We start from the raw sequence: 205,949 nt of genomic DNA, 5'->3' as shown, positions 1-205,949 counted from the left end.
TGTTCAAAGATGGTCGCTCACAGTGGACATAGATGGCCTCTTTCACTCCTCTTTCAAACCATTTGTCCTCTCTGTCCAATATGTGAACATTGGCATCCTCGAAAGAGTGACCTTTATCCTTAAGATGCAGGTGGACTGCTGAGTCTTGTCCTGTGGAGGTGGCTCTTCTATGTTGTGCCATGCGCTTGTGAAGTGGCTGTTTGGTCTCTCCAATGTAGAGGTCCGGGCATTCCTCACTGCACTGTACAGCATACACCACGTTGTTCCGTCTGTGTTTTGGAGTTTTGTCTTTCGGGTGAACCAGTTTGTGTCTGAGTGAAACGTCTTCAAGCAACTCAAAGAAGTCCAGACGCTTTTCTTTGCAAACTCCTTTGACTACGATGACCTGGATGACTGAGAACCTTCACAGACAGACCTAACTGTATGTTTGGACTGTGAGAGGAAGCCAGAGAGCCTGGAAACCCACTAAGTCACAGGAACAGGAACAGAAACTTAACGAAGGCTAGAAACGTCTTATTGAGAAACAACAGTACTAACCACTATGCTACCAGAATAACCAGAATTTCATCAAAATGGCAGAGAACAAGTCTACAAAGGCCTGTTTCATTAAATGATAATGCAGAACAACTTGAAATCTCATTACTAAAATCCTATGAATCTCATAATAACTGTACATAACTCTAATACCATATGGGACACTGTATTGTAAGCATCTTTAAATTTATGTTTTTAAAAAGAAAATCACATAACATATAATAAAATATAACCTTTATTTAACAACCCTACAGGCATTGCATCTCTCAGGATTTACTGTTTTATTGAGCAGTACATATATGTTTCTTATATATACTTACTATAACAAACAGCAAATGGACGCCGGCAGAAAAAAACATGGTAAATATAGCTTTACATACATGTCACCAACTGAAATAACATACAACATTTGGCAAACGGGGATGGGCTGGATCTTCCATGCATGCTGGAAGGACTGGGAGAGTCAGGATGTGATTTGAAATAGATATGGAGATGTTGGTATGCTGTTCTGCCCATTTCTTCATTATGTACACACTGCCGCACAGCCAACTTGCACCTTCTCAAACACTCTGGAAGAAATAAGAGAGGGATTTATTACAGTTGCACACATGCAGTCAAATTTCCATCACCACAGAGGATATAAAATTGACATATTGTGCATTAATGAATTATTTTAACTGAATGATGGACATATACACACACAAACTCTTACCTTAAAACATAAGACCTGGACTTCTGCTGGTCCTCTAAAGCCAAAGAAAGGTGGAAAGATAATTAAAGTAAGAAGACATTAAATGGAATCATGAGATATTGGTGATCACTTTAATCAGGAATATTCTGATAGAAAGTGTGATGGTTCGTTTAAGGTCTTGATCTCTTGTAGGTCTGGGTGTGTACTTATATGTGAGATTGCTTAACTGCGTATTTTCCATCAGGGATTATCTGCCTCAGTTTCTGCTCTCTTAGCCCATTCTCCCCTCTTCTCACAGCACTCCACTCGGCCTGTTGACTCATGGTAATGTGAAGAGTTTGGCTGTGTGTCAGATCATCTGGAGTCATTTATAGAAGCTGTCGAGTGCTGCACTGACATCACCCCTATCTCTCGCCCAATGGCGAATCCTGCCTAATCCTTCTTTCTCCCCATGCGGGGCCATCCCATGTATGGCTGAGCCTGTATGGGATCACATACTGACACCTTGTAGAGACTTATAAGTAGGATCACGTCATTTATAGGGCACAATTTACACTTGGCCTGAAAACGCTTTTTCGGTAATCTGATTACAAGAGGACAACTGTACATAAATACAGGTGTGAACCCATCCGAACACACTGAAGTTGCATTCGGAGTAGAAAGATATGTGACCTCATTTACATAACAGCATGATGTGAAGACACTTGTGTCCCTGACCACACTCAAGGTCAAGTTTGGAGTGTGTATGTATCATGGCAACTACATCCAGTTTATTCCCTCAAGTCAAACAACTAAGGAGGACACTGAAAAATGACACTGCAACTTTACTCCTCCTCTAACTGTTCAAAGCGCAAAAATAATGCACAATGTTTTTTCTCCTATATTGCATATTACAAAATTTAATTGGAGCTGAACAACAACATTCGATCACAAGTGGTTATTTTTAATTAAAATCAATTAGAATTTAGTCAGGATCCCTACACTCTGAGAAGATTTTGTTTGCTGTGACTGTGTTCTGGAACCTCTCCATGGAAAGCGCATAGCAGAAAGAGCAGCAGGTATCAAGAGATTTGACACTGATTAAGTCAGATACAGCATAAAAAGAATGTAAAGTGGGTTGCAAAGCGGCTTGCAGGTGAGCATGAAACTTTAAGCAGGCTAAAGCAACATAAATAGAGCATTCTGTTTGAAATTTAACAACAGGCTGTGTACAAAAACAGCTGAGTGAACCATCAACTGATGTGAATCTGCTGATGTGTCAGATCTTAATAGTTAAAATGACATTTTGAGCACTCCCTGTGAAATTCTACACCACTGGAGTAATTAAAACACCAATACCAAAACACAAATGTGGCAGTCTAAGAGTGAGGATATAAATAGCATAATAAAAGCAGTGAAAACATCAGATTTGGTATTTCTATTTAGCCAACATTAATCCTTGCCACATTACCACATCTAAAAGCAGGGCTTGCAATGTACAAAATGCACAGAGGATAAAGGCTGAGAGGAGAGATGAGATGAGGAGGGAAGAGGAGAGCAAGAGCGGTATTGCTTTTAAACTGATGAGTTTGTCACTTCAGCTCATGGCTGGTCAGTGGCTCTGCGGGTATTATCAGTCTGTCCCATTTCATCTCGAATGACAACTGTGCCAGTAACTCAGAAACTGGGTTTGCCGGTGAAAGCTTTAATAACAAATGCTTTGTCATAGTGATGTTGCATGCCATACAGGGAGAGGCCACTGCCTCAAAAGATTTGGGTGTTTAGGTGATCATCATCATCATCATCATCGTTTATTTATATAGCACTTTAAAAACACACCTGGTAGACCAAAAGTGCTATACAATACAAATATAAATATAGGAATAAAATAGCAAAAACCAGACATAGCAATAAAATTAATAAAAATGTCAGTTACCCACAGAGTTAAAAGCCAGTGAATAAAAATAGGTTTTTAATCTGGACTTAAAAACTGGCACTGATGTAGCTTGTCTAATATGGAGAGGAAGGCTATTCCCAAGCATTGGAGCCGCAACAGAGAACGCTCGGTCTCCTCTAAGCTTCAGCCGTGACTTAGGGACAGAAAGCAACAGTTGCTCAGCTGACCGAAGCGCAGGAATGGGGACATGTGGCTTCAACAAATCAGACAAATAAACAGGTGCCAGACCATTTAGAGATTTAAAAACCAATAAAAGAACTTTAAAACGGATCCTAAATTCAATTGGAAGCCAGTGTAGAGAGGCCAAGACCAGAGTGATGTGGTCGAATTTCCTTCTGCCGGTTAAAAATCGTGCCGCGGCATTTTGCACTAGTTCCAAGCGTGAGTGGGATGTGACTAAGTAGTATGACTGCCAGGAACCGAGTTTTCGCAGCAGAATATTGAATTGGAACATGATGAGCTAAAATGATGACATATATCAAAAATTATCCATTTTATCTGTCAGTGGTTTTATTTTTATGGCCAAGTGGTGTACCATAAGAATGCAGGAATTTACAGTACAGGCCACCTATGGAGAAACAGGGAGACTCACCTCGAAGAGTAAACAAAGCAATAACTACAAACTGAAACAAAACAGCACAGGTAGATGCAAAGCACGGTGGAAAGCTGTCTGCTTGTTTACAGATGAGCGTCCTACGTTACTAAGGTATTTATAGTTAGGGTTTAGGCAAAGCCTATTTTGATCTCTTGAGAATCTATGGTCAGAAAGAAAGAAAGTCTATCCCGTGGGAAATTTTGATCTCTTGAGAATCTTTGGTCAGAAAGACAAGACTTGTTGGAAAATTGTAATTATTTAATAAATATGTTGGGGGATGATATAGCTGGTGAATTGTGTTTAGCTGGATAATAAATATATATATATATATTTGCTCAATTGCTATGTGTTATGTGTATATTTACTGGAATATATTACTGTCTGACAGCCTAGTCCCTTAATACATTGCTTAACTTGCTAATTAACTTACCTCTGGAAGTTTAGATAATAGTTTATTTCCCCTTCTCAGCATCTGGTAGAATGACCTCTGTTTAGGAAACAAAAATGTAGCTGTGGTTAAAAAAAACTTCTGCTTTTCAAATTGATGTAAATATATTTTTATATAGTTACAGTAGATCAACAGTAGATACATACGTTTGACCTCGAGCTTGCAGGACACGGTGGCCTCTCCCTGGGCGTTTTTAGCTCTGCAGGTGTACACGCCACCATCAAAGCTGCAGGGCTTTCGGATCTCGAGGGAGCAAATGCCCTGGTTGGAGATCTGACGATACTTGGGATCGTCACCAATGACCATTTGATTCTTCAACCACTCGATCTTAGGCTGAGATGAGAGAAAAATTAACAAAATAAATTAACTTTACTACAAAATTACAAAGACTGACGTTAATGAAAATCAACATTTTGCATGTATTATCATGATAACAGTCGCTGGGATCTGCAAGGTTTATCTCTTTTGCAACATGAGAATATTCATCGGACACATGGAATCAGGAACCAACCTGTAAAGACACGATGACTAATAGAAACACATGAAAAAGAATGTGACAGTTTTGGCCATGAAGCATGGTTAAGGTAGTCAGTTGGTCTACCACTTCCAAACTGAATACTCAACAACTATTTGAAAGATTGCCACGAAATATCAAGATCAGTTTATGTTTGTAAGTTAATTAAAGACAACCAGGTTGTGTGCACCTTTTTTTAATTTCAGATTTCCCCAAGACTAAACTAACCTCCCAAACATACACATTGGTCACATTGTCATTGTCTATATTTGAACATGCTGATTTCGATGTTAGCTCTTTGACCTATGTAAAGCCTTAGAGAACTGTTGGCGTGGCAACAGACTTGGTCACCAGAGAAATGGTTAAATGGCGAAATAGGGAAAATGCAAAGAAATCCATTAATTTCTACAGGCTAAAGGTTGATTTTCAGACCAATTCTGTTTTGACTGAATGTGTCCTGTGTGATAAAACACAACTGACTTCTCAGTAAAGCCTAACAACCTCAAAACCCTCGCCAATATTCAGTGAATGTTTCCCTACCGTTTCAAACTGGTCTTTAAATTTCCCCCATCTCAACCCTGGCAAAACTGACACTTGTGGTCCGCCTCTGTAGCTTCACTGATGTGTTTTTTCCACTTCAGTTTTACATTTCTTACTTTAAACTGTCATGGTTTTTCTTTCCTGTCTGCTTGGTACAGAGTGAGCTATTTAAACTTGTTCTAAAGCTGTGGTCTGTTTGGGTGGCAAAAATAGTGCTTTCTGTGTTACAAACACATCTTCAATCACCCATGAAAGGAGAACAATCTATACTTCTTATCACTGTCTCTTTTTCTGTCCGCCCTTCTTATCACGCATCTCTCACCCCCTTAATATAGTCCCCTACTCTATGTGACAGCTCTTTATCAGAGACACCAGGACAACCTATCACACTACTGAGCATGCCTTTGTACTGGACCTCTCAACACTGAACTCCATGCCAGGGAAGAGGAGGTGGCTCGATAAACACATGCTATAAAACAATTCAAGCCCACTTACAGGAGTATGAGAGATTTCAATTTACAGCGATTATGTAAAGACATGAAGTTAAAGTATCGGTCATACACCGGTTAATTAGATGACCAGGGTGTACCCTGCCCCCGCCCTATGCCCAGTGGGATAGGCTTCCCCTGGATAAGCAGAGGACGACAGATTGCTGGACGCATGGTTAAGCAGACATACAGATGATACAACTACTTGGAGAAATCTTTTTACACCACAGGGAAAGGCAAGAAAGACTTATTTGGCAAGGACAGCTCTCAGTCTATAGATACTAACATGAAGGAAAATTCAATTGCTTTCTCATTATTCTCAGCTACAGACTTTGTCTTAGATGCCTGTGATAAGTTTCACTGTCCCAAACCGTGTCATACTGTCATAAAATAACTAATAAATACTAAACGCTGCAAAAAAGAACAAACATCAAGCTACAAACAAATTACCCATCAATCCCTGTTTTCTTCATTGTCTGTTAGCTTTTGTGCTGTGCTGTACCAAATTTGTTAGCTCTGTCTCATCTACACCGGCACACACAGGGCGACTAACTGCTGCTGTCCTGGGTGAAAAGCCAAGGACAGCTAGGACGAATAATCAACTGCATTTCCATTCTGAACTGCTACTTAATCTGCCTGCATCTGTCAGACAACTGTAAAGATAAGTTTAACCCAAGCAGTTGCTGCCAAACAGTGAGAGAGATTCTGAAACTCCACATAAACATACCAGTGGAAGCCCTCCCTGAACTCCTGAGTGCATCCTTTTTTAACTGTGGCATTTATATCTTATTTAAAGTGGATTTGTGAGGGTTCCTGGTGAGAATAAGACTGTTTCAGTTCAAAAAGGAACATTAGCTATGTGTGTGTAATCTGGAAAGTCCCCCAAATCTCAATAGGCCAGTTTTATTTATAATCAGCAGATGCTTTCCTGTGTCGTCTTGGGTTTGTACTTTTAGTGTGAGCATGAGCTCTAAATATCCAGTCAACTATTAGGATACCACCATGATACCAACGGATAAGATCTAGTATCAATAACTTGTTGTATAGACACTGCTGTTTATATAAGAAATAAATGAGAGTATTGATGTACATCTAACCTTAGGACTTCCACGAACAGAACACAGCAGCTTGGTGGTGTATCCCACGGTGGCGGCTCGGTCATTGAGGGGCGTGGTGAACTTTGGAGCCTCATTGAAGTCATGCTCCTGGTACTCAAGAGGTTTGTAGACAATACCTGTAAAGGAAGCAGCGTTAAGGTTTTATGAGCCAGATATAGTGCAGATCCTTTTTGTTTTTTTACTGTTTATTATTGAGGTCAGATTAGGCAGTGGTGTACTGAACTGCATTATGTTTAAAAGTGGAACTACTACACACATTTGCTTAAAGAATAAAACACACTGTAACACAACTATGGTAATCATCTTAATGATTTCGCAGCCTATTTAAATTTATTTCAGTAATAGCAGAGCACTTGCCAAGAGAGCTATCCACTTATGTTTAAAGCAGTGCCAAGGCCATTGCCACTCCTCGAGTCTCCACTTCAGATTCTTGCAACTAACCACAGCTCATTAAAATCTAAGTATCCATTCGTATTGCAGCCGTGCCACTAAAACTTTATGCAACAGAAACAAACCGATGTGAGACAAATTAAAGTACTTTGTGCATTCAAGGGGTCACCTGTCTTCTGGATGGTGGCCACTTCCTTTGTGACAGCGCTCTTCTCGCTCATGCCCACTTGGTTTTCAGAAAACACTCTAAAGGAATACGAGTTGCCCATGACAAGGTCTGAGATGGTGGCACTTAACCTGTGATAGTGCTCCAGCACAGTGAACCATTCCTGCATGAGACAGCAGACACAACAGTCGGATCAGACATGTGAAATGATAGCGTGTCCTTACTGGACTGAATTCATCTCTATTCAGTTAGTGTACATTATTTCAATTTTCTTCTCTTTTTTAAAAAGTTCAAGTATACTGAGTATACTTACACATGTAATATGTGAAGTCCCTTCAAGGCCCTGCCTACCCTCACACAATTTAAATATTTATTTAATCATACCTGGTCACAGTGTTCTTTGGCTGCTTTGTTCTGTAAGATCTAATGCTGCTCATTGTAAAGCGAATACAACTCCAGCTGAAAAATGTCTTTCTTTCACTAACGCACTTCAAAAAAAGACCATTTTCACTAAAAAACATTCTGGTTAGTGCATTTCTGAAAATAGAACATTTATGCTGCGTTCCAGCTACCTCAGAAGTTGGATGTCAGAACTTGTTGCAGAAATTGAAAAAACATTTTGGTTTTAGCAAGGTTGAGTCTTTCACGCATCACTAGCAACATAATACCTGTGTTTTTGCTCTTAAAAGCACCGCTGCAGCACATTCCCGAATAGTGGCTGCTCTGCATATGTCTTATTAGCAAATCACAGATACACAACAGTGACTGTACAAATTAAAAGATTTAGATATCTACTACTGGTTACATTCACTGCCGCCATCTTTGATTGTTAACTGCTGCTCCGAATTTCCAAGTTGGAAATCCTAGTTGAGGAGACAATCCAGATGAAAATTGATATTGGGAACTTGTTAATTCCGACTTCCAAATTAATCTGAAATTCACCAATAATACAGAACCTTTATAAAACAGACCAATATGTTGTAGTAAGGCTTCACTCTGACTGCATCATATTGAATGAAACACTGAAAACAGAGTTAAATGCACATAAATGTACATCTTTCTGTGTCGTGTTAAAGATGTCAACACCTGTGGGGCAAATCTGACCTCAAACTATGAATAAAAAAATGATGCTCTGGATTTCTGAGATTCATGTCAACATTACTGATCTGGTGTAACATATGGGTTTTGTGCAATTCGAGTAAATATCTACTATACCTCAGTCTTCTTGTCCGCTTTCTGGACAGTGTATCCAGTGATGTCTGTGTTGCCATTATCCTTGGGTGGAGTCCACTCCAGAGCAGCATTGAAGCCCCAGGCATCCACCAGCTTTATACTAGCAGGAGGACCAGGGCGCTCTGATGAGACACATTACTGTAAGTATTATGGCATTACAATCATAATGAGCCCGCTTCTTTAAGAATTTCAAGTGTTTACTCCAATTCATGAAAGGTCAAAAAGAAAACCATCTATTTAAACTGTAATGTATTTTAAGCTCAGACCAGATATTGATCAACAGTAGCTTGCACAAGGCTCAAACACTCTGGCGTCTTTGTTAGAGATGTCATTTATGTTGGCTAATACCCAGAGAAAGTCACAAGTCTAGAAACAAGGAAGTCAACACGTCAGCTGCACAGCCAGGAAGGCCGCAAGTGAATCAACAGTTTGACACGTTCACATATTCCTTTGTGTAAATGAGATTCTTTTATGTCTCATGTGTCACTCACCCACAATCTGAAGGGTTATTGCAGCTTTATCTTCAAAGCTATCCACTTTTAGGGTCATCTCATAAACACCAGAGTCCTCCCTCTGAGCGCTGCGGATGAACAGGATGCTGTCCTTGTCACTGTTCCTGATATTGACCTTCTTGGTATCCACAGGCTGACCATCTTTAAGCCAGGACACTGCAGGTTTAGGCTTTCCCTAAGGAGTTGGAAACAAGAACGGTTAAATGCAAGTGTTCAAAAATGTATCTGTCAGCCTTTTATGTTTCCTCACTGACTAATACAGCGAATGTGCACACAAGCCAGCTTACAAGAAAAGGGATGACGAGGTTGATCTGCTCTCCGACTTTCTTGACATAGCGGGACCTGAGAGCCCGAGGCAAGCGGATCTTGGGACGGTCTGCAAAGTCAAATCAAGCATGTTTATTTTTCACCTCATCCGTCTTCTACAGTCTGACTGAGCTGATTTGCTGCTGATTTACTGCTTCACTTTGTTAACAGTTAACATTACATGCTAACAGCATAAAGCATGGTGTACACACATCCTGTCAGACTCTTTAAAGTGTGGTCACACATGCATAGAATGGCAGGTCAACAAGACCTAAATAGAGCAGCTACTGCTGCTGCAAAGTCTACAAGAACATGATTGAACAGGCTAAAATTACCCGACAGCAGTTTTGACTATGCAAATTCAGGACAGAAAAAATAATCCTAACAGCCGAGAAGCTGACAGTCTGAATATGTATTTAACTTTAGAAAGAGTACTGATTATAAAGTATCTGGAAAATGCACTGTTAGCAGGACAAAACAAACAAATATGAAACAGCGATGTGTGCGAAACACATACAATTAAAAACTAACTTGATAATCAAAGATTTTTTAAAAAGTCAGCGTCAGCTCATCACACTTTCACTTCAGTTTTTCAACGTAAAACATTTCCTTAAAAACATAAAAAACAAGCTAAAATAAAATCTTAAACTATGTTTCCATACTGATGCAAGTACACCTGATACATCATCACACTCAAGCCACCATTTAAGTGCTGCCAGTTTTTGCAGGAGCAAAATAAACAAAACAAAACAAAAAATGAAGAAGTGAAATCCAAACAAAGGTTCTGTGTGCTTAAAGAAAAGTGCAGTATCTAGGCAGGGGGAGCCGAACAAGTAAGAACCTCAAACCAGCAGCTCCTAAAATAGCTTTAGTGACAAGAAAGACTGAACTCTGAGAGCACAGCCCTCATGTCATGCCCAAAGAAACCACAAATACATGTCAAACCTTTCAGCTGAGCAGTGGTTGCAATATCACATCTACAGACGACTGCAGCAACTCCTGATGTGAATTAAAATCAAACAGGTGAACTTGCATCGCAGACATCTAGCTGGGCTCTCTGTTGGATGGTTTCCTTCATGCCAAGTGCTAAGTATCAGGAACAGCATCTCTCACATGTTTCTGCATAAGCAGCAAATGTCTGAAAAGCTCTCTGGGCTTAGAGGATAAATAAAACCACCAGGCTCCTGCCCTCCCTCACCTCATTCACCCCCATACAGCCTGCTTCTCCTAATCCACTCAAACTACCCTCCCAATGGGCACCACATCCACCTCCATCTTCTTCTAGCTATAAGAGTGTTTACATCTTCTCCTTCTGATGCACTAAATCTAACCTGACATCTTGCCTTCCTGTTCTTACATTTGTCACTGTATCATTGCTTCAAATGTATCACTGCTACTCAGGATGGGATGTTGCTTCTGGAACAACCATTTCCCAAGTAGATCAGGGCTGTCTCTAGATTTGGCTCAAACACTAATCCTTGCTAATCAGCACACTTCCCAGCAATGCCCAGAAGTGTTGCAGGCATTGTGGCATCCAGCAGCCTGTAAGTCCCCCCTGCAAGGAATCTATAATCTGCCATTGTCTCTGGATAAAATGTCTTTGTAGGGGGCTTTCAGCATATGTAGGACAGCATGTCTTCCTCTAAAGCTTAAACGTGTGGATGGGTGTCTGGTCCGGACAGCTTGTGACTGACACACAGCTTAATTTAACCTCAACAAGCCATACAGAATCCAACAATTAGGCTCATGTTTCACCAACCAGGAAATACGCCTAGAGACAGTAAGCTGTGGGTAACTGGGGCATGTCAACTCAGGTCGGCACTACGTCAGTGTGTGGGTTCAGAATCAGAACTACGGAAAATAAACCAACGGTGGTTTAAACCACAGAAAAAGTACTGCAAGCGAAGTGTGGTGAAAAGAGACTGTGTATTCTGGAGCTGTACTTCTTAATACACACAGCACACCACAATAGTGAAGCAACAGTTAAAGTAGGGAATTTTAAAACGGTCATAATAACCATCAGCCAGAACATCCACATTTTTGCATTTTTAACAAGAATGCATTGGTCAAAGGGGAAAGAATAGTCGTTGATGCAATCGTAAGCAAAAACGCTGCATCCATTATTAGTTATATTGTACTAGTCAGTCTCTTTTTGTGGCTGTACTTGAGCACAGTAGTGCTTGGAGTCAAATGCTTTAACATGTTTCCCATGGTGGTCATGCTAATATGCTGATATTTAGCAGATATAACAAACCCAATCTTAGGACAAGCATGTTAATATTTGCTAGTGAGTACTAATAACAGCCTATTTGGGCCTGGTGCATACACTTACGTACTTCTAGCTATAACCGTGTCATGCATTTTTTTGAGTAAACTGTGACCCAGTGATAAGTAAATTAATTACTGTTTCACAGACACAGTTCATGAATGAATGTACTCAACTGCAATGGCAATACGATACTGTGCAAAAATCTTGAGTCAGCCTTCATTTTGCTTCCAAGGAGCCAGACTTTTTTGAGCAATAATTATCCAGGCTTTCAAAGTTTTTGAAAGACACAAAAAGTAACACAAAAAGGTCAAAGATAATGATAGACATAAAATAGTATTTTTGCACCAACAAGGGGATTCTAGAGAGCAACTTCTCAAACACTTCACATACCTCAGTAAGATTTTGATCTACCACACATTACTATCTGTAAAACATCTCACTGGCAGCACTGCCAGTAATGTAAAAGCATACCTGGATAGAAAAACAGCTAATGGAACCCTTTCAGTCATAGACTGGTCCTCCCAGAGCCTGGACCTCAACATGACTGAAGCAGTGTGAGATCCACTTGACTGAGAGCAGAACAAAAGGCAGCCAACATCCAAAGAACAGCTGGATGTCCTTCAAGAAGCCTGGAGTACGATTCCTGAATAGTACTCAAAGAAATTACAAGAAAGTTCGCCTAACAGAGTTTAGGCTGCGTTGAAGAATAAAGGTGCTCATAGCAAATACTGACTTTTAGCCTTCTTAGAATTGTCCAAACTCTGGTTTTGCTTTATATACAGTATTTGCATGTATGTGTGGACATTTCAATAAAATGCTGCAGCTATTTCCCATTTTCCTAGCAAATTACAAAAAAACAAGGGGCGCCTTTGTTCATTACTGTATATTAAGTGATATTATAGTCTGAACCAAAGCTGCAAACTGACCCAAAGTGATATAGTGCAATTTAGTTTTATATTTATTTAGCTATATTTAGTTTAGTTATATATTTTCACGTATGTATACAATTACAGGAACATTCTGTAAATTGAAAGTGTACCAACCAGCAGTCTTGAATGAAGATGTGCGTACATGCAAATGAAAGCATGACTTACAGCTAATGAAAGCTCTTGTCAGCACCTTTGCGATTTATGTGCTTGCATCTGTGCAATCCATCTGAGGCACCGGCAGTTAATACCACCTCTACCTCACTGGTTGTAACATGAGTATTTTAAGGATAGGTCATAAGTTACAACTATGTTAGAACTCCTGATAAAGAGTTGGAGACAGCCATTTTACCAGGTGGCTTCACAGTGATGGAAAGCTTCGTTGTGAGGTTTTGGTACGGGACGTCTTGTGCAGAGTTGCACAGTATGTTCTCTGTGGAAATTCTCACTATGAAATAGAAATTCTCATTGTACTGAGCAAACTAGCGTTTGCGTGGTTCCTTCTCCAAACAGAATAATGTCATGGGAACTTAGCAACAAAAGTTTGAAGAAACCTTTTAGGAATTATGAGACCATCACGTTTTTAGAGTTGGTTTGAAGTGTTGTGTATTTTGTGATGTTTCGACTGCTTATTTTGGCTTTTAAAAAAAAGCTGTCTATAAAAGACAACTTTACTGGAAGCTGTCTGATAGTGAGGTGCAATAATGACTCACCGACAACCTCGCGGATTGGCACAGGGTCAGCGACTGTTCCAGGTTCGCTGCGGCCACCGGGGTTTACAGCCACCACGCGCACACGCAGAAAATCACCTGCTTTCAGATTTTTGATGCAGTATCGGTTAGCTGCAGTCAGCTCCTCGTTAGCTACAACCCAGTCTGTCGCTGTTGGGAAACCAAGGATCTGTGTTAGTGAGCGGCTTTTAGGGTCATTATTCCATATTGTGAAAAGAACACAAACGATCCGCTTTTTCTCCTGATGGTTTTTATTTATTGTAATTTTCCTGAATGTTAAAAACCCCTCAATTAAACTTAAGTGGTTTATCACCTGTCGACACCAGTTTACAAACAACCTGCCCATAAGAAGTATACTTTGGCTACCATGATGAAATCTCAGAAGGCATGCTGTCATCTGAGCAAATGAGCGCTTCTAAAAGTGGTGTTGGGAGATACAGCGACAGCCGGTAAACTGAAGCCTGCCGTATACGGCCCGGACCCAGCAATGAGTATATTTGCCCTCTGACACGCTGGGGACAGGTGCAAGCAAACACTCTCACATACATGCGACACACATATGCAGACTTACTTCCATCCTTGCAGTACTCGATGGCGTATCCATCCAGGCCAGAGTCTCCGATGGTCTCTGGTGTCCTCCACTTAATGGTGAGACTGGAGTCATTAACATCATCCACAGACACGTCCAAAGGAGCACTGGTGGGGACTGTGAGAGGTTTAGTGCAGTGAAGATTGATAAAGCTTTCTTAATATAGACAACAGAAAGTGGGGCTTTAAAAACAGTTAAAAATACACACATAATGGGATAATCAGCAACATGCATTACATTCTACTGCATAAATGTGTGGATCTGCAGCTCAGTTTTTTTCATTGATAATTATTATGGAAGACTTTTCTCATTTTCACAATGAATCATTAGAAAAACAGTGAAACAATATGTTTGTACAAGATCTGATTTAAAGCTAAATTCATTCATCATTTCCAGCTTTTCAAATAAGAATTTCTTTACATACAAGATAAAAGAAGAGAATATAACTGTTTTTGGAGATTAATGCTCAATTTGACAATTAATCTCTCACTGGGTGTACAAAGCAGGATCAGATGTTAGTGTTACCTGCAGGAGGTGGTGGTGTGGGGGCCTTAGGTGGCTCCTCAACTACAGCAGGTTCTACTGGAGCAGCTATCATTAAAAAAGGAGATTAGATTTACATTTTTATAAACAAATACAAAAAACCCCAAAACTGATCCACAGTATTTTTTCTATACAGCGGCATTCAACGATGTAAATGTCCAAACCTTTAAACAAAAACTAACCATTTTACTGCAGAGAAAAAGGCATCAGGAAGTTACCTTCTCACAGATTGGGAAAATCATGATGGGAAGTACTTACTTCTAAGAAAAATACTATTTGCAGTATTTTGTACCTGAGAATGAATGTTGGTGTATGCAGTGGTTCATGTTTACCGTCTGCCGGAGCATCTGCAGCAGCACCATCTTCAGCGGCAGGAGCAGTAGCTAGCATTAAAATGCCGTTAGGGAAGCCAGTTAGATATGTACAATTTGATATGTATATATGTATAATATGTACAATTATTAATGCAGGTAATCAAATGTTTTTTAGGCATTTTGATAAACTTACAGTGATGTGAAAAAGAAAGTTTTCACAGAACCTTTTGTGAAACCTAAATATATGTCATGTTCCGTAGCTTACAGGACCTCTTTTAGCAGTGACAACTTGAAGTAATCCTTTTCTGTATGACTATCAATCTCTTGTGGAGGAATTTTTGCCCACTCTTCTTTACACTGCTTCAGTTCATTGAGATTTGCATGGTTTCGTTTATGCACCGCTCTCTTAAGCTCCTTTCACAGCATTTCATTCGTGCCGAGGTCAGGACTTTAAGAGTAGACCATTGCAACATCTTGATTTGTCATAACGCACAGCACCACATTCGGGAAAAGCCAAAGCATCTCTACTCTGGAACAAATACATTGTTCCAGAAGTCTTGTGTTTTGTTTTTTTTAGATGCTGCTTAGCAAACCTAAGCTTTCTCTTGGCAACCCTTCCAAACAAGCCTAATTGTACTGTCATGAACTTTAACATTTAATATGTTAATGTGTTGTTTGGAATTTATCTAAGTATTGCACAGTCTGACCTTGGGGTGAATTTGGCATCCACTCGTGAGACGATTCTCGCGTTGTGTTAACACACGCATCTGAATGCTCCATACCAGTCAGCTGCCAAAACTTCTGCTTTTATAGAGGTACTCAGACTTGCGAATGATCAGTTAACCAGCATTTGATTACCAGCAACTGGCTGCTCTTTACCCTCTTAATTCCTTTGGAAACTGTTCTTTCCAAAGGAATGCATAGAGTCCCACAAAAGCTTTTTTCACATCACTGTATACTCCATTGAGCAAGCAGCAGGAAAGAGCAGTGTGAGGTACAGCTTTCTGAACTCAAAGGTTTGTGTGTTAGAACAAACAGGTGACCAAATGTCCACAAACAGAAACCTCATCAGTTAAGAAAGTCGAAAGATGAACGCACAAACACATTTACAGACAGAAACACAAGAAGTGCACAGGGGAACACAAACACATGTTGCATATCAGCTTGCATATGTGTGCGGACAGCCTGTGGTGTAAGTTTACTCTTAGTAGCTGTTGAATCTCCTCTGTCTTCTGTCATATTGCCATCAGTTAAGGTTAAGGGTTATGTGTCGAGGTTTAAAGCCAAAAAACACACTCATAAAATGAAGAAGTGGTTCAGAGTATTGATACAAGAGGGTAACTTGTGATCCATTAGCTTTCGTTTCAGTCTGCAAAACAGGCTAACAAGGGTAACAACAAAAATGTCACCATGCCAACAAATTCAAGTTGCATGCAAAACAAAATGCAAGATCTAAAAATTCAGTCACGTTTTCTTAGCTCAGACACATTTAGCTCCCTTATCTGTGACCTGACAAACTTAGATTAGAGGAGTTTTTTTTGGAAATTATGAGTATTTTTAAAATGTACACAGATTTGGAGCAACAATTCGTTGCCATTCAGATTACATCATTTTCAGGGAAAGCCTTGCTTATGTCAGCAACAGTCCCTAAACACATTCTCCACATATTACAGCAGCATAGCTCTGTATTAAAGGGTCCCAAATGGCCATGCCAGCAGTCCACACCTGTCACCTACTTAAAACATATGAAAGAAAAAAATATGACAAAGGAATCCTAAACAGAGGAACAGCTGAAATCCTACAGCAAGTAAGAATGGAAACCATATGGCTTTTACTTCGGGGGAGAGCTGCTTAAAAGGGATGGTTTTTGCTTTAAATTGGTAAACTTGTTCTTGTTCATTTTTGTGTTTATTTTTTTAAGTTTTCCTGGAATTCACATCCCAACTTTGCGGAAAGGTGAGAATGGCGGGGGGTGCACTTTACTCTTTGCATGTGTATTCTGACCCACTGCTAGTACAGGCTGTAAGTTATGTAGCTATACAAAAAAATAAAATAACAGCAATTGCACTGTTACGAGTCACTTAATACAATTAGGGAGCACTTTGTAGTACTGTTGCATTGCATTGACTTTAGTTTTAATCACTGAGTTTAGGATGCTTGAAAGCTGTTTGATGCAAAACAAAAAAAAGCGTATAACTTTGGAGAAAATGTCTGCATATATTCTTGATTAAATCAAACACTGTTAAACACGAGAGCTACCCACGCAGTGTCACGGTTAGTAATGTTAGCTTGCAACTCCATTCCGTTCCCAAGAGTCTATCGAGATACCGGGAGCGCTTCCTTCAGCAGCGGGGGTGTCTTCTGCTGGGGGGGCGGCAGCTGCTTCTGCCTCGGCTGCGGGAGCTGCCTCGGCTGGAGGAGCTTCAACAGGTGCGGCCTCAGCAGGTGGAGCCTCCACGGGTGGAACGGGCTCAGGTGCCTTCGCCACAGCCTTCTTGACTGGTGACTTCTTGATAGGTGCAGGTTTGGCCGGCATCTTGCTGGCAGACGTCAAGTCCTCGGGATGAGGCGGTGGAAGAGGCTTAGGTAACATATATACTGAGGGCTGGTGGGCTGCTCCACCCATTCCCATGACTTCTACACCCGCCTACCCACTTAAGCCACATCTTCTTCTATGGGAAGAGTGAAGGTAAAGAAATATAAGGAGAAAAAAAAGTTGCGTACCTTTAACTCAGGTAGCACACCTGTCGATAATTAAACTGATAATTAAGAAATCATCAAATACATCAGAGAGTGGTCGTTCAACTTAATTGAGTAGTGGCCCATTAGCACCCCCTAGTGGATTATAAAGAAACAACAGGTAGAAAACAGGTAGTGATGTGATGAATGGCATGACTTTATTGTAACAACTGCTCAATGTTAGACATATGGGATTTAATGTGGTTATAGAGACATGCCATACAACCTTTACCGAGCCCACTTTTAAGCCAAGTGCTCCTTCCTGCTGGAGGAAGACAATACAACCACAGAGGACGCTCATTTTCTGCATACGCGGGCCCAACTTTCTCTTAGATCTCTCTTTAAGTGATTGTTGTCGCAGACGCAGTGACTATTTACAGTGTTTTACAATAGTGATGTAATGTACAAAAGAGGAAAAACAAAACATCTTTACAAATATTTGCATAAGAAAAAACACAAAAAACCCCACATGTCTGCTCTTAAAAACAATGTGAAAAAGAGGAAGATATCCAGTTATTTAAAAATCCCTCCCGTGATAAGGTTTAAGTGCGGTAGGTCCAATGAAAGGAAACTTTGGAAACACACCAGGGATACATGCATCAACATTACATCTCTAGGCTTGCATCTGTTCTCACGCAGCTTCCCACTTCTCAGGCAACTCCCTAACGACGACAAGACCTTCAAGCTTAAGTTGAAGATGGTGTCAAATCGTGCAAAGCAGCCTAGTCATGATACACATTCATATTCACTGCAGTTTACTGACACACACATCATCTTAACTTACAGTTTATCACATTGACTGCCAGTCAAAGGCTCCAAATATATCAATAACCCACTCGAAACCCAAATCTGGGCATTAAAGTGATGACATGGAAGTGACATCAGAGTAGGTCAGCGGAACTAGTTATGTTCCCTCTAGATTGAGGCCTCTGTGTGGTAGATCAAAGCAGCTTTTTAGGCCAAATTGTGTTTCAGGCACAGATAGACTTAGGCATCGTGCCTCTACTTTACAGCAGTAGAGGAACATCTGGGCAGAGTATGGCAGTCTGAGGTACTTCAGGGTCAAGCTAAGGGTTTTAAGAGTATCCCAACAACCTACAGTTTCCTCCTCTTATACCGCTCTTTATACTTTCTCACTTTATCTCAGTTAACAGTCAAGATGTGAGCAATAAATACTGTCATCTACTACCTCTAGCATATTTCATGTGCAAACCAATGAAGAAACAAAACGGGAGGAAGTCACATTAAAATATTAACATTAATCAGTATTTCCTGACGGTAACTCAAACCATGTGAGAAAAGAAAACTGACAATTAACAGAAAGTCACGTTTTAATCAAAAAATGGAAGTAAAGGAAAGAGGAAGGAAAATGTTACGGCTATTTTTTGCTAACGTTTTCTGCTTCTGCTTCAGGGATGATGACACAGGTGATAAATGTCGGCATACAGGCGATCACTGAAGATGACTCGGTACAAAAAATCCTACAAAATCAAGACTTTGAGAGCTGTGTCGTCAGCTATTACAAGAGAAGTCTGTGTTTTAAAACTGATATCTAAATACAGAGTATACGCAAGCATAGCCAGAAACGGTGCTCAATAAACAAGCAGGTTGTGGGTGTTTTTTTTCTTCGATTTTTTTCTCTGTCTGTGTTTATAATTCAGTACATTGACTTCCTGTGGTTATAATATCAGCATAACACTGGTTACTGAGTCCACGTATGATGACATTCTCTTTACAGAGTCAACCCAAAATTAAATCATCATTCATTTCAGTTTTCACCCCATGCACGTTGCTCTTTACAGCTTCGCAGTTCTGTTTATTCGATAAATGACAAAATGGCAGAACTGAAAAGAAGAAAACATTCAAGGCCTTTTTCATAGTTGTGTTTTTGAGTGTGCGTTATATTCTACCAAGCACCTTTAGTGAGACTGAAAGCGCACCATGAAGAGAAGAGGCAGGCATCAATAGATGCTGCCATCTGGAGGATTTACTAATGAACTGCATGATTTGGCCAAGCTGATCCCCCCATTTGATACACAGTCACTGACACGGCCTCCTAAAATCCAATTATTACAAGTAAAAAAATAAAGTGCATTTTGGCTGTAGTCAAGTGCTGTTCCTACTTTTTGGGGAGTGATCGGACTCTGTTTTTCTGTAGTTTGCTTTCCTGAAATGACGCATGTGCCTCCAAAATAAACCTATAAGCACCAATAGTTGTTGTGAGGGTTGCGGCAGTAAAAAACAAAAAAACAAAAGAAAATAAAGGGAACAAATATTCAACGGGGTTATAGGTCATAATTTGTTTTATACTATTTTGGTCACCATGCACTTGCAGATTCAACAACAGCCCATCTGATACCAGCTGAGAGCAGAAGGGAGAAAAGACACCATCATTCCCCGTCGTGATCATCGCAGCTTCCTATCAAAGCGGTTTCATCGTCTTTCCAATGTTCAGATATCCGGGAGGAGCAAACCCGTTGTCCACTGTCCATAATCCTCCTACTCCCTCTCCCTCTCTCTGTAGATTCTTTACATTTAGCTTTGTAATTGCTCACTGAGCACACATTAAAGTTCATTTTGGAGTCTTTAAATTCTCATTTGAACTGCATTTGTGAGAGCCGTACTGTAGAGTCAACAGTTCCTTAGCTTTATTGACAGTCTACTCAGAGTGTAGCCTGCAGAGTGGGATCAAGACTGCCTTCCCTCTCTGGAGACTCTATGCAGTTGGCCGACTCCTGGAGTTTCAGCAGCATGGCCATCTGTGGAGCAGGAGGAGACACAGAAGAAGAGTTAGCCACAGAGAAGATTGCTAGACATGTGTTCTCCCCCTGTGGTTAGATTTGGCTTTGCATATATGAAATATGGCTTGAAAAAGAGATTAAGTTATTGAACTTTTAATCCAATAACTGCTCTGCCAGCGTTGTGCACGGTGGCTTTTTGACTGTCTAAAAAGAACTGAATGTTTGTAATCAGGCTCTCTTTTCTTATGTGTTTTCTAATGCTAAAGACATATTTTCTGTGTCAGAATAAAAGGACTCAGTTGAGGAAACAATCGCAGGACATTCAGTACATTTATTGAGAATTTAGTACTGATAGACAGTTTTAAACGTTTCTGTGAGTATTGGAGCATGATGGCGCGGTTACAGTGAGCTGCTAGATGAGGTGTTGCAGGCTCTACACTCTCCACACCTTTCGCAACAGAAACTTTTTTTGCACCATGGTCAATTAATGATTCACAGCCTTATTGAAACAATGTCAATTTGTTTGTATTCCCTCCGGTATTCTCCACTCTCAGCAAATCAAAATTGACTAAAGCACATTTTTCATCTAGGCACAAAAGAAATCACTCACCAATGGGTCTGACTCCAGTGTGCTGGGTGGAGGTGTGTCTTTAGGAGGCTTATTCTCCTCATTGAGTGGACCTATGCTAGGAGGAGGTAGGTGAAAGAGCCTGGACTGATCCTGCTGTGCGTTTGGCCAAGGGAGGGTGCCTCTCACCCACTCCACCGGATCCTCCCATACTGATTTATGCCCATGGACCTGACAGGAAAAGACAAGTCCATAGCAAAAACAGTATTGTTATAGAGGGGTTATTGTTTGTGCCACTAGTGTTACATTTTGGAAATGCGTGCATATTCACCTTAATGCCATCTTTGGCTCCTTCCTGCAAGTACGGTATGATTGAGTGGTTCCACAAGTCAATGAACCACTGCCTGAACTCTGCCACTGACACTGGGCATGACAGGAAAAAGCAGGGACCTGGAGGAGGCAGTGTTTTTTGTTAGCAAGTCTTTATCCTAATAACTTTATCATGACAACTCTCTCCCAAGTACCCAAGTCAGACTTTGCTGACTCTGTCTGCTAATATCTCACCTATGAGGAAGTCTGAAGTACTGTGTTTCTCCAGGAAGGCGTGCAGATGGTACCAGAGCTGAGGGATCCAGTCGAGAACATGGAGGAGCTCCTGGTGGCGTGCCAAGTCCTGCTCCTCGTTCTGGTAAGCCTCTACAGCTTTACGGTGCAAGTACCTCAGCAGAAACCCATTTGCTGGTTCTACGTTGTTGGAGAACATCACCATCCTGTGGCAATATGCAAGAATTACTTATTTTCTGCGTAAGAGTTAAACAGGGTAACGGGGTATACTTTATCCAGTCCTCTGCCTACCTGAAGCTAAGGTGCAGCCCGTGGTTAGATGTCATTTTCACAGGTTGATTGGTCGTTCCAATTATGTACGGACTGAAACACCAACAGAGAAAATCTCGTTACTCTTTGATTAAACAAATCGTATTTGAATTCTTTGGTGAAATACAGTAATTCTCAAAGTCCCTTACCATTTGTGATACTTGCAGGTGAGCGCTCCATTAACAAGCTCAGTGATGGCCGCTGAATCGCTAATATCATCGATGATAACAACCAGGGGAAGTTCCCCTCCACACTCTCTGTCAATCTGATTTGCTAGATTTGACAGATACAACTGCAGCTCCTGTTAAAAGGTGAACACATATTTTCATACTTGCCTGTGAAAGAAAAAGAAACAAAAAAACCCACCAAAACTCCTTAATCAGATTTTACCTTCTGTGATTGACGGTGCATGTTGAATGTGATAGCAGGGCTGCGACCCAGGAGACCTGGCTCGTGGCCGGCTTCAGTCGAGTCAGTCCGGCTGCGCTGCAGGAGGTAGTGGGCCAGACGCTGAGCTAGGTAAGTCTTTCCTGTCCCGCTAGGCCCAGACAGAACAAGGCGCCTGTGCTTCATCAGCAGGCTGATATAGTGCAGCATCATGGGCTTAGGAATCAGAGTCTCAAACACCAGTGAGTCAACACATTTTTCCCGGAGACCTGAAGAGTTTCAGACACAGGGGGAGGATGAGCAGGAGGATGTATGTAGCATTTACTACACAATAACACTACACACAAAACTGCATCTATTAAAAAAAAATAAACAAATAAATAACTAAACTGTCTAATTTTATACTAGATCCAGTACTTAAAAAAATTACATCAGTTGGTCTGGGTCTCCGTGGGCTTAACCTTCAACATGAAAATCGTAATTTTAGCCCCTCCGACCAAACAATAGAAAAGGAGCTTTTTTTTTTTCCTGTCAAAGCTTGCAGGAACCACAGCGAAGGTCACGGGTTGCCAAACCCTGGTCTAGATAAACCATCACATGCTTTCATTATACTGCCAAAGTCCTACTTTTGTCTTGTGGCTATTTAATAGCACTCTGGCATCTAAGACCCTCAAGCCAACCATTTTACATTTACAAAATAGGCCTCAGATTACATTAAAAATATGTGTAAGATTGCTAGAGACTAGCAGCATGTAAAAGGTAATAAGCCACATGTGATTAATTTAAGAAAATAGACGTCAATAAGAGTTTTGAATACAATGTTTCAAAGCAAAACAAACTGTTTTCAGCTCAATTTTTATTCATATAGTGCAAATATTGCAACAACTTTTACCTCGAGCTGCTTTGTATTCAAAGGTAAAGACCCTATAACAATACAAAGAAACCCAAACAATCAAAAAACTCCATATGAAGCAAGCACTTGGCAATAGTGAGAAGGAAAAACTCTCCACCACTCTGACCACTCCACTCCAACCAACTCTGGGAGGGGCAGCCATCCGATGCAACCGGTTGGAGGGGAGGGGAGGGAGACAGGACATGGAAAAAAAGCAATAGCATTGAATGCACTTATATCTGCTAACCTTTCAAGGTGACAAAAATACGAGCAGGACCATTGCCAAGACATCGATAAGGTGAGCCTTGGGGTTTGTCCCCTCCAATCACCCTCAGTTTGCCCTGGGTAAACTGGTACATTTGCAGGGAGTCACTGGTCAGACCCAAGCTGGCTGTCGGGTCCACTTGATTTAAATAATCCTAAACAAAGAATAAATATATCGCAGTTAAAATTTTACGGTTGAGCAAACAAATCACAGCCAGGCTACTGAACCACAAATGTCCACTCAATAAAAAAGGAGACCAGATTTACAAGACAAGACTTACTTTGAAGGTCTTGGCTATGAGGGAGTCGAGACAAGGCCAGTCAGTCCTCGCATTAATCAGTACTGAGCCAAGGTAGTACTCCTGCTGCTGTTTACCATCCTACAGATAGAGAAGAAACAGATGCTTAATTTCCAGATTGTCCAGTTAAAGCTTGACATTATCGGACATTGTGAGTAATAAAAGTGTTCCACGTCTACCTCTGTTTGGTCTCCAATACGGACCAGCAGACGTGCACACACTTCTTCACGCTGAGAAGACACACCAAGCGTGTCACCTTGAGACACTTCTGCAAGAGAGGAGGAAATGAGGAGTAGATGCACGCTGCACTCCTTTATGAGTTAAACATTGTTTTAAGGCTTTGTTAGTCCCTGACCTGGATCTTTACAATCATTCAGACTAAGGCTGAAGGATTTGGTGAGGGACATGCTCATTGGCTGCCTCAGAGAGGGCCCCAGGAGGGACGCCAGGCCTGAAGGTTGGGATGTGGAGGAGGTGGGGCCAGAGCCAGGGAGGTGATGCTGGGTTCCTGTTTTTAAATTGACATTTTCTGCCTTCAGGTTCTCCACCGTCGACTGAAACATGAGCAGAATAAAGCTTTAAATTGTAATAACAGCTTTGCAGACAGGTAACTGAACAAAGACACATGCAGTAGGCCAAACAAACCTGCATGTTTTTCATGGCTTCTCGGAGCTGCTCCAGCTGATGTGCAGAGTCTAAGGCTTCAAGTCGAATATCCGTCAGTTCCCTCTCTTTCACCCAGAGCTCTGAGCGCAACTCTGATACTGCGCTTTCCTCGGCGTCTCCCTCTTCTGTACTTTCCATGATCCTGGAAAAAGCCGAGGAGCTCTTATAAGAAATTTTCATAGTCGAAAACTGCCATCTCACTGCTGAGCTATGCGGTGGAGTAGGTGTTTGTGTACTCACACAGAGGAGGTGGCTGAAGCTGAGGTTTTGAGGGAAGGCAGCATGCCGTCTCCTCCTTCTCCCCCTTCTCCCCCTTCATGAGGCATCTTGGGAGAGTTGGGAGCTGAGGAGTCGGGGGTTGCAATTTCCTCAATGTCAGAGTATGTTTTGGAGCCTTTCTTAATGCTGAATGCTTTGTTGAAGGAGCTCCTCAGCTATATAGAAACAGAAGAGATAAACTGATATAAAACAGTCAAACAATGACTTCACATTACTGCATTCATAACTGGAAAGAAAAAAAAGAGGGAATAGTTAGAACTGTTAATGTGACACATGCTAAGTATAAAGAGAGTATAAAAAAATAAAGAAATAGTTTGTCATTTTTCACTGCAAATAAAAGCCAAAAAAAAACCCCAATCTGTCATGTATAGAGTTTCGTTTTTATATAAAATGCATAAACAAGATATCATCATGTGCATTTGTAAATCTCACAGAGCAGAATATTTGTACCTTTGGCCAGGCCAGCCTTTGTTTTAAACTAAGCAGCTGGTGTTAATCAAAAAACAAAAAAAGAGCCTTTCCCAAAATGACAAACTACCGCTTTGAACTTTCAGTCATTTTCTGCAACTGAGTCCAAGTTACAATCCGTTTTCTGCACTTAGATTTAGCAGCTGGTTTAGTAAGGGTTACATGGTGAAATAAAAAGTCATGTATTCTTACACAGGGATAAAATACAGGATAAAGTATGATGTAACAGGGGAGAAACGTAATTGAAAGATGCGTTAAATAAACTCGATGATTAAGCCTGAGTGCTTCGCTTCTTACGGAACATCATTTCTGCTGCTAGCCGCTCTAACCGAATTACGGCCATCTATTCAAATGAAATGGTCACATAAGAGGCAGCCAATCAGCAGTGTGGGAGGCCAGTCAGCAGAGATGGAGGGTACTCGAGGACTGTGTTGCACTTTTAGATGGTCCATCATGCTGTATGACAGGAAATTAATAGAGGTTTTATAGAAACGCAATGACTGAACTCACCTCGAAGACCTAAAAGAGCAGAATAACACAACACAAAGGAGGGAAAGACTGGTCATACTTCATCCACGCTGCTTTGTCATTTTCATTAAGGAGAACAAACACAGACACAGACCATGCAGCGAGAATAATATAAAGTCTCGCAAACAGCTCTTACCCAGCTTTTTTTCTTCTTCTTCTTAGCATCTTGGTCCTTCAAGCTGCCCACGCTGGACATGCTGGTCAAACTGTTCAGACTGGAGATGCTCTCACATGAATTCTGACGTCTGATACACAGATCTGGAAAAAAGATAAAGAGAGAAAAAAATTATTTTTTTTTAAACTGAGTGCTGTGGAGTGAGAGAGAGATAAAAAGATAACCTGAATAGTTTACAGACCTTTGCTGTTATCTGGGTTGTTTAAGGCTCCTTGTATGACAGCCTGGGCTTCGTCATTCCTGGCCTTCAGAGCATCAATGGTCTCCCGGAGCTCCGACAGCTCAGAGTCCTGCACAAACATGAAATAAATGTCGCAGAATTGGTTTGAGGAAGACTTGCTTGTATCTGCTTTGAAAATTGAGCCGAGTGATAGCTTGTACTTGTCTAGTTATCAAGTTATCATCCAAAAAATACTCTATTTTCATTTTACTGTTTTTTTATAACTGGGGATTTTGTACTGTAATAAATGAAAAATAAGGTTTGAATTTAAAAATCATGAATACTTTCATTAAATAACTTGAATATGTTATGTTATGTAGTGAGAGTGAGCTTTTAGTAATGCACTTCAACTCAAACCAATGCAATGTGAAAAGTTCAAAAGGACAAGAACAACAGTGCCGCTTATTGTCTGCTAAAGTCGATGCCACTCCACTCTAAATAGAGCCGCCCGGCCCATCTCCTCAAGGTTAAAGAATCTGTGCTTTGGGCTGAACTGCACAGGTCAGTGCACTGGCACAAACAACAAAGACCTTTTCTGGAGTGGTCTAGACAGGGCTTTCAGAGGGAGCAGCAAGGCATGAAGCACTGAGAAAGACTCTTCACATATACACGCATGCTCACACTAAACACCTCAGGCACTGATCGATTCTTTTACACCAAAACACACAAAGGCAGAAGAATGCAGGAATGTGATGTTTACTTTAGGTGCACATGCAAACTGTTCGAGTCTCGCTTATCATTCAGCCTTTAGAGATTTTTAACACACTGATCCCTCCTCCTCTCACACCGAGTCTCCCTGCAGGACTGCAGCCAAGGGCCTCTAACCTAGATTCAGCTCCCACTGCAGGATTTGATCAAAGTCACCTCCGTGTTAGCTCTTAGCCGAGTGCTCATGAGAAATTTGTGGTGGTGGAACGCAGCTGGAGCTCAGGTTTTTGTTTGTTTGTGCTTGAAAGCGGGGCTGGGATGTTACCTTCTGTTCGTGGCTTAGCGACAGGCTCTGCAGCCGCGCTGTCATCAGTGCCAAACTTTGCTCAAAGGCGGCCACCAGGTTTGCCTGTTTAGAAAAGACGAGAGACAAAAACAACAATTTATATTAAACTCAATTTTTCATTTAAATTTGTCTATATCAGGATATCAACAACATGTAGATGAACTGGGATTTATTTATATGACCGATTCGACAGAGCATCGTTTAAAGCAGACATTACGCATAGAGGGACAGATTGAATGGATTTTGTCTGACCCGTTATCCCTGCATAAGAAGTGCTAAAAAGCTGAATGAGGCACAAAGGCTGAACAGGATGTCGTCTGTGCAAAATTCCCCTCCTCCCTAATCTTCTTCTCACACACACCCAATTTAGCCCAGAGGAGAAAGAGAAAATTACTTTCTATTCTCCTTTACAGAATGTATTAACACAGTAAAATAATGGATTCAGCCCAGTCATTAATCCAGCACATAATCATGCTGTGTTTCGTGCATCTGTTCTGCACATTCACTGCCCTCACATAAGAAGGTCAAACAATGTGAAAAAATGGTGGGGTGCACACGCACTGAGTGATTGATGTCTCCCGCATGAAGCGGTGCATAATTCCTGCATTTTATTGCCGCAATCAGACGCATTGAAAATGCTGACTGGATAGTTATATTGAAACAAGAGAGGAGGAAGGAGCGAGGCACATGTGAACGTGTGTGTAGTGAAGCTAAGTGGCTTTTTAGAGGGGAAGATTAGCATTACTTAGACTCAGCAAAGATAAGAAACATTCTGAAAGTGCAGAGAGATGATCTATGACCGACATGACACAGGTTCTCTCTCTGTTCGCTTTTCTATAAAGGGTAAATTACTTGAATAGTGTGATATGCAACTGTGTCACCAAAAAGGAAGTCTCACAATAAAAAAAGAAAGGCTTAATATGCTTTATGCAAAAGAGCATAGACAAAAAGTACATACGTTTGTCGTGAGCTGTGTCGTTAAGTTAGAAACCTTCTCCTGCGATGACTCCAGCTCTCTTCTCAGCTTGCGGATTTGCTGTGAATAAAAGCAGGAATGTTCCAATTATAAGACAGCCGAGGTCACTAAACTTGACATTACGCAAGTGAGTGGATGGTGCAGATGACATGACTGACAGGCTTGTTCTCCGACAGACAACAAGGATGAGAGTGGATGGGAAAGGGGAAAAAAAACAGCTGAGTAGAAAGAGCTGGACAGAAAACACTTACCTCTCCCTGAATCCTTTCCTCAGCCTTGGACAGCATAGGGGATAAAAGTAAAGATGTTAGGAAAGACACAGAGACGAGAGGAGTGGGGCCTAATAAGGTACAGGGTACAGTTTCAAGTGTTTAAAGAGTGAAATAAGAGGAAAGCGTCATTGCACCAACATACATCCACACATACAGCATACGCTGAGCTGTAGCTACCTGAGTCTGCATGCTGCCCAAACTCACCGAAGAGTAGCTTGATGAGTTGGATGCCAGGGAGAGTACAGAGCCATGAACTGGAGCATAAATAAGAGTAACACACACAAAGAAAAACAAATCCATTAGAACTGAGATGAAGTCAAACAGATCCTACTTATCAGATGACAAAAACATTCAGAAAAATCACCATCTTCATTTGACTCCCTGTCCCTGAAGGATCCGGAGCGAACCATTCCCATGCTGCGGGGACGTTCAGCCAGTGACACCGTGCTGCCCAGAGGTGATGCCCCGTACAGCTCCATAGAGGCATCATGTGTCGGGATGCTGTTGGATCGAGTCATCCTCGGTGGGCCGCCGACCGGGCTTGGCACTGTTATAAGAAATAGAGTTACCAATGCTCTGCAATACACATCAAACAAACGTATGCATGTCAGTATTTATCATTTGCCGTTATAGTGTGTGTGCTTGTGTATCTACGCACCCATGCTGGTCTTTGAGGTGCGGGGCAGGGAGGTGGGTGACGACAGCAGTGGAAGAGTGAGCGAGTCGGTCATACTAAGAATAGTATGAGAGTGCCTCCTCTCTCCTTTCTCCTTCCCATCCTCCTCAATCTGGGAGGCACTGCTGAAACTACAGAGTTAATGGACCAAGTCAGCGCTGGCGATGGGAAAAGTCAGCTGAATATCTCGACTACCAAAACACACAATATGCTACTAGCAGGGCTCATTGAGAGGGAAATGAGCAGCAGGAATTATGTTTTACAGTGCTGTGGGCAAGATTCACATAATCTGCCACACAAAGAGCATCTTATCAATCACATCTCTGTGTTTGTGCGTGCAATTTGAACAAAAAACACACATTTAAAGTTTGTGTGTGGAGCTACTTACCTTAAACCTTTCTTTGGCAGCGTGTTTCTGTCTCTCTGAGAGCTGTGGAGATTAAACAGTGTCATTAGTTAATCACTAGTGCAGGGAGTTATTAGACTCTCAAGTACAGACAGCAGGCACAAAGAAACGCAGTAAGACTGGAAGATAGGCAGTGTCAGCTAGTAATTATGACTTCAGTCAGTAGGCCTGGTACAACACTGATAACAGCCCTGCAGTAATAACAGCCCAGCAATCCCCAGCATATCTCTCTCTCTGCTTTAGTGTGTGTGTGCACTGTTTACTTTATTTGTTGGCTGAGTTTAAGAAAAATATATTTTTATTCTTCTCATTAAAAAAGGGGACAAATTATCACGCAGACTTTAGGGCTCTAAATTTGTCATATTCAACATCGCATTCAGAATGATTTGTTTTAGAGTTAAATCACCAACTTTGTTTTGATAAGATATGTTATTATCATATCCAGACAGGGCTAGTGTAGAGAGGGTTAGTTTAAAACTCATCATCACCATCAGCACTCATCATCCAGGATGATTAAGCATGCATTGTTAAATATTTTCAATATTTTTAAGGATCTCCTCGTCATGTTGTTCTTGGTTTTTATAAATGCCCTTTGTCTGTATGACAACTACAAGCCACCTGGTTGCTCAATTCTGGGGGGGAAGCTGCAGTGCAAAACAAACAGATTATTAAAGCTCTTCCACATCCCTTCTGCTTTCCTGAGCAGTGAATAAAGTTGGTGTACTTCTTCAACTGACCAAAAGGTGGAGCTACTCGGTTGCCCTCTAAACCCTGGGATAGACTTGGCTGAATATGCAGTGTGTGCAGCATTATGGATCCTGTTTGAGTAGAATTGAACTGACCTGTCTGTGAGAGTCAGTGAGACTTTACTTCCGGATGTCCAGCTAGAGGGCTGGCCGCTGTCATCGTGTCTATCTTTGACTCGGGACTCTAAAGTGGTGTAGCCTCTCGACAAATTCTCCCCCCCTTTATACTCCTCGCTCTCCTGGGGCTCTGGGGCCAGGCTCATCTGAAGCGGCAGAGACTCTAGGCTACGATGCAGCCCAGACATCCGAGGGTAGAGCAGGGGAGAGGTTCTCCCTTCATTGCTTTCTACCCCGAGGGAAGTGACCTGCCTGGGACCCAAACCTATGCCAGAACTGGAAAAGCAGGCTGAAGAGTTCACATTTAGTACAGGGGCAGGGCTGGGGGTCAGGCAAGAACTAGTGGAGTTGCCTGCTGAACCAGAGAGGTCTTGAAGCTTAGAGTAAGGAGGAATCTTAGGAGGCAAAGTGTCCTGAACCTCAGTGTCCAGGCTGTTTGAGTTCAGCTTGTCAAGCTGAGCCATCGATGGAGGTTTTGCCAGGCTACGCACTCCAGACAACCTAAAGACAGAGAAAGACAATGTTGAAGCACATGTGTATTTTATATGTGATAGTCTGTTTATGTGGAAATGGTAGGTAATGAATTTTGATACCCGTGTGTGCTGGGAGATGGGAGATCCATGCCCTTGCCGCTGCTGGGGGGCCTCAGCCCTTGTACTTTCCCTCCGTTCTCCGATGGGGTCTGAGCAGGACTTCCCTTCATAGACCCTCCCCCACACTCAGAATCAGAAACTACAGCTTTAGCTTTGGCTCTCTCCTTCTCCTTCTCTCTGTCTGTTTGATTGACGGGACTGGGACTGGGGATCCCACGACCTCCTGATTTACTCAACCCTGTTCCAGAACTGTGTCCAGAGCCAGGCTCTTTGAGCCTTGAGCCCTGGGATGCTGTGACGGAGGGTTTGATGAGTCCAGAGCCAGTGTCCATGGTGGTGCTCACTGGGCGAGCTGAGCTTGGCCGTGTTAAAGTCAGGGTGCTCGTTTTTGCGGGGCGGGGCAGAGAGCGGTACTGGAGAGACGTTCTGGCAGTTGGAGACAGAAAACCACTCTGATCACTGCTCGAAACATCGAGACTCGTTTTTCGGCCTCCACCACCAGCACCTGGCTTCACAGGAATACCTGACGTTTTGGGAATTTTCCCCACAGTTGCAGAACCACTGGGTATGCCACTGCTAACTGTACTTGTTACACTGGGCGGACTTGAATTGTTTGTGCTATTACTGGTAGCTGCTGTTGGTTTCTTGAAGCCAAAGTTTCCACCAGTGGAGGGCCTGACCAGGCCGGATGGAGGTTTACGCTGCTCACCAGCTCCAGTGCCATTTCGATGGTCTTTACCAGCATCAGAGGAGGAGCGCTGAAGACTTGAAGTCTTCACTGCTAAACGGGACTTATCCATGGGCTTCCCATCAGACCTCACTGTACCTAAAGCAGAAAAGAAAAAACTTGATGAGTAGCTTGAACAGAGTAAAGTAGTGTGAAATGATGACTGAAACTAAGCAAGCCATATTAGGAGACAATATCTTATCTACACACCTACAATGTCTGACTGTCAGCTGATAAAAATAAATCCCTGTCTGAGCAAGGAGACAGTTTGTAGACCAGACTCACAGCCAGCTTAACCCTCACACATGCTGTTATCAGGCAGTTACTCCTCTTTTCCATCCTGATGAACTGAAAAAGTTTCCTTCTTCCAGCAAGTTTTTTCAGTGAAGTCACAGCTGTAGAGTGGTGAAATTAACATGTGCAGCATGGTTGTTGGAAAGTGGTGTTCATGTTCATGAAGCATGACTCTAGGCACTAAACTGCATCAAACTCCCAACGTGACTGAATTTCTCCCATCTTGGAGGCTCACTGGGGAAAGGTGAGGCAACTTAGTGAAACAGGGTCCCCCCATTTGAACATGTCCCAGTTGGCAAATTAAATGGACTTGTTTGGAAGTTATTAAGAGAATAAAAGTCTATTACACATGTGCACTGCATGCACCACCCACACAAGTCCACACTACCAACACTCTCTTAATGTGCATCTGATGGGAGTAGTTATGTGAGGTTTATATACAAGGCATTAACAGAGTCAAAGAACCGCTGTTGAATGAGACCTACCGGCATGCTGCCTGGGGACATCTGGAGACACTTAAGAGTATTTATAAACCCGCAAAAGACAGACACATAGGATCAGACACATATACCACACACACACACACACACACACACACACACACACACACATGTAGTTCTTAGTGATTGGATCACACACACACACAGGGAACACTGACACACACTGGGTTATTTCATATGGAAGTACAGAAAATTGGAACACTGACACATGTTATTTCATATAAGTGAAAATTGGGTTTACATGTCAAATCAAAAGCTCAATCCTTTGTGTAACCGCAACGTAGCCTGTTCCATGAACACTGGGCTAAAGAAAGACACACTGCTGGCATTGAGACACACTGACAAAACTTGGGCAATTGTATTAATTTTGACACAAATGAAGCCTGATTTACTGACACGGGCTTGTAGAGACAGTGAAGCTCACAGCTTCACACGGTAACACGCGTAGGAGAGGTGATGAATCACTATGTTTCTCAGGACAAGAGGCCAACATGTCTGAAGATATGGAGATGTGAGCACAACGGTCAAATTCAGAGAGACCTTTTTCAATAAAACGTCAAAAACCTGGCTTCTCTGGCTCTTAAAGGAAAGTGGCTCACATGTAAATGCTCCTTTTCTTCTTCTGCTGAATGCCACTTTGGTAAAGAGGAAAGAAGTGGAAAGATTGTATCTATGCTGTGCTCGTTACATATGGAAACCCACCCTAATACTCTTATCCGTCAATAATACCAGTCTCCCGGGACTGACCACTTTTTTTTGCAAGACTCGAAAAATCTGCGGAAATCATCTCTCATCAATCATAACACCGAGACCATGTGTGACCATGTATATGTTGTTGTTAAGATACAGTATCAGTAGTTATTTGTGTGTACGTAAGAGGCTGGCGAATGTTAGCTGTAGTTTGTCTCCTGTGACAGAGGAAAAAAGACATACGACCTGTCCACAGCTCAGCGATAACATAATGATGAACACTTGAAAATATGCAGTGTGCTCAGACTTTAAAAAAAAAAAAAGCTGACAAAAAACAGTTCACAAAATCATCATGCTTACTATGAGATCCTAGTATACCACACCATAACTCACAAGGATAACAGAGAAGATGCCCTTTGTGAGCGAATTGAGGCTCCACTAATATGAGCACACCAAATAAAGTCTTCATTTTTATATCAGTCATGTGGAGACAATTCACAAATTTATCTGTGAGCGCTTCACAGTTTTAACACACACCATTTTATTTTTAGAGATGACACAGTAAAGGAGATGCTTACTTTCTGAGAAGTAGCTACTGCAAAAGCGCAATATGAAAGAACGGGAGCAAACGGAGCACATAGCATGTGATATTACGTCAGTTTTATGGATAACACGGTTAGGTCACTGACAAAATTTAACAGTAGTCCTGTGAGGGCAAAACAATATCATCGGTCCTCAAATTGTAAATTAAACCTTCTCTGAACTATTTGCTCACAACTGCCTCATAAAATTCTGGGTAAAATAATCAGCAGCTAAAATGACAATTAAAATTATCATTAGCTGCTGTCTTATCTTCTACACTTACTCAAAGTATGGTCTGTGCTGTACACAGAACACATGGAATAGATAGAGATAGAATGGAAGTGTATCACACTGCTCATCCCAACATGCTGTCACTTCTTCAGAGTCGCACACTCTGCGTCTCCTACAATTCCACAAAAATGCAGACGCATAACAAACGGGGCACACACACCGTGACGCACAGCACCCTGCCTAACCTCAGCGATAGACTGCGTTCTGTGAAACTCTGTCTAAGAATGATTGCTCCTCATGTGACTAAACCCTTGAGCTTCTCCGCACACCGATAAGCAACAATAAACTTTTTTTCAAATCTGTTTTTGTTCGACTTCACCGCCCGATTTATTACAGCCTCAAACTCGGTGGCGCATCGAGCAACCACGATAGGAGATTCATACTGCTGACATCAATAACAATAACAGCCTGGCACAAAGATCACAGGCGAGTTCAACACACTTGTTTGGCATATCTGTCATTTCAACAGCTGGCAATGCAAACACAGCACCGTTCCACAGAAACAGGACTGTTTACACAGACCCCTGGCTATCTGGGCTGGCACATAACACTGCAACTAATATCCTGTTGTTTCGGTTGTCTATATGTGTGCAAGTCTGTGTGTGTGTCTGTGTGTGTGCGTGTGCATACATAAACAACACACAGATGGTGTGCCCAAAAGGCAGCTGCACAATCCCCACCATTGTGCTCTTTCTGTGTGTCAGCGAGTGTGTGTTAAGTGTGATGGGTGACACTCTTTAAGGCTGGCACAATCTCAGTCATGGCTGCACTCACAGCACACATTATTAGAAGCACACACGCTCTTATAAAGGCCCTTATTTTAGTACTATAAATTCTCTCTGTTCAACACAAAAATAAAGCTTGGCTAGGAGAAGGCTATAGGAAGAAAAAACACTGTTGGTCAGTGTGTGGTGTGTGTGTTAGTCACTGGCTGGCAGGCAGTAAGGGTGTGGGTGGTGATGGGTGTTTGATACATGGCACCACTTTCTAAAGGCCCAGAGGGTGGGCTGCAGCTGTGGATGAAAGTGTGTGACAGAGACAGAGAGTGTGTCTGTGACTGTGTGAGTGAGAGACTGCCAGAAAGAAAGGAATATTAAAAGACAGCCTGAGAAATGTGTCAGGTTAAGAAACCATTTCAAGTAAAACTATATATTCTATATACACTTTTCACACATCACAGTATTTGTGTTTTGCCACTCACCTGCCACTTTTAGCCCAGTTTGAGAGGTGTGCGTGATTGGGGAAGTGACTCCCACAGGTGGGTTTCTTCCTTTCTTCAACACATTTCCTTGACCCAGGGTTTGAGGTTTTCTCAGCTCACCCTTCCCACCTTCCGACCCCTCCCCTTGGGGCCGGGTTTTTTTCCATTTATTAGCGGATTCGGACTTGAGGCTTCCTGTATCGTAGATGCTGCTGCCCTGGCTCTTGCGGCTGGGTTTGTTATCATCGGAGTCCCAAGACAGACCGCTCTCCACTAGAGATCTCTTCTCTGCATCTGTACGCATCTAGAGTAGAGAAGAGACAGACACATGCTTTGAGACACTGCGTCAAAAAAAGTCTGGATAGCCAGCACGTGCAGTCTGACCAACAGAACACGTACACAGCAATTACTTTCCCTATCTAGCAGGTTTGAGTCATTTGCGCTGCCAATTTTACGCTTCTGAGGCTCATCTTTGAGTGTTTTGATCGTCTGAAAGCTGGTTTGGAGAAGAAATACAAAAAAAAAAAACACACATGCATCATGCCACGCTTTTAAATATGAAAAAAATAACAGACTTTTTCTTCCAGTGAGACAACAACATGGTTTTAAATGTAAAGACAGTAAAATGAAAAAATAGATCCCACAAAATAGAGTAAAGAGTGCCTCACAAGCTAAATCTAATCAGAAAACTGCACATGCATAATTGGCATCAATGCATGGCCTGTCTTGCTTTTTTACATGTATGTACATGTAACTAACTAACTGTCATGTTTTTAGTTTTCAGATATGTACCGCAGCCCTGCAGCTTTCTAGCAGTCAGACTGGATATTAAACTCACCCAGTTCTCTACCCTAAAGCCTGTGTAGTGTTCATTTGAGCCTATGTGAGAACAGCACAGGTAAAGAACTGATGATAGAAAAATCTGCTGTGTTGGAATCATATCAAGCTACAGTTTCACATTTAACTATTACATGCATTTTGGCAGTTTTTACATGTTTTTAGGTAGTTTGGTGGTGGACAGTGTAACACATACAACACACGCCTGGAGGCGACTGCTGTTATGATTTGGCGCTATACAATAAATATGAATAGAACTGAAGAGTAAGTTAAACATTAAACTCAAGTTGACACCAGTTTTAAAGAACCTTACTCCTTTAACCTAGTATACTCCTATACTTCCTCTTGCAACTACTGTGAAAAATAGGCTTGGTGCACTGGGGTGAATGACCTCTTAAAAGGTGCATTACTGGTTGCAAAAAGGAGAAATGTGACGTTCAGACAGATCCACACACACTGCCTCATCTTAAAGCCCTTTGAGCAGACAGTGCACAACTCCGTCAACCCAACGACATACGGATGTCTCGTCTCCTCAGTCTAAATCCTATTGTATGCTCTGTTTAAAAACTTCAAAAGGAGAAGTGAACTGAGACGGCTGGAAGAGAAACTGCTAAAAAAAAAAAACAAACCCAAAACATATCTACACAAAGAAAGTAGAAAACACTTCCTAACTATAAACCAATAAGGAAGAATGTCAAATGTCAAACTAAAGGACATGTGGAAATCAGGTCATTGTAAAACCAAGGTCTATTGTGTGTGAAGGTTTATGAGTTTACACAAAGACAACAGCACTTTTTACAGATTATTCTCCCACTGCAGGAGGTCGCCAGGTTGCACAACGGATTAGAAAGTGTGCTTGTGTGAGAGAGAGTGTGTTTGGGACATTGCACCTGATTCTCATGAGGACTCTCATGCTGAATTCCATTTTTTATTAAAACCAATAGACCCCATGGGCAGGTTTGCATGACACGAGGAGGAGCTCGGCCTGACTGTGTATTGTATATATACGTGTGTATCCTGTTTGAAAAGACCTCGCTGATAAAACACTGTCATTTCCTCACACACATTCCTTGATTATTGAAAGATGGGATGGTGGGGGTGAGATACACATCTGGCCAGATAGCTGCGACCAAATGATTAACAGAAAAACAGGCAGACAGTGAGGCAGACAGGTGCATGCACAAATACACAAGGGCATGAGGAAAAACTGTATTAACTTGAGGTCTTGTTCCACCTCAACCTCCAAGTCCAGGTTTTTCTACTACCTACATATAATACAGCCTAACTCTGCACAGTCCTCTCATGAACACGTCTCTCTTTGTGCCCCCTTTCTTAGATTATCTTTCTCTACCGCCCCCATGCCTCTGCTCAGGATGTTATACAATATGTAGGAGGGAGATGAGGGATGGATTTGCCTTTGCCTTTAAGGAAATGAAAAACAACAGCAACAAACAAGGACAGGATGCAGTAATGCAGAGGAGACATGGAGACAGAGAAATGGGACACAAAGACAAAGAGAAACGCATCAGCTGAGAATGCAGAGAAGGCACGGAGCATGTGCATTATACAATGTGGGGTGCATGATGATGGGTGATGGCTGGTTGCCATGGTAATGATGCCATGGGGTGTAATGGTTGCTATGACTCTTGCAATTAGGCGTGGAGGGAGGCGCCCCGGTTCTTCCGCCTCGCTGGCCCGGATGCAGGACTGCAGATGGCCCTGTGTGTATGTGTGTGTGTGCAGATGGCTTCGCTTTAGACCTGTCCTACAGTATATGGGTAAAGACAAAGCCTCTGCTCTCAGCATCCCTGCACTTTGGTTGCTATGGTTACACTGATTCCCTCTGTCTCACTCGCTGTCTCGCTCCCTCTAAAAACCCACCACTTCAGTCACATAAACCACACTGCGGAGGTGTGACCTAAATCAGACAGTCGGGGAACACACACACACACACACACACACACACACACACACACACACACACACACACACACACACACGAGCACGAGCACGAGCACGCACACACACACACACACACACAGAGTTGGAACCCATATAGCTACAGATGGATCTTGACGAACTCAGCCAGGCTGTAAACAGGATTTTAAGCAGAGGTCATTGGTCCCAAATGCTTCCATCACCGCAATAAATTCTAAGGATTGCAGCATACATACAGCATATAAATGCATAGCGAGAACAACCATGATCATTCAGAATAGTTACTTCTAGCTCTAAGCTGTGAAGCTAAATATACCACTGAACTAAGCCACAACTACAGAATCGGCTCAATCCAGTGGATTTAAAATCCTAGCTAGCAATGAGTATCTTACTATTTTAGGTCATAATTTGAGTACAATACTTAAAAGATTTTCAAAACACCTAAAATTATTACGGATTAGTCCACTAGCTAGTCTTTGGTTAGACTAAAAGAAAGGAAACATTTAATAGGTGTTCCTCTTTTTCCAGCCAAACTGAATTTGACACTCCTCCACTAGTTGAACATGTTCCTAATGTATCTGAAAAATTCAGCTTTTAACAAGTGAGTACTTCTTAAGCTCAAACATTTCTGAAAATATATACATCTTAATATACATATATACATATATATATATAAAATGAAAAGAGAGAGACGCCATGGAGCAGTGCAGTGTGTTTGCGGCAAACTTTGATTGCTGCAGATGTGACAGATATTATGGGTGTGTGCAGAATAACTAATGAGGCTTTGTCTGTGATGCCAGGGTCCTGCTGCCTGCTCTGTGTGTGTGTGTGTGTGTGTGTGTGTGTGTGTGTGTGTGTGTGTGTGTGTGTGTGTGTGTGTGTGTCCTCTGTACACTGACAAAGTGTGCGCATTCAATACCTTTGTGGTTTAACAGCTTAATCAATACTACTGTAGTCAGTGCACGCACTTCTTATCCGTCTGTGTCAAACAGTTGCGCGTCTCTATTTTGTGTGCTGTGTTTGTGTGTCACTTACCACAATGCTTGAGTTTCTGCGGGAGCCAATGGGAGTGGTAGGAAGGGAGTTGAGAGTGGGACTCGTGTTGAACTCTTCAGAGCTCAGGTTGTCTGAACCGTCGCTCAGTCCACTGCTGATGGAACTGCTCTCATCCCAACTAAAAGAGATCATGACAAGGAAAATATGTCAGCTAACATTAATTTGTAAAGTAATTCCCTTCTTAAATGCTTAAAATCAAAAGGGAAAAGGATCTGGATTTCCTAGCGTACAGCAATAATAAACATAAAAGTAATATAAAAACTATTTTAAAGACAATATTTACAGACACTTTGAAAATAGCTCAAGTGAAGGATTCAATAGTTTTTACATGAAATAACCTTATGAAACCATATGTAATAAGAGAGAAAAATGAACTGTGTATGTTCTAAATATATATATGAAACATCAATTTTGTAATGTTAAAACAGACGGAGTTTATTACTCCTGTCTTGCACTTTTAAATATGCATCACTTTTCTTTTTTACCACTAGTTGTCCTGACATTCTGAGGCGACTTCCATTCTAAATGAGCACAGCTGCACGCTGTGTCAGTGAAGAAGTGCTTGGCTGGCAAACAGTCTGATAAAGGAGCACATCATTTAAAAACACCATCATCTATGATCAAAGGTGTGATAATTTCATCATTGTTACAAAAGCTTTTCTTTATTAAGTGCAAGTCTGTGACTGTGCTACAATAACTAGGTTAAACCCTGATGGATTACAGAGCTGCGCTCCTATTTTTGGTTCACAAATGTGGGCTGGTCTCCTTCACCTGGTCAGCCAGAGTTTAAGTCCCCGTGGCATCAAACCTCCACTTTTATCAAAGTGCCCTTGATCAAGATAGCAAACCATTCCAAGTCTATGTGGTGGTTTACTCTCTGCCCCTGGAGGGGCCAATCATGTATCATACATTCAACAGAAAGAAAGCAATCTGTGTCATTTCACTGGATATCGCCTTGAATCCATTTATCGCATCAACTACCAAAGCTCCATCAGCTTGGTTACCACCTGAGGTTGGGCTCATTCAGCTCCGTGTCTCATAGTTTGTCTTTTGATTAAATATTCAGAGCGACAGAAACCTTATTTAGAGCACTGTCTGCTCTAAATACCCAACTTTTGCACTGCATGCACTGAAACACTTGGCAAACTGAAATCTGGAGCACTCTCGTCATCACATCATCTCAACCCACACACACAAAAATAGTACTGAAGAACATGCATGCACCCACAAGTGCATACAGGACTGCATCAGAAATATGAAGTCCCCTGTCAGAAATTTACTTAACTGTCTCTTTTTCCCCAGGTGAAAAACCTTCCTGTGTGACAGAGAGGTTGTGGGTGGTTCTTGCTTTATTTAGGTCTAATAATAATGCAATCCAAAAATATCCAACTTTAAAGTTATTTCAACTTCAGATAATGCTGACACTATGAGTTTCACATATGTGAGATGCATTTGAATAGGCAGCTTATAAATTCATGTGCTCGTATACATTAGGTAGGCCATGTTTAGGATGTATATGGGTTGGATTTTTCCTCTTATTAAGGTCAATAAGTAAGACTGATGTCATGCGATAATGTAAAACAAGTTAAGAGGGCATTGATCAGCTAGTGAGGACAGATATAATGGGGTACAGAGGGTGGTGTAGGCAAAGGAAGCTGTATGATCCTTCCACTTGGGTGCCTGTATGGGTCACACTGTATCCTCGGGGAGATGGTGGTGGGGGTGAGAGGGAGTGGGGCAAAATGGAAAGCCCTCCCCGTCTGGCCTGTGGATATCTTGGATACAAAGAAAAGCAGATCAGATTTTCCAATGAGAGTGGCTGTCATGCTGCTCTGTCTATATGCCACTGTAAGATTAAGGGCAAATTTAAGATTGGGTCAGACACATCCAGAGATCTGACCTACACTTTGTGGACTTACTGGGAAACACAGCAAAACCAAAGTAAATTTTAGTGTTAAAAAAACAGAAAGAAAGAAAAACTAACAATGTACTCTGATGGATTTTGGTGCATTTTCACATTTAAAAGTATTTTATGGCACTTATATGGTGTATTTCTAATTTTAGTGACAACTCAAAGTATTCCACTTCACCTGTTCACACATATTCAAACAGCACTTCATTCTATGCACTTAAGTGCTTTATCTATATTGCATCCACCCCCACGGCCAACTGAGAATCACCAAATAATCTAACAACTCGGAACGTGGGAGGAGGCCGGAGGAAATCCATGCAGGCAGAAAACCAGCCTGAGAATCTTCTTGCTGTGAGGCGACTCAGGCAACCCTGTGCCACCCAGGACGTCTAATTTTGATTCAGATGTTATTTGAGATGAATTTGTACAGAGATTGTATATATTCTTCCTTTTTTTTAATAAAAAAAAGAAAACTCATTGGACTATCAAACTGCCAATTTTTTGCACAAAAATTTACGTTTCCTTTGGACAAGACGACATAAAAAAATTGGAATGGTCTTCCAGATGTTAGCCACAGACCTTTGCGCTCTCCTCGTCTTTTCCCTTTGTAACAAATATAAAAAAATAAAAAATAAAAAAAAAAAGTTCTGGACTGCACACAGGCCAAGCCACGCTGTTGTACAAATTTCGACTCATCTGACAACAGAACAGTTTTCCACTTAGCCTCAGTTCATTTTGAAACAGCTTTGGTGCTTGTGGATTTGGCATTTGTGGATTGCACGGCAGACTGTATTCACAGTGATGTCTGGAAGTGCTCCTGAGGCCATACAGTGATTTCTCTGACAGAATCATGCCCGTTTTTAATGCAGTGCAGCCTGAGGTCCCAAAGATTACTGATTTTCAGCCCTGTCCCTTGCCTGCAGAGATTTCTCCAGATTCTCTGATTCTTTAATGATATTATGTACTGTAGATGAGATATTCAGTCTTCTGTAACTGTTCCAGAACACATAGTTTATGGTAGACCCTTGGCCCATCTTTGCTTCAGAGGAACTCTGCCTCTCTAAGATGGTCTTTTTATACCCAGTCATGTTACTGACTTGTTGCCAATTAACCCAATTAACTGCAAAATGTTCCTCCAGAAAATCAAGGTATTAAAAAAAGCTCACTGCTGAAACGCAAACATTTTTAGAGAGACAGCTGTGGTTAACCATCTGTAGCTCTCGGGAAACGCTAGGCTGTCCTTCATATCCTGTTATTCACTTCTGAGCCATCTGCTTCTCCACCAGCACTTCACTGAAAGATAACACACCTCGATGGTGAATAATTCAGACGTGCCAGAAAACAGAACAAACACAGCCAGTGCTGGGTTTGGTGTCACTCAGCTGACAGATATGGAAATACAAACCCACAGAAAAGCGAGGCAAGGTCAGAGGTCGAACACTACCAAAAGCATCCATTAAATGCACTATATGCAGTGTAGAAGTAAATCAAATTTGAAGCTGAAGATTTAATTTACAAAAAAGAAGAAGTTTTATCTTGATTGTGGAAAGTTACCAGCTGTGCATTGCAAAGGTTGACTTCTGAAAAATGAAACTTTCAACTCTATAATGGGTATTAATAGAGAGTCTCTACTGAAAGCTTCTCTTTAAGACGCTAAAAATAAAAGACACACACACACACACATATATATACATATACATACATACCTACCTCTATCTATCTATCTATAGTTATAGATATGACACATTTTTTTCTTTCCAAGTCAAAACTTCTAAGTAGCTACACCTCTATCTCTTTTTAAAAGTTCAATGTAATAAAACCTGAACTTGAAAAGAGTGCTATGAAATACAAAGACACTCCAAGAGAAGTGGGTAAAGTGGCGTGTGCAGAGAGAAGAAAGAACTGAAAGGACACGTATAAAAAGACAGGGCCTTTAGTGGAAAGAGAAGAGCTGTTAATGGGAATGCTTAAAACTTCCTCAGCTTCTCAGGACATGATGCACTCACTGAAGAGGATCATCTCACACTCATAATCTTTCCACCCTCCGCCTTATCTTTTTACATTCACCATCAGCAGCTGCAGAGACTGAGGGATAATATTAGCACCCCCTTCATTTACATCAACACTTTTACAGATTAGTGCCTAGCAGGAAGCGCCGCTTTAGTCATGCCGCTTGCCTGTAACAGCTCTTTTTATTTTAATTATCTGTTAACTACAGTTAACTATGTTCCTCTCGCAAGCAAGGTAACACTAGAAATGTTAAAATTTCCACCAATATGTAACGAATGATAACTCTTAGTATGCTTATATAAAACCGAATGAATGCACAGTGTCATAAAATGCAGAAATGTCCTGCCTGTTACGCTTCCAAACTGATCCCAGGCTTCAAGAACACAGCTGGTGGGAAGCACAGTGGTCGAGATATTGAAAAATGGTATCCTATGACAGTAACACTGTGAGCAAAATGAATATCAATGCTGATTCAATTTAGGCTGCAATAAATGTCTATTAAGTTGAGATGTGCTTGATTAAGCTCATTCTTCACCTCCACCTGACAATTTGTGTCATGTGCAAGCCAAAGCGACAGGCAGAGTAAAGAATACATCACATGGACACGCTGTGCACCGTCCTCTCGAGCCAGCTGTGGTTTCCTGCTGTACTGCACCCTGACAGGAGAAGCCACAGTGAGGCACTCTGCAGCCTGTGGTCTGTCCAGAGAAATTTTATCATCTTCTGTAAAGCAAGAACTTTTCAAGCATTTACAGTCATTTAAATGGTTTGGATATTTCTCTGTCATGTACTGCATAAATAAAAGTCATGGTGGTCACTATAAACAACATCCTCCTTTCACAGAAACATGATTTCTTTGTTCCTCATATTCTGCATAGATGACCGGCACACCCACACAAACACTAAGCCTCACAAGCTATCAAGAGAATAGCTGAATAGCTGCTGCTGAGTTAAATAGCCAGCTTTTATTAAGAGGCTTCTGCATTCCCCCCCCTCCCACACACACATACCCCGCTGAACGCCTCTATTCAGACTATGGAGCTAATTGCTCTCATCTCTATGTGAATGGTCTTTTTTGCTGCTCATTATAAGAGCTTTGCACTCTCTTCCCCTTGTCTCATCTCCTGTCCCACTGACTTGTCCTCTTTCTTGAGTGAGAGGAGGAGGAAAAAAAGTCAGTGAGACAAATGCAGTAGGTCCACAATAAGAAAAATACCCTGTAGAGACAAAGCAGCTTCGGCTGTTTTTAAGAGCAGTGCTTGTTGGGAGTTGAAGTCCCGACAGACCCAGACAGAAATGGTATGATGTTAAGGTTTTCATCTCAATAAATATTTGCTGATCCTGTGTTGGAAGCAGCTAAACTTGAAAACAAACAGGTAATTTTTGACTTTGCTGCTTTGTCTGCAGATAAGTAGTTCAGCTACACTAAGCACAAAGGCAAACAGCAGGTCGATAACAAAATGCCATTATCGTTCTTGTTATCTAATTACACTGCAACAAAAGCAGACATTACACTGAAGAAGCAACATGAAATTATTATGAATGCTTAGTACTGTCAATGTAGCCGATAAACAATAAAAAAGCAGCGAGTCCTCTCGGGAGCTGGAGGGAAGTGCATAACAAACCAGCCAGACCACATTTTAGCAGATAAGATAAGGAGACAGGAATCAGTTGGAAGGTGTCAGCTTGGGAAAAGAACACAAAAATGACTCGAGGTCTTATGACTAATATAACACAGATGCAGTTTGAATATAATGGTTCAACTTTTTGTTCCCTCATGGGGTTAAACACGTCTTATCCAGGGTGATATTTGCACACTGTCTCCACCGCTTGTGTAAATGCATGGAAAATGTTTCTGCAGTCCTACGGTGGACAGGAACTTTCCATTCCTATTAAAAAGGAACACAGTCACATGTCAGAACCCAAAATGGCTAAATCAGACCTGTTCTTGGTCAAAGTGATGCATTTTCAGACAAATGGAAAGTGGGGCACTGCCAGACTGGCACTGGGCAGTCAGCTAAGAAACCAGAGGGGGCAAGCATGAAAGGGCTGTTGAAGGCATTAAATTCTCTAAAGTTTAAATATGTGAGGCTATGACCGATGAGCGACGACAATTGGGTGTGATGCTTTGCCCGTGTGTCTCTCTCTGTGCAGCTAAGAGTTGGAAGATACACGTCAGATCAGCCTGAAGAGCAGGAGCAGCAGGTGTAGGTTCAGAAAGTTAGACAGACAAAAGCTGATGAGAAAAAGAAAAGGATTAACCCAAAAGGTCAACCTTAAAAAAGAGAACAAGCTATTCATCATCAGCAGCTCACCGTCTGCTGTGACATCCGGTACAGGTTTTTGTCTGTACAAGTTAAACAGGACATGTTAAACCCAACTGACTGTTTTCGCACAAATACCCACAATCAAACTAGTATAAACACATACCCACACACATTGCCGCAAAACACAATGACTCACTTCCAGAAAAACCAGCATGACTGGCCCCACCCAGTGTCAGTGTATCAGCGTTTCATATCTCGAGCGTAGCTACGGGGACTCTGACCGTGTGGGAAAAAACCTTAAATGATGGATCGAAGATTCAAGTGTGAGAAATTTTGCAATAAAAATCAGGCTGACTGCATGCATGACCTGTCATCAAAGATATGACGCTGGGAATCTACCTGATAAGAGAAAAAGAAAGGAAGACTGTGGTTGCTGTGCACAGATGGCCTACAATATGTGTCCCTGGACCACTTCAGCAGCTTATCACCAGGAAACAAGCACATGCACACACACACGCACTCTTTCACACAGATCTGTGAAGTACCTTGTTGGAGCAAAGCATATCATAGCCCTGCACTACAATAATAATTTTCCAACTAAAAGAGCTTTAAACAGGACAGATTGAGAGCACAGAAGAATATTCATCTTGGCTGGCTTAACCTTTAAAACACTCTACGGACTACAAAGGTTCTTAAGATGCTGCGTTTGCCATCGGATAATCCATCACTGCAGCACCATATAGGGCCATAAAAGAATTCGCTCTGCAGGCAAGGCTCTTACTATAGCTTGACAGCTTCAAGATCCTCTGACACATAAAGCCATACAGATTTAGCATGCCGTGAATATCCACTCATTACAGACGTACTGTAGCTTCGGAGCACATTACCAATAATTCTACTTAAGATGCAGTCTTATTGATTATTGCACTAGTTACCTTTATTAATTATAAGCCATCTGCTGCATTCTGAAGTCATGCTATATTCTTATAAAAGAAGCCCTACTATATTATATACTATAAATACTATAAATTAATACATTTCTGCCACTTTTTAACGATGTCATGTTGTTGTCTGGGAGTTGAAGCACTTGTAAAGTAATTAACAATAAATCTGTCATTAAAAGTGGCTTTTAATTAGCTGCTGAGTACAGGTTCTCTGTTGTGTTGTATTGTTAAACACTCACAGTAAATCACTGACAAGACCCAATTAAAAACTTGATTGCGCAAGCAGCCCGTCTTTGGCTAAATACTGAATAGAGAAATTAAGTCTTCAGCATTATTTATTATTTCCTCTTTGTCCTGTTTTCATGATGTGGAGTGGCATACTGTGTGTGTGATAGCTGCTTGGACACACGCATCCACATAGACAAAGAAACTGCAGAATCTGGGCATTAAAGGGGATTACAGAACAGGCTGGAGTTAATGAGCTCATAATTACTGCTAATTCCATGCACCACCAGGATCAGAGCAAGCCAGAGGTCTCAGCTAAAGGTACTATATAAATATATATATATGTGTGTGTGTGTGTGTGTGTGTGTGTGTAGTGGTATGTGAGAGACCATGGAAAGAAATAGGAGGTCACATCCCTAAATGGCCAATGCAGAAGAGAAATCCTTTTATGCCTTTGACAGGCATAAAGCTGACAGCAATGGCCAAAGGGGTTAGGACACACACACACACACACACACACACACAGAGAGACACACACCCACACACACCAGATGCATTAAACTGGCACTACTGCCTGACTGGAGCTTGAATTAGCTGTCAGATGTGTGTGGTGGTAGCCAGTAAAGTCCCTGATCTACTGAGGGTTGAACAAAGCCAGCCTGGGTGTGTGTTACTGTCTCAAGGTGTGTCTGTGTATAAAAGATTATTGAGATACATCAATAGTTTACAGTCAGAAAGGATTTTATTAGGATTTATTCAGTTTGTTTCTGTGTCATTTGGATTAGAAAGTCATTAACATAGAAAGTTATAGGGTGTGACTCAACTTAGAAATAACCCTTGGACTTGATCCAGATCTGAATCTGAATCTTGATGTGTGTATTTTTGGAAGGATTCTTTAACATTTTAACATAAAGCAAACTGATCCAGATCCAGATCTCCTTCTGGAGCCAGAGATTCAATACATGGATGGTTTGGAGAGATTTTTCAGCCTTGGCAAGGGTAGGGACTCTCAGACTGCTATTGTTTTTCCTTTCAAAAATGAGGGACACATTCTACAAATGCTTGGACGTTCTGGATGGAAAAGGCTCGGAAAAGGCGATTGGAAGCATCAGAAATCCTGGCCCATGAATTTTTCTTTTCTTTTTTTTCCTGAGTGTAGGGAGGTGGAGATGGATGGACAGAAACAGTTTTAAAAAAAGGGGGAATTGCTTCAGCAAAATTCTCCTCAGACAGCAAATTTATCTCTGTATCTCTTCTCTCCTTATGACCTCCCCAGAATGGATAAAGTTTGCTCAGAGTTCAACACACTGCATTTGAGAGTTGAGCTGGCTCTGCAGTTTTTCAGTCCTCGTGAAATAAAACAGGACATTTGAAACAGTGGAAGGCTTCAAACTTCATATAAGGCTAAGGCTAAGAAGAATTTGCGTGACAATAAAAAAAAAATAAAAAAAATAAAATTGTGTGACTGCTCATCATGTTGAAACCGACAGGGTCATCTTGAGCTTCTCGTGCTATCAGCCCCAAAAAGGAAAAGAGTAGAAGCTAGGGGAAGTGTGAAGATGATTCCTTGAAAGGCAAGAATCAACTATTGTCTGTCATCTCCTTAGTCGTCCTACACAGGGTTAAAAAAGTAACGTTACTGGACCTGCGTCTGAAAAAAGTGGCTTTAGGGATTTGAATGCAGTCAAGATAAAAACAGTGCACTGACTAATTGAAACATATTTCATATAACTGCTCAGCAAGAATGGGGGGAAGTTTAAACAACCTCTCCCCAAAGTGTTCTTATGTTCCTCGTGTAGAGAGCAGAACAAAATGGGTCAGAGAGTGTTTAGTAAAAGAATATTGAACGTGAGCTTTATTTTGACCAAATAACCTCTGACCGCCAAAGTCCTTCTCTTCTTCACAAGACAACAGGAAGCAAAAGAGGGACAGCACTCCTGGGATAAGGTGGAATGGCCTTTTAAATCACCTTCATAAGTAGTTCAGTCTGGGGTGCAGTGTGGAGCACTTCCCAGCCCCAACTGAATGTCTGAGAACCGGGGAGGAGCTCATAAGGGGAACCCCAGCACGCAGAGGCCCAGGACAGGGGTTGGATCCTGGGGTAGAATTACCTCTGGCCTCCCTCCAGACATGTCAGCTGACTTAACGGCTGTGTGAAATAACGGCGCACGGGGATGTTTTGGTTTGAAATAGGGGGACTAGTGAGAGAGCAGAAGGGAAGGCAACGGAGGAAGAGAAAGAGAGGGTGGTACTACTTTTGAATGAAGCACGCTTCCTACAGATTGCTCTTAACTTGAAGCAGCTGTGCAAAAGATGGTGCCATAGACATGAGCAGAAAGCACAAACACATACACATACAAAAGCATTTCCACTGGCAACTGCCCTCTGATCACGGAATATAGTCAAGTAACACAGCATGGAGGAACTTAAACCAGGCAACAGACAAGAAGAAGGGCTAAAACACACAGTCAATTCAAACCTGCCAAAAGCAAAAGCAAGATAGCACTGACAACAAACACTGAAATATGATACCGTTAACTGCTAACGGTTGGTCCTGGGAAGGGACAACACTGCACAAACAAACAGTGATAGCAATTGAGAAACCGCATAGTGAAAGTTTGGTATTCATTTACAGAAAGGTTGATAAGATCAAATGTCTGCAGCGCTACCTAATGTGTTAAAACTATCCTGCTACAATGTCACATACAGTACTGAGGAAAAGTCTTGAGCCACCCCTCATTTCTTTACATTGTGCTAGAAAAATGGAAGAAGGCTGTAGTGACTTACTGAAATGTGTAAACTTGCATAGAGAAACAGGATATAAGGCAAAGACCGAGTTTGTACATTTCTAACAAACTTTAAAGCCAGTATTTATTCTTCAACACAGTATGAAATCTCTTAGGCAAGCTTTCTTGTCCCTTCTTGTCAGTTCTCCAGGCTTCTTGAAGAACATTCAAAGCTCCTCTTTGGACATTGGCCGCCTTTTGTTTTATTCTCTGTCAAGATGCTCCCACACTGCTTCAACAGCGCTGAGCTCTGGGAAGTTCAATCCATGACTGATGGTGTTCCTCTTTCCAGATGGTGTTGTTGGTGGATCAAAATCTGATCTACGTTTCTATCAATTTTTCAAGATCTCCACTGGGTTTTATAGATAGCTACAGACACTCACTGTTGTACCTCTCTCCTGACCTCCTCTGTGCATACCGATGTGGATATGAACTAAAACGATCAAATTTGGTTTCATCACTTTATAAGTCCTTTTGCCTCTGATTTTCAGTCCAGTTTTTATGTACTTTGGCACACCTCAGCCTTTTCTCCCAGTTTACCTTCTTGATGAATGGGTTTTTGACAGCCACACTTCCACTGAGATCATTTCTGATGAGGCTTTGACGATCAACTGAATGTTTAGATGCATTAATCAGGTACTGTGACAGGTCCTTGCTGGATTTTTTCCTGTTTTTAGAAGACACGACTTTGCAATACTGTTCTTCTACTGTAGATATTGTTGAGCCTGCCACTTCTTCTTTTGTCCTCCACTTGTCCAGAGTCCTCAGAGGTTTTATGCACACACTACACACCATGCCAAGATATGCCAAGTTTTTGGCATTTTCTGTTAACTTAAGTAAAGAAATGTGAATAAATAATGTTTTTGTAACATGCTACAAGTAACAAAGTGCCTAAAGATACAGTTTGAAACTGGTTCTTTGCTGAGCTGTCTGTGACAAAACTGGTTCATCCCTTCGGTTACGAGCATCATTTATGCTTGATCAATTCATAGGCCAGTCTTAACTTGCTTATCAAATAAAGCAACATCCCTCTGAAAATGTCTGGTATAAGGACTGGACTGAAAATGAGTGACAAAGCAGCTAATGTCCAAATAAAAATAAATAAATAAAAAAGCATGAAGAATTATTTCTCAAGACCACTTAAAAAAATCTAAAAGCAATGAGACTGGGTTCAAGATGTTTGAAAAGTCACACATATACAGCAGATGTAGGAACTACGATGTCAGCGTGATATGAGTCTGTGTTCAAGTGAAAAAGGGTTGTGGCTCAACAGGGTTACCCAATGCCTCAGCCACAACAACTGGTACAGATTTCCAAGTAAATTTTCAGAGGGCCTCTACACAAGAAGCTATCCTATTTAAAATATATTCTTCCTCCTCTGCCTACATTGTAATGATCAGTTCTGTGTCGTCAGATAAAGGATGAAGCTCTCTTCAAGCTTTTCAGTTAATTCGATAATTGAAATATGAACCGAAAATGGACAGAGAGAAAGAAAGAGAGCAAAAAGTGAATCAAATGTGGTTCATAACTTCTGTTCACATTGAGCTACACAAAGAAACTACATAACCAACAGAACACCACATAGCACCTGCTAGAGGTTGTGCAAACACCACCTGAACAAAAAAAAGAGAAAAGAATGAAAGGTCCATTGACTCTAGGAGAGATGCTTTTTCACTTCTGCTGCCTGATATAAAACAGACACCTATTAAAACACACACACACTGTTAAGGGAACAGACCTGTCATTGTAAAACCTACGTCTGAAAAAAGTTGGGACGTTGTGTGAAAAGTCAATAAAACAAAACTTTATGATCAACAGATTATTTAACCCTGTCTTTAATGAAAATAAGACCAATTTAACAAGTCTAGCACTGAAACCTTATTTTGAACTTGATGCCAGCTTAAAAAGGGTGATGTTTACCAATGTGCTGAACTATTTCTTCTTCAGTAACAATTGTGGTCATTTCAGTAACAAAATACTTCCTCATTGTTGCTTGACACATGATTTCAGATTTTGACTTGTTAGGGGGAGCATGGAGGTGTGGTGGTTAGCACTGAGGTGTCACTGGAAAAAGGTCAGGGGTTTTTAATGTTTTCTGGATAGATTTGTTAGGCAACAGGTCTATATTACACTTGGATACAGTGCAGCTTCAACCGATATGGTCTTTCTACAAACTTGCAGCATCCTGCTGTATTTAAATTTTAGACTGTCACAACATCTTTAAGAATTAGCTTGTGTGTGCATTTCTAGTGTTCTTGTTTGTGCACTTGCATGTGTGAACACATGTGGTAGTGACCAGCGAGCCTAAGGGCGCACCCTGCAGGAGCCCACGCCTATCACCTGCTGTCAACTTATAGCACACACACTCCGGTCATGCCACTTAAAGTTGTTACAGTGAATTTGGGAGGCATTCCTTGCCCCGCGGGCCACTCTAAACACACACTTCACATTCCAACGAGTGTATTCTGGGGTCCCACTCCCTAATCCTCCAACATATGCAGACGCACATATGCATACCACAGCACGAGTGTGCAGACATACACAGGCATAAAATGACAGTTCCAGAGGTTTCATTAAAACTTTAATTTGCAGCCTCAAGTTCCAGTGCAAGCCAGAGGAACCACCTAACTTTCCACTGAACTCAGAAAAACCCCTGGAAGTTTTAAAATAAGACACTGTGGTTTTTACTCTTCATTATCAGGGAGAAGCGGCATCTTAAAGTTCACGCTCTCCATGTTAGTTATATAGCTCCCCTCTAAGGTGCACATGTTGTCTGGCTATAGGTTCTTCTTTGGCTTTGAAGTAACAGAGGAACTCACTAAACCACAGGAGGGACCACCTCGAGAAAATACAAGGTCTGGTCGTGAACACTGGCTCCTGTGTGTATAATAAAAAAAAAGCGTATGTGGATGTCTTACAAGCGCAGGTTACAAGCATCTGTTGTTTCGCTCACAGATCTTTCTAATGACCTGGTAGGCAGGGAAAGTAAACCAATTTGCACATCACGAGTCAGTGGTTGCACGAAAAGACTCAGGTCATGTGTTTTTCTTCTCCTTCATCCGTGCTCCAGGATTTGAAACCACTGCAAATTAGGCCAGTGACTCCGTGAACGGTGAAGAAACTACAGTTTCTTGATGTTTAAAGTGCCACTGGTTTGTCTGGTTGAATAAGAAGGCCTATATGTGCCCAGAAGGAGAGATTTAAATATTTTGACGAACTCTGGAAATGGAGACACCCTAAAAAAACAATAAGTTTGACATGGATGGACCTGTTTGTGTATTTAACAGTATTAAGTTCTGTTCATACACTATGATTCACGAGGGTGTAAGGCAGTTGTTGCATCTCAGTCATCTAGTTTTGAGTCAGCAAAGCGTGTTTCCAAAACAACTTAATCCACCTTGCGTAATAGAGTCCCTAAATCCAGCACAATCACAAAGAAATTGTTTGTGTGGAATGAAAACGCGGCTGTTTGAAAGCAAAAGTCGCAAACTTCCTATAGTATGTGTCATATAGCATAAATGCTCTTGATAGGAACATAAATGAAAAATATTCTTAAATAAGAGCCTGAGCGATTTATCAGCGTCCCAATATTATTGTCCGGCATTAGCTAGTTACAGACCTATCAGTATCGGCTTTTATACCAGCAGATGAATGAAAACTGAAAAAGTAAAGAAGAAAGAAAAAACACCTTTCGACGATGTCACGAGTGCTGACATTGCATACTCTGTCCATCACAAGGCTCTCAGCAACTTTCCTGTTGACAGCATGTGTTTAGAACACCACATACACAACAACAGCTCATCCAAGTAGGTCAGGCAGAACGTAAATGAGTAAATAAATAGCTCAACATAGCAAATTTTAGATTAACTTATTTATGCTTTGTATGCTTGAAAAAAAAAAAAGATGTCGTCCAATATATGGGACTTTTTAAACTCACCAAATATTACTTTTAGACTTAAAAATCCTGTATCCGTTGGGCTCTTCTATATAAATTTGAAAATAAAAAAGATGATTTTGCAGTTCTCTTCCTGCCTGTGGTTGTAAATGAAATCTTTACAGATATCATTTTTAATTACTACATCGTACCTCTAAGGTGTGGATCATACTTGGTTTCAGAAATAGACAGAGACAGAAGCAGACGTCAGGGACATGAGGTTGTTCTTAGTACACTACTTTTTAGTGTACTTTGACTGCAGAGTGAGGAAGCAAACATAAATCAGTTCCCCTTAATGTGGTTGCTGTCCATACAAGTCTACACGTTTACTGCATAGAGCCCAGCATAGCACCTCTGATGATGGTATTTATGTCAGTCAGATCCCAACGCACTGACAGATGTGGAAAGTGTACCACTGAGTCAATGAAGCAGTTGGGACTCTTAACTCTTAAAGCTCTTGACCAGTTATATGTGTTGCTTTGCCAGTGACTGGACTACCCTCCTACAGCTAACTGACATCAGCTATGGCAAGAGCCTGATCTGCATCACAGTGACATATGTTCCATTTTTATTTGATTATAAGAATCTGGGAGGATTTCAGAGTGATGCGCACTAAAGAGTGAAATCACTAGTATGGAAATGAGTTATTTGGCTGAGTTTGAGAACCAGTGGGTGAGACATGCTGAGAAGGCTATTTGTATAGTTTTCAGATGACACCACACTCAAAAACACACAAAGTGACACTAAGTTGATGTTGGATTGACTTCAATATGACTAACAGAGTTGAGCAAATCTTTGTGTTGGCCAGAAGTGGTCAGCTAATGGTGCATGTTTAATGTTTGTCCACACACACACACACACACACACACACACACACACACACACACTCACACACTCACACACTCACACACTCACACACTGACGCCCACACCCTGGCATATACTTGGACTCACACTCTCACTAACACCGTCTCTGGCATCAATCATACAGTTTGGTGATTGCCTGAAAGCTTTAAGTGGGTTCCTGTCAGTTTCTATGCATTTGTAGGTTTATCATTCTTTTGACAGCCAGTCTGTTTAAGCATGCGTGTCCAAGTCAAACACACAGACAAAACCCACTAGATGGTCCAGTGGGACAGTGTGTCTGTGTGTCTGAATGATGAAAGCATTTGTGTCTGTTATGTGCGCAACTAAAGTCACTCTAATGCTCTAATGGGTTTGCATAAAGGTTCAATAGAAGCTCTGGGGGTCAACTGACCAAAAAGAGCAAAGTCGACCTCCATTACCCCCCCACCATCACTCACAGCCACACAAATAGAATCAATACCATCAGAGCATCTTGGCTAATGTGTCTGTGATTTAAGTCAACTTCAGAGTTGTTGTTGTTATTATTACAAATATGTAGCATTTTCAATAAGAGCATCTCTCTCCACATTTCTTTATTCACCATTAACAGCCTGCAGCTATCAAGTGGCCTATATTAGCCCACACATTCAGACATAGTCTAAGCGAATTCTCACATGGCGTGGGCATAAAGATGATATGGAGGAGGCTTGTTGATTTTCACCCAATCACAGAAGATACACCGAGAAAGCTTCGGCTGAGAATGTAGGTCAGCTGTTCTGTAGAATGCGGTCCAGTCCCGCAGCGGATCAATACGAACACACCCACTCACATACACTCACAGGCTACCTGCCACTGCTGAGTGACTGAGCCACAGAACACCATCAAGCAACTGTCATCGCATCCACAATGAAACAACAGACCGCAAAATACAGACACTTAAGGCTAACACGCACTTCACGCGCGTGCACAGTTATGCTGCATTCACATCCACTCTTAAGCACTCTAATTAGCTGATTTGCAGCAGGTTTTCCTCAGATATGGATTCCATTCAGGCTGCAGAGTCTGCTTCTTGTAATCAGTTGGTCTACGAGCAGCAACAATAAAAGACAGTGCTGATTCAACATATGGCTTTGCGCATTGAGCTCTGCCTATAAACGGCATGGTAAAGAGGCAGCTCCATCTATACGGGGATCAAAGCCCTTTCTTTACTAGGTGTCTAGACTGATACATACCATCCCACAACAGCCCCGGCACACGCTATTCACCACACTGAAACGTGCCACCATGCAGCTGTTGGACTTTTATCAATGAGACATGCTGCCGATTTTTACGCACAGGCTCTGCCGGAGCCTCTGCAGCACATTTGCGACGACCGAGCACCGCCAGTTTGTGTCATTAACGAACAAACACAACCGCACATGTGTGTGTCAATTAGCTTCTCATCCGGCATCCCCACTAGTCACATGCAGGTTCTATTCTCATTTATTACCTTGACAGAAAGTGCATTGTCCTCCCTGCGCGCTGCGGAGCCGGGAGCTGCAGCATTTTCCCGTGTAGCAAGCGTCCGCTCATTCTACAACGGTCCAGCTTTCAAGCCGCTTTGTTCCCGTTAAACATATCCCGCTGCCAGAGCTCTGAGGCCAAAGAGAAAGAGAATCCACCCGGTGCTTTCCGCAGCTCTGATAACCAGGGAACCGCCTGTAAGAGTCAGCAGCGTTGACTGACTGACCCACTCCCGCAGTGCTTCCACTCACAGACACACACACACACACACTCCCCCTCATGGAGGGAGGGAGGCACGGAAGGCAGGCAACACACCCAATTCCTCCTCCTCCGGCCCGTTTCACTGATCGCGACCAGCTGCACGTTTTCCAAAAAGCGCAGAGGTTTAAACACGCACTGAGCCATGGGACAACCACGGAGCCATCAAATTCTCCGAAGCCACACGAAAAAGACGTTTTCACACTCTTCAAAACTCTAATCAGCGCACAATACACAAACCCTTGACTCCGGTCTAACAGCAAGTCTCTGCTCCACTGAACACTGAATTTATTTTCGTCTTCTAACAGCAAATGTCAGTGGAAAAAGTCTTTACCTTCAGTACCAGTAACACAAAATAAAAATTTCCACTACACTGCACTGAGCCGCTGGACTCTATAACACGTATTTACCAGATTTCTTCACAGCTGAAAGCACATGGTCTTATCCTTTGGGATATGATTTTGTAGGCTACTTCCAATGAAAACCCCAGAACTGTATTCTAAATCCTGACGCACTAATGTAGGATTGACTTAGTACCTCTTGGCACCCCACTTGGCTGTAACACAAATATTTTATAGATGCGTTATAGAACATCAATTGCCTGGGGTATGTATGTCTTCTACAGCAGAATTTGGTTTGACAGCTCTTTGGCTTTCTTTTTTTTTCTTCTTTTTTTTCCTTTTAGCTCTTTACATGATCAAAAAGACACTTGTTTGCACAAAGTGCATAACTGAATGAGCTCTGAGGCCAAAGAGTCTATGTTTCTATTGTAGCACAGTGTGTTTTTGCTATTGGAGACTTTCGGAGCAATAGACTTGTATCGTGTATCCACTCCCCTGGAGCCTTGCCCCCCTCACAACATCCAGTGGTGTTTAAACACTTTAAATACTGAGTGGACCCCAGTGAATAGATCTGTCTGTCTGCTGTTCAATAAGTGAAAGAAGGGCAAACAGGAGAGAGACAGTCAGAGGAGGGTGAAATGAAGACAATTAACAGCATAATTTCAGTAAAATCAGGAGACTGAAAATGTGTGAGAGGCAAAGAAAGAAAGACGAGAGTTAGAAATAAAGAGGAAAATCACAACACAGGGATAAAGAGAGAGAGGGAGAAAGCAAGAGATCATTAACACCCTGTTTTTAAGTGCAGCAGGAACAACGACAGGATTCTTCAGGGTTCTGCTCGCCCGTACCATGCAGGGCCAGGTGGGCACACAGCGTTTGTGTGTGTTGCAGAATGTGACTGGCACATTGGCATGCTGGACTGCAGGTGTGTGAAGCCGCTGCCATCGTCGTTGCCTAGCGTTACTAATATAGAGAAAGGAAAACAGTTGCTATGTGCGCACACACACATGCACACAAAAGCACAACACTACTCCCACATTCAGCATTTGCTTTTATTTATGTCAGCTCTCATCCGAGTTTCTGGAAGGGTTACTTGGACAGCTCTCAGTGTCCGTCTGGCCAGCTTTTACTTCAACCACTGACTCATGTCCAGACATGCCCTCCGTCTCCCCCTGTGTTTATTTGCCTTTACTCATCAAAGACAGTCTCTCTCTCTCTCTCTCTCTCTCTTTTCCTTTTTTTCTTACTGCTACCCCCCTTTCACCCACCATCTAAGAGCGCAGTGCTTGTTTTCAAGTTTTCAAGACCCTGTGTGTCTGTGTTGGTGCAGTAGGCCTGTATAATTAGGTAGTGATGCAACTATGTAATGACAGTGTACAGACAGGGTCATCCATACGACCCTGGGAACTGGTCACTCCCCTCCTGATGAAAGAGACAACAGACCTGGGAAAACTCATCCCCCTTATCAGTGCAGGAACACACACGGACACTGTGTATATCCATGTGCTGGGCTGTTGTATGTTTCCATGTGAAAACAGACAACTCTTGCTAAGCAATGTAATGAATATAAACAAACATTTTTTAAAATCCCTCACACACTTTGATCATACTGAAAAACTCATTTTTCTTACATTATACAGAGATTTCTCTATTACCTTATTTCAGTTTTAGTTGTCTGCTTTCTCACTCCTACCTGGCTTTATATTTCTCTGTCTGCACTCAAAAACACATCTATATGTAATTATTGCCTTGCCAGCTTTCTTTTAAATGTTGAGTGTCATTTTAAATGTCTCTAGCATGCGTTTAAGGAATTTAAAAGCACTGAGTCGTTCTCAATGAGCTTCATACAATGAACTAAGAGGCCTAAAGCCCCTTTCAAGTATGACACACAGTAGATAACATAACTGGCTCCATCATCCTTTAAAAGTGACTTCCTACTCTTATTTAGACACGGGACACATTTACACCTACGGTGATGGAGAGGTCCATGATTTTTGGCATATGCACAAAACACTGGTCGTATTTGTGGCATCGTTGCCTCCACTTATGATTAACCGTGCATTTGAATGTTTAGTTCTCTCCTCCCATTTTTACTAAGAGTGGTGATTTTTTTTGTGATATTTTGTGTGTTTATGCTGCATGGCGTATAACGTTAAGTAGAGCTGCCTGTCACCACACCTTGCAAGTAAGCTTACATGCTCAAAATGCACCGTACAGCAAATTGGCAAAAGATTTGGTGAGGTTAAAGAAAGATGGAAGAGAGACAGAGTGCAACTGTAAGCCTGTGCATGCCTAGCTGCTAAGGTAATGCATGCAGTACAGACTGGTACCGCGATGAAAGTGATGTAAAAAAGTTTCGAGATCTGACCTAGCAAGACTGTTGTAGCAACTCTTCCTGGAAAGTAACCTGGGACCTGACATGAGACAAGCTCAGATAGCGTTAGATGTGAAGTGGGTAACCTTCAGTTTGAAATACAATCTCACCACAAGGTCCATGGGCAGCGGTTTAGGAGCTTTTGATTTTAAACTCTTTTATAAACAATACAACAATATACGAAGTTTGTTGACTGTGAGATATGTAAAAATGACTCTGAAATCTGAAATGTGATATTTGAACTGTTCTCTGAAACATTTAGTAGCACGCAATCTCAGTACAAACTTTGTGTGGATGTAGCTTAAGAGTGGTGCAGTATTCCTGCAGTCTGCAGTGTTTTCCTGGTCATAGACTAAGTCCTATATACTGTTCATATTTAGACATATTAGACAAATTAATAACCAATACCTTTTATACCAACCTGCAAAAAGTCTGTACACTGGTTAGAACTCTATTAACTCACAGTTAACCAACAGAGTGCATTTCCCAGGCTGAAAAGGCACTCTTGTGCTTAACTGTTGGACCTTCCATGTCAAGGCCACCAAAAGAACCTTATTAGGCACCTGCTTGGAGAGGATGCTATTCCTGACTTCAAAGATGCTTTCCCTCTTAAGAGACAAAAAAAGAAAAAAAGGAAACGAGGTGGGGAAGAAAAAAAAAAGTCCTAAAGAATTCAAACGCAGCTCGAGACATTTGTGCAGCCAGTTTAGCCCGAGTCTGCTAATGAGGGTATGTTCAGTACCAGGAGAAGTGGTGCGTGCTTGAAAAGAGATTAAGATATGGTGTAATGAAGTGAACAGGAAGGGAAAATGATGGCAGGAGGGCAAAAAGAAAAGTGTGTGACTAACGTCGAAACAGCCCCAGAGAATAACACGGTAGGAGTCAATGGGAGGGAAGCAAGGCTAATTCTTATGCGCATTACCAACCCCCGTCACACCCTGCTGTTACACTTCCAAGACTTGGCTTTACTGCATATATCGCAGGTATGCATGTGAGAGTGAGACTGCACTTGTAGCGTAGGTCTGAGACCGAAAAGCTCTCAATAAGCTTAACCGTGCATTTTCATTTACCCCCAATAGATGAACCCAGCGTGATCTTTACAGGCTCTGTGGATGTAAAGGGAGGACATGAATGAGTTAGATAAAGGTTAGCAAGAGGGTGTGCGCTCATGAGTGTGTGTGTGTGTGTGTGTGTGTGTGTGGATGGAGGGGAGATGGAGGAGGGGACTGGGGGGTTACTGTGGGAACCAATCTTCTCAGGAATGAACCTGACAATTTCCTCAAACATTTTTTATTTTAAATAACAGAAACCACTCATTTGGAAGTTATGAAAGGGGAACAACATTTCGCAACAAACTGTTTAAAGTTTCCGATGTCTCATGTTTAATACTGTCATTCCAAATGTAATGAAAGTGAATGGATTTTTTTCCATATGCTGCTTACAGCATTAAAAAAACCTACAAGTTTTAAGCAAAAACAAAATTCTACTGTTATTTCTGTTTCCATAAACAGTATCCTTGTTACTTCCTTCTTACTGTGATGTTCCACAGAATATACCACCAACAGCTGAGGGCAAAATGGAAACAGCGGCAGGAAAAAATAGAAAGTCTACAGGACCAGCTATACTAACTATAAGCTTAACTGGCAAGATTTTGTATAGCAGACAAAAGTGGCAGACCACCTGGGATTCCTACTTTCATGCTGTTGATCCTAAAAATCAGTTTACATGTTCCTGTTGAACTCATCACTAGACTTCAGAAAAGAAATTTTAAAAAAACACAAGAAAAGTCTTCCCATTAACATCTGCTAGTTATTATTGTGATAATACAAGGAAAAAATGATTCTGAATAATTACTGCTGGTCATTTAACACAATATTTCAATGCAGTGACCACCATAGTCTCCAATGCGTTGGAGTTGAGCAATAGGTTTTCTATTAAAAATGTTGCCAAAAAGTCAGAAAAGCAATGATATATTGCCGGGTTAAGTGGTTAAAAGTCGGCTGCTGTTGTTTTAGTATCATGTTCACTGCTTTCAGGTCACTTGCCTCTTTTCATCTCTTCTGTAGGCCGGGTGTGACTATGTCGTAAGAAAAAAAAGGAAAAGTGAATTTAAAACACCTCCAGGAAGAGTGGGATTCATCTCTTTCCTTAAAGGAAATGGAGTGGAATTGGTCAATGGGTGAAGCCGTGACACTTTGACCTCTGTAAGTTAAGCCGAACGACTCACGCACAAACTCTGTTCTCGTCATTTGCTTATACTGTTGTCATGGTAACGCATCCCTCTGAACTATGTGGGGGTCCTACACACTCACACATACACACCCACACAGGCCATCATAACCCCCTTATCCACACCCCCTTGTCCTTGCAGACTGCTGACCAAGTCCTTCACTTCTCTTTTGCTTTTCCGAACCCTGCCATAAGAGGAAGCCAAGGATTAGGAGGGATTTTGCCATCGCATCTCCATAGGGGTTTACCAAGCCTCAGAATGGGGGGGGTGGTCCAGGCAACAGTAGCTCTGACAGTGGTTTTTGGAGTTTGCTTGGGTCGAGGGTTGAAAAAGGGAATTTGCACAGCATGGCTGAAACGTATCTAGATGCACCTTGTTTTTTTCTTCGAGTCACTGACTTTCCCAAAGTTTTTTGTTTTGTTTTTTTCTCTCAGGGAGAATGTGAGAATAATCTGTCTGGGCGATGTAAGAGTAGTTCCCAGGATCCAATCCAGAACATGTGTTTGTTGCTCAACAGTATGTTTCACAATAATGAAATGGCAAGTAGTCAAACTAAACATATCCACAGAGACCAGCAGGAGTACAAGTCCAGCATTCGTGCAACAACTGACAGCAGCCTAGCTGAACATTAATACCAGCATATGTGTGTAATTGTACATGGATATGAGTAAATGTGCGAGAACAGAAAAGGTGAAAGTGGTGGGAAAAAAAAAGAAAAAAAAAAAGGTCAAAGCAAATACTTTGAGCACCGGTTAAACTCAGGGCAGATGAACTGACAGCTATGAGAAATGCTCATTCATTCAGTTTGTGCTTTGTTTGTTTAGTCTTAAAGGAAACAATGTCGCATAATGTAGAGCAATAAAAAGGTTAATGATAAAACCGTGAGGCTCAAACAGCCTCAGCAAACACACAAGAGTACAAAAAAAGTTAAGGGCATTGTTTGCATCGAAATAGGAGGTGTCGGGGGGGTTCTAGGCCTGCAAATCCCTCATGAAGCTCCATATGTTACTCTCTGCTAATTCTTTTAATGTGTTTGCGGGTTGGTGTGTGTCTGTCTCTTTCTATGTGTGCATATGATTAGATGTGTGGGTGGATGCTTATTTGTCCCATATTAACAGACAAACAGATTAATGTCATTATTGTTTGTCAGCAATCTCCTGCTGTTACAGCTGGAGGTGGTTACATCACCCCTTAGAAAAATAGTCCGGCAGATGCACAATGCAGCTAAATGCAAATTCAGCTAGATGTGAGTTAAATATGATTATCCTGTACAGTAAAGTGTGGCTTTTGTGGTTAGAAATCTCCATACGACTCTGTTTATGTATCCTCAAGCGATAATGGCAAAATGGCTGCGATTAATTAATAAATGGTGTTTTTGCCCGTCTCTGTGTGTGTTCTCCGTGGGAGTTCTCGCTAGTGTTTTGGCCGCACGTGCTGGAACAAAAGAAAGTCCCCTCCGTAATGACAGAAAAAGTAATTGATTACACGCCACGCTGAGCAAACAGAGCCAAAGGAGCATGGCACAGAGGCAGAGAGGCCAAGAGAGAAGTAGGTAGTGTAAGACAGAGCGCACGCCCCGTCAACCTCCTCAGCCACACCTCAATCTGCCTCTCATCAACTTTTCATGTGAATCTGCCTCTGACACACAACACCATACCCACTACTGATGTATAAGTGCACAAACACGCATCTGTACCCTGTAACGTTCTCATACTGGGGATCACTATCCAATTCAGGAGACACCGATATAATGGTTAAATATTGGTGTTATGGACAGATATTGGCAAATAGGGGACAGCATTTACCGAGATCTGCAGGCGATATTTGTCAATTCTGTGATGAGTAAATGTTCATAAAATATGCAAACAGGCTTAGATTTCTTTGTTTCTCTGAAAAAAACAGTCTGTTTTTTTCTTTTACAAAACAGACTGAAATATTTACTGTTGGCATCAGCTATTGGTCAAAATGTCCATCAGCATCAGCCTAAATATGTTCGATCCACAGTTCCTAATTCCTTAGTCAATAATTCATTCATTTATGTAAACTATGAAAAGCAAACAGGCAGGAAAAATTGTGGGATACACTTCCAACATTTCCAACAAGTATCAAGTCGACATTCATAATTTCTTGACACTTTTACTATCGACTCATGGCTGTTCAGCTTAAAATCCTTCAGTCTTAAGTTTAAACACATACTTCAGTACAATTAACAGAATATCAACAAGTAATTATAATATTATATTTATGCAAATGTGACTTAACTTCACTGTGATAAATACTATAACTTTGAGGCATCATCTTTAAAACTCCAGAGAAGGCCTCAAAACTTGCCTTAAAAGCCACTCAAGTCTCTTTTCTTTAAATTCTTCTGACCATACATGTATCTCACCTTTAACATCTTCACACAGGAGAGATGTGAACACAACTTTGCTCACGCCCAGAGGGAAAAAAAACCCTTAAAAAACCATTTAATTGAATGTGTTTTCTCCACGTTTCTCCCGCTATATTTCATTTTAATCACACTTGAAGTTATAACAACATTTAGAGTGGGGCAGAGTGCTGTGCTGATTTTGGGAGGGGTCTGTAATTGGACCTCAGTGTGAGTCACAGCGTAAGAGTTCTGGGTCTCAGCAATAGGGAAGACCTACATGGCTGAGAGTGAATTAGTAACCTGTGACCCAGGTCAAAACCAGATGCAAGAAAAAGAATTCATGAATCAAAAGGTTCAGGATGTGTCTGTGTATATCTTCATGCAAATACATGTATAGGTGACACGTACTTGTTTTGGCCAGTAGATGGAGTTGGTGACCAACTAAATTAAGCTTGACCTAGTGAAAAAAACCAAAACCAAGAAAAAACACTGCAATAACATTCACACCCACACAAAGTACACATGTATAGGAGTTTGGAGTACACCCGAGTAACATAGGAGATAAGGATTAGAGGCAATGATAAGGTCTATTGAATTACACTAAAAACGCTTTAGAGCTAGATTTAACTTTACCTCTAAAGCGTCTGTGAGGCCAAACATTTAGTCGCAGTCACAAGGCTAAAGTAACCAGTGATGATATCAAAGCCTATTCCAGGCCTCGTTGGTTTTCAAAACACATTACTTCTCTATTAAAACATTCCTGTTTGTGTTTCACTTCTCTGTACTGTGCTGAAGTGACAGTAAGAGAAACCAGCTCACTGCTGTTGCTTTAGAACGCACGTGGCACTAAATCAAAGCACTTATAGCAGCACGCTCAGACAGAAACGCTTCAGGGAGCTTAGAGTGTGTGTTTGCGTCTGTCCTGCTCCACGATACATGTTTTCATAATTCAGACATTTAGTGCAGTGAGCCAGCCTGTCTCGCGGCGTAACCATGGAGACTATGCGTTTACTAATGGGAGGTCGCTTCCACCCAGAAGCTAAAGTGTCTGCACCCAGCAGGGTGGAAAACAGCACACACTCAACCAGTTGTTAACACGTGAATTTGCGCATGTAGAGCCAATTATCACCACAATTAATGCTGTCCATCACAACAATGTGATGCTCAGACACAGGCGCGCATAGATGCTTTTCATTACAATCACACTGGTCATGTACATATAATCACATGCACACGCAAAGAGCAAGTACTAGTTTCTGAGCACAATATCTTAGCTCCAGCTCAAATATTTTCAAATAATTAGCACAGAATTTACCCCATTGCTCTTTGTGGTGTTGGTGCTTCTCTACCCACTGGACTGTTTGCACTTTGATGAATATGTAATGATATTTTTTATGCCTTTAAATGGCAACTTACCTTTGAATATCAAATCTATGAGAGAAGAAAACAAAAAGCTGTTTCTCTTTCATTTAAAAACGACACAAACTCTCAAGCTTGTGTTATTGCCCAATTGTATTTTTTACTTAAATGAATTAAGTAAAAATCAAATAATGAATGCTTCCCATGGCTGTATATATGCAAACATGCTATTGATCTGCATTATTTGTACAAGCATTTTCGTTTATATTTGTACAGGGAAATTGTACAGGTTACACAAAGTAAATCACTGCAACAATTAAACAAATCTGAATGACGCCTACATGAGTGGGAGTCCAGGGGAAATACGGGGAGGGGGACTTGGCTCCAGATGTAAGTAGAGGCCCAGGCTTGAAAAGTACAGGAAACAGATAACTGAGTGAAGGGATCATGACTCAGCCTGTGTGTGTGAGTACATGGGGTCTGTGCTCAGCCAGGTCCACGTATAGTCACGGTAAACTCAGTATGTGAATGTGACTCATGCCTGTGACTAAAGTGAGCCATAATGAGTCCAGCAGTGAGTCACATGGTTATCTGTACATGTTTATGGCCAAAAATGAGAATTTTGTGACAGAATTTTGTTTCCTTCTGTTTCACTTTCATTTTAAAAAACAAAGAGATGAGAAATACAAAATCCAAACAATGCATAATGTGTTTGTAATACATAATGCATAAGTGGAAATCCTGTGTATTATATATGCCAGGAGGAGATATGTAGTGGGACCTCTGTATGACAGGGGTAGCGTCTGCATGTATAATGGATAAGTAAGTGTAATAACTTTTGGGCTAAGAGGGAGAAATGGAGCACTGGGGCACTCAAAGCTCAAAGGGTGGATGGACCAGCACAGAACAAGACAATTCTGCCCTCTAGTGGTAATATATACATATATATATTAGGTGTGTATTTTAAAACTGCAGCAAGCAAACACCTGTGTATTATACAGGTTACCATATAACGGAGCATTAGACACGACCAGATTGTTGAGTTAACAAGACTTTATAATTTAATTAATTAAATTATATGGGAAAGAAATTATAATTTAATTAATTTATCACAAAAAACAGAAGTGACAACAATTCTGGTAATCATCCTTCAAAATGTACTTTAATTAATTAAATTATGTTAAAGTTATTTGAAAAAAAGAAGATAAAGATGAACAATTATAATTTAATTAATTTTAGTTATTTGATGGTAACATTTGTTGCTGAAAAGTTCTGATAACTTTTGTTTTAAGAAGCTTTTTTCCCCACTTGAAGTTTTACTCTCACCAACATCCAAAGGATTCCAATTCAGGACTATACAAATTAACCAATTATTTAAAAAAAATAATAAAGATTAGTTAATCTCCAGAACCAAAATCTCACTAAACAAATCTTAATCTACATTTGGACAAGAAGTTAGAGTCTATGTGTCAGCACTACCTTTACCCCCTTCCTAGAAACCCAGTGTTTAGTCCAGCTTTAGAGTTTAGAGGACATCTGATACAACCCTGAATCATTACTATTGTATTTCAGTCTTTCACAGTTCTATGTTAAACAGAAGGCACAAACAAAAAGGCTGTTTTTCCCTTTATGTTTGCCTTAGTATGAGTTTGTGAGCCTACTCTGCCACCACTGTCACCTCGGTTTCTCAATCTTTTTTCCTTTGGTCTGCCAACTATTGTTGCTTCTCTTTTAGCCTCCTAACACAAAACATAACATAAACCTGTACAACCACTAATCAGCCATGACCAGATCCACAGTAACGCAATAAAGGGATGTGAACTGTGTCGCAACTGATTTCCTGGTGACTGGGGGTGCATTTTTGCAGTTACTATGGAGATGTCAAATTGTGGCCAGGACAAGCTCCTTTTTAAAAAAAAGTTTAGTTGGACAAGCTCTGCAGGTTACACCCACACTGCCAGAATCACAGTTTATAAGATAATGTGTTTTTGTTCACGGTGCTTAGAGCTGGCCAGTGAAATGCGACGCTGTGTCTACAGCTGAGTTAAAACTGTTGTGTCATATCTCCTCATAGTGGGGCAAGAGCTGCAAGTTATCCAAAACTAACCAAGAAAGTCCAGAGAACACAACTTAGGTCATTCTTTAGCAAATCCTCTAAACTTAATTTCTTCTGTTGGTGAATTGTTGGGCGTCTTGTAATTCTGCACAACTGGTAATGGCGTCACCAGGTAACGATCGATAAAAATTTGAGCATAAACAGCAGCTGCCTGGATGGTCACTCCTATGGCCCGTCCATCTAATTCGCATGTCAGAGAAGAAGTACTCGAGTTCATGGAGGAACAACACACAATCTTGTCAGTAATTATATCAGTGCAAAAATCCGAAAGCACTCTCATTAACCTCGATTTGACTGGGATTATTTCACTCTAGTCTAATTGTTTGGCAGATAACAAACGAACATAGCGACCCTCCTCTTATAAACTGCTCAGTATTTGCTGCCACAGAAACATGGGGAACAGCCAGCTGTGGCCTCTAAGGGATTTTTTCTCACATCATAAATACTCTTTTTTTTTGTCCAGCTCAATTAGAAAAGAGAAACAAAGTTTCAAATGCATGGACCTCCCTGGGTTAAAGCTGCTACACGACACAACAAACATGCTGATGAACAGTTCTGAAGCTGATGTTTTGTTCTATGATGTGACCTCACCACAAAATTAAATCATTTGTTCCAAGAAATCCATGGCTACTTCAAAACAAAAACTATTCTGACCATGACAAGCTCTGGCTGCGCTCTCATTGGCTAGGCAGGTTTAGTGACCAGTTTTCCAAAGACATTTGCATTCTTGCTTTGCCAGCAGGTTATGGTGAGCCAGCGTCGTTAAGGGTCCTCCACATGGAAACCTGCTGGTGAAGCCAGTGGGCTTACAGCTGAATGACAGGATGATCTCTGTGAGGGGGCTCCATAATGCTGACATCATTTTCGGACTTTGCCTTAGGGCTGCTTTCTGACTATAGCAGAGCCAACTGCACGAGGGGGGCTACAGCTGACAATGTCATGGCAGACACTATGAAAGAGGGCTTGTGATTCATTACAGATGGGCTCATCAAGACTTTGTTGTCCTGACTGTCTGTGGCTCTAGGATTGTAACAACTGGCAGGTGGCAGGATTCACCTCGCAAAAAATGCTAAGACCATTAATGTGTCCTGTTTTCTTATTTCGTTTACCAAAAGGTCTCAGGGGTGAGACCTTTTGGTACTTATATAGCTTTCCATGTGCTTTCCAGAAAAAGAAAAAATAACTCACCCATTGCCCAGATCATCAATATCATCATCTTCTTCATCATCTTCGTTTGGGCTCTTCCCGCCGAGGTCGCTGTCGCTGAGGTAATCTCCCTTCAGGAGGGTCGGGTCGGAGTCGTCCAGTGATTCGATAAGTTGGATACGAGATGTGTGGCTGATCCTGAGGGGCACTTCTGAGTGGGCGTTACCCGTGGACGGAGCATCACCAGCTTGGAGACGGGGGCTAGCTTGACCCTGACGCCATGACAGCGGAGAGGAACGATTTGACAGACTGGAAACTGAGAAGGCAGCGGCTTCATCGCTGTCGTAGCACATAGTCCCCTCTGCACAGCTGTGGAAAGACAGAAAAAACTGTTTTTAGGTGATGAAAACAATTATTCACAGGTAAATTTTTAACAGACAGGAAATGAATATCTGTATTTCATTTCCTCTTCGATTTCAATCAATCTCTCCCCACCCTGTATCCTCCTCTCTCAGTGGAACATCACGATTTAAAAAGCATGCACGAGCTGAGATGTGTATGTTTGCATATATGCATACATGCAAGCTATATGTGACTTGCATGTGTTTTCACATTCCTTTGTGTTGCTCTATGCTCCACATACATATGTGCCTACTTTATGCTGGCATATATTTGTATAAATGTGTATAAAGTGCATAAATGTCAACAGAACTAAAATCACAACTGCATGCATTTCCTGTTCCAAGCCAGTGCAGCACATCGACGCTTAGCGTCTGCACTGACAGTGATGAGAATTAGCATATTAAAAGTTGCTAGCTCTCAAACTGTGTGACAGCACATGCATTTGCTTGCTACATTAAAATTAATCCTCTCTGCATGATACAGAACAAAGCAGAACCAGCCAATAATAAAGACAGTATTAAAACTGTTAATGTTAAACAGGCAGAAAGGAAGTGGAGCAGTGCCCATACAGATTTTCACAGGCTTTTTATTTGTTATGTTTATTCAGTATATCAAGTAAAATATGTGTAAAGAAAACAATTTGCTTGCTCACTAATCCGCTTGTTTTATTCATACAAATGTTCCCTCCTAACTACCCTTTATTCACCGGATATGTGACATCACGCTCACGCGTGAATCTTCCATTTTTGGGATAACAGGGAGTGATTCAAGGTTATTACAGTGAAATAAAAATATGAATGGCAAAGGAAATGTATTCCAGCAGGGAACCATCTGCTGATTTACTCTTCATGAAGGGAGACTCCCACTGAGGGACAGATATAGGACACATAGCAGGAGACTCATGGACAGGCGGACGGAAGGGAAGCTCTCAAGGACAAAGTGTGGGGATATGGCGAACTCAACTAGAACCCAGCCCAGGAAACAGAGGAAGCACCCGTGCAATTAATCAGAGCATCATTGCTTGTCTTCTTGTGTGTATAAATGTGAGTCGTGAGTGTGCATTGGAAGGGTTTGCTTTGAAGCCAGCTTTGAGCTAATCCTGCTTCTCTCCCATATCAACCAACTCAAAGAGAGCAAAGAGGAGGTGGAAAATTACACACTAACTTACTCACAATACCGATCTTGATCTTAGAGCCTTCATGCAACCAGCACACCCCAAAACACAGCCGACAAAGTCACTAATAAGCCGCCCATCCTAACTGTTACTATTTTTTACTCTGACCTGCTTTTTTTCTTTTCCTTTGTTTTGGGTTTTGGAAACTGGTTTGTCTGCATGCAGTTTGTTCCAAAGTAATACTTTTCTGCAATGCAGTACCAACCAACACATTACTTTATTAAATATGGCAATCAGATCACAGACACTAATCAAAAATGATGTTGTTACTTGCATTAATGAGTTCTTCACCTGCACAATGAGCCTTTTTCCGGCATCTGTGCTACTATCAGTTATTTTCAGTTCATGTGAAGAGAGGAGAAACAACCCTAACACTGCTGACCTGTGGCTGAGCTGCACCCCTCTCAGGCTGGTCATGGTTTCCTCCAGGTTCTGTCGAAGGTCCAGAACATTCTGCACCGTCCTTTTCCTCTGGGACTCTGGGTCTGCAGGGGGTACACACATGAGTGATATTAACCAAAAAAAATTGTCATGCTGGAAGCTTAAAAATGTCCTGTGCCTTGGAACAGGGGCTCAACAAATACAGATGCACAATAAAATATTACTTGAAACCCAATCAGTGAAGTTTTTCTATATTAGAAATGCTTGCGGTTGACCATATAGGTTAATAATCATTCAATGTTCAATTCATCCACCCTGTGGCCAATATCTAGGATTGTATGTAATAATGAAAACAAAGCCAGAAAAAAATCTACAACCATGGACTTAAATGGTGAAACTAGAAGGACTCCCAGATAAGAGAATGCAGTGGTAATCAAGGCAGTGTAAGCAGGTTTATTTTTTTCCCCAGATGGTAGAGGAGCAAAATAAATTAAATATGATGCAGACAGACGAAACAACAGGAGGAGGTCTTTAAACCCACACAGATCTAACACAATGCCCTGGTGTTTGCTTATTTCATAGTGCCTCCTTGCCCTCTACTTGTTCACTGCCAGAATAAATCAAAAGCCTTTTACACTTCAACCTATCAAGGGACATACTGACATTTGTCTCACCCCTTCCTAATATGCTATAATCTACTCAGATTAGGCCACGTGGCTTCATGCTGAGTGGTGTAGCCACACTGCTGTTTTATACGTGTGTATGTGCTGTATGTGTTTATGTGTGTGTGTGAGATTGCAAATAAAACTGGCTGAAAATTCTTAATATATCAATGCAGATATCCAGTATTTATGCTTAGGAATTTACTACTTATAAATTGAACCTAATTTTACTCAAAATGTGTCAAACTGCTTCCACTTTTACTCCATCTCATGTAGACAGAAACAAAGACGCCTCACTGGCTTTGACCCCTGCTCCCTCCAACTCCCTGACATGTTTTTGTGTCCGATGAGGAGATGGTAATAAAAGTGTTATGGCGGCAAGATATGGGGCACTCAGTTCACCCCCGAGGTTCAGTTCAATAGACCATTAGATCTGACCAGCTGGCTCCTAAACACGCACAGCAAATGAGGGATAACATCAGATCAGTACATCCATGACTGTCACAGTTGTTCTGGCCAACCAAATGTGTGATATCTACGCTTCACATGTTCATGTTTATATATGCAGTATATATACATTTTGTTGCAATATATTTAAAGCTGCTTATATTACTGTAGTAGTAGCTTCTTTTCCAGCTGGACTGTTGCATGAAAATTTACAGCAAACGGGGCCTAGCTGTTGAAAATAGCCATACATGTATACACAGACAGACAGCAGGCACTCCTAGGAATCAGTCCAGCTGGTTAGTGAGGAGGTGACGGGGTGGAGAGGTCATGCTAATGAGTGAGGGGGGCTAATTATTAACTGCCACTCTCAACAACAGCTGCAGAATGAACACATGCATTTGTACATTGCGTCTTGTCACGTGCAAACACACTGAGACACAGTGAGAAAAACTTAAAAGTCAGAGCAGATTTATGAAGCTGGATTGATTTTTCTTTTTCCTATAAAGGATGGTCGCATAGACAATTGATTGGAAGGGCCCTGGGGACAGGCAGCTCAATGTGGAGTTGATGAAGTCATTGAGATGCAAACCTTTGCAGCTCACATTCATATACACACACCGACACACTGAGAATGTTTAATCACAAAAAGAATAATCACAAAAATAGAAGGGCTTTGTTATGTGGGAGGCACTCGTGTGAAAGGTGTGAGGAAATCCGAGCCGTAAGAAGATACTTTTCATCCTTTAAAATTTTTGTTTTAGGTAATTCGGTCAGACAAAAGGTTTAGCAGGAACAAAGAACCCTTAATACATGCAAACAAAAAAGTCTGAAAGGCTCACGTGTGCGCGCACACACACAGACACAGACACACAACTGCAGGCTTTAATTGGGCAATTTTAATTACCCTAAACGTGAGCTTTGTTTAACATTGGCGTCAAATTGATTGGATACGGTCTGTGTTATCGTGTGTATGCGTGAGTGTGTGTGCGTGACTTCCTGTCCTGCCTCTGCCCTGGCCTCGGTGGTCCCAGCTGGCATGTGGGGGGAAGTAGAGGCAGTAGCGTTGAGGGAATTAGGGATGCAAATATCCCTGTCAGGGCTGGCTGCTCCCCAGGGGTGCAGATGAGTTACACTGATTTGGTTTAAACTGAGTGTGTGCGGATCCACCTGCCTCTTCTCGACACACTCGTGAACACGCTCCTGCTCTGAAGAGCCAGCCGAGGCACCTTTCATAATGGCCCACTCAGACGCTTGAAATGAGAGTCAGCAAGTTTGAGCGAGACTGTTATTGTAAGTGCACACACAGGGCAATATCTCCATCTTAATGTGACTCTGCTTTCAGTCAGAGCTCACAAAACAAACTGACAGAAAGACAGACTTCAAAGCAGCTTTCGTATGAAGGAGGAAAGTGAGCAGGCGTTTTATTTTTGGAAGCCATACTCTGCCTACTGCACCACAACAAGAGGACAGATGGTAAGGCAACACAAACGTACAACGATACGCAAAAAACCCCCACTACCCCCCCTTTTTTTTTGTTTTTTTTGTCCCGTTGAGTGTGGTCAGGTCACAAGCTTGTTAAAATTAATTTCTGCCCTTTGATTTGTCAGATTTGTTCAGGAGCCACGTTCCTGACCCTTAAAAGCAGCAAAGCCAGATGTTTACACAGTCCTCAGGGCTTCAAGTGGTTTGGATGGAGACTGCTTTCAGCTGCACACAAATATTCAGTGGGTCTGTAGAGCAGTGTACGTAGGACTGACTCAAAATGAATCGCAGTGCCTGTCTTTAGTTCTAATGATAGAGACTGACATTCAGCGCAACAGTGACTCATTTATGGGTTTTCTTTAATAGATTTATAACCGCAGTGGAGGATGAGGAATGAGCTGGTGGGTGAATCCATCTCAACTTTTTGTCTTTTTGATTATATTTTATGAAAATCACAAAGATGAAAAAAAAATGTTGCGAGCTTGAAAAGAAGAGCAGGAGGTAGGAGCGCCGCAGGATGTGATCATGTGATGTGTAGCAGATGCAGTGAGTGAGAAAAGTGAGAAAAAAAACTGCTGTCCACTTGGTTTTCTCTCTTGAGTGACTTGACTCCCCTCTCCATTAGAAACAAACAAACTCCCCAAAGATACACTAATGGCTCAGTCCTTGCAGGAGTGCTCTGCTATTTTCTGTGTATGCACACGTGTATGTGTGTGAGTATGTTTGTGTGGCAACATCCCATCCTTCTTTGAAAGTGTGCTTCTGTATAGTGGCTGTAAAATGAGGGTTCATGTATCTGCAGGCACAAGAGTGTGAGGGTGAGTGTGTCTTCACCAGTGAAGGGATTCACTTTTGTGGAATATGAATGAAGGTTTGAGTAATGACTACCATTTCTATTCTTTCCTCCTTCCCTCCAGAGTTCATCTGTCTCTGTCCTGTGCACATGTGTGCACATATGTTATAGCCACTATAACCTTCCTCAGGCCACATAACGCTTGTCCCGTGATATATTGGTCCGGTTGAGCGTCACTGGTTTTACACTATAAAATATCTGTACTTACAGGGATGTGTGTACTTCCAGTGGTGGCTTTATGTCTATTTGTGTGCTGCAAAGACAATCATTATAGCATTCCTGACAAGTGACATGCAGAAATCCGACAAACAGGATGCAAATAAAACCTGTGAAGTTTTTTTTTCTCTCTCTTTTTTTTTAGATTTAGGCCATGCTTGCAAAACATGTGAAACAGGTGTGTAAGAGCTTTTCAATCTAATGAGACGGTCATTTATTTTGTATTTTGTTTCCCCTTCTGTTTATTTTTTTGTGAGCTCCGACTCCATTCAGCCTAACGTTACAGCCCTCGGCTGACCCTAGACGGTTTGCAAAACAGGAAGCATTACAACATTCAGCCATTCCTGCACATCTGGACAGGACGGACAAACACATGCTAAATCACCCAAATGTGCTTTCATGCATTCACACACACACACACACACACACACACACACACACACACACACACACACACACACACACACACACACACACACACACACACACACACACACACAACACAGGCATTTATCTGCTTCACCGGGATGTTGCAACAGGATATTAGAGTCTTTGAAGATCAAGTCTGATATGTGACATGAATGGTTAATGAGCTTGTCAAATCTCAATGTGGTATCTGTGCGCACAAAATTTGAGCAGCTTTCTGACTCAAATGTTGTAACTGATGCACCACAGTAGAACAAGTGTGTCAGTACACATTTGTGTAAGGAACGGAGAAAATCCTGAGAGTCAGTCAGCAGTAGTTCAATAAGCTGACTGAGAAATCCACTTAAAAAAAGTCAGAAATCCATAAGCAGGTGAAGCTTCCATAAGAAGGGCGGAGAGGATGATTAAAACACACGCCTGCAACGGCAGAAAAGTTTGGACATGATGGCTGAAAATCCACGGATTCTATGTTAAACCCTCCAAACTTCTGTCTTCTATCCTGTCCACCAAAACCTGGCTCTCTTAATGTTGAGCCAAACACACAAACACACTTGGCATATTTTCTTAACCACTGCACTATCTGCTTAAAAAGTCACCACCCTATCCGCTTAGAGAGGAAGATGAGGAAGCTCTAAGCAACTTCAGAGAAGTTTTCAATCTCAGAAAAGAAGGCCGAGACCTTGCCAAGGTGGCACAGAGAGAACATCTCACCTCTGATTAAAGTTTAAAACACAAAGAGCGAGGGACAGCGTGTGTATTCCTCTGTGCTGAGCTGCACTGGATGGGAGTAAACATGTCTGACTTGCTCTGAGTGTGTGAGGTGCTTTAAAAGTGAAGTAGAAACACACACCTCACATATAAACACACACAGTATTCAGATGAGGCTAAAAAACAATTAGCACCTGGAGAAGTACAATCATCTAGGTCGATGCGTGCATTTGTGTGTGAAGCATAAAAGAAGCCAAATCTAGAACTTATCTTAGCAGGATCTCTTGAGCTTTTGCTTTTATGTCGCACACATTCAAGCAAGCACCCAACAACATATTTATGCACATGCTAAATAATCTAGGCAGTGTGCCAGGGCGGGCTATAATGCATGGCAGTGTTTGGGTGGATTTCTGTTTGACAGAGTTGTTTCCTGTTAAACTTTATTTTTACAGTGTGCTTAAAGCCAGCTGCAGCACATGTGACACAGACACAGACTGTGTGCAGTCCCCCGCACAGTTAATGAGGCGATTGCTGAAACAGTAGAACAGATGACATGTAAGTATCTCCAATAAAATGTTCCAAAAAGCAACACATGAAGTGCACACATGCACACAAATCAAATGATGTCTTGAAGCAAACGAAAGCCAAATGAACCCCAGAGATGGAGGACGGCGACCTCAGTTTGTATAACACTGCAAAATATCCAACAACTGACAAACTTTGTATTCCTCAGCTCTAACTGCATGTATTTACAGGACATTTGGGGTTTCAAGCTTTTTTCCTTCGCTCTCCCACCCAGTTTTTCTTTTGTATTCCCAGCTCTGTTTGTGCCGAGACCGTACAAAATTCAATTTCCAGTTCAAGCCTGTTAATGTCCAAGCTCCCAGAGGAATCAGAGATCTATACATCTAGACTAGATTTTTTAAATTTTACCATAGCTAGGTGATAGAAGTGCTAAAGTGTTTAAAAAGTAACCAACTAATGATTTATGGTTAGTTTGACATGAACTTTGACATATTCAGTTAAACAAATATAGTGGAGGTGTTGTCCTTGTTAGTTTTGCTTTAACCTAGATTACTCACTGGTGCAAGCTAAATGCAATACTGTCGCAACACTCTGCGTGTCTGCGTGTGTGTGTGTGTGTGTGCAACTGACACTACTTCCTTAAAGCAGCTAGAACATGCCAGGAGCTGTGACAGGAACAATGGGCACTTTTATCTGAGACTTTTCACAGGAGGAAAACATAAACAGAATAAAAATAGATGAGTACTAAGTATTCCTCATCACAAGGCAAACTGCATTAACTCTTCCTCTGTCTTTATCTTCTGCTCTCTGTCTTTCCCTCACACACAAACACAAATGAAAGAATTCAATATTTTATAACACCTTATAAGATCACTTAAAAAACTAAGACATTTAGATGTTTTTGCCAGTGTTCGGACAGAAACTCATATTAGGTAAATTAAGGGTTAGCATGAGTGCTCCGATTTGATCAATAAGCACTTAAATCTTTAAAACACCAATACAAATCAAACAAACTACAACCCTGCCACTGTCAGCATGGTATATTACAAATGATATAATGGCATCACTACAATAACTTACTTGTTTTTAAGTGATAGGCAGTGTGTCTGTGTGTTGTTGTGCAACAGCAAATGAGACAAAAACAAAGTGAGTACTAATATGATTTAGAGGAGGATGGCAGGAAGCAGACAGCACTAATGCAATGGCTCCTGCATTAAGTCTTTAGACACTGACCACAGAGCACTGTAAACACACGCACACACCAAATGAGAATAAATGCATAATCATATAAGAACCTATATGCAGAAACATCCCTTTCCTCTGTGAATACTCCCTGTCACATTAAAAAGATGTCCTCTGTCCTCCTGCTGAAGCACTGGTACCAGAAATATCCTCTCTGCTGTCTGACTTGTGACAGAACACTGCTGCCCGTCAACTCGCATCAGAGTTGAAAAAGAGGAGGAGAAAGCGAGAGATTTGGAGAGATGCTTTATTCCTCACTTTCCTTGGGCATTTGTGTTTGTTTGGCTCGCTGCCACCTCCTCAATGGAGGACTACTGCCCTAAATCCTTCAGTCAGCAAAGCCCGGGGTGTAACCAGCCGATCCGACCGCACCCGCATGACATTAAAGACTCAGCATTGCCATCACAATGGAGGAACTGATTATGAAAAATACCCTGCGGACGCCAAACGGATGAATATGGCAGAGTATAGACAGGAGAGCGTATCAGAGAATATGCATGTGTGAGCATGTGTGAGCTTTGCTCTGACATTTTTTCCTGCAGCGCTTTTAAGTTCTCTTGAAGGCTTGTGTGCTTGTTTGTGTTTGTGTGTCTTCCATTTCAGGCTTTGTCGACTTCTCTGTAGGGTTTATTGTTCCTCAGACAGCTGATGAGCACACAAAGAGGAACCATCAACCACACAAACTTGCCCACACACACATACACAAGAGAATGCCAAACTAAAATTACAATCGCACTAGTAGTTAAGGCCGCATTAATGAGCATCCATGTGTCACCGAGTCACGTTAAGTTCCCTTCTGCTGAGTCTTCGTGCTCGGCCAAAATCAAGACCACACAGCATCTTCAATCTTCTAACCTACATTTATATTCCCTATCCGATCTGAAAAGTAAAACTCCCCCAAATGCCCAAATCTCTAACCAAACAGATGCCCTGAGGGCTTTAATCTTTAATTCATTTTAGTCTTTATAGCTGGTCTTTTCTAGGGTGATAGATCTGCGATTAGTGGAACGGGGTTGAATCTTCTCATTATCTTTATGCGAGGTTTAATCCGGATGCTTGGTTCTTGTCTTAGGCTGGATTCTCTGTGGCTGTGCCTACCCCATGCTGGGAAAGGCCACTGCTTTAGGGGGCTTACCCTCTCACACACACCTCATTATGGGTACTGGATGGGACCGGGAGGTGTCATTAGTGGCAGACATCTGAGGTTCAGTGCGTTGGATTACTCTAGCGACCTATGCTGCTTAGTGCCGCTCAGATCGATATATTTCACTGGCAAAATTTTGAAAGTAATGTTTATAATTCTCAACTTGCATGTCAAACTTTTAATGCTATTAACAAGATATCATATAATACAAGCTGCATTTGGGGGGAATTAACTCTACAAGTCCAGAGCTGCTGTCCGTGGACACGCAAGTCAAGTAATTCTCTAAATCCAATTAGTGTAAAGCTCTTCATCACTCAGTGGTTAAACATGTATGTCCGATTACAGAAAAACAGATAATGCAAACAGTAATCCTAAATCACCTCACAAGATAAACAGAAAAGCCAAACCTTGAAATATCCGGGATTGTTTTTTTCCTCTTTCTTTTGGTGTGTGGGAGGGGGTTCATCCCTTTCAAGCACACAGCTGATGGTCTTGGGTTACACATCCTCATTATAGTTCAATGGCATTCTTCATTATCTTTGTCCATTACTGTAGGCTAATCTCAAAAGGACAGTGTCTCAGTGCATGTGGCTTGATGTCATGTAAAATGACATGCACAAGACACAAGCACATATTTTACTCCCAGTAGCTCAAAGCTAGCACATAGCTTCCATAACGACTAGGCCTTGACCAAATTAAGGTTCATTTATCAATTCGTAATATAGTACACTACAGGGATCCATCAGGCTCGTGTCTTCAGGAAGTAGAAAAGCAGAAGGTGAGACTGTATATAGGAAGAAGAGTGGATATCTGGGAATGATCCATTGAACATCCATAATCTATCTTCCTATGACAGAGCACACGGAGCAGAAACCAATTAGCCAAGCGTCCCATCGGAAATGGAGAAGTAGATACGATAAAGGATGAGCCCACAGCTGCAAGCTACAGGGCAAGTTACAATTAACCTCTCCCTAACACACATACAAACACAACACACACACACACACACAAAGACATTTCCATGAGCATGCACACACAGCTACCCTACATACTTGCCCATTTCAGTGATAAACCTCTGGCAGGTAAGAAGAGACTGTAATGACCCAAAGCTACACTGCATTCAGTCATTTAAATCTCAGATAGAAATATAGGTCATCGCCTATTACTATTATTTTTCTTCAGGGTGTCTCTTTCTTTCATTTGTCTCACTCCATGAATCAAATTATACCCTTTCCATTTTTTTGTCCCTAATCTCTATCATTACCAGGTTTTCCTGTCATCTTCCTTTTCTCTTTTTATCTCCCTCCGACCTACCTGGCTGCCTCAGTGTAGGTGTGGCCAGCAACATCACAACAAGGAACAAGGTCACACACAGATGATACAAACAACACACACACACACACCATGTACAGTACATACACACACAGGGCTGCTGGGGCAAGGTCATCCATGCTGCGATTTGGGGCCATGCTGCAGGATGCAGGCTTGTGTAGAGTAAAAGAGAGTGGAGCAAAGATAAAGGTTTGATGATGAGCAGAAAATGACTTCCTTGCATCGAGAGAGATATTACGACCTACTGCACTCCTCTTTTCTCATCTCGCTTGTTCTCTGATGCTATCTGGTACTCCTAGAGGGATGGAAAGAGAATGAGCAATAGAGAAATACTCTCGTGTTTGTGTGTGTGTGTGTGTGTGTGTGTGTGTGTGTGTGTGTGTATGAATGAATAATGGATGATAGGTGCAGATTCAAACTCTGTTTTGACCTATTAATCACAAACTCAGTCATCATTGTCACGGCACACCCACAGCAGCAAAAACTTGGAATATACAATGTGTCCCAGCGCAACTGCTCCCGACGGGCAATCCAAGCACACGTGTGACCGTGCGGATGCTTGAACGCTACCTGCCCATGCTGCCACCCACTCACTTTCCCCTCTCTCCTCATGCACGTTGCCCCCGGTAACAGGGGGATGGGGTGGGGGTGGATAGTGACCATCTGTCAGTGGCCCGGAGATCAATGAAACTAGAGGGGGTGAGGGGGTTGAGGGAGCGAAGGAGTGGTGCGAGGCTAAATAGGTGGCCCACTGTGACCGGAGCCTGGCTCAATATGCGGCCGTTTTATTTACAGACTGAAAAACAACACTCCCCACCAGTCCCACTCACACGGCCTTTATTAACGACTGACCGATTTTGGCAGGCCGGCAGAAAGATGCAGTTTACATACAGCGATGCAGTAGGCGATACATACGCTTGCTGGTGTTAAAATGTGCTGCTAATTTTAGAACAAGTTCCCATGCTAACAAGGTTGTTGCAAAAGAGATGTAAACACACAGAGATCATGGTATAATGATACATTAATGTAAATCTAGCACACTGTGGCAGTGGGTCAAATGAGAGGAGGAGGAAACACTGCAGCGTATGTTGACTAATGAATCAAAAACACAACAATGTCAGCCCTATGGAAATGCTTACTTCAGCTTATTTGTAGGAGCACACACTGCTTGTACACGCACACACACACACACACACACACACACACACACACACATACAGACACAAATGCATACGACAGAAATTGATTTGGCACATTCGAACCAAGCATGTGTAACTGTTTACAGTATTGTCAACAGGGGGAAATTCACCACCTTCAGACCAAGAGCTGTCACTATTATATAGTGAAAAGCACTAAAATAAAACACCACACACACACACACACACACACACACACACACACACACACACACATATATACACATACACAGTATAGTGTGCTGCAATAGAGACTGAACTCATTTAAAATTCACTGTTGATGCTGGTGCTAGAGCCAGAGCTGGAGGAAAAGGTTTGGGTGTGGAAAGGAGAGAAGAGCAGAGATATTTAGTGTGTAGAGTCACAATGCTTGACTGTTTGTTTCTGTATTTCAGTTTCCACTAAAACAGTAATTAACCTCACATCTTTGCAGCCAATTGTAAGTGAGGACAAATAACCGAAAGCAACCGAAAAACTGGGATAGAAATCACAGACTCACCCAGCATTTGGCTGAAAAGCAGTTGTTCCAGGTCTCCCAAGACTGTAACCACTAACTCTGGATCCACCTTTAGAAAGCTCTTATCGTCCTCACCCTCTATCCCCTTCCTCTCTTTCTTTTCCTCCGCTGACAGAGCTGCAGGTTTTGATTTCTCCCCTAGTTTCTTGCCATTAGTCCCAGCTCCATTGGAGTTTGCTTTGGTTGGGTGATCAGCTGGGTCTGTATCTGCATTCTGGACTGTCTCAGAGGCCTTGCTAATTGGCTTGACCTCCGCATAAGGTCCCCGTGGTTTGCCAGGTGCAGGGATTCGACTTGGCTTGCCTATATTAGAAGTCACAGAAGGGGAGCAGAAAGACTTTGGCTTCCCCTGAAAGAGAGACTGTTCTGACTTTGAAAGTGTCCGGGACAGTGGCGGTCTCCCACCACCAGCTTGACCTGCCTTACTCTGCCCCGCTTTGTTGGTCCCAGTGCCAGGACGGCTTGTGTCATCATTCCACCTGGTAGACTGGTACAGGTGCAGCTTCTTCTCAGCATCGGTGAGCACAGACAAGTTGCTGAGTGAACGCTGTTTGCGAAGCCCGGATTGACTAGGGATTGGAATGGGGATAGATCCGGAGGTGGGCCGGTAGACCTTGAGCTCTGACCCAGAGGGACGCGGAGGCCCCTGGGGCAGAGCAGAGGGCTTGGCGGGTGGTTTCCTTGATGCCATGGCCTGGGATGAAGTATCCTGGCAGGGGACAGCAGCAGACCTGAGGTCCAGCTCTCTGGGCTTAGCCGTCATGCTAATGTTAGCCACATTAGCCTCCAGCATCCCTCCTGCAGAGACCCAAGCAACAGCATCAATGATACACTCTGACACAGACACAAGCGAAAAACACTGAAAGACATGGAGGAAGAAAGGGGAAGCCAAAAAAAAAAGAAAAGACAAAGACTGTCTGGTCTGCACTCAGTCTTCACTCCAGGGTCAAGACAGCCAGACTCCCCGTAGTGAGAGACTGTGGCTTCACCCCTCTATTGCAAATGATGAGTGGGTTAGTAGAGTGACAGCCTTACTCACTGCTGGTAATCCATGGATCTGCAGATCTGCGTCCAGCGCCTAAATCCACTCCCTCACAGCATGTCTGCAGCTCCCGGAGCCGCACAAATGACAATAGTGCTGCCAGAATAAAGCACAGCACTGACCAGTGTCTCTCTCCGTGTCCCCCTCTGCTTCTCTCTCCCTTGCTCTGCGCTCCCTCCTGTTCGCCAGGCACGCAGCAGCCGACTGACAAGAGAAACGGTCACAGCAGCAGCAGCGACGTCCCCCCACCTCCTTTTTTCTCTCCTCCCTCTAACTCGCCTTCACTCTCTGCCTTGCTCACTCTACCCCGCTGCCTCATTCACCCTCCCTCTCCTTCTTCCTCCCCTTTCCATCCTTCTTTCCTTCTTGTTGTCTCTCTCTCTCTCCTCCCACTCGCTGATTCACTGCCTCTCTCTCTCTCAAGCACACGCCGCATACGCTGTGTTATGCTGCACACCAGTGAGTGCAAACATAAGGGCTTGACAACAAATTACCAGCATTTCCCATAAACTCAGCTTTTTGCTGTTCCTGTTGTGCAATAAAAGATTTCTTTTCATGAGGGAGGGATCCCCCAGAAATGAACGCTTACTTTTACTGTCCCCATCCATTTATATTAAGGCCCAGGTATATTTGACTCAATGTTTTTGAGGTTATTAAATAATTTTGAATCAAAATATGCCCCACCACCCCATAGACACACATAGATACACACACACACAGACACACACACACACAGACACACACACACACACACACACACAGTTCCAACCCCTCAGCAATTATTCATAATCACATTAACTGCTCTATTCATCCATTCATATTTAGATTTCCTTACGTGCCCTGATCACCAGAGGCCCACCCATGATTAAGCTGATTTAAATTATCTGGGAAAAAAAAGCCATGACTGCAGGATCAGCCAAGGAGAAGAGGATATGCATTTGTCAGTGCTTAATACACAACAACACAGGCCACTAAACACGCTTCAATTAGTAGCTAAAAGACCCCAAATGGTCATCATATAGTTAAACGCCCCCTCCCCACCTGCCACATATTACCACACCACTCCATCGCTCTTTCCTCATTTCCCTTTATTCCTTTCCTTCTTTCCAGCATCACCCCCTCCCTGCCTTCTAGTTAAATCAGATGCACACGCAATTAAGTTTTCAGGGTACAGATTCATCACATTCTAAATCCATCCGACGATACCTCGGTGGTTTAAAGCGAGCGCACATGGGCCTGCGTGGCTAAAGTGAATGGATGTTGACGTCTTTGTTTTTGTCCGTCTTCCCGTGCGTGTGTATGAGTGTGTGCGTGGGCTTTTCTCTACGAGCGTGTCACATTGATGAGACAGGCCCAGAGAAGCCGAAGCTCCGGTCCTGGGCCTTGGGTTGCTCTTGCACGTTTAGCTATGTCACTTGATCGCGGTAGACATGGCATTTCAATCAAAGAAGGAAGGAGAAGAGCTTCTTCTTCCTCATCCACCTTATCATTTTATTGTTTAGCAGTCATCATCGCCATGCCTGTCACTGTTCACTTCAAACACCTGCAGAATCTATTCTCGTGATTTCTCGTAACACACAGGACTTGCTGGAGAGCTGATAATACAGGAACATGAACGGAGCCTGAGAAAAAGCACGGTGATGTAATTTGTTTTAATTCCCCATTACAGGTAATAATGACAGCAGGTTATAAAATGAACTTCAAGTCCATCATAACCCATTAACAATCAATATAGCTGTTTGCGCCATCATTTATTTTTGCGTTGTAATGCATCCTGTCTGAAAACTGGTTTTCAGAGTGGAGTGTTTAGGGTCCGGGCGTATTACCATTACTGTATGTCGATTTTCTGTAATATGCAGGCAGCAGTGCCTGCAGCTATGACGTTATCAGGCCTCAAACTGTTGGGAGCAGTATTCAAACAAGCAGGCCGTTTTCTGTTACATTTGCATAAATCAGTTGACACTAAACCCGAATGGAAACAAGCAACGTCCTGTTTGCACACTTTCCAAACTCAGTATTAGAGAGGTGCTTTAAATAACGGCTCGTTTTTCATCAGCAACCAAACTGGCGCCAGCCGAACCTAAAAGTGACGATGACAGGCTCTTAGTGTGCGTGCTCGCCCTTAGCCTAAAAACTATTTGGCCTCGAATGTGTGTGTGTGTGTGTGTAATACAGTAGCTGAGTACATACAAAAACACAGACACTCTATGGATGTTTTATTGTGAAAAAGCTATAGCCATCAATTAGAGGCAGCAAACTTTAATAAAGGGCCAATGTTGAGGTGGTTATGCCACACTGAAGCCAGAGGTACCTGGAGACAGTTATGGGGGCTCTGGGGGCAGGTAGCAGGCCAGCAGTGCGAATGAGGAATGTAATTTAAGGCTAATAGGTGCTGTACGTCAGCTCTTATACCTCCCTGATGAGGGATTAAGGTTAGTGAGTGACCACATACAAGGCAGGTCTGTGGTGTACAGATGCGTGTGGTGCAGAGATACGCGTCATTGCTCTTGAAAGCATATATATGCACAGGTAAAGTGTTGGCAGCACACAGCCACTTGTTTGTTCCAGAGCTGGTCTCTCTGGCTCCACAGTCTAATCACCTTAATATATGGCTGATGTAAACATGCTGTATATTCTCTCCCTCTATATCTACATAGCCTCTCTCTATCGTTACACACACACACACACACACGCAGACACACACACACACACACACACACACAGAGCACGCTGTCTGTGCACCCTGACTAACTGACCTGAGCAATCTGGCCTGACATCAGAGACACTGGCAGTTTCAGAGTGTGATGAGTGCCAGTGTTCAGCAGTAGGCTACACATTCAGCACGGAGCAGACTCGTAGTATGATACATAAGTGTGTGTGTGTGTGTGTGTGTGTGTGTGTGTGTGTGTGTGTGTGTGTGTGTGTGTGTGTGTGTGTGGACGCAGGCAGACGGGGGCTGACCACAGTGTCTGAACCCTTGGGAAACTTCTTATGACAACAGGCAAACAGTTTAATTCCAATATAAAGAGACTTTTAAGCAAAGTTAAGTAAAGGCAAGATAGAGAGGTACGAATAACGTGTGAAGAGTGAAAGGATGGTTTGAAAGCAGGGTGAAACAGAAGCAGAGAGAGAGGCAGATAGACGCACAGACAGAAGGAAACTGGCTCAGTGCTTTGCATGAATGTATTTGCCCTAGCATCTCTAAACAGTTTGGAAACAGATCCGCCACTATACTCTGATGGAGGAGTCATGTGAAGCAGCCAGTAGGACACGCTTACTCAGAGACACTGTGTACCACATTATATTCATGTTTACAAACTTGCACAAAAATTCCACCTTTAAAGGAAAAATACTGCGAGCAAAGAGGAAAGATCTGCAGATCTGGGTGCAACTGCATGTAACACGGGCCCCTAAACTTTTAGAGGAACAGTTCCCATTCAGGCTAAGCAGATGGCATGTGTTCTCACTTCTCACCCACTCCCTGTTGTCACGCACTCCCTCTTGGTTCCTCTTGTTTTGAGTTTGTTTTCAAGAGTAAAAATAAAAGTTGCTATGAAGATGAGGCATGCGACAACGGAGTGGGGAAGCGAGAAGAAAATGACGAATGAGTGTGATTGAGAATAGAAGATGCAGAAAAACGGAGCAAGTCAAAACAAGGGGAGGCCCGATAGCATCAAAGAAGCCTAGTAGATGATATTAGTGGGGGAAAAGTAAAAAAAGAATGTCAAGTTATAGCCCAGAAAGCAAGTCAATGAAGAAAGTGAGAAGAGGAGGAGGAGGACGGGTGAGGAAGGATCTCTGTGTGTTTGCCAGAGAAGCAAAGGAAGTCTGTAAGACAGAGAGGGGATATCCTGCTTCGCTGCCTCGCCACTCCTGCTACATTTGCTTATGTCCGCTAACACACCAACGCGTGGGGTCCACAGGACACAAAGAAGAATACCAGACCATGACACACTTCTCCACAAGGGACAGCTCATACTCACACACATGCTGGTACAGCGCAAACACAATGACATGGCTATTAATGTCCTGTTTATACACAAAACACTGAAACGGCAATCTGACTGATACATACAGTGTGTGGCTTCCTAGCGGAATTGTGTGAATGAGGGAGCGAGTTTTTCACAATGACACCTCTTTAGTGGTCTTATCGAGCGCTGATGATGCACAGCATGAGTCACTGGCCTGAGCATTTGGGAAATTCAGCTATCAGTGACAATAATGTGAGTGCATCAGTCAGCTAATCCAGCAAAAACACCATTCTCTCCCAGAGTGAATGCCAGATGTTGGTCATATCTCCCACTAAACCAACTACAAATGGAGGGAATATTTGCAGAGTGTGAAAAGGGAGAATTTGTGTGTTTTAAAAGGTATAACTCTTTGTAGACGCTCCCTCATAGATGCCCCAATGTTGACATTATCAGCACATTTCCCAGGAGTATCCCATAATGCTCTGCTCCTGAGTGTGGTTGCCTAGCTACAGCGTGGTGTGCAATACAGCAATAGTGGATCATCATGTGTATGAATGCAGTTGAAGGAAGACGAACAGTAGTATCTGCCAAAAATAAATAAATAACATTAATTTGAAACATCCTAAAGCCACAGTATGTGTTTTTATGCTGGTATGTATGTGTCTTCTTCATTCCCCATGGGTTATTAATTAGATGTACTTGTACTTGTGACTTCATTCCTGTGTCCGTGGGCGTGTGCTCCAACATAGAGAGGTTACACGCATGAATGACTTAACTTGACTCCCTGGGCTACGAGTCACCCCACAGGTCAAGAAGCATCTTGTGTATGCACTCATTCACCCGTTCCTCAATTCACTCTTCTCCCTCCATTCTCTCCTCCTTCATCTCCTGCTCTGTAATGCAGCTGTGCATTATTGTGTTCCCTCTTCATTGTGAGGAAATGACCCTGGGAGGAGAGAAATGGAGCAAAAACGGGAGAAGACAACAGGAGGTGGCTATTCTGACATAAACTGAAAACTGGGTTGTTTTTCTGGATTTTAAAAATATTGGAAATATTACTTGACTGAATGCGACCAGTTATTTTGTTGCTATTGGCAACGATAACTCAAAACACATGCCTTTGACCTGCAGTGGCCCTCAGGGATCAGCCCGTGGCTTCTTATCTGCTGACCTCAACATGCTTCCACTTGGCCATATCTTATAAAAACCCTAACTCCATATAACCTGTTGCCACTGATTCTCAGTCAAGCTCTTGGGCACATTTCATTGAGACCATTTCTGATGAGGTTTTAGTAAACAGTAGACGGGTCTATTGAAGGTCCTATGCCAGGTCTTTGCTCGATTCCTATTTTTAAAGGAAATGATTTTCATATCCTGTTCATCTAGGACAGATGATGTTCATTTTGATTTTTTTGAAGATGTAGCATTGCATCATTTATTAACTGACTATTACAAGTTTTACCAGTCATGTAATAGCAAGAAAAAAACAAAAATGTTTTATTATTTTATCATCTTAAAATCACAAGCAGACTTAAGTCCTCTTTGACAAAATGGTTTATCTCTGGTAAAACTGAATATTGTAATAGATGGCTTCCTTAAAAGACAGTTCACACTTCTCCTTAAAAAGCGTGAGCTCAAAAACCAAAAGGACAAGCCATATTACTGCAGTTCTTATGTCTCTACATTGGTTGCCCTAAGCCACTACATTCATTTTAAGATTTTTATTACTTACTTACAAAACCATACATGGAGCTTTCCCTAATTATATTAATGCTATGCTAAAGCAATTTAACACTTCAAGACCTCTTAGATCAATGGGAAGTGGATGGTAGTGGCGCTTAGTGCGAAATCAAAACAAGGAGAAGTGGCATTTAATCTTCAGCACAGCGTCTTATACCAACTGCCTTTTGGTCAAAAAATGTTGCACAACAACACTCCGAACTATTCCAAGAGATAATTTAAAACTGAAGGCTTTTATCAACAATGAACAACAGACATCTAAAAAGTTCAAGGTTTGGGTCAAATATAAAGTAAGGCATGACATTAAACCATAAATAGTGATTGCTGCCTCACTCCAGGCGAGGAGCACGGAGATAATCTAGTCCATTCTTATGTCTGATCATCTTCCTAAAGCTACTAAACCACTCATCACTATCCAACGCCAACTCGGCATATGTCTCCCCGATTAGATTGGCCAAAGAGGATTACGCACTGTCTAGTAGATGCAGTCAGGTTTACCAAAATGCTATTCGCTTGACTGTCCAGGGGCATTAAAGGCATGGCAAGCATGACATCTATAAACAGTAAGTTGATTTCAAACCTTCATTACTAAAGATTTCCCTGAATGTTTCTAGCTTAAAATGAAAGGCGCTGAGGGGTTTTTAAAATCTACTTTGCTAAATGAGATAATCCCAAATTGAGGTAAAAAAGCAAAACGCTAACCTGCAGGAGGGTAAATAAAGATATACCATATTTGTTTATGCAAGTTCATATGTTGATAATTCTTAAATTATAGGCATATATTTTAAAATTAGCCAGTCATACCTAGATTTCTACATGTACAGGTGTCTGTGTGGGATGATGTGTGATGTTTCATATCCTTCATTATCTGAATGATAATGTAATGTTTGTAGGTGTCTGTACAGTATGTGTAAGTGTGTGTGTGTGTGTGTGTGTGTGTGTGTGTGTGTGTGTGTGTGTGTGTGTGTGTGTGTGTGTGTGTGCACTTGAGACTGTGACATTTTGTCCATTGGGAATTTTGGGACAAAATATTGCTGGGATGAAAAATGATACACAACCCACATCACATTTATCTTTCAAAAGCCATCTGTGCACTGTCACTTGTGCATACATCAGCACACGTACACACACAGTCTCAGATAAAAACCCATTCTCAGATACACCTCTCTAGAGAGTAATAGGGTCAGGAGTTCTGGGGTCGAATTGAAAGAGCACATGGTCCTACAATCACATTAAACGTTCAGATCTTCATTAGGGTCTGGGATAAAAGATGTAAGAGCGGATCGCGTTACCCTGATTCAATCTAACGCATATAGAGAATATTACATTTAAGGAGATCGACTCTAGCCACTAAGAGCAACCAGCACTACATCAAATAACTGGGCTTTATCGTGTTTGCTCACCACCAGGAGATTGTAAAAATTTAACCAACATTTAATAATCTGTCTTTTCATCTCAGTGCACACACTTATTGTTTATTCTCTGTCATCATTACACAAAATTAAATTCCTCAACCCACTGACCTCATTGGTCTTCTCCTTTCATCTCTCACTCCTCTCCCTCCTTCTCTCTTCCTTCCCTACAAACTTTGCTTTCCACCCCGTTTCCCTCCCTTCCTCCACTTGCTAAATTACAGTTATTACAGTGCCAGCCCACCATCCATGTAAATGCAGCTTCAGAGGAGTCAAAGATGCTTTGGTTCTGTTTCTAACGCCTGCTAGGCACCAATTAAAAGGCCAAAACTAGCCCCAAGACAGCCAGAGGCCTTTAAAGACTAGGGCTGGTCCACCACCAGTTCCCATCCCCCTTTTCCACAACCAGATGGTTAAAGGTTTTATAAAGGTTTCATTTGCAAATAACTCTATTCTTGTGACACAATGTATGTTCAAACTCAAACTACTGCCTTGAGCTTGTAGTTCTCTGCCAAGCAGCCAAGTTGTACTTTACAGCCATCTGTAGAGATGCATACGCTGCAAGAAATGAAGGCATTCAGCAAAAGATCACCAAGTCAGTATCTAACAAGATGTGAAATACGACCATAGTCTTCCCTGAGTTATAAAGCGCTGTGTTGGATTATGATTCAGTAATAGTTTTATCCTTGAGTGAAATTTTAAAGCAAATGTTTGCTTTATAATTATCTTAAGGGATTCAAGAGATAAAACATTCAAAGAATGGGAAAGCGATACCTTTGGACAGACAATGCGCAGCTGTTGCCAGAAAGAGCTGTGAACATTAAATATGATAACAGATGATTGATTGTGCCATGTTTTCTATGTGCAGGGATTTTAGTTAGACTTATAAAGAAGGACAATGGCAGTTTTAATCTTTTCTGTCTTCATCTCCTCCTATTTCTACCAAGTCATTGGTCTGAAAGCAAAGATTCTTCCTTTGCAGAACTTTTTATGACGCTTTAATAAAGCAAATAATAAAACTGAGCTAAATTGAATTGCAATAAAGTTTAGCATTTAAGAAAATCATCTTAAAATGCAATCTGTGAACCTTGTTTAACACAATTATTTCATAAAGAAGACAGAAACAGGAGCTTTATTTTTTAAGTCTGACTGCAAAGCCCTTTAAAACTAAGGTATCTGTGATCTAACAGAGCATAAAAGTATAAAAAAGGCAAAATAGTTTTTCAGTGTTTTCTATTTTTTTTTAGCTCGATTTGCACAAATAATATGAAACTTAGAACCATCAGTGTTGATTGTTTTAAGTGCGTGACTGGCCAGCGGCGGCCTTCCAAAAATCAATCAGTTCAATCTAGAACGAGGAACCACCAACAGGTTTTGGTCAACAGTGAATTACAATAGTCTAATTGTGAGAAAAAAAAGGAATTAATAATCATTCCTAAGTAAATATGGTATTTACTGTACAAACAAATTTTTAAGGAACTTACTTTAACATACTTCAATAGGTATTAACCTCTTGTGCTAACATGCTAATGTTAAGCACTTAAAATGTTTAACGTATTTACCATTTTAGTTGAGTGTGCCTACTAGACTTGTAGTCAAGACTGCCTAAACCAAGACCAAGACAATACCAAGACCAAGACAGACCGGGTCAAGACCAAGAGTCGAAACGAGACCAAGACCAAGACCGAGACAAAAAAGTCTCTAAACTGCAGCCAGATGCTGCTTCGTTTACGAGTGTCAGGCATATTTATGTGTTTTTGCGATGCACTCGCACAGCCCTCCTCACTGCTGTCTACTATCTCACTCACTTACTGAGAGGACAGACGCACGCTCCACTTGACTGTTGCGTCTCTCACCCTCTCTGTTTTTCACATAACGATATTATCCTATATCCTCGCATGTGATTGGCCACAATATGGAGGGATTGGAGCATAGCTGAGCCACTGTGTGAGAGCTGGGCAGCGAAAGGAAATTAAGTGAGGAGCCGGCTCTCGCTCAATGGGAGTCGACTCTTCTGATTCACTACAAAGCACTATCTAAGCACGGCTCTTAGAGCTGATGCTTTTGCGCATGACACATTATCGAGCGTTACGTTGTGTGTCATGGATACTGTTGACTCCAACGACTATGTCGATCTGAGACAGCGAGACCAAGACAAGACCGAGACCAAAGTCCGTCAAGACCAAGACCACGTAAAAGTAAGACCGGTCTCGAGACATCCAACTCTAGTGCCTACACATATTTAGCTCTACACATAATGCGCAGGTGAGCCTGATAGAAAAGCTATTAGGTTTTCACGTCACAGAACAGAATTTATTTCTCAGCTATGCACTGTCTTTTCTGGGACCACTGAGCTAGCATTGCTGTGACACTGATGAAAGCTGCGTTACCTTAAAGTTTCAATGTCACCCATAGATGTCAGTGGATTGCAGTCGGCCAAATTGTTTTTCTTACCCCTCCCAATTCACATGCGTAACTCTAGGCTGCTGTAGGACAAACAACTCATCTTTAGTGAGTGTAGGCTGTCTGTCTATTGCTTGCCTCAGCTGTCAATATGCCAGGTATCCGTGTGTATTTACTCTGGGTGAGTCTAGAGGACGCCGTAAATATTTGTGAAAGGACTCCAATCCAAGTTGATGAGTCAGTGAAGCTCGCTTCTGTTCGATGGCAGCAATACTGAGGTGAGTTGTTGACTTTTCTGTTGGTAAGTGTTGCTATTAGCCTCTGATAGCCACTGTTAGACTCTGTTAGCTGCTGTTAGCCACTCTTAGTGAAATATTCTTGGTGGATCACTGTGACACTTAGTAAATAGACTCTCATAAGATGTTAGAATGTAATCAAACTGTGTTCACAGGGAAAGTGTGATTTTTAGGACACTTAAGGCTAAGACTAATTGACATAACGTTAGCTTATAACCAGCTGTTATTGTTGTTTAGCCAATATTTAGTCAGCTGTCCAGACAAGGCAAAAATATTGGGAATAAATAAGCATGTTTGTGCACTTTTTGTGCATTAGAGCTCTAACTTCAGTTTAGTTAATGAGGCTTGGGGTAAGGAGGAAGAGGTTGAGAGATACTAGTCGCATCTTTGCTTTGCATTTTCATTTCCTTCATATCTTGAGCCTGAAGGTGTAGACACTGATTAAATTTTGCCTCCATGGCATGCGAACGCCTACAAGTTATCTTCTCCTCTGCCTTTGCTGTACTATCTATGTGGCCAGTCTCAAGCTGCATAAATAAAACATTATTAGGGAGAAAAGCAATCTCCATCTCAGCCACTGTATTCAAGATGGCGGGTCAGCAGGGCGGTTTGCACAAACAAGTACCCACTCCTGTCCATTTTTTTTATGGATTAATTCTAAGTTTATAAGAATGGATCAGTTTGTTGGAAGGCATAGATTTATGAATTCAATATTCTTTTTTCTACTAATTAACCTCAAAAAATGACTGACTGTACCTTTAAAGGTTTAAGTTATTAATTAAATGACATTGTGCTATATTGTCCCTAAACTTAGACATTACATATAGAAACGGCTGTGATTCACCTAATATATGGCACAGTGTCATGTATATGTAAACCCAGTATGAATGTTTCATAACTTAAAGTTATTTCGGACTACACTGTGCATATTGTAACATACATATAATAACTAAAAAGCAGTCGATCTTCTTTCTGTTTAACTGACACCACATCAAAAAAAAGAATGATTCACTAAGCCACTGAAAAAGTCATTTCTCAGAAGCACGTTCACATTCTTGGACTCAGACTGACCACTACAATGCGTAACTATAGCCGTGAGTACAGAGCAAACCATTACTCAAAAGCCACAGGATCAGGACAGGGATGGGGTCATGCTGGGACTGTGGCTTTTTAGGTCAATGAAATCTGAAAAGAGGAACTGTGAGAGGGAAGAATGGGTTCTAACTCTACAACAGCTCTTGGATGAATATGAAATCAACATGCATATAATGGTGCCTGGCAGCAAGTTAAGAAGTGCCCCATTTCATCCCATTACTGACCCACATCACCAGTGTCAACATCCTTCATCCTAACATCCTGAGCACATCTCTCTTTTCCATCTCATCATCCAGGAACTACGGTACTCAGCAGAACCCCAGGCTGAGACACACAGAAAATTACACCACCTAACTTCAGACATGGCTCCTGACGACTGATGAATTGCAGCGTGACAGACATACATTTGGACAAAGACTGGTTGTCCCTTAGTATTCACTGAGTCTATTCAGGTTCTACAATGAGACCCAAAGGTCAGCCACTGGCTTGTTGTGTCTGACGCCACTTATGACTCTGTTGCAGTAAACGTCTGGCTGCCAGAAAGTACACATCATTTGTACCTGCCAGAAGTGCTCTTGGCATCTTGGTGCCCTAATATTAACTGGGCAGACAAAACTGGACCAAGCTAAGGAAAGGGAGAAAGGAGAGATGTGTTACTCCTGTGTGAGTGAGTCTAACCTGGTGTCAGGTCATCACAGCAGACTTCTATGGATCCAGATGAGCAGTCACTCAGTTCATCAACAGAAAATTCACTCACTTGTGCCTGCAGCCTGTCAACACGTCAGAAACACAGCCATCACACATCTGTTACTGAACATGCAAGTCATGCCCATATCCTTTACAATCAAATGCATAACCTGTTGTGTATGACAGTAGAAGAAAAGAGGCGATGACTATCATCTCAATTATTTCCATAAAAGCAAATCGTATAAACAGTAAAATGCTGAAACAGTAATGTGCAAAGAACTGTGTATAATCCTATCATTAATAAAGAAAAAAGAAGCTTACATTTTTTTATTAAATGTAGATATTGTACAGTGTGCTTTTAGTAACATAAAAAACTGTGTGTGCATGGGGGAGAAGAGCAGTATACGGTGTCAGCCCAGCGGCTACGAGAAGACACTTTAACAATCAGCTCTGCTCCAGAAAATCTCCAAGTGTGTGTGTGTGTGTGTGTTGCAGAAAAAGATACTGAGGCCTCTGTGGCAGGTCTTAAGTGTCCTGAGGATGACTTCTATGTGTAAAGAAAATTATCACATGATAATGAAAAGGGGGGTCAGTGATAAAGGACTCATAATGGAAGGCCTTATAACTCTTGCTTCAGTTGTGCTTGTGTGATGAAAGACCCCTTACCTATGACTGAATGGAGCCACAGCAGCCATGTTGACTCTGGGTATGTGTGTCTCTTCAGATGTTGCCTCCTGATCCTGTGTATCAACAACCTCCTTGGATGTTACTGGCATGGTAAATGTGATAGCTGGCAACGGTAAGGGAAGAGGAGAGGAAGCTGGACTGCTATCCTCAGGAGTTCCCATTTCCTCATCTGATTGGCTGCCAGAGTCGCTGTGATCTCTGATGGTGTGATGGTTTGAGTAAAGAAGAGTGGGCCGAATGTTACAGTTGCTGAGTATGACGGACTTGGGTGGATGGTTTTTTGGAGGCTCTTCCTTCCTTCCCGATATCGCATCAGTCATTGCTTGGGTTACAATGTTTGAGTTGTCTCCTCTGCTAAAACTGAGCGGTGGGCGCAGGTTGCTGGCTCCATACGCTTGATTCTTATTTGCAAAGGTGCTTCTGTTGCGATTGCCATCCTGGGGTAATTGTGAGGGGATTTGCGCAGCGGTATATTTTCCCAGGTCTAGCGTGTCTTTTGAGTGTGGCGGATGTACTCGTCGATGGGTCAGTGGGCTGCTGTAGGCAGATCGTGACACCTGGGGAATAGGAAGAGCTCCGGTTCGCTGGAAGAGCTGACTTTTAAGGCAGGCATCTCTCAGGGTATCTGTTGAGGAAGGCCCAGGGATACTGGAGTTTCGTGGACAAAGTGACGGGGAGTGTGCAGGTGTGTGTGCAGGTGTGTTCGCAGGCGTGTGCTTAGGGGTCTGTTTTGAGGGCCTGGGCAGGTCACTCGCCCGGCGGCGTGGTTCTGTTTTAGGAGAGGAGGGCAGAAGACTGCGGGGGAGGGGTATTCCTGATGAGGGAGGCCCACGGGGAACTGACTTCACGTTGACCCCCCCACTCATGGTGACCTAAATCAAAAGACATAAAGAGGGGAAGACAACAAAAAGTTAAAAAGTTAGGTGACTGCATGTCCACAATAGCATGAGATCATTAACCATAAAACCTTCCCAAAGGGTTTGGTTATACATTAAGAGTCAATGTTAAAGTTCTACTAATCTAATCAGGCTGAGAATTTGCTTTTCCTTTCACAGAGCTATGCAATGTGAGCCAAGTACATATGACAAAATGAGTCATGGTAAACCACGAGGTGAACTTATTTTCAGCGGAGCATGGAGTTTCTAAGAAATCAGATTTGCCTGCTAGGAGTTAAAAACACAAAACCAGCTTTTCTCACACACACACACACACACACACACACACACACACACACACACACACACACACACACACACACACACACACACACACACACACACACACACACACACACACACACACACACACACACACACACACACACACACACACACACACACACACACACACACACACGCCAGGTTTTATACGCTTATAGATCATTATGTTCTTGAAAAACAAATACTGAAAATGAACTCCAATACAAGATCACACTTACCCCCAGCACAATGCATACATACAGTTTCAGAGGAGGTACAGAATATTCCTCACCTTATTTGCAGATAGTCCTAGGTTTTGTTACCCTCTTCTGTGTCAGAATGACAGAAACCCTCCAAGAACTACAAAAGCCTGCCTGAGCTTCTGTGAGCCCGCCTATGCTAATTCTGATCAAGTGAAACGTTTCATATAATTTTACTGCTTCGTGCTGCTCTGCTGGGAGGGGAAAGGGAGGCAGTGAGTTTGGGAGAAAGGCAGGGAGGGAGGGCAAAAAAGGAGGAAAAAACGTCAAGTGCACGTACAGCTGCTTTTTAACGTAAGTGTCGGCCAATAACATGGCAGCAGCTCAGTTCCTCTAAGCATGTAGACATTCTCAAGACGACCTGCTGAAGTTAGATAGGTGATTTAAGTGGCTGTAAGTGAATGTGGCATGACTCTTGGTGCCAGCCGGGCTGGTCTGAGCATTTCAAAACTGCTGATCAACTAGGATTTTCCCACACAATCATCTCTAGGGTTTACAAGAGAATTGTCCAAAAAAAAGAAAAATATACAGTGAGCAGCAGTGTTTTTGGAAAAAATGCTTTGTTGATAGCAGAGGTCAGAGTGCTTTGAGTTGGTAGGAAGGCAACAGTAGCTGAAATAACTACTCATTACAACTAAGGTAAGCAGAAGAGCATCTCTGAATATGAGATGCTAGTGAAACCTTGAAGCAGATGGGCTACCATAGCAGAAGACCAAACTGGTGGCCACTCCCATCAGCTAAATACAGGAAACTAAGGCAACAATTTTCACATACATTCCAAGATTGGAGTATAAAGATTAAATATATGATGCCTAGTCTGATAAGTCTCTATTTTTGCTGCAACATTCAGATGGTAGAGCCCGAATTTGGCATACACAACATGAGAGCATGAATCCTTCTGCCTAGTATGAACTGTTCAGGCTGCTGGTGGTGTAATGGTGTGGGGGATATTTTCTTGGTATACTTTGAGCCTCTTAATACTAATTAAGTGTCTTTTAAACACCACGGCCTACTTGAGTATTGTTACTGACCATGCCAGTTCCTTTAGGACCACAGTGTAGCCACTTTCTGATGCTATCATGTCAACAAGGACCAAAATATCTGATGAATGTTTCCAGCACATTGTTGAATCTATAAGAGGAAGACTGAAGATTGTTCTTAAGGCCAAAGGGAGTGCATCTCAATACTAGCACGGTTTACATAATAAAATGTCCAGTGAGTGCATATATTGAAATGTTCATACATGTACAAATTCACTCTAGATTCTCTTCCTAGTTGCACTTAAATAAATGGTGTGTGCGTGTGTATTATAATTACACACACACACACACACACACACACACACACACACACACACACACACACACACACACACACACACACGAACGCAGACATACTTAGATATATACTAGAGATTTAATGCTTAACCCTACTTGCCCCGTCTTAAACAGCAAAACTTTTGCTGCCAGAAGACTTTGTGGGAAGCTGTCTTTAGTGAAACATTGATGTATCAAATTAATCCGTCACAAGGATAAAGTGCTGGATTATTTGACAGTGCATCTAATCACAGCATTGCACACAGTGTCATGTGGATCACTCAGACACACATTTCCAGCAGTCTGAGAAAAGCAGGAGAAAGAGTGACTGCTTCAGCTTAAAAAAAACCTATGAAGAAAAAGGACTGATTCTCTGCAGGAGGCCTTCCTTCCACCTACTTATAGAATCAGACATACTAAGACAAGCAACTGAGAGCTGTGCGGTATTTTGATTGATGCTAATGTAGGCCTGCACAGCAGCGTACAGCTGCAGTGATGCAGCAGTAGGTAAACAGAGACAGATGTGATCATCCATCCTCCTTTTCCCCTATTACTCCCTAAAAATTCCTCCCCCTCCTCATTGTCTGTTTCTGTATGTGTCTTCCTCACACACTCCATCTCTTGGGAGGTCCAGACAGAAAATGAGCATCAGAATTTCTTTCTGTCTGCTATAGGTCCTGCTAGGATTTCCAGGAGCACAGGTGTGGGCTGACTCTATGTCTATCTGTATGAAAATTTGATTTTCCCTTGGGGATATGCCGGGGTCACACCAACACGTCTGCAGGCTGTATAAGAACATACAGGGGCTCAGCTGCTGATGGTGATGTGAGCGTGTGTGTGTGTGTTTGTATTCATATCTTTGTGGGGACTAAAAAGGGGAAGTTTACTATACTTGTGGGGACCAACCACCCTTATGGGGACCAAAATCCTGGTCCCTACAAGTTTGAAGGCATTTTTCCACACTCAAAATGTGGTTTTAGTGTCAGGGTTACAATAAAGTTTTGGTTAGGTGTAGAGTAAGGGTTAGGATTAGGCATTCATTTTTCAGGGTTAGGTTTATGGTAAGGGGCTAGGGAAAGCATTATGTCAATTAGATGTCACCACAAGATATGAATACCTGAAGTGTGTGTTTACGTGTGTGTGTGTGTGTGTGTGTGTGTAAAAGAAGGAAATACAAAAAAGGTGACTGAAACCAACAGCTGTAAGTTAGGGGGAAAAATAATCTAGTGTAGTTTGATTTCTTTCAGTTATGTTATTATAGGATATTTTGCAGCACAAACGTCGTACATGTGTTGGGTACATTGTCTTTGTCATGTGTTCAGATTTACAGGCTTCAAAGATTGCTCTGTATCATCCTGTTACATAAACAACTTTACAATACACCGTCTGTTGGTTCCTTTCACTGTATGTCTAACTGCATGTGACGTCTGTGTCTAAAAGAATTAGTTTGGAGTTTGTTTTTTATTTTTACTGTTTGAGGCACGTGCTAATGCAAAAACATGAGGCCAGCTTTTAAGGATGTTTATATTGCTGCTGATTAGTTTGACAGTTTCATTAGCATCAATCAGAATCATTCAGCTTCATTGTACATATTTGTAAAGCCTCACCTTAGTTTTATATTTTTCCAGATTCACAGCAGTGGGAAACAGCACTTTAATAGCTAAAAACAATAATTACATATCTTATTGTGTGACAAAATAGTTGAACAATCAATCACTTTTGTTTTGAATTTAAATCATAAATCAATTTGCCATCACTATCAGTCACTATCAGTCACCATACTACCTCAGGGCTGACATCATGATTTAGCTTTCATAATTAAACCAGCTGAAATAAATAAAACCCTTTTCCCTGAGGTTTTGAAGGACATCATCATGTTTGTACACTGACGCAAACACAGTACAGAAGCCTACAGAGAAATTGGGGGGTTTTTTGCTACAGATCAGTGTAGTTATTGTGTGGGTTACTGCACGGACCGACTACGGTCTCTCCTTCACTCTGCTAGGGTGGTGCTGACATCTACTGGGTACTGTCTGCAACTGCAGGAACACAGCTTCTCATTCATTACAGTCCTGTATTATAATTAATTATAGCTGCGAGGTGAATTATGCAAGCTTATTAATAGCATCTTTTACACCTATCAGAAACATCATCCATATCAGGTTTGTACTCTCCTGAAGGACAGAAGAACAAGGATAGCATTGCAGCCACCATTATGCTACATGTTAACAGTGTAATTTAATAACATTACACTGATTTAGCTCAGCTTTCCCATGGCGGCCTGTGGCTGACCTGAGTTACTCTATATCTTATGAGAAAAACATGTATACCCTCTCTCACAGACATGCACACTCACCCTTGTGATGAACACCCTCTGACTCATCACAAAATCAATACATGAGTTGGTAACACAGGCCTCTCTGTCTGTGAAGGGCATCAGCAGTGCCTGTGTGTCACACAGGCTGGAAACTATAGTACATTGAATTAATCACCTCCACTATGACAGCAGCCAGAACAACAGCAATAAAGTACTGCCGTGGATCAGAGTAAGCTAGTGACACCCAGTGGTACAATAAATTCCTGGGAAGGCAGTTTTCTTAGAAGAAAGTCATCATAAGATAAACATAGCAATATTTTTAGCTCAAAAAGAACATATGATTAAATTTCAAGGCTCTGCTGTGTCACACGAAAGTCTTACCTGTCAGTGAGTTTCCCAGTTCTTCAGTGTGCCGTTGGGCTAAGCAGACGGAGCTGGCCAGAAGCAGGTCACACTTCTCTGACGTCCCAGGAACAATGGGCTGTTTTTTCCTGGATCACAGTTGCATCCTCACCACTGCTCTCCCATTGGTTCGCAGCTCCTCACCATTCACCAAGACAGGAAGCTTGAACAAACAGGAATGACACATTCAGCCAATCAGGGACCTCTCTTTCGAGGTGACTCATTTTCAAAGTGACTTTCTTTGATGGAATCAGTATTCTAACCTTTCGCCAAAAGAAAAAAATGACATTTGTCACATAGATTCAAAGACCACAGTCATGTATCTATGACCTCAGAGGGCATTACACTAACCTAGATTCATTTTCTGGAGGCTTACTCTAAACATTAACTTACCCTGTCCTTAAAGCATGCTCTCGTCGTAAAATATCATGTTTTACACTCTGGGGAACAGCTTTCGTCTCCATTATAAAACAAAAGAAACACATGATCATTATGTGACGGTGTAAACAGAGTTAAGCTCACACACTGTAAGTACTACCTGGACCACACGCACATACACACAAGAGCTGAAGAGTGTTTGTGTTATCATGACTCATTTGACCAAAATGGAAATGTATTTGGCATGAAGTTACCCAAAATGACACATAATGTGTCACCATCAGAAATCCCGCAACACAGCACATAAGTCATCTCCGAACCTTGAGTCTCCAAATTGCACTGGGACATAGTAAAGTAAATGAGCCTTGCTGGGAACTGGTGTGATAAAATGGGTTCTGTAAGTATTTAATGTACTGAGGATAGCTGCTGTACTCCTTCAAATAAAAAAAGATCTTTGTCTAACACACGTCCTCTGCACATGCTCTTATTATAGAAGCCAGGGTACAAACACATGCACCCACAAAGTAAACAGAAGAAAATATAACCCGACTACTGACAATATAAATATCACCATGGGAGAAGCAGCCTCCATTCTTCTCAACATCAACCAACATGACATCTTTTTCAAATGTACCACACGCTACAATATGTATACTACACATGCTTTACTGAGTCATACAGCCAAACTGCTGACTCAGGTCAACTGCCAATCATTTCATCCTTTAGATAATCCTGCTCCCGTTCTTTTCGTTTATTGTAATCCTCTTCACTGGCCCATCTTTTCTCTCTTATTTTTCTAACTGTCGCACAACCATGAACATAGTCCATGTATTAGACAGTTTAGTAACTCTGTGCTTTTAGAATCAACAGGAAATATATTCAACAAGACAAAAATATACTTTAGAATTAGAGAAGGATCTGAAATATTAACTAGCTAAAGTAAACACAAGCCTTCACTCACCTGCTTCAGTCTCCAGTTGGAGTCCAATCTGTATGCTGCTGAGCGTGGCTGGCTCAATCCCTGCCTTAGCTTCTTTCTACTTTTTGGCTGGCCTCTGAGCTGCAAGTGTGTGTGTGTGTGTGTGTGTGTGTGTGTGTGTCCCCGTCATTCTACTCCCCTATCACGTCATGCCGCTCTGCTGCTGCCGCAGTACGCCTGCAGCCGTATCCCCACCTCCTTCTTTTTTCCTCCCCTCATCCCAATCTCTCTCTCTCCCTGTCTGTCTATGATGCTCTCTCTCAATAATGGACCTGTTGGCTTCATTCCCTCCCTCCCTCTCCCTGGGTGAAATATAAGCCCAGCTAGCAAAGACCCGGCTGGTCCATTAGCTGGATGAGTGCGGTTTGTGTGTCTGTGCGAGCGCAATCACGGCTGCCTCTATAGTGTGAGTAATACATGGTAATTAAGCAGATGTAGCCACAAATGTGAGAAGCCTAAACCCATCATCTGGCTTTCTAGACCTAATTGGTGGTCATGGAAATCAGGATGACAGAAAAAAAAAAGTGCCACCTTAATGATAGATTTTCTGACGACAAATGAGAATGTGCACGTCACTAGCATAAACACACATAATCACACAAACGGGCACACACATAGACACACATCTGCCCTCTATATCTCTTTATATATCAGTGTGCATGCCTGAATGAACCGGCATCATGAAGGAGGGCAGCTCATCCATCACTCCTCTAATTTGTCCCACACTTCTAATGAAAAGAGGGGAGGCGAGACAGAATGAGAAATAAGTGATGCAAACGAAGGAGAGGAAAGAAGAGAAGGAGGAGGAGGTGTGATGGAGAAAGAAGCATGTGCAGAGTAAACCTTTTCCTGACATCTTTTCCCAGCTGACAAACTGGGAGTAACATTACAAAAACATCCCAGACCTTAAGCTTGTCTTCCAAACTCTTTTTTCAATACTCATAAACTATGAGCACTATAAAAATCTCATCAGACAGTAGGAGGTCTGCTTGAATTAAACAATCACATCAACAGAGAGACAAATGCGGTTAAATCACTGCTGGTTTATGTCATTTTACTGCTGGGCAACATCTCCCTGGTCATCTTTACAATTTATTCACAAACTCTTATGAATTTATCAAAAAGGGCCCTTCTTATTTTGATAATTCTACGTTTGTTACCTTTTGTAATCATCGGTCCACCCGGCCACATTTGTGCCTTTCTCTGCATCTCTGCTCATATTTCTGCTGTGCTGGCCAAGAGTTCGACCCACTATTATAAGAGCCAGTGCTGCATATTTAATGAAGTCTGTGACACACAACAAAATCAGAATCCCATCCTTCCCTTTTATAATGTAGATTATAGATCAGCTTCAGCTATTGGTTACTTTTTAAGAGTTTCTAACTATGGGTGAGACTTTAGGGTCTGTTAGGTGGTTTATAGTCTTGTTTTGGCAGGAAAATACAACCTGAGCCTTTTCTGGCTGATCACATATTGATCAAGAATTGGCTCTGTATGCTAGAGAGATGCATAAATAATGAAAACCAAGCACAATAACCGGATGTATGCTATTAGAACACAGCATGTTGCCAAGAACACATGTATACTGCACACATCCCCCCTCCCTCTTTTCCCATACTACAGGCACATACTACAGCATTCCCTTCATGCTTTAGACCACAAACACCACAATCACTTTACTGCTCACCTCCAAATACTCACTTTAATGCCACAATTGCTCCTTTGCTTTCCAGCTACAGAGAGAAAAGATTAAAGCGTGCGAAAATTCTCCAACAAAGTCAGTCACAAGCAGAAAAAAACAAACACATGATCTGTTGCTTTGTCTCATCATGAAACGGGAAGTGACTTGTGACTGAGGATTATGGGTAGGAGTGTGCAGCCATCTGCATTGATGCATGTGTGCGTGCATGTGTGTGTGTGTGTGATGGGTGTTTGGGTGGGGGTTAATGTCACGGCTAATCTTCTGACGTTCCCCAAGGCGTGTATTCCCCCCCTGAGAGACAGACCCTGACAGACGCTGTTATGACAATGGGACACTTGTGTCACTGTCACCCTGAGGGGCATATGGTGGGGTGGAAGGGGGGCCCCGCTCTAACATGTTGACCCCGTGCTGTCTGGAACACGGAGCCTCAGATGGGCAGCTTGACCGAGACAAATGAAATTAAGATAAACAAAAGAAGGAAGGAAGCGCAAACAGAAGCAAACAGAAAAACAGAGCTATTGCAGCTGAGGGGAAGTTCATAGTTCTCTGTGAAAGTGTACACAGCATCTAATTAGAACAGTGTTTCAGCATCTGTGCTTGTTCCTACTGTATTTATGACTCTGCTTTGTGTGAATGCATGATTGCCACTAGATGGTGGCAGAGTATCATCTTCATATTACAGTATGCTAGTTTGAGACCAGCAAGTTCAAGCAAAGTCTAACCAGTGGGAAAGCTGTAAATCACAACGCCAGAAGGTTTAGTAAAGGTACTGAATCAAAGCAGACCTGCTAATATTATGTCCTGATATTTAAACTATGTGTACACACAGTATGTTTCATTGTTAAATATGGTAATAAATATGACATGCATGACCTATATTTTATTATTATTTATTTAATGTCTCAAGAAAAAATAAGAAGCTCTGAAATACTTAAAGGGGTGCTGTAAAAACGAAAGCCAAATCATTACATAAGCTTTGAGGATCACTGCAGTTACACAGTCTGCATATAAAAACTGGGCATTCCCTCTGGGTCTACAAAATGAAACCATGAATGAAGTGCCTAAAACTTTTATCCTACCACTTTTTTGGTTGTACAGAAAATCTGTACGAGAAAGTTTCTACTGATCACTTGATCTCTGATCTCACTAAACAAATTTGGTAAGTTATAGGTTTTGTCTCTATGTTATTGTAGTCTTCCCCTTACAATATAAGGAAACTTGAAGTGACTGCTGTTGTGATTTGTTGTTGTGACATAAACCTGTCACCTGATCATGACTTTTCTCCAGATCTTGCATGTTCCTCACTGCTCGTTTAATGTGTCAGGTGAAATTTATAACAGGATGTTATGATCAGGTTGGTACATAGAAGAGGAATTAGAAGAAAGTAACACAGGTAGTGTGCATGTTACATGAAAATCTTTTCTCTATATTCTTTTTACAGTGTGTCAACAACGTGCTGTTGTATTCTTGGTGAAATTAAAACTTTTAAAATACTAGAAACGAGAAGTCAAAAAGTCTAAGAGTGGAGGCTGGACAAAACAAAAAACAAGAAGGCCGTTCTTTCACTACATGACAGACAACGATCAGTGGATGTTGCAACTTTACTGCAACCTTCAAAGTCTTAGGTTAGATACAACAACATCATGTGCACACTTATGATTGATTAAAGCCATTTCCAGAAGTCATAGCTCTGCAGATCACTGAATACTGTTGGGTCCATCTTGAGGGCATTAGCTGTTTATCAATTACTTGTGTCAGGGTAAACTTAGCATAAGGGAGAATACAGACAGCAGTTGTCATTATTTGTATTATATGTTAATGACCAAATGATGAAGCAAATAATAAATAACATATAGAAAACTGCCGAATGCTACTCATGTGGTGATGCGAGGCTGCCGTGAAGTCAGTGCCACTATGAAAACATGAGCACTGACTGAGGTCGGCACACAACAAGATAATAATGAATCTGTCACTTGATGTCCCGAACTGCAATCAGTCTAATTTATTCTATGCATGCTGCATGAGCTAATTCCATTTCATGTCAGCTTGATGGAAAAGGGGAACTGAAAGAATCTGACTCCATTCATTAACTCTGCCTGTCATGGAATCTGCCAGCGCCAAATGCCACCAACAGAAAATGGCTCATTAAAGGGCTCCTCTTACACGCTTTAATGTCAAGTGGCTTCCACTTGAGCTTTGCTTCTTTCTGCAAATTAGCACACTCTCGCTTTAGGCCATAATTTCAGCACATAATTAAGAGGGAATGCCCACATTATTATTATCATTATTAATCTGCTCAGGTGAAAGCTGAGGAAGAGGTAATGTGATTGGAGCAGTTTGTTTGTCTCTCTGTGAACAACGGGCAAAAAAAGAAGCCATAAAATTTGCATGCAGGTCTAAATCAATTACTTCTAAATTTCAAGCTATGCTGTGACTGTTGAGTTTATGTAAAATTACATAGTTATTAAAAAAGAAGGTCATTTAATTATTCAAATATTTTGGCTCAACTAAAAACTAATTTAAAATGTGTCATAAAGGCAACAAACAGCCAGTTCAAAAGCTAGTTTTACTTGTCAATACAGGCAAAATCTGAGAAAGTCTATCGTGTGTCAAGTTTAGTTTGTCCTGAAAAGGTCTTAAAAGGCAGCTTTTCACACCCACAGCCATCAGAAATCCCTCTACGCATATGAATAACAAAAAATAATATGATGTTTGTCAGCTGTGGTGCTCTAAAACACTTGGTTGTGCTACTTAACTTTCATTAAATTAACTCAAACACTTTATTGCAACAATGACAACATCACAGGCACCATGCCACCCTGGGCATTGAAGGGTATCATATAAACAAGTCCATTGTTTATATGATCTGATGAAGCCTTGAAAAGGCAAAACTTTCTTCTTTTCTTCTTATTCCCAGAAAATGACAGCACAAGTTACCCAGTAAATTTCCAAAAAGCATCCAACATTAAAATCAGGAATGCATCCTACTGATATTACCCATCTCAACCACATGGTGGCAGTAGCGTTAAGTCATGTTAAAGCTGGATGCATCATATACACATTTTCACAAGTTGCCCATCTGTTTCTGTTGTTTCTCATCCATTAAGCATATCAGGGTGACCTTTTGCTGCTCGTGCCTAAAGGTCATTAAATGCTTCGGTAATAAAACAGAATCACTGAAATTGCATCACGCTGAGAGCTGATTCAAAACTGATTAGCTATTAAAGGTTAACCTGTGAGTAGTTAGTAAAACAGAGTAAGAAATCTACTGATTGTTAAGATGAGATGTCATAAAAACAAGAAGACACAAATATTTTAGAAATCTGTCAAAAACGTGATCAAAGCTAAAACGTACATTGTTATTTATGAGGCAAATGACAAAACGAATTCATAATTTATGCCCAAATTTGAGCCAGCTCTCTGGATTTCTCTGAAATTTGTCAAGCATGACATTCAACCACTAAAACTAAACCTTTTCTGTTCAGAAATGCAAGTAAATAACTTTAACTTAACATCTTAATCAAAAAATAATATTGGTAATTTAGGGCAGCTGTGGCGTAAACCTTACATTGGGTGCTGGTCTAATAAAAATGCTAAGCACCGTATTAAAACATTAACAATAATCTGGCACAGTTGCTTAAGCGAATTCTCTGTGCATTTATTTCGAAGGTCACTTTTACACATTCTTATTACAACTTAAAGAAATCTAGTAAAAGAGCTGTGTTCTGTCTGTGCATTTCAAGAAAAAATATCACAGTTTGGAACACAGAATGCCACTAATGTTTATACATGATAAAAGTGTTTCAGCAATGTGAAGTTCACATAGTTTAGTATCACGGTTCAGTGTTTGTTGGCGGCTGTCTGACAAATTGAAGGTCAGCCCTTGTGCAAGAGAGTTGCAAAACACGGAGTGCAATCAACAAGAAAATCTCTCGGCTGTGCGAGCCAGTACACACTTTTTGAATCCCGGCTACTCCCCGTTCAACCCCACCTCTCGCTCTCACTGTGTCTGCCTCTCACTTGGAGAGTAAGCTCCCCTGATCCTCCACACGGTCTAAGTTTGCAGACTGGAGCAGCAACAACAGAAGCTCCTCCCTTTCAACACATCTGGAATAGTGTTACAGCGGATAAGGAGAGTGTTGGTACGCTCCTAAGGATAGCAACACAATAAAAGTTATTCAAATCAGGTTTTAAAGAGGAGTGACTTTTTATTTTTCTTGCATACTTAAAGTTAACTGTGGACAGCTGGTTTCCTGAACATACCACACCGCTCCATTTACGCTACTCTGACCTGTGAAAGATCTTCCTCCCCATCATCCCTGACCGACAGCCCCTACTCGCTGCAAGTAAGTAATGATTTTTTATTTTGAATTCTTATGGATTCTGTTTGCTTCTGTCTAATTTCTTATTTAGCTGATGCATGATGGGAAAGACACTTGCAACACTTATACCACAGGGTGCCTTCGTGTTTCCGTTAGAGAAAAGTGTTAGAGAATAGGTTTCAGAGTGAGTGAGCAGCTAAACATTAACGCAAGAGAGAAACAGTAATGCATAATAAAGAAAATACAGCACAGCAACTTCCTACTAAACTTTCACCAACATTCAGCTCTGCCTGAATCACACAGATATCACATGCTGTCACATTAAATTTGTTAGTGGACTTCCTGATTTGTTTGAGTTTCCACTCCTTACTGCTCCTTCTCTAAAGCACTCTCATACAGATCTACGTGTCCTTGCAGGTCTAAACATGCAAAGCCACCACAATTAGCATGAACTGGAATTCATCCTGATGGAAATAATTTAGCAGATACACAGAATATTTATGTAATATAAATGTAAGGAAAACTAATGTCTCCAGTAACCTTTTCATCCATCAAGTGAGAATTCTCCCACTTCTCTATGAATTTCCCTCCTGTGGTCAAACTAACTGTCAAATCAGTCCTACCCATTCTATCAGTGAACAAGCACCAACAACAGCACCACACAAAGTTAAACAATTACTGATAGCCTTGATAACAGTATTCACAAGCATTTTCCTCACCTTCTCATCTACATACTTGGTCCTGAAGCTGGGAGCCGGGATCATTTCTAACAACAAAAGCTTTTAACCACTGATGCTGCTGCTGCTTGTTCCCCTTCCAAAATGACATGGAAGAGTTAGACATTTATTTGAGATTTCAAGTCATAGTTTCCAAAATCGACTGCTGGAAAACTCTAAAATGTTTCCATCACTGCTTGGTCCAAAACATTCCCTGCATTTCTACTTTAAGTGGAAATGAGGAATGTCCCAGGACTGTAAAACTACGCAAACTGCCGTCCTTTATGAGAGGATACTGAAAATGCCAGCTAGTCTCCATCTTCCTCATATAAACATTTATGATGTAGACCTTTCACTTTCTTCTGAGCTATGCATCCAATACTCTCATTCACCACTGCTTCCCTAAACTTTACACAGTTTAGACTTCCGTGGCTGTGCCAGTGGTCTCTTTGTGAGTTGTGGCTGTAACTGTTTCAATTTCAATACAAGACAATATGACTGACCTTCAACTTAAAGCTGCAAAGCCAAATATGTCCACGATATGTATAAATAACTCATATAATTTATAAACTGGAATAAGAGTCTTCTAAAGTCTCAGCTACATCCAAGAAAACTGCATTAGTTCTTCACACTCATTCAGTCCCTTAACTGAAACTGTGTTTACAATGACAAAAAAGGCACTGTGCACCAGCAGCCTGACACGCCTGTATGATTCTGTATCATAGTGAAATGAGCTCATATTCACAGTAAGTATAAGTACTAAGTTATTTTTAACTGGGGGTTTGAAAATGTTTAAATAGAGTCAGAGGCTTTGTGGTACCGCCTGTTATTTCTGAGTGAGTCATACTGTATATGGTGCCCAGAAGTCTTAGGTAATCTAAGTTAGAAAAAGCAAGCTAACCTTGATGTAGTTGTCGATTTTTTTGACATATTTTGTGCCGTATAAAACACAACTGCAGGTATGAGGTACTTTCTGGTGACGGGCTGAAGAGAAAGACAGGGAGGAGTAGATGATAAATGTGAGACATGACCATGAAGGAGGAGGGTTTACACGGTCAGGAATGTGGGAATGTGGAAGTAGATATGCAAGAATGGACAGGGAGGGTTGTGCTAGAAGCACATTGGATAGAAACAGACTGGATGCCAGGGTTTTTCACATGCCATCGACTTTAAGATTCCTCAGAAAGTCATGCTTACGCGTAACTTCCACACTCACTTCTATTTTTTTAAGAAAGAGACCTTTCGTTTTTTGGCCCTTTTACAGAAAACTCTTCTAGAATTTTCCAGTGCAGTCCTGGCTTGATTGTCCATTACAGAAACCACAGAGAACTGGCAGGAATAAAATTACAGTCTTTGGGCCTAGCCTTACAAAGCCAGATTTACAGGCAACCAAATATGGCTGTTTAAATGGGTTTCCTAAAACAAAAGCTATTTGCGTTTCCATGATGGTTCTGTTAAGGAATTTAACAGTCCACTGATTCATCTGTTTTTCAATTTAGGGCCCTTTCCACTCATTAATTAAAGGCCTTTAAAGCAGTTCAGTAAAATATCATTTGAATTTTATCTCTATGTATGAACACCTTTAAGGTCCTTCTAGTGTCTTTCCAGCCGTTTCTACCGTCTGATTTACCAAAGCTTCATTTCATAACAAAATAACCAGTGTGTGTGGTTTTTTTCTCTGTGTAACATGGATTACTAAAGGATGCCTTTGGGAGGAGGAAACAAGTGTGGCCGCTGTTCAAAGACTGTTTACTTTGCAGAAGAGGTTCTCTGTGATGGGCGGAGCTTCCATAGATCCTGCTTCCTGTGCAGTGAGTTAACCGATAACTGTTTCCTGTGATTGTGGAGCCCAGTCAACTTTTGACACGTATTACAGGCACATGTAATATTAACCTAATGTTGACTATGTGTCGTCTGTATGTGCAGACAAAGAGAAAATGCTGTATAAGGGTGGCTAAGCTATATTTGAACTACATCTTGGTATAATAATTTTTTTTTTTTTTTTTGTCTCCTAGAAACTGAGCCTTAAACTGATCAGTTCCCCTTTCGCTCTAACTTCCTGTCAGAGTCTATTCAGATGAGCTGCAGAGAGAAAATAGATCAACACATTTCAGGATTAGCCAGTTTAATATAAAAGTCTTCTATATTAATAAAATCCAGTTATTTACATTGATGACTAAGTGTTAGCACTACAAAAACTTTTCAACTTCCAAGGAGTCGCACTAGCAAAAAGTCTACTAACCTAGAAGAGTCGTGTGTCTTTATAACATGTGATTAAAACAGTCTGCAACTAGGCCGATGAAAAAAAACAAAAGGTGTATTTTTGGCCTCTATCGACTTCTAGATTGGTTTCCTGCTTTTTGTAAACCTCTGGGACCATTCCTGTTATCGCTGCGTCACTCCCTGGAAGTCCACTGCAAAAACTAGGAAGAAATAGCAGCACATTCCAGGTTGTTTATGCTGAATGTTCTCCTTAATATGCAGGATGGTAGAACTACCAGCGATGAATTTAAGGTGGAGAACCCAGTAAACCTCGGGCGCCATCTTGGTTACATTTCAGGTTGCGCTCCTAGTGGTGCTCCTGTTTTTGGCTTTTTCTGGCTTGGACACTGATGGCTCTCACACTGAAGACCACTGTTTTGTCTTTATTTGAGCTTTCTTTGTTAGTTGTTCTTCTTCTTTTGGCTTTTCCCTTTAGGTGTTGCCATACCCAATCATCTGCCTCCACCCCTTGCTAACCCTATCCTAGCCAAAAGTACTATAGTTACTGACCCTGCTAGTCAACAGAACCGATAGCGGTTCTTAACCCAGAAAATGTCATTCTTGATGATCTGCATATTTCATCTGCCAACGATTTTATACCAAATACCCGTCCTGATGCAAGCCTCCCCATCCGTCCGGGCTTGGGACCAGAACTAAGAGTACACTGACGTGTGGTCCCTTTCGGCTGGGTTTTTCTTCACCAGTTATGATCCCCAACATGTAGTTTAGGTCAGCTTGGGTCAGCAAGTTGATGTTTGTTTAGCTGTATGGTGAAACTGCAAATATGCATGTGTGAGTAATGGAAACAGGATTTCCTGGAAGTGATATAATCTAGCAGGATTGCTAAAATGCTCACAGCAAATCAGAAAGGAGACATCAGACAAAACATTTTGACCACTCCACATACAAGTATTCATCTCTTGTGAACTGTAAATCCTTCATAATGATAAATTAGATATCTTGAAGTTTGAAAGAAATGTGGGTTCATGGGGTTTGTGTTCTTGCATCGTAATCAAACATTCCTGTGATGGAATTTAGATGAGAACATGTTCCTTCAAACAAAATGTTCCTTATAAGGCAAACAGTTGGGAGCCTATATAAACACATGAACATACTCAACGAAAAGTACAAAGATATGCAAAACAATAATAATGTGTCTCTTTGTACAGTGGTGTGTGGGAAGAATTTAGACAGCACAACTGTTGCTGTGCATATGGATGAAGTCTACTGCAAGGCATGCTATGGTAAGAAATATGGGCCAAAAGGCTATGGTTACGGCCAAGGAGCAGGAACCCTCAGCATGGACAAAGGAGAGTCCCTGGGAATTAAACCTGAAGAGTGAGTAACACACAGGCAAGCATACTTTTTAATGCTTTTTAAGGCTCCTTATCCACATTTTTTGCCTTCTTTACCCATCAGACCCGCTCCCCATCGTCCTACCACCAACCCAAACCCCTCCAAGCTAGCTCAGAAGTTTGGAGGTTCAGACAAATGCCCTCGCTGTGGCAAGTCCGTCTACGCTGCTGAGAAAGTGATGGGAGCTGGGAGTGTAAGCAAAACACAAGCATATATGAGTGCATGCAAGAAAAAACACAACTACTTTAAAATGAGGCTTGCATATATTTACAGGCATGGCATAAGACTGGATGTTTTACATGCGCCACTTGTGGGAAGAGCCTTGAATCAACCACACTAGCTGATAAGGATGGGGAAATCTACTGCAAAGGTAAAACGCTCTCTTCTATAGAGCCAGACCACAGCACTTACTGCCCTCTGCTGGCCTTTAAAAAGAATGCAGGTATAACATACCTCCACAATGGCTCCAAACTTCAAACATTTCCCATGGGTCAGTGACTTACAGTCACAATTAAGATGTGTTTCCATGGGCGCAAAGCTAGGAAAGCTAACCCATTCAGGCCCAGGAAGGATCTGAAAGACATATAATATAGGTGATAGGAACACTAAATATATATAACTTGGGTTGAAAGAAAAAAAAAAAAGTCTTTATAAATGAGGCTTGTGGTTAAAAATGAACTCCTTTTTTTTTGTAAGAATGGCCAAATGAGTTGTAATAAACCCTAGAATACAACAGAGGGTGCAGTTACCCAGAAAAATGGAAGTTTTACAATTTCAGCTGAACTCTAAACCTGGGAGTCAAAGTTCATGCCTGCAACAAGTTAAACAATGACTCAGAAAGGCTCTCTTGATCAAAATCTGTACTCCTATTATAAATTAAATACACAAACTATGCACTGTATATCTATTGAGTTATGTGCTAAATGAAAAAAAATAACTATTACTCTTGGAGTCATTTCAATAAATACTAGCAAACACTTACCAGCCACTTTATTGGGTACACGTTGCTAGTAATGGCTTAAACCGATTATGCCTTGAAAACTGCCTGAATTCTTCACATCACAGATTAGACGAGGTGCTGGAAAGAGATTTTGGTCCACGATGACATGACAGCATCACGCAGTCGCTGCAGATTTGTCCACTGCGCATCCATGACACAGATCTCCTGTTTTACCACATCCCAAAAGTTATTTATTTTATTTTATTTTTTACAGATGGGACAGACATGACTGGGGAAGGGAAAGAAAGAGAAGGAGGAAAAGAAAAACAGAAGGGAAAAGGGACAGTGAGAAAGGGCATTTACTAAGACAGAAAAGAAAAAAAAAAATCTCCTGGCCTGTTGAGGTAACTAGCAACATACTAAACAAGTGCTCTATTTTTGTAGGGTCTTTAACTTACAGTAAGAATGGCCTTGAGGTAACTATTTTTGTGATAAAGTGCTACATAAACAAAACTGAAAAGAACTTAATTATTAGATTGGGATGTGGTGAATGTAAAGACCATTTGAGTACAGTGAATTCACTGTCATGTCCAGGAAACCACTTTGAGATGATCTGGTGCATTACTCTGCTGAAAGAAGCCATCTGAAGACAGGTAAACTAAAGGGATGAACTGGACTGGCTGTTTGTGTTTAAACAGTGCTCAAGCTGTACTAATGGGCCCAAAGTGTTTCAAGAAACTACCTCTTACACCATTACACCATCAGCAGTCTAAACTGTTGATAAAAGGCAGGATGTACACCAAATTCTAACCCTGCCATCCAAACGTTTTAGCAGAAATTGAGAGCAGACAAAAATTTTTCAATTTTCTATCATCCAATTTTGAACGTTTGCACATAGTAGCTTCAGTGTCACATTCTGGCTGAGGCAGACTGTATGTGTTGTGAAGAGTGGACCCAAAATGCAGACACGAACGAACTTGGAACAAAACTTGAATATTAACAAAAGGCGAGCCGTTTAATAAGGCTGATAAAAAGACACAACAATGGGCAAAGGCAAACTAATGCAAAACTAAACATTAACCCAAACTGGGTGAACTAAAATACAACATAAAGAACCCTGATAGTAACAGACCTGGACATGACTACAAGAGACCTGGAAACATGGTGAAACAACAGACGACCTGATAAAGAGTGAGTGAGAAAACACAGACTAAATACACACAGGAGGCTAATGAGGGAAGTGGAAACACATGGGGAAACAGCTGACACACATGAACATAACGACATCACAGGGAAAACGTAAAGCTAAATACACTGAACACGGGAACACGGGACCTCTTCAAAATAAAACAGGAAACATAATGAAACGCAGACATGACAACATGAACTTGACAACAAAAGACATGCAGACATGAAACACATAAAAGACAAGGGAGACTTAACACAGGGTTTGAAAACACAAGGGGAAACTAATAAACAAATGAACTTAGAAAACCCAATGAACTTAAACATAAACCATAAACATCAAAATAAACTAAATCTCAAAACGCTGGGTCAAAAGACCCAGGATCGTGACACTCAGTGTCCTGTTATTAGCTGACAGGAATGAGACAGAGGTCAGTCAGAGATAGATGTCCTTGGTTGTAACGAGTAATTATTTGAGTTATTATTGCCTTCCTATCCACTTGAAACAGTCTAGCCATTCTCCTCTGACGTCTGGCATCAAGAAGGCAATTTCTTCCAGATAAATGCCACTCACTAGATATTTTCTCTTTTTCAGAGCATCCAGTTAAACAAGTGTACCTAATAAAGTGGCCAGCAAGTGTATAATTCAATAAAAGGCAGCAAACTAGTTAACACAATATCACAGGCTCATATTCATTTTTATTATTTTGTCATAATACCTTGTAGGTGTGTATACTGTAAATTCAACCCACTGGTAACTAATACTGGAGCTTATCTATGCTCCCAGGGTCCAACACCGTTCAGTTCAATATTCTATTTTATGGGCACATTAACCCTTCTATTTTGTCTGGGTCAACCCAACCCCATGTACAGAGCAGAAAAACACGTTTTTCAGGTACTCAATATGGGCTATGTAGCTGAGGAATATGAGACCCAGCAAACAAAGTTCAGAATTAAACTGCTGAATTAAAGTGTTTACTCCTTCCTGCCATCTAACAGCCGCAAAGGTGTAAATCTAACACTGATATCATGTTTCAGGGCCGAAATATGCCACAGAATCTGCACTTGAGCAGTACACAAGCGTAACACTGGGCATTTAGAGGGTGCAAAAATGAAATAGTCTGTATCTGGAAGAACCAGCATGGGAGCTGTGGTGCAATATATTTTTCAGTTCGCTCATATGTAAAATTAATTTGTTAAGACCATTGCTAAGTAGTGCACACCAACTTAGGCTAATGCTAACTCAATCTGTGATTGAGTCTGTAAATCCAGAAGTCAGCATGGCCTAAAAAACACATTTGAGGGGGAAGTCAAAAACCCTTCTACCAACAATCCTGAAGAAACTGTGGTCACTGTGAGACATTCAGTCGAGGAATATCATGTTTGCCAGATGGAAATCAAACACTCAAATCAAAGCGGAGAGCCAAGCAGGCCACAGTGAGCTTTGTCTAATATATATGGGAGGATGGCAAAGCGTGGAGTCTTATGGCATTACCTTTGTTCTCAACAGCTTGTTACGGCAAAAACTTCGGACCCAAAGGATTTGGCTATGGACTGGGAGCCGGGGCGCTGGCGCACACTCAGTAGGAACCACGTATCTTCAGCAGAGCTCCAGATTACTGCACTGCCTGGCTCTTCCTGCAGGGGGCAGACGACCTATATCCACAGACGCGCTTGATAGAAAGCTGCTTTTATAAACTGTACAGTCGAAAAGATGACACCTTCATAATCTCATAGACACAGGTGAATACTATTGCTCTTACAGTCAGTGTTGCCACATATGCACATTTAATGCACATGAATATCTATGTAAAACTGCATGGGTGATTTGCACTCAAAATAACCTCTCATTAAGAATTAATTTTTCTCTCAACACTTGCAACCCCGGGTGTTGTGATAAAAAATGATCGCCTGCCAGAAACGATTTCCGGTATTTGCCCCAAAATTATTGTTCGTACTTAAATGACAGTAAATGACTTGTTGGTCTGTGAAACATGTGTCAAACATATCTCTCTTGATTGATATCGAGCCACTTGAAGTCAGAAAATATATTTATGTCATGAGGTAGAAGCTGCAATCAGTTTTTGTCAAAGAGACTTTTATACATCCTTTAATTACGAATGTAAAACTCTCACTGCAACAGAGATTGCACCAAATACACAACAGTTAAACAAAGATGCTTTGGATTGATTATATTGTAGAATATAGAGTGTGTACAATAATGTCAAAAAGATACCTGCTAAACAGATGACCTTTCTATTTTATATATAACAACTTCGTAAATGGTGTTGACTGCAGACTATTTTTCAATATAAACAGAGATACTACCAAAAAAACAACACACACACATACATAAAAAACACATACAATCAACGGAAATCACTTTTTGTCAGACGATCACCTTTTAACACGACACGTGTGCATCACAAGATAACCTATACAACCATCTATGTAAAGTTTCGACAATTACCGTATGCTTTCTGAAAGCATGATGATAAATAAACTACAGAGAGAATGTATTTGGTGTCATTGTTTTTATTGGCACAAAGTGAAGTGAAACTGCCTCCTCGGCCTCCGTGTCTCGGTTTGCGTCTAAGGCGAGTATCATAGGTGGTGGTTTCTGTTTTGTTTTTAAGAAATGACACGTGCAGGTTACATTTCTCTCACAATACGCGACACACTGGGACCAGGTAAGTCCAGTATCTTGTAAAATTGGGGGAATCACAGATACACTCCACCCACAAAGCTTATCAATCACGTAAGAATGTCAGAAAGAATTTACCAACAAATTCCATCACTGATGTTTCCCACAGAAGTTTGACAGAGAAGTGAAAGCTCGGAGGAATAAGCGGAGCTCTAAAGTTATGAAAACATAATCTGTTAATCAAATGAAATATACTTGTCATTTTTATTTCACTACTTGTAAATACTTTATTTTTAATGTGAAATCTGTAGATGAGGCAAATTGGACATCTTGCGTGTAGCCCTACCTTCTAACGACATTGTTTCCAGAAAGTGATGATCACTAACTGACTGATTAGTCATACAACAGTTTGAACTCTTTATCCAACTTTATCCGCCATGCCACCCACTCACATTCCAGCTCTCAGAGAGGCGAGATTACATAGTTTCTAATAAGGAGTTTAAAGGCTTATAAATGGGAGCTTATTGCACTTTAAGCGTATTAGAATTTTAGTTTACTCATTTATACAGAAAGGTGTGTTAGCAGGTTTTTCTACAGGTGCACTGCGACCTCAAAGGGAGATAGTAAGGCCTGCACCCATCTACTCTGTATTTTTGTTTACCTTGTTGTGGAAATCAGTTTTTAAAAAATGTTTCACGTTCAGCTTTCACGTTGATAATTACGTGACGAGTTACTTTGAAGATGAATCGAATTAACAGAGGAAAAAAATGGTAACCAATGATCAAGTTAGGCCCATAATTACCACTGGCAGCATTAAACATGAACATGAACACACTGGTGGACTCGTAATTATAATCCTTTATTCTGATATTGGCCATTCTGCACTACTTTTGTTTCTTTAATACTTCTGTCTTTTTACTTGAGTGAGCTAAGTCGTAAAGATTAAGTATATTTACCCTGGTGTTGCTATGTTAAAGATCTGAGCACTCTCTCCGCCACTGCATCACATAAAAAGGCTGCTATGCAGAGTGCTGTAAAACACAACTGTCAGCGTGCACTAACTGACTCTCTGTGCCTGTCTTTCTTTCGCGCGCACTGTACGCTGACGCACACACTCAAGCTGGGAATTTCATAAACAGCCCGGATCTTCTCCTGCCGTCACTGAGAAGGAGGCGGGGTGCTAGTTGAAAGGGGGAGAAGGTCCAGACAGGAGCCGGGCATGTTCAAACATATCCAAGCAGAGCAGCCTACCAACCCGCACGGTGTCCTGTCATTGCGCACAGACTGAACTTATTCCCAAACTGTGTGGCATAGACAAATGTGTTTAACATCATCTTTACTGTAGCTGATCTGTTTCCCCGAGGGACGTTGATACGGCAAGACACGGGATGCGTATTTATTAAATTCATCTTGAAACACGTCGCTGCTGAGGATTAAGTTGCCTAGAGTCTCGTACTGAAGACGTTCCTTCAGCGTGGAAATGTCGTTCGCGGCCAAGGCGATGAGAGACGGACTGCTGGAGAAGCGCAGCAGTGGGCTTCTCCAGCTGTGGAAGAAGAAGCGCTGCGTCCTCACTGAGGACGGGCTGCGCTTGCACAACTGCAAAGGAGGCGGCGGTGATGCTCCGGGTTTGGCGTCGAGCTCCAAAGTCAAGGAGCTTCGCTTTGAGCGCATGGTCACGGTGGACTGCGTGGAGTATAAACGTGGGCTGGTGTACTTCACTGTGGTCATGGTTACGGGCAAGGAAATTGACTTTCGGTGTCCGCAGGACGGCACAGCGTGGAACGCAGAGATTGCTCTGGCTTTGGTGCACTATAAGAACCTACAGGCCGTGCAGACCGGGAGGAACCGGCACCTGTCTACGGGACACCTGGGCAGCACTGGGGAGGACGAGGAGCTCTGATTTTCGAAGGTATCCTAAGTTGTCGTCTGGTTGGACTGAAATAGCTAGAAGTCAAATTGTGACTTATTGGCGTGGGAAAGCTTTTATTTAATTTATGTATAAATCATTTTATCTGGGTTTTGGAGAGAGTGGCACCACACCCTCTCATTGCTCAAATATCCTCAAGTTCACTCCCAGTAGCTGAGACTGGCAGTGAATCCCAAACAAATGCCTCAGCTAAACAAACATAATTTTTATTATTATTATTATTGTTGGTTTTTCAAGCATTTGGCAATTTAAGGCACAGATGTGTGCGAGTAGTAACACACCTGACTTAACATGTCATTTCCTTTCTGTGCTAATCACCAAACGAGTTGTTGCAATAGTTGGATGAAAAGGAATGAAAACGTCCAGACTCTTGGGAATGAGGTGACACAGAGCTGAGAAGCACTCACGTTAAGCTCGTGCTGAAGGTTATTTACAAGTACCACTTCAGTGTTTAGATGTTCCACCGAGTTAGAGTCCTCTCCGAGTTTTTCCTTACTATGGTCATCTGCCTGTACTACACCTCAGTAGACACAAACCAGCTTCACTTGAGGACATAATTAAGATGCAACGTGAGCCTTCAAAATAACATCTGCCTGCCCCTCCCTCACCAAGCAGTCGAGTATTTTTAAACACATGCACAAACACACACACACTGACTTTCCTTATGAGTTTAGTTGACATGAAGCAGTGGGACATTAAGGGTGTTAAGAGCTATCTGTCGTTGTGACTTTTGAGATCAAGGGTGCAGTCATCACCCTGTAATGGAAACAGAGTTATTTAATGAAACCGGTCATCTCAAATGAACTCGTGACCCAAATGTGTGAGTCTGAACTATGAGCTCACAGTTTAGGAATCTGCAGCGATGGTTCTTTAAGAGAGCTCCTCTAGTCAAGTGCCTAAATTAACTTAGGAGCCGTGGTAACAGTGCAATTTAACTCATTACAAATGCACTTTTCAGCGACCCTGCTGCTGAACATAGACATTAACAACCATGTGTGTGTGTGTATTTTTTTAAAATCTTTTTTTTTTTTTTTTTTTTTATCATAAAAAACATAAAATAAATCTTTTTTTCTTTCTTCAGCCTTCCTGCTTCCTTGGAGGGAACCAATAAGAAGGGGAAAAGGGGTACAACTAACCAGATCCAGAGGATGCACAGAAAGGTCATCAGTGAATATGGAACAAACGACTGAGAACAAGTGTCACAGAAACTCAACTTGTCTTCCCTCATTCACTTGCAGTCATTCAAAGTATAGGAATCTGATAAACTGTGGATAAAGACTTTGTTTCTGTCCTGATCTCATTGCTTAAGGACAATTTGGAGACTCCTGCATAAAAAAAGCTGTTTTCTGGGAACAGTTTACCCTTTGTGCCTTGATGTTTCAGTAGCATCTTCATTTTTCAACATCATTTTGTGACAGTTTTTGACGCTGCTGAAACAGGAGTCAGTTTGTTCTGCAGGCTTGTTTTTGAAGGACTGGTATGACTTACTTTGAAAACTTTAACTTGCAGAATGAGCAGATCTTTGATGTTTTCTAAAGATGGAAATGAAGTATTTTGTTTCTGACATGTTGCACTCTGTATACTACATATTTGCTTAAACCATGTACAGTATTAGAACTGTAAAATAATAATAATAATAATAATAAATTTTTGTAATCAGATTCATCTGACATATTTTAATTGGTCTTCTATTTTTAAATGGTGTTTCACTTCATTTCACTCTTCACTAGGAAGTCTAAAGTCTTTTAGCACTTAACTGTCAGCTGCAGTTTATTTTAGATTCAAAACATTAATTGCTAAGCTCATCTGTTTCCAGTTGTGTGTTAACCTTGCTGTTATAGCCTCTGGAAAAAACACACACCCGACACACATAGACACACATAGACACACACACACAGTGGCATGGTTTTCCTGCTATTGCGTGTGTGCTGAAGTCAGGGCACCTTTTGTTCTGAGAGGTTTGGAGGACTAATGAGAAGCACAGTGAGCCTGAGGCATGTGCACACAAACATCCACCCACACAGATTCACCTACAGGAACGTATGTGCACACCCAGCATGAAGTTCATCCAGGCCTAAGCATCAGCAGAGTCTTGTCAAGGAGACATAGAATTTATTGTTCATTTAATCATTTTGTGCGTGTTTTTGTGTGTATATCAAGAATATAGCAGTCTGTGTGTGATATGTTTAGCTGTGTGGCTCGGTGCACTTTTAGAATAAAGGGCTAGTTGTATAGCAACTTCTCGTGTTCCTGTGGAAAACCCCCATTGCCACACCGCATGAGTCAGCAAAGGACAAGGAGTGCTGCAAGAAGCAGAGATGGATCATTGTATTAAGCAGTATGTTTGCGTGTGTGGATTTGTGTGGAGAGCAGGTTTTACACAGAATATATGTGAAGTAGAGCCGTGGAGAGGTTACATCTTTAAAGGTACAGTGTGTAAAATCTCACCACTAGAGGTCAGCAGATTGCAGTCCACAGAATTGTGTTTTCTATAGTGGCTGTTCATCTGTAGTGAGTGTAATCCAGGGGTGTCAAACAATGAGGTCCGGGGGCCAGAATCGGCCCAGCAAGAACTCTAATCTGGTTTACTGGATGGCTTTGTAAAATGTAAAGGAAGACTTAAATTGTGGAGTGTATTTTCTGCATTTTTATTAGTTTTACAGCATTTACTGCTGAAAAAGACCTCCCCACAGTCATTAATACTACACCAAAGTAACTAGGTGTGTGTGTCTCCTGATGTAAAATGAGTTTGATAGCCCTGGTGTAGGCTTTCAGTCCGCTGTTTACCTCAGCTGTCAATATACCTGTGTCCACCTCTGTTTACTCTGGAGGAGGCTGTAAAACTTAAAGTGTAAAGTTGATGAGTCCGTGAAACTCACTTCTGTCTGATGAAGGCACTGAGGTGAGTTCTGAAGGATATCCTGAACTTTTTTGTCAGTAAGCACTGCTGCATTGCAGGTGTTAGCTGCTTGTAGCTGGTGTTTGTGAAACTTTCTCTGAAGTGAATCTAACATGGTTGGACTCGGACACTTAACAAATAGACTCTAATATGATGTGAGAATGTAACTAAACTGCTTATCAGAGGGAAACTTTATTTTTTAGGAAACTTGAGACTAACATTAGCTTGCATAAAGTTAGCTTTTAACCAGCTGTTATTGTTTTTTTTTAGCTAGCTAGTCAGCTGCCTGGTGATGGTAGGATTACATTTATAACCCTCTGACAATAAGTAATTGGGTCACTATCTAGAATAAATACAAATAAATCAATTAAAAAAAACAAAGTGAGACTAGAATGTGATGGAACAGTTATGAAAGTGACAGGATAACAGCTAATAGCAAACATGTATTCAGTATTATATGAAAACACACATTAACTTGCATCTTTTTCTCCTTCACGACACCAAAGTATTATCCACTTCTTTCAAGCGTGTCTCCGTGCAATCGTTCACATATTTTTGGTTTCTGTCACTTCCACAGCTCTTCCATCAACTTAATGTCTCCCCAAAAACACTTCGATTGTGTCTTTTAAAATTTTGTTTTATTCAACGTTCTGCGTGCTTTAAATTTCCATTGTGTTTTTTGTGCTATTGCACCATTTTTCCCTTTTCTGGTGTTTTCTTAAGTTGCAGTGTGTTTGTTGTCTCGGGGCCACTATAATCAATCGTGTTTATGCACGTTTTTGTGTGGTTGAGCACTGACTTCAGTTTAGGAGATAAGGCTCAAGGTAGGGAGGAGAAGATGAGGTGGAAATGAGAGGAGAGGGAAATGAAGAGGAGAAAGATGTACTGAGAAAGAGATGATGAAAATATACATATAAAAATGTTAAATAGTCTTATATAGTTTGAAAGAGTTTTTCAGAATACATCAGTTTTTAGAAAATTTAAGAACACACTGATCAGTTTATAGATATATATGAGTACAACATTCTTTTCTTCTATTAAATAACCTAAAAAAATACTTAGTGTATCATTAAATCCGATGTCTGTTTAATCACAGTTTTTAGTGGAATTCTCTGTCTAAACTTCATAACTTCTTTCCAGGGAATCTGACAAACACGCAAATTGAGCTACAATTAATTAAGAACTAGAGTGGTATCAGATGTGGACTCATAATGTTTTCCTGATGTTGACTCTAATGCGCCACCAATGGGACAGCCTGTTGATTAATCTATGTTGGAGTGCGTTCTTCACTGACCAGAGCTCACTTCAAAAATCGTTGGCAAGCCTCCAGCTTCTCAGCTTCTAAGAGATGGAGCTGCTGTGTAAATATTACACCACTAGAGGTCTGTCTCGCAACTTTTAAGTGAGGAAAACGTCTGTGTGTACACACAACTGTGTGTGTGCATGAATCTGATTCAGGCTTATCTAAGTTCTCAGATAATCTGTGTATTTAAAACGTTTTGTGTTTTTTCCCCTCTACCATTGGTTTACATTCTCCATTATCTGTTGTCTCATACTGTGCAAGACTGCAAACAGAATGCCTCTGTGTATTTGTGCATGTGTGCGTGTGTGTGTGGCATTTGATAGTTCAACAAGTTATCATTCAAAATATGGACATAGTCATGTATAGAACATGGTTTAAACTTTATTAAAGTAATAGTTTTCTGGTTGACTTTGTCAGTTTCTGGATATTGTTGTTGAAAGGTTTTGGCCCTCTCTTCCTTGCAATGTTGTTTCAGTTTATTTCAGTTCAGTTTCCAGGCATTTGTTTGTACACAGCACTCTTAAGGTCCTTGTTAAAGAATCGTGGATCAATGTAGTTGTCATTGTGCAAGCTGATTAGATCTTTAGCAAGAATGCTCACCTCTGTTTTCACACATACACACATATCACATGATCACACGTCGCAGACACACACGTCACATGTTCACATGTGAGTGTTTTATCTGTCACATGATTAATGAGATGTTTGTGTAAATACTGATGTTAATAAAAGGACTGTGAGAGGGGGCCGGAGTTTGGAGTTGGCTGAGATCAGCGCTGTGGATGAAGAGTCTTCTCAGCGGGTTTAAGTGTTAGACCCCTTGCAGCATTTTTAATCAAACTTAAGTAGAGTTTAAAGACATTCCCTTTTTGTTTTCAACCATTCTTCTGTAGAAAGCGCAGTTTGTGGTCTTGCTCACATTTGACACACAAGTGACTGGTCTCTGAGTCTACTGGGGTTTAAGCCCAAAGATCCCAACATTCCTTCCTCAGAGGCATTTGTGTTTTTAATCCCTAAAAACCTTCAACATCTCTCACTGAGGCTTGTAGAAGTCTGATTTGTTCAGATGAGTCACAGCTGTGGTTAGGAGCCATATTTTTGCAATTTCACTGAGCATTGCTCGTTCTGACTCTTGAGTTAAGGTTTATTTATCTCTCAGTTTACACATTTTACGCATAAAATCATCTCATCAGACAGCACCGTACATTATTAGACAATATGAATATCTTTGTACATATCTGTAGGAAACTTAGGCAACCTATTTACAAGTAATAGCAGACATGTGTTTAGAATTTCAGTGGTGTGACTGTGTGGGTGCAGCCACCCTTTTGTCTTCATTTGGATTACAGACGGTGTGGCGAGGTTTCACTTTGTCCGTCAAGAAGATTTGTCTGAAAGGCGTCCTCACATGCATGTCTGGCATTTTAATCTCTCCTTCGAGGTTTAGGTGTTAGTAAACAAAGCCATGCTCCTGGTTCATGTAGCTGTACTCAATATGGCAATATCATGAGTTAAATATTTTAAGCATGCCGTGAGCGTGCTAAGATGTTAATATGAGAATGTTAACATAATGTTTATCATTGCTGCCTGAGCTCTATTATTATCACCAGAATGATTGCATAGAGAAGTCTGGGACTAATCCCTCCTCAACATGCATGCCTTGATCCAGAAGGAACAGTACAGACTGCATCCTTTATTAAATCTTCATTTAATATGCATTGTGAGAATTCATTTTAGGCATATTTGATGGATTAATTAGCTAATAGCATGGTCTACAGTTTTGCAGGTATCCAGTTATAGATTATCCTGGAAATCAGATAAATAGAGCCAATATTTAGTTTGCCTTGGAAGAATATCTGTTCACCCCTGCCCTGTTCAGATTACCCCCGGCCTTGTCCATGCTGGGACACTCAGAACCGCTTATCTGATATGGGGTAGATTTGATATGATGACAGACGTCTTAGCACACTAATGCCTGTTTATATTTTTCCATTTGTCAGTGTGACATCATGCATTTTATTGCACTGATTGCTTGCAGGGTCGTCTGCAGTATGCACTATACAGCTACCTGCAGTCTGTTAATAATGCATCTTTGACACTCCTAAGAGGTGATTGACCAATTTGCATTTGTGCATTTGTCTGCTAGTGCCATATTAGTGTCATAATTACAAAAACAAGTGGACTTTATAGCAAGACCCAAGAGACCAATGGAAGTTTAACTCTTTATTTTCATAAGCAGGGAATAAAGTGCAACATTAAGATGCAAGGAAGTATTTAGTAATGGAGGGCAGCACAGGGACTAAGCAGCGGAGCACCAGAAGACTGCAGGAGAAGATAAAACAGATTCGTGGCATTTTTAGATGAGTCTTGAGAGTAAATTTTTTTATCGAGGATTGACTGGAGTTGAGGGGAAGCATGCAGTGGTTTTAGAGGACAGGCAGGCACATGAGGTTTCCAGGTGAACAGGGAAACAGTGAGCAATTTCTTCAGGTTGTAGGTAACATAAATCCAGCTGAGAGAGAAAGGTCAGATAACCAGAAAGCACACATAAAATGAGTCATGATTTGAGAGTCTTATTATCACCACAAGGGCAACAACAACCAGCTAAAGAGCGGGAACGTACACTGGCCTTTTATCCCTGAGAGGTGATCAGTAAATGGAAAGCAGGCGTGCAGGCAGCATTCAGGAGCCGAGGTAGACCCACCCACGGACAGAACAGCAAACCAGAGCACGGCCCAAACTCCACCTTAGATCAAGAGACTAACTAGTCATGAATAAAAGCATTAAACTGGTTTAAATTTTGACCCAATCATGGTGCAAGAGGAAAAGTTCAAATTCCTCCAAAGGGAACTTAAATATCTGCCCCAAAGTTTGTACCACACCTGTTAAGTTGACTCAAACACAGAAGACACAAAGTCATCATGGATCAAAGAAAAGGCACGGGATCAATAAAATCATAAGGATTAATTCCCTGTTGACCATAAATCTCCTCATAAAATATTATGACATTTCACCCAATATCAGCTGAGGCGATTCTCTGTGGATTAAAGTGCTGGAATGACAAACCATAGCTGCCCTTTATACAGCTGCCACTGGCATGGCTTAAAAAGTCACGAAGCCTTCAGCGTAACCACATAAAGGACCCCTGTCATTATACTGCACAGCTATCATCACCACTTCTACTTAGTGTACTTACAAGTGTTTTTTTTTCCTTGATTTTTTTTACAGAATTTCCTTTTCCAAGCAGTCTCTGGCCAGCTTATAGCTGATATACATGTTTACCTACAATTCATCATTTGAGTTACTCTCATCATCATGTGGGATCCAAAACCAAAGCCTTCAGGCTCCAACTATATTGCCATTGTTTACATGAACATGTGAGAGGAAAAATGAGCAGAGCAAGATTATGTACCAAGAAGGACGTGGCTGACTAATAATAGCGTCCACACACAAAAGAAAGCGAGATCTAGACAATGGGCGGTGCAGTTAAATAGAGGGCTCATCTCTGATCTGTCCATCGAGCTCCATCCGTGGTCACATCTCTCCTGCCTCTGACACTGGTAAGTTCCCTTGATAAAACGGTCTCTCTGTAGCATTAGGCATAAGTTTTCTATCTGTGGATTCTTAGTAAAGGAATACCTCATGCCTGAGTCCAGCCATGCATTTGTCGAAAATGTGTCATGCAGATTTCAAATTGAGACATCTCTGTACAGTGAGAATACAGATTGATCTTGTAGTATTAGTTTATTCAGTATGTCAACCTGGTGAACAATGGGGACATAGCATAGCAGAGAGATAGACAATAATAAGTGTTTCAATGCTATTTTGTTAGCAGCCCAGTTTCATCTTTGGGCACAGACTGTATGTACACTATAAAGCTGTACTATCATAAAGTAGTGATCAGTGATGATCAGTTGAAATAATACAAACTGGGGAGTTTAAATCTGCAGCCAAAGCAACTATGTTCAAATCCGAGGTTGACGTAAGCTTTCCAAAGCACCTTGGGTGGGTTTTTTTTTTCATTGCCAAGTTGGCCGCACCACAGAGGGTCATAAGCATCCATGAGTTACTAGCAATAAATCCCTGATCCAGGCTGGGCACCCCACAGCACAGTCACCCACCACAGCTGTCTATCAGTTGTTCCCTGGTCTATTTGGGGAGACAGGCCACTCTAAATTCCTCTTGGCAAGATAATCCTGAGGAGAAAGACAGGGATAAGGGACAGAAGAGATGGATGAGGGACGGCTATCTGTCTGGAATTTTCCTAATCCGCTGGAGCAGATTGTAACCCCATCGTGCTAGGTGGTCTTATGTGGTGCCATTCTCAAATGGAACCAAATAGTGAAATGAGAGGGGAGGTATGAGGAGAAAGGCTGGCCTAAATTGAAAGAGTGAAAGGGTGAGTGCTGCAAATCACTTGCAGATCTGATAAAGGACAAAGGGCAAGATACTGAGGGGGAGGAAAGGTAAGACCAGGTAATAACAAAAGTGAAAACAACACTAAAACATTGAGATGTCAAGACAAATTAAGCATCTTACTGGCGTTAATGTGTCACTGTTTTTTATGGAATGTTTATATGGTAGAAAAGGTTCCTTAGGCAAAACTGCACTCTGTAAGTTCTGTGAAAAACTAGGACACTGATTCCCCAAACATTTTGTGCCTGTATGATATTTTCATGCACAGCAAACACATTTTCTTAAACATGCATTAAAAAAACAATAAAGCTTCAGCAACCTCAGACTTAAAAATGGATTTAAGGTTGCCTAGACCAGCAATTTCCAAATTCCTTTTGTCCAAACAGGTGAAGACTGCTTAACACCTCTTATCCTCTGCCAATTCATTATTAAAATGTTCCCCCACCTATTGCTTGGCTCCATTTCTATATCGTTCGGTTTTAGACTATTTTAGACCGTTTTAACTTATATGCGTAAATGCTAACTTTTATAATCCATCAGCACGTGGATTTGTATATTTTGATGTCACAGGATATATTTAGATTAATTTAGATTGTTACGTTTATTTTTAGTGAAGCTGCACCAACCTGCCAATGCAACAAACTTCCAAGGATGTTGTCAGTTTTGCAGTGCTAACACAGAACAAAGAGGGATTTCTCCAGTGTGCCATCAAAAGCGGACACACTTAAATAAAGTATGATACTGTACAATTGGCCTGCTGACAGTTTACAAGCGCTGAAACCGACTCAACGTTCTTATAGAACTGCAGAAAGGTGATCCAGCCCAAACAAATGATATGTATCTGATCCGCTGACCAAACAAATACTGCCAACGGTTCAGGGTGTGTTTCTGTGTGAGCGTGTGTTTCTAATCTCTCCCGTCTCTTTTCCAGTGAGATCTCAACAGCAGGATGCCTGAACATGTGTGAGTGATCAGGTTTTGCATTCTTATTATAGATACACAGACATAAAAAAAAAACAAACAAGTATGTCTTTAAGCATTTTAAATTATGTCTTTTTCTCTTCTTTTACAGCCAAGAGGTAAGACCATCTGACCGCTAACTTGTTGATACAATATTCAACTATTTTTATAACTAAGTTAACCTAGTAAACTACATATACTTCATATTTATTGATAATCTTGTGACTCATCTTAACCATACAGCGGAAACCCAAGATCTCAGCCTCAAGGAAGCTGATGCTCAAGGTAAGAGAAATCATGGGCAGACTTATTTGATTTATTAGTGTAATACAGGTGTTCAGCCCACAGGAGGGCAGCAGATATAGACAACTGAGAGAAAGCCAGCATCTGAATTTTTCATCTGTCATGTGAAAAAAATTATGTGATTTGTGTTTTGAAAGAATCCGAACGCATATGTAATACATTATTTTATGTCGATTTGGCAGAGTCTGATGGTGGCAAAGGCCAAGGAGGAATTGGAGCAGGAGATTTTAGTCAAAGAGGAGGAGAAACATAGGTACCTGGCTGAGAGGGCTCCTCCTTTAAATATGAGTGGCCTGAGCCTTGGCCAGCTTCAGGTATGTTCCCTACAGATTCCCTAAAATCTCCCATTTTTCTTTCCATCCTTTGCAGCGACAACTTAGATCATTCCCAAATTATGTCAATACAGCATTGTATTCTAAAAAGTAAATCAGGACAAGAAATCAAGTAAAGAAAAGACTGCACATGATCCCTTTCATACTAAGTTTTCCTTTGTCCATGTGTAGGATCTCTGCAGAGAGCTCCATGCTAAGATAGATGTAGTTGATGAGGAGCGATATGACATTGAAGCTAAAGTCATGCTCAACACACGCGAGGTTGGTACGCTTTATTATCCCAGCGCATTTCCTGATTCAATAAGTAGAATTTGAAATGTTTCATATCAGTTATACTTTACGTATATTATGCAACACTATGATCACCATGAGAAACTGCTACATCCTGCTCCCTCCATTCTGTGTCACTCAACCAGATTAAAGACCTGAATATCAAGGTACTGGACCTCAGGGGGAAATTCAAGAGGCCTAATCTTCGACGTGTCCGTGTGTCAGCTGATGCCATCCTTCGCTCGCTGCTGGGCTCCAAGCACAAAGTCTCCATGGACCTGCGAGCCAATCTCAAGTCTGTCAAGAAAGAGGACACTGAAAAGGTGCATGCAAATGGGAAAAGAGAAGATGCAATCATGCATGTGCACACAGAATACAATGAAACCAGCCCGAGCAATGTCTGTGCCATCCTTAGAGCACAAATATGCATTCAGCTACTGTAAGGTTTCAGATACAGACATGATGTCAGCGCTTGAGATGTCATGGAACACCTGAAAACGCTGTTTTCAGTGTGTGTGAAAGGTGTGTTTAAGACACCGAGTAGGAAGCCACAGCAGGGCGGGGACGGTGTATTTGTGAGAGAAGGCACAGAACACAAGACAATGATCCCATTGTACACAGAATATTAGCCTTTGTGACCACTTCTCCCAACTCCTGAGCGCATGCACATGTGCAGATTAGCTTGTTCCGGTGTGTGTATACTTGTGAATGAATGTGTGTCTCTCCAAGTCTGAGGTAAACCAGTTATACTAGTATGGTAATAAACAATTCGCCAAAGGGTTTCCTATTGAAATGAGCAGGTCTCAAAGGCTTAGATCCAACAATAACATTTTCTGAACCTGCTCTACTTTGCAGCCTCTGTTTTTAGTCTTTTATACTCTCTGTTGCACAATCCAACTGTCTGCCTTATCTGCAGAAGAGGCCAGTGGAGGACAGTGACTGGAGGAAGAATGTGGAAGCCATGTCAGGGATGGAGGGAAGGAAGAAGATGTTTGATGCTGCTAAAGGTCCTGCGCAGTGAAGCCAGGAGGTGGGCTGGGGTCACATCAGTGACATCACTCCCCTACATCTGAATCTGTCCTATTCTTCTTGGGTCTATTGTGGCATCTGTGTTGTTGTTTCATGCTGATGTCCCTGCGTATGCTCCTGCCATGGAGGTGACAATATGCCCCCACACCCCTGAAAGGCTTTCAACTATTCTGTTAGCTTTTTTTGATAAGGCGTTAAAATGACTCTGTTATGTAAGATTATTTGTACTTTTCACACCATGTTGCACCATAGCCCCAGACAATCGGCCTGATATTTGTATGGCGGACAAACGTGCCAAATTAAACTGTATATGTGATTGTTTTGCTTGGGGATAAACTTTAACCTTGTAATGTAGATTATCAAATCATAGTGGTTAAAAAAGGTGCACTTCATTAGCTGGACTGAAAGGAAAAAAGAATGAATAAAATATTAAAAGTACACTTTACATGAAACGTTTTTCTGTGTGATACTCCTTCATGTGTGTTCTTTGATCAACTGCTGTATTCAGATATGTAAAATGCTTTTATAAATTATGAGAATTTGAGTTTCAGTGATCCTATTGCAGTAGGACTAGCTTTTTATTGCAGGTTGCAGACAGCAGATAGAGCAAATGCACAGATGAACACATGCAGTTTAAATGGTTTGTGTTTGTTCTTATGGCTAAAACATCCACTATTAAAAAATGCTTATTTCTACTCCAGTCTGAAGTCACAATTTGTTCAGTCTGTGATGCCAACCTTGCCAACAACTCCCATATGGTTAAGACATCAAACTGCTAGATCATACAGGACTGGGATTGACTCCCAGGACACCTGGGGATTAATGGGAACAGTACCTTGCTGTGCTCAACCTCCCAAAAAGAAAGTTCATACTTTGATCCGATGAATCTGCTCTGCAACTTAATGTATGCTTAAAAATGGCAAGCATCACTACTGCTAATAGCTTTTCAATATTGGTTACAGTTACTTGTTAGTTTGAAGGATTACTGTTTGCTGCAACAAAGCAGCAAATTGTACATTTTAACTGATATGCTTTGTGTGCATGCTGTCCAGATGTAAAGCACTTCTGTCTGTTTTGCATGCCCATAAAGCACACTCTGCTTCAGTACTTTTATAAATCGCCTTATCCAAATGGATGCAAAGCACCCGCAATAGTCTTGTGTCTGTAAATATAACTTTTGTCGGGAATGTCTTTCTGTTTTATTTCCGTTTGTTTGATCAGGTCTTTCCTGAAAATGTAAGGCTAATATTAGACACAGGGACATTATAACAGACTGAATGGACACTGATGCATAAAAACACAGAGTTCATTACAGGACCTAAAATGCACCGGTGCAGGCAGTGGCATGCAAACTACTTCCATAAGATAGCAGATGCATGATAGAGCAACAATGCATGCCATAAGACACCCTCTGCTTTAAATAAAAGCGAAGCAGACTCTGTTTTTCACAAGCACAAGCACATGCACAGGTGAAACATGAAAGAGTCTTGATATGCATCTTATGCTATGCCTCAGTTATCAGTTACGATAATATCTAACTTTGTTTACTGAGGAACTGCACAGAGTATAACAGACACAGATGTGGTATAAAGTGTGTGTGCACCTGAGTCTAGGTCAGAGTCCAACACACATGGGCTCCAGAGAAAGGTGTGGACTCACACAGCAAACACTCTGACTCAGACTGTAGTGAGAGTCCAGTACAAGAAAGGATAATATATATTTGTATGCTTTATTATTATCATTTAATAAGAGTTTGATTGGTATTCACTACTTGTTGTACTTAGTACAGGTTAGATAGATTCCCGCACAGCCTGTAAGATACACAAAAACAAAATGAATATAAGCGTAAGATTAATTATTCTGGGATATTTTATTGCCATTGCCTGAATAAGCTAAGTGTCCAGGGGCGGGAAATGGCCCCAAAGTAGTGTCAGTTACAGGTATCACGTTTTCCACACTTCCACCATACAAGGTGCTCTCTGGCGCGCGCTCTCCCCACCCCTCACTCCCAGTCTGTCAGGTGGGGAGCTTACCTTTGTGGTCACGTGACGCGTCTGTGTGCCGGGGTAAAGGTGGACTGCTTTGTGCTGCGGTGACTGTAATTTGACTGCCGCCCTCAGAGTGCCAGTCGACTTTCTCGGACTGTGATCGTAGCTGACCTGGAAACTATTTTATTTTTTCAATATGTCTTTGAGTCGGAGAAACTGGTCGGCTTTGTCCAGGTAAGATTACCTCCCCGGACTCCTGGGTTTCTAAACAGACTAGTTACCTGTGTGTTTCAGAGCAATGCTCGCGCCTACTGCTTTTTTATAGATGCTGGATGTTTAGGAACGCGCATAATTAACATATTTTGCAGGGTCTTCACTCTGGCAACAAAGCAGCCTAATTTGAAAGAAATGATTTATTACATTCATATAGTAACCGTGTAACATGTAGTCAAACTGGGCATTTCTGTGTCGGTTGGTGTCACTGTTATTACTACAGTCACTTCTGTCTTTTTTGCCGGTTACAGTCTAGAGATAACGGAGAGTTTTGTTCTGTTTTGCCCTTGAATTAATTAGCTCAGTCAAAAAGGAAACACCAGCCTGTCGCTCTGCAGCTGGCTGATTGAATCCACTGATAAATATTTTTTTAAAACAGGATGCAAAATACAGCCAAAAAAAGCGGTTGATGAACAAGTAAAGCAGGTTCCCTGTAACGGTTATTAATCTTTTCTTTTAAAGTACAAACCAAAAACAAATAGTGTGGAGGATCCACTTATCAAGTTCTCATGTATAGCACCCTGTTTTACATATGTCCACCACCTGTATCCTCACTGAGCCTCGGCCTGTTCTCTGTTTTTTTTTTTTTGTTTGTTTGAACATCCATATTTGCTGATTGTTTTGATTCTGCTTTCAGCCTTGCACGACAGTGGACAATGGAGGACGAGGAGGAGGTGGAGAGGGAGAAGAGGAGGAGGGTGAAGAGCTCAAGCACCAGTGCTGACCAAGATGATGACTCCAGCCCCACTCCCACTCCTAAAAACACATCTGCCAGCGACAGCGCCTTTGGGACAGACTCCTCAAGTGAAATGTCCCAAGGCTCCAACAGGTTGTTCTCATAGTTTAGTAAAACAAATATGTCACGTTGGACTTGGCTCATACGCTGTCTAAACACAATCCTCTTTTTACTACTGTGGACTTTGTCTGTGTGCCTGTTTTGTTCTTTTGGTTTCTGACATGTAAGAAGGCTTTTTTAGTGGTTTCAAACTAGCAAAGGGATGATTCTCACAGTTTTGCCCCATGGGAGTGTTTCTGTATACATTTCAAACCCATGAAAACACCTGATACCCATGCAGGGAAAGTATGAAACGCTGTCAGAAACCCCGACAGCTGAGTACCTGTCTTCAAAGAGCCTTTTATAATAGAAACCCGATCAGATGCAGGACCGACAGATCTTTTTAGGTCTCTCTAGAGACCATTCATCACATGTGTTGGTCATTAATGTGCCCATATGTACTGTTTATTGCCAGCATGGAGCAGGTACAGCTTGACTTTGTGGAGATGCTGCGAGTGCGTGATGAAAGGCGAAGGATGCGGCACGTGGAAACATTGAGACAACAGAAGGAGGAAGGGGAGGATGAAGCTGAGGTCAGCAAAGAAGGAGGTGCCAGGGTAGAGCTGCTGGGAGACATGGATAAAGAGAAGGAAAGTGTTGACAAACCACAGCCACCAGTAAAAACATCTTCTCACAGTCCCACCAGCACCACCAGCAGCAAAAGTAGAACCAGCATCTCAAGCAAAAAAGTAAGAAGGAAGTTGCTCCTTAACTTTCTGGAAGAAAATCTAAAGAAAAAAAACATCTCAAAGATCTTTTGAATGTGCTTGAGTTATCACATGACAGCAACAGTGAAAATCTGTACTAACTCACGTGCCAAATAATGATGTAAATCTTGGATTTTTCATATGATTATTTTGAACTTTTGTCCACCTGGAGTGGAAAAAATAAGGTCATAACTAAAGTTTGATTAAATGACCAACAGAGAGATTTTATTGATTCTCTGAGAAATGTTACAAATGATAAAATATGAACTGACAAATCCTTTGACAAGAAAGCACCAATCTTCCCTCACACAACTAAGTCATGGTACCAGTAGCAGCACCCTGTATAGTTAACTTTTATCCCACACAGAGGGGGAGTTAATTATTCTCTAGATTTTACAACAACAAACTTGTAGTGCAGCATATGATGTCATTTTTGCTGTTAAAGATCAACGCTGGTGTAGGCATTTTCCTCTTGTGGTCACAAGAAGAAGTTAGAATCTACTTTAAACTTTCAGTTTTAGAAAAAGAAGTCAACCCTTTACTCCCCGTCTTGTTTCCGGACTTGAACTCTCCCCGCGAGTCAAGTGACCATGCAAATCATCTCTAAAACTTTGATAAGACGTGCTTGAGGCCCTAATTTGAACTTTATCTTTTATTACCTTCGCAGGCCGCTTTAGCTCTGTGTATCTGCAAATGAGGCCATAACCGCGCCGTGTTATGTAATGCAAGGTGTGTCGTCTGTACAAAAGCTTGTATGCTATGTGCTCATGCTGATTGTCTGCGCTGTTTCTTTCTTTGTCAGCATGAAAATGAAGAGTCATCGGGCAAAGACCCTGATCCAAAACCCTCCTCCAGCCCAGCTCGCAAGTTTGTCAGGTTAACAGTGACATTTCTTTTTTGTTGCTCTGTTGTTCTTTGTTGGATAGTCACCTTAAAGTATCAAATGCATGCTGAACATTTTATTTAGATAAGATAAAGGTTACTGATTCCACAAATGGAAAATGAAAGCATCAGAACAATGTAGAAATACAAAAGAGAAAACAGGATGTATAAAATTGTTTTGTATAGATCGTAAACCACATAAGATAGCCAGAGGATAAGATATGCGTTGGATAGAACAATAAATAAAGTCTGCCTTCAGTTTTCACATGTTAGACGTACTTTAAGATTTAATTTAGGCAACAGATCGGAGAAAACTATACTTTCACTGGTCACTAGTTCCTTTCAACTTCTCTTCAACTTCTCCTTAAATTCACTTCTCTTTCTTGCCTTTCAGTTCTGTCTCCATCTCACTTGACAAGAGTCCATCTGTCAGTGGGCGCACAACTCCCATGAGCCCCGGTTCTCCATCAGCCCCCTGGTCACCTCGCGAACACTGCACTTCACCCTGCCAGAGTCCCTCTCCTCTGGGATCTCAAAGCCCTGTTCAAAATGGGCACACGGAGGAGGTAGCTCACCACACACACGCACAAATAAATACACAAATAAACTGACAGATGGATCATTGACAATATATTCGTCTCAGCTTCAAGTTTTGCTTGTCAAATGCTGTATAAGGCCCGCTAAGCACTGACGATGCATTTTATCAATCCAGTCAGGGCACCAGCACCCTCTGGTGTATAAAAAGAGTAAAGGTTCTTTATGCCGGTAAAAACAATCTTGGCTCCAGAGAGATACCTGCAGCTGCCCCAAAGTGCCAAAGCCCACCTCAACAGCAAACCTAAGTTATTTTACTTTCTCTCAGACCGGCGCGAATAGCTCCACCAGTGGAAACTTTGAACAGGCAAACAAACCTGCCTTCATCAGACAGAGCTCCAGGACTGTATCTTTCAGGGTAAACACTGACACACACACACACACAAATACATGCACATGCACGAGGACACAAAACCATTCAGGCATTCTTCCTGGCAAACGTCAGCATGAACATTTGCCAATTTGACTGTTAAAACACGATTTTATCTGCCATCAGTTTTCAGAATATCAGTTCAGGATAATTTGCTTGTGCCAGTCAAGCTTCCAGTTCATGTTAATAGCTACATGAATATTGACAAGCTTTTACTGCTGACTGGTTGCTTTGTTAACACCCAAACACATCCCAGTGCAGAGGATTATTGAGCAGGTCACTTGCTGCTGACATTTGGACAACTGTAAGTGCCGCTAACACATCCTTGTCTTCCACAGATGATGAGAAAGAAAGAAGAGGATGCTTCGCCGCTCCAGAGGAGGTAAGGAAACACCCTTGTGTTCATTTTGTATCAGCCTCGCTTAGTTTGTTTGCTGACTTGCTGACAACTTATTCTGTTGTAGCTCAAGTGTGAGGATGGCCTCCAAGAAGTTTGAATCCAACACAGTAAGATAACTTTAATTTACTTTCACCTAATATAATTGATAATCAGTAATCATTCATTGGTTATCCTTTTTTTTTGGACCTTCACAAAAACACAATTATATTTACAGTTATAAGGTTATGAGATCTGTAGACCTGCTAGTATTACTGACACAATGTTATTCATAGATAATTTACAGTGTTGATTGTCTTTGTTTTGAAGCCGGACCAAAATGAGGATGAAAACAAAGCATCGTCTTTCCAGAGAAAGTGAGTTTGTATTGCCAATTTTTTAATCTTTATTTATTTGTTTACATTTTATTGAGTGTAACCGATTACACATGTACAAGTACATTAATGTATTCTGTCTTCCCAGCTCTAGGCAGAGGATTTCATCTAGATCCATCCAGGAAAAGATGGAGAGACTGGCTCAGGCAGCGCAGGTCAGACTCTCAGCCCTCCATGTACTAAAGGGGAAATTATGTTCCTGTGTTCTGTAGCAAATATCAGCTGTCAGTCGCCAATGGTCTTCTCTTGGCTCTTCATCCACAGAAGTCTGAGCTGACGCGATTCCCAGATGTCACCCAGAGGACTCTGGTTCTGCTGGAAGAAGTGTCCAGGAAGAGAGAGCTCTTTGAGAAGGAGCAGCAGGTGCAGAGCCCCACCAGTCCCGGAGTTTCCAGACAGGTACAGTCATCATTCGCCGAAAGGCTCTTTTCAGTATTAGATGTGTGTGTAGCGTTAATTAACAAATGATTTTGTAACTTTTGTTGATTTCAGGAAATTAGAGGCTTGACATCAGGAATGTCCGAGCGGATCAACCGCTGGCTCAACAAGAGCAACAAAGCTGGGTCTGCGCACAGTCCTGCTGTAAGTGCAGTATATGGAAGCCAGGGGGCAGTGTTACTCTTTGAGCTGTAAGTCCTGGTTGAGCAGGACATAGTTTGTTGTTTGTGTTGCCTACATTAAATTAACTTTTAAAGAGTTTGCCATTATGTAGGTAACTATGTAAAACTTATGACTGTCGTTAATGATGAAGAAAGTTCGGATAGATTAATTCTTCTTAAACATAGATTTTTTTTCTACTTTGTTAAATTAAGTAAAGTCATTTAGGCATTAAATGAATGGGAAAGTTCACTTTAATTTAATTTCAAAAGTAGCTCAAAGAATTTGATCTTAAGAATTTAGAGTTGGGTATTTAACTTAATTAAGCTGTTCAAAAAGCTTCATATGATATAACCAACTGGCTGTTAGTTTTAGCAGTAGATATTTTTGGCTGCAGAAATCTTATCTTTGTTATATCTGAGCAAAAACAATATATACCTGGTGAAATTCATAAGCACACTGTTTAAAGCAGAGGGTCTCTCTCAGTATGTCTTGACTTGTTATCTGTGGCGCCTACAGAAATACTCACATGACAGACACTTTGTGTTAATCTGTCCTAACATCACTCACTTTTGTCAGAGTAGAGTGACCCGTTCCTCCTGCTTTGTGCCATTGGCTTTTTAGCAGCTATCTATTGAGCATGAAGAAATATTTGAGTTGGTCCAAACTGTCAGACGACATAAAGACCATTTTAGGGTGTGTTTGAAAAACTATTTGCCCCGTGAGAGGTCCCTGGTTCAGAAATATTTCAAAACTCCAGATTTAAAGCATATGGAGTGTGTTTTTTCTTTCTCTTCACTGTAAAAAGAACCGTGATAATGATTCTGTTTCTGATTTGTAGGATTTGAGACATGTGGACATTTCTAGTAAGAGGAGCCTGTTTGAGAATAGAGGTGAAGACAGTGCCTCAAAAACCAGCCCTGGAAAAATCTGAAGTGAAGGAAGTTTATTTATAATGTCTGACAGGTAAGGATACAGCCCCATATTGTACAAAGTGCTACTGATATAGTCTTACATGTCTGGCCACTGCTGTGGAGGAAGTTTTACCAACTCCACAAATTAAGCAAACACGAGGAAGCCATACATGTTTCACTGAACTTTAAAGGCGTTCCTTCAATTATAAATTGCTCTTATTGTGTCTGTATTTGCAGGATTGCAGGATTTTAAGATGGCGAAGGGAGAGGCAGAGATTTGGAAGATTAACGGATTTGATGACTGAGTGATTTTTTTTTTTCCCTTTACCGTCAAAGCACAAATGTAAAACATGCAGGAGGAAGAGAGAGAAATGGCCTGTTGGGTTGTAGCTTTAGAGAACTGAAAAGGAGGAAACTGCTTTTAAAGTTAAAAAGCTTCTATCATACACTTTTGCTTTGCTTCTTTAAAAATAAGTATACCTACTTTTAACATTAAAATACCCCCAAAAAGACGCGTCAGTGATGTTTTATTTGTTCGCCTTAACGTTGTGTAATTTTTTTTAAGCACTTTAAACAGGTGAAGGCTTTAAGGATTATATCTTTTACTGAATTACACTGCTGGGATTGCTGGAGTTGTAATATGTGTGTCTTGTTTAATTTGCCAATGTAATTTTTTTTTTTTTTTTTTTTTGGTTTTATCCGGACTTGTGGACGAGATTCTGCCTTTCTAAGTAATAAAATGTTTTACTACTATAATTGTCTGTGACTATTTATTTTTAAATAGTCTTAGATGAATAAACACACTTTACCTTATCTCAGACCGGGGTGGATATAGATAAGCGCTCCATGCCTGTGTTTCGTCTACAACAAGGTGCCATACAAGGAAACCAGAATATGTGTGTGTGTGTGTGTGTGTGTGTGTGTGTGTGTGTGTGTGTGTGCGAATCAGCTGTCTGTGATCTTTTTGGCTCTGCAGCCCACAGTCATGCACACAGCGGCCTTTTTGGGAAATGGTGATAATGGAGAGTACATGCTATCTAGAAAGTTATTAATAACACAACAAGGGGTCCTAAAGCCTCATCCGCACAACACAGTCCGTCCTTCACCCTCTGACACTCACCCCACGCTCCCGTTAGTGAAAGCGGGACCTGTCTTGTGCTGCAAATCCTCTTTCTTCATCCCTTCATCTGAGCCTCAGGTACGATTTACTAACTGTAACGTAACACGTGTGCACACGAAAGAAAGTGTTTTAACCAGAAAATATTGCAGTTTTTATTGATTTGGATAGAAAGTGAAAGAGAATATCATCTGGGGAAAATTCATGATTGGCATTTTGTTCTAAGTAATCAGATTTGCTGCCGCACACCTGAACGCGCCCTATCATGTCAGACAACGAGGAAGTGGTGGAGGAGTATGAGGAGTAGGTTGGATTTTGTTTCTACTTAAAAATACTTCTAAATGTATCCCGAGAGTACATCCACCATTTGTCACTGACACATAGTTTCTTTGCAGGAAACTGTATGATAATTTTATACTGTGATGCATTTGTCTTTTTGATCATAATAGTAACGCGCCTATGTGATTCATTTTCACAGGGAGGTGGAAGGTAAGACCTCTCATCATGACTCATCATACACAGTGCAGTCACAGCAGTGAAAGATGTGCTCAGCGGTTAAAATGAAAACCCTGTTGTTCAGGCAAATGCTTTCTCTTGGCTAATCTGACGAGCGTGATGTAAAAAAACAAAACTGCTGTACTGTATACTCAATGTGCTATTACAAGGATTTAAGAGGAATGTAAAGACATGTTGCTAATTGTGTCTAGTTTGAATGAAATGTCAAGATCATCTATAAATCAAACGTAAATGTTCTGCTTGTTTGTCAACTCCTAGTCAGGTGTAGGAGGAGGTTATTATATGTACGTGTGAGAGTTACAGAATTACCGTGTAAAACTTTTTTCATGGTAAGTCTAATTATAATGTAACACAAAAACACAAATTATATGTGAAGTCAGGAATTGCTAGTGGGAAAGGTTTGCCTTAAGGGCTTCCTGCCAGAAAGTTTTCTTTTCTATTCCTTTTTGCTGCAGCTTGGTGTGGCTTAGGTAAGGATCACAATTTGGATTAAAAATGAGCGAACCAAACGTCCAACGTGCTCATCAAATGCTTATAGTCTGATTACTCGTAAGTTAGTATCAATAATGGTATGGTGGTATGACTTTGTGTGCTAGAAACAACAGTTTGTAGCGTTTGCACTTCTGATTATGTGAAAAGATTGTTCACATGTTTCTCTCTGCGGTTTCCCTGGCTGCACCACACAGAAGAGGAGGCCACTGAAGGTACTGACGGCTTAGGCGCCGATATTTATAAATGAGTGTCAAGGTCATTGATGAATGCTTTTGTCACGTTTCAATAGCACACATCAAGTGTGATTTGGAGGAGTGGTGGACAGCAGCTATCCTGAGAGTCTCTGGGATAAATAACAGAGCTGTGACTGAGCTTCATTTATAACTGCATTTAAAGTAATTGTGATTAATCTCACTTTGAAAGAGATTCATTGATGTATTTGCTTACTTACTTTGCTTGCTCAGCTATTCTTCTCATTTATTTAACCTCCTTACATTACTTTAATTACTTACTCTGTTTACTTACTTCACCTACTGCTCATCGCTTTGCTAACTACTTTTCTGCTTTGCTCATCAGAGGAGCAAGGGGTAGATGAGGAGGAGGAGCAGGAGGAGGAGGAGGAGGAAGGTATTACTTGGGCAGATTATTGGGCAGATTTAATGTTTTTTTTTCTTTCCCAGCACAGTTCATTGATAGCAACCTCGAGGGTGATTTTGTTGATATGGAAACCATATACTATGTTTGCTCGTTGCCTGTTTGTTTATAGAGCAGTTTCAGTCCAAGAAAAACAAAACACAACAATGTGGAAACAAAACATTCAACAGAATCAGACAAGATAGAAGATATCAGTTATGTTTACAGGATGACTCATCTCGTTTCTTTCCCTGTGACTGTACTAATAGAGGTTATTGATCAGAGAGAGTGATTATTCAGACCTAGTGACAGTTAACATTTTTTCTGTGATAAGTCATTATTTGCTTCCTTCTCCACCAGAGGCTCCACAGGAGGAAGACAAGCCTGCTGCAGAAGAGGAGGCTAACGAAGAACAAGGTAGACGTTATTAAAAGTAAAGTCTGGGTCAGGGAATTTGTCAGCGATTACTTAATGGGAGAAATGATAGCTTTGGGCCTGTGTTGACAACACAGTGACGATGAGTAATGTAGTTCACCAGTAACCATCACTCATAGTCAGGCAGGGAGATAACGTGCTATCTCAGTCACATTTCACTTTGGTATGTGACAGTCTGCACTTGAGGATCAAGCATGCAGTTTTTCTTAGTCACACCAGAAGCACCAGCTGGGCTGAGAGTAGTCCTCCAGTCCCTCCCAGCCCCAAGGCTTTTGTTTCTTAGTCAGAACTAGGTGTTTTTCACTGTTTCGGTGTCTCACCTGCTCCCGCTGCCAGATCATTTGAAATGGGAGGGATGTTAGACTTATTCTCACCTTTTGGTTCCTTTATACTGATAAATCAACACCTTGTGAGCTGTCACTTTCCAAAATACAAAAGGCAGGCGACTTGTTGGCGTGCCAAAAAATAAAACCCACGACTACACCCTTCCCTTTTTCCAGTTCAGTGTCTAATTAACCAAGTTGGCAGCATAGGAGACTGTTCTGGGTCTATCAGCTGGCTGGACGACTTTTTTGCTTTCGAGCATGGTCTAGCTAGTTTAGCTGTGCTCTAGTCTTATTACGAAAACAAAAAAAGAACTTGGCTGCATCTTTTGCAGAAAGCCTGTTAAACTAAAACTAAAATTTTTATGGTATTCACTCATAAATATTTGGGTCATTCAAAGGTCACTGATCCCAGACCTTCTTTAGTAAGGCACCATTTGCTATCAGTGCATGCATCTCTGGATAATGTCTCGCTTGTGCATTCATGCAATGTGACACATGATGCAACACTTCACAGATGAGCGCCCGACTTCCTCAGTGCTCTCTTTCAGTCTTTCCCTTCTTCTCGCTTACACTCATCTGTCATTTGGGCCATCATCACTCACTAAAAGACTGCCGTTTACTGTGGCGTAATGCTCAGTCATTTGAGATGTGCTATCACAAATCCTCTCTCAAGCATATTATTTTGGTTTCAGATGGAGAAGGGGAAGCAGAGGAGGGAGAAGGTAAACGAATGAGAATTTCATTTTGTGGCTCTGTTGTTCTTGGATGTTCTCCGCCCTGATATAAATCACGCTCGATCAAAGTGATTAAAAACTGTATTATTACTTTTATAATTAATATCAGCACAAATGGTGGAAACAGACTTCATTGCCATAACTTGCCGAGGCAGACTGGCAGAATTTGTGTTTTTGTGCGGTCTCATTATTAATGTGCGGTTTGCACTAACTCATCCATACTTTCTGCTTGACTTTCTTTCATTAACAGAGGAGGAGGAGGCCAAGCCAAAATTCAAGTAAGTAACACCCACGGATAAACACGTTCTACGATAGCATGGTTATAAATAACAAACATACGATGCATAAATAACCAAAGAGAGGACTGACACCACTCTAATCCTTTTGTTATGTATCACATCAGCAGCAAACCAGTTAAATTTTCACAACTTGATGAGGTTCCTTGATAAGATCCTTCTACATCAACATCTTAAGCTCAAAAGTCAACACGTAATTTTGTTTTTACTTTGTTTTTAAATCCAGGAAGTGCCCCCTTAGATTTAAACTCTGTGGAACATCGTTCCCCTCGCTGCCAAATATGCTCCCTTCATTAAATCTATTAAAATTAGACTTAAAATTTATTACTCACTGGCATTTGAGTCTGTCTGATTCCTCACTGTGTATCCTGTGCCTTTTTTAAAAATTCCATTCCACCTTTTCTACAGCACTTTTCTCAGCACAAGTTGTTTTTAAATGTGCTTTACAAATAGACGCTCAGCATCCCAGTCCACGAGGGCGGTGTCCCTGCAGGTTTTAGATTGTCCTTGATCCATCACAGCTGATTTAAATGGATAAATTACAAATGTCAGTTCTTGTGTTGAGAGTTGAATTGACCACAATTGGCTGTATTTTAACAGCTGTCTTGATTGTTCAGATTTAATTACTTTAATTTAATAAATACAGTGTGCAGAAAAGTACATTTTCAGAGATCTCTAGACTGCGTTTCTCTGGTCTGGCACTAAGAAAAGAAAATCCCAATTTTTGTCTACATATAGTGTATTACCACAGTTTGTACAAAACTATACTGAAACATTAGTTTTGATTTGTAGAAAAATACAGATATGCAGGTACTTCTGAGCAGCAACAGGCAGCAACACGTGGAAACACAGAGGGGACATTTCTTTGGCACATGCTTATTGTTTTTGATCCTCATTTGACACCAACTGTCGTCACAACTAAATTTTCCAGTTATTGACTTTTTTTTTTTAACTGAATTGTTCTTATTTAACCCACGCTTGTTAACTTAATATCTTTTCCTGTTTTTTCAGGCCATTTATCATGCCGAACCTTATTCCCCCTAAGATCCCAGACGGCGAGAGGGTGGATTTTGATGTAAGTGACACAATACAGTACTTACTGTGCATGGGCTTTTGTATCCTGGTGTATTATGTAGAGTTAAATATGTACAGGTCATAGGGTGGAGTAGACATGTCTTCACAGCTTTCATTCTGTATATTTCTAGCTTTCTCTAAGCCTGCTTTCAATTTAGGACCGAAAACACATATGTGCATCAGCATAACATAGCACTGGGTCACTGAATCCAACAGGATATACATCGCAAGAGAATGGAGAAGGATCTGATGGAGCTTCAAACTTTAATCGAGGTTCACTTCGAAAGCAGAAAGAAGGAAGAAGAAGAGCTCATTCAGCTCAAAGAAAGGATTGTGAGTGCACCACACTATAACCAGTCAAATGTAAACCACTTCCCACTTCAAACATTACAGATCTGCTTTAGGATCTGTTTTGATGAGATGTGATGATCTGTTGCTCAGGAGAAGCGTCGCTCTGAGCGAGCAGAGCAGCAAAGAATTCGCAGCGAGCGAGATAAAGAGCGACAGAAGCGTCTTGAGGTAGAGTCCTGTTCTAGGCGCTTTAACACAGTTTATAAAGTGGCACACATTTCACCTCGTCTTTCTCTCGGGGTCCTCTAGGATGAGAGGATTCGCAAGGAGGAGGAGGAGGCCAAAAAGAGGGCAGAGGATGATGCAAAGAAAAAGAAAACCCTCACCAGCCTCCACTTTGGAGGTTACATGCAAAAGCTGGTGAGTCAGCAGAGTTTTAACAGTGGGGGTTTCCAAAAAGTTACACTAGTAACTTTTATAACAGAAATTATTTTGTTTTTAAAGACAGACAAACGGAGTGGCAAGAGGCAGACAGAGAGAGAAAAGAAGAAGAAGATTCTGAATGAAAGGCGCAAATCTCTGGACATCGAGAACCTGAGTCAGGAAAGACTCAAGTAGGTTCAGACGCAGAAAATATGATTTAGAATTTGTAGGTTTGCTCACTCACAAAGAAATGTTTTATGGTAGTTTCATTTTAATGGAGAGAGACGAATATGAACCAAAAATGAATCAATCCACTACCTCCTGATCTCAACTCTCTATGTGTATCAAGAACACCTGTTCATGACATGCAAATCAATTGATAATATTTTGGTAATGTGGAGGTTTTATTTCTGGATTTTTAGTTAATAATCTGCCTCCCTCCATTAAACCAAACAGTACCATAAAAACTAGAGACTCTTCATTTCTTTGCAGGTAAGCAAACAAATTCAGCAGGGCATCAAATAATTATTTCTCCCACTCCATGTTTCATTATATCACCCAATAGCTATTGCATTTTTTCTTTACGACACACAAATTAAAATAATAAAACAATGAAAATAATTCTCGTTATAATAATTTGTTTTCCAGAGAGAAAGCTAAGGAGCTGTGGGAGTGGATCCAGCAGTTGGAGGCAGAGAAGTTTGATCTGCAGTACCAATTCACCAGACAGAAATATGAGGTGCGTGCTCAACATATTGAAGAAATCAAGACATGGCATCAGTGAGACCTGGTCAGAGTGACACATAAATGCTTTCTTCGTTCCAGATTAATGTGCTGAGGAACCGTGTGAGCGACCATCAGAAAACGTGAGCATTATGGTCATGGGAATTTAAGAGTTAAACTTAAATATAGTGAGAAGGGGTTAAAAGAAAGAGCGAGGGAAAGACACTTAGTAACAATAACCAAAAAAATAATAAGAATAATATCACTTATAATTAACAAATAAATGTTTTAAGAGGTGAGGAGAAATTTAAAAAAAAAAATCATATATAATAATTAAATGAGTGAACTTAAAAGAAAAGCAGGTCACCACTGGAGAGGCCCGAGGCAGCTCGGATGAGTGAGGACAGCTTGACTTTTAGTTGCAGCTATGAGTGAAAGCCCCTGAACTTTCAGGTCATGCATCTCCCTTAGAGTGACTTGACAGAATTTTCCATTAATCCCCTCTTCTCTGACTCATGCCAGTGTTTGTGGGGGAAGCTTTATGTTAAGAAACGACCGTCTCTGAGGCCCAAGTGGAAAAGCTTCTTTTTTTTTTTCCAGACTCTGGAAAGTTCCCTGTAGTGTCACAAAATATTGTGTATTCACAACCTCACAGCCGCCTTGTCCTAACTGGGCGAGCTGACTGGGTTTGGCACACAGGTCAGCTGTCATACCTGTCAGAGATAAAGTGAAAGAACATGATGTCACTGTTATTTTTGAAAAGGCTGCAGGAAGATTTCAAAATTTAACTGTGCAACCTCGCCACTATTTGTGTCACATCAGTTGTGCCTGAATCACTGGGCTCACGAACGCTTCTTTTTTTCCAACAGGTCAAAGAGGACCAAGAGAGGATTGAGGAAATAGATGCTGATGTGCTGAGTGACAAGTATCATCATCAGCCCTGTCATGCAGCCACTGCCTCGAACCAAGCCCTGGCTTTACTGTCACACCCAAGTCACACTTATCTTCTTACTGTTGCCTTAAGCACAACTTGGGTCCAGTTTTCCAGCCTTATCTCTCTCTCTCTACTTTTTCAGGATAATGGGGATTTAAAAGTGTAAATAAACAGTCTCACTTTAATGGCTTGCGTTTTGCTCTTCCATAGTGTGCATGTGTTGCTTTGTTGGCAATGAAAAAACTCATGCAAGACCCGATGACAGAAAGCTTAAAGAAAAGACATCCTCTTACTGAAAGACAGGCTCTAACATGACTGGAGCTGACATGATGCTTTTTGGGCTGACGCCCAGACATCCACCCAAGGTTCACCTATGAACACACCCACATTAAATTGAAAAAGAATGAATAATTTCCATTATGCATATTGCAAATGGGAAAATCCTTCTTGTGAAATAGATTGTCCTGTAACTGCCTTTCAACTTCTCAAGTGTATCACCAAGTTTCATATGAGAAAAACTGCTGTTTTTCAGCAAATAGGCAGATACAAGTCCAAAGCCGCCAGTTATTTAGTCTGAAAATACTCAAAATATGCACAAGAAGACACTGAGGACTTCTTTATGATGTCCATGTGGTTTATAACTGGTCACAGGAGCAAAGAAAATGCACGTCATGTTTTTCCACTGCTTTTCCTCAGCAAAGCAACAATGGTTTGTCATGTTATTACTGATAACAAAAAACAAGATCTCGCCCTGCCAAACTGTGTCTCAGTTTTCCCACAAACCTCTGGGGATTCAAAGGGTGAAAAGAAAAAAAAGCCTGTGTTTTACTCAGTGACCAAAAGAGCCTTGTTGAAACCTGCCTGATCCAGAATCAGGAGGAGCAGAAAACAAAGGCACAGTCAGAAAAAAAAAAATTACTAATTCACAATAGTAAATTCTGAATATCGCATTCACTTCAGTGAGTCACGGTTTTGAAAATCATGCATAGATTTAGCACATACTTTAAAGGTTGCTGCTGCTGGAAAAATAACAAAAAACAAAACTCCCAATATTTTTGGCATGTTTTATTTATTCTGAGTGACAGAGAAGCCTCCTACTTATGCGCCTCACACACACACATTTCTCCAAAAAAATACATTCTAAGCAAATACTGACAATGATCAAATGAACCTCAATACAGCAATTTCCCAAGCAGAAAGACATCCCCCTGCCTTGTACCGTCTGAACCTGGGAAAGCCCCCATAGCTGCCTACCACTGTGTTTCATGGCAGGTATGTTTTGTGATGTGTAATGCTGTTTTTTCCAAAAGCATTTCAGTTTTACAAAGATTTAAAACTGTGTTCAATAAACAGGGCGATTTGGTTATGATGGCAGATATCCTGTAAATGACCTCTTTGTAAGCCGTTTTTAAATAAAAACAACTATTAAACATGACACACTTGTAAAAGCAGCTCCTCTTCCCTCAACTGGTGCGCACAGTTCATAATTCATTAAAACGCTGGTTAGAAGGCACGACCCCTTCATCGTCTCCACAACATTTATCTGAATTTTGTCAAAGAACACTCAGAGTTCAGCCGGCACCCAGCTACCAAGTTAACTGCTCATAGTGCTGACTGATAATTTACTGCTGGTTCAAATTTCTACACATAGTTCACGAGTGAGTCAAAGTGATGGGTGCCCAGATGTTGTGTGCTACATCCCAGTCTTTCCATGCCCCTGTTCCCCGCAAGAAAACAAAGCAATACTTAAAAAAGAAATATATACAGCATTTAAAAAAATGTGAATATTGACAAGGCACTCAGTACTAAGAGTCCAAAACTGAACACACTGCTAATAGCTGCTTGAAAAAGTTGAATAACCTTTGTCCTGTATATAATGAAGCTACTACCAGCAGTCGGTTAGCTTAGTTTAACAGAAACCCTGGAAACAAGAGAAGGTAATTTACCTCCACTGTCAACAATTCTGTTTTATGTGGTTTAATGAATAATGAAGACACTACTGAGTTATTCTCTGAGCTTGTTATCAGTCTACATGCTAGGCTAACCAACTGCCAGTTGTAGCTTTTATTTAATGTACAAACAAGCATGATATTAATGTCAAAGAAAGCAAGACAGCACATTTAAATGTTGACTCTTTAAGGAGACAGAATGTTGATAAAAAACAAAAGTGCATTTAGAAATGTACATTAAAAATAGTGCTTCTTTGCTAACCTTGAAAATCAAAGTACTGCTAAAGTGAATATTTGTTGGTCCTTTTTATAAAACCCTTTATGTATTCTTAGTACATTCAACATGAAAATGTATTACCTTCACTAAAGAAAATAAAATGGGGGTGTGGTGGGGATATATTATTATTCTTAAAAAAAAAAAGACAACACCTTCTTTAAATCAGATTTCTCAACTTAATGCAATTATACCACAAATAGTCTTTTTTTTCCATTTTTGTCAGAAAGCTTTCATATTTGGCTGCTCAGATCTCTCTCTGTATATAACTTTTAGTTATGTAGTCAGACACATTTGACAGTGATGGCATTCGTGAATCTAAATAATTGCCGCAAGTAACATTCTGCTGCAGGTAACACTGTCAATCCACACTGTCTGGTGTACGGTGACTTGCAGCCTAAAACAAGCCAGTTTCAGCACACACTACACGCACGTCTAAAAAGCACTCTCAGCCTACCTACTTAGATACAGGCAAACATTTCCAAACACACAGACCACAGGATTAGTTGTAAAATTAAAAGCACTCTATCCTTTATAATATGTACAATGCATCAATCAATGAACAGCAATTGTCAGGCTCTATCCAGATGTTATTAATAAAAAGTATAATTTTTTTCTCTTTTTTTGTTGTCTTCGTTGAAAGGGTGTGGCAACAGCAGTGTCTGAACACGTTGGTTTCTATCTGCAAGCACGGGCACAAGCACATAAGGGAAATGAAAAGAAAGAAAAGAGAGTGGCAAAGAGAAAAAAAAAAGACGTCTTCAGATTTCATATTGCTTTGACCCCAACTGGTCTGAAAATGTGAACAAATACAGCCACGCAAACTGGAATCGTACCTTTTACAGTTACTGCTGCCGATCCCACTCGATCACTGTCCTTCGAGCTGCGAGACCACTTTGGTTATGTTGTCGTTGATGAAGGCTGATTTGGTCAACCCCATCTGTGGGTTAAATAGATCCCATCAGTTAAAGATGTTGCAGAGATGCAATAGTCCACAAACACACGTGGTGTTTGCAACACACCCCTGCAATAATTGTGAGGAGTACTGCTCTCTAAACTCAGAGCAGCGGAGTGAAAAATGTTTTCTATTCATCTGTCACATTTTTTCCTTTACTAGTGACACGCATTAATCTTTGACAGAAATAGTGCTGATAGTGTTAATAACTTGAAGATAGCTGCTTCGCTTTTTACTCGTGCATGAATCTGAAGAAAATGTCTCATATTCCTTCTATCCTCCACCTCAGGCTTTCATCGGGGCGACATCCCCAATTTTCCACGGATTACTCCTCCCGCATGAAACAGTGAGCACTGAAAACAAGTCTACCAGGATTCCAGTCTCATGTTTCTTTATTCACTGATGTTTTGGGTGTGGCAGAAGGGAAGGGAAAGTGAAGAGCCTGAGGAGTCATGATAAACCCCCATCCATTTGTCCACCAATAAAGCTGGGCCCTCCCAGCAAGGAAGTTTGAGCATGAACTAGCACATCACTGAAACGTCACCTTAAGATAATTAAACGCACTCTCAGCTATACCATTAGCCCATTTCTCCCTTTTCTAATTTACCTTTTTCATAGCGCTTTGCAAATTCTTGTCTTGCCATATGCTGTACAGCAGCAGCGAGGCTGCGTTACTGCCCTTGGTCAACTTCCTAAAAAGAAAAGAAGTCGTCATCGGTCATAGAAACAAGCTGAAGCTTGCCACCTCTGCAAATGATATAAAAACAAAACAAAACAAAAAAACAACACTCACTTGTTTTCACTGAGGTCAGTTAGTGACTGAATGACAGGATTAGTGATGACCTTCTTGCTGGTGTCACTGTTTGCCGACATCAGTCTTACAACTGTGAGGCAAGCTGCTGCTATAGACTCGTCAGAATTTCCGAACTTAGAGGGTCCACCCTGCAGGAGTTCTCCGAGCTGAGGCAAAATCTGCTTTGCTAAAAGAAAACAGCAAATCAATTTTATGTGGACTAAACTTGCATATCTGGAAACTGGATAGTCAAAGTCTTTCATGCGCTATCATTATCCCACTTCTTACCCATGGTGCCTTGCACACTGCTGGTCCGAGACATGTTACCCAACAAGGACAAGGCAGTGTTCTGAAGCTTCGGGTTAGATGGCTTCAGCAGAGGTCCAAATTGACTCAGATCTCTGGACTTACTAACCAAAATTTGGCTCACAGCATCTGACGCCTGAAAATGGTTTTACAAAGAGGAATAAAAAACCTTTATGAGGCACTTTATTTAATGTTTGTGTTTATTTAACACAGGGGGAAAAACATCAACAACACCCACAACGGAATTAGCGAAAAAGGCCTTTCTTAAAAATATGAGACTTATGTCAAAGAACAGGCTATTTTCTTTGTTGTAAAGCACAGCTTCAGAATGTTTAGTAGTGTCTGTAACCATGTGCCATTTTCACACATGAACTCTAGACAGTGTTGGGAGAATCAGCTTGGGACACTGGCCTCAGTTGCTCTTTGCTTCAGAAGGAAACATCCTGTGTCAGACATATTCTCATTACTTGAAAATCTCTGTTTAGTTAAGGCCAGTGTGGAGGAGGCTGGATCGCCACTCGCTGTGAATTCTCCAGAAATATTCCCACACTGATACGTTATACACAATCTGCACTAAGGAGCTGGCAGAGGAAAGTTTAAGCCAGCTGAAGCTGTTCTTAAATACTGCTGTCACCAGTTAATCTTGACTAATAACTGGAATATAGCGTTCTTCACTTTTAACACAACAAAACCACACATCGCTGTATATGGGAGAATAACTGCTAGAGGTTGAACAAGATTCACCTTTACACTGTGAGGGAGAAAAGAAAACGATAAGACGGTTTAAGAGCTCTGCATAGGACAAAGGGGAAAAACAGAACCTTAGAACTGATGCCTGAAGAGGCTTGAAAAAACTTTTCAAAAGAGTTAAACGGCAAGGAATTATATCGATTGTAATATGAATGTCACATGGGTTTTACGACCACAAGACAACTTGCCATTTGCTGCATGTGCAGTTTCTTTTAAAAGGATCAGAAAAACATGCATGTATATATGTATAAATATGATCAATAGCCCATTACATTATGTTGTGACTTACACAGTTAACTAATGTGTAGATGTTTTGTGTTGTAAAACAAGTGAAATTCATCTACAAACTCCACCCTTTCTCACAAAACGTAGTCAAGAGGTTTTCTTGTTTTTCTTTCCTCTTTCATAAATCAACCTGAGATAATCCAGTTACAGAGTAACACCATAATCCTAATAATTAACTTCTTTGTACTCACGTTTCCCTTGGTGGCAGTGAGGTTCTGCAGAGCACCACAGCAGGCCTCTAGAGTGGCTTTGTTCTCGGACGATTCCAGGAGGGACAGGTAGGTGTCTATAGCGTTAGGATGGGACAACCACTTAACACCTGATGGGGGGCTAGCATCTACAGTATCAAAGGAGAACTGAGAGAAGCAGAGAAGGGAAGTTTAAATGACAGACTCCAACAAACAAAATAGTCTACAGGCATTTTGCTTAATGCCCACCGTCTTTTGCGCCTTGCTGCTCTTAGGGCTGAAGCATCCAATTGTGGGGCTTTTCTCAGGTTGGGCATCTCTACTTGGGTTGTAGTTGCTGAAACTCCCAGAGGACTCTTGCTCCAGTTTGTATGACAAGTTATGGAGGATGCATGCACAGTTCTCCAAGGACTAAAGAACAGGAGAGAGTTCACATTAAAAAGTACATTAAAGGTTTTATTTTCATACTTTTGTCTGTTATGACTCATAAACAGCATAGCAGACCTATCTGCTGATGAACTGGACAACAGTTTTAGCGTAAGACACTAGACTGACACTAGCCCAGGGGGTTAAATTTGTCTGAGAAGCTACAACCTTTACTGTATCAAGTGCAAAAATAGTAAATAAAAACTGACAAACATTTGGTTCATGTAGATGTTATCTTTTTCAGTATAGCCATTAAAGAATGACAACAGGCCAACACACAACTAGTAAAACACATTGAGCAATTTGTTTGAAAAATGAAAGGCTTAATAGACATGTTTTCAGGCTGCTGACAACATATTTAGACTACAGTAGCCTAAGAAATACTGCAATCTAATAACAGTCATCAATTCATAATTAATAGTAAATATAAAGGTGCTTTTTGTTTGCATGTTTCATAAAAAAAACACTACATACTTGTGTTTATATACTATTATGAGGTCACCGTTTTACAACTGGATCAAATGGGAAGCCCTATTCAAGGTAACCCTACGTTTCTCTATGTTGTTTGTGCAGTGAGATGGCTCTAATCTCTGCCTGTCCCTTACAGAACACACAAAGCACTTTCGCCAATTACATGCTTTAGTTCATGAAGTCTGTGTAAACTCTGAATTAACATAAACATAGAATTAAGGACACACCCACACCTGAAACGTCCACAAATTACAGATACACACAGAATTATAATAAGCTTGTAGTTTAGCGAGCATACGTACATTCACACAGGTATGTTTTCAAGAAAACAAACATAAAGACAAATTTAGAATCTGGATTGACTACATTCTGTAAGAGACGCAAGATAAATGTTGTACAACTTTGACTACACAAGGATTCGTCACAAGATATGATTCCAAAAACAGAAAACCCCTCACTCACGCACAATTTAAACAAACAAACTGGTGTAAACCAGAAAAACAATAAAGCCACAAAGACAAAGAAGGCCCCAATGATTATGAGGCTGGTGATGCATCCGTTTCAATACTGATTAGCTCTACAAGCAGAACTGAAAGACAGTTTACAATGACAAAAACAATATAATCAATATATCAACAAATACTAATAACCAATTTGCTAAATTATCATTAATCGATTACTGGTTAACTTTCTGTCACTGACGTCTCTGAAAAATCAATCAACTGCTTCAGCTCTACTGATTTTACTGATGCGATGACGATAGTAGACAAAACAAACTCTCCATTTTGGCTACACTGCCTGATTATGTACTGTTATATGGGAATCATTAGACTACCAGTGAAAAAGTTATGAATACTTGTAACTGATGGGAAAACGTTGAATTGTTGGTGATAAAAGAGTTAACTGTGTGTTTAAGTGGTTACCGAGTCATCAGGGTTTTCCTCTGCCACACAGGACTTCATGTAACTCATGAGGGAGTCGATGAGGCCAGGACAGCTTCTCATTGTCTGCCTCTGTCCATCCTTACCAGAGCTCAAGTTCCTGCAACCACCATTAAATCATCATTGCAGCGTGTACATGCATATAAAAAGAGCAAATACGTGATCCCTTAAATTAAGTGAAAACAGATGTTATAACATACATAAATCCCTTTTATAGCCACTGTATAAAAGATATTAAATGGCTGATCGCTGGCATTACAAATCCTTGACAAAGACCTATTCTTACCGCAGGCACCCTGTGGCACAGTTGAAGACAGAGGGGTCAATGTAGCTGCTCGGACCAGTGTCTGACAAGCTTGTGTAAGGCACCACCACATGTTGAGTTAGGGCGGGCAGTGCTGTAGCTGTAAGCTCTTGCTTCAGCTCGTTGGCAGAGGACAGGTTCCACAGCAGGCCTATAATATGGCAACCAAGGGAGAATACATGCAACCGGTGTTTTGTTTTGTTTTTTTTTAAGCCAGACAGTCCATTTGATATTATGGGCATTTCATCCATCATCAAATTGGTTCGCTCGATTTCACTTTTTGTCTGAATTATTACTGGAATCACTACTACTTCATTTCTGTTTCTCTACTAAATGCACAAGCTGCATGTCTAATACACAGGCGATGACAAGGACCTTCTAAAAGGCAAATTTTCTCAAATTTTTTAAGGAAACTGCAGTCAAGTTATTTCCATAAGACCTAAAATGTACTGAATGATAAAAAATAAAATACAACAAGGAAGAAAAATCCCTGAAGACAAGAGAAAATACCAAGTGAGAATACCCACTTTTTTTCTTCCGGGTTAGTTGATTCCATGTGAAATAAACTAACAACTACATGTTACCTTTAGTCACCCTGTCTATATATTTTAATAAAAACTCTCAAAATAAAGTTCAGATAAAATTTTAAAAAAGGGCGGGGATTTGTTAGATATGTCAGTGTCTTCTATCTCAGTAAAAGTTCCTACCGGTAATTTGTTTCTGGGTCTCAGTAGAATCTGTTTCCTTTAGCAGCTGAAGGGCCTTAGCTATACCACCACAGCGCTGAACTTCCAGTTTGTTATTTTGGTTCTTGAACGCCAGGTTCCTCAGAGCTCCAGCAGCAACCTGACACACCTGAGGATTACCGCTTCTCAGCAGGGTCACCAGAGTAGGAATACCCCCGAGTTGGAAAACCTGCAACACAGAAATACAAAGCAGAGAAGTGGAGAGAATTTTTTGATGTGATATGAAAGCAAAATTAGTTACAAGGTCATTACTTATTAATTAGTAGTATGTAAATCATGTATTAGCATTGCTTATATTCACCTATTTTCAGAAACGAATAGATGCTCATGCATTTTTATTTAAAGTGCATCACATGTGTGCATAAGCTTTGCGTATGGGAACATGAGAGGATCATATTTTTTTTTAAGTAAAAAAGTACCAGGATGTTCTCTCTTATAACTTCTGGCCTGAGGATGGAAACCAATAAAAACTGAAGTGAATTTTTTTCTTAAAAAGCCTCATTACTCTCAAAACTAACTGAAACTAAACTGAATTAAAAACAGCAAGTCAAGATATAATAAAAATAACAGCTAATTAGAAAATACAAAACTATAATAACCCTGTACTATACAAGGTAATCCCTGCAAAAAAGGACTACGCTTGGTGAGCATGTGCATGTTTATCTTCACAATAAGCATGTACAAGTAATCTTTTGTGTGCCTGCTCGGACCTCTGATTTGGCAGACTCGTCGGTGTAGGTGGTGTGTTGGATGAAAGTTGCTCCCCACTGCTGGTAACTTTCCTCACTGCTACTCAAAAACTCTACAGCCTCCTTCAGGGTCGGGTCTGGAATGTTCATCCTGGAGAAACACACCCAGGAATGTAAGCAAGGGTAGGAAATTCGAAAAGAAATGCGCTCTTCTGAGTTTAGTAAACAGTCTGGATTTAATTTCAAGTTTTAAAATATATAATAAGCTACATTTTAATGCCAGAAAGAAAGGTGACCTTACATTGATTTATTCTCCATTTTCATGGTACCCATCTTGCCCTCATTTTGAGACTGGGTGGAGGGCATCCGGACTATGCGTGACTGGCTGCTGGTTATCGCATTACCGTTAGTCCCTGACGAAACACTGTGTCTGTTTGTTCGAGTTTGAAAGGTGCTTTGGCCCTGTGCCATCTGTCCTTTTATTCTCTAGAAAGCAACAAAAAATAGTTTAGAAATTTTTTTTGGTACTTCTATGTGAACTAGGCAGAACAGAAAAAATGTAAAACATAAAATGATCACCATGCTAGGTCCAGCGGCAGGAGAAAAAGGTGGAGCCAAGGCAGGGTCACTCTTACTGGGTTTTATCCCATTGGGACTCTTTGGCCAGGTGGAGGCATTGATTTGCTCTTCCCAAACACCGGAGGTACTCATATATCTTCCTCCAGAATTTCTAGTGGATAGAGTACGACTCGTCTGCATTGTCAAAAGAGAGAGAATGTTTGACGCAGGAGATTTACTTACTGTCCAAGCAACATTTGCATTGTTGGTTTTCCAGAGGATTACAAACTTTGAAAACATACAAATGACACACTGCAAAACTCCACAACAAAACAGGGAAATTTCATCTGACACAAAGCCTGCATGCCGCTTCCTATCCTTCTTTTTCTCGGTTTACACTGAGGAAACCTGTAGAATAAAGCAAACGATCATACATGCTAATGTAACAAAATATCCGTCATTTGAGACTAACCCAAGCCATTTCTGTTCTAAGACTGATGATACATTGGAGCAATTTCAAACAGAGGAGCTTTGTGTGCACAAGTGAGACTGAGCACCTGCTAAACCTGTATTCACGATCTTGATGTAATTGCCAGCTTAATCTCGTAATTGTGCATCATTTAAGAGTTCATTTATTATCCTTTTATTTTTGCAATCTATGAAGTGTAGTTTGTGTGTGCGCGTTTGTTCACATATAAAACACACTTGGCGAGCTTTCCCATAAAGTAAGGACCCAACATGTCTCACTAATGCTTTACTGATTAGTCATCTACCCAATTAAATGCTTGTCTCCTATTGGTTTGTTTCAAAAACTGAAAAAAAAAAAAATAATACAGAAAGGAGGACAGGAAAAACCTTGCCTTTACACGACCACAAAACCAAACAGTCTCAGCTCACTCTTTTGAATCGCAGAGTTTATTAGGAATGAGGACCTGCTACACGTGAAGCAGGTGCTCCGGATACACACACATATGAGTTTTCTTATTGGTCTTTAGCTCGTTCCTGTTCCTAACCGGACTGGTTGCTGAGTTACCATCCATATGTCAGCCATGATACCAGGCAGTAAAAAACATGGTGAAAGAAAGATATGTCAACAGTACACTTGATAAGAGGAGATAGTGTGAGATAGTGTGTTTGAGCCACAAGAACCTTTCATACACAGGACAATGTGGACAAATGCAAATTCAGCACAGCAAGTCCAGAATACAGAGACAAACAACACAATGCTTCCATTCTGGCATTATACTAATAAAAAAAATGGCTTTATGGGCAGCACGGCTACAGCCTGGAGCACTGAGCCACAGCAAGAAGGTCCTGAGTTCAATTACACAGGAGTTTGCAATGTGGACAAATGCAAATTCATGCAACAGGAAGTCTATCCAAATACTAGAGACAAACAACACAATGCGGCCTGTCCATTCTGGCTGGGATAGGCTATACTACCCTGAAAAGGATAAGCGGAAGCGAAAATGGATGGATGGATGGCTTTATTGTTTTCTGTTATGAGAAGAGATTATACCTGGGATTAACAAAACTTTATTGTATGTGGTGTTGCCAGAAAGAAGCCGTATCAAACAGCACCGAGTTATACGTCAACAGGTTAGCGAACTTGCCTGGAAAAAAAAAAAAAAAAAAAGCGGCAAAAGAAATTGGAAAAAAAAAAAAGGGTAAACGGGCTGGTTCTTATGTAGGACTTTTCTACTTGAGCACGCAAAGCGTTTTATATAACACACCTCCTGGAGCCCATTCATACCCAGTCATACAAGCACTTTATTCTACACCTATCTAAAATTTACACACATTCATACTCCGATGAACACATTAGAGAGCAACTTTGGGTTCACCATACTGCCAAACGAGATACTGAACCCCACGCAGACTAAACACTGGAGCAATCAGGCATTGAACCTGCACCCTTAAAATTAGCAGATGACCAGCTCTAGCTCCTAAGCGGCTACAACCACCAACAGAACTGTAAAAGCTCAATTCCAAGCCCCATCAAACAGATTCTGAGGTGGCTTCCGAGATACATAAAAAAGTTGTTATCTGCATCAAAGACATTAACGCTTCTATCTTTGTGGCCCTGTCCGTCCACTGCGTGCAATGTTGCAACTTAATGGGCAGGATTGTTTCATGATAACATGGTAATGCATAGTTGACAAATTCAGCTAATAAAAATGTAAGAACTGCACAAACACAAAAACTGTGAGTAATTCAGTTTGTTATACTTTTTTCTAGGTTTTCGTTTAATAAAGACATAAATAATTGTATTCGTAAGCTATCTCGTTCAAGCAGTACTTGTAAATGCTGTATTAGATAACACGTTGTATTCAAACTGCTGGATACAATTTCTGAACTAAGTAACTTGCGTTTTATTTTTGTTCTGTGGATTATTTGGCAACGACCTTGCGACCTAAGTGTTTCATGATGTGATGATTATGAGTCTTCATCAGCAAGAGCACATCACCGCACTCCCTCGACATTCCTCAACTCACTGTCAGATCAAATCAGGACAACAAACAAATATCACACACACACACACACACACACACACACACACACACACACACACACACACACACACACACAGCGACAAACCACTCAGCCATGGAATTTCAAATAGTTCAGTATTGTAAATGAGTTATTTCACCCTGACTGCTCCTGGCAAGACTCACAGAACAACATTCGAAAACAACAACAAATTAACACCAGCGCTGCGCTGCGCAAAAATACACTCCGGTTTGTGAGAAGAAAAAAAATGCTTGTGCAAAAAAGGTGCAGATTTTTTTCAGGGTTTTCGGTACGAGAGAACATTGTATCGATTGAGATTACCTCAGGCATGAACTCCAGGAGACCCATGTAGCTACAGAGTCATCAGCCAGTATCATCATTTCCTAAAACAATGTCGTAAATCACCAGTGACTGAGCGTGCGCTCCCATTTGGTGTCAACACTAACATATGGACTAATAGGCATCCTCCTTGAATTTAAGATTGCATCCAATTGCTCCATCAACCCTAAATTTCACACAGTTGAGTTTCAAAACATAACCCCCTCATTTTGAAGGGTGGGGCACAGAAATGCCACACACACAAACACACCCTGACTTGTAAAAGCACACATTGGAAATGGCCAGACATTTGGGGATGCATCTATTTTTTTGTTTTTGTTTTTTCTTGTCGAGAATTACAACATAACCAAAAACAATCTTGCATCTATCTGTTTAAAGAAGCTGGAAACCAAAGGGCATTTAGTTTAGAAAAAATTAAGCAGTGTATCTTTAATATGATGTAGATTTATTCATATTATTGGCTCTGATAAGCATGAGCAAAGATCTCTAGTACGAGACTAGCAAGAGACACAAATTTTAAAGAAAGAGCATCTGGTTTAAAAAAATAAAGTAAAATCAGCTCTCAATCAAATATGCAGATCCATCTGTTGTGGCAGCCACCTTGCTAACAGGGAAGCAGCAAAATTAAGCTTTCTGTGTGAACATAATGAGCAAAAAAACATGTTGAGCATAAGCGGTTAAGTGTCTCACGGCGTCTGTTGCTGGGAAAGAGGTTTGTGCTCTGAACAACAAAATGCGCTGCTGAAATTACCTCTTTCATGGTGCCAGCCGACATAGTGGACTTGCTGCGGTGGAAGTTGCCATTTGCTTTGGATGGAGAATACTTGAATGAGGCAAAATCTGTTTGTTTTGTGAAAGACTGCAGAGGTGGACCTGTTGAGATACAAGAGACACACAGTTTTACAAAATAATAATAATAATAATTTGTATATATATATATATATATATATATATATATGATATATATATAAATATATATATATATACTATATACTGAGTGTCACACACGCCATTCCCACGGAGGTTACAAGTGAACACGTCCTTTTAGATAACAGCAAACAAAAACTGAAGGTAATTAAGATACCTAGAAGTAACTTAAACATTACAAAGGAGCTGCACACTGCAGAAGGCAACCTGATAACCGGAGGTGCGTGCGCAACTCCGGCTTTGATTTCTCACCCTTTACAATCGGGTGTTTGTTAAAGGGTAAGCAAAATCTTCCTAGCCCAGTTTCACCCCATTTTCAGAAGAAATTCTTACGTCAGCAATCGTCGTTACACTATTCTCACGCCTGCTAGAACTCGCTAGTGTCACCTTGCGGGTCTTTTGTTTAAAAAAAACAAACAAACAAAAAAAAAAACTGTCACTTTGATACCAAATAGCCTTGAAACATATTTAAACCCCTACTTTTCAACCTACAAATTATACTGCTCCTGTGAAGTTATACATAAAAAGGAAAGAAATAAAAAGGAAAGGAAAACGTGGCACATTAAAAAAAAAGCAAAAAAAAAAAAAAGCATGTCGAGCCCGTTAAGCGGTGCTACTTCAATGGAAGTTGTGTGACGCATCTTACCCAGGTAACACAACGCTCAGTTAACGTGCCCCACAGACACATTGGGTTTTTGGTTTTTGCGGTACTATAGTTGTAGAAACTTATTTCCATACTTGTAGGAGAAGGAGCTCTGACACTCTTGCCGTGTTTGGACTTGCTCCTCTTAATGCTGTGAACCTGGTCCAGCACGCGCTGCTGTCCCAACCGCAACTTGTTGTCGGAGGGTAGCGCGAGCGAAGTATCCTCCGCGCCCCCCATGGTCGTCGCTGATCGCAGCGGCTCCGGAGCCATCATCTTCCCAACTCGGCGCCCCTCTTGTGAACGGATCGACTGAACGGGCTTCCAGAGAAGCGCAGGCCCGGAGGAAAAATAAAAAGTGCACCGACAGCTGTAACGGCCGTGCCAAGTATGCAGATGGGTTGTGGTTGTTCTCGGAGCAGTGGCGGTATAACTCCACCCTCGGAACCGCGCCCCGTCGGGAGAGTTCACAGAAAGGTGTGGTGTGAAAGGAGGAGCCCAGAAAGGCAGGAATTCCACTGCGCAGTACTCGGTATACATGCAAGGGGGAAAAAGCGCTAATGTAGCTCTTCTTAAAATTGAAAATACAGAATTAAAAACCAAACAAACAACCATATAGGAGCATGTTCAGCCTGTTTTGCGGTGCAACTGCCACTGCCACTTGTGGAAAAGTTGCCTGTCTTGCATCGTGCCAAGGGTTAGGGTTAGCCCTAAACCTGTTGGAAAAGGAAATGTTTATAACCACGCTGAGACTTGTGGGTCTGGCCGGTCTCCACCAGCACGTAATTTCATTGTGTAGTATAATTCGTTTAAATGTTTAGTAACAACTATCAGGTTTAAACAGTTTTTATTAAGTAGTCTCTCTCTCTCTCACACACACACACACACAAATAAATTTACCTTGAAGGAAAGGTCAGAGGTCAAATGTGGCATTATTTTATATCTTTAAATGGTACTTTGTATGCTAAAAATACAAACCACAGAGAATCATAGTTTAAGTTATAAGGCTTTTTGTAAGTTTTCGATCAATAAATCAAGCTAACCAGGGTGTTTGCCAAATTTCACGACACCCCTATGAAGTTTTATCAGAAAGTAATCAGAATCAGCATGCTAAAACTTGAGATTGACGTGCATGCATGCAAACAACCTCTTCGGTGGAGGCAAAAATGAAATATTCCTGTTTCCAAGTTCAAATCATACTGACTGCAAATATTACAGTTGTCATACATTTGGATGCACTGCATTTCAGATGAAAACCCTTCTCTGTACTGGACTATACCTGATAGTTATAGCTATTCTCAGATTAACAAGCTTTTCTGCACACAAAACATGATAGAATCTTAACAAATGCAAACCTTTTTGAGTCCACACATGTAACTAAATTTTAACACATTTTGTGCAATTTATGCATTAAATTATCCATTATCTGAAAAGGACATTGCTTTGTGTAGTCACAGTGCTTTTTCTTCTTTAACAGATTTTCATTTGGTAGTGCAGATGTTAGTAATATTAACCACTGCAGATGTTAATAATAACATTAATAATAATAAGTGTTGGTCAGTGATAATGAGGAGCCTAGAAATAAATAAATAAATAAATGATCAGGGTGGTGTTGTGAGGCTAAATTTCGATTTTTTTTTCAGTAATAATGTTTTATTTAATATGCAACATTTTAAAAAAACTGCAAAAATAATTGGGAAAGGATAAGAAGGAAGAGTCAATAAAGAGATACCCAGAAGCACACTTCTAATATAATGGAAAAACTACAGGCACAGAAAGGAAGTGGGGTGGGGGAGTAATAATATGAGCACATGCTCGCTGCATAACCGGATTGTTATGGCAAAGTTTCTGCAGGTAACATTTTCCCACCACGCCCTTCAGTTGTACAGTGCAATTGCAGTAAATTCTTGCAGTGTGTGTCATGTGCTTGTACTGAACGAATGCGAGTGTATTTATGAGGAAAACGGTAACTCACTAAAATAAACTTAGAGCTTCCGAAGTATATGAGCCAAAAAAGAAAGTGGGAGGGACATTAGTTAAAGTTTTATTTGATATACTGATAAGGTAAAACTACCATTTGAAAAAACATTGACACCAGGATTTTTTTTTTTTTAAAGTGCTGGGAAGTTCTGCTTGAAACCAAAGCTACTTGTCCATAAATGAGCAATTAAGTGTTTTCACTGGAAATATAAAATGAACCCTTGTTAACCAAGCCTGTGTTTTGCTAGACGACAATCTTAGTTGTCAGGACCACACCCAGGCTTTGCTTATGCGTGTCACTGTCACTGGTGGGGTGGTTGTCATGGTGACAGTTGAGCTGAGTAATGTCTGCGAGGGAAGACTCAGAAGTGTGTTAGGGCTACTTAAAGACAAGTTGTTCATTACCTTGACAAACTTACAGTAACATCCGACTTTGCCACATTTGTCTACCTAGGACAGTATTTACCCATGTGCGGCATTCACTATATTTCATTATTTACTATTATCATCAATTATAACAAGAATTGTTTTGTTTTTTTTCCACTCAAAACACCAATCCCAGAAAAAAAAAAAACAGACAGAAAAACAGAAAATGTTAAGTTAAAGCTCTATAAACTTACTCATCATTTTCTTACTTTCCTGTGTGCCTTGGAAGGCTGCCAACACACATACAGACAGGTGACAAATTAAACGAAAACTTGAACTCCGAATGTCTGCAGTGAGGAATCTGGCGGCTGTGTCCCGGTGCATTGTGGTTCCACTTGTGTCCTTATAGCACCATTACTGCAAGTCAACACAAAGCTTATCAATTGTTAAAAAAATTCAGCAGTGATAAGGGTGCTTCTTATCAGCACCCATGTGGCACACGGATAGCTTAATATGTACAAAATAGATGGGATTCCTCTCCTTCGCAGCCACAAGACTTCAGCCCAATTGAACAACTGTGAGACATTTTGCACCAACGTGTTAAACAGTACTATGAAACACTTACTGCAGCAAGTGGTGGTGCATCGCCTTACTAAGGTTTACGATGTTAGTTTTTCCTTTCATTTGTCTGTACATTAGTCTATTGGCGTGACTTTGATTTATTAAGTGGATTAACATACTGGATAGCCCACGCAGGAGGTGTGTGACTTAATTTCAAATTGACAGCTATACACGTGACTTCAGTTCAGCTCTGGTATTTGAAGACGTGATTTTTCTTATAGATAATTGTGTCCTTAAGGTGAACACCCCACCCCACCCTCACCCACCTCATGTTAGTGTTAACTGACAAACTGCAGTAATTAAAACCAGAAAATTACACACATCTGCACTTTTGAGCCATGATTATCTGAGACAGCAGTGCTTTACAATATTTAGGCAATATCACTGTAGCACAGAGGGGTTACGTAAACATAATTCAAGTGTTATGCAACTATGTGGGAGTGTCAGTTGCAAGTGTAAGTGAAAAAGTTGTGGGACAAAATTATATGCAAGCGCGATGTAAAAGCCTCCTGTACTTTGGATACTCATTTAAACATTTACATTTGAGCAAAGGGCGCCATCTAGTAGGGCAAACGACAAACTGCAACCTCTGGGTCAACACTGTCATGAGCATAGAAGCGATTCAAACTGTGCCTAGTTGTTAAAACACCAGGGAAACTGAAAAGGAGGACAAAAAACAAAACAAAACAACAACCACCCCCCCCAAAAACCCCACACAAACAGCCCCCCCCCCCCCGTATTCTTAGACAACCCTTATAGTATTGCTTATGCCCATAATTCCTTATTTTTGAAAGAAAAAAAAAAAAGTCTTACTCAATTCCTACACTACATTTAACAAATGTAGTGTAGGAATGACCCATGAAGGCTCATTTCCTCTCTCAACTGTCTAAACATTATGATCAAGACACCAACACATAACTTTATAGGTACAGCGTATAGCCAGTTTTAATTCACTGAGCAGGTATGACCAAAGGAGTGAGGCACAGCCAAACAGTACACGCAATTATAAAACAAAACACTTTTGGCTGACCACACAGTGAGTATTAAAATATGATCTTATGTTTTTTTAAAAAAAAGAAAAAATAGAGCCAGCTAGCTCTTAGTGTCATGATAGAAAGTCAAATGACAAATTCTCTTCGACACAGGTAAAGATAATCCTGCATAGAGAGGCCATGACAGTGTAATACGAAGTAAAAAACGTGAGGTTTACTAAAGGAAGAAAGAGAAAAGCCAAATGTACCAATAATCCAACACATTACATAGAATAAAAGAAAAAAAGTGTCAGCTGGATAGTCGTTAGTGTTATCAGGCAAAATCTATCCCAGTGCACTGCTGGCGACCTTAATGAGGTCTGTACCATACATCGTTTGCATATATATGAAAACAGATAGACCCCGAACACCCTTCCTTTAACATTTTTAGAGTAACACTTTTTGCTTTGCTGGTGAAATACAAAAAGAAAGAAAAAAAGTTTATCTTTACAAAAATGGACTATTTACCTTAGGTTTGGCTTAAAAACAGTACCATTACAAGCGTAGTGTACGTATCCTATACATCAGTGCTCCTCAGCTTAAGGCTTTAGAAATCAAAGCACATTCTTATCCCAACTCGAGTGGAGGTAGAAGTACTGCAGCAAGCCCACACAGTCAAAGTAAAAACAGTTTCACGTCTACAGACAATGAAGGTGATTCTGTCGTTAAAAATGCTGCAAAGAGCAAAACGTGAACTTAGTCTGAAACTGTCTGAATTCTTCTGTTGTTTAAAAAGACAAGTGAGGCAATCGAAAACACGTCCTCCACTGGAAACCTTTAAAAAGAAAAAAAATACGAAGCAAATACTCCTAAAAAGATCTCCCTCTTTACACTTTGAAACAATATCAAATATAAATACAACATGCTCTTCTTTACATGAGGCTCACTTATACTTTATGCAGTATCCTTGGACCTTCGATTGAACTGACTGAAGTCCACGATTTCATACTAAACAAGTAACAGAGGCTATTCCAATGTAGACTCATTCAAACTGTACCTCGCAGAGCTACTGCAGTCTGTAGAAGTAATAGTGTTTGTGGCAGGTTACATGAACAATATTTTTTTTTGATAGATTATATTCAAACTCATCTCACATCAGTCACACCTGTGATGGAAATGCAAATGCATATATCCACTTGTAGTGCATCACAGCTATGTTTTCCATTGTTGATCGAAGGATTGCATATTAAACTTGATTAACTTTAAAAGTTTTTTTTTTTTTCTAATTGGAAATTGAAAAAGAATATCTAATGTATTTAAGACCTTTCCGTTTGCCAGCTGTTTTGGTACGTTTAAGCAGAGGGATGCTGTTAAAAGATCTGTGCATCCTACACATTCCAGCAATGGGAAACCATAAACGACAGGCGTGACTACAGTGTGACGGTTGGTCTGTTGAAACAAGTGTGTTTAGAATAGAGGAGTAGCAATTCTGAGTGTTCAGCTGGAAATAGTGTTTATGGTGTGAGTATCAAAAAGTCCGTGAAGAGTCTCTGCATGTACACAACATGCTGCTAGTCATTAACTAGTCGATAAACATGGTACTGCGCTCCATGTTCGCTTGTGGACACTTCAAACACAAAGGCGATGCACAGCAGAGTCTCCTGAGTTTCTCTGTTGGACACCACCTAGGAAAGGCACAAATAAAGACAAGAAAGGCACTGAGGGAGGAGAAGGTCAATTTGTCAATGTGCAGCAAAACCTTTTCTTTAAACTTTTCAAATTCAGTTCATTACATGAAGAAGGTGCAAAAATACCTTTGCGTACAGTTAGGCTCATAATTTGTTTGGGTTTTTTTTTTTAGCATTTTTGCCTCTGGACACCACTACAGTGGATTTAAAAATAAATAAAATCAATCAAACAATAAATATGTGACCAAACTGCAAGCTTTAATTCAAGGGGTTTTACGGAAATTTTGGAATAACCGAATTGCACCCATTTTTATACACAGTGCTCTTTTTTTCAGAGGCTCAAAATGAATTGCACAAATATCTAAGATCTCATCTCGTTTATGAATATCTAAGAATTGGTATTAATACTTGGATTAAAATCATTTGCAGTGAATGACTGCCTGAAGCACAAAACTCATGAACATCACCAAATGCTGTTTACTTGCTGCACCAGGTTTCAGTTGCTGCTTTTTTGAGTCAGTGAAGTTTTTCAGTACACTTGGTGGAGATCAGGTAAAGATATGTTATGGTTCAGATTATGAGGTGTTAATCTTGGTTTCATCATCCCCCCCCCCCCGGCAGTCTCTTAAAAGTTTTCTGGCAGAATCTAATCTGGCCTACTCGGTCATGAGCAGTTAGGTCCGTCAATATTTGGCCGGCACACTCCTTTTTAACAATGTACCAGATTACTGATTTAGCCACTCCTAACTTTGTTTCTCTCTCCGACAGTTTCTTTTTTTCCTCCCAGTGCAATAAAGACCTCTCTCATTTGCACAGACATGTCTTTAGGCCTCATGTTTAAAAACACAGTGAAAACTATAAAATACAAATTCATCACTTCGAGGGTCTTTAATTTACAATGTAAAAGCGTATTGAGGCGACTGTTGTTGTGATTTGGCGGTATATAAACAAAACTGAACTGAAACTGAGCACTTTGAATTAACTTATTTTCAGTGTCACATCATGTCTGCTTACTTTGTCATGAAAGGACCATGGCAGCCAGTTGAGGCCTGTTCCTCACCTATTTCATTATTATCATAAAAGTTGACCTCTGATCTTGAGGCCACGTCACTGGTGTTGAAACTCATCTGCCATTTTTAGTAGAGACACCTATATTATGAATTTGTGAATCCTACATCACCTTGTTCTCGAGTTATCATATTCACAAGATTTTCAGCAGTGAGCCCTTCAATTAGATACAGACTGCTCAACTTAAAATCCACATGGCGATGTACATATGCAAAGCAAAAAAACTGATTTTTGTCCAACAAATTATGGACTCAAGTGTACAGTACAGAAAATATACATTTACAGTTAATTGTAACCCTCCTTGTGTCATTTTCATTTCTTTTTAAAGCTCAGTTTAACAATCTTTTTTAAATGAAGCCTAAGGATATTCAGCTCTATCCAATTAAAAAACCTTCGTCTCTTTGTCACACGTTTTATCTACATAATAGTTTAGATGAATTATTAACCAAATCTTGCCCGACACTATGAACTCACCAAAGGAAGTTTATAAACAGTGTATTGTTTTGTATTGGTGGTCAGATTACCCACACACACCTGTAGAATGGTGAAGTTCTCCAGAACACTGTTCATCATGTACTTCTCTGGCAGGTGTTTGAGTTTGTGGATGAAGTTGATCATATATTCACACATGGGTGAACGATGGATGCGGAACATGTACTTTCCTCCTTCCAAATGTGCATATTCAGTCTGGTTAGGAGAAATCCACACACGTTATTTACAATTAAAAACACATGCGGGTGGGGTCTAATATAAAATATATTTGAGTTGTGTACATATACTCAATAAATAAGATCCACTATTAAAATGTGTCTGTAAAATAAGAATGAATAATTTTCTCACCTCAACCTTTTCCACCACCTGTTTACCAAAGGAGCAGACCTTTGTTGAAACACTGATAGTGATGTTTTCTGTTCCGCTGTACTGGCTGCTCACGCCGTAAAATGCGCCAGAACCTTCCTCGATGTCACTGCTCAGGTCCGCCTAAAACAAGGAGAATAAGATGGACACAGAATGAGTGCAATAAAAATAAAAGGGTAGAAGAAAATAAATTAAGAAGTCACCACCAAAGACTATAACTGTAGTATTTAATACTCATTCCTGCAACTACTCTTTGCAACAGTAAGACACATTACATACACCGAGCTAGAAACTATTCAAGAACTCGTGTTTGATTTGCTGAATAATAATAATGCAGTGAACTAAAAACACTTGTTCAAGAACTAATAGTGAAAAAGTAATTTCCTGCATAAGCTCTAGTGTTACACTGGCTTTGCTTCCCTCATGTGGTGTAGCAGGTTATTACCTCAGACTGCAAAATGAAAGACACTCTGCAAAAGACCCAATTATTTGTTTAACAAAGTGAAAGTAATCGAGTGTAAACACTTAAGCATTTTAGTGTGCATGTCCTAAACGCCAACTCAGTTTTTGAGATTAGAAATCTGACTTGCTGACTTTCTTCGCTCAAATGGATTTTAGTGTTGTTGGTTACTTACCCAGAACTTGACAAGAAAGAATGCATTGTGTGGCCCTTTTTCGTAAAGCTCCTTCAGGCCTCCTTTCTTCTCAGAGAACTTGTCGTAAATCTGCCTCACGTCTATGGACTCCAACACTGGGTCACTGTAGCCAGGGTTTGATGGGCCAATGTGCACGAACAGATGTTTATGCTGTAGGAGGGAAGGAGAAATAAGTACAAGAGGGTAAAAGGAGAGAAAAATTTGACTATGCACATGTTTTAAATTGATGACTCTTGGTTCAAAAAGTTCTGGCTGTACCGTCTCTCTGTCTCTTTGAGTCTCCATAAAAGCAGAGTACTCCAGTAGCCGTAGTTTTGCAGAGGCAATGGTTCTGTCTTGCCATACAGGAGCTGCTATAGCTGCAGGGCGAGGGGGTGGCAAGGCCTCATAACCTGTTTAACATTTAAAATTGTGAAACAATTTAAATAACAATATTTATTTTAAAAAAGCTGGGCAAATCAAGTTCACACTTACTGATAGGTGCAGGGACAGGGGCTGGGAGTGTAGTGTATGGCGGCTGTGCAAAGGGCTTGATGCTGTAAAAACGGAGCAGAAGAAATAACCCCGAAAATGAGTAAATGTACCTGCTTACGCAAGAAACTTTGATTTTCAAGACAGAAAACCAAGGTATGTGCCAGCTATACTTACTCCTGAGAATGCCCAGGCTGTCCTGGCATAGGGCCGGGCCAAAACTACACAAAAAAGAAACAGATTGAGCAAATCGTATTACTCACTTTTACCCCGAAAAGTACAAAACAACAGATGTGTGTGTGTCAGTGTTAGCGTCTCACTCTGACTGGTGGAGGAAAGGGAGTCTGGGGTTTCATTACACTCGCAGAGACTATCTGAGCTGATGAGAGATTGGCCACCGTCTGCAGTGCCTTGTCCTTCGAGACCTGGTCCTGAATGAGAAAGACGGAGACAAAGTAATACACAATGACAAAACTCTGAAACTTCACAATAAAATGCAGGTTATCATTCCAAGATCAGCCAACTCCAAAGGCCACTTTAGACAGCAAGCCAGCCAACATGTAGTGTACGGAAGCATGATGCAGTAACTATATGGAAAAACAGCACAGAAAGCAAAGCGCACATGAGGGGAAGCCAAAGCAGGAGGCAAACCAAGTAAGAAGAGCTAACCGTCACCAGTATTTAACTAAAGCCACTAAAACGAAAGAGCAACAAGCAGGGTTTTTTTTTTTTTTTTTTTGAGTCTGGCAATAAAACTGCAACTGTGGACTAGCAGCAATGTGATGCCAACCACACAACACAAAAGCCTGAAGCAGAAAACTGTAGTTGTATAACCGAAACTTACCAAGTTCATGGCCTATGGCAAAAAAGACATTTTATTAATTAACTTCAGTACATTCAAAATAAAAGCAGATTACAAAATCATTGTTAGGTAATAAAGGAATATGCCTTGTTCACATAGCCACTTCAGAAAACATTAAGACACATTCACTTTTTGCATGTTTATGTGTGAATACAAAAATGTATTTTCTAAATAGGTTAGAAAAGAATGGAATAAACCTTTATTATTCCATGAATGAGAAATTTGGGTGTTACACAGCTCTTATGGTAAGGGGAATAGAAAATATAAAAGGGAGACACAAAGTGGTCCTATATACATAAGCAACTGAAGTTCAAATATATATGGGGTGGGGGGGTGGGGGGGGATTTTGGTGAAATGTACAGTGAACAAAGCTGTGTTATAGTGTCTGACAGCTGCTGGTAAAAATGACCTGCGGTAGCGCTCCTTCCTACGCTGTGGGTGTAAAAGTCTACTGCTGAACGAGCTGCTCAGTGCTCGTACAGTCTCATGCAGGGGGTGCTCGACGGACTTCAGCAGACGGTCTAGGACAAAGCTGGCCCTCCTGACCAGTTTTTTAAGTTTCCCCCTGTCCCTCTCTGCCATTTCACCAGTCTAGCAGACCACAGCATAAATGATAGCACATGCTATAAGTGTTCCTAGAAGCACATCCTAGAGTTTTCGATCTTTAACTACGGAAGCAAGTATTTCCTCGATAGAACCCAAAGCTAACTAATCAATGTTCAGTTAGTTAACTGCAGAGAGGAGTACCATCTCAACAAGACTCCATCAATCAGAGCTTAATGGTAAAGCAGCTATCAATCACTAATCAAATGATTCATGATTCATCTGGGAGTAGTGCTGGTGGCACCATCAAAGCAAGTCTCAGCTAATGTCAGCGGATGACCCAGAAAGAATAAACTGCACAATCCATGTGAGCACGGCCAACAATCAAAAGTGATTGATGTCTACAAAGAACTTAATTTAAAGTCCAAATGCTTTGACGTACTTATGTATCGCTGCCTGGTTTGGTAACCTGACGGTGAAGAATAAGAATCGGTTGGGACTTCTGGTAAAAACTGCTAGCAAAATTTCAGGGCGCTGGCAAGATGGACTTTTGGCCATCTACAATAAAAATGTGCTTAGAAAGGCTCATTCTATTATTAATTGTTTGAACCATCCACTTCACAGTGAGTTTGAGTTGTTGCCTTCCGGCCGCAGTTTTAGAGTACCTGTGAGGAAGACTAAAAGACTCCAGGTTTCTTTTATCCCTACTGCATCTTGTCTCCTTAATGTCAAATAACCGTCCTTGGACTTTCTATCACTATTATTGTCATTATTATTTTATATTATTGTTCTGTTTATTTTTATCCTGCTGCTAACTAATTTCCCCTTGTGGGACAATAAAGAAATTGAATTGAATTGAATTATTTCAACTATTTAAAAAAAAAAAAATTGTCAGAAAATAAACAGATGCGTGCATACATGAATAATAAATTAAATAAATAAATAAAATCAAAAACCTAAAAACACAATTTTAACTTTGGTGTCGTGAGTTAATGAATTTAGGTTAATTTCTCAAGTTAAAATGAAATTTTCAAGGGTGCAAAAGGTGAAGGGCCTATATAATTTCGAAATCAGCTGTAACTGTAATCAAAAGCACTGGCTTATACTGAAAGAGCAGGATATGTCCTACTGATCTGTTCCATCATAAAACTGAGTCCTTTTGTTTATATCTGTTTATATCTAAACATTACTCTCCAAATGTGTACGGGAGAGCAGAAGGTTCAACAAATTTGGTGTAAAATTATGGTTTGTTTTGTGAAGAACAGAGTATGGTAAAAACACAAGAAAAAAAAAAATAGAGAGAAAAGATAAAAAGAAATGTAGGAAATGTTCAAGAGCAAGAATGTAAAGAAACAGAAAATCAAGGGAGAAAACTTTTGAAATTCCTCAAATGGGCACATTAAAGACACCTTGCATGTTTACTGATATGGGGGCATGCAGGTTACATGCCGCTAAGTGGTCAACAAAAGCCAGCAACTGACTCTCAAGCAATTATTTGTCTAAGGCCACAAACTTTTTGATCCAAGTGAAATGACTAACATACCAGCCATGCATAAAAATGATGCGATACATATATAAACACTCAAGACAACAAACTTTTGTACTGTGCAATGCTAGACAATACAGCATACAAGCAGAAAAAAGAAAAAAGTTTGAAAACGTGAGTTTGTGAAACCTAAGGTCTCATTTCTGTGCCCCACTGACTATATTCGAATCATGCAGCAAACTCCTTCTATACTGGATTTAACTTTGGTCCATCAAAGTTTTCTACTGGTCTAGACTAAAAGGCTTCACGAAGGTTGGGCTAAGAAATGTATATTGATCGTCTGATTAGCAATTGCAGTTCCCTGGAGAATTGTATGGCCGATGTTAAGAACTAAGAACAAGGCACGAGTTTTAAGGGCACGAGTCTCATGAATATGGTTGGAAAATATAGTTATAGTTAAATATAGTAGTAGTTTAACACCCCAGCAGAGACGCATAAAAATCTGCCCTAAGTTCTGACGAAGACGTCTAAGATTGGGTTAAGTTACATCTGAGCATGCAGAGCGAAGCGGCTAGCATTGCAAAGTCAGTGAGCATGTATACCTTCAGCTTAGACTGAATCTCACGAGACTTTCTCTTGGCCAAGACTTGCAGGTGACTAGAGACCTGAGGAAAGACAGGATGAAGGAAAAGGGACGGGAGGAAAAAGGAAAGAGAAAAGAAGAAGGCTGTGACTACAGAGAGTAGTAGAGTATAGTCAGTGAGAACCCACCTTGATGCTTGCCTGGTATTCTCGTACCCTCTTACGTGCCAAAACCTGAATATGACTAGACACCTATGGACCCAGGGTTACCCCCGTGAAAGCACACATTTACACAATGATTTCATCATTTTAAACAGTCCATAAATATTCATTTAAACAAGGTGCACTTAAATCCTGTTACAGAAAACAGATCAGTGGTGTAGTCTATACAAATATCTGTGCGTACCTGTTTGCGTGTGCGCGTCTTCCCTGTTCGTAGCTTGATATAGCGAGCTATCAGCTCATTTCGACCTAACATGACAAAGAAATGGATACAATTAGAATGACTAATAAACATAAACACATTATACAAGTGTAAAGTGTTTCTTAAACTGCACTGTTTAGCCAGATATAGCTCACACCCTATGAGCAGACTTAGCATTGGCATACTCAAACGTCTCCCTGTAACAGCCAATCTCCAGTATTTACATTACTAGTACATGTCCAAGCTCCAGTATTGTTTGGGCTGTTTGTGCAGTTGGCAAACTGATTCACATAATGACATTGAGAAAAGTAAGAAAATAGGAGTGGTAGATTGTGTTTATATTTAAAAAAATAATAATTAAAAAAACCAAGGTAAATGTGGGAGTGACATGACTATTGATATACAATAAAATGTATTTAAATCTTTATATGATCAAGGAACCATATCAACTTATCTAATCTAAGAAAAAAGTATCAATTCACTCATCAGCTCTACTATATAAAATGTTATTTCAGGCTGTTAGGTGGTTGCTAAGCAACAAGATGACTATATATTGCACGAGTCTAGCTTTGTGTATATGAATAAAAAGCAAGTGTCGAGAAACGAAAATGATCCCAAGCTTGCTTTAATAAAGGTGTTGTAGGTGCATAAATGCTACAAATGGGTCATTTTAGCCCACGTGTAGGTGGTTACTAGGCAACGTGAGGACATCACAATATGTAATACAGATAAGAACCTTCAGGTCCCCAAGATATATCTGTGTGCCAGTTTTGGCTGCTCAGCTCCAATTGTGTAGAAGGATTTTGTGGTCAGATAGGTAGACAGAGGTTTCATGTATTATTGTAAGATTGCAAGTAGCTCCAGCCAGTAGCTCCCTCTGCTGCTTAAAGCCATGCTGCTTGAGCCATGTAGGACCCTGTAATTTTTTATGATGCTGTAAAAATAGACAGAATCACAGCTCCAAAACTGACTGTGCAATTTTCTGAGTCCTAAGAGGAATGTTCTAGTAATCAAAAGAAAATTACAATAACAAATCTAAATGGCCGCACTTTTTTAAAGCCAAAGTTAATTATGACTGTTGTGGTTGCTGTATGACAAAGGTAATGTAAAGCACCCAGAACTGATCAAATACATTTTTTTTAAAGAAAGGACTGTCATTCCTATATATGTCTGTACATATTAAAGTTTTTAAATTGCACCACTTGTTGCATCCCATTTGTTCACTGAAACAAATATGAATCTGAAAGACAGGCAGGACATGGGTGAACACTCCACATTAAGCTAAACTTCATTTGCCTTGAATCTGAAGCCAAATGTGGTTTGTGGTCTTGTGGTTTGTGTCTTACAATGTAAAGTACAATAAGTACAATCGTAACACAAACGGCTAGACTGAGTCCTTATTGTTTGAGTTTAGTGGTCACAGTGACATTCAAATTTATGTTTAGACTGTACCGAACTTACTGGTCAAGTTCTAAAATGAAGCTGTACATACTTTTGAATCCACTGCCCGTATCTGCAAACATAAAATAAAACCTCAATGTGATGCCACTTATGGTGAGATGTTTTAAGTGTGAAAGTGTGTTTGTGTGTGTGTCTCCAGGGTAGTGAGATTCTTATAAATCCCTATAAAGATCTGTCAAGCTTTCCTTTTCTCAGGCTGTAAGACATTTCTATTAAGAATAGCATGTATTAATTTTTAGTCAGGTTTGGTTTTGCTTGCTGGCAGACATTCAAAAGCGATGAAGAAATGGTGGGAATGGAGAGAAAAGCAGAGGAGAGGTCATGATATTGTTAACAGACTTCCAAAATGTGGTCAGCACAGACTGCCTGGTCAGCTCTTTCCTTCTCCCTCTCCTCAGTTCCAACCCACACCTGATGATCTGCTCGTCGTTTGTAACTTCGAAGTAACCCATTATACAGCATGCCGCAAGCGGTTAAATATAAAGGTGACCAGAATGATCCCACAGCTGTAATCATTTAGCACACTTACTAACATCATCATCACCATCCTTTTTTCTGGAAAAGGCTGTGACGCTGTAGGGATTTCAGATGAGTCACATCAGCGCTGTTAAGTTACCAGAGCACAGAATTTCCCAAAATCAACAGAAGGGGCTGACTCAGACACAGCAGTCTGCTCCAATTCCCAAAACAGGACACATGCACTACCCTGCAGCCTACCACTACTCCACATAAGGGTAAAAGCTCTTTCTTTAGATGTCACATCTATTTTGCTATATGGAAGGCAAGATAAGCTACAACTATAAATATGTAATATAACCCAGCTACAGTGTGAGGGCACAAACCAGTGTACTCCTAGTGGGCAGTCCCAAGTCCTGATAAATGTGACGGTTGCATCAGGAAGGGCACCTGGAATATAATCTTTGCCTAGTCAAACACGCGGATCATCAAGAATGCGATTTCCATACTTGATTGGATAGGGCCTGGGTTAACAACAATAGCCCCTGGTACTGTTAGCTAAGTGGGTGCCAGTGGAAACTGTGGTACTGTTGGCCAAAGACAAAGAAAGAAGAAAGGGGGAAGGCGTGTTTGAAGGCAGCAAGAAAGACGGGAAGGCAGGGGTGAGGAGGTTTGAGTAGGAATTTTAAATGCAGGAACTATGACGGGTAAAGGGAGAGAACTGGCAGACATGATGGATATGATGATACGCGCAAGACACCAGGTGGAGGGGAAGGAAAACCAGGAGAAACAGAGGTTGATTCCAACTGTTCTACCATGGTGTAGATAGGAAGTGAAATGAAGTATGAAAAAATTTAAAGTAAAAGTATGTCGAGAGTTTTGTATAGGTGGAGACAGTCAGAAATTTAAACTGAAGGGGTGGTGCTGAGTGTATATCCCACAGGCTGGATGTCAGTTAACAGAGCAAGAGGAGTAGACTGAATAAAGTGATATAGAGTATAAGCAGAAGGGAGTGGTGACTGGAGGAGGCTGCACATGTAGGGAACAGACACAAGCAAGTGGTGTTAGGTAGGTATTGTGTCAGGGAGAGAAATGCGCTTGGACAGACGGTAGTGAAGTTCATGGAAAAGAAGGAAATGGCCATGTTCAACACGTAATTCAAAAAAACGGAAGAACATACTGTGACTTAAGAGTGGATGGAGACGCTACCAGGAAATTACCAGAAAAGGTATTTGGTGTATCTTCTGGACAGAGGAATGATGAAAAGGAGACTCCATGGTGGAATGAGGACATGCAATAAAATATTCAAAGAAAGAGATTAGCAAAGAAAAAGTCAAAGGGGAGTGGTTGGGTAGATGAAGAAAGTAGGAGTATTGGAAGGCTGGTCGTACAGCAAAGAGAGGTGGTAAAAACAAAGGAAAAGGTTTATAGTGAGTTGTATGTAAGACTAGATACTAAGGAAGTAGAACAGGGCTTTTCTGAGTGAGGTTCTGAGTGGCAAGGCAGAGTGGCTTTTGGGCTGGAAAGGATGTGCAGCATGCTAGGATGATTAAGGACAGAGATGAAAATAAGATGCAATGAAGAAAAAAAAAAACAGTTGAATCATGTTGAGTCTTGATGTTGCACAGTTGGGCACTTGAGGGTACAATGCAACTTTGGGCATTGCAGGTTTGATACACTAAAAAGGTAATCTGATCAAAGTAATGTCAGGCAGAGTGTAAACAAGTAATCCACAACTTGTGACAATAAAACAGTTTATTTTTTAACTGAACTTAGTAATGACTCATTCATCGCTACACACGGCAGATGTTAGAAAAAGTTTTTCACGTGACTGAAATGAAAAGATAAATAAGTGAGATACACTGGATTTTTAAAAAACACCAAATATTCATATATCAGTCTTAAAAAAAACCTAAAGTAAAAGCCAAGATATTTATTACCGTTTGCTGAAAATGTTTTTCAAAGTCTAATAAAGATGGATATAGGTGTGGTGTGATTTAAAAGCAGTAGATGCCAAAGTTAGTATATTATTTTTCATCTGCATTACTTATTAAATCATTAGAGTAATTACCCAGCACCCATCTAACTGCCAAATGATTATGAAGAGATAAATGATGAAGAAGCCGAGTGTTACGTTTCAACAAACTGAAATGTATTATCAATCCAATATTAAAACATAATTACTGACACACACACACACACACACACACACACACACACACACACACACACACACACACACACACACACACACACACACACACACACACACACACACACACACACACACACACACACACACACGCTGCATTATCTGCGTCACCAAGTCTGCTGATCATCCCTATTTAGAAAAACTTGCTTGGCACTATAATCCAGGGTGACATCATGGTAGTAACATATGACTGACACCAAAGACAGCACAGAGGCTGGATCAATTACGACTGGCCTAGTTTAGCTCAGGAAGGTTAATTAAAGCAAACACCCACTGAGATTCAGGTTACTGTAAAATCAGTATATAATTTTAATGCTGTGTTCATAACAGTTTAATAGTTGATTCACACTTGTGCCAATAAGCTAAATGAGCACTGTGTAGTTTTAATTCCTTTACAGTAGTATGAGTGTTTATGCACACAAACCACTTTAAGGCATGAGATGTATTTTCATTTAGCAATATTGGGTGATGTTGGAACACCTGTCCACATCTGACTATAGGTGAAAAATAGCTGACAAATCTCCTTGGTTTTCATTTTATATCCTCTAAACTGGTTTATCATTTATATTAAACAATATCTTAACACAAATTAATTCAAATTTTCCAGTAAAATTAGAAAGTTCCAACTAATTATGCAAAAGTTGAAATGCTTAGTAGCTCACAGTATTAAGAAGCACTGATGCAAGGTTGGGGGTTGGTGTTGTAAAGCTGGTATTACGCTCAGGCTCAGTGTTGCTTTTTAGTAAGTGTAAGCATACATCAACGGGACAATCCTCGTTAAAGGAGAGTGAAGTAGGGAAGGTCAACCAACACAGTGAGCCCCACGCTTCCACAAAAGGAGAAAATGCCACAATGCTGAAACAAACTTTCCCTTTCTGTCACCTGGGATCATATATCCCGCTTCCCTCACTGCTGAACACCCTTACAAATACACAAATGCTTCACAGTCTGATTCAGAGTGCAAACACTCAACTCCCCCCTTCCAAAAAAAAAAAAAAAAAAAAAAAAAAAAAAAAAAAGGATCACAAGGTTTTCATAAGGTAAGAAAAAGGCCAAAATACAAAGCTCTTTTCACAGGCAGCATCTTAAACCAATCCTAATAAAAAACAAACACATGAAACATTGCTTGTGTGCATTTGCAACAAATCTGTTCCTGGTGTTTCACAGACCATTTATGCAGAGCACCAGAAGTTATTCAGAAGTTAACTACAAGTTGACATGAGAAGTCAACATGCTCCTTCCTTTAACCTTATTACTGCAGATTGTCCTCTGACCCAAAAACTATGTAGCCTGTTGAAAATTCCTGCAAGCTGATCACCTATTCATAAAGCAAGGTGATTCTGCAGAAGGATCAAAAACCAACTCTGTTCCAAAGTGCAGGCAGTTGATTAAAATTTGTGGGTTTTTTGGTGTGGTTCTTCTAAGAACTAAATTTCTGGAATAATGTGTTTATACATGTAAAGCCTTTACTAGTATTATTATTATTTTTACTTATTCCGAAATGGTTGGGTCAAGCAAAGGGTGCCTACAGATATCAAACATTTCTGTAATACTGGCTGCTACAGTCATTGGTTTATGTTTATTGACTCTTAAATTTAAATATCTGCAATTTTACGCAGTCATCGAAATAAAATTATTTAAACCCAAAAAGGAAACGGACAAATTAAAGGCAAATCCTTTACAAACAAGTCAGTTATATATTACAGCTTCTTTGAATATGTTTTGTTTGATTTCAATATCAAAGAAGAAACTAGAGGGGGAAAGGGATAGAAAGTTGCTGCTCCTCACCATACATCTTCCCCTCATCTGACAGTATGATCTTCCTCCTTCCACAAGGAGGGTAGATGGCCAAAGCTTCCTGAAAGCTCTGCTCAATGTCTGGGCTCCACACCCCTTCAGGATCCCCGTCCAATCCGCGGTCCGTCCCGTCTCCCAGTCCCTCTCCAGTGGGACTGGGACCCTCCTCCTGCGCCCCATCAGGGCTGCCACGGCAACTCCACTCCGACGCAATGATGACGGCTCCAGCTACAACACACCTACAACACACGAAACAAGATAAATGTTAAGATGTGAAACAGATATGCTAAACTGGATCTGACACGTTAGTGTTACGGGTTACAGTGTTATGCTTTTTGGGGGGTGTGGTGGCTGTAAGAAGGTTTCTCCATTTTGTCTGTCTGCCCTCCTCACACATGAAGAGGCCAGAGAGCAACAGAGAGAAGTTAAACTGGCATCTCTGCACACTTTCACTTTTAAACTATTCACACAATTACACTCAGCTTGAATTTAAAATTTAAACCAATAGGCAGAAATACAGGCAACTGAGGAAAAGCCCTTATGCAGGATTAACAAAAATATACAAATACTTGTTACAATACTTACCCTGAACCCTGGTTTTAACATGTTTTCTTTCATGTTGAAAGCCAAAACACGATTAGGAAACAGATTTGTTGTTTTTACAGCTACACTGCACTGCAAACAGCAAGATTTAGAGAAACGGATGCAGCTGTTTTTTGTCCTATACAAAAAAAAGCATTTGTACAAACTGTAAACTGTGTACAGCTAATTCATTTTTGCAGTGAAGGAAATTTTAAGCATCACATCGGTTCTTATAGAGTGCTTTTTCTTCTGTACCTGAGCACTTGAAATGCTTTATGCAACTTGCCTCATTCACCCATTCAAGCCTAGAGTGAGCTAAGAAAACACCCTCCAGACTGTTACACCATGAATTGTTACAAGGCAGGGTGGAGCCATGCTTTCATGTTGTTTACGTGAGTCTGTGTTAAACTTTAGCCTTGCTTTCCTGTTCTTAGCTAATAGAAACACTCAAAGTGGTATTGTAGGCCAACTTCTTTAAGGTTCAATGTGCTGCATGTTCAGAGATGATGTTCTGCAAACCTTGGCTGTAACAAGTGGTTATTTGAGTTACTGTTACCTTCTTACCAGCTCAAAGCAGTCTGGCCATTCTCCTCTGGCCTCTGACATCAACAAGGCATTTTCCCTTTATCTGACAATAATCTGCAGTATCTGAAATCCTCAGACAAGCCTGTCTGTTCACAGTCACTTTAATCATCTTTCATCCCCATTCTAATACTTCCTTTGAACTTCAGCATGTCATCTTTACCATTTCTACTTGCCTAAATGCATTACTGCCATGCGCTTGCCTGATTAGATAGCTCTGTTACTGAGCAGTTAAACAAGCCTAAGTGTGGCCGCCATGCATGTACATTATTTTGTAATGCCAAACGTGGACAACCTCACTAAGCAGTTAAAAGCACAGAACATCTCTAGATGTAGCCTAGAGAAGGGTAACAAGGTTTCCACAACAAGTAAAACTTTAAGTTTTGACACTTTTCCCATAACATATTAAAATGTAGTACAGGTTTAAGTGCTTATTTCCTTACTCTTAATCCCTTCATGTGAACAGAATAAAAACCCAAAACTTAAGTTAGATCAGCAGTGCATAAAGCATTTTGCTAAAAACTTTGCTGTTTCATGGTTTTTAAACTTGTTATTTTTAACACAAGGAATCTGAGGCACACTGGCAGTTCAAGAAAATCAAACCCCACACCTTGTTTTGTTAATCCACATCACTGACATCATGATGGATGGACGAAACTGAGATCAACTTTGCGGCTGTTGAGAATAGCGACAGATTTCTCAGACTATAAGTGTCTACACACCAAGAGCGAGATCAGATTCACTTTGAGCTGTTTACAGCGTCCATGGGTACGGTGTGTATTAATAGTTCTGGCACCCGTGGTCAGAGACCTAACAAGTGACAAGCTAAAATATTAAGGGTTTATAAATGTTTAAAGACACTATCCAGGGTCAAGGAGGACACTACCAGGATGTGTCACTATTAAGATGAGATCACAAGATGTAATACATTAAATATTTAACTGACTGCGCTTAGTGAAGATGAGACCAGCTATTCATTTTTCTTAGCTGTTCATTACACAGAAACTAGCCTAAAAGGCAATACTAAAGCAACACAAACTTTAGAAGACTCCAACTGCCTGTGTAGGCCACATAAGGAAATTACACATTCTTTTGTTATTGTTGAAGATGCTCCAAGTCTCTTCAAACACAGACACACATATGCGACATGAATGTTGCCTGGTGTGTAATGTTTTCCAGAGTGTGGTTAATATGGTCCCTGCCACAGAGGAACCACAGAGGATCAGTGTGGTGGCTGAGCTTCCCCTGCTGTGGTGGGTTTATTCTGCACGCTGTGTGCAGGGCCTTCCCAGTTTCAATCACTACTGACTGGACTGAGCTGTTGCCATAGAGATCAGAAAGGCCTAGTGGGGTGGTCAGGAAAGCGCAAAGTCTAAAAGAACATTTTGATATTCGAGGGAGGTGGGATGTGATTGTCCTGAAAGCTCTACTCTGGGACGTCTGCAAGTGGGAAGGTGTTTCTTTGTCCTGACTGGAACATATTCATCATGATGTCATATTGCTTTTCATGATCACAGACCAAAGATTATAATGACCACAACAAGAGTAGCTTTGCATGACTCATGATTTGGAAAAACAACTGTTATTTATCTTAAAATGAGCCTTAGTGTAGCCCCTCAGTCCATCCCCTCATCGCGTCTAAAGCAGGCCCTTCTACCTCCACCTTCTCCTCTTTTAGGTCACCCTCCATTTAAGCCAACTTTATTCTGATTTGCTTTCCCATCCAAACAGAAGGCAGGAGGGGCTCCCATGCTCTAAGCCAGTTGTGCCCTTGAGATGACCACATTAGAGATATCCCCTCTCCCTGACATAAATCAAACATAATTAGGGGGGAAATAGGTCTGAAACCAAGCATTTAGAACAGTTTAAAACCCAAGCTTGTGGTTGATTACGATTACTTACACCTAAGCAATTCTCATTATTTGAAACTTTTGCCATGCTTAATGTTACCATCTACCACGGTAACAGTACATATAAAAGACACGTTTGGCTGCCACAATTCCTTTTGCCACAATTGGTCTCCACGGCGGTAGGTCCACATGTTTTATTTGCAGTAATTTTTATGTTGGATGCCCTTCATGATGCAATCCCAAATATAAGGCAGAAGGAAGGAAGTTTCCAATATTCTTCAGTGGGATTTAGGTTATATACATTTGAGGTCAGCTAATTGTATAGTAGAGCCTTATCAATATATGATATCAGCACGAGCATGACAGAAACATGACATCAGCATGATATCAACATGACATATTGTTACTGACTTATGTTCTCCAATGCACTGATAAAAACACATAGTATACAGAAAAAAAGGCTTGTGGTACTTTACAAATGGTTTGTCATGGTTTGTCCATGTGAATGACTTGACTGCAGTATTGAAAATACTGTCAGTATTGCAGCATATGTGGCATAGTAGACAGCTAAGCAAATGGTGTTGCCTAGTAAAGTGTCTATACCACTAAACTGCTAAAACTAAATAAATAAATAAATAAATCTAACTACTTTGTAAAATACATTTATGGAATGTCAAAAAATATTACTCATCATTTTCACTTTTTTCATAAGTGTAAGGTACTGTAGGAGGATGTGAGGCTACCAGGCAATACACATTTAAATATACATTTAAAAATAGATACTCTTTATATACAAAGTTATAAGCAGCATACAAGTGTAATAATCTGAAATGGAAATTTTTCACACAAGTCTAAATGTGTTGATCCAACATGAAGTATGACCTTAGTTGGTGTAATGACAAAAATGATGTTTACGACAGTTAACTCTAACATTAACTTAGTTTATGCATTTGATTAAGGGGGAGCGTTAATCATCTAATACCTTTTTTAGCATGGTGCTGGGAGCTCACAGCCAGTTTAATAAATCCCAAGAGGAAACTTGGCTTAAATAATCAAACCTAGTGCTGATGTAACACATACACCACAATCACAGACTTGCATTACCAGCACTGGGAGCATTGCTGTGCAGTTTGGTTAGGAGTTCCGAAATCTGATGAGCTGTCATAGCCACAGATTTGTCAAGAGCAGCGGTGATGCAAAGTTGGGATACTGGCTACAGAGCACATATGTTGCTGGCTCTGCCAGTTTCAATATAGCACCCGTGGTCAAAAGGTCAGGTGTTTTAGTGCAATGAGGAGGCCAGTACAGCATTGAGCTAAATAAAGCTATGAGATCAGCGAACACTGAAAAGACATGCACATTAGGGGCTGTCTACTGCTCCCAGAGGAGCACCGTCGACATTATGAATAACCAAAACTTCACAGATTTCTATGAACTCTTTGCACACTCACTACTACAGTACCGAGAGCCTTTATGGATATAGACCGTAAACCGATCGACTCTTTTGAACACTCGGATAACCTTAACATGATCCTAAAGGTCACATCTTACACAATTTTAACAAACCAATCAGAGCACACACATATGCTGTAAATTGTCCCATGGCCTTTCCTTTGAAACTCCTACAACTCTTAGTCTCACGTGTTGATAAAACTTTCACAGCAGCAAGAAATTAGTCCCATCTGCGAGCATGCAGAAGGAAAATGAAATCACAGCGAACGCTTGGAAGCGGTTTAGCCGAGTGTGAGTTGGCAAAATATCCCTTTGATCCCAAAAGCGGAAAAACTTCCAACTAACTATCCATAAAAGTTCCTAAAACCGCACACAAGCACTTCCAGTGGTAGTCACTATAAGCTATCGACATGTTATTTTCTGTTTTTCAGTGGATATATACCAAGCAACTCACCGCTAACACACTCGAACTGACATGCTAGTTGGCTAGCTTGGGAGCTAATAATACTGCAATAAACTGCAAACTAAGTCTGAGAGACGCATTAATCGAGCCGAATACAGAACGAATACTTGAGTAAATATTAGAGGAATTCCCTGCTAAACACGTGAGTCCTCGAATCACTACAGGCACAGCGGGAAAATGCGAAATATGTCAAATATCCCAAAACTTCCAGCACACTCGAAGCGAAGCAGCTGCTGCAGCATGAAAAGTTGCTGCACACAACAAAGAACTATATGAGAGCACACTCACCTCACAACGGCTCTCCTGCCCCGCTCGTACAGGCACACGCTTACTTGTTGTGTGCCCTTTTTTTCTGTAGAAAAATAGCCTCGTGATTCGGGAGTATTTCCAGGGCAAAACAGCTGCGTTTGACAGAAAAAGGCGGAATGCAAAGTATGAGTTTGGTATGAAATCAACGCGCGGAGGAAAACGCACGGAGGCAGAGGCGTGGCGTCGAAACGCGCACACGCAAAAGTTTTGTGGGTCCCAAGGCAAACTCCTCCCCGGACATCAGACTCCTGGTGGGATAGCTGGGAGACATGAGGAAGGTGGTAGTCGTGATGTCACTTTTTTTGTCTAGGAAAAATCACTACATATCGCGTGCCATCGGGGTTGAAGGTTTAGGTCTGCCCCTGGCTAATGCACCTCCTGTCTACACGGACCTCATACTTTGGTTACTGCCTGAGAAATCACTACCATTAATATATAAAACTCCATTCAGGATTAATTCTGAATATGAGAACACGCATTATCTGCACGTATGATATTATTAACCTTTTTCAGTATTGAATATCATTAATGGCAGTTCTGTCTGCCTATCAGTGTTCTGTAGTTGTTGTGCCAAATTTAGGTACTATATACCCAGCTAGACTGTGCCCCCACCTGACATTGGAGAAAAGACAGTGTGGACACCCTGACGAGGTCAGCAGTCAATCACATGGCCAGTAAAGAGAGACAGACAATGGCACATTCCCAAATCTACACCTATGGTTTGTTCAGAATAATCAGTTAACACAACAAAAATGTCTTTGAAGGAAACCCAGGCTTCAGCTGACCAGGAGGTTCAAAATTGTTGCCTTTTTGTTTTGAGGAAACGGTTTATGCGGTTAACCGTTTACTATGCTGTTACTTAGTCAGAATGATGAAAAGATGTAAAGTAATGTAGATAGATACTAAGACTGAATTAGCAACCAGGTCCAAATGGGCATCTGCCTTAGGATCACTGAGGGTACCCGTATAACAAGTGACATGAGCTATTTTAATTGAATCGCAATATACAATTGGAAGACGCATGCTGCTTCGTGCAGCTTGGTATTCATTTTGGTATCTGATGAGGTGCCTTGCCCTAAGGAAACTATTGGCTCACCTTGTTTTGTGTATTTCTTAAGGTTTTTGTGCCTGGGGGCACCAATGCAGTATATTTAGTATATACTACCCTGCCACCTGGTGTCAGTGTTTTGTGCTTTTCTTAGATTAGAGAAAAACAGAGGCAGGACAAATGGGTGTGCAAAAACCCAGGAGAAGGCAGGAAATGAAGTGCCCAATGTTTAGAAATTTCTGGGACAGTACCCCCAACTGCCCCCCTAAGACCTATCTGCCTTGTCTGTATCCGGTTGGATTCTTTAATGTTAAAATGTACGGCTGAAATGTCACATAAGAAAAGGAAAGGCTGCACATAACAAAACTCCCAGGAATGGTGAACAAGAAGAAGCACAGGGCCAGTAGGGACGAGAACTTTTAACCCCTTGACAGCATTTTGGTCTGGGGTTGTCCTTTCATGTGGCCACTGGAGGGCAGTAGCACTTTAGTCATGGGCATTTTAAAAGGACAGGATGACAGCTGTCAGTTGCATTGACCAAAGAAATAAGTGGCAAATTGTGGGTTTGTTTTGTTTTTAATTAGCCCTCTGATTTTAGGAAACACATGAATACATTTGATCTTTTAGTTGTAGATGAATTAGGAAGAATGGCATTAACCAGAAATCTGATGGTAAAAATCTAAGAATTCAAAACCGATCTGGATGATTTGTGCAAGTCACAGTGACTTAGAAACATTTGCTGCTTGGTGATAGACACCAGAGAGAAAACTACACAGCAGCAGGAAGATTCTTTTTAAAACATCGGCTGAATTTCCCTGGTTTAATTTTGACATGTGTAAACATGTCTGCATCTCAGCCTGCCTTTACAAAGTGCTATCCTTTCCCAGTGAGGTCTCCGGCTGAAGTGGAGATCAGGTATTTCATTTTTCACTGAGCTTTCAGAGTGACTGAGCATAAAGATGGAGGTACAAAATTCAAAACAAAAGTGATAGCTATTATGAACCTTGAAGAGGTTCCCCATTTTTAAAAAGATTATATTTTCTATTCTGTTACTGCAAGTAGGCTAAATAGCCAGTCACAACCTGTTTGCCTTGCTGCCATTTGACAAGCAGCTCACAAATAGCATGCCACCAGTGGTTTCTTCCCTTGGGCTTTAACATTACTGAACTAATGCAATTACTAAATTATTTATTTACTATTTTATTTCATTTTTTGTCTTTGTTTTTGTTTCATTTTGTTTCATTTTATTATTTCATTTTTTTGTCATTGTTTTTGTGTTGCATGTTTTTCATTAAATTATCCTGAATAAGCCTCTAACTCTTATCCTTCAGTACTCATCCACACTAAGGGTGCTGGAGGCCAGATTATTTGGGATTGTAGGAAACCCTTGATAATGGAAACTTTCTTGAATGGCATGAAACGCACAATGCAACTTTGAATGCATCTACTGTGGAAACCATGTAAAACCTATCAGGCTAATCTAACCAAGCAAGTCTTGGTAAGTTTTACATGTATTATTCCTCATACTAACTTTTATTTGCCTTCTCAAGCCTTTGTGTGCTGCGTAGGAATGGTTCTTTAGAAATTCCTCCCCCACACACTGTTACTATTAACACTATAATGGAAATATACAGTTCTGTTTATCTAAGCTAAAACAAGCAATATCCTCCTGTAAGAAAAATAAAATAAAAATCAGAAAATTAAGTGGTGTAAAATGAAACATACATCTTCAGCTGAAGATTGTATGCATTTACTCCCTTTTACCACTAGATGGAGCGCCACATCAATCTCCATTGAAAAAAGTACAAAAAACGGTACTTTGACCACAGCCAGTGAGCTGCTCATGTCTGTTGAGATGCTCTTTTATACAAATTAACCTCATGCTTTAGGTTTTTTATTCACTATTTCTAATTTTAACTGCTGGGTCACACCTGCTTATATAGGCCCACATGTCTAGCCCCTTTGGCGACCCCCTTCATCCCTATACAAGTTACAGTCAGGCTACAAGCTATGGGATACTTCCGCTGCAGCAAAGGTCGCCTCTGTTTCTCTCCTCTAGAGTCTCCCACAGGTGAGCGCAAACTTTATCTGTCATTTTAGGAAACGTGAATTTTTATTTTGGCGTTTTTTGTAATTTTTTTTATTTTTATTTGAGATTTTCTGTGTTTAAAATGCTCTTCAACATCTAGTTTAATAAGGAGCTACTGGAGAAGCTACATTTAGTTTTTAGCGGTAAGTTAGCTCAAGGGGATTCGAATTTTTGCGCCAAGGTCATGGACTATAGACTGGCCATTCAATAAACATTACATTTATAGTATTTCACATTTTATAGTCAGTAAGCTAATTTTATCCTTACACATAATAGAAAAGGGAATGTACTAATTCTGATGCTAAGGCCTTTTACATCTACTCTTCATGTTCTGATTTATGTTTTTTGAGCATCTATACATAACATGTTTTACTTAAGTTAAGTTAAACCTATTTGTTAAATGTCTAAATATAGATGTGATTTTGTATTTTCTTATGTAGATCAGAAATAATTAATAATTATTTATTTTACATTTTTTTTTTAACCTATTTTAAGAGAAGGTACCTAACCTGTGAATAAGCCTGATGTGTTATAAAGTATATAGTAAGTAGTAAAACACAATATAAGTTCATTTTTTTTAATTGATTAGGATACAGTTTATGAGTAAATACATCAGCATTAGAAGTATTGGTGTGTGTGTGATCTTGCACGAAAACCAAGGTGAGTAAATCAGTAACAGTGTAACTTGTCAGTCTTGTGTGTGTGTGTGTGTGTGTGTGTGTGTGTCTCTGCCTAGACTTTGAAATAGGGCTCATTTACACAGGTTATGTGTTTTGAATTAATGCAAATATTTGGCACGGCAGAGGTTTTTGTGTGCTAGAGTAAATATAACTGTGCATGCAAGCACCCGAGTTGCTCAGGTTATTGATACCAGGAGAATAAAACTGGCGGTGTGTCCTTGTGTGAACTGGGTGTGTACACCAAAACACACAGTTATCAGATTCAGCTGCCAGAGCCAGTTAAAGGCAGGCAAACATCACAAGTGTGCCGCAGCCTTTTGAAAATACACACGGTGGCTCACACAGTGATTAGCGCGTAGTTTACTTATTATCCGCTGGATTATACTTTACTGAAAACTGGTGGCAAATGTTGGCGAAATGCCACACACTGCTTTCTTCCTTTATGGATTAGCGTGAAATGTGTGTAAGAAAAACCTGCTGTGCATTTAGAGTACATCTGTATCTACAACTTTACAGTACAGTCTAGCTGTGACTATATTTGTCCTCCCTTCCTTTTCTCTCTTGCAGGGGGACAGGAGAGTCGAGAGTCGAGAGTTGGAGGGCTGCCAAAAGAGGCCGGTCCGCCTTGCAGCTGAAACTTTTACAAGCCAAGCAGGAAGAGAAACGGAGAGCGATCGAAGAAGAAAAGGAGGAAAAGAAAAAGTGAGAAAGACATCTGAGCTCCTTTCTCTCAACCTTTCTGTCTCTCTTCTCTGTGTCTGCCTGTCTCTCTTTTTCTTTTCTCCTTCCTTGTTAAAGCCATACTGTATTTGCCCGCCTTTGTTGGCAGGGGGTAAATGTAGGGCTTGAGGACAGGGTGGGAGGGAAGTAATGGAGGAGTGTGGGGACTTTGAGTTCAGAGAGTTCAGCTGAGGAGAGAAATAAATTCATAAACAACAAAGGAGACGTGACGTCAGGGTTGAGGGGCTGTCCAACCTGCTGCCTGAATCTGAGCCTCCATGGAAGAACCGGATTCTTCACACCACGTGTGTGTGCGTGTGTGTGTACAGTATGAACGTGTGTGTATGTGTGTGTGCGTCCATTGTCCTGTCTTTGAGAAAAGACTTGTGGTGTTCAAGCAGAGAAGCTGGGCTATTGTGGTCTGCTTTGTGTCCGCAGTTGGTGTTTGAAGACTGAGAGAAGCCTCTGGTAATGTGTGTGTTGGTATCTGTTTGGCCAGTCAGAGGACTGTGCCGCTATTATTACAGCAGCTGCGACAACGACGGCGTTTCACTCGAAACAAGCTTTGCTTTTTGTCTGTAATTGGTTGATGGTAAGCTTGAATCGAATGGTAAAAGAGTGTTCCTGGGTTTTTTTTAGAGTTACACTCAGTATTTTCAAAATGACATCAGCTCGGAGGTAAGTGCTGATTGGTTGGCTCGGTTTGGGATACCCGCTTCAGCGCCAATGATTGGCCCGCAAGCAGGCTACAGAGAAGGTCGGCCATTAATGAACAGATGGATTTATGTTTTCTCTCCTAATGATTGAGGTCATCTAGAGGCGACAGCTCGCTGATCCAAGATCTGCATTGGTGTTCAACTATCATGCTCGGGTGAGAAAGCAAAGGGAAACCTGGGAAGGATGCCAAAGGCAGGGGAAAAAAAAGTATCCACCCTCCTTGCTCATTGATTCATTTAGCTGAACTCTCTCAAAGCCCTCCCTCTCACGAGGGTTGATATTATCCCCGATGGAGGGAGAGAGGACGAATTGAGGGGAGACGAAAAGAAAAACGGGCAGAACAGAGATGTCAAAAAATACAGGAAGTCTGCCAGGAATCCTTTTTCTGGTGAGAGAACTTGAAAAACAAAAGTCCAACAGCATATATAAGAAATCTCAAGCCAGTTTGAGCTTCTTTTTATTCTATTGATTGTATGAACATGGTGAGATGGAACAATATGGCAGAAGTGTCGGGATCTGCTTGTCTCTCTCGCCATCTGTCTGTTGCTGCAGGATAGTATGAGTGGGGTATGTGAATAGAGGTGCGCTTTGGATATTGGATAATAAACATGTACATTTCGGTGCCGCTGCTAGCTGATACCTGACTGTTTTGTGTCGCCGTGTCGGCTCACGACAGTTGACGTTTCTTCTCATACTTTTTTTTTCTTGTCTTTCTGTGGCACACTCTCAGTCTTAACTCTTTTCTCGGACTCCTCCTCTTTCTGTTCCTTCTCTCGCTACAGCATGTCACTCCCTTCCTCTTTCTGTGTCTCTGCACCCCCCACCTCCTCCCGTCCTCCCCTCCTTTTTCTCTCCTTCCCTCTTGGCAGCGGTGCCAAAGTGGGCTGGCAGACCGAAGCAAACACAGCACAGGGCAGAGCAGAGGGTGATCCAAAGGCTGGTGAATTGATTATGTGTATGTCTGTGTTTTTAACTCCTCTGTTGTTGGCGTCTTCTTGTGTTTGACTCTGTTTTGGTTATACGCCACTGACAGTAATGCGAGTCTATTGCTGGTCTGTTTTGGAGCTCTTTGCTGTTGGTTGAGCAGAGTGTGTTTGATATTGTCGTTTGTGTGTGTATGTATTTTCTTTTCGCGTGTGTGTTACAGTGGCTGTGTGTGAGCAGACGTCCCTCTGTCACCTCGTGTACGGACAGACGCACTCACGCCAGTAGGAGGGGATTGTGGGAAGGGGGTGTAGCTCTCAGAGGGTGTGCTCTACTCCTCTCTTTTCCCTTCTTCCCGCCATCACGGCCCTCTTCTCCTTCAGTCCTCCGGCCCAGCCCGCCGCTCACATACAGGCTTCAGGTATTTTCCTTTTTTTAATCCTGTGACACCTTTTCCCTGCAGTCTGTCTTCCACGAGTTCCTCTCGCCCTGTTCTCTGTCCTTCATCGTGGTCTTTCTCCTAAACGTTGTCTGTTGTTATCGGTTGCCACGCCGCACTCTCCTCGGCGCCATTTTGGCTCAATGTACATAACAGGAGAAACTTTTCTGGAGCTCACAGGGACACTGCGACTCCCTGCTGGCCATCTTCTTTCCCCTGGTGTCTGTATCTCTTTCTGTCTTGACCTGAACCCCTCTTCCTCTCCCCCTCGTTGCCGCAGGACATCAGGCTCTGACAGGGCAGTCAGCAGTATTTTCTGTGGTTTTCTGTATTGAACAGGTGTCTCTTTGGAGACTGGCAGGAGGGACGACAGGCCTTCTTGGTTACTTACTGACCTCAGAAGGTTGTGTGGCTTGAGAGTGGTTGTAGCGTTCAGGTTAGTGTAAGTATAGGCGCTAACCAGTGTTGAAGAGCTGTTATGGGACAAGTGAGGCACAGATCAAATCTCTTATCATCAGGGGCCATGGCGATAGGTAATATAAGGACAATATTTACTTTCGTTGTTTCTAGCCACCGTGAAAAGTCAGATATATGGCAAAAGTTTTACGGAAACATTTATGCTGGTGCAATTGTGTGTCCAGTTTTATGCTTGTGCAGTCTAGAGTTGTGTCTGTTTTCCAAAAGGTAGTTGCTACAACACTGCGTCATTGACATCTATATATATGCCACTTTACATTTCAGATTAAGCATTAGGACAGAAATGAAACTGACGATGCTGTAAAGAAAAAGGGTTTTTTTCAGTAGTAAGACGAATGTTTTGTTTTATTTGGTTTTGTTTTGTTGTTTTTTGTTTTTTACCAACGGTGTGATGTGCTGCAGGAGAAGAAGAAATGTAAAGATGGGCGGCAGGATTTATATGACTGGTGTGTATTTAGGCAATATGTAAAATCGTCGTATATAATGGTAATTTTGATTACAGCTGTTTGCCAGAGACCAGAACACTACACTCGAATTAGACAAGCGAATATGCTTATTGACCAAGAGCCGATGTGATAGTTTAACCAAATTTAGGTGGTGAGATGTTACATTGAAATATCTGCTTACTGTACGTGTAATTAGGAACCTAACTGAACAACTTTATGCCAGTGCTACATATTGCATCTAAATATGAGTTGGTGTTAAAATGGCGCCTTCATGCCACGTGTAAACAGTGAACACGATCAGACCTTTTCAACATACCCCTCACAATTAGCGGGTATGCTACTCTGTCAAGTCTCTATTTTTTTCTGTATGTTTATGTTTTGCATAAAGTGGCAAATGGCTACATAACAAATGCAAACAAGTTTTTTAGTTCTTAATCCTGTTTGTTTTTTGTTTTTTTTTGCATATCAAAATGTGGTACTAAAGAAAGACAAATGTTAAGAGGAAAAAGGGCTTGAAAAAATATAGAGATCAAAAGTTACAGAGATAGAAAGAGAGGTAGGAGTGGGAGTGCTCTTTCCCCGCCCCTCTCGTATCCTCAGATGAACTTATCGTGTTGCCTCATAATGCTTCTGAGTTTTTCTCCTAGAGGCAGTCAGGCTTACTTCCTTCATTCAGCCTCGACATAGCTGATTGGTTGATATCTTGGCTGACCGACCGCGGTTTGGAGCGAAGCAACAGGAAGTTTCTCTTCTCATGCAGGAAGCTGCAGCTGTTTCGTCCTGACATACACTGCTTTGCACTTTTGCACGCATTCTCTTTGTGTGCATGTGCACAAATATGCACATGCACACACGCACACATGCACTGGCTTTGAAAGGGCATACCTTTCCAAGTGTTTGTGATTATATGCTGTATACGTGCATGCTTGTGTATAGTCTGCACCGTGTGGCATTTGTAAATGCTCTAACATGTGGGCGTGTAGCGACATGCAAGGCCAGGATTCTGAGCTATCAGAAACATTTGAAACCATGGTAACCACACATCTCATTAGCACATTAGCAAAAGCATAGACAAGTGGAGATGAGAGGAGAGGACAGAGAAAGTAGATGGAGAGGAGGAAAGCAACCTTCTCGTCTTTCAGGTTTTCTTCATTCAGAGATTTTAGAGAGCCATTTGACTACTTGGAGGGCTATCCAGACGTCCCTAGTCTGGAGATTGGCTGTTTGGCCTGTCAGCCATAGCTCCTTTTCTATATGTGTATCTATGGGTCAGATTGTTGTTGGAACCCGATAGTCAGCACAGTGACTCCCATATGCTCTTGGCATATCTGGGTCATATATCTTTTCCTCAAACAAACTGTCCAGCATGTTTATCTAGCTCTCAGACTGACTCGTGTCAGTTCAGCATTTGTCTGTGCAGCCATCTACCGCACAAAACCAAAACACTGATCGCAAAAGACTAGAAGCCTTTTTATTTAATTACCATTCAGCTAATCAAGATCAACTGAGCTCTTTAATGCCCACAGTTTGAGCAACTGTGCTGTGTTGTCTGTACCAGTGTATGGTTGTGTTAGTACACGCATATGGCAGCATATCTCTGCATACATGCGAGCATGAGCTCTGTGTGTTGTGCCTAGCTAATGAGGATATACAGAACATCAGAGCGGGCACCATGCCAAGTGGGATGGTAGAGGCTCAGTGCTCCGATCCTTCGTCCTTTAATGCAGGAATATAGCATTCCTTAGAGAGTGGGAGGATGAAAAAGCTTGTGTGATAAAGTCACCATGGTGCTTTTAAGAGGATCAGTGAGAATGGACGTGAGTAAGACAAGGAATCAGTCGGGGAATTCTTCACTGTGCCATCTATTGTGGCTTACTTCCTCTATCAACGCCACCGCTCCTCCCCCTCTTTAACCACCACCACCACCACCTCCACCTCCTTACTCCCCTTATTGAAATTCTGCCTGGCACACAGACACTGTCCATTCTTGGCACAAAGCTCAGAGAGCAAAAGAGAGAGAAACACACAAGAACCTGTACCAATCGTCTGGTGCCCCGTCCGTTGTGTCTGTGCCAAACATTCATTCTGTCTCGTGGACCAAGGGACCAGGCAATCCAATAGGTATTTTCCTGCCTCTGCTTCCTGCGATAATCTGCTCCAATTTTGAGGACTTTTGTTGGCAACTGGGCACGCTGCGAGTGTTGTGAGATTTGATAATTAATCCGCGTGTTTACGTTGTTTGCATCGGACAAGGAATAAATCGCCCGGTGGGGGACAAATTCTGAAGCCTCCCGTCAGTGGAGGAGAAGGAGCTAAGGCTGGTTTCCATTATATTTTTAATCCTTTTTTTCACATGGGTTTTTGTTCGTTTTAATATGGAGACGTTGGAAGTTTGTAAAACCTGTATAAAACTGATAGTTCACTTTGCTAGCCATTTTAATGGCATTTGGTCTTTGTTCGACACTGGCATGTTTAGAAAGAAAGAAGAAAGGACAAAATTAATGGGCATGGCATGCCGTGGTCAATAATATGTCCATTAAAACATTAAACCTCTTTGGCATCCATTCTGATTTTAGTCTGTGGTCCACAAAAGTCCACTTTGCCTTCTTTCTAAAAGCATAATGACGGCAAAGTGTTTCATAATTTTTTTACCGTCTTAAAAAGGCCTCCCAGTTTTAGTAAAAAACTGGTATAAAAAAGACTTGATGTTGAAATTTTATTCTATGGGCTTTATAGAGAAAAGAGTAAAGTGATGCCAAAGAGCTCAAACTGTCAGAGGGTTTTGGAAACCTCAAAATACACGTGTAACTGTCACCCAGAGAAGGATGACTAGGCTGCAGCAGGAAATTGCCTCCAGAAAAACATATCCTGGTTGGTCACAACAGAGTCGTGTTATCAGAGGGTACGAGTGGACAAGGCCCACATTTCTTGGCTTACACTGAATACCGCTACTGTGAATTTACAAACATTTAGCCATAATTCTGCTGTGACAGATGCACAGTCTGTCTGATAGGCAGATGGGATTAACTCAGAAGGCCAGATTTCTTCAAGTTCCTCCCAGCTGCCCCACAGACGAAAGCTGCGTTTATTTTAGCTGTTGACAAGAAAAAGTTATCGGGCCCAGCCAGGCCATACGTACCTGTTTTAAGCGCCACAGAAAATATCCGCTCTCACAGACGACAGTGCCCAACGGCCTGCACATGACTGACCGAGTTCAGCCTCAGTGTTTCCAAAACAGTCGAGGGAACGGGACTCCAGTTTTGTGCAATTAACCCAGAAAGCACAGAACTGCCCACAAGCATTTATTGTGTACATTTTTTTTTATACTCAGACGTCTTGTTAAATCTTCATTAACTTGACCCATTTCTCCGAGTACACACTGTGTCATATCAGTATTAGTCTGATCGCCTTGTCCTCCAAACACGGCTGCAGTCAGGGGACGTTTCTTGGCGACTAAACAGAGCTCATAGATCTGTCACTGGCATGGTGACAGAGTTGGGCGTCATGCCAGCGCACCCCCACCCCATTCTGTCTGTCTGGTCTTCTGTAGTCAGTCTAGCAGGGTCTACTGCATGCTAACTATAGGCTGGTCTGGACCAAGTCTCAGGGGTTGTGGCTGTATGCTAATTTATGCAGGCGGTGTACCTTCTAACCTCATCTCTGTTAGTCTGAGGCCCAGGTCTGGCATTTGTCTGCCACTCATTAACCCCGCAGTTACTGCCATGTCAACCTGATGTGCACGAAGCTAATCTTTATCTCATGTTTAGCAATAGTTTAACTGTTAATGGCTGAAGGAGAAGCAACGACTTCCCAAATGAATAAAACTTTAATGGAGCAAAAAAAAAAATGCCTATCTGCCCGCTTGGTGAGGGTGCTACTGAAACATTACACGGACAGGGACATGCTGTATGCGATCATGCCTTTTTCTCTGTGAAACGTCCAGCTGTCTGATAAGTAAAGTTAGAGTTTCCCTCTCGCTCAGTACCCGTGATAGAGTGTGTCGTCTGGCTCTTTTGGCTTCGCCTTAGTGCTTGGCACAGGACTGACTCTCCATCACTCCCGATAGAACAGCTGTGCTTTCTTCATCATGATGCAGCAAGCTCACGAAAAACCTAAAAGGTAGACCCTTAGAGTGTTTTAAAGCAGACCTAAAATGGCCGATGTGCAAGACGCCATTTTGTGTTTTGTTGTTGTGTTTTGGGGGGCAGAATCCCAGCTTTCTATTCAATGAGAGGCAGCTGGTGGAAGCCATATTTGCAGGCATCTGTGTGTGTACCTCCGTCTGAGAAGCAGCAGCCAGCCTACACAGGGATAGCCCGCTGGAATGAGCTCAGTTTTTGGCGAAAACGGAAAAGGATTCCTGGCACAGAATCGAGTAGCTCTTTTTTTTCTCTCTTTCGATCACATGCCAGAGTCTCAGGAAGCCAGTGAGTTGTTTGTTGGGCTTTCACACATTAGTGCTCTCACTTTCCGTCATCCACTTACCGTTAAAATTATTTGTCTCTGATTTATTTCAATGGAACGTGTTTCTTAAAGACGTTAGAAAAAACAGGGTCGATCGGCGAGGATGTGCAAATTCGGGAAATCTGCGAGGGTCTTCTTTTGTGTAGATGTGATAAATGTTTCTCCAAATCTCGGCAGTTGAAGACTTGTTGGCATGAGGCATGAGCACTTTCACTCGTGACTTTGAGCCATACCTATTTTAAACCAAAATAAAACAGACACGGAGAATAAAAGCGAAAATGCAACTAGGCTCCTTTTTGCAGAGGTTGAATTTCAAGATGTCACTCGAAGATATTGTGAAAAATTTAACTTTTAAAAGTACATGAGAATAATACTTTAATAACCAGATGCATTTCAGTTACAAGTTAGTTAATATTATTGAGCGCTTTTTTTCTTTGTGCCATTGCAGGAAGGATACCTTTGTGGATCTTCGATGTTGAAGCAACGTGGATGCTGTCCTTGGAGCTGAGGTAGTAGATTGAATAGTTGTGGGGTTTTGTAACCTCTTTTTTAAATAACTATACAATCTACTGTCTTTCCCAAGAGACAGCCGAGTCAGCCACTCGCCGACTGCCATCTCCAAGCAAAAATATGAGCTTTCAGCAGTCTTATTCTTGTTTTCACGTCGAGCAGGTAAATAGGTCCAACATTTTTCGAAAGGCGAACCTGGGGTGTGTTTGACTTGGGCTCTGACAGGGTGAGGTAGTAGGTTGTATAGTTTGGTGGGTGGGACTGCACCCTGCTCAGGTGATAACTATACAGTCTATTGCCTTCCCTGAGGAGCTCACTGCACACTGAGGAACATATGCTCATGGCTCAAGTATGAATTTTATTGCCAGATATAATAAAAAAGGAGGAGGAAGACACGCAGGACTTACACGATTAGTGTTGAATTGACTGAAAATGTTAACTTATGTGCTTTTAAAATATGTACATTTTAATAAAGTCACGTTTGTGTTAAATAAGTGGTCCAAAAATCAGTGAATGGCAACTTGAAATTATTTGTCACACACTGCAGTTGTGATTGTCATCGAACAGGAGCTGTACCGTTTGTTAGTGTATGCTGCCCTCTAGTGGAGACACAGGAAATTGCTACTTGTAGAATAAAGTTTCCACACAAATATCCGTAACTAGAATTTACTCTCAACTGGTTTCTTTCCCCAGTCTATGTGATTAGCTTTGATAAAGCTTTAAATGATGGTTGAACACAGTTTCTATGAGTAGACAGAAACTTTCTTACAAAGTCCTTTGAACTCAGTGACCAAAAGGCCCCTTATTGGAGACTGGTGTTCCATCTTTATCCAGATGTGTATGTTAATGGTTTAGCTGCATGTTAATGATCTGCGCACCTGCTTTTTTCCGATGGCAACAGTTTAACCATGCAAGGAAGCGCCTCCATAATTGACTGTAGGCCTGCTGGATCTTTGGAATGCGATAGGCATAGATCACAGGGTTGACTGCTGAGTTGGCATGAGACAGGAGAATACCTGGAAAATTTGGATTGGCTAGTGTTACATTTCACAGCAAGTGTGGTGTTAATGAGTCACATGCTCTCAAATATTTAACAACCAGCTGCAAACTGCATAAGGGCTAGAAAAAGTACTGTCACCTGCCTGTATAGAGCGTTCCCTGTGTGACAGCCTGAGGGCCTTGAAACAACAGCAGACAGTTCATCAGGTGGAGAGGAATCCAGCAGCCAGCAAACAAGATGAGAACGAGAGCCAGGGAGCAGGCCAGCCTCTTCTCCCTGAGCAGAGAGGCCTGGGTCTGAGGGCAGCTGTCCTTTAGACGTCCCTGTAGGCTCCAAAAGATTCGAGTGTAGAGGAGGGTCATGACCAGCAGGGGTGCCATTACACATCCGAGGAAGTTGAAGTAGACCATGAAAGGGAGGGAGATAACAGAGAGGAAAGTGCATGGCGGATGGATGAAAGAAGTGGAAGATGTGTTGGTAGAATCAGATGCTGGGGAGGAGTAATTGTGCCAGCCAAATAGAGGCGTGAAGCCAAGGAGACATGAAAGTATCCAGCAAACAGACACGCCGATCCATGTGTGCCTTTGAGTGGCCAAGGCTTTGTATCTGAAAGAAAGGGATAAAATACAATAAAAAGGAAAAACTGAAAATATCACACAGTGTTCACTTACAAAACAAGTGACCCAGAGTTCCGACCTCACCTGAGTGGTGTGTGCAACCGCAGGTATCGGTCCACAGCAATTGCTAGCAGTGACAGCACAGATGCCTGCGTCAACACCAGCACAACACAGCTGAGAAGCAGGCACAACTCAGGGATTAGACTCACCCAGCCATCCAATAATACTGCAAGGGGCACAGCGGCCACACCCACAAGGAAGTCAGCCATTGCCAATGACACGAGGAAGCAGAATGTTGGTTCCCGAAGGGAATCCCGGATACCGAAATACACAGCACACATCACCAACACATTACCAAAGCAACATGCTGCAGCAATAAGCACTTCTAGTACTGTGTAGGCCACCCAGCTCCATTCAGCCATTAGAGCAAGGCAACCAGAAGCTGTTATGAATGACAGAACAAATTTCCTTGAAGGCAGCTGAGTAACATCCAACGCAGTTGATGGTTTGTTGCTAAGAAAGTCTGTTGTTCCTTTTGGCTTCAATTTAGCAAAAAAGGCACTGAGCTGACACTTTTTATATGCGAACATGCATGCGCTTATACGTGCACAAACAACAGGCATGCACTCCATGGAGACACCATCTGTATTTCATCAGTAAGTGAAGAGCCTTTCCCCATTCCGAATAATGTAAATGTGGGTTTTTCCACCCAAGGGGTGTGTTTCGTGCTGTAAGGGGTGAAAAAAAAGTTGGAATTGCAGCAAGACGACATTTAAAAGTTCTCAGTTACGACAAGTCCAAGTAGAGATGTATCATGAGCAAAACGTAGTGTATCGAATGAATCAAAAGCAAAAGCTTTCATGCAAATAAAAGTCCCATCCACAATGTTATGAAGCCAAAGGTTTTTAATGGCATATAATGGTTATATTTATTACCTAACTGAATTGTTATTACAGTTGCATTTTACTCTGAGCCTTTTTTGATGCCTTACAGCTTAAGGCTAAAAATCACTAGTCTTGACTAGTGGAGAGAATGATCTACAAGAGTTCATCATCTATGAGCTCAATTTTGAATGTTAAATTTTAAGCCACAAGGTACTTGGTAACCACAGCAAAGGAAACATGGATTTCAGGAAAAGGTAGAATTTCTTTTCTGCCTTTCTTTTGGAATGGAAGAATCGAAACAGGTACTTCAAAATCATACATAAATACAATACATGAATACACTAAATTAGTCACTTTTACTACTTGACATTGCTAATGTGGCAGGAAGAAACTACTGGAACAAAACCTGTGAGTGTGTTCTATAAAATCAAGTTTGATGACCTATGTGGGGTGGGCTTTTAGAATGGTATACATATTGTACTATTGTTTATTTAACTTGGGACTGAAATTCAGTTTGGCAGCTTTATAGGAAAAAAAAGTACTACTCTACCTCTCATCCAAGTTTAGGGTGTGTGTCTGTGTGTGCTGTCTTCTGTGTGTGCATGGGGGACTTTTTAGATGTTACTGATTAACACGTCTGTTTTTAGTGGCGGTTTTTCACTGCATGCTCACTTTGCATACAATTTTGGCTGTGGGTGCAGGTCTGTCTGTCCATATCTGTGTTTGCTTCAGTTTGAAAGCACATCTGTGTTTATTTGAGCCACATGCACTGCGCAGGTTATCTTTATCATTTTAGACAGACACAGACAAGCATATAGTCAGATGTTCTGAAAATATGTGTAGATTTATTTTATCATTAAAAAAAAGACATTTTTGACACAAACAGATCATGTTTTCTTAACCAAAATGAAGAAGATGATTGTATACTGTATCTGCTAAATATCTGCGATACAGAATCACACACAAAGAAGAGAAATTTGCTACTTTTCTTTAAAGGATTTAAGTTCTACTTATAAAGTAGATGTTATACAATAACCTTTTCGATTTACATGATAAAAGCCAGATTACCTCTCCCACCTAGCCTGTACCTGAAGTTTGCGTTTCCAGTTCATCCCCTCACACTGAATACAATGTGGGTCTGTATGTATAACTGACTCTGAGCTACGGTGTATCCGTTTCTGGCTTTCAAATACTCAGTATTCATTTGTTATTCAAAAATGCCACAGAACTATAATAAGCAGACAAGAGATTCATGGGACTTCCCTTGACATCCTTTGTCCTTATTCTATTTCTATGCTAATATAGATTCTCAGTCATTGTTTCTACATTGTATTTGAGTCTCCCTGTAGACATTTTAGCGTCTTCTCATCAAAGCGGTAGGTGAGCTTCCGTTTAACTTTGTGAATCTCGCCTGTGCGAGAGTAGTTCCTTAGAGCCCGTGCCATCTTCTGGTACGTCATGGGCTTGCGATTCCCCTTTCGCCGACCCCACAGCTGGGCCAGGCTCTCCTTGTTTTGGGAAGAGAACTGAAATGTGCCAGAGGAGGACTGGACCCACCAGATGCAGCTACGCATCGATGGCGTCTGAAGCATCTCAAACAGGAACTGGAACAGCCGCTCCTTCCTCTTTCCTTAGGAGGAAAAAAGGGATGTAAATACAAATATGAGGTAACACTGTCTCATTTGTGCGTGCATGAAAACAGAATGCTGTGTGGGAGAAGTTTGATATTTGTAGGCTGTTGAGAGTTTTAGTACTTACACACACATGTTCTAAATGTTATTTCCTTGGTTCTATCTATAAATGTTGTGTTGTTGTTGTGTGTGTGTGTGTGTGTGTGTGTGTGTGCCACTCTACCTGACAGTGGTGCAAGAGGCAGGGGATCTCTGTCCTTCCTGCTCCCTGTGTCAGAGGATGGTGATGGCGAATCCTGGTACTGGGAGCTACTAGACTGGGAATCTGAGTCAATGTATCCAGATGCCTCATCGGAATATGCTATGTGTCCCTGTGGTGAACACACACACACACACACACACACACACACACACACACACACACACACACACAGACAAAAAAGTGTAACTATCTTCATAAATCATATATAACACCAATGAAATGGCTCATGTTAGTCTAATACTGCGAGTTGATCAAGCCTGTCACACATTAATGACTCACAGTATGAAAAGATAATTAAGGCTAAATTTACAAGGAAGCTGAGGTTCTTGAACTTACCCATTGGTTGTCATGGGGACTAGGCCAGGCTGCAGGCTGCTGTCTGTATTCCTCACTGTGAGGGCCACAGTGCCACTCATAAGCATGCTGACCTGACCAACTATTCTCTATAGAGAAACACACAAGAGATATAGTGATATGTACAAATACTCCACACTCAGAGACACTCTGGCATCTCTCTCTTATCTGTTCACCCCGACCATCATTACCATCATGACACTAACCTATAATTCTGGTGCCTTGGTGGGAGTGTATGTGTTGCCCCATTGAGGGCAGAGGTGATGCAGGCGTCTGTGCAGGCTGGACCTCCAGTGAATGCTCCTGTAGGTACTCCTCGATGACTTCCAGGTCAACCTCAGGGCAGGAGGAAGGAGCCACTCCACTCCAGGCCCCCCTGCCTCCACTTAGCTTGATCTCGGTTGCATAAGCCATCTGACAGACACACGGCAGGACATAATGAACATTTGCATTTGTTGTATCTATTGTCAGTGATAGCCTGAGGCGTTACTATGAGACATAACACCCAGTTTGTTTTGTTTTTTCTTTTTTCTCATGAAGCCCATTGATGTTTTGTTGTGTGTCACTGTTGTGCTGTGATGCATCACACAGTGAATGATTTTGCTATCTGAAGATCACTGATGGAGGCATTCATCAATTTTGAATGAGCCTCGGTCTGTTTAGACCCCTAAAAAAGGAGCACAGATCATTCTTATAATATGATTAATTTAAATAGCACACATTTGGAAAACTTAAAAAAAAACTATCGGACACTAATGAAATTAATTTGATCCTAGCTCTGTGCTGAAGGATTTGTGTTTTGGATAAGAGCCAAGGAACAACACTGCAAGCATGTGTATTTTGGTTTGACTGGCAAATTTATGCAAGTGTTTGTGTTTTCATGGCCACAGATAACATTCAGGTAACCGTACCATATGGCTTAGCTTTTAATAACCTATTTTCAAATAGCCTTTTACCCTCAGTCTATGCATAGATGACACGTTAATATTTAAGACCAAATTGTCACTGAGATCCAGTTATAAATACATACATTTGCCTTTCTTTGCATTTCACACAATGCCCAACAAAAAATAGAGAAATTGTCAAAAAAAAATATGATCAAACTCACCGTCTCGATTTCTGTCAGCATACTAAAAGGACGATCTGGAAAGAGAAGACGACCTCATCAGTTGCTAGAACCAAAGGTCAAAACTTTGACAAACATGAACTGAGAAGTGAAAGAGGCTGTCACACACAAACTCTAGACCACTTCTCTAACTTATCAGACACCATCATATGAAAAGAAAAGACAAAAAATAACCTGACTTGAGTGAATAAGCACAGCAAAGATAGATGTACCTTTCTAGGTCAAAGGCGTACTCCTGAGTGCGGTACAGTAAAGTAATATCCTCAGGCATTAAGAGGCGGAGATGTCAGAATGTGAATGCTCACCTGTGTGATGTTCCACCTGGATGTCACCTCTCTTATACTCTATGCACACATGCCCTCCTTCACCCTCTCATTGGCCAGTGAGTGCTGTCAGGGAGTGGTTTAGTTTGCCTATCTATTGTCTCTTAATACAATGTAATTTTTACGTTAGTATTATCCAAAGAAGTGCTACTGTAAGGTCACTGTTTTTATAATCGTTTTCAGATGTACAGACATTTAAATGACAGCAATAAAGTTTGTCCTTTTTTTGTAGATTGTCAGTGTTTCACATTTTAAGGGCTCCCTGGAGTCAAAGCCTGTGGTGTGTCTGTGGTTTCTTATCATTTCATTTGGCACAGAGGAGGTGCCACGGAGGATAATAATGTGGCTATATTATTTTGATTTTACATTTCTGTTATGTCAAACATGAAACTCATATGGGTAGGCTGAAAAATATGATAGAATATGATATGATATGATATATATATATATATATATATATGATAAATATGGTGAGTGATGGGTATGTTACACATTATATTTGTTGGAGAAAAACAGATTCTGTAGAGCACAATAATATGTAGATGTAAGTATATCTAAGAATATTTAGACATTTGTACTGTACCCTAATTTCAGAAACTATAACTCACATTAAAACTTATTTGCAGATGTTTTGTATTTATTGTGCACCTGATCAAACATGATGCTGAATGATGTGAATGACTGTAAGATGAGGAGGGCAAAGTGCAGAAACACTCTGACAGCATTTGTTCTGTTAACACGGTGCATTTGCATAAAATCAACTGAGAGAAGAGAGAAGGCATGTTCTCTGTGCAAGGTCCATCTAGAACTACTTAAAAAAATCCTAACTAGGAAAAAAAATCCTTCAGAATATAATGCCTTTCATTGTCTGCCTAAATACCAGATTTTAATTATCAATGCTTCGATGTTGGCGTTAAAAAGACAAAAAAAATTCTTAAAACACTTAAAAAACATCCTTACATCCTTAGGACAGTAATGCAGTTAAGGTAAAATAGTGCTGTAAAAGTAAAATGTTTCACTTCTGCCGTACAACTCATCTGTCTCACAGATAATCCACTGGTTTCACTTAACCGCAAAGTTGTAACTGTAATCTGAAATTCTCTGTTATCCCAGTGATAATGAATGCTCCTATAATAAAATGACATTGTTCTTCATAAACCATTGCAGCAGGCATTACATCACCCCGCAGGTTAAAATAACATAGCGTCATTCATAGGTCGCTTTTGATGTGTGCTGGATTGTGGCTGGTTCCTTTTTTTGTGCTGTTTTTGTTGTGTGTGTGTGTTTTTTTTTTAAATTTCAGGCGTAGATTCCTGGACACAACATGTGTTGTAGCGCAACATGTGCTTTCTTTCGCACGATGTATATAGAAGAGGGATTTCCCCAAACCTCTTTTTTTGATCTGTGACAACAAACCTGTTAACTTAGAGTCTGCTGTGTGCACAGGGGTATTAGAGCACAATCTAATGAACATTAAGGCATTGTCTGGTTTGCTACAACAGTCTCAGTGGTCAAACAAACCAAGTTAAGAGTAGATAATGTTAAAGCAGATAATGCCTTTATTCCAATGCTATTTTGTGTGTTTGTGTGTGTTTAACCTGTGTTCATTTGAGGTCCCGCAAACAGTCCAGTAGGACACGAAACTCTTTTTCTAGTGGGGAGTAAACAGGAGTGTCGGGGATTCTTTATGTTCACCAAATGTTAAACTGATGAACTTTTTAACAGTGTAGTTCTGCAAGGCATGCTGGGACATGATAAGCATCTACCTCCAAAAAAAGCATGAAGCAAAATAGCAAACTATTTTATCAAAGGCCACTGACTCAGGTACTTTTGGCATGATAAGCACTGTCAAAACAAATTCAGCACTAGCCTGTTGCCTGCTTGGATGAATGATATATGGTGCATATGAAGCCGTAGAAGCAGTGGGTATCACAGCATGATAAAAACACCGGGAATCTGGACAATAACTTTATAGCTTGTCATAGATCTGTGTACATGTTCAGGACACTGAAATATTACCACAGGCACATTCACTGTAAATGATTAGGGTACACAGGGATCATGGGTGATTGAGGGTCATTATGTCATAGTGAATGAGCAAACACTTGATTGGATTTCAGAGTCAGTAAAGTCATTAACTAAAGATATCTGCAGTCAGTTAGTTAGTTCTGCTGCTTAAATCCAGAGTGATGGTCCAATACCAGGGGTGTCAAACAGTCCTCGGGGGCCGGTGTCCTGAAACTTTCACATGTGTGCCTGCTGCAAACACCTGAATAAAATATTCATTAGCAAGACTCTATAGAACTTGACTGCTTGCTGAGGTGGCATTTCAGCCATTTGATTCATGTTACAGCAGCTCATGAGTGAATGAACATAAACATAAATATTCAATAAAAGTACTTTTAGAAGTACATTTTTCCAAACACTTACATTTACTTACATTTATTTAACTTTACTTGAGTATTGTTAGGGGTCGCCACCTCAGCATGCAGTCAAGTTCTATAGTCTTGCTAATGACCTATTAATTTGATTGTGTTTAGTGTGTTGCAGCAGGGACACGTATGTGTTTTAAATTAATAGAGAATCAGTCCAGAAAAACCTGTCTGGCAAGGGGGAGCCATATCTTCTTTGAAAGATCAGCAGTATTTCCCGTACCTAACGCATGTGATCCCAATTTTTTTAAACTGCTGACAGTATATTCCAGTCAAATTAAAGTACAACCATGAGTAAAAAAGAAATGACAGAGTAGGCTGTAGTCTTTATAATGAAGAAGGATATATGAGGGATATTTGCTTACAGATAAAAGGCCTATCCCACACCATGTCCATGACCTGTATCAAAATATCATAATTCTTTTTTATGAACCTTCAGTTTCAGGAGGTCTCAGTCACACAAACACCATAGTAGGGATTGTAGTAGGGAACTAATATCTATCTATCTATCTATCTATCTATCTATCTATCTATCTATCTATCTATCTATCTATCTATCTATCTATCTATCTATCTATCTATCTATCTATCTATCTATCTATCTATCTATCTATCTATCTATAAAAAAAATGTTTTCCATTATATGTAAGAATTCATGTTCTAATTAAAACAGACTTTCACATAATTTGCTAAAAGGATAAAATAACCAGGTAACTGTATTTTTAATAAGGTCAAAGTTCATCTCAGGAGCAACATGGGACGTACACTGATTCAGTTTTACTCAGTTGTGCTCTCAACAATCAACCAAATGATTGATGAGAGTATACCTGTGATACTTTTATTTTTCCATGTTTCATGTGTTTGGCAACTGCACCCTGAGATAAATGCTTAGAGTTTCAGTCAATTAAAGTCAGAAATGCAGGTTTTCAGGCACTCAAATAATTGAGCTGAGAGGAAAACAAGCTGCCTAATTTTTGACAGATGTTGCATAATTTTTATACAAAAAAACCCCCATGTCTTCATTCAAAATTTTAAATTACAGCAATAACCAAAAACAAAAAAACAGCTTGCAGATTCGAGGAGCTTGCCTTGCAACATGTGGTCAACATCTGAAAGTCTATATTTCACTCAGAGACATTCTCTCTTTCTGAAAACAACCCAAGTAATTTTGATGCCAAAAACGAATGAAGGAAAGAAAAGGAAAAGTCAGCTGTACAGATTTGAAAGTGTTCTGTTGTAGCTCTTGGCACAAAGAGCAGATAAGAGCAATCACCAGGTCAGATTTGTTTTACCCTGTCTACATCCATAACATTGCACAAATGAAATGAAAGTGACGACTGCAGAGGTTGCAGTAAAAGTCAGAGGCAGAGTGTTAAAGACGTGTCAGTATCCACAGTAGTACCACTCCTAATTAGCATGATTATTAAAGACATCACTGCTATCTGCAAGAACAGTTGTGCAAAAGTGTCCAATGAAATGTTTAAAGTTAGAAATAGTTGTAGCTGAAAGTGCAGTTGTAGGAGTGATTCTTTGTCAAAATACCCACAAGAGCTTCACAAAAGGATTTGATAAATGTGTTCGGAAAAACCCTCAGCATTCAGTGTTATAGCTGACGGTTAGGGTTCTTAAAGGGCAGTCTGCACCTGGAGAATTCAGGCAAGGCGATAAGGCCAGAGAGACATTGGACCCTTGCACTCAGTAACACACGGACACACACACACATGCACACACACACACACACACATGCACAGGTGGGCGAAATCTAAGAATTATTGCTTTACTAGAAAATGTAGGTGTTACAATTTGTGTTTTTGGACCTGCCCGAAGAAATGTATTACAGGAAACAGGAGCGGGAAAACTAAATACGATTTGGCAATCCATCAATGTGCTCAAGAATTTACAGCCAGGCGAGTCGTGCTTTAATGTAAATCAGGGAATCGTTTCAAGAAGTGTTCGAGGCCAAACAAAGTTATTAGAGTACTCTTTTTTCTTATCTCAAAAAGGCCGGTTAACGATCATTAGATTTATCTGCTGTACATAATCTACTGCACTGTCCTAATTTCTTGGAAGAAATTGACTGTCATTTTGCTGCTGTTGACATGAGTTTTCATATATTTCTGTGTTTCTTTCGTTGCTGTGCATTTGTAACGGTGTCCATGCGTGCACG

General features: G+C 40.9%; 11 protein-coding genes and 1 long non-coding RNA gene across 27 annotated transcripts; 6 read left to right on the top strand and 6 right to left on the bottom strand.

The window, feature by feature from the left end:
• Window positions 1-756: 756 nt before the first annotated feature.
• On the bottom strand, window positions 757-17,495 carry mybpha (myosin binding protein Ha). Of its 2 annotated transcripts, XM_039604982.1 has the most exons (14): window positions 17,172-17,495; window positions 14,862-14,912; window positions 14,512-14,577; window positions 13,969-14,103; window positions 13,380-13,547; window positions 9,453-9,541; window positions 9,145-9,340; window positions 8,636-8,775; window positions 7,424-7,583; window positions 6,844-6,980; window positions 4,351-4,537; window positions 4,187-4,243; window positions 1,247-1,280; window positions 757-1,103 (listed from the first exon to the last, which is right to left on the bottom strand). In XM_039604982.1, the coding sequence occupies exons 1-12, from the start codon at window positions 17,473-17,475 to the stop codon at window positions 4,209-4,211; spliced, it is 1,668 nt and encodes a 555-aa protein (XP_039460916.1). In that variant the 5' UTR covers window positions 17,476-17,495; the 3' UTR covers window positions 757-1,103; window positions 1,247-1,280; window positions 4,187-4,208. The 2 variants fall into 2 exon arrangements, with proteins under 2 accessions (XP_039460916.1, XP_039460917.1); XM_039604983.1 differs by lacking the exon at window positions 14,862-14,912.
• Window positions 17,496-17,715: 220 nt separating this feature from the next.
• On the bottom strand, window positions 17,716-114,331 carry LOC116330784 (neuron navigator 1-like). 9 transcript variants are annotated; one of them, XM_039604969.1, is made up of 34 exons: window positions 112,781-114,331; window positions 111,691-111,786; window positions 111,162-111,281; window positions 98,973-99,156; window positions 93,479-94,371; window positions 92,804-92,895; window positions 80,149-80,964; window positions 69,418-69,520; window positions 67,502-67,828; window positions 38,818-38,956; window positions 35,008-35,311; window positions 30,723-31,548; window positions 30,109-30,630; window positions 29,249-29,290; window positions 28,843-28,991; window positions 28,549-28,731; window positions 28,362-28,438; window positions 27,895-27,972; window positions 26,916-26,999; window positions 25,904-26,012; window positions 25,684-25,805; window positions 24,513-24,706; window positions 24,252-24,414; window positions 23,962-24,160; window positions 23,786-23,874; window positions 23,589-23,687; window positions 23,291-23,462; window positions 22,155-22,420; window positions 21,914-22,065; window positions 21,747-21,818; window positions 21,456-21,661; window positions 21,223-21,341; window positions 20,934-21,122; window positions 17,716-20,341 (listed from the first exon to the last, which is right to left on the bottom strand). In XM_039604969.1, the coding sequence occupies exons 5-34, from the start codon at window positions 94,363-94,365 to the stop codon at window positions 20,246-20,248; spliced, it is 6,876 nt and encodes a 2,291-aa protein (XP_039460903.1). In that variant the 5' UTR covers window positions 94,366-94,371; window positions 98,973-99,156; window positions 111,162-111,281; window positions 111,691-111,786; window positions 112,781-114,331; the 3' UTR covers window positions 17,716-20,245. The 9 variants fall into 9 exon arrangements, with proteins under 9 accessions (XP_039460903.1, XP_039460901.1, XP_039460902.1 ...); XM_039604967.1 differs by having other exon boundaries at window positions 111,162-111,786; XM_039604968.1 differs by lacking the exon at window positions 112,781-114,331 and having other exon boundaries at window positions 111,691-111,887.
• On the top strand, window positions 106,044-115,352 carry csrp1a (cysteine and glycine-rich protein 1a). 2 transcript variants are annotated; one of them, XM_031753261.2, is made up of 7 exons: window positions 106,044-106,194; window positions 106,284-106,398; window positions 108,792-108,901; window positions 110,522-110,690; window positions 110,772-110,901; window positions 110,982-111,078; window positions 114,344-115,352. In XM_031753261.2, the coding sequence occupies exons 3-7, from the start codon at window positions 108,793-108,795 to the stop codon at window positions 114,418-114,420; spliced, it is 582 nt and encodes a 193-aa protein (XP_031609121.1). In that variant the 5' UTR covers window positions 106,044-106,194; window positions 106,284-106,398; window position 108,792; the 3' UTR covers window positions 114,421-115,352. The 2 variants fall into 2 exon arrangements, with proteins under 2 accessions (XP_031609121.1, XP_031609120.1); XM_031753260.2 differs by having other exon boundaries at window positions 106,074-106,398.
• Window positions 115,353-116,641: 1,289 nt separating this feature from the next.
• phlda3 (pleckstrin homology-like domain, family A, member 3) lies at window positions 116,642-119,068 on the top strand. Its single transcript, XM_031753264.2, has 2 exons — window positions 116,642-117,389; window positions 118,489-119,068. The coding sequence occupies exon 1, from the start codon at window positions 116,958-116,960 to the stop codon at window positions 117,378-117,380; it is 423 nt and encodes a 140-aa protein (XP_031609124.1). The 5' UTR covers window positions 116,642-116,957; the 3' UTR covers window positions 117,381-117,389; window positions 118,489-119,068.
• A 6,059-nt stretch (window positions 119,069-125,127) lies between these two features.
• On the top strand, window positions 125,128-129,371 carry tnni1a (troponin I type 1a (skeletal, slow)). The gene is made up of 8 exons (XM_031753263.2): window positions 125,128-125,169; window positions 126,957-126,988; window positions 127,098-127,104; window positions 127,229-127,270; window positions 127,471-127,602; window positions 127,792-127,881; window positions 128,037-128,213; window positions 128,807-129,371. The coding sequence occupies exons 2-8, from the start codon at window positions 126,975-126,977 to the stop codon at window positions 128,909-128,911; spliced, it is 567 nt and encodes a 188-aa protein (XP_031609123.1). The 5' UTR covers window positions 125,128-125,169; window positions 126,957-126,974; the 3' UTR covers window positions 128,912-129,371.
• A 1,601-nt stretch (window positions 129,372-130,972) lies between these two features.
• Window positions 130,973-137,600, top strand: lad1 (ladinin). The gene is made up of 14 exons (XM_031753238.2): window positions 130,973-131,141; window positions 131,818-132,009; window positions 132,431-132,704; window positions 133,525-133,598; window positions 133,999-134,170; window positions 134,467-134,556; window positions 134,907-134,950; window positions 135,033-135,075; window positions 135,275-135,321; window positions 135,428-135,494; window positions 135,604-135,738; window positions 135,832-135,921; window positions 136,778-136,902; window positions 137,088-137,600. The coding sequence occupies exons 1-13, from the start codon at window positions 131,104-131,106 to the stop codon at window positions 136,868-136,870; spliced, it is 1,359 nt and encodes a 452-aa protein (XP_031609098.2). The 5' UTR covers window positions 130,973-131,103; the 3' UTR covers window positions 136,871-136,902; window positions 137,088-137,600.
• Window positions 137,601-137,914: 314 nt separating this feature from the next.
• tnnt2a (troponin T type 2a (cardiac)) lies at window positions 137,915-145,029 on the top strand. Of its 3 annotated transcripts, none has more exons than XM_039604991.1 (15): window positions 137,915-138,048; window positions 138,194-138,270; window positions 138,446-138,456; window positions 139,170-139,187; window positions 139,969-140,025; window positions 141,062-141,091; window positions 141,357-141,381; window positions 142,411-142,474; window positions 142,690-142,806; window positions 142,915-142,992; window positions 143,074-143,184; window positions 143,269-143,378; window positions 143,836-143,926; window positions 144,013-144,053; window positions 144,780-145,029. In XM_039604991.1, the coding sequence occupies exons 2-15, from the start codon at window positions 138,233-138,235 to the stop codon at window positions 144,811-144,813; spliced, it is 825 nt and encodes a 274-aa protein (XP_039460925.1). In that variant the 5' UTR covers window positions 137,915-138,048; window positions 138,194-138,232; the 3' UTR covers window positions 144,814-145,029. The 3 variants fall into 3 exon arrangements, with proteins under 3 accessions (XP_039460925.1, XP_031609107.1, XP_039460927.1); XM_031753247.2 differs by having other exon boundaries at window positions 141,354-141,381; XM_039604993.1 differs by lacking the exon at window positions 139,170-139,187 and having other exon boundaries at window positions 141,354-141,381.
• Window positions 145,030-145,894: 865 nt separating this feature from the next.
• On the bottom strand, window positions 145,895-159,350 carry LOC116330791 (plakophilin-1). Of its 3 annotated transcripts, none has more exons than XM_039604980.1 (15): window positions 158,995-159,350; window positions 158,081-158,202; window positions 154,501-154,674; window positions 154,223-154,407; window positions 153,943-154,072; window positions 153,194-153,401; window positions 152,469-152,637; window positions 152,165-152,282; window positions 150,594-150,755; window positions 150,348-150,512; window positions 149,104-149,257; window positions 148,816-149,002; window positions 148,630-148,714; window positions 147,904-148,007; window positions 145,895-147,745 (listed from the first exon to the last, which is right to left on the bottom strand). In XM_039604980.1, the coding sequence occupies exons 1-14, from the start codon at window positions 159,173-159,175 to the stop codon at window positions 147,936-147,938; spliced, it is 2,112 nt and encodes a 703-aa protein (XP_039460914.1). In that variant the 5' UTR covers window positions 159,176-159,350; the 3' UTR covers window positions 145,895-147,745; window positions 147,904-147,935. The 3 variants fall into 3 exon arrangements, with proteins under 3 accessions (XP_039460914.1, XP_031609090.1, XP_031609091.1); XM_031753230.2 differs by having other exon boundaries at window positions 145,895-147,749; window positions 158,995-159,349; XM_031753231.2 differs by having other exon boundaries at window positions 145,895-147,749; window positions 158,903-159,039.
• Window positions 159,351-162,785: 3,435 nt separating this feature from the next.
• Window positions 162,786-185,666, bottom strand: tead3a (TEA domain family member 3 a). Its single transcript, XM_039604328.1, has 14 exons — window positions 185,619-185,666; window positions 182,619-182,899; window positions 177,393-177,640; window positions 171,458-171,522; window positions 171,072-171,134; window positions 168,423-168,434; window positions 167,899-168,009; window positions 167,756-167,799; window positions 167,582-167,643; window positions 167,366-167,499; window positions 167,087-167,257; window positions 166,434-166,574; window positions 166,128-166,280; window positions 162,786-164,522 (listed from the first exon to the last, which is right to left on the bottom strand). Exons 1-14 carry the CDS (start codon window positions 185,664-185,666, stop codon window positions 164,409-164,411), a joined length of 1,647 nt encoding a protein of 548 aa, XP_039460262.1. The 3' UTR covers window positions 162,786-164,408.
• A 2,462-nt stretch (window positions 185,667-188,128) lies between these two features.
• On the top strand, window positions 188,129-195,644 carry LOC120435414. Its single transcript, XR_005609712.1, has 3 exons — window positions 188,129-188,848; window positions 189,041-189,238; window positions 195,092-195,644. It is a non-coding gene; the product is annotated as an uncharacterized LOC120435414 (long non-coding RNA).
• Window positions 194,908-197,430, bottom strand: LOC116330833 (adenosine receptor A3-like). Its single transcript, XM_031753279.2, has 3 exons — window positions 196,855-197,430; window positions 196,296-196,759; window positions 194,908-196,169 (listed from the first exon to the last, which is right to left on the bottom strand). The coding sequence occupies exons 1-3, from the start codon at window positions 197,400-197,402 to the stop codon at window positions 195,997-195,999; spliced, it is 1,185 nt and encodes a 394-aa protein (XP_031609139.2). The 5' UTR covers window positions 197,403-197,430; the 3' UTR covers window positions 194,908-195,996.
• A 1,514-nt stretch (window positions 197,431-198,944) lies between these two features.
• Window positions 198,945-201,952, bottom strand: LOC116330806 (transcription factor Spi-B-like). Of its 2 annotated transcripts, XM_031753249.2 has the most exons (6): window positions 201,240-201,952; window positions 201,010-201,044; window positions 200,108-200,315; window positions 199,884-199,990; window positions 199,509-199,656; window positions 198,945-199,284 (listed from the first exon to the last, which is right to left on the bottom strand). In XM_031753249.2, exons 2-6 carry the CDS (start codon window positions 201,028-201,030, stop codon window positions 198,977-198,979), a joined length of 792 nt encoding a protein of 263 aa, XP_031609109.1. In that variant the 5' UTR covers window positions 201,031-201,044; window positions 201,240-201,952; the 3' UTR covers window positions 198,945-198,976. The 2 variants fall into 2 exon arrangements, with proteins under 2 accessions (XP_031609109.1, XP_039460928.1); XM_039604994.1 differs by having other exon boundaries at window positions 201,010-201,952.
• Window positions 201,953-205,949: the final 3,997 nt, after the last annotated feature.

This window comes from Oreochromis aureus, linkage group 20 (genome assembly GCF_013358895.1).
Source record: "Oreochromis aureus strain Israel breed Guangdong linkage group 20, ZZ_aureus, whole genome shotgun sequence".
Classification (NCBI taxonomy): domain Eukaryota; kingdom Metazoa; phylum Chordata; class Actinopteri; order Cichliformes; family Cichlidae; genus Oreochromis; species Oreochromis aureus.
This window is presented reverse-complemented; position numbering and strand designations above follow the sequence as displayed.

Excerpts from the sequence above, each read along its gene's own strand:
- mybpha (XM_039604982.1), bottom strand. The coding sequence starts at position 17,475 with ATGGGAATGGGTGGAGCAGCCCACCAGCCCTCAGTATATATGTTACCT. Across the intron at positions 13,548-13,968 it reads CGAGTACTGCAAGGATGGAA|CGACAGACTGGGTTGTAGCT; the intron begins GTAAGTCTGCAT and ends GTTTCCCAACAG. Across the intron at positions 4,538-6,843 it reads CTGTTCGTGGAAGTCCTAAG|CCTAAGATCGAGTGGTTGAA; the intron begins GTTAGATGTACA and ends CTCTCATCTCAG.
- LOC116330784 (XM_039604967.1), bottom strand. The coding sequence starts at position 94,365 with ATGAGTGGGGGGGTCAACGTGAAGTCAGTTCCCCGTGGGCCTCCCTCA. Across the intron at positions 92,896-93,478 it reads GTGGCTCCATTCAGTCATAG|GCTGCAGGCACAAGTGAGTG; the intron begins GTAAGGGGTCTT and ends ACGTGTTGACAG. Across the intron at positions 23,463-23,588 it reads TCATAGCCAAGACCTTCAAA|GATTATTTAAATCAAGTGGA; the intron begins GTAAGTCTTGTC and ends TTCTTTGTTTAG.
- csrp1a (XM_031753261.2), top strand. The coding sequence starts at position 108,793 with ATGCCTTTGGGAGGAGGAAACAAGTGTGGCCGCTGTTCAAAGACTGTT. Across the intron at positions 108,902-110,521 it reads TAGATCCTGCTTCCTGTGCA|TGGTGTGTGGGAAGAATTTA; the intron begins GTGAGTTAACCG and ends CTCTTTGTACAG. Across the intron at positions 111,079-114,343 it reads TGGGGAAATCTACTGCAAAG|CTTGTTACGGCAAAAACTTC; the intron begins GTAAAACGCTCT and ends TGTTCTCAACAG.
- phlda3 (XM_031753264.2), top strand. The coding sequence starts at position 116,958 with ATGTCGTTCGCGGCCAAGGCGATGAGAGACGGACTGCTGGAGAAGCGC.
- tnni1a (XM_031753263.2), top strand. Across the intron at positions 127,603-127,791 it reads TGAGCCTTGGCCAGCTTCAG|GATCTCTGCAGAGAGCTCCA; the intron begins GTATGTTCCCTA and ends GTCCATGTGTAG. Across the intron at positions 128,214-128,806 it reads AGAAAGAGGACACTGAAAAG|AAGAGGCCAGTGGAGGACAG; the intron begins GTGCATGCAAAT and ends CCTTATCTGCAG.
- lad1 (XM_031753238.2), top strand. The coding sequence starts at position 131,104 with ATGTCTTTGAGTCGGAGAAACTGGTCGGCTTTGTCCAG. Across the intron at positions 132,010-132,430 it reads ATGTCCCAAGGCTCCAACAG|CATGGAGCAGGTACAGCTTG; the intron begins GTTGTTCTCATA and ends GTTTATTGCCAG. Across the intron at positions 134,171-134,466 it reads AAAATGGGCACACGGAGGAG|ACCGGCGCGAATAGCTCCAC; the intron begins GTAGCTCACCAC and ends ACTTTCTCTCAG.
- tnnt2a (XM_031753247.2), top strand. The coding sequence starts at position 138,233 with ATGTCAGACAACGAGGAAGTGGTGGAGGAGTATGAGGA. Across the intron at positions 141,382-142,410 it reads GAGGCCAAGCCAAAATTCAA|GCCATTTATCATGCCGAACC; the intron begins GTAAGTAACACC and ends CTGTTTTTTCAG. Across the intron at positions 142,993-143,073 it reads AGCGACAGAAGCGTCTTGAG|GATGAGAGGATTCGCAAGGA; the intron begins GTAGAGTCCTGT and ends GGGGTCCTCTAG.
- LOC116330791 (XM_039604980.1), bottom strand. The coding sequence starts at position 159,175 with ATGATGGCTCCGGAGCCGCTGCGATCAGCGACGACCATGGGGGGCGCG. Across the intron at positions 150,756-152,164 it reads AGGAAAACCCTGATGACTCG|TCCTTGGAGAACTGTGCATG; the intron begins GTAACCACTTAA and ends CCTGTTCTTTAG. Across the intron at positions 150,513-150,593 it reads GCAGCAAGGCGCAAAAGACG|TTCTCCTTTGATACTGTAGA; the intron begins GTGGGCATTAAG and ends TGCTTCTCTCAG.
- tead3a (XM_039604328.1), bottom strand. The coding sequence starts at position 185,666 with ATGAAGGGGGTCGCCAAAGGGGCTAGACATGTGGGCCTATATAAGCAG. Across the intron at positions 171,523-177,392 it reads AGATGAGGGGAAGATGTATG|GTCGAAATGAGCTGATAGCT; the intron begins GTGAGGAGCAGC and ends TTGTCATGTTAG. Across the intron at positions 166,575-167,086 it reads TCTTTCTTGTCAAGTTCTGG|GCGGACCTGAGCAGTGACAT; the intron begins GTAAGTAACCAA and ends TCCTTGTTTTAG.
- LOC116330833 (XM_031753279.2), bottom strand. The coding sequence starts at position 197,402 with ATGGAGTGCATGCCTGTTGTTTGTGCACGTATAAGCGCATGCATGTTC. Across the intron at positions 196,760-196,854 it reads CGGTTGCACACACCACTCAG|ATACAAAGCCTTGGCCACTC; the intron begins GTGAGGTCGGAA and ends CCTTTCTTTCAG. Across the intron at positions 196,170-196,295 it reads ACAGGGAACGCTCTATACAG|GTATTCTCCTGTCTCATGCC; the intron begins GCAGGTGACAGT and ends CAAATTTTCCAG.
- LOC116330806 (XM_039604994.1), bottom strand. The coding sequence starts at position 201,030 with ATGCTGACAGAAATCGAGACG. Across the intron at positions 199,991-200,107 it reads CCAAGGCACCAGAATTATAG|AGAATAGTTGGTCAGGTCAG; the intron begins GTTAGTGTCATG and ends GTTTCTCTATAG. Across the intron at positions 199,657-199,883 it reads GTCCCCATGACAACCAATGG|GGACACATAGCATATTCCGA; the intron begins GTAAGTTCAAGA and ends TGTTCACCACAG.